Source organism: Brachypodium distachyon, chromosome 3 (genome assembly GCF_000005505.3).
Source record: "Brachypodium distachyon strain Bd21 chromosome 3, Brachypodium_distachyon_v3.0, whole genome shotgun sequence".
Lineage (NCBI taxonomy): Eukaryota > Viridiplantae > Streptophyta > Magnoliopsida > Poales > Poaceae > Brachypodium > Brachypodium distachyon.
The window spans coordinates 31,628,044-31,866,252 of NC_016133.3; the positions used below are offsets into that span (position 1 = coordinate 31,628,044).

General features: G+C 43.8%; 29 protein-coding genes and 2 long non-coding RNA genes across 73 annotated transcripts in view; 18 read left to right on the forward strand and 13 right to left on the reverse strand.

Annotated features, from left to right (window-relative positions):
• The window catches only part of LOC100832060, a 4,025-nt gene extending 521 nt beyond the window's left edge, over positions 1-3,504 (reverse strand). Inside the window, exons 1-6 of the mRNA XM_003574069.2 lie at positions 3,030-3,504; positions 2,365-2,582; positions 2,077-2,275; positions 1,908-1,993; positions 1,470-1,561; positions 1-80 (exon numbers count right to left, since the gene is read on the reverse strand). The exon at positions 1-80 is cut by the window's left edge and continues 521 nt beyond it. Coding sequence (XP_003574117.1) covers positions 1-80; positions 1,470-1,561; positions 1,908-1,993; positions 2,077-2,275; positions 2,365-2,582; positions 3,030-3,119 — 765 coding nt within the window. The 5' untranslated portion in view covers positions 3,120-3,504. The remainder of the gene's footprint in view (positions 81-1,469; positions 1,562-1,907; positions 1,994-2,076; positions 2,276-2,364; positions 2,583-3,029) is intronic.
• A 15,931-nt stretch (positions 3,505-19,435) lies between these two features.
• LOC100832356 (ABC transporter G family member 11) lies at positions 19,436-23,550 on the forward strand. Its single transcript, XM_003574070.4, has 7 exons — positions 19,436-19,960; positions 21,002-21,291; positions 21,420-21,591; positions 21,686-21,808; positions 21,874-22,002; positions 22,084-22,746; positions 22,838-23,550. Exons 1-7 carry the CDS (start codon positions 19,565-19,567, stop codon positions 23,189-23,191), a joined length of 2,127 nt encoding a protein of 708 aa, XP_003574118.1. The 5' UTR covers positions 19,436-19,564; the 3' UTR covers positions 23,192-23,550.
• A 335-nt stretch (positions 23,551-23,885) lies between these two features.
• Positions 23,886-28,522, forward strand: LOC100832672 (E3 ubiquitin-protein ligase Hakai). Its single transcript, XM_003574071.4, has 3 exons — positions 23,886-24,285; positions 25,168-25,226; positions 27,236-28,522. Exons 1-3 carry the CDS (start codon positions 23,968-23,970, stop codon positions 28,257-28,259), a joined length of 1,401 nt encoding a protein of 466 aa, XP_003574119.1. The 5' UTR covers positions 23,886-23,967; the 3' UTR covers positions 28,260-28,522.
• A 2,174-nt stretch (positions 28,523-30,696) lies between these two features.
• LOC100824810 (katanin p80 WD40 repeat-containing subunit B1 homolog) lies at positions 30,697-36,909 on the reverse strand. 11 transcript variants are annotated; one of them, XM_014900785.2, is made up of 18 exons: positions 36,632-36,904; positions 35,610-35,740; positions 35,382-35,499; positions 35,061-35,287; positions 34,735-34,837; positions 34,509-34,579; positions 33,978-34,001; positions 33,756-33,830; positions 33,518-33,661; positions 33,323-33,446; positions 32,462-33,211; positions 32,299-32,381; positions 32,093-32,218; positions 31,915-31,989; positions 31,703-31,818; positions 31,342-31,458; positions 31,178-31,246; positions 30,697-31,078 (listed from the first exon to the last, which is right to left on the reverse strand). In XM_014900785.2, the coding sequence occupies exons 3-18, from the start codon at positions 35,440-35,442 to the stop codon at positions 30,997-30,999; spliced, it is 2,247 nt and encodes a 748-aa protein (XP_014756271.1). In that variant the 5' UTR covers positions 35,443-35,499; positions 35,610-35,740; positions 36,632-36,904; the 3' UTR covers positions 30,697-30,996. The 11 variants fall into 11 exon arrangements, 8 of the variants coding, with proteins under 8 accessions (XP_014756271.1, XP_014756269.1, XP_024317456.1 ...); XM_014900783.2 differs by having other exon boundaries at positions 32,299-32,390; XM_024461688.1 differs by having other exon boundaries at positions 32,299-32,390; positions 35,061-35,262; positions 35,344-35,499.
• Positions 36,910-39,159: 2,250 nt separating this feature from the next.
• Positions 39,160-44,811, forward strand: LOC100833296 (KH domain-containing protein At4g18375). Its single transcript, XM_010236560.3, has 8 exons — positions 39,160-39,295; positions 40,745-41,384; positions 41,883-42,305; positions 42,403-42,648; positions 42,769-43,494; positions 43,963-44,018; positions 44,104-44,197; positions 44,316-44,811. The coding sequence occupies exons 2-8, from the start codon at positions 40,749-40,751 to the stop codon at positions 44,505-44,507; spliced, it is 2,373 nt and encodes a 790-aa protein (XP_010234862.1). The 5' UTR covers positions 39,160-39,295; positions 40,745-40,748; the 3' UTR covers positions 44,508-44,811.
• A 678-nt stretch (positions 44,812-45,489) lies between these two features.
• Positions 45,490-50,762, reverse strand: LOC100833603 (vacuolar-sorting protein BRO1). The gene is made up of 8 exons (XM_003574074.4): positions 49,929-50,762; positions 48,466-49,416; positions 48,232-48,321; positions 48,071-48,139; positions 47,486-47,626; positions 47,226-47,274; positions 46,446-46,549; positions 45,490-46,336 (listed from the first exon to the last, which is right to left on the reverse strand). The coding sequence occupies exons 1-8, from the start codon at positions 50,598-50,600 to the stop codon at positions 45,782-45,784; spliced, it is 2,631 nt and encodes an 876-aa protein (XP_003574122.1). The 5' UTR covers positions 50,601-50,762; the 3' UTR covers positions 45,490-45,781.
• A 2,377-nt stretch (positions 50,763-53,139) lies between these two features.
• Positions 53,140-58,282, reverse strand: LOC100825110 (nucleolar complex protein 2 homolog). Its single transcript, XM_010236561.3, has 12 exons — positions 58,121-58,282; positions 57,866-58,011; positions 56,596-56,667; positions 55,996-56,505; positions 55,579-55,893; positions 55,425-55,481; positions 54,883-55,212; positions 54,600-54,806; positions 54,429-54,515; positions 54,176-54,270; positions 53,863-53,988; positions 53,140-53,777 (listed from the first exon to the last, which is right to left on the reverse strand). Exons 1-12 carry the CDS (start codon positions 58,140-58,142, stop codon positions 53,471-53,473), a joined length of 2,274 nt encoding a protein of 757 aa, XP_010234863.1. The 5' UTR covers positions 58,143-58,282; the 3' UTR covers positions 53,140-53,470.
• Positions 58,283-59,443: 1,161 nt separating this feature from the next.
• LOC100833910 (1-acyl-sn-glycerol-3-phosphate acyltransferase 1, chloroplastic) lies at positions 59,444-64,656 on the reverse strand. 3 transcript variants are annotated; one of them, XM_010236562.3, is made up of 6 exons: positions 64,216-64,656; positions 63,959-64,135; positions 62,604-63,010; positions 61,834-61,935; positions 61,439-61,745; positions 59,444-60,475 (listed from the first exon to the last, which is right to left on the reverse strand). In XM_010236562.3, the coding sequence occupies exons 1-5, from the start codon at positions 64,298-64,300 to the stop codon at positions 61,518-61,520; spliced, it is 999 nt and encodes a 332-aa protein (XP_010234864.1). In that variant the 5' UTR covers positions 64,301-64,656; the 3' UTR covers positions 59,444-60,475; positions 61,439-61,517. The 3 variants fall into 3 exon arrangements, with proteins under 3 accessions (XP_010234864.1, XP_024316645.1, XP_003574123.1); XM_024460877.1 differs by lacking the exon at positions 59,444-60,475 and adding an exon at positions 60,620-60,940; XM_003574075.4 differs by lacking the exon at positions 59,444-60,475 and adding an exon at positions 60,620-60,908 and having other exon boundaries at positions 64,216-64,655.
• Positions 64,657-65,849: 1,193 nt separating this feature from the next.
• Positions 65,850-76,527, reverse strand: LOC100834222. 2 transcript variants are annotated; one of them, XM_003574076.4, is made up of 13 exons: positions 75,892-76,527; positions 74,535-74,634; positions 73,803-74,136; positions 73,432-73,544; positions 72,545-72,673; positions 72,337-72,430; positions 72,152-72,232; positions 71,187-71,851; positions 68,391-68,659; positions 68,103-68,247; positions 67,258-67,355; positions 67,072-67,153; positions 65,850-66,328 (listed from the first exon to the last, which is right to left on the reverse strand). In XM_003574076.4, exons 1-13 carry the CDS (start codon positions 76,380-76,382, stop codon positions 66,248-66,250), a joined length of 2,682 nt encoding a protein of 893 aa, XP_003574124.1. In that variant the 5' UTR covers positions 76,383-76,527; the 3' UTR covers positions 65,850-66,247. The 2 variants fall into 2 exon arrangements, with proteins under 2 accessions (XP_003574124.1, XP_010234865.1); XM_010236563.3 differs by having other exon boundaries at positions 71,187-71,854.
• Positions 70,029-71,178, reverse strand: LOC112271552. The gene is made up of 2 exons (XR_002964659.1): positions 70,782-71,178; positions 70,029-70,709 (listed from the first exon to the last, which is right to left on the reverse strand). It is a non-coding gene; the product is annotated as an uncharacterized LOC112271552 (long non-coding RNA).
• A 6,317-nt stretch (positions 76,528-82,844) lies between the features above and the next one.
• On the forward strand, positions 82,845-98,981 carry LOC100834726 (DNA-directed RNA polymerase I subunit 2). The gene is made up of 27 exons (XM_003574078.4): positions 82,845-83,218; positions 83,637-83,710; positions 83,893-84,012; positions 84,764-84,840; positions 85,331-85,394; positions 85,503-85,573; positions 87,222-87,299; positions 87,383-87,428; positions 88,065-88,245; positions 88,339-88,391; positions 88,476-88,549; positions 88,645-88,762; positions 89,285-89,369; positions 90,452-90,564; positions 90,835-90,962; positions 91,041-91,120; positions 91,340-91,581; positions 91,685-91,849; positions 91,939-92,103; positions 92,203-92,277; positions 94,362-94,465; positions 94,546-94,621; positions 95,582-95,704; positions 95,816-95,959; positions 96,403-96,615; positions 97,326-97,577; positions 98,270-98,981. The coding sequence occupies exons 1-27, from the start codon at positions 83,026-83,028 to the stop codon at positions 98,699-98,701; spliced, it is 3,546 nt and encodes a 1,181-aa protein (XP_003574126.1). The 5' UTR covers positions 82,845-83,025; the 3' UTR covers positions 98,702-98,981.
• A 1,159-nt stretch (positions 98,982-100,140) lies between these two features.
• LOC100835032 lies at positions 100,141-107,337 on the forward strand. Of its 7 annotated transcripts, none has more exons than XM_024461638.1 (6): positions 100,141-100,473; positions 100,598-100,747; positions 101,122-101,190; positions 101,313-103,752; positions 103,875-104,080; positions 106,905-107,337. In XM_024461638.1, the coding sequence occupies exons 4-6, from the start codon at positions 103,660-103,662 to the stop codon at positions 107,155-107,157; spliced, it is 552 nt and encodes a 183-aa protein (XP_024317406.1). In that variant the 5' UTR covers positions 100,141-100,473; positions 100,598-100,747; positions 101,122-101,190; positions 101,313-103,659; the 3' UTR covers positions 107,158-107,337. The 7 variants fall into 7 exon arrangements, with proteins under 7 accessions (XP_024317406.1, XP_024317407.1, XP_024317403.1 ...); XM_024461639.1 differs by having other exon boundaries at positions 101,160-101,233; XM_024461635.1 differs by having other exon boundaries at positions 101,160-101,190.
• Positions 107,338-107,560: 223 nt separating this feature from the next.
• Positions 107,561-108,833, reverse strand: LOC100825418 (dof zinc finger protein 1). Its single transcript, XM_003571892.4, has one exon. It carries the CDS (start codon positions 108,549-108,551, stop codon positions 107,781-107,783), a length of 771 nt encoding a protein of 256 aa, XP_003571940.1. The 5' UTR covers positions 108,552-108,833; the 3' UTR covers positions 107,561-107,780.
• A 2,226-nt stretch (positions 108,834-111,059) lies between these two features.
• Positions 111,060-115,295, forward strand: LOC100835342 (probable prolyl 4-hydroxylase 3). The gene is made up of 8 exons (XM_003574080.4): positions 111,060-111,474; positions 111,573-111,660; positions 112,435-112,532; positions 112,617-112,714; positions 114,267-114,396; positions 114,483-114,670; positions 114,766-114,862; positions 114,963-115,295. The coding sequence occupies exons 1-7, from the start codon at positions 111,230-111,232 to the stop codon at positions 114,837-114,839; spliced, it is 921 nt and encodes a 306-aa protein (XP_003574128.1). The 5' UTR covers positions 111,060-111,229; the 3' UTR covers positions 114,840-114,862; positions 114,963-115,295.
• Positions 115,296-117,125: 1,830 nt separating this feature from the next.
• On the forward strand, positions 117,126-120,214 carry LOC100835649 (lanC-like protein GCR2). Of its 2 annotated transcripts, none has more exons than XM_010236565.3 (6): positions 117,126-117,551; positions 117,663-117,841; positions 117,930-118,047; positions 118,120-118,236; positions 119,043-119,363; positions 119,650-120,214. In XM_010236565.3, the coding sequence occupies exons 1-6, from the start codon at positions 117,192-117,194 to the stop codon at positions 119,986-119,988; spliced, it is 1,434 nt and encodes a 477-aa protein (XP_010234867.1). In that variant the 5' UTR covers positions 117,126-117,191; the 3' UTR covers positions 119,989-120,214. The 2 variants fall into 2 exon arrangements, with proteins under 2 accessions (XP_010234867.1, XP_003574129.2); XM_003574081.4 differs by having other exon boundaries at positions 117,127-117,551; positions 117,936-118,047.
• Positions 120,215-122,033: 1,819 nt separating this feature from the next.
• LOC100835957 (epoxide hydrolase B) lies at positions 122,034-124,745 on the forward strand. The gene is made up of 5 exons (XM_003574082.4): positions 122,034-122,192; positions 122,283-122,500; positions 123,691-123,852; positions 123,940-124,175; positions 124,293-124,745. Exons 1-5 carry the CDS (start codon positions 122,111-122,113, stop codon positions 124,543-124,545), a joined length of 951 nt encoding a protein of 316 aa, XP_003574130.1. The 5' UTR covers positions 122,034-122,110; the 3' UTR covers positions 124,546-124,745.
• A 1,368-nt stretch (positions 124,746-126,113) lies between these two features.
• On the reverse strand, positions 126,114-131,719 carry LOC100826043 (protein STABILIZED1). Its single transcript, XM_010236566.3, has 2 exons — positions 128,632-131,719; positions 126,114-126,650 (listed from the first exon to the last, which is right to left on the reverse strand). Exon 1 carries the CDS (start codon positions 131,549-131,551, stop codon positions 128,669-128,671), a length of 2,883 nt encoding a protein of 960 aa, XP_010234868.1. The 5' UTR covers positions 131,552-131,719; the 3' UTR covers positions 126,114-126,650; positions 128,632-128,668.
• Positions 131,720-135,057: 3,338 nt separating this feature from the next.
• LOC100836267 (mediator of RNA polymerase II transcription subunit 16) lies at positions 135,058-145,675 on the forward strand. Of its 5 annotated transcripts, none has more exons than XM_014901081.2 (16): positions 135,058-135,709; positions 136,675-136,743; positions 136,940-137,028; positions 137,228-137,340; positions 137,503-137,604; positions 137,951-138,038; positions 138,114-138,707; positions 139,277-139,895; positions 139,964-140,043; positions 140,728-140,810; positions 141,233-141,469; positions 142,021-142,198; positions 142,346-142,872; positions 143,632-143,808; positions 144,623-145,015; positions 145,132-145,675. In XM_014901081.2, the coding sequence occupies exons 1-16, from the start codon at positions 135,273-135,275 to the stop codon at positions 145,270-145,272; spliced, it is 3,927 nt and encodes a 1,308-aa protein (XP_014756567.1). In that variant the 5' UTR covers positions 135,058-135,272; the 3' UTR covers positions 145,273-145,675. The 5 variants fall into 5 exon arrangements, with proteins under 5 accessions (XP_014756567.1, XP_014756568.1, XP_003574131.1 ...); XM_014901082.2 differs by having other exon boundaries at positions 138,117-138,707; XM_003574083.4 differs by having other exon boundaries at positions 135,061-135,709; positions 144,632-145,015.
• An 837-nt stretch (positions 145,676-146,512) lies between these two features.
• Positions 146,513-152,182, forward strand: LOC100836572 (trafficking protein particle complex subunit 13). The gene is made up of 12 exons (XM_003574084.4): positions 146,513-146,950; positions 147,183-147,267; positions 147,572-147,702; positions 147,794-147,896; positions 148,004-148,018; positions 148,532-148,677; positions 148,801-148,996; positions 149,274-149,348; positions 150,306-150,422; positions 151,162-151,206; positions 151,765-151,863; positions 151,986-152,182. Exons 1-12 carry the CDS (start codon positions 146,607-146,609, stop codon positions 152,004-152,006), a joined length of 1,377 nt encoding a protein of 458 aa, XP_003574132.1. The 5' UTR covers positions 146,513-146,606; the 3' UTR covers positions 152,007-152,182.
• A 190-nt stretch (positions 152,183-152,372) lies between these two features.
• LOC100836883 (microtubule-associated protein RP/EB family member 1C) lies at positions 152,373-155,040 on the reverse strand. Its single transcript, XM_003574085.3, has 6 exons — positions 154,818-155,040; positions 154,499-154,654; positions 153,691-153,797; positions 153,314-153,533; positions 153,103-153,216; positions 152,373-153,015 (listed from the first exon to the last, which is right to left on the reverse strand). Exons 1-6 carry the CDS (start codon positions 154,926-154,928, stop codon positions 152,698-152,700), a joined length of 1,026 nt encoding a protein of 341 aa, XP_003574133.1. The 5' UTR covers positions 154,929-155,040; the 3' UTR covers positions 152,373-152,697.
• A 9,128-nt stretch (positions 155,041-164,168) lies between these two features.
• LOC100837190 (CBS domain-containing protein CBSX5) lies at positions 164,169-166,424 on the forward strand. Its single transcript, XM_003574086.4, has 2 exons — positions 164,169-164,673; positions 165,377-166,424. The coding sequence occupies exons 1-2, from the start codon at positions 164,348-164,350 to the stop codon at positions 166,182-166,184; spliced, it is 1,134 nt and encodes a 377-aa protein (XP_003574134.1). The 5' UTR covers positions 164,169-164,347; the 3' UTR covers positions 166,185-166,424.
• Positions 166,425-171,326: 4,902 nt separating this feature from the next.
• LOC100837497 (protein NEOXANTHIN-DEFICIENT 1) lies at positions 171,327-174,413 on the forward strand. The gene is made up of 9 exons (XM_003574087.4): positions 171,327-171,669; positions 171,758-171,905; positions 172,035-172,081; positions 172,544-172,598; positions 172,698-172,736; positions 172,819-172,990; positions 173,409-173,469; positions 173,686-173,742; positions 173,875-174,413. The coding sequence occupies exons 1-9, from the start codon at positions 171,602-171,604 to the stop codon at positions 174,131-174,133; spliced, it is 906 nt and encodes a 301-aa protein (XP_003574135.1). The 5' UTR covers positions 171,327-171,601; the 3' UTR covers positions 174,134-174,413.
• A 410-nt stretch (positions 174,414-174,823) lies between these two features.
• Positions 174,824-176,296, reverse strand: LOC104584172 (myb-related protein 330). Its single transcript, XM_024461417.1, has 2 exons — positions 175,806-176,296; positions 174,824-175,526 (listed from the first exon to the last, which is right to left on the reverse strand). The coding sequence occupies exons 1-2, from the start codon at positions 176,105-176,107 to the stop codon at positions 174,824-174,826; spliced, it is 1,005 nt and encodes a 334-aa protein (XP_024317185.1). The 5' UTR covers positions 176,108-176,296.
• A 4,623-nt stretch (positions 176,297-180,919) lies between these two features.
• Positions 180,920-184,049, forward strand: LOC100837800 (E3 ubiquitin-protein ligase AIRP2). Of its 2 annotated transcripts, none has more exons than XM_003574088.4 (5): positions 180,920-181,320; positions 181,862-182,012; positions 182,091-182,157; positions 182,266-182,500; positions 183,449-184,049. In XM_003574088.4, the coding sequence occupies exons 1-5, from the start codon at positions 181,256-181,258 to the stop codon at positions 183,657-183,659; spliced, it is 729 nt and encodes a 242-aa protein (XP_003574136.1). In that variant the 5' UTR covers positions 180,920-181,255; the 3' UTR covers positions 183,660-184,049. The 2 variants fall into 2 exon arrangements, with proteins under 2 accessions (XP_003574136.1, XP_024317285.1); XM_024461517.1 differs by lacking the exon at positions 180,920-181,320 and adding an exon at positions 181,381-181,512.
• A 189-nt stretch (positions 184,050-184,238) lies between these two features.
• Positions 184,239-185,192, reverse strand: LOC100838106 (mycothiol acetyltransferase). The gene is made up of 2 exons (XM_003574089.4): positions 184,811-185,192; positions 184,239-184,729 (listed from the first exon to the last, which is right to left on the reverse strand). The coding sequence occupies exons 1-2, from the start codon at positions 185,187-185,189 to the stop codon at positions 184,506-184,508; spliced, it is 603 nt and encodes a 200-aa protein (XP_003574137.2). The 5' UTR covers positions 185,190-185,192; the 3' UTR covers positions 184,239-184,505.
• A 7,737-nt stretch (positions 185,193-192,929) lies between these two features.
• Positions 192,930-197,309, forward strand: LOC100838711. The gene is made up of 5 exons (XM_003574092.4): positions 192,930-193,144; positions 193,367-193,710; positions 194,151-194,246; positions 196,203-196,262; positions 196,745-197,309. The coding sequence occupies exons 1-5, from the start codon at positions 193,012-193,014 to the stop codon at positions 196,967-196,969; spliced, it is 858 nt and encodes a 285-aa protein (XP_003574140.1). The 5' UTR covers positions 192,930-193,011; the 3' UTR covers positions 196,970-197,309.
• Positions 197,310-199,411: 2,102 nt separating this feature from the next.
• LOC100839226 lies at positions 199,412-202,427 on the forward strand. Of its 2 annotated transcripts, none has more exons than XM_024461505.1 (4): positions 199,412-201,329; positions 201,635-201,859; positions 201,970-202,089; positions 202,169-202,427. In XM_024461505.1, the coding sequence occupies exons 1-4, from the start codon at positions 200,178-200,180 to the stop codon at positions 202,211-202,213; spliced, it is 1,542 nt and encodes a 513-aa protein (XP_024317273.1). In that variant the 5' UTR covers positions 199,412-200,177; the 3' UTR covers positions 202,214-202,427. The 2 variants fall into 2 exon arrangements, with proteins under 2 accessions (XP_024317273.1, XP_024317272.1); XM_024461504.1 differs by having other exon boundaries at positions 199,414-201,329; positions 202,163-202,427.
• Positions 202,428-203,369: 942 nt separating this feature from the next.
• Positions 203,370-207,207, forward strand: LOC112271718 (monothiol glutaredoxin-S11). Its single transcript, XM_024461516.1, has 3 exons — positions 203,370-203,673; positions 204,715-204,789; positions 205,624-207,207. The coding sequence occupies exons 1-3, from the start codon at positions 203,500-203,502 to the stop codon at positions 206,848-206,850; spliced, it is 1,476 nt and encodes a 491-aa protein (XP_024317284.1). The 5' UTR covers positions 203,370-203,499; the 3' UTR covers positions 206,851-207,207.
• Positions 207,208-207,450: 243 nt separating this feature from the next.
• On the reverse strand, positions 207,451-210,434 carry LOC100839837 (pentatricopeptide repeat-containing protein At4g21705, mitochondrial). Its single transcript, XM_003574095.4, has 2 exons — positions 210,053-210,434; positions 207,451-208,967 (listed from the first exon to the last, which is right to left on the reverse strand). The coding sequence occupies exons 1-2, from the start codon at positions 210,383-210,385 to the stop codon at positions 207,765-207,767; spliced, it is 1,536 nt and encodes a 511-aa protein (XP_003574143.1). The 5' UTR covers positions 210,386-210,434; the 3' UTR covers positions 207,451-207,764.
• Positions 210,435-217,342: 6,908 nt separating this feature from the next.
• LOC100826667 (pentatricopeptide repeat-containing protein At2g20710, mitochondrial) lies at positions 217,343-224,412 on the forward strand. Of its 17 annotated transcripts, none has more exons than XM_014901246.2 (6): positions 217,343-217,663; positions 217,759-219,555; positions 221,484-221,574; positions 221,722-222,923; positions 223,145-223,216; positions 223,742-224,412. In XM_014901246.2, exons 1-2 carry the CDS (start codon positions 217,397-217,399, stop codon positions 218,983-218,985), a joined length of 1,494 nt encoding a protein of 497 aa, XP_014756732.1. In that variant the 5' UTR covers positions 217,343-217,396; the 3' UTR covers positions 218,986-219,555; positions 221,484-221,574; positions 221,722-222,923; positions 223,145-223,216; positions 223,742-224,412. The 17 variants fall into 17 exon arrangements, 15 of the variants coding, with proteins under 15 accessions (XP_014756732.1, XP_024317282.1, XP_014756740.1 ...); XM_024461514.1 differs by having other exon boundaries at positions 224,021-224,412; XM_014901254.2 differs by having other exon boundaries at positions 221,722-221,777.
• A 507-nt stretch (positions 224,413-224,919) lies between these two features.
• LOC112271719 lies at positions 224,920-227,292 on the forward strand. The gene is made up of 2 exons (XR_002964992.1): positions 224,920-225,406; positions 226,803-227,292. It is a non-coding gene; the product is annotated as an uncharacterized LOC112271719 (long non-coding RNA).
• The last annotated feature ends 10,917 nt before the right edge of the window (positions 227,293-238,209 follow it).

Below are 238,209 nucleotides of genomic sequence, written 5' to 3' on the forward strand. Positions count from 1 at the left end.
TGCGTTGGCCTTCTTGTTCAGGTGGTCGTTTTGTTTCCCACTGGCAGCTGAACCATAGGTCATAGACTCGAGCGCGTGATCTGTAGATGAATCAAAAATACAGACCACCACGGTTTAGAAACAGTAATAGTGTCATCATGCTGCTCAGCAGTACAAAAACGGTAGCAAGGGCATCATTAGCGGAGCTGTAATTAGAGAATACAATACCTAATATGCTTCTTAGTATGCAAACCATTGTCAAGCTCAAAGAGTTGGCTTGATTTAGACACTAGTGCCATTATATTTTAGTGTGAAGTGGACAGCTGGTGTGTCTAAGTGCTATTGCACACATTGCAATCCAAGCAAGCTTGCACCACTGATTGTTAAGAGGTATATAAAATAATCCACCCTTCATGGTAAAACACATGCATTTCTACCCTTTAAGAAACAACTGCGTGCCTAAGAATAACTGAGAAAGTCATGGTATGTGACAACGCAGTTTCTTTCTCCCCTTATCTGGGGAAAGAAACTGCCACCACCTACCCTTTTCTCATAAGCAATCAAGTTTATACACTTAAAAGCTAAGACACGAAGCCCTTTGAAACTGGCGATGGAGGTTTGGATGCAAAATAGCGACCTGAACAAACTCTTGAAGAAAAACTGTCACACTCTTGCAAGCTAAACCATCGGTTTTCTAGGAAAACATTAAAATTCGCATGCCAGCATGCAGTAAAAAACATATCCTGGCCTTAACGAATCTAACATGCATCTTTTTTTCTGGAATATAGAAACATAACTGAAGTCATTAAGCACAGTGTGCCTTTTCTATACACACGCCACACTCAAGCAATCAGTCTCAAGCAAGGTGACTGAGAAAGCTACAGTTCATTTGGGTTTCTTCCATCAAACGATAGCAGACTGCCACTCTTCTATTTAAGAATAGTTTAAACATATGCTGCCACCCCTACCAGGAAAATTCCCCCATGGTATAAACAAAGATGTTCTGTGCTTGTGACCGACATACCTCTGCAGTGCATATCAGTGTCATGTGACTGAAGCAAACCATTGAGTAAGCTCGCATTTTTGCATTGACTAAATTGTTAAAGCCTAATATTTTAAGTGTTAAGGAGTGCTAACTCACAACTTTGAACTGAAGTGATGAAAGAGTGCATGTTTATAAAAAGAGTATTTGTATTGGTGAATGGAGCTGACATTATATACCGTGGCCTTGTGGCCATCTTCTTCCACGCAAAACGACCCAACCAAAATCAGGAGAGAAAATGCACATACAGTACAAGATGAATTTGAATCAACATGTAGGAACATCTAAACAGTACCGAGGGAACCACCACAAATAAAGGTGATTAGTGATAAAAAATTTAACAACGGCACCGCAGTCAAGCAATGGCACAAAAAACCTATGGAAATTATGAAACTCTTTTGCCAACAGAGTTGATAAAATTAGTGTCTTATATGCAACAGCAACGTACCTTGAAATGCGGAGGAAATTGTATGGTAAGTTAGGAAGCATGCAGACAAGTCCTTCACATTGCGCTGGTAGGGAATGTGGTAGATAGGATACCTAAATATAGTGATATACATGAACGACAATGGTGAGCACTCTCATCACTGAGAACAAAATGAACAACCAAGAAAGGATTTTTCAACATAGAAATAGCACCTACTACTTAGACACAAAGGAACGTTGAAGTATCACAACCCAAAATGAGCATAAACACTTCAACTGACAACAAAAATGATTGTACACAGGTTGATTCTCACTGCTTGCAATCTAGAATTGTAAAGATACATGTAACATAGAACAACCTTGCAAGCATGATGTGAAGAAACTCCTATGTTATATGATTGCTCATCTGCCAACTTCTTTTTCTTTCTTGTAAAGAACAAAAGTAAAGAGTGTATCATACCAGGCAACTGACATCCAGCTGGCAGGCGATAGATCGACGCTCTTCAGCGATGTCAATCCAGGAAAGCCTTGGGATAGTTCATATACCTAGCAAAAGAAAACAATCTAAGAACGGAATTACACAGCATAGCTGTGATAAGGTACTAGAAGATATGACATACAAAATTCACCTTATCCATGAGTGGGATCCTCCCATAAGGTGAGCAAACTTCAAAGAACTCAAAATACAAGTGTCCGGGACGCCTCCTATTCCCTGCTACCATGTCGCAGTTAAACGAGTCGTCAGATGTTGAACTCCAGGATCTTGACATCTTCTCATTGTCCTCGTCATCACTCCAGAAGTCCATGCCATAATCTTCACCAAAACTCCTACAGGCAACAGACAACTGGTTCAGTCTACATCTAGAAATCAACATGAACTCAATATTGCAGCGCGAGAATGGGTCCTTTGTCCAGACCTAGAAACAGTCAGGACTTTGTTGGTGTATAGCTGTATCCCTGATAAGTATGGAACATAGTATTGGACTACTTTGTCCCCTCCAAGGAGCTGCACTGAAACTCCTGCGCCGTATGCGCTCCACTCATAGTACTGCTCCCAGAGGTCTGAGAGATTGAAGTACTCGACGCTGTCCATCTCGGCGTGGTGCCAAGCGTCAGTCATCAGCCGGCCATTCGTCTGGATCACAACATGATCACTGTCAGATTAAGACATGACAAATATGCATAGCCTACCTATCTACTACCATAAAATCCAAGGGCATTCATAAATACTGGAACAGTTGAGCAGCGGGCAGAATTGACAAGCCAAAGTCAGGAATTTATGTTCGCAACCGTCACCACCGCAGATACATCCCAATTAGGCAGCAGAGGAACACGAAATACAACTTGGTAATACTAGCAAAAATAATGAAGAGGGAAAAAAAAACGTATACACAACACAGGCACACTACCATTATTCTGTAACTGAACAAAGGCATGAGCAGTAGTAATTCAGTAAATAGAACTTGGGGAAGGCGATGTGTGGACGAGCAAAATCAGGAAATGAGTAATGACGAATCGCACACGCCGACGGATCAGCAGAGATGATGCCGGAGAATCAGAGGCGTGGTAGCAATTGCGTCACCTTGGGGAGAATGTGCGTGTCGACGGCGGGGGTGGTGCAGTCGAGGAAGCGCTGCAGGTTGGACCCGTCCTCCACCCTCTGCCCGCCCATGGCTCCTCCGCCCTCCACACAGTTCCACTCCGTCCAGCCACACACAAAACCGCCAGCAACCCAAAATCACTCGGGACCGACTGAAGAACGAAACCGAGCAGGCAAAAAAGAACAAAACGAGAAGAAGCCGGCCAAATCCTCCGCTTCACGGCGCTTGAGGGACTGCGGCGCGAGGCGAGGTGCTGCGGGAGATTGCAGAGGGGAAGAGAGTGTAGAAGAGGAGGGGAAGAGGAGGGAAGGGGGAAGAAGGCGACTTTATTCTGACCGAGGAGGAGGCGGAGGAGAAGCCGCGGCGGGGGGAGGGGCGCTATGAAACCGGCTACGGTTTGCTTTGCTCTCTTGCTCTCCTCTCTTCTCTCTCTCTTGGCCTCGTCGGACTGAAAACCAAACGCGTTCTCTCGCCCCCACGTCACTCACGAGGGGGCGGCGAGTCGAGTCTGTGTGTGGCCCAGAGGGCATAAACCCGTTAACCACCCGCGAACCGGACTTCGGGTCAGTTAAAGTATTCCTTTCCAGCTTTGACCCTCTTCCGCCCATCCGGTCACGCATCCGCCCGGGACCCACCCGCTCCACGTAACCCCAAAACCAGGAACCGTTCAACTCTCAAAGCAGAGGAAGAGGCGTAAAGCCACACCCACCCATTTCTCTGCTTTAGGACCCGCTAGCCCGGTTAGCCGACGCGATATAACTTTTGGCCTGTTTCGTGAGCGTTTCGCTTTGTGTCACTGAAAAAAAGTTGCCTGCCTTTTTCGCCACTAATTTGTGAGTATTTATTTGCTCTTTCTTTCCAGTCCCTTTTTTTTTTCTGTTGCCTTGCCTTTTTAACGGTTGTTTGAGTATGTATAGCTTATCTTTTCCATTTATCGGCGTCCATATCCGGATGTATAAGGAGATTTTTTTTTAGAAAAGCAGACGTAGAGTTATCCTTCGTTGTCTAAAATCAGGCTTTCGGTTGCTTTGGTATACCACTTGGTGGAAAATCCTAGAAGTCTTCTATTTATATTTTTTTTCTCCTTTTGCCATGGTTTAAATTGCTCAAAAAGATAAAAGCAAATCAAATCGACACGAGATAAATATGGTCATATTGCTAAGATAGGATGTTGATATAAATCGATGGAGATGAACTTGGATTAAACTGACAGAACATCCACTTTATGGTCTTCATGTTGTTAACCTTTTTCATGAATAATTTGATCAACACTTACACCATGAATATATAATCCAGGGTTAATTTGATATATGCCACTGCAATTTTGGCGACTTTGAAAAATGCAACTGCAATTCTCATCCTTGAAAAATGCCACGGCAGTGGCATCTTTGGACCCATTGTAGTGGCATTTTTCGAAGAATCTGCAAATTTGTAATGCCATTTTTTAAAAGATGAAAATTTCAGCGGCATTTTTCAAACTCACAAAATTTGTAGTGGCATATATCAAATTAACCCTATAATCATATGTGATACGAAATCATAATCATATTAGCAGGTAATTTTAAATGTGAATCTAACATCAACAATTTTATGCTACATAAATATGTCATATAGTAGTAATATAGTAATTGTTGGTGAAATGGTTGTTTTAACCAGACAAAATAAACTTTATATTTTTGGGATGGATGAAGTACTATTTAGGTATGATTTATCTTCTTATATTCACTTATGGGTCCTATTAAATTAATTCTTAAGCAAATCATATTCTTTATGGCCATCCATTCTGTTATCCAACCACTTTTTAACAATTGTTTGATAGTATGTACCTTATCTTTTTCATTTAGCCGCGTGCATATATGGATGTACAATGAGATATTTTTCGAGAAAAGAAGATGTAGAGTTATCATTCGTTGTCTTAAATCAGTCCTTTTTCTTTTTCTTTGGTGTCTACTTTCGTACATGCCGCTTGGCTGTAAAATTCTAGGAGTCCTTTATTTATCTTCTTTTTTTCTTAGACTCACTTTGGCCAAGATTAAACGGTCAAATCGACACACGATAGATGTTCCCATATTGATAAGATAGGATGTGGTTATAAATTGGCAAAGATGGATCTGGTCTTATGTTATTTAGCTTTTATTCATAAATAATTTGAATAGCATTTACGTCATGAACATATGATCTATACGATACAAAATTATTTTCATATTAACTGGTACTTTCAAATACGAATATAATAACAATAATTTATGTCACATAAGTATGTTATGTGCTAATAGAGTAACTGTTGATCAAACACTTCTTTTAACTAAATGAAATACACTTTATGCTTTTGGGACCGATAAAATGCTATTTAGATATGATTTGCCTGCTTATACTAACTTATGGGTCATATTAAATTAATTCTTTGCACACCATGCTGACATGCGTCCGCACAATGAACACGTAATTAAACTCATTTTTGCTAAGCAAATTATATTCTTTATGACCATCTTTTCTATTATCCAACCACTTGCAAATTCGAATATCATATAAACCCATTGATTTGAGAAGAAGAAAAACATATAAACCAGGCACGGCAACAGCCACGTCATAGGGGAGAGTTGGTCCATGTAGGATGTCGCCTGATCATGGCCAATGGGCAATGGACCCAACACTAACATGGAGATTATCATTCTTCAGAAGATGTCAAAACTATTAGCTGTCTTGGCCATAATTCCGATGGAATTCTTTTGGCCCCATGGTTAGGTTTGGCATGCGTGTCCTTGGTTGGCACACTGGCCTATCCAAGGATAACCCAGCTGGAACTTAAGTGTACTGTCCAAAATAGCCCAAAATAGTCTCCTTGTCTTGTGTGAAGACTTAAAGCGCCATTTTTCTTTATTTTAGCCTCAGTTTCATTTACTATTTTCCTTTTCCTTTTTGTGGAAGTCAAGTGGAATCTGGCCCACCCATTTTCCATTTGATCCTTCCAACCGTGGGGTGATGTGATGGGGAAGGGTATCTTCATTTGGGAACACTTGTTTCGTTTTTCTGGAGAAAGCATTTGATCCTGAATTCCCTCTTAGCTGCCTGGCTACATTGGAAAGGTGAAATGAAGATGCTGTCCACAATAATTAGTGTGGCAGTAGTGTAACTCATCTTTATTCGCAAGCCTTACCTATTGTGTTTCTCCTCCGTTGCTGGCTTTGTTCCTTGTGCTTTTCTGGCATTTCCCTTTCTTTGAAAGCTCCCATGGAGAATGGTTCAAGTAATGGTGTCGGCCATTGGCATAGAAGAAGAATCAATCATCCATATGCCCTAGTGTGTGTGTGTGTGGGGGGGGTGGGGGGGGGGGGGTTCATTACTAGCTTAACCAGACTCTGCATGTCTGCTAAGACTTAGATATTTCATCAGATCTCATAGATTAAGAACTGATATTACTGTATTAGGCATCATCCAGTGATCCATGCCTTAACACAGCAACGGTTCAACAGTTTTTATTTCCATTCTAGACCTCCAAACTTCATCGCGTTTTTACGTAGGGCCTTGTGCCTAACCTGCTTCTAGAAGGCTAGACCATGATCCAGTGCATATCCACTAGTAATCCACAGTGCTTGACTTGCCGTCCGGGTCATCGATCTTAGAATTCCATGCCCCTTGATAGCAAGTAGTGCTTAAATGGAGTATATATTCTATGCCTTGACAGAATTGACTGGCACGGCTTGTGATTAATTAGGCGGCTCGATCTGCTCGCCACGAGATTACTGTAGCAACTCACAAGTGGTACGGCATGGCCCATGGGTCCATGGGGGTGATCTGGGTATCCTATAACCCGAGATTATGTGGAGCTCCCATGATCCTATCCACGTCATCAGAAATTTTCTTCCGTGAGAAAATAGTAGATATATAGGTGGCCACATTTTAACTATATATCGCCATCACCGCATATGTCTTGTAGTGGGTTGCATTTGTCCATAGAGTACTAGAGTATTACAACAAGAAACTTAATCTGGGAATTTAAATTTGCAGATTGTAGGATCATTTTTGTGGCAAATTAAGGTGTGTCGTTATTGTTATTAGTGGACAATGATGTAGTGCAATCCCACAGCAGAGGGTTTAATGATGGTGGGTTTTGGATAGATTTGTGGGAGGAAAACCGTGCCATCTTTCGGGTGATGGTTGGATTGAGAAAGGGACGATCGAAAACGACTGCACCACGAGATGGCAATATTTAATGGAAAGAAGACTATTAAAACAATGTTTTAGCATTTGAACTTTTTTTTTCTCACAAGGTTTAATTTAGCACTTAGAATTCGATCGGTAATATGGAATGAAAATTGGCATAGGTGTACTTTTTTGAAGATCGAGCGAAAGATAGTACTACCTCTACCTCCACTCTTAAATACAACCTTTTGTCATAAGTCAAACATTTCGAGTTTATCAAGTTTATAGAAAAATATACTGACATTTAATATCAGATAAGTATGCTATGATCATTTTAGATTTAATAAAACTAGTTTAGAGTTGTACGAAGTAGATGTTGACATTTTGTTTATAAATTTGGTCGAACGTACGTTAGAAAGTTCGACTTATCACAAAGAAAGGACTTTTTACATTTAGAAACAGAGTGAGTAATATTGTACATTTTTATTTTTCGTAAAAGTCTTGCAGCCTGACATGCATGTTGTACTAGCAGTAATTAAATCCACGAAAGAATCTCGGATTGCCTAACCGGTACGGTGCATATACGATGGATGGGGCTGCCGAATCTGAGCGTCTTGCAAGCAAGCAAGGTGGGCTTCCGTTCCCCGGCCGGGACATATGACATTCGCATTCCCCTGGGCAACACGGCACGCATCGTGGTGGACTTACCGGTCGTGCGTTCGTGCATGACACTAGAAGAACAGGGGTTGCAGCCTTGCAGGTCGGGGGGCTCACAGTACGCGTTCCACGAGCCGCCGTGCCCTCCGCGGCGGACGGGATCGACGTACGCTGCCCCGTGCAGCCAATGGCACGCCGATCCACGGAGATCGACATCATATCGATCGATATAGGAGAGGGACATGCTATGGTTATGGTTGTGTTTCATGCTTTCGAAGCCAAGGAATTGTGCACAAGGAAAGGGACGTTCGCGCGCGGGGTGGGGCGTGGCGTTGGTTTGCGACTTTGCGTCGTTGGAGGGAGGTGGATCCAGATGAGATGATGACGATGCATATGAGATGAGATGATGGGATCCAGAGGAGGCACTGGGGCAGGGGAGTCGCAGGGACAGGACAGGCAACGAGGTTTGGTTGGGTTCAGACTTCACGTCGCCGCGCCTTCGCTCGCCGCCTGGCTAGCTAGTGCTACTGCCCTGCCCGCTCCTTCCTGCTCCACGTCATGCGTGCTGATCCACTGATCTGTTCTTTTGTGTGGACACGTCCCTTCAGATACGCCATGTAATTAATTCCTTTGGACTTCGGCCGACCGTGCCTCAGCTGAGTTTGTGGTTGCTGTGCCATGCTCAATTATTTTATAACCATTTGGTTAGAATATTTTAAAAAACGGAAGTATTATAATCCATTTCAAGTGACAAACTCAGCCTTCGTGTGCTAGCTCTTTCATGTCAAACGGCACGTGTACTCGCGGCCTCTTCTTCCATGTCAAACGCACCATTAACCTTTGCACGTGTACTAGCGGCCTCTTCTTCCATGTCAAAGGGTTGTCCGTTCATGGCGCTAAGCCGAACATTCCCAATAATCCAATGTCAGAATCATTCAAAGATCCTCGCGAAAAAAAAGGGCATTCAAAGATGCAAAAACCATTCAAAGATCGATGCATGGCTTTGGAAGAGCGAGAAGAGGAAATGTTCAATGGCTTAGAGAGCACGTCAAATGTGGTTCTCTATGTCATCCTCTCTTAGATTTCTAAACAGAAACGTGCGGCCCAAGTTTGAAGTGTCTGCTGAATGGCATGGATTTCAGATTTGGGCAAACCAAGAAAGAACAGATCAACCTTGCACGAAACTGACTAAACAGACCGGATGGCGGGCACCGGCTCAACTGGGTTCAGGCCCATTTCTGCACAACGTACAGGCTGCCAGCCCAAAAAAGCTGCGCGCTATTCTCAATCTCAAAGACAAAAAAGTTGCTCGCTACTCAATCGTTTTGTCCCGTGTTCTGAGAAAAATTCGCCTTTGTTCCGTGAGTGGCTTAGGTCACATCTTCTACGGCCAATCTGCAGCCGGGCTCTAATTTTTTTTTTTCAAAAAAGAGAGTATATTTCCGTCATCTGCATCAATCGATGCACACAACAATATTATTATAAAGCCAAAATCAACGTATCAACATTCTCGTTACTCCATCCGTACCGAAATTCTTGTCGCAAAGGCTTCAGAAAGACCATTTTACAAAAACGTCCTCAGATTTACAATAATTACAGGTCCACTAATATCAACAATTTGAAATTCAAATCTCCACCATCTCCTCCCCAGGTTGCTTCTGCCAGCATCTTTCTAGGTCGCTTCCGCCTCCTCCTTCCTCTCTCCTCTCTCCAGGCGCAGGTCGTCTCCCCCTTCCTCTCTCCTCTCTCCAAGCGCAGGTCGTCTCCCCCTTCCCATCTCCAGTTCGCCTCCTTCCTCTCTCCAGCCATGCGCCTTCCTTTCTCCAGACTCCAGCTTTGAACTCCAGAAGGCAGCAATATGCACACACAGATTTTAACTTCAGCCCTCCTGAAGATGATGCTGAAGCAGCAGGTAACTGATCAGTGCCTTTGCAACTCCTGCAACAGAACAGAGCCAAAATTAGATTGAGTATCCCTACAGATTTGTGCTTTTGCAGCAAAATACTCCAAATACAGAACAAAGAATGTGCAGAATAGGTGTTCTTATTCAGAATAGTTGTAACCATCACATGCTTAAATTGTTGAGAACATTGCATTTTCATTAAATAAAGAACACATAATGTTGAGATCACAACATGCTCAGTACTCCATGCATTTGGTTCAGAATTGTCTATGTGTAGTATAGAGCATGCACACACAATTTCAGAATAGAGCAAGTATTGTGGATTTGGTTCACAATACAGCATGCACACACAGTTTCAGAATAGAGCAAGTATTATGGATTTAGTTAGAAATAGAGCATGCACACACGGTTTCAGAATTGATAACACATCATGTTCAGTACCCCATGCATTTGGTTCAGATTTGTCTATGTGCAGAGTCTATGAGTAGCCATTACTCACATAAATCAGACTAGAGCAGTTGTATGTGTGAATTTAAATCTCTAATCTCATAAATCGCTCAAATCACAGGAGCAACAGCCACAAGTTAAACTTACAGTGATTAGCCGACAAGAGCACGATGACTTCGCCCGTCGCGCGATGCCGTCGTACGCCACTGTCACCTCTTGCCTGCCATCGCCCGCAGACGAGCTACGCCGCCCGGCATCTCCATCGCCCGCCAGCAGGCATCTCGGCCCCTGCCTTCACGGGCTCATCTGCCATACCCCATCTTCAATAGAGTTCTGCCTCTGCCTTCGCTTGGCGTGCCGCAATCTCCCATCTGCTGCAGAGTTCTGCCTCTGCCTTCGCTTGGCCTGCCGCCATCCCCCATCTGCAACAGAAACAAGCAGAAAAAGAAAGAAGTGGACGAACAAGAAGTGAAGAAATGGAGGAAGAAACTGTACATGAAGCAGATTTTCAAGCAGATGCTCAGCAAGAACAACAAGTAGATGTGCAAGTCATTGAACATACAGCTCAGCAAGAACATCACGTAGATGAGCAAGTCAATGAAGATATACCTCAGCAAGAACAACAAGTGGATGAGCAAGTCAATGAAGATATAACTCAGCAAGAACATCAAGTAGATGAAGATATGCCCATAGAAGATGAAGATGTTGAAGCAGCAGATAACTCAAATAAACTATTGTTTCTTAACCATCACATGTTTGTGCATGGAGTACTATAGATTTGTTTCTTAAAACTAAAAATGTAGGAGTAAATCACAACATGTACATGTTCAGAACAGCACGTACCATGAGTAACCACTACAGCAAGTTCTCCATGTATAGACATCAAATTAACACATGCATGTTTTCTTAAATGGAGTACAGTACTGAAAATAGAGTTGTTATATGGAGAATAACTTATCTTTCGGTCTTTTGCAGGTGCTCAACAACAACGACGAAGGGACCTGCCAAATGAACACAGATTTGGTGCTTATATTGCATTGAAGGCACTAAGCATAAATGGACAGACACTATTAAAGGACAAGATGCATGTTGCCAATCTTTTGGATACAACTATTAGAACAATGGAGAGAATATGGAAACTAGCACACGAGCAGATTGCGCAAGGCCTACCTCTTGACCTTTCTAACAAAAAAAAAGGGCAGAGCATGCCACAAGCGAGCTAATCTAGATCTATCTAGGATTGCTACAATACCGCTAAACAGAAGGAGAACAGTAAGAGCACTAGCTAGAGCTATGAGTGTTAGTTGTACAACGCTGCACAGAAGGTTCCAATGGGAAGATATAAAGTGCTGCACTAGCACCTTAAAGCCCACACTTAAGCCATCAAACAGAATATCAAGATTGAAATTCTGTGTTTCCATGTTGGATGAAGAAACACTAGGAAATACAAGGCCAACCTTTAAAGATATGACCAACATAGTGCATATTGATGAAAAGTGGTTTGATATGACCAAGAAGAAAGCCACCTATTACCTCTATCCTTTAGAAACATGCCCCTTGTGCACTGTTCATAATAAGAACAGCATTGGGAAAGTGATGTTTCTAACGGCAGTGGCAAGACCTAAGTATGACGAAAATGGTGCTATGATCTTTGATGGCAAAATAGGGGTGTGGCCATTTGTGAAGGAAACTCCAACAACTAGGAGTAGTCAGAATAGAGAGAGGGGGACATTAGAAATTAAGTCAATTAATGTGAACCGGGAAGTCATGAGGCAGTTTATGTGTGATAAAGTTGTTCTAGCTATACAAGACATGTGGCCTGATGAAGATATTGGGAGAACAGTTTTTATACAGCAGGACAACGCAAGAACTCATGTGCTACCTAATGATGAAGCTTTCCTACAAGTTGTATCAAAAACTGACCTAGACATTCAACTAATGCAGCAGCCGGCAAACTCTCCGGATATGAATGTACCAGACTTAGGATTCTTCAAGTCTATTCAATCCTTAACAGATTGCAGAGTACCTACAACATGAACTCATAGAAAATGTGGAGGAAGAATTTGATAATTATGACGCGAACAAGTTGGCTAGAGTTTTCATAACACTACAATCATGCATGCTAGAGGTTATGAAAGAAGAAGGTGGCAATGGATACAAGATCCAACACCTCAACAAGGATAGAATGCAAAGGGAAGGAAACTTATCTGCTTCTCTAGATTGTGACGCTAAACTGTACCAGAACACTTTAGCACTGTTGAACCAGTGATGAGAAGAGAAGCTACTGGACTTAATGATGAGAAGACTAGATATGGTTCAGTTAATGATGAGATGAGACACTACTTGTATTGTTATTTTTTTTAAAAGATCTTGTCATATGAACTTCAGATTCAGTTATAGTGCAGTTTAATTTCAGTTTAAGTTCAGGTTCAGTTAAAGTGCAGTTTAAATTTAGTTAAAGTTCAGTTAAGTTTCATTTTAATTTCAGTTAAAGTTCAGTAAAGTCATTGTTGTCATTTCAGTAATTTCAGGATTGGTTTCTATACATGGTTAAAGTTTCCTGGTTTAAGTTCAGATTTCAGGATTGGTTTCTATACATGGTTCATTGTTGTCATTGATGCTTTACTTGTCATTGTTGCTATTTTTATCATTGATGAGAGTACTCCAATGATATTGAGAAATGATATTGAAGTTACTGCACCAGCGAAATGATATTGAAGTTCAGTTAAAGGTCAGTAAAGTTCAGGTTTAACTTCAGCTTTTAAAGTTCACTAGTTCAGGTTAGATTCAGTTTAAGTTCAGGTTTAAGAAATTGGGGTAGAAGAGAGATTGAGATGAGAAGAAACTAAGAAATTGGAGTAGATTGAGAGAGAAGATGATTCAGGTTTAGGTTCAGATTCAAATAAGTTTAAATTCAGGTTTAGGTTCAGAGAAGAGAAGAGAGCATAGAGAAGTGAAGAGAGATTGAGAAAGAAGAGTGAGAGAGAAGAGAAGAGAGTATATATATTCCAACAGTAATCAGAAGATAGATGTACAACAAGCATATATATTCAGCAATCACACTATTAGTAAAACCAAGAAATCAACAGATGGACTACTGGCGAAGTGAGGTGTATAGCATGCATCTATATACAACAATCAACAAGTGTACATCAATCAAACTAATTAAACAAGTGGGGTGCATAGCATGCATGTATATACACCAATCAATAAGCAAGTGTACATCAATCAAACTAATTAAACAATTGAGGTGTATAGCATGCATGCACATACATCAATCTGCCATCAGAGATTGAGATCAGTGCACAACAATCAGCATATATACTCCTAGCAATCAGAAAAGATAGAGTACAGTAGGAGTACTTATCTTGATATAGATAGATGTAGACCAATGCTTCACTGCTGTAGATGGTCCTAGCAAAATCTGCACCGGATCATGGAGTACATTAACATAATCTACAAAGATCAGAGAGCATAGCAAACACAGAAACAAGAACAAGAACATATTTTCACAAATGCTACTCATAGAGCTTTCCGAATTGATTTGAGAGAGAGAGAGAAGAGATGAGAGATTGAGAGGAAAAGAGAAAAGAGGAGAGAGATTGAGAGAGAAGAGAGGATAGGTGGTTTAAGCTTTTAAAGTTTAAGTTAGATTCAGTTTAAGTTCAGCTTTTAAAGTTCAGGTTTAAGTTAGATTCAGTTTGGCCTTAGGTTCAGATTCAGTTTTGAGTTTTAAGTACAGTTTAACCTTAAGTTCAGATTCGGATTCAGTTTTGAGTTTTAAGTTCAGTTTAACCTTTTGCTCAGGTTTAACCTTAGTTACAGGTTTAAGTTCAGGTTTAAGAGAGAAGAGAAGATTGAGAAAAGAGATTAAGAGAGAAAAGAGATTGAGAGAAGCATATACTGCTATTTCCATATGATCTATGTTTATGGCAGATTTAATAGAGAATGAGAGAAGAGAAGAGATTAAGAGAGAAGAGGAGAGAGAAGAGAGTATAAGAAGAGAAGAGAGAAGAGAGATTGAGAGGAGAGAAGAGAAGAGAGAATTATGATACAGTATAGATCTTGTATGCAAAGGAGCTCTAACAGACAAGAAAAGATCATGGAGTACTACTTATGCGAATCTAGACAAGGACATCATGGTATACAGAGACGAGAACGGTGTATAGATCTTGTATGCAAAAAATATGTCATTCACATCATTGCCCTCAATCAGACAAGTTCAGGTTTAATTAAGCATGTACAAAGACAAAACTAAACATCATGGTATACCGAGTAAAAATCAGAAGAACATCATGCTTATCTACTCCACTCACATCAAACATGTACAACAACATGAAAGCAAAGCTAATCTAATATAAAACAAATATGGATTCGGCAAAGCTAATCAGCATAAATACCCCTAGCAATCAGAAAAGATATGTACAGTACTCCTACTTGAACAAGAACATACTACAGCTAAACAAGAACAGAGCCATCGCAAAAAAAGAAAGAACAAGAACAGAGCACAATACCTTGAGCCTTAGCCGCTCCTCCTCGTCGTGCCGGGGCCTGTTGAGGAGCTGCTCCTCGTCGTCTCCGCCGCCTTGAGGAGCTGCTCCTACTCGTCGCCGTCGTTGAGGAGCCGCTCCTACTCGTCACCAAGAATAAAAACATCAATCTTTCGCCGTTGCCGCAACATGACTACAGCTAGCCAACTGAACAGAGAAACGGAATAAAAAACCTAACCTGAGTACTCCTCGTCACGCCGCCGTGAGGAGCAGCAGCTGCTCCCCTTCTTTCGCTGCTGCTGCTCCTCCTCGGGTTGCGGCGGCGGGCCACCGGATCCGGCCTCGAAGCCACCGGATCTGACCAAAGGTGCCTCCTTTTTGGTCGGAGAAACCATCTTGGCCAGTGCCGGCGGACAAGAGAGGGGAAGGTGGAGGGGAGCGGCGCGGAGAAAGGAGGGGAAGGTGCAGGGGAGGGAGGTGGAGGCAACCATAGCGCTGCGGGGGCAAGAGGGAGAGCGGCGGCGGGGCTAGAGGGAGAGGGAGAGCGGCATCGGGGGTGAGAGGGAGAGGAGAGGGGGACGGGGGCGAGGCCGAGAGGGAGGGGGGGGGGTGGTGGAGTAACTGATTGGACGGCGGAGCAAGGCCGTAGAAAGAGGAGGGGGGGTTTTGTAAAAAAGCCGCCGCGACAAGAATTTCGGTGCAGAGGGAGTACATCTCAAGATGCATGAAAGAAACCACAAAAGATTGAAAAAATCATCCATTGTCCAGTTTACGATCAGCGCGTCACCCAGACCGGTTGTAAAGCTCCCATGCTACCTTCTCCGTACGGCTGCACCCAGAATTCATAAACTCCTTGGCCACCATCGGAACAGTGGGGACCAGGAACCGAGCCAGTGCGTCGCCCGGCAAACCCCCTACAAAAAATTGGAAGCTTTCTTTTTATTGAACACCAAATCATTACGACAATTTTAAATAGACCAAGAAATCGGACAAGACACAACAAGAATGAGCGATTTGAGAGATTTCTCCATCCCACTAAGCCAACGACAAAACAAATTCATAATGCAAGTGGGAGGTGGGAGATTAAACGTCACAAAAACAATTCTCCACACCAAGCGAACCATAGGACACTCGAAGAACACTTTTATCGTTGAAATTGTATTCTTCCTTTTTTTTAAGCTAGTTTAAAAGTTGTTGAAAGCCTATTCTTTTGGGTTTTCAAAAGCTCGTCCAAACAATTTACCCGTTCAAAGTTGTGGCCTGGTGGGTGCATGTTCAACTTACTTACGTACGTGTATAAACAGAAATTACCCAAATCGCTTTGAAAATCCAGATTCACGGCAACAATCATCGGGCAGGGACCCTACTACCCTTCCAGGTTCCTCATCCTCGCCAGCACGAACGAATGAGCTAAATAACCGACAACGTGAGCTAGCCGGTTCCACAGTACCCCACGGCCCCAACCTGAGCTAGTCCACTAAAACCGTACTAATAAAAAGGCCATCTGAATTTTCTGATGGTTTCAGATTATTGATCAGAAGCATCAACTTGCACGGTGCCACCAAGCTCCGTCGATCGATCCGTTCACAGGCAACAGGAACGGGCTATCCGCGGTTGCAACCTGCAGCCCAGCAGCAGTGCAGTAACTGCGGCATGACTAGCTACCAACGACCAACTGTGAACTTCACGGCAGTCGAGGAGGTCCCTGCCCCTTGGTTGACGCCAGTTCTTACCTGGGAGCGTTTGCTATGGGAGGTGTATATCCGATCCTTGAATCCGTGCGACGCATCTCTTGATGCCAGTTCTTGTTTGGGAGCAAGGCAGGGGTCCGTTTGTTTGGGCTCCAAGAATCCGCTCCAAGCTTCTACGATGCAGAAGCTGAAACCCAAACAAACAACTTGTTTTGGACCGGTTCCTACCAACGGCTACCGTGGAGCGCTCCAAACCGATACATTACGAACGAGAAGCTGCCATTTCGGTGTTTCCGGCCACGGCTGCAGCTCCAGAACCGAACATTTTACCGATTTACCCTCCCACCAATTCACATACAACACCCAAATTGCCACTCATCGCTTCGTTCTATTCCCAACCAACCCGAACGACCGGACCCTCTTCCGGTCTCCTGGCCGCCACCTATCTCGCTCTATCTCTCCAGCCACCGGCGGTGGCCGTCGCCTCTTTCTCTGGCCGTTAGCTCCTCCGCCTTGCTCCTCGGGACAGCGGAACAGATCTGCATCCCTCCTCTCCGTGGCCCCCAACCGCCACCAGCCCACCCCCACGAGCTCGGAGCTCCTATCCCGTGGATGGCGCGGCCACTCGCTCTCTTGCCACCGACGTCGCACCGAGCTTCCAAGGCCGCCGCCACGCGATCCTACTCCCACCGCCCCCTGCTCCCCTGAGTTCCCGCCGTCCCCCTCGTACCTCCGGTCGCGCTACAGCAACTCCCGCCGCCCCTTGCTCCCCCGAGTTCTCCCCATACAACAGCTCACGCCAGAGTAGCTGAGAAGGTGGAGGCGCTGGAGCGCCTAAGCGTTGATTGCTCCAGGCCCAGCTCGCTCCGTTCTCTCGATCCGGGTTGTGGTCTCGATTTGGGATGCTCTCTGGGTTTTTTTTCCTGTTCTTGTTAGGTAGGAGTATGCGGCCGGAAGGAACCGCCATCTCCCTCTGCTTTTGGTCTGGTACTCTGGTCAGTTATGTTCTTCTAGTTCTTTCTTGGAGACTTGGAGATCGCTACATATTCCTCGATATAAAGACCACAGACTGAAGAGACCTGGACTATTAGGTCCCATTGTCATACTGTCTATCTGTTTATAAATAGTCCACTTAGCAGCATAATTGAACGAACATGCCTGGAGGTGAGTTAGTGTATAAACATGACTGGATGTGAGTTAATGTATGCATGCGTGTGAATGTGCCAAAATTTTGCAAAATTGCTCACTGTTCTTTTTGATGTATATATGTGTATTTCTGTAAGATGCTATGACTTGGAAATAGGTCAACCAAATTCTTGTCACATGTATAATACATATATATACACTGTCTAATTCAGTGAAAATTGGTCAACTGCAGGTAAAAACAACTCTTAAATGACTTGTTTACAGTTAAAATGATACAATCAGTACTTATACCGAATCTACAGAACTACAGGGTCATTTATGTCATTTCAGCACATTTCAGCTGCAGCCACAGCTATGAAACAAACACACATCAGACAACTTCAATCTTACAGCTGCAGCTAGCAGCCCCAGCTGATTCTGGGAGCTGCAGCCGTAGAATCTGCAGCTGTGGAGTTCCAGCCCAAACAAACACAACCTTAGCGTCTAGCGTCGGGAGGATCCACAGTGTGTTTGTTTGGGCTCTCAGCGAGCAGCTTCTGGGCCGTGGAAGTTGAAACCCAAACAAACAGTCATTTCTAGATCAGATTCTCAGATCCACTTTACTGGAGATTCTCCATAAAACTGCGCTTGCAGACGAAAATCTGGTATATTGGTGCTTCTGCTTCTAGCAGCTGCTGCGGATTCCATACCTGCTTTTTACCACAATGCCCTCACACCAAATCACATACATCATCCAAAATGCCACAAAACGGTTTGTTTCTGTTCCTCAACCCGACGGCATCTACCCCACTCTCCCTCAACCTGGGCAGAAACAAGTCTCAGGCTAGGGTTCGCCGTCACCACCTCTCTCCCCGCGCGGCACGTCCACCTCCCTCTCCGGCCACCGGCGCCGCCGCCCTCACCTCTCCCTTGGTAGTCTGAGCCTACTCTCTCTCCTCTCCTTGCGCCGCCGACTTTCTTCCCAATGAACGTGTGAGCATGGAGTATATCCTGCCAAGCATGGCACCGGAATCACTTCTAACAACATTGTTTTCACTTCCAAGATAGTACCGCGAAGAACACACAAATGCAAAGCCAATTAGGTTCCATACATTTTTCATTGTTCGTCTCTACTTCAAAAATTCATTGGATGGTGTATTTGGGCAAATGAGCACGATGCAGCGGGACAGGAGGCCCAAAACCGACATTGCATGAATTCACGTCTTGTTGTTGCAGTAGGCAGGAAAGCATGTAAAGCGTCTATAATCATGGTAAAACCCGGAGCGTCAGGCGATACTGCTGATCTAAGCCACCCCATGTGTGCCTCTTTTCTAAAGTTGCAGCAAGATATTGTGATTGGAAGAACCCTTGCATTTCAAACCAAAATCGAGTACTTATAAGGTCGTGCAACGGCTTTTATTCTGCTGCAAGAACTCGCAAATTTTTTGCATTCAGAAACAGATACACTCGGTTTTCAGTTTCAAGTCCATGAAAATAGCCACTCGTATTTTTAAGTCAAACAGATACTCCGACATAGAAATAGACACAGAATACATACGATGAGCAACGTCTTGTGTATACAAATTAAAAGGATGTCCGAGAGAAGAAGAAGAGAAACAAACGTTGTGTGCATGAGCCGGCGGGCGGTTTCTCGGCTTCAGGTCCTCCTTGGTCGCGTTGCGCGCATTGCGTGATTGGTCTCCTCTCGTGCTAGCTCACACCAAACAGGCACCGCCTTCATCTGCATCGCATGCGTCCCACCATGCATGCATGCATACGCTGCCTCCGGCTGTTGACCCCAGGTCAAACACCAAGCCCTTCATTACTTCCGCTCCTCGTTCTCTCTCCCTCCTCCTCAAGCTACTGCGGCTGCGGGCCGGCCCCATTAAAAGCTCCCCTGCCGCCTTCATAAAAACTCACCACCACCCCAGTCCCCAAGGAGGCACTGAGCCAGACAGAACCCACGCCGTCCGAGAAGCGCCATTCCTCCCTCCCAGCCCGGCCTACCTTGTCTCTACTCCTAGCTTGTTCTTCGCAAGGACCACGCAGTCCAGAGAGGGATGAAGGGAGCTGAGGCGGCGGCGGCGGCGAAGGCGGAGCTGGAGGACGTGGGGAAGGCGGCGGTCCGGGCGGCGGCGCCCCCGCTGAGCCCGCTGAGCGAGACGCTGTGGCGGGACAAGGCGGGGCTCGTCTTGCTCGGGGACGTGTCGGCGCGGCTAGCGTGGCGGGACCTCACGGTGACCGTGCCGGCGGCGGGCGGCGGCGGGACGCAGGCGGTGCTGGAGGCGCTGACGGGGTACGCGGAGCCGGGCACCATGACGGCGCTCATGGGGCCCTCCGGCTCCGGCAAGTCCACTCTCCTCGACGCGCTCGCCGGCCGCCTCGCCGCCAACGCGTTTCTATCTGGCACCGTCCTCCTCAACGGGCGCAAGGCCAACCTCTCCTTCGGCGCCGCGGTACGTACCCTGCATATGCCTCGCCGTCCACGGCTAGCTAGCTACTGTAACTGGCTGCCGCTCTCTCGCTCGATCTCTTAATTAAGCTAGCTTCCCTGCTAGTAGGTATACTGGCGTACTGATCTTTAGACGGTAGAGTGTACTCTGTAGTCTGTAGTGTACATCAACAAGCAACAAGAGGTCCGGTTCTATTAAAGATTCATGCATTTTTCATCAACCTTTTAAAAGTACATTTTTTTCCCTCTACATACATATATCCAACAAAGAATCCTGTGCAATCGAACATATTTGTTCGTCAATCCCATGACTTTCTAGGTAGATTTGGGCATACAACACGGTAGCAGTTTGGTGATGGTATACGACTAGCTAGCCCGTTTTACTATAATCAGTCTGTTTTTCTTCTTCTTTTACTTCCATTCCTTATCTGTGTTTCTCCCCATGGGCCATCTTGAATTGTGATTGAATCTCTCTGCGCCACCTGAGATGGCAACCATGCGATGCTCACAAACCAGAAAGAAGTAATGGACCATGTGCCGCGTGGCAGGTTGTTTGGAACCTTGCTGGTTCTTGGCTTCTGCCTGCTCAGCTTAGCTGCATTTGCTATTTGTTGGAGGTTATCTCCTAATTGACTGCACATGAACTGCTTCTGTCTGGACACGGATTAGCAAGTTCCTAGTCTCAATTTGAGATCTCACATCTTCTTTAATCTGGGCGTCTTGTTTGGTGATCGAATTTGACACCCATTTTTTCTAGAGGATTTTTAGTTCCCATTTTGGTTGGTTGGTAAAGGGATGCAAGGCACTTTTTTTGTACCTGATAAGTGGCAACTGGAAGCAGATGGGTTATGGTTCACCAGTTTTTTTTTCCTCAGGAGTCTGCTCATAGGAAACTCATGACACCTTCAGAACATAGTATTCTTTTTGTCTGCAGTGTGAAAATTCAGTTTCTGTTTGTTAACGAGAAGTGTGTGTGCATGCGTATGCGTGTGTCTATGTTACCTGAAACCATTAATCAGATGCATGCAATTTGTGATTCGGGCAGGCATATGTGACGCAAGATGACAATCTGATGGGCACACTGACGGTGAGGGAGACGATCTCATACTCGGCGAGCCTTCGGCTCCCTGACAAGATGCCCATGGAAGAGAAGCGTGACCTGGTGGAGGGCACAATCGTGGAGATGGGGCTCCAGGACTGCGCCGACACGGTCATCGGCAATTGGCACCTCAGGGGGGTCAGCGGCGGTGAGAAGAGAAGGGTCAGCATCGCCCTGGAGATCCTCATGAGGCCTAGGCTGCTCTTCCTGGATGAGCCCACCAGTGGTCTTGACAGGTATATATGGCATCTTCACAATTTCAGTCATGCAATTCTTTTTATTCAGTTGTTTGTAAATATTTTGCTCGCATACAAGTTCGATAATGATACATATCTGAATTCTGAAAACTATGCTTGTCGTGCAGCGCTTCAGCGTTCTTCGTGACGCAGACGCTCCGCGGGCTGGCGAGGGATGGGCGGACAGTGATCGCGTCGATCCATCAGCCGAGCAGCGAGGTCTTCCAGCTCTTCGATCGCCTGTATCTTCTTTCAGGGGGCAAAACAGTCTACTTTGGGCAGGCGTCTGAGGCTTGTGAGGTACTCTGTAGCTTAATCTTTTTATCTGTATTTCTTCAATGCCAAATTGCCAATGCCAATGGGGTCTCTCAAGCAGTCTGAATATGCAATGCAGTTCTTTGCCCAAGCTGGCTTCCCATGCCCAGCACTACGCAACCCGTCGGATCATTTCCTCCGCTGCATAAACGCAGACTTCGACAAGGTGAAGGCCACCCTGAAAGGATCAATGAAGATGAGAGTAAGTTTCTTCAGCCACTATTTCACTGATGAATCTCAATTAGCTTTCTGATGGACCTTAATTAGTTTGAGAGGTCCGACGATCCGCTAGAGCGCATCACGACCTGCGAGGCAATCAGAAAGTTATTCAGCCACTACCAGCACTCGCAGGACTACCTCGCCACCCGGCAGAAAGTGGACGAGATGGCACGGGTCGTAAGTGCAGCTGATCCATTTTTCTTCAGAAACCTACCTGCAATGACAAGTAAATTACGATGGTTCATTTTGCATCTGCAGAAAGGAACGGTCCTGGACGCAGGGGGCAGCCAGGCCAGCTTCGGGATGCAAGCCTGCACGCTGACGAAGCGGTCCTTCGTGAACATGACGAGGGACTTCGGGTACTACTGGCTGCGGCTGGTGATCTACGTGGTGGTCACCGTGTGCATCGGCTCCATCTACCTCAACGTGGGCACCAAGTACAGCTCCATCCTGGCGCGGGGCGCGTGCGCGTCCTTCATCTTCGGCTTCGTCACCTTCATGTCCATCGGGGGCTTCCCCTCCTTCGTGGAGGACATGAAGGTGTTCCAGCGGGAGCGGCTCAACGGCCACTACGGCGTGGCCGCGTTCGTGCTCGGCAACACGGCGTCCGCGGCGCCGTTCCTGCTGCTCATCACCGTCTGCTCCGGGACGCTATGCTACTTCATGGTGGGGCTACACCCGGGGCTCAGCCATTATGTTTTCTTCCTGCTCTGCCTCTATGCCAGCGTCACCGTCGTCGAGAGCCTCATGATGGCCATCGCCAGCGTCGTCCCGAATTTTCTCATGGGCATCATCACCGGCGCCGGAATTCAAGGGGTGTTCATGCTCGTCTCGGGGTATTTCCGCCTCCCCCACGACATCCCCAAGCCCTTCTGGCGTTACCCCATGTCATACATCAGCTTCCACTACTGGGCCCTGCAGGTAACATCCAGATCGATTTTTCCATCTTTCCTCTGAATGAAGCGTCAAGATCCTGCATGCACGCATGGTGTTTGATGGATTGATTTTGCAGGGGCAGTACCAGAACGATTTGGTGGGGCTCATGTTCGACAACCAGAGCGAGTTGCTGCCCAAGATCCCGGGGGAGTACGTGCTGGAGAACGTGTTCCAGATCGACGTGGGGAGGTCAAAGTGGCTGGACTTGTCCGTGCTTTTCGCCATGATCGTCGTCTACCGCCTGCTCTTCTTCGCCATGATCAAGGTCAGCGAGGACGTGACGCCGTGGCTGCGCCGGTACATCGCCAGGAGGAGGGTGCAGCGCAGGCGAGGCCGGGCCCGGGACGCGGCGGCGGAGCTCCAAGTTGGCCGCTCGCCGTCGCTGCGCGGGTACGTCGTCGACGACGACCTGCCGGCCGATCATCCGTGACAGTATGAGCTCAAGAAGAAAGGTTAATTGGTTGGACAGACGAAATTAACGCTAAAATAACTGGACGATAAAACAGTCTGATATGAATGATGTACTCGTATGTGTGTTAGCTAGGGCATCTCCGATTTGTTCTCTCCTTTCAATATGTTTTCTTTCTTATTTTTTTTTCCTTGATGTCATCTTGGTATCTGTGTAGTACCTATTACTTTTTCAAGTAACCACGAAATTTTAGGATGCAACTCCAGGATGTGGTGCGGAACTGCTGCCCCTCATTGAGGGTGGCAGGCGTGCCGATCTTTCATTGGCGCGAACAGTCCAACATCTATTTCAAGTTTTAATCGGCGTTGTGATTTCAATTAGAATGTGTGTGCACGTTTACAGGGTGACTTCGTCAATCTCAAAATGATTTGTCAGTCTAGTCTTTCGAAGGTGCTCATGAAATGTGTGCGTGCGTCTTTGTGAACGTCCGTCTTCCTATCGCGTTTTTAGGTTCTCATTGTCAATCCTTTGACGTGCCAACTACTCGTTGGCCTTTCTTTTATAATCATGTTGGCCATTTCTCTTTGTTTTTTGAAAAATGTTTACCATTTCCTTTTTCTTTTTTGAGAGGTGTTGGCCATTTCCAACGCCAATGGCCAATGGTGTCAAAGCGGGCCATACCGTTCACAAAAAAACTGAGAGAAAAACTGTAGCTGCTTCGGTGCTTCTCCCGGCCCGCACCGGAAAAACAACAAATAAACCCACCGAAAACGCGGAAAAATCGAGAAACCCTAACGATGCTGCAGATCCGCCTGAGCAAGATTGGCTCGTCGGATTCCGGCGCCGCCGCATCCGGCGCGGCGGCCGGGGCGCCCGGTGGCGCTCCGGCGAAGTCTGCGGCGGTGGCGGCGGGCGGGGTCCCAGAGTCGGTGACGGTGGCGTGTCCCGACCACCTGGTAATTGCGGACCTCGCCGTGGCGAAGAGCCTCGGCGCCGTCACGAACTCCGCCATTGCTGCGTCCCGCGCCATCGGCCGCCGCTCCCGCCGTCCCCTCGGCGAGCGCGTCCACATCTGCTGCCGCTGCGAGTTCCCCATCGCCATCTACGGCCGTCTGGTATGCAGCCCTAAACCCTAGCAACTTCCGCTGCCTATGCCTCATTGTTAGAGTATTTTTCCCGTGGTTCATAGCCCAGAAGATTAGATTTTTCGTTAACACATACAACGCTTTGTGATTATGTATCATTCAGGAGGAACTAGTTGCTCTAGTAATCCTGTTTCTCATATTATGTATCATCCAGGAGGAATTAGTTGCTCTAGTAATACTTGTTCTTCATATTATGTATCAGTCAGGAGGTAGTAATTTGCTCTGGTAATCCTTGTTTGTCATTGGTCGTAATTGCCCTAATCCTTGTTTCTACCAAGTCGCCAAGTGAGCATATACAAAATTTCTGCGGTATTGGATTTTATGCTGCTAACAGCATGTGGCTGGTTAAACACTTAAAATATTGATATCGTGTGAACAGAAGTAAAACAAATCTTGCACGAATGGCTAGTGACATGTTAGATTAGCGGCATCATTTGTAAATAGAGTTAATATTTTCTCCCTGTGGTTAAATAGGTTTTGTTATTTCCTTCTGTTCATTGTATGTTGTTTGTTGTAGTTTGTTTTGTCTAATGTCAGACAAGGGACACCTACGGTCCAGTTTAAAGCTGTTTTGAATGGATTCGGCAGTAGTATTTTTTGTTCTTCTCCACTACCACTGATCATTTTTTTCACTGATTGCACATAACTTGAACAAAGAACGGATATTAACTTGATGGGTTCTGTGTTGAAATTAATACTGAATCTAAAGGACTATATTTCTGGCATACATGTATAGTTGGACCTGTTGCCTGAGTTACCAGCTTGGAATGTATGCAGTCGTTCACTTTAGGTATTTTGCTAATATTTGCAGTTGGATCTTACAATATTGTGACTTTCTTTTGTTTTGTTCAGAATCCCTGTGAACATGCTTTCTGTTTAGCCTGTGCAAGAAGTGATTCCAGCTGCTACCTGTAAGCATTCCACTGAACTCCTTACATGATTTTATCCCATTCTCACCTCCTTAGTATATGTATATCGAGTAACCCACTCAGTGATTCATTATAGGTTAACTTGGGTAACTCAGTGATTTATCTGCGCAGTATGATACTTACTAAAATAATGTAGCTTGCTATGTGAAATGTTTGCATCAACTAATTGGTATGAAAGAAAGAATACTCAGCTAAGTAGATCATATGTTAGCTACATTACACCAATACGGGGATACGGACACGGTGACACGGGATACAGCATTTTCCAAAAACAGTCATACTTATATGTAAATAATTTAAAAATGCCATGTATAAAGGAATATTTTAAGATGTGAGATGAGATATAAAGAAAATGCTGCCCATCCATGTCTCCTTTTCAAGCCCTAGATGCTATGCTTTCTAAGTACCATAAAACAGTAGCAACTTAGCGGTAGCACACAGAAATAAAACAGCACAGCAGCAACTTAGCAGCAGCAGTGGGTAAACAGCAGTAAGGTACACCAGAGCATCTGTAGCAGGTTCCCTAAAACTGGTTCCCTAAAACCAGTTTTAGGGACAGGAGAGAGATATTTTTTTGCAAAAAATCATGCTTTTCTCCAGCAGGTTCCTAATAAGTGGTTCCCTATATTCTTTTAGACCCCACTAACACATGGGGACCATCTGTCAATGACCTATTCTTTTCTTTTCCCATCTTCCTTCGGCCCGTGCTCTTCCCAGCAAACAGCTCGATGCAGCGCTGCCGCTCATCCGCGAGCAGCCGCACCATTCGCCTGCCGCCGTCGCTCCGCACACGTCCGCCTGCTCGCGTGCCGCGGCATTCGTCTTCTTGCGCTGCCATGACGTGCTGCTCGGGAGGATCGAGTGGAGTGTCGGCAGGTCCCGTAGGCCATGGGGGACGGCGCGGCATCGGCAGCGTCGACATGAGTTGCCCTTGCTGTGGCCCTGAGCGTGGATGCGTGCGCCCTGCTGTGCTATGTTGCACCAATATGGGGACATGGGATGCAGCATTTTCCAAAAACAGTCATATGGGGATACGGGTATAATATGTTTAAATAATTAAAAAAATGCCATGTATAAAGGAATAATTTAAGATGTGAGATGAGTTATACAAAAATGCTGCCCATCCATGTCTCCTTTTCAAGCCCTAGATGCCATGCTTTCTAAGTACAAAAAAGCAGTATCAACTTAGGGGTAGCGCACAGAAATAAAACAGCACAGCAGCAACTTCGCAGCAGCAGTAGGTAAACAGCAGTAAAGTACATCAGGATAGCACACAGCATCAATGGCAGCCTGCAGTTCAGCAATAACAAAGAAAAATAGCACGAGCACAGGGGATTCAGTTGGGAGGGGGAGCCTAGCCAGATAGGTGAGGGCGAGGAGACCCATGTATCCCCTATTTTATTTTATTTTATTTTATTTTCTTATCAAAAATCATGGGATACTTGGGTATACACGTATCATATCCCCGTGTCCCCGCATATCAGGAGATGGATACCTCCAGCTGTATCGGTGCTTCAGAGTATGTCAGCATGCATATATTTCAAATTCTGTAGTAGTGCTGTGGTACTATTCATAACCTACACTCAGTTTTCATTGTGTTATCAGCTCGTTTTGTTCTATCTTGGTGTATTGTTGTTTACATTCACCGGGTTTCTTAATTGTTACTCCCTCCGTTCCATAATTCTTGTCGAAATATTACATGTATCTAGACGCTTTTTAAGAATAGATACATCCATATTTGGGCAAATTTGAGACAAGAATTATGGAACGGAGGGAGTAGCATCAATAGCTGTGAACGTTTGTTAAGCTGTGTTGTACATTTTGCTGTACCACTTGGGTAATCAAATCAAATGTTAAACAAACGCTTCAGTTTTCACGGACATATTGCGCTTAAGACTGACAAGTCTTACTAGTTATGTAAAATGCTTTTTTGTTAGACTAGTTTCGTCTAGGACGTATCATTTAAACTTTTGTTTACTTGTTTTCTGCAGTTGTGATGAGCGCATTCAGAAGATTCAGACTGTGAAAATGATGGAAGGGATATTTATCTGCGCAGCGCCTATGTGCCTCAAATCTTTCCTTAAGAAAGCAGAATTTGAGTCTCATGTACCTGAAGTTCATGCCAACCTCCTTCAAACTAACGCGGACAAGGAAGATCGTAATGAACCAGATGCTCCTAACATATCCCGTGCTTCTGCAGGAGATACTCAAAGACAATCTCAAATGCCTGAAATGTCTACTGCACGTGCTCCTCCAAGACCTGGTGTTTCACCAACTTCAAGTTCTCACATGCAAGATCGCGAAGACCGATCTCGTTACCACCATTCCAGGGAGCAAACCCCACTAAGGCCCCCTATGCTAAGCAAACCACCATCGTTCCATGGTCGCCACTCTTATCCACCAGGGGATACTCAGTCCGAAAACAACCCGCCTCAAGGATTTGACCGGCCCTACGGCTGGGCTCATGACAGTACACCTGGGGCAACTCCACTTCGCCAAGAATCTGACCATGGTACTCAAGACAAGCAGCAAGTCATGCCTAATTCACCTTTCATGTTCTCTCCAATGCATCCTCATCAGCAGAACTTCATGATGCACGTGAACATGAACCAGCCTTTGATGCAAAATACACCATTCAACTACCCTGTCCAACAAGATGGAAATCCTCAATATTTCGGTTCTCCTTTCCAGATGCAACCACCAGATGCCGGATTGGATCAAGGTCCAGTATCGGGGCCTGAGGGGCTTCAGCGCCCATGGGGCATGGGGTTGATGGGCAATCCATCTCAGGGAGGCGGTGGCATGGTCTTCATGCAAGCTGGTTTTGGGATCATGCCTGATAACTCGATGAATCCAGGCATGCAAGGTAGGGATATTCAAGGCCAGGCTGATCGTGGCGACGGAAGGGGTGTTTTGGAACAGTTACCAATGGCGATGCAAATGCAGATGCCACTTCCTCCCCCTCCCCCTGCACAACCCCCATCAGCTGGACAGCAATCTTTCAATAGAACTTGATGAGTACGTGCTGTGCTTTGCGATGTAACTTATGGCTTCCGCCAAAATTGCTATGTATTTTCGTTGGGAAAATTGTAACTTCAATGTAATCAATGAGGATTCGTTGGCTCTTGGTCTTACCTGCAATTGGTGGATAAGGATGGGGCCTGTGTATTGTGTTGCAAATGATCCGTTCTTGTGGTTGCTCGCTTTGCTCTGGCGATCTGCTGTCGCTGTCGAATCGAGCAAAATACTTTTCTATAGATGATTGAGCAAAGTGTACAGTAAGTAGCATTCATGAGTTTACGTTATCACGATTTGAAGACTTCAATGTCTGATGCTGGTCTCTCCATCTTTCGTAGTTTGACGTATTAGGACTTCAATGTAGGCTATGCAGGTAATTGGGAAACGTATCAGGACTTCACTACTAGGAAGAACCAGTCTCTACTCTTCCCTAGGGACCTGCCTGCAGGAAAAATGTGAAATAAAGAGGTAAAAGGGAAATCGCCGGACCATAAATGAAAGCAAAATGGCCAAAGCGCAAAATCTAAAACAAAACCGGACATTTCTTGATTTGTGTGTGTCATTAAATATCACATTTAATAGGAAATGTATATCATACAAACACATTGAACATGATAATATTTACATAGACAAATATGTCTTCGAGTAGGAATCCAACAGAAAACTATTGGAAACTAAATAAATATAAGTGCAGGGACCTCTAAATAATAGTTACTTGTACTATTAAACAGACTTTAGGACTAAATCGCAAATAACCATGAGTCGTGGGCTTTTCTGCAAAATGACCTTTGCCTGTGGAGGGGGGGGGGGGCGCTGGCCGCTGGAGCTGCAGGCGGCGTCTTGGGCCTGGGCCTCGGTGGCCTTTCGACCGGCCCAGGCCGGGACAGGGGAGATCAGGGGGATAAAGGGGGTTGGGGTGGGCGGTTAGGGTTTCCACCCAGCCGATCCCCACGCCCAACGGCGCCCCGATGGCCCCGATCTCCTCTGCCTTCGGCTGCCGCCGCCGCCACCCACCACCGTTGCTCCGCGGCGCCGAGAGAGAGGAGGGGAGGCCGGGGGCCTCCGAGTTCCATCCACCGGTGCCAGATCCAACGCGGGGCGCTGCCATGGCCAGAGGCGGAGGAGGTGCCGCGCCCGAGGGGGCATTGGCCGGAGGCGGAGGAGGTGCCGGTGGCTACGATCACGGGCCCCACCCGTGCGGGTCAAACGGCGACGAGGCCACCATGGTCATGGGGTCAAGCGGCGACGAGGCCGCCGAGGTCCTGCGGTCCAGTGGCGACGAGGGTTCCAGGGGCGTCGAATCTAGCGGTGTCGGCCAAGGTGAGTTCGCCGGCGGCGAAGTGCTTCGTCGCGTAGGAACTCGAAGAGATCGGGCAGATCGTAGATCGCCATCTTCTTACCTTCTTCTCTGTTGTTTTCTCTTCCTGTTGTTGCTCTATTCTTGCTCTGTAATGGCAAAGAATATCGTGCTGATAACGTGTTGTGAAATGAATGAATGAATGAGAATGAATCTGTGTGTTCTCCATTGATTGTGTTCATATATATACAAGGGAAAGAGACACCAATATCCAAATATTTGGCATTCACGTCCCAGTTTTGGGAATTTTAGGACGCGAGCGGTTACATGTTAACTGCCATATTAACTATTAATTAACTAATAATTAATCCTAATTGATCGTATCCTAATTTTTTTTTTGTCGAATGTCCTCGAAGGGGCAACATTGCTCACAAACTTTAGGCTGTAAAACATAGTCCGCACTGCTTTCAGGCAATGTGATTACGTTTGCTATCTTTTATTCATGATTAAACTAGAAGATTTTTTATGCACCTTGTATGTAGAATTTCTTCATGGTCATACACCCCACTCAAATCTTCAATGTGACTCCGTCCTCCCTCCCACCCCACCTCCCTCAAACCACCCCACTCAAACTTCACCTCAGATTAATATCTACCGATTAGATGGTGATTTTTCTGCGCATGATCATCCACTGGTGGTATACAAAGTGCGACTTTAGGCAATTTAATTTTCTTTTAGTTCCCCTCCCATTCACGTCTTGTCAAATTGGTTTCGATTTTGTGTCTTTGCTTTACGGGAAACAGCTATCCTACTTGTGTACGGCACATTTTTGTAACATATACAACGGATTAGATGATTTAGCTACACCGGCTGCCAGAAAAACCCTTTGTTAGGTTAAAGTAAAAATAATACACTGAACTACGCAGAAATACGAAGACATGCATTACCTTGTCAGAAGAAGGCGTGACAAGGTAAAAAAGACACAAAAAATGCATAACGCAAAATAAAATAAAAATGCATACTCAGAAGTTTCTCAACAAGCATTATTTCTACTCAAAAAACATGATACATGTGTAACCCGCACATGTATACACATGATTTAAGGATTATAATGGAACAAATGCACGAACATATAAATAAATAAAAAGCATACAAATCTTGATACTTTATTATTGAACTATCAGTATGCACAGCTGAAGGCGTCATATACATTTGCCGAGTGATCTACAGATTTAAGTAGGTAAAAAGAAGAAGTAAGCGTGGGTTTGCTATGCTGGTGCTTCACATTGATTGTTATCTATCTCTATCTGAAAATACTATGCAATTTGCTCAAGATGCGTGTATATTTCCTGTCGTGGCTGCTAGTCCTGTATTGCTATGAATTTTCATGATGAAAACTGTAGGGTAGAATTTCGTGACTTGCGGCATGTCCACCGCCTATACGCTGCTTGGCAGCTTGAAGATATCCTGAAGAAATAAGCTCAGCTTCCGTGCCGATCTCCCAACATTGCCTTGCCGCCTACATGACAGATGCACATCACTTTGGTTCTTTATATTGCTACGAGATCTCCAGATTTTCAGCAATGGATAATTCTGAAGCTCGAGTGAGGGGGCTTACCTTGTCAGGGAGATGAGAACGGAATTCACCTTTTTCAGTTCTTGAAAGCATGAATGGCAGCGTTCGAACCTACCAAAACGTACAAAGATGAAACAAATCTATTATATGTGTCTGTGAAGCAGGATCATCCTAAATTAATGAGATATAAAGTAGGAGCAGAATACCGCTGCTCTGCCTCGAGGTCTACACCGACTGGTGGAGCAGCCGACAAAGTTGAACATATTGTTGGACCAAAACTTTTGACAAGCTTAAGGATCATCCCCAAAGCAATGTTCAGATGTCTGCAAGAGATATCAACGAACACTTGTATAAGCCCAAATATGACCATCACATTATCGGTCAGTTTTTATACTGCTGAGTGCTGACTTTGTATGAACTATGAACATATTACTTATTGAAATAACAGTGGAGGGCAGTAGAAGCTGCAGTACGGCACAAGGCAATGGCTTTGAGTAAATTATCCAATGTACAGTAGGAAGGTCAAAATTAATTATGATGGCTGAATGCATAAATAAGAGGAAATACCTTTCATATATGCTTTCAAGAAGATTGGAGGCAAGAGGTAAAACGGAAGTGCAAATGTCTAGCGTGATACACTCAGTAGTACTCTCCATCAGAACACTAATTATATCAGCAGTAACCTATAAGAGCAACAGAAGAAAACACCGCGCATTATTTTTTCGAGAAAGGAGGAAACTACGGTGTAGGGTGGGTGATAGGGACTAGGGAATACACACAGCATGATCCAACATTCTTTGCACAGCATTGACGGAACCCTTGATATCATTATTCTGCCAGCACTGGTAAACCAGCTGCAAATATCACATCATGACTACTATTGATCATACACAACATAATCATGTCTCACGAGTAACGGCAGTAAATGTTGCACCTAATTCTATTTTCCTTCAATACCTCTAGTTTTGTGAGCCGAGGCTTCATGCCATGAATGAATTCTTGATGTTTTTTCATTAGGTCAGCTATGACATCTTCATCGTTAGCCGATGCACTCTGTTCGCTGCCAAATGAAGATTGTCTCCTCTAACAGAAATAAAGAATCAGTGTGCAAGATGAGTTTGGTGGCATCAACAAAACGAGCAAAGCAATCCCAAATAACATACTTTAAAAATGTGGAAGTAATGTATTACCAAGCCATCTAACATTGATGTGTAATGGCTTCTACCGTAACTTGCACATGAAGGTCCTGCTCCTCCTGACAAAGAGCATGCTGATAATGCTGAAGGGAACCAAATTAAAATAATATCAGACCAGTGGAGCACTTACGACGCTCAACAATGCTGCTTTCACTTGATTCCACCAGTCGGTGCAATCTGAAAAATGCTGTTCTGTTGACATCGACAAACTCTGGATTCCTTCCAACCACAGATTTTATTTCTTCAGAACCAGAAACATCATAACGGTCACCAACTTCATTAGGCACAACGCTTTCAGTACACATTGTCCCAAAACAGTTAATGTCCCCATCACCTGAAGTCTGTCTTATAAATTTCCCTTCTGAAGTAATTGGCTTTGACTGAAATACACATTGACGCATCTCTTTGCCATTATCCACAGCTACACGACCTTTTAGTAAATTTTCAGGCTCGACAACTGGTATGTCAGTAGAGGCAGCTTCACTGAGATTAGGACCGGCATCCACTTTGGAGCTATGTCTTGGGACAACAGGCACGAAAGATGACCCTTTACTACTACATGCAGATGTAGTGGACCTTGGTCTATATGAGGGAGCAGCAGATGCTTGTGAATTATCAGTGAACATTCTAGCACTTGTGGAGGGATATACTTTGGTGCGGACATTAGATGTCTTTCTCTTCTGGTCATCAGTGGAATTTGGATTCAGTTTACCCCTAGGAGAAAGAAGAGGCGCAGAATCGGCTCTTGTGAGCCGAAGATCAGTTCTTCCAGGTGCTTTTGATAATCTATTTGTCACTGAAGAAGAAGCTGGTAAATGAATTTCGTTTGAAGCAGACATCGAACGTTTAAGCAAAGTATTGGATGAAATTTCATTGGCTGCTGTTTCAGAAAAATGCAGAAAATTTAGGGTGAATAATCTTTAGTACAGGAGAACAGGTGAAGCTAGGGTAAATAATTGTTAATTCTTGAAATGATAATTGCTTACAGTACCTGGGATTCTGGAAACCGATAACCTTCCCAGAATTGATGGTATGCTACTATCAGCTTGTATTGGTCCATTTCCACTTTCATTTAAATGTGCTTCAGCATTACCAACAGCATACGGCTCAATTCGCTGAAATTTAGGATTAATACTATTATCAGAACAGCTCAAACGATAACATAGTAAATTATCTAGAATCATACCGTCAAGTCCACAACCCATATTCCAACACAACTTTGGTTATATGAGCAACCAAGAAGTTTTCCCTCTTGTACATTTAGATCTGCTAATGTCGACCAGCCAACATCAACCACATCATGACATATGATAGGTTCCCATGAAAGAACCTCCAAGCAAAAGGATAACATAAAAGAAATTTTGTTATCATGTCATTGCTCAAAGCTTGAAATGGGGACATTGACTGGTCAATAGAGTATTTACCTTTAGGCTTTCATGCAATCCACAAAAAAGTGCTTTACCATCACTATTGAATGTCATAGAACGAACTACACTAGCCTGAAAATTAAGGAAGCTTGCGATAAGTAATTAATTATTTCATTTACAGATGCATAACTCTATCACAGACAAGCATTCCCATTCACTTATATACAGAAATTGTAGATGATATGAATAGCAGAATGAGTACATGGTGAAAAACCGTACCGGTTCATAGTATTCCCGGCAATTCTGCATGTAGCTGAAAAAATTAGTTGTATCCAGGAAAAATCAAGATAGATAATGGATACTAAAAATTACTTATAGCTCAAGAATAGTAAATATTTAAAAAGAACTGGGTATGCACCATTAAGTTTACCCACTGAAAGTCTGAAATTTACAAAGGAGTTCAAAAGTACGTAGCAAAGAACCATTTTTAAAAACCTTGAACCTAACGGATGATTATACATAACTACAAAATTCAAGTTGCCTAATGCTCATCAGATTTGTTCCCTTGACTCCTTGCAAAGGGTCAGATTTAGGCAGATTTACTAGGGCCAAACACAATTCAAACTAATGAACCTCGTTTGGATTAAATTTCATTGGAGCCAAGCGTGATCAAATGCGCCTAGCACTTAACAGTTAACACAAAAGTATAAAATTCTAGGACATGGGTTTGCCAGATGACTGCATACTGACACTGTTTATATAGCTGATAGCTTTCTGAATCATTGACTAGGAGATATGAATATATGATACCTCTGGTCCAGAAGAACCAATCAACTCAAAAGTCTCAAGGTCCCAAAACTTAACAGTCTTATCAGCTGAACCTGCAAAAGTTTGGGAAAGAACAGCAAGGATGAGTTACAACTTATAAGTCGGCAAGTCTAGTTGATGTATCAATAAGAAGAACAAGGTAAATCACTGCAATGAACATATCTTATATTCTTGTACAAGTTTTACAATATAGGATCATCCATCTAACCTGTAGCCAATAAGAACTCGTGGGGGTGAAAATCTAAGCAGTTAACTGGACCTTCATGAAGTGTAAAGTCATGCAAGAGTTTTCCAGCTGTCAAATCCCAGATCTAGCAAGATACTTCAAAGACAATCAGTGACCCAAGATATAAGATATTTTTTCTGCTCCGAGAGCATGGGGTTATTCATCTTGTTAAAATTATCTCTGTTGTAAGCATATAAATTAGCTTAATAGGTTGAACAAATCAGCAAATTCTTCTTCAAGTTGTTCTATGGTGCTGCTTAATAGGTTGAGCTTGTATTATATTTAGTGGACATGTTCAAAAAGCTTACCTTCACAGAATTATCTGCCCCACCAGAAACAATCCATCGACCATCAGGAGTGAATCTAAGCACATCAATCCTTCGGGTATGACCCTGGTATGTGTGAATGCATCTCTTCTTCCGCATATCCCATATTTTCATGTTTGTGTCTGAAGACCCAGAGGCAAAAAACTCTCCAAAAGGATGGAAATCAAGAGAAACACAATTCGATCTGTGCCCAGTGAAAGTTCGAACAACTGTGACAATAAAAGCAGACATAGTTGCACGGTACAATTACAGTTTGTCTTTTCACCTGTAATGCAGCAAAGTGCTATCAGGACTGATTCACACCTTTTGCTTCCTCGATATCCCATATTTTTATTGTTCCGCTTGCTGCTCCAGCCCCTATCATAACCTCAGAGGAGTCGAAGCTCACTGACTCAACTGGACTTGTAAGGCCTGATAGGCTCTGCAAAGCATAGTGATACTTGTAACTTGTAAGTACAAGAACAACCGCCTAAATGGCAACCAAAGCAAAAATGCCATTACACATCAATAAAACTCCCTACATAAAATTACCAGGATGGCGCTCGGTTTCCCTACGGCCCAAAGATTGATCTTCTGATCGTCCCCACCAGTAATGAGGACTCGTGATGTCTGCCTCCCAAACTTGGCACAATTGACATCCGAACCATGAGCGACAAACTCCTCTGGCATTGTCAAGGAAACATGATAGACTTTTGTAGATTGGCATGAATTCAACTTTCACGTTTATTCCAGAATTCACCTGTTTGGAGTGTTATTCAGAATACACATTTCAACTAGGTGCACAGTCAACTGAAACCCGGAGCTACTCATGGGCTCATGGCATCAATTGGAATTGTTCTGCATTTCATTATCACAGCAAACAAGTAACAACACCATTTGGGTGGGGGGTGGGGGGACACTAAGTTAGCTCTGTAACTGTATTAGCCATGTGCTACCCCAGATGAGCTTCATAAAAATTGAAATCTGAAGATTCTGTATTGAGCTCATGCCTCTTCGGTATGATCATGTTTACTGAAGTGTCTGAAAGCAAAACTATCGAAATGGTAGTAAATTACACAAAACAAAAGTCAAATTTCCTAACAAGGTACTGTATTTAATTTCTTTCACGAATATTTGAGCTTAGAAATAAACTGCAGACCATATACACAATATCAACTTAAATCCAACCTGATTTTAAGAAGGAAACAAAATTGTTCTGGGTGCAAAATGTTGTAATAATAATCCCATTTCTCGCATATCCACACCCAGAAGAAAGATCTGCTGGACGAACAGTCGAAGTACCAACAAAATTACACAATAATCGAGTTACTCAGACTCAGAACGTGTTAAATTAGTTCCTTGGAGCCAACTCAACCCAACCATGAACTTGCAAGAACAAGAAGACCATCATGTACGCAGGAACAGCCGAAGGGTTCCTGGAATCGAATTCACCGTACGCGAGCCCAACCCAACCAAAACCTAACGGCGCCTATCCAAGCAATTCGATTCAAAGCGCCCCAATTCGGAGATTCCCAATCGCATAATAAACAATTCTGGAGCAAGAACAAGGATACGGAGCTTGTACGCGCGCTTGGTGGCGATCTGTGGGCGCCGCAGTCATCAAAAGCTTGGACCTTTATCCTCGCTGTGGTGGGGGAGTAGAATATTTTGAATTTCCTCTCGGTATCGTCCCGTTTATGGCATCTACCGGCCGGTGCTAAAATCTGCCTAATTTTCTGCTACCAAAAAATATATAAATATAGAGAGAGATATTAGCTGGAGAGTTAAAAGGAGGACGGATGTCGAGGGAAAGAAGGAAGCTCGGTGGCGTAGCACAGGGGCGAAGTTCTCCACCGAATATGTTAGATGTGCTCTGTGCTAAAATAGCGACAAGTATTTAGAAACGGATGAAGTACTTCAAAAAGTAGAGTACTCCGTGGCAAAATTAAAGTTTTTAGTTATTTAAAACATATTCACTCTGTTTCAAAATAGTTGTATATTTAGGTTTGTCATATGTCAAAATTCTCCAAATTCGACTAACTTAAGATATATACTAAGATTTAGAAACACCAAATTAGTTTTGTTGTATTCATCATGAAGTATGTGTTCATATTGTATTCATCTCATATGATATATATGAAAGATATGTACTCCCTCGTATGAAGTACATATGAATACATTAAGGACAAACTTAATGATACGGGACGGTCCGATCTTCTCAAAAAGCAACGTTGATAACTTGTATGATTCTGCAATTCTTCCGGCTAATCACTCGCTTCCAATGTAATGATCTTGTAACCCAATGTAAATTTGTAACACTCCACACTTGCGCAGTAGGCTGCTGACTATAAGCGGTTTCACAATTTCCCATATCTCGGCAAACGACATATGACGCTAAATTTCAATAACAGTAAAAACATCATATCGTAACGAATATGGTGTTGAGGATTCACCATGAATGCTTTTGCAGTTCGGCAAAATTTTGAAACAAGCTAATACTTGTTCTAACCCTTGTACTATAGGCTACCCCTTTGTATATACAGCTGAGGGGCACCAGCAACACACAGCAACACAAGGACTTGAGGGGTAGCCAACAACACAAGAAGGACTCAGACTCAAACCGTTTGACTCAACTTAATACAACGGAACCGAAATAAGGTTTGGCTCACATTCAAACTCGCAGTTCCAAGCGTTCCTTAGACTCGTAGAACTTGTCGTGGGCTATCCTGCTGCACCTTATTCTCATATTAAACTTGTGGTGCAACCTTGGTATGTCATTTTTGTTGTTGGCTTTTCTTGCACACAAGTTGTTCTTCTATCTTCAACTGTGGTGCGCCTGCCTCTCTCTCCTCATACACATATCTCGGTGATGGATGTTAGCACTTTTTCACGCACGATATCCCCTTCTCCACACGCGCCATGCATGCCTCAGTCTCATACCTGATCATCCAAATATGCAAAGACCTTAGCAGTATAAACTTCTCTTTAACAAAAATATCAGATTCAGTTAGGAGTGAATTCACCAACTATTCTAGTAACTTGGCGCATGCTCTTGTAAGTGGTCCAATGCACGACAATATCATCATTAGGAAAAGATGGTAAAGAGTTATGATGCCCTCAGCACTTAATGTACATGACGACTTAGACATTTTTACGTAATTGTACTAGTTGGTTTCTTGTTTTTAATGTGTATTTAAAAAAGGATGTCAAAAAATTACTAGTAATTGTAGTCTACTTTGGTTGGGTTTTCAATTGTAGATTTGTAGTAGAAACAAGAAGCTCGTATTAGGTCTGACTAGCTGCTGCTAAATTGATTGGACCCTACATTGAAAATGATGTTGTAAAGAAGTAAGAAAAATAAATGTCTCGTGAGCCGTGATTAAAAGATGAGGAAATAGACAAATCTACAAACGATCTGTGTTTTAAATAACAAAATTCTATTTTACATCACATGAATTCTGAGGCTACTTTGTTCGTGGGCCGGAGCTCATTTATCTCTCATTTTTGTTTTTTGCCTTACTTTCTTGGCTTATACCTGGCTATCGGGCTAGGCCCTTTTGTGCCCGGCCCGGCACACATTTAATCGGACCGGGCCGGCCTGAAACCCCGCCTGTGCTGCGCCTGGGCCTCAACCCCAAGCCCGTCGGCTAGGCCCGTTTGTGCTAGGCCCGTTTAGCAAGTTTTTTATAAATATAATCACTAAAATATGTCGTCCTCAGCACTTGAACCCCCGACCTCCCTCTCGTCCTTTACGATCGCTGCCACTGAACCAACCGATTGATCGAGTCAAGCTATGGGAAAGGAACCATTTGATCATTTTTCATGGGCTGGCACACATAAACAGGCCACTGGACTGTGATTTTTTCACGGGCTTCTTTTAAGCCCACCGGGCTTTCGGTGCTGGCCCGGCCCGTTTGTGCTTCGCGCCGCGCCTGGGCCTTGAGGTGGTCATTCGGTGCCGGTCCGGCCCGGCCCCTTTATTGTCGGGCTTCGGGGGCCGTGCCCGGCTAGGCCCGTTTAGATGGAGCCGGGCCTGTGCCGGGCCGGCCCGGCCCGAGAGCCACCTATAGACTCTGGCCCATCTCGCTGCCGAGCTCCCGAGCCCCCTCGCTTCGTCGCTCGTCTTACTCCTCGCGCGACCGCCGCCACCCCTGCCTCCTCCCTCCCTCCCCATCCCGCTGCCGAGCGCCCCAGCCCCCTAGCTCGTCTTCATCCTCGCGCGAGCGCCTCCACCACAGGTATCTATTCCCCCTTCGATTCTCTCGCTCCCGACCGTTTCTCCTCCCATCACCCCACGAACGGATCCCGCCCTTTAGCTCCCCGTTTTCATCTCCTTAATCTTCCCCAATTCGTAACTGAGGCAAAAATCAAGGTAGGGCGGCCGACCTACCTTGTCCTACTGGGTCCTCCGCCCGTGGCTGTTGCTGTTTGTGGATGTAGGTCGAGGCTGCAAACTTTTGCCAGTTGAATTTTAGGGTTGGATGCGGTGATGAGCTGATATGAGACGTCAAAGTGTCGGTTTTTTTTCATGTTGCTAGGGTATCTTTGCATGCAGAAACTAATATAATTGTATCGCAAACTTACTTTTGTTGTAAATCTAGGATATCTTTGCATGCAGAAAACAACATAATCGTATTGCATGCTTCTTTTGTATCATTCAGATCTCTATGGAATCATGTTTTGTTAAGTTGTGTTACTTTTTCCATGCGAGGCAGTTTCATGTTAAGTCATTTGTCACCACTATTTTTTGAGGACGCCATTTGTCACCACTGTGCCTTACGCAGTTGTCATATTTCAGTGCTGTCATCAATTTGTTCAAATTTTGTGTCCTCTTTTGGGCATGCTGGCATGATATTTGCATTTCTGGAAAATTTGGCTTTATGGTATGTTTGGTTCATGCCAATTCTTGCCAGCAGTTGGCTAGCCAAAAAGTTGCCTAAAGATTCCTTGGCCCCTTGTTGGCGAAATTTAGGTACCAACAAAACATACCCTCAGTAGTCAGTACTAACTAGAACTAATTCTTACAGTTGTTTTGCACTTTGAAGCGCTTTCGAAATGGTTGATGCTCTGTGCTCTGGCTATGCACTGTTAACTTAACTATTCCTTCGTCCAACAAAAGATGTCTCAAGTTTGTCAAAATTTGGATGTATCTAGACATGACTTAGTTGATAGATGCATTAAAATTTGGTCAAAGTTGAGACATCCTTTGTTGGACGGAGGTAGTATATTTTTTGTTTACTTATTATTATTTGTGGGTTGGGGGGGGGGGGGGGAGGGGCTGATTAAGGTCCTGTCGTGACTCATAATGTAACCATATTACACAACATCATTTATTTCAATGGAATACAGGTGTGAGCTCTCTGTGAAGTCATGAGGACCTTTTTTAATCTAATGTGGCTTGTGCTTTCCAAGCGGCCACAGTGACCTGAAAACAATCACTGGACTGGAAAATTTGTACCTGTTGCACTTGTAAACAACCTATACCAGTATTCTATAGGCCAAATTAGCAACAAGAACATCTATCAGTAATTTTTCAGTTCTCTTGTAGGCACATGCCAGAACGTGTATCATCATCAGAAAGCTGCTAAACTCTTAGCGTGCGAGCGCCCTTTATTTCCTTGTTGCCTGCTTCCTGTATCAACATACCTCTACAGTTTCTTTATATTGATGGACCTTTCTTTGTGTAGACTGATGGACTATGAGAAATCTAGAAGGCATAATCCAAGTACTTCCAGAAAGAGGACTCATTTCAATTCTGATGATGGAAATAGGAAGCGGTTAAACTCCAGGCATGATGATGGACCTATGTCCTCTCAGCCAATCGAAACTGTTTACAGGATATTGTGCCCAGGAAAAAAGATAGGCAGTGTCTTGGGCAGAGGTGGTCATATTGTTAAGGCCCTTAGAGAGGAGACTAAAGCAAAGATAAGAGTCGCTGATTCTATTCCTGGTGCAGAAGAGAGAGTAATTATTATATTTGATTACCAAGATCAGTCTGAACAAACTGATGAAGCTGCTCAAAATATTTCTAATAATGATGGTTCAGAGAACATGAAGCTCCAATGTTTTGCTCAAGATGCGCTGTTGAAGATACATGATAAGATTTCTACTCATGAAGATCCCCATGATGGAGCTATCCATGAAAAGTCTGAAACTGCTGCTGATGTGACTGCTCGAATTTTGGTTCCAGGCAATCAAGTTGGCTGCCTGCTAGGAAAAGGTGGCTCAATTATACAACAACTGCGAAATGATACGGGCGCAGGGATCCGTATCTTACCGTCCCAAGACCTTCCTCAGTGTGCACTTCAGAGCGATGAATTGGTGCAGGTAACTGTGTTTTAGTAGCTAGAAATCCTTCATTGCCTTACGATCCAGCTTGTAGTGCCTTTTGCTTGCATTGATATTGTGGAATCAACAGATCTCTTTGCCTTAACCCTTGTATATATTGAATTTGTTTACTTAGATTTCTATTCATTTGTTACTCTATTGGAAACAAACTGCTCATTGGTGCGCATATATAGATCTGTCTTACTATGTACTCCCTCCGTTCCTAAATAACCACGACAAGTATTTAGGAACTGAGGGAGTAGGTTTTTTGCGCGTATGCCATGTCAAGTTCTTAATGAATTAAATATTGGAGTTTTGATCTGACATGGTTTGGAGTTTTGATCTGACATGGTTTAATTATCTCTGTGAAATTTTGTATTAATGGCGTGTAGTTTTATTTTCCAATTATATTCACAAAGATATGTGTCATTCATCATGCTTTTTTTTGTGTGCTTTTGTTATTTTTGAACAAAAACTTAATTGCTTATGTTATGTCAGATATCTGGAGCACCTTCTCTTGTAAGAAAAGCTCTTTACGAAATATCCACTCGTCTCCATCAACATCCTCGTAAAGAAAATCCTCCTCTTGAAGAAATTATAGATGCAAGCACACAAAGGAAGCGTGAGTCCCCGCCACCGCTACCCCATGAAAATCTGATGTTGCCATACCAACATGTAGATCGCCTACCACCAATGCCCTTGCTTGATCCATATAGAAGCAGACCATCGCAATATCCTGTTCCTGAAGCAGAAGAGTTTTCTGTTAGAATTCTATGTGCTTCTGAACTTATTGGCCCTGTTATTGGGAAAAGTGGAGCAAATGTTCGGCAGGTAGAGCAGCAGACTGGTGCTCGCATTCTGGTTCAAGAATTGGACAAAGATGCATCTGGAGAAAGATTGATTGTCCTTTCATCTAAGGAGGTAAGATACAGATGGCTATTCCCATTGCCATCCCCTTGTCATAGCAACCTTCATTATGAATCCTCACAGTTTTATCTCATGTGTATTTTTTATCCAGATTCCTGGTGATCCAGTATCCCCAGCAATTGAGGCACTTATCTTGCTCCATAGTAAAGTAAGTGCATCTTCTGAGAAACGCCATTTGATTACAAGGCTTGTTGTACCATCAAGCAAAGTTGGTTGTATTCTTGGGGAAGGTGGAAAGGTAATAACTGAAATGAGAAGGCGTATTGGGGCTGAAATCCGAGTTTACTCGAAGGCAGATAAACCAAAGTACTTATCTTTTGACGAGGAGCTTGTGCAGGTGATTTTTATTCGATCATATCTGCACCAAGTTGTTCATGTCATTTCAATATCCGCACTATTTTCTTATTTTTGTTTCTTAACTCGTTATTGTGCTTTTACATTTCTTCCGAGCTTGCAGGTTGCTGGGCCTCCAGATATTGCAAGAGACGCCCTCACAGAAATTGCTTCAAGGCTTAGAACTAGGACCCTCAGAGATGGAGGTTCTGGCAATAATCCCCTGCCTCTTGCCCCTTCTGATGGTCCTCGTGGTGATATATTTCCTAGCAGAGAATTCACGCAAAACGGAAGGCCTGCCAATCCCCCATATGGAAGGCCTGCCAATGATTCACCATATCGAAGACTTGCCATTGATCAACCATATGGAAGACCTGCCAGTGATTCACTATATGGAATGCCTGCCAATGATCCAATATATGGGAGACCTGCCAATGATCCACCATATGGGAGACCTGCCAATGATCCACCATATGGGAGACCTGCCAATGATATACCATATGGGAGACCTGCCAATAAACCCCATGATCCTTCCTCTGCTTATCCTATAGATTACTTTTCTAAAAGAAGAGAGTATCCTATTGGAAGTCCTTTTGCTAGCAATGCTCCACTCTCTGCTTCGTATGACAGAAATGTAGCATCTGCTCGCTTGCCTACTAGAGAAATGCCCTTGTCTGCTAGTCCTGGTGCTGATTATATGACCCATCGTTCTTATCGCAACCATATGCCTACTGATAGCTACTCTAGTAGAGGTACACAAGAATTAGGCCTCTCAAGAGCTGGGAATAGTAACGTGCAAAAATTAGGTGTTGCCAGAGCTGGAAATTCCAATGCTTATGATTATACCGAGGTACATTTTAATGTGTTAGCTTCCCTGCTTTGCAAATGGCCCTCACCTAATATGTTTTCATTCAAGACCTGAAAATGTACAGTGCATGCAAGACTGCCACATTGTTCCTGTTTTCTTCCATCATTGGTTGAGATTCCTGAAAAGGGGAAATGCTATCAGTATTTTTTTTATGCTGATTCACATCCATCCTTCGAGCTGTCACTTCAGTTGCACTCTAAAATGGACAAGATGGCACATCACTATTCATTTTCTGTCATTTCCTTGCCAACCTTACCTTTTGTTGTTCAGATGTTCTCTGCTGCTGTTGATGTTCAAAGATTTCTTGATTGGCGTTTGTCTTCTCTTTATTTCCTACCTCCCTTGTTTTCTGATTCGTGTTTAGGTCTCTTACATGTGATGCATGGATAGGTGCATCCGAACATAGATTTTTGTTTCCTTCAGTGCTGAATCAGATGTCACTCTCTTCAGGCTGCCAGACAGATGCATGGACGTGAGGATTATCAAAGACTGGCTGGTGTCACAGGGTATGCCTTTTGCAGATTGTCGTCCTTCCAGAATACTCTTAATTGTGCCTGGGAAGTTTTCAGTGAAAGATAATCCTTTTGGCAGGTACTCAAGTAGCTCTCTTGAACTGATGATCCCAAATAGTTCTCTGGGATCTGTTCTTGGAGCTGGTGGTGTGAATCTAGCAGAGATCCGCCAGGTACCTGCTATGCTCTCTACCTGAACTGCGAATGTGACTATCATCCATTTGAACCGGTCTTCATTATTTCCTTTAATAGTCAAACAGTATTTCTCATGTAAGTTCTCATTGATCTCAGATCTCTGGTGCAAGAATGAAGTTACTTGAAGGCCATCCTGGCTCTTCGGAGTCCATTATGGAGATCCAGGGTATGCCGGACCAAGTAAGAGCCGCACAGAGCCTTCTGCAAGGCTTCATTGGTGCTAACAGCAGCCAGAGCAAGCAGCCATCCCAGTCTTCTCGCGATGTCCATTACCCAAGGTGGAACTAGATCCTAGTATGGTGGTAGAGAAAGACAGAACTCAATATACAACTCTGGGTCAATTGCCATGCTGATGTTTTTGGAACTCTGAGGAGCACCACATTTAGCTAGAACGTGCAAATTGTAACTTAGATCATGTTTGTTGACAAGTAATCTGGGGTTCTGTTTCTATTGGCAAAGGATGTATTGAATGAAATATATCTGATCACAACAGTTGCATGTGCTCTGAAGTTGTACATGGAACTTGGATGCTTGAACCTGTCATTATATGTGGTGCTATTTAGGTCAGACACTAAATGATTTTCTCTGTGACTGGCCGAACTCTTGTTATTTTGCTGACGCTGTTAGAGGCTTTGCAGGCCAAGTTATATCAGCACTCTAGAGTTCCAAATTCTGATTTCTGAAAATACTCCACCCAGAAGTGAGCAAGAAATATGCTACTCCTACTCAAGTGTCGCTGATTTAGTGCAATTTTGTATTCCTCCGTCCAACAAAAGATTTATCAAGTTTATCAAAATTTGGATGTATCTAGGCATGACTTAGTGTATAGATACATTCAAATTTGATCAAATTTGAGACATACTTTGTTGGATGGAGGGAGTACTAGAGCTGTACTAAAACAAAACATGGAGTAGTACTGTTATTGCAGACAGCATGAAACGTTGCTCCCTGCTTGAAGGCATTGTCCTTGAAGTAATGTCACTTAATTCTCCGGAATAAATATATTGTTTGTTGGATGGGCTATTTTATGTGAAGACGTTTTAGTATTGCATGGTTTTTTACATGGTTGTGTTGCATGCAACCGCAGCCTATCGTCCTGTTTGGCATTTCTTGCCAATTTTTCAATTATCATTTTTATTTAAGGATTAAAATTCATTGGCTAAAAACATCACGTGAAATAACATTAGGCCTCCATCAGACCTAGCCAGATTATGATCCATGATAACCGAGTTTTGGAGTCAAACCACCCCAGTAGGAACTAGGCAGACACTAGTAAAATTCAAATCTCTGCATTTAAAATTTGACAAATCAAGTAATGAATACCAAGGAATAAGTATAGCATACTGCACACAGACTCGTGCCCCGCGCAAAGCCTTTCATTATTATATGAGCAAAAGCAGGCTACTGCCTAGTGGCCTAACCAACCTAAGCACAATTGATATTACACCATCCACCTGGAGTTGTAACCAGTATGCAAGTATACACAAGAATTTAATCCACGAGCACATGATTCATGGAGAAAAGAAGCGAACAATAGTTGTTGCGGTAACTAGATGGGTTTCTCATTGAGGCCTGTAGTAATTGCTCTGGTGGTGAGGAGGGTAAGCCCCTGTGGCATTGTACGGTGGTTGTGGATAGGGCCCTGGTTGCTGCGGATGTGGCTGCTGCGCATTGTAGTACGGCCCCCGCCATCCAGGGTATGCAGGTTGGCCATAGTCGTGGCCGGGAGGTGGCTGATGCGGCGGTTGCTGGTACTGACCAGGGTGTGGTGCGCCGTATGGAGGTTGCTGCGATGGCGCACTGTATGGAGGTTGTTGTGGTGGCGCGCCATAGCTGGGGTATGGCTGTGAGTACGGAGCTCTCAGCTCTGGTTGGGAGTATCCTGCCCTCGAATCATTCACAGGTGCAGCAGCATAGGGGGACTGAGCACGAGGTGGTGGTGATGGACTGTGCTGATCTGGTGTACCAGAAGAGCTCCTCGGCATAGTTGCCTGGCTGGAAGATGAGAAGTTGAAACCTGCTAGCTTTCTTTGCACATCCTCGATCATTTCACGGCACTGGATGTTTCGGGTCATTATGAAATCACCGCACTGCTGTTTTATGTTGCCAATTGCTTCCTGCGAGGAAGAATACTTCAGAATATACTTAATGGTCCTACTAACAGGAGTCACCAGCATTTATATTTCAGCACAGTGGGAACGGAATGCAATCGACATGAAAACAAACCTGTATTTTCACATAAAAGTTTAGCCCATCGTTCATGTTCTTCTTAATATCTCGGTATTTAGTAACAGCCGCAGATATTTGCTGATAACATCTCTCCCGGGCAACTGAAAATTAAGTTTCACAAAGAAGGACCAGATGGTTCATTATTTGGGAAGGTCCGGTTTGTACATGTCAAAACCAATAAAATAAACACAACATAACTCGCAGACGGAGATATCATTTCCATGGGAGATCTGAAGTAAGAAGTTAAGAATTCTCCAGCAGAACTACATAACATACTGACATAATGATTCTGCTAAAAGGTAGAGGAGAAATATGCATAGAACCAACACCTGGCCTGCTAGTTTAAGTATATAACCAGTTCAAAGCATAAGAAAACTTTTTTTAGGAAGCAGAAGAAAACAGTATCAGTATGTATAACTATAGCAGATAAAATTGCTCGAATTAGCCCAGTATATCCTAAGCAATAATGGTCGAACCTCGTTGGTACAAGGAAACAAGAAAAAGTTGGTTCACTCATGGATCATTGCTGGGAAGGATGCAAGCAGGCAGCTCGTAAAGGCCGCATATAAGTCTAAAGTCGACCTTATGCTAATTTCAAACGAAAATACACCAAGTTAATTTTGAGTAATACTTATATGCAGGTTTTTAGGTGTCCCTGCTTGCATCCCTACTTATACACCACACTAAGAAGGGGCTGTCAAGGATGTGAATTTAATCGTGGGATTCAACCATGTATATGAAGCACAGTACGCTTGATGAACAAATTTGAAGGGTTACCTTTGTAATCTTCTATATTGAATACACCAGAAAATTTCTCATTTTGTTCCTGTGGATGGACCCAAATATAGTTAATGTCAGATATGGGAAGAAAGAACATGTAAATATAGCATGCTTGACCATCTGAAATAATTTCAATATTGTCACTAGCATTCATTAATGTTAATTGCAAACCATAGATGCTATTACATAAAACTTCCAGAACAAAGGAATCTAAAGAGCAGACCAGACAATCTCATTATCAGGACTAGGTAACTTACCTGTATTTGTAGCAATAAGTGCTCCTGCGCCACAATGTTGTCAGCGATTTCAGCACAGATTGGGTCGTACTTTGCAATCTCCTTCTTAAAAAGATCATCAGGTGACCCAACACCAGCCATCAATTTAGGGAGTATATCATCCTGTTAGAAAGACAAATGTATGTTCCATCGCACAAAATGGGTGAATGTGACAACATCAAACGGATCATGTATCAAAATATAAGAGGCACTTCAGATGCTAGGTCCTTTAGATCGCCAAGGCACAAGGAACAGAAAAGACATGCGCGTAAGAAACATTACATACATAATTTGACAATAAAAACTCATTAGTATGTCACATTCAAGGAAAATAAATAAATTCAAAACATGCAGTATGATTCTCTTTTAATAGTTACAGCAAAATTGTTCTCGAAAAAAGATGCATCTCATCATCAAGATCAAATATGCAATGTTCATAACAAATGCAAGACAAATAGACACAAGCTCGTACTGTACAAATTCCAAGGCTGCCACAGCATATAGTCCAGACTAAATATAGTCTATGTACACATCAAAATAGTAAGTCAGAACAGAGAATGCATGTACCTTTCTCTTCATTTCTTTAAGCATGTCTTCAAGACCTGCCCTTTCTTTTCCCAGAGATTCCAGTTGTCTCTATATCGACACATTTGATTAGTGTTTGCTAAGACTAAAACAGGTGAAGCTGCTACATTGTTTGCAAGCTAAGAAAAATAATTGTTTATTACCAAGCTTTGTTTAAGGGTTCCAACAATGGCATCTTCATTCCCATCCAAGGACATAATAGGCCTTGAAATACTTGGAAGTGCCGACTCTATCTGCAACATATAATGGCAGTCTGTAAATATCTAGAGATGAAGACTTGTCTAATGCTTAATTGCAATTCATTGTGAAGCATACCAAGAAAGGCAATCTTCTAAAATCTAAAGAATATTTTAGTTCAATGTAATGTGAACACTTACCGGTCTTCTGTCCAGAACAGACATTAAGGGATAGTGCTCCTTCACATCATGTTCAATCTTAGAATCACTATCACCAGCTGTCTTAAGATTAGCAGCAAACAGATTCAGTCGATCTTGAATGTTTTTTGTTAGAGTGCTTGATTGGGGCCTAGTCCAACGACTCCCAAATTGGGTCCGAAATTGAGCATCTTCACTTGCCTCCTTCTGCAGCATCTCTTCAGTCTGAACAAGTAATTCCTGACTGACCCTCCTCAAATCCCTAAGCTGCTGCATCTCAGCTTCCAAGCCAGCAGGGCCACCACTTACCTGCACAGCCTCAACGTCGTCCCTAAGATCTGAAGGTATGCTGATATGACCTTCCAATGAGTGAATAGAATCAGGCAAGTCCATTTCCTTCAGTCTGACTCTAGTGAGCTCACTAGCTTGCTGCAGTTTCTCGGCCTGGGTCCGGATGATATCATCTACCATCTCTGTGTACTTTGAAAGTGCCTTCATGCTGCCATCAGGCACAATTGATGAAAAAAGCCTCTCCTTGCTAGCATCTAGAGCTTCAGCCAAAGAAGTAGATTTTACAAGGGATGCTGCAGGTAGCGCTCCCAAAGAACCAGCATCTGGAACCCGCATCAGATAAACACTATTGTTCTCCTTAATAGCCCTCTCCAAGCTGGTTTTCATGTTATTCTCCAGCTTATTAACAGAATCAAGAAGTGGGGCAGCAACTCCTTTAGCAGCCTTCTTGGCATCAGTCAGGGCACTCATTCCGATCTTTATGCGTGCAATTTCCTGACCAATTTCCTCTTTCTCATGAAGATCCAATGAAGACCTATAGCATGCATCAGCATAGAATTGGGCTGCTTTCAGCTGGACATGAGACACCCATGTTTTATCAAAGTGCTGGCTAAGAGGAGGTGCACACAGAGCTGCATAGGCTTCCTCATAGAATATGCCCACCTGAAAAGACACACGAGCATGTAATAACCAAAATAAGACAGATAGCACATTTGACATCAAAGTTAGACAAAAGCGAAACCAGTAAGGATGTTGAGTCCACGCATCTAGCATGCAAATTCTACCAAATTAATACAATCAATGTCAAGAACTAATCTCAACTGCAACTACATGAAATCAAGGAAGACAAACATACTGAAAGTCACACCAGTCGCTATGAATACTCTGAAATGTGGTTTTAACCCAACAATTTAATCACCACATGGGGTATCAGGATAAACAGACTACTCTTAACTTGGTGTTGAGCAAATCAAAACTCAGTTATTGAACACTACGCTATACAAATCCCCGAAACTAAAACTATAGCATGCTATCTCGAACTCACTTATGGCTGGTGACTGTGTTGTCATTGCGAAAACAACTAACTCCCAGAGTCCGAGCTCTCTATCATATGAATCCAAATTAGATCCTTGGACACTATCACAAGTTCATATCAAGTGAGCAATGGACAATACCTGGCGCGCCACTTTGGAAGACAGCGAGGGCGGCTTCCCGCCAGCTATGACCTTCTCGAAGAAGCACTCCTGCGCCTGAGCTAGCATGAGCTTCTCCAGCATCCCGGCGCAGTCGGGCGTCACATCAACGGTGGTGGCCCCTGCGGCAGCGGCCTTGGCGGCGACTCCGCTCTCCCTGAGCCACGCGAAGGCGCCCGCTGCGCTCTGGAAAGCGCCGCAGGCGGTCCTGATCCCGACGTCGGTGACGCGGTCCGCGGCGAGCGCGATCTGTGAGTAGACGGCGCCGAGGTTGAAGAGCACGGCGGCCCTCTCGAGGTGGAGGGAGGGGAGGCTGGCCTTCTTGTTGGTCTTGAAGGCGTCGTGCCAGGTGAAGGTGAGGGAGTTGACATGGGCCCGGTCGGGGGAGATTGGGAAGCGGGGCTCAACAAGGGCGAGAGCGCGCGCATAGGCCAGGAGCGCGCCCCGGCGCTGCTCGAGAGAGGAAGGGTCCGGGAGGGAGGGGCCGGCCTCAACGGCCGCGGCGCGGAGGTCGCGCACGGCGCAGAGGTCGTCGTCGGCCGCGGCCGCCTCGCGCTCCGAGTAGGCGGAGGCGATGTAGAGGCGGAGCGGGCGGTAGAGGTCCACGGACGTTGCCTTCTTCTCGTGGATCGCCAACATCACGTTCGCTGCCATCGGGACACGCGGTGGTGGCCGGAGGAGGAGCAGGAGATCGGGGTCGGGGCAGAGGGGGTTATTGCTTCGAGGTGAAGAAAATCGGGGGTGAGTAGGAAACTAGACTAGATATGAACAGTGCGCGTGTGTGTATCGGGCATTGGGGAATGGGGAACGAGGAGAGACGGAGAAAGAGTCGTATGACTTTTTTTTATGTGAAAGAGTCGTACTCCTATGAGGATATGACTGTGTCTAGTAGGCTAGCGCATATGGGCTTGTTTGGGCTGGCCACCCGGTTTACTGGGCAGCATGTAACATGTTGAAAAACTGATAATATCCGATTTAGTAGTGTCGAACAATCAGATCACAATTTTGATTAACGTGTTTGTCGTATAAAGGTAAAGTATATCCAGTATTCGATACAGTATTTATTTCTCTTCCCATATTTTATGTATTCAGATTCGAAAACAGTTTCGGTCGGTAATTATTCTAACCACTTTCACTCTTGGTCTGAACAGAATAATTTTTTCTTGACGTCTCGTCAATGGGGGAGAGAATTGACAAGGAAACAGTACGAAATTATATGTTTCTCCTGTCAAAATAAAGAAAGAACCATGTGTTCTAAACTACCACTCAAATAACTAACATTTCCAAAATACCACTACAATTTAGTTTTAGCATACCAAAATAGCACTACTTTGGGATGTCAATCTTACTTCATTATTCAAGCTATTAAGTGGTCGCCACTAAAATTGGTATTTCAAAATTACCCTGGCTGTCGTCCTTTGAAAAAAAAATAACAGTAAAAATCACCCCTTCCTTTTTCCTTGTTATGTGTTTTGCCATCCTTTTTAACTACTATGTGAACGACTATGTTGTAGTTGTCTAAATGTTGCTGAAATGATGTCTAAATGGGCTGCTCAGATGCTATCCAAATTTGTTGCTGAGATGATGTCCAAATGTTATTGAAACCTGTCCAAATTTGCTGCTAAAACCTGTCCAAATATGTTGTGAAACCATGTCCAAATGATGCTGAAATCATGTCAAATGTTGCTGAAGATTTGAAGAGGCAAGGGTGTATAAGACCATTTTCTGTCCGTTAGAGGCTGTTAGTCTCTCTCCTAGTTGTATCCTCGAATAAAAATTTAGCTTGTACTTGTATTTTAGAAAGGCTTGTTTATTTCAGTGGTATTTTGGAGCATATGGTTCTTCGTAGTGATACCATGACAATTCTCTCAATGGATTAGGGCACTCTCTGTTGTGGTGAATGTTGAAGCGAATGAACAAATACTATTCATTAAAGACAGTTATATGGTGTGGGACAAAACCCAATTGCTAATGGCAGTTGTGTAATCAGCATGTGCTAAAGTAAACAAGTGCTGATTTGCTAAATTTATTTCTAACACTTCCCCCTGTATGACACCACTTCTTGAATAATCTTTTTTTTAAATCATTCTTGAATAATCCACCATCATCTTCTTGTATATTCATCGTCCATCTTCAGAAATCAAGATTAGTTTTCCTTATTTGAAATTGTATTGTATTTTACGTGCACCAAACTTTCTTTCCATTTTACAGGTGGTAGGTGTGCACAATAAGCGGAAATTTCTTTTAGAGTTCGGCTCCATGGATCCCCAAAATTTAAGCAATTCAAAAATCATATTCGTAACTGTCAAAAACATTGAAGACGTTTCTACATATACAAAAGAATGTATACCGTATATTTAATTTTTTGAGAACTACTTTCATTTCTATAGTTACACAAAAAAGACAAATATTTGGGTCTATATTCATCAACTGTAGATCCATATGTCTTTTTGTGTAGCTCACACATATTATGTTTGAAGAAATTAAAAACATATATCTGACTCCATTTCTGAGTATAAGAAGTTCTAACTTTGTCATAAGAGGCTAAGTCAAACTTCTTAAAGTTTGACCATGTTTATAAAAATGTACCATTCTACTTCCTCCATTCCAAAGTGCAGGACGTTTAACTTTTCTTAAGTGTCAAATTTTCTAAACTTTGGCCGACCATATAATAAAAAATATCGACATCTACAATGCGAAATGAGTATCATTAGATAGATAGTGAAATATTTGTCCAAAACTCTTTGGTTTGACATTATACATAGTGATACACTTTGGAAGGGAGTGGATACGATATAAAAGAGTATATTATGAAAATATAAATCATGACTGATTTAATAAAATTAATTTAGAGTTGTATATGTTGGTAATTTTTATATAAATTCAATCGAAGTGCTTAAGAATATATTTAGGAACGGAGAGAGTAGTACACATTTGTATGTTCATTCAGAATTTTTCTTTTAAATTTCTGTGAAAGTTAAAATATACATTTTGATTTTTTTTTAATAAAACTCTCCATGAAGCTGGGATCCAAAAATTCGTTCTCATAAATAATATCCAATGCACATCAGTTCTCTGACTCAAGTGCAGCTTCATAACGGCGAAGTGTACACGCTAGCTCACACTCGCATAACAGGACCGGACAGAACACACATTAGTTGAAGACATATCTGTGAAACGATAATGGGTGCACTTGCAGGAAAACCTGGAATCATTTCATATACAGATAATTTTTCTGTTCAATATGGCCAGCTATCCTGGTTTAACCTTCAAATTTCCAGGTGAACATCAGGGCAGAAAGTACATGGTAGTTACCACACAATCAGGCCGAAAAACATTCAACAATACCTGCCAAGTTGAACTGGGGAAGCATATAAACCTTAAAGGAAATGCAAATGCATGGAAATAACAATCAAAATCGTGTTTTTTTTCCAACAAACAAAAAATTGGTGACAGGGACATGCTTCTCATGATTGAAAGTATATCATGTCACCAATGTCTTTGCTGAGTCCTATCTAGCTTGACTAATGCTTTGCTTTCTTCTTAGGATGGGGTTTCCATTTTGTTTTTGAGGATGCTTTATTTGATGGCTGGTACTTGTTACGTTTCTTTAATTTTGCCTTCTTCTGTTTCTTATACGCGCTGTCTGGGTCTATAAAATCTTCGTCACTGTCATCTTCAACCGGAGCAGAGCCATCCTCGTCTGATTCAAGGTCATTGTTCTCGTCTTCCTCTTCATCTGAACTTATGATCAAATCCTCAACCACATCCTCCTCTGTAGGTACATCATCATGGTCACGGGCTCGTTTTTTGGTCTTCTCCTTTGCAGTTCTGCACCAGAAAAGGACGCAAGGTAAGAAATTGTCTTCCATACAAAGGAAAGCAACCAGAAAATAAGAGAAAGGTTAGAACGTACTTAGTTTTCTTCTTCTCAGCCAACAAGTTCTTACTGAAACCAATTTTTTCTTCATTATCATCCTGTTGCTTCTGTACTTCTGATAATCTCCGTGAGAAGGTAGAGGACTCTGCGCCGACAATAACACTGGCAGGGAAAATAATGAGTTAGCAATTGACATTAATCAATATAACTCATTAGTCATTACTCATAACATGAAATGCACGTGTTCGTCTCACTCATACACAAAGAAGTATGCTGCATGGTAAGACGATGATAAACTGTACACTATTTGTTTATGGTATTATACATAGCCTAAAATGGATGAACTAACCTTGTCTCATCCATAGCATCGATTCTATTCTGCGCTCTCTGATGTAGAGTAGCAACATATCTTGAGAGAGGACTTGATCGTTCTTCCTTCTCAACCTGTTTGGAAGAATGCTATGTTTTTAAGACAACCACGCAAGAATGCTATGCTTTTAACACATCCACACAAGAATAACACATGTTTTAACAGAATCACACAAGAATAGAAATATAAATAAATAATGCACAGATGCAGAAAACAACAGGCCCACCCATACCTGTAGAAACGAATCTACCGCTGGATCATTGGGAGAAAATGCAACTCCTGCACGCTTTGAGCTTATGAACTCAACATTGGCCTCTACCTAGATTCAGAAATGGTGATAAAATTAGTAAATGTGCTGGATCAAGTACAATGTTAAATATTCTTGTATATACACTGAGCAAACCTCGCGAATTAGATCCTTCATCTCTTTCCGAAATCTGTCAGCCTTGATGCTTTTGCAAAAGTTCCGAAGTTGAACAAGTGGTAAAAAGGACATTTCGAAGAAAGCAATGGAGTAGCTCCACTGGGCCAAATGCTTAGCAAGCTCATTGACGACAGAGTAAATGCAGGCTTCCTGAAAGGCCCGTGTCTTCACAGTTTTCTTATCTACCTGCCAGAGAAGAGTACCTTATTACAAGTCTGTTTAAAGGCATGTTCTCATGGAATTATGCTACAAGGAAACAAACCTGTTTAACATTGATCAGATTCACCGCTTTGCCTACACCACCGTCTGGACGCCCTCTAAGTTCTTTCATCTCCAGCATATCAAGCAGCAGGGAGGACACCGGAATAAAGGTACCGGTGGCTTCAGCAATGCAATTAAGCATCTTTACACATCTGATGCGTACAGGAAAGTAACGTGCACTAGGTACCAGACATGCCACACCATGTATTATCTGGGTCAATGGATAAGCCAAAGGTCGGAAATCTTCCTCACTGCTACATCCGCACACAACACTTGTCCAAAGCTCAAGGCAGAATATGTATTGCCAATCATAAACTTTTTGGTAGGATTTCTGCACACAAAAAAATGTCAGCTCATGAACAGTTAACAACAGTGAACATTCCTATACTGTTCCCTTGACAACAAATAACAACACTTGGAAACAATAGAATTAGCCCTATGTGGACTCTTCAGAATAAAACATGTAAGAATGACATGCCTCGTATGAGAACATAAATGCTTTTGTCCTCGAAATAGATGAAGGAAGAAAAATAGAAATGGTACCTCCAGCTGTTTGTTTGTTGGTTTCCCTCTTTCTTTCTTCGTTTTGTCCTTTGGTGTCTTCAAAAAAAGGACACAAGAACCATAACACCATGTCAGACCATAAGTAATTAATGCAATTCCAGCATATGACCATGAGAATTCAACAGACAAATACCTTTGGTCCTCTTTCAGTAAGAACACCTCTTAGGATAACTGCCAGCTGACGGATGAAAACAAAAGCATGTTGATAAGCACTTTGAGGGTCCACACTATACAATTCTTTCACACAATTCCCAAGAAATTGAATTTGCTGCAGTTTTGATCCACCGATAGACTTGGCCAATTTGCAGTTCACCAAATAAGCCTTGTAGATACCCTTCAGGCACATGTCAAGGCAATCCTGACCTACTTGAATACACAAGTCTCGAAGGAACAAAAATGAAACAAGAGGCATGGCACCTCGTCCTCTAGCCCAGGTATACAGTAGAGCCTATAATAGGACCATCAGTTGAAAATAAATTATTTTTAGTTGGACATCAGAGTAACCCAGAAAGCTACATAAAGATGAAATGAGAAGCCAAAGCTAACACACCTTAACATACTTCCTCAGGAGAGAAGGGAAGGCTGCCAGAAAAACAGCTGATGCTCTGACACGGTGAATTGTAAATGCTATCATTTGCTCATCAGTCATCTCTGTTATCATATGGAGTGCGTTGACAAGATATACCCTCATTAGACTACCATGCCTCTTCCATGTTTTAGTCAACATCAGCTCACTGATTTTTTCTTTTTTCCCTCCAAAGCTAGGAGCACCGAGTAATTGGCGAAGAACATTATCCATGTTCTTCAAAACAAAATGCATGACTTTATCAAGTACACTACCGGACATGACACTGAATTTTGGTGCCGAATTGTCCCCACTGTCCTCACCATAATGACAGGCTCTCCTGAAGGCTTGGAGAACAGATCGGATAGAGCCTATCTTCCCATCTTCTGCTCCATTGCACCAAGAATCAACCATTTCCATTGTAATAGGTTTAACACTTTGTTTTGGTTCTTCCTTAGGGACAGACCTAGGTTCCTCATCAGTTTCTTGGTCATCCTAAACAGAATAGTCAACAGCAACCCAATTCATACGATCTCTAGATGGAGACGTATCACTATAAGGAAAAAGATTGAAATTCCATCTTACGTCGATGGAATCGTCATTGAAGTCCAAAAGCTCTTTATCACATTCTTCTAAATATTTAAAGAATTCAGGATCCTGCAAAAAAAGGAGTTCAAGAAGTTTCGTAAGGAGCAAAGAGTAAGTTGCAGTCTGCACCGAGCAGATCATCTTTGTCTCACTTTACACCAGGTTTGTAAGTAGTTTTCACTCTGCAGCGGATCCAGCACAATAAAATTGCACTTTTCACACGTACGGCACAATAGTATTGCACTTTGCACCAGGTTTCATGATGAAAAACAGTTTAAAAGTTTGAAAAAGTCATGCTCTGGGATGATTATATATACCTAATTACCTATAGATTTTGGTAGAAAAATATGACCATCTGCGGACCATGCAAATGAAACATGTGCTTCTTTTCCAGAGATACAAGAATATTTTAACCATGTAGATGGTCATATTTATTTAACCAAAACCAAGAAACTGGGAAGCCATTTTAAAGAAAGACTATAAAAAGGTTAATCAAATACCGTATTCTTTGTTTTACATGAAGGGACCAGTTTAGAGTCCAAATCACAAATTTGGAATTCGGATTCAATGGAAACTACTTGTGTTTGAGGCTTGGAGCATGGATGGATGTGCCCGACACATATGGTTTCAGTTTCATTAATACCAACTGCAGCGCAGCTGAAACCACTGAACATAAGGCATTCCACAGTGAAAGTGGAGGTACAGTTCCCCTTATTGGTGGAGAACAATGAATCCAAAATAAGCATGGATCAGCAATTGTATCACTTGCAACATGCTTAAAGATTACTTTCCTTAGAATGTTTTGTAGAATAAGAACTCAAAGTATGTTATCGTCACTTTTTACGCTACTAGCGATAACAACGCATGTCTAGCCAGCAGATTGTAACCCATTGCCTAAATCATTTATGTTACTCAACAAGGGTCAACCACCCTTAGTTTCAACAAGTGAAGTTTCCTGCATAGTAGAAGAAACGTCCACCTATTAAGAAAACTTCAGTTCACATTATACATGGAGAGGTGCAACTCTACACTATCTTATAGGAGTCTCTATACAATGTATCCAAAGCACATGAAGAAAAATCCACAACCCAAACCTAGCACGAAAACTAAACCAGGCATCCAGCAAAGGAGCCAAAATTTGGCCGAGTAAACTTTATGGGAGCATTAGATATGAACCAGAACACAAGCTTTGGGAAGCTAATGAGTATCTACAGCATCAGTTTGACCGGAAGTACGGCGCAGAAATCAGAGAATGGGAGAGATGAACCTTTTCCTGCAGCCTCTTGAGCTGGTCCACGTGCTGCTTGGCCTTCTTCTTGGAGCTTCCCTTCACCTCCTCCTCCTCATCCTCGTCTTCCACATCCTCTCCATCCTCCCACTCATCCTCATCCTCGTCCGAGACAGGCAGGTCCACTGAACCCCGCAGGCCGCAGAGCCACACGAAACGAGTCCATCAGAAAGAAAGAAAAAAAACGGAGGGGCAGATAGCAGGGCACGAGAAGGGAGCGGGTGGGAATCGCACCGTATTCGTCGGAGTCCGACATGAACAGCAGCTGCGGCGGCGGCGGCGGCGGCGGCGGCGTGTGTGCCCTAGTGGAGGCGGGAGAGAAGGCGGGTGCAGGTCGCCGAAGCAAGAGAGGGAGGGAGAGGCGGCGGCAGTGGGGGAGGTGAAGGTAAGAATGTTGGAGTCTTGGAGGGACAGGGATGGCCTGTGCGAGCGTCTTGGGCTTTTGGGCCGCATAAAGCGCCCACGTACAATTTGAGCATGATAGTTCGTCATGCAAGCCCATAAGAATATTACTTTCCCTAAAAAAAATGAATATTACTATTTTACAGCTCTAAAAAAATACTAAGTTCTAAAAATACCACCTATGAAAAAATATGTATATTACTCAGATCTTATATCCGAAAAATATAATACTCCTTATAAGATTCATTATATTTGAGAGGCATGGAGCTGATATAATTGGAAAGTCAAGAGGCTCGCACAGGATAAAAAATTAACGTGGATTAACTAATGTGTACAGTTTGACGATATTGTCGATGTATTAGGATGTGTAATGTCAATTGATCGATGTTGGGTATAAATGGATGTGTGTAAATTGTGTGAATATCCCTGTATGTTGAACTGTGTATGGAATGTGTATTTGCTTCCCCAGTTCTCTAGCTAAGTGTAATAACTAGCTAAGTACCCGTGCGTTGCAACGGAGACACAAATATTTCAATGATTTAATCTCAAATATAGATTACGTATGTCCATTGACCGATCGAATTTTTTTCTTTCCAAAACGTAATTGACAAACGCAGAACTTACCTTAATTTGTGAAACTTACCTTCCGCATGGGCTTAATTTTCTCAAATATAGATTACGCATGGTTTCCTTAATTTGTGTAACTTACCTTGCTATGGGCTTAATTTGTAGAACTTACCCTACTATGGGCTTAATTTGTGGAACTTACCCTGCGGCGGGACTGCGTCCCATGGCGGCGACCACGGGGACCGGCAGTGCCGCACCCCATGGTGGCGGCGGCGGCATGGACCGGCACATGGAGGGACGGGCGCGGGAGAGATGGTGAGGGAGAGGAAGGGATCGAGAGGGAGACGAAGGGATCGAGTGGGTTCCGGTGGAGAGGAGAGATTTCAGGAGAGGAGAGGCTGGTGGGCGGTGGCGGCGGCACGCGGGGCAAGGAGCAGCGGTGGCATGCGGGCTGGGCGAGATGCGAGAAAAGGAAAGAGAAAAACGATTCGGGAGTTCGGGCGGTGACATACTGATGTAATTTCTATGAATTTGGAGCGACGGACCGACGACCAACGTACCAAACTGCAAATTAAGTAGTAGTAAAGATTTGCGCAGTTGCAGAATAACTTCAGTCTGCTTTTCTTTCATTGTAATACAAGTGTACAAAGGGTACTGGTTACAGTCTGACTGGATAACGCCAGTCAAGACACCAGGAATTACATCATCATAGAGAGTAAAAGAGATAATGCTAAGAGCTTCTTTGGCACACAGAATCACAGATGTGCCGCAACACTTACATCGTGTCCAACAAGAGATTGAAACCCTAGAAGCCAGAGGCTTTCACCTGGAAGCCAAAGCACATGCATGTTCTTTAACCCCTGGAGCATTCCCTTCTTATCATCTTCTCCCATGGCCGCCAATGCATTCCTTCTCTAATGATCGACTCCACCGGTACTTGGATGCAATCGTCGTCAGCTTGGAGCATAAACCATTTGTGAGTTTGAAGCAACTCATAGAATAGGTTGGAAGAGACTGGATTGCCAACATAATAAACACCTCATTTTCTGCACAGGAGAGTTTCTTTTCACACCATCCCTGGACACAAGATCTTGTTCTTTCTACCAGATGCTCAAGCCTCAAATTGTATATGCATGAGTCTGCCCGAAGCAGTAGGCAGACCCAAGTATTTTCCCGATTACCTCTCTGCCAGCCTGAAGAATCCACACCATAGTCCTCACCGGGTTTACACCATTCAGACTATAAAAAATTGAGATCTTTTGTTTTGTTTACCTTCTGCCCTGAACATCTACGGCTCTACTATAGCTCACTAAGATGTTATCTAGTCTACGGGTACTCCCAACATCATCTTTATGCATAACAGTCATAGTGAAAAGTAGATGATAAATCCATGGTGCCTGGTAGCTCACCCTGACTCTGTCAATCGAGCCACCATCATAGCTTTTAAGCAAACACGATAGACCCTCTCTGCAGATGACAAGATATGGTGAAATTGTTCTCCTTGCTTGATACCTCTACTTGGTCGGAAAGAAGGTAGCGATTCAGCATGAACCTTCATTTCGAAACTCACAGGAGTAACACATCTCATAATTATAGATATCCAAGCTTCTCCATAACTCCCTGAAAATATGGCCACTCCACTCAATCATAGGGTTTCATCATGTCAAGATTTGCCACGATCTAAAGTACAATAATACCCCATGCAATGCTCACATACGCAAGCTGGATGGTCCAGGCAAAAAGGTGCAGCATCTTACACAAGTCTCAGGGAAAAAAAATCTCGCTGCAACTTTATTTTCTTTCCGGTTCAGAGAATTTGGCAGCAGCATCTGAATCGAGATAATCGCGTGGGAAAAAAAAGGCATCTGAATCAAGATGAGGTCTTACTCTTACTGTTACATGTGAACTACATCAAAGCCTATTTTTACACATCTTCATGCTCTAAATACAAAATAGGGGCAACAAAGGTAAATCGCTCCAAAGCCTATTCTGCAAGTAACTAATAACAAACAATCACAAGTCATTCTTATCCAACCTCCAGCCTATCTTTATCCTGCAACAAAAAACACCGGCGCTCAGCACCAGCTGTAATGGATACTCAGAACATGGAACAGATATCTTGTGGGCTAGAACTTCTTAACATGCATTCGCCATTACGCTTCATGATAATGATGCATACTTGAACAAGCAAAGCAATACGTGCATGAAGATAACATAGCAGTGATTGTGAGGACTTAAGTACGAACCAGCTACTCTGCACTAGCTCATTTGTAAACTTAGCAATGACCTAAATAAGAAAACTAGAGTAAATCGAACAAATGTACTTCCAAATTTCTGACAAACCCATCCAGAGAGTTATTATTTTTGTCCAGAACCTCTATGAAGACAAGGGTAGCTTTCCTGGATCTTTTTTCTGAATAATATGTATGAATTCATTGCCTCCACCAAATACATCTTGTACTATATTTAGTCCTGTTATACTTGTCTCAGCCATGTGTCACACACTGGAGACAAGAACCTCAAACCTCTTATTACTATTAAGCTTCTCATAATATCAAAGGAAAGTCAATGTACTACGAGTACCTGTAAACAATCTTTGCCTTCAGACCTTGAGCCGTGGGATGGGTTCTATAATCAATTATAATAAGCAAAAGCACCAGCTCTATTGCACTCCATAACCATGCTGAACAAGAGTGTCTGCTATCACATTCCTTGCTTCAGAACATAATTTCTCTGCATCATTCCCTTCAAGTGGACGGTGAATAATGACCTTTACTGAACCTGAATTAAGGTTGCCTTCCATTCCAGGAGGCATCAGCTTCCCTGTCCCGAGAAGAGTGATAGGTATAACAGGAACTCCGGTCTTTGTAGCAACACTAAATGCGCCTCGCTGGAATAATTATAAATGTCGTTACTCCAAGGAATTGAAAGGTGAAAGCATAATACCGAAAATAAAATAAAATTTCATTGAACCAAACCTTAAATACACCTAGCTTTCCATCTTTACTTCGAGTCCCCTCCGGAAAGAAAAATACAGATGCTCCTTTTTTCACCAAGTCCACACACCGTTTAAGACATTCCTGAATTTACACGACATATGCTCGATCAACATGAAGTACAAAGTTGGCAAACCATATACCAGGAAGGCATTGACCAAAAGAGTTGACACTATAATGTTGAAAAATCTTTACTTCTTATAAAGATCTGAGTTAGTGGTCGTCCGTTCACTCCATTGAGACTATTCTATAGATTGCTAGAAAATCAATATAGTTGCACACATTTAATATGGTAGATAAATATCACAACCTTTTCAGACTATTCTATAGATTGCTAGAAAATCAATATAATTGCACACATTTAATATGGTAGATAAATATCACAATCTTTTCAGATTGCTAGAATATCAACGTAATTTACCTAGAATTATTGAGATTGATGTATATTTTGATATAGTTGTTATTTGGAAAAAAAATGAAAATATAAGTGCAAAAATACATTATGCAACTTATGCAAAAAAAAAAAGTAAACCCCGTAGCAACGCACGTGCATTTAGCTAGTAGAACTACACAAATTTGGTTATCTGGCCTGGATGTATGCCTGTATATATACAACAGAATCTCATGTCACATTAGATGCCAGAGTTGTGTTAACAAACCACTTCAATGTAAATAATTACAGATAATCTAAAGACTCTTGTTCAATCACAAATTTATCTGAATGTAGGGAAAGGATAAGGTTAAGGTCATACCAGCTGGCTCCTGCTGTCCATACGCCGTAAAGGAATGACACCCAAGAGATACATCGCCCACCCAACAATTGGAAACATGAAGATACTGGTCTTGCTTATAAACTTGAAGCACCTTCCTAGCGTAAGAAGGGTATAGATATCCAAGAAGCTCTGATGATTAGCAACATAGACAGCAGGGCTACTATTTGGAGGTAGATTCTCCATTCCCTGAACTTCAAGCTTGTAGAACATGGAAATTGTCAAAGTAGCCCAAATCTTCGCAATGTAATGCTGAGCTCTCCTATGGTGTCGGTCAAATAACAGCACAGGTGGATGAACCACAACCATAGCTATAAACAAAAAAATTGCCGCAACAGCAGTCACGATGTAGAAGAAGACACCTCTGATCCTTGAAACCAGCTGCAGGTCTGGTTAAATAACTAGAAGTGAGCACAACGAAATCCAGCTCCGCATCTGACATGAATCTCTTGCATTTTGTTATTAGAAAAAATCTTTTCAGTTTGTCAATTTACATAATTTCATTTTTACCCACACAATAACTGTACCATACAGAGTCATGATTTTATAATACAGCAAATATTGTACTCCCTCCATCTCTAGGTATGTCCTAAGTCAAACTTCTCTAAGTACTTTATAGAAAAATATACCAATATTTACAACACCAAATTAATTTCATTGCATCCGTCATGAAAATATGTGTTCATATTGTATTCATTTAGTATCGTAAATATTGATATATTTCTAGTAAAACTTCACTAAATTTGACTTAAAACAAACCTAAACGTACAACTATGTAGAAATGGAGGGAGTAGTAAATAGGGACTTAAATTTCATGGAACACAACGCGGGCATTGGGGCATCTCCATGGAGTACACCCATTTCCTCCCCACATGTCCACAATCACTTGGAGATGCCCTTGGCAGTCATTAAAGTTTCTGTTGGCTTAACAGCTACCAGTTCTCCCTCTGAAATTAACCTAGTTATTGTAAAGAAATCTTTCATGCAGGTAGAAACAACTATTATAAGCCAACAATCCATCAAAGTAGTTAAACCGAATGAATGGAAGTTGAAATCCTATCTTCTGGTCTATAGTGAAATGAAGGGTTGGCACAATAGTTTGATTACTGCGTCATCTGATTATCAAAAATCATCTAACTGGCAGAGTATTAGCACCAGCAACACTGCAGGTTCAAAGGAATTCGCCGTGGTCCATAAATTTCACATTTCGTCAAACTACATGCCATTGCCATCCCAATGCAATGTTGCAACCAGCACATGCTGATACTAGTACCCCAAATGAGGCAATGGCACAGCCCAGCGATTCAAGGCCGTAGAGAGGGGAGGAGGCTAGAAACCTGGCAGCGCCTGCGAGGAATCCTCTGGCCCGGCGGCAGCCGCGGCGCCACCGGCGGTGACATCCGATCTCGCAACCGTCCATCGCCACCTCCCCGCCTGGAGCACCCGCGGGTCCGGGCATCGGAGCGCAACGGACACCCGCCGCGGCCGGCCCTTCATACCACCGCCGACCACCTCTGCGGAAAACAGTGAACCAAACCAGATAAGATAGGAGCAGCATCGGTGGGAGGAGGTAAGCGTGGAGAGGCGGGCGCACCGTGCGCGGAGGAGGGACCAGTGGGGATGTGCGGGGCAGGAGCAAGGACCCGGGCGGCCGGTCTTAGCCAAACGAGCGCCCCCATGGACGAACTCGCAGCGCGCCTGCGTGCCCCTCTACGCCGGCGAGGTTCGGTGCGAACAGCGGGGAGCCGCGCGCCTCGGTCTCGTCAGATCAGCGAGGGTCTAGATCATTCCGAGAGACTGCGGAGCCGGCGAGGCGGTGGCGCGCACGTGAGGTGTTCGGTTTGGGGCCGAGGAGCGATGGATTCCAGAGGTGGGGATGGACAAAGCTTCCGTGGGAGAGAGAGATCAGGACAGGAGGCTCGTCAAAGAGTGGATAAAGGTCGCTGGAAGCGGGCGCGTCCTGACGCCAGCCCGTTGGATGCGCACGCGCAGCTCGGTGGCTAAACTCGGCGGCCGGCGGTGGTTTGTTTCGGCGGCGTTTGTAAATGACCCTTCGTACTCACTCCTTCATGAAATAAAGTAGCGTGAGCAAATTCAGTCGCTTATTTTGGGACAGAAAGAATACTTCTTTTGTTTTGTACTCCCACCTACAGAAGATACCCTTTGTACTTCAGTGATTGTTTGTGTTCGTTCCGTTCAAATATATTGTATAACGTTATGTCAAATTTTGACTAACAGTTACATGTAGTATGAGGTTACACTACATTAGACTGGTCGTATGAGGTTATCATGATACAGAAATGATACCCGTTGAATTTATATTGAAAATTATTTTCTAATGGCATAACTTTCGCATTCATATGTCAAATATTATTCGTAGTTGGTCAGATTTTGGCATAGAAATATATGTTGCCAGTATATATTTCGAAGGAGAAAGTACCATATGCGAATACAAGGCTGAATCCGAAATTTTCAAAAACAGAAAAGATACTTTGCTGCTTTGAATTAATTGGTGCACATCATAAATTACGTAAAATCCTGTATCAAGAGTTGTATCCCTCGTATCTCATTGATTATAGATGTGCATGCATAACTTGCTTCTCGTTACAATAGAAAATCTAGCTCTTCTATTGGATAAACCAACAATCCAAACTAATCACGCTCTACTCATGAGGATTTTTTTTCTTAGTTTTGTTTTCAAAAATATAATAATCAGACTTAGACTTGACTTAAGCAGGAGATTTGAAAAATTATCCGTCTTCGTTTGTGTTTTTTTCAAAGGTGACTCAGAGTACTTGTGAAAAGTATATCAGTATGTTTGATAAACCAGCCTTAAATAAATAATAATACTCCTTCCGTCCAACAAAAGATGTCTCAAGTTTGTCAAAATTTAGATGTATTTAGACATGACTTAGTGTATAGATACATTCAAATTTAGTCAAAGTTGAGACATCCTTTATTGGACGGAGAGAGTATATTCGTTTATGCAATAAATGCCCTCTTGTTTTTCATTTTATATGGTTAACAATGGAAAAGAAAAACATCAACTGTCATTTTTTTTTCTATAAAGATTATCACAAGACAGATCAATGCCAAAGGAAGCTTACTTCGATGTTCCTAGGAATTCGACATCTTCTCCAAATAAAAAAACTCATGCCGAATGAAGTCCGTCTGACGTTTAAAACAATACAAAACTAATTAAATATCGTTGAGACTCATAAGGGCACAAACCAAAATGGCACGGGCAATAGTACATTCTATCATAAATTTCCTCAGATTTAGTCAGGTGACCACTGATTGTGATTGGCGCTAGTACAAATTACAATCTTTATGAAACAACACACGTTACATTCCCTATGATGTTATTTTACATTGAATTAAATGGGCTATGCGAACAACATGATTTGAGAGGTGAGAAGAAAAAAAAAACACAAAAAAAGGAGCGGCAACAACAGGGGACCCAAAAACAATAGCAAAAAAGAATGACACGATGGTTAGCTTCCAAGCCCACTGCAGGTCAAGCTCCACCCATCTGCAGCGTCCCCAGGTGAGGAGGAGGAACACTTGTGTATGCCTTGGCTGTAAAGAGGCCGGTCAGTCTGTACAAACGTCTCTTTGCTGTTCTATCATAGTTTGCATTTTTCGATAACTTCGGTAACAGCAGAGTGTGTTTCCTCAGTCATCATGTTAAGCTGCAGATGAAACGCCTACAGGGAAAATATGGGGGGATAAAATGGATTATTATAGAGCAACACCAGCTCACAGGCAGCAGCTGCGGAAACATGTAAAACAGGTAAAGGCCCAGGATGGTTGATCCAAACGAATTAAATCTCAAGGCAGACTGGATATTCACTCAGATCGTTTTAGAGATGGGATACCGAGGTTATCTAGAATTTGTACTGAAGTAGGAGATGTGTTAGCTCAGTTTGGTGCTGTACTGGAACCAGGAGTCATCTGTTGATGGTCAACATAGTACCAGCTCGTGATTTTGCTTATCGTGGTACTGTTTTAGAGATTGAGTTACCACTGCACGATGTTCATGAAATTTCTCTCCCCACCTAAAAAAGGACAAACTTACCCTTACATGGTACTCCCTCCATTTCACAAAGAATGGCGCTCACACTTTTCGAGGTCGAACTTTGACCAATGATTAGACCAATTGTATGTAGATTATATGTTACAAATTTTATATCGTTGGAAAGGTTTTTAAAATAAGAATCCAATGATATAATTTTTGTAACACATAAGCCTCAAATCATTAGTCTAATTGTTGGTCAAAGCAAAATCTTAAAACACGTCCGTGCCATTCTTTGTGAAATGGAGGGAGTAAAATGTTGGCACCAAATATAAACCCAGATAAGTTGAAAATGCAAAAATAAACTAACAATATAGGGTTCCTAGATGCAAAGCACAGAGAGGAATAAGGGTTATGTTAGGACACGGAACATACCACAAATTTCTCTAGCACAGGTACAAGAACTTTTAAGCTATTATCTGGAAGGCAGCTAGAAATGGCTCCTCGAACCTTCATGCTGTTGCAGCAGACAGACAATTAAGAAGTTATACACCATTGGACCTCACATTATGTAATCAAACAAACCATAATGAAACATTACAAACACTACAGATTACCAACCTTTCTGTTGAAAGAAAGCCGAGCAGGAGGGCTGCATAGGCCTCCACGATCATCATTTCAGCTTCCCGTGCTCCTTGCAACAAGGACTCTTCATTATCCTGATTGTTTATAAGCAGTCAGTCAAATGATTTGCAGAACATCATACAATATATTCCCCAAAAATGCTACTGCCAATAATATGCTCGGTGTTTTGACCTAAAAATATCAACTTAAGCTTTTAGAAACCTCTGTCTGAATTTGTGATTACATTCTTGTGTTTCCTTGTCCAATGCAAACCATCCATTGATACAGTTACAAGTATGCACATTGAGTTGAAACAGATGAAACAAACACCTCATAATAACTGGGAGAATAATACACTCAGATACAGGTTGAAACAAAATGGCACTCACTATTCATAATTCATAATGTTGAGCTTAACCAAATTATGCTTGATGGACATGAAAGTAACACTTCAGGGAATTGCCTGGATACGAAAGCCTAAAAAATGTAATCATGCATGAGCTAAGCCAAAATTGGGCGTGGACATCAAATGTGAGTCTGTGATGGACAACACTATATAATGTGCATTAGTTTTCATTTCATGAATTCTTTAACCAAGAATTTGCTATGCTGCTGACCAACGGCGGAGAGCAAAATAAAATGTTACTCCCTCGGATCCATATTAATTGTCTCAAATTTACCCAAATATGGATGTATCTATGCCTAAAGAGCGTCTAGATACATATAATATCTCGACAATTAATATGGATCGGAGGGAGTACTTTGGAAACAAAGAACAGGTAATAAATATCTAGCTTCATCATATTTTAATGTATATGAAAAACTTGAAGGGTTAGAATTACCAGTGATATAGTTCCAGAAGCTTCCCCGGAACCTTGACTCGACAAGAAGATTGAACAGAGGAGTGGTATAACATCCCTCTGTGCCTTTTCACTCTGCAGATCCTTAGATAGGTCAACAGAAACACGGGCAGAGGCAAGCCGTACCCTGTAGCCAGTTCATGAAAGAGGAGTCATTTCCAAGTAAATATATCTAAGTTTATTAGATGCCACATACAAGTGCTCCTGACATCAAGGAATTGGCAGAACAGTAACTCAAGCATGAACTAAACAAATTGAAAGGTGGCTTACCTATTAAGGCTATCTTTCTCCACGAGGTTGACAAGCAAGCCCAATATGGCAACCAGAAAATCAAGCTCATGGTCTCGTAGTTGCTTAGCTTTAACTTGGTGTATCTTCCTGTCTTCAGAACAGGTCAGATCTTGTTCGAGACCGATATCCACGGAGAAACCAAATGATGGGAAATGCTTGATAATCAAGGAGGCCATGGTGTTAAGACCACCACATGATGCAATTTGTTCACAACCAGATGGATTGTCATTTGCTAAGTTCATAAGAACCTGCCAGGAAAACAAGGGAAAATCATATAGATACCATTCCAAAATAAACACCAAAAGAATCTTTAGTTATATATGTCACTGCAAAGATGATCCTTTAGTGGGATTCCATTAACTGTTAAAAATAGCAAGGAGCAATGATAAGAGAAACTAAGGATTTTGGAGTCGCTGGGTCGTGCCGAGTCCCCTCGGTAACAATAGCTTAATATACTGGAGAGCAAAGTTGCTGGCTTGCTGCAGCCAGCAGAGGAGCAGAGTAGCTGGCTTGCTGCAGCCGGCGGAGGGGCAGAGCAGGCAAAGGAGCAGAAGAACCGTGCGCTCGTGGCAACCGGCAGTGGCACCTGGCAAGAGGCGGCTCGTTGTGGACCCTGCAGAGGGCAAGCAAAGAGCTAGCGCTCCACAGGCAGAGCACGGGCAGAGCCTTATCCTCCCACTGAAACTTGATAAGGGGGTGTTTTCACTAGTCATTTGACTAAAAAATAGTAACTAGTCAAGATTAGTCAGCGGCTAGTCGAGCGGTCGATCGACTACCCCCACGCTTTGAGTCCAGGTGCGAAGTCAACAACCAGGTTGCGACCACAAGACTAGTCATGCAACTAGTCACAACTACTCGAGCAACTCTTAATCACTCTACAATAATCATGGAATATCTCGAAATACTGTCACAAAAATGAAGCAATATGATGGCATGTACTAATCGAGCAACTCTTAACCACTCTACAATTATTATAGAATATCTCGAAAATACTCTCACTAGAATGAAGCAATAAATGGAATGCACAGTTAAGCTCAGGCCTACAATTAACACTGGCTTGAGTCAAGATCAACTACTGTCTAGTCTACTAGCTTATCCGTAAAGACTAGTCGTTGAAACAATGGCTTATCATCATACTTACAATTTAATGTAAAACATCTAAAAAAAGTGATGTAGAGAGGCTGAAATCTTAACACCATTCAGGCAAGTTCATTAAGACTAGTCGCTAAAAAAATGGTGGTTTCTAAGCTTACAAAAGCATGTGAGCTAAACACTATTGGGACTTACCCTACAGGCAAGTTCATTCAGATAATGTATAAGCCAACAAGCTGGGGAGGGAAACTTTAGTTTTTCAAAATTAATAGCATACATGGTTTTGTCACATAAGCATACTTAGTTTTATAACATAAGCACCCGATTTAATAAGCTTGTTGCAATTCAAAGCACAACTTCAACCCTCAGTAGGTGGTAAAGAATCAGGCAGCTTTATGTTAATGCTTAAACTCAACTAAAGCAATTGACAGGCTTAGATAAACAGTCGCCATAAACTAAACTCTAAACTTAAGCATCAGGCTCACTCTGCTGCTCGAGCAAGCATATACTGTAGACAGCAGATACTATGACAGATTTATCTTGATACTCCTTTTCTTGAACTTAGAGCCTATTTGGTACAGCTCCACTTCACAGCTTCATCAGTGAAGCCAGTGAAGTTGCCCCAAACACTCTAAACTCCATGTGTTAGATGAAGTGGAGCAGTATACTCTCTAGTTCATTTTACTGGAGTCAGGAAAGAGGTGCTTCACCTACTTCACTTCACCTAAACTTGGAGTAAATTACCCACCAATGCCATTAGTGAACCAAACCGTTATGCTCTCTATCCCGTGAACCCAGTCCCCTCATCTCCCTCCTATCGACAGGTCTCGGGCAGAACAGAGATGGGCGGAGCCATGGCGGCTCATCTACAGCCCTAGCAGAGCCGACCACACTCCATCTCCGGCGCTCCCGCCTCCCTCCATCTCCGGCGAGCACGCCCTTGGTCTCCCGCGAGCCCGCCCTCGATCCCCCGCGAGCCTGCCTCGATTCGCGGCCGCCACGGGGAGTCGCCGCTGCTTCTCTGGACTGCAGCGCCGCCAAGCCGTCACCCCCTCCACCAGCACCTCGCCACTACTGTCCCTGAAGGTCCTTGCTGCCTCGGAAGCAAGACCCTTTTTCTCTAATTGCTCTTCTCCGTCGATTGCGCCTGGAACCAGAAGGGCAGAAGGCAGCAGGCGTTCTTCTCCTATTCCTCTTTCCAATCACCTAAAATCGATCAGAGTTCTATTAATCAGCTACGTTGATGGCTCAGTTCGAAAATACTTGCGTTAATCGTACCATCACGTGAAGCAATCTCGTATGAGATCCATCCATCATGGTAGGAACAGCAACAAGGAAAATGTGCTGGAGCTGATTTGAGTCCAAAACACATTTTTTAGTGGAGTGGAGCTGAAGTGAAGTGAATTTTAGAGGTAAGTGGAGTTTAGGTGAAGTGGAGTGCTACCAAACAGGCTCTTAAACATCAATTTCACAAACAGTTACTATGTTATTTGAAGCTATAAATGGTGAAAGTTCATTCCAGTGCATGCGATTAAGGAACTTCACACATGGAACGAATGTGCTGAAGGTTTAACAACCTATAATAAACACCCACAAATTGCCAAACCCATTTCAAACAGAAGCAACTTCCACTTCTTACAAAAATATAGCAGATGTCTGCCAACAAAAATCACAAAAGCTTACCTTAATTGATACCAAAAGGCAGTCTTCCAAAAGACTGGATTCATCATCAACATTAGAATGAGATGTTATACCCGATTGATGATTATCTTGAGGTTGACATGATTCCTGACTTCCAATTGCCGCAGTCCCACAATTGTACGACAATTTCTCATTTGCTGATTTTGCTTGGCGTCCCTGTGTTGATTTCTTTTTTGGACCAAATAGTTCCCAATTTAAAGGCTCCTGATCAACATCATCAAATGCAAAAGGATCATTACCACCGCCACTGCCCAAATCACTATTGCCATTTTCAGATAGACGTCGCCGTTTAGCCGTTTCTCTGGAGGTTCCATCAGAATTATGTGCTGCTAGAGAAACCCATCCACTTGGGCCTTTAATTGGGTTGGCTTTACCACGATCCTTTCTTATATTAAGCTTCAGACCAACACCGTTGCTGTGCCTCTCACCTAATAAACCACTTGATTGCCTGTTGCTTGAAATAGACTGAGAACAATCAAGTGTCATTTGTGACAGACCAACATCACTACTAGAAGATATAGTAATGTGGGAAACATCATTTGATTTGGCAGACGAGCACTTTTGGCGTTTCTGGTTCAGCGGAAGGTTATTTTTCTTTGGCTTGTTGCACTTGCCATGACCATTCAATGAAGTTGCATCCTTAACATCTGCTGCAGAATACAATTTTGAACATCAGACCATATTAAACTTGCATTGAGGAACAAATATTTTTCTCTCCGTGTTAGACTAGAAGGTGAGCAGCGTAATTTTGTGTTTAGTATATAATGTGAACATGCACAATAACCTGCGGTTCTGGAAATTTATACTGAGCCCAGAGGATACTTTGATCATGAATGCAAACAACTGAAAAAAATATTGGATACTAAACTAGTGAACACGCTATATTAGCCCTAACTGTGCCAGTTACTAGAAAAGGCAGATCAAACAAATTTGGTGTTTGTTATTACCAGAGCAGCCCCCTTTACAAACTATGGAAGTTTTTTCATTTGTCCTGCTGGACACAGTGGAAGAATTCTGGAGAGAAAGAGCTGCAGCGAAGAAAAGTAGGCATCAGGTGACAAGTTAACAAAATGGATGCTGAGTGTTGCATTATTTACGTATAGGAAAATATTTAAATTTTAAGCAAAACTACCTGATAATAATTCAATAATATTGATAACGACACCAACAAGAGAAAGTGGAGAGCATCTAGGACTCAATCTTCTACTCATGCTGAGCAAATGGGTCTGCACGGAGCAAAAGGAGTCAAGAGTAAAGTTAAGCAGTAGCACACACTAATACTATCATTACACTCAACTAACAAGGGTAGTAAGCTGAACTTACAAGACATGAAGCATTACCTTGTTATCATGACTTAGAAATGTGGCATTCTCCAAAATTTTCAAACATTTCAAGAGTAGTGCGGCACTTTGTAAAGATGTTCCTTCCTTTATGTCCAAGGCTAGAGTGGAGGTATCCTTTACAAGTCTCTGATAAACAAGGTTTCCACCACAAGTATATCCATTAATGCATTCATTTGCTTAAGAAATGTAATATGAGATGCACTATTTATGTCAAATGGGAAAACACAGTCACACGGAATACTTCAATGTGGGAATGAACAATATACAGATCGGGCTCCGCAGGCGATAAACTATGCAAATCAGAAACATAGCAAGAGGCTTCAAGTTGCTTAAATCTACCGGAAATGCAAGTGTTGCTGGAAATTGTAGGATTCAACAGAACAATAATTGCATAATTTCACCATGCGATAGAACACATTTTAAGCATTATCACCTTGGGAGCATCTAACCGTTAGAGTTCCAAAGTTCAAAGTGCTTGACAGTGTATCCAAAACAATATTCATCAATCATTTTAAGACTCTGTTCAAATTAAAAAAATCATGCGAGAATTTCCACGACATAGTTTTGTGCAGTAGCAAAGTTTAACGTTTAAATTCAAGCAGACTGGGCTTAAAATGTACAGACTAAAAAAACCTGCAACCACTCCCTCCGATCCTAAATTGTTGTCAAAATATTACATGTATCTAGACGCTTTTTAAGAATAGATACATCCATATTTGGGCAAATTTGAGTCAAGAATTTAGGATCAGAGGGAGTATCATTTAGCTCTGTAATAAAACACACTATGGCAGCTTGAATGTTGTTGTGTAAACATTTACCGCATGACAATTTACCAAAAACTCTCATTGACATTTATGAAAATAAAAAAATAAGCAATATCTTACCTCCAGTGCCGAATGACAATTTACCATAACATCAAAAATACTATCAAGGCCACCCAACACCCTTAATGTTTCTTTGAAATTTCCTCCAACTCTGGCCACCATGTCAGAAGTCTCTGAAAAGATTTAACATTTGAAAAGGAGTAACATTTCAGTGATGATAGAGAAATATCACTGCTAGTGTAGATGGATTCAAACTATGCAAACCAGATGTACTCTAAACAAGTCATCACTCAAGAGCAAGTGAAACAAGGGAAAGACAAAGGCATCTGTACAATGTTGCAAACATATGCTACTTGACTTAAGAATTGATAGTTGATATAATGACAGTCATAAAGGGTAGTCATGGTCAAGAAATCTGATTAAAAAATTACCCTCTAATGCAACAGCAGACAAGCATGCCTTTTCCATTGTCAACAAAGCAAGCCATTTTGAACATAATTCTGGCCGTGTTGTTGTCTTGTCATCCTTGCCAAGTGGCTTGATCTCTTTGCAGCTTAAGAGGATGTCTTCGACTTTTGAAATGATATCCACTGAACCGGAATCGGAATCCTTATTTGAGCCACTAAGCATTTTAACTTTACTGATTCCAAGAAGTTTGGAACCTATAGATGGTGCTTTAGCATCGACGGCATTCACTGGAGGGTTTAATAATTTAAGAAGAAAATGGATACAAGATTCTGAATCCAGCAAATGACTGTCTTGTACCTGAAGAACAAGAAGAAAGAGGGAGATTGGTCATAAGCAAAATTGAAGCTGAAGGAATGATAAATTGCATTCAATATATATTATATTCAACAAAAAAATATTACATGAAAATCTTAACATCGACATTGGCTGAAATATGAATTGTAAATCAAAGTTCAACTGTCAATGAAAATGACATAGATCAAGGCATAGTGTTGCTAAACTAATTATCTTATCCCGCATTTATATTGTGAAAAAAGTGAATACTTCTACAGGGAAAAATATTAACTGCACAGAATATAACTTTGTCAGAACATGATTATCATTGTGACTTGTGACAAGAGAACATTCAATACACATAATACAATGGAATAGACAGGAGCATATTGTTTGGTGCTTTGGGATTAAGAGGTACTCACATCACTTGCTAAAACAAATAAAAGAGCTGCTGCAGCAACACCACAGGGAGGATCATCAATGTTCAGAACCAAAACATCATCTATAATTTGCTTTACCAATCTACAGGATGAAAAAAGGGCACTTGTGAGTAATAAGATGGAGAACATGTAAGATTTCAAACAGGAAACAGGTTATTGTGTTTGTAAATGATGGTACTCATTTTAGCACTAGCCACTATGTTAAATACAAAAATAATTGTATCTCAGGAGAGTTTACTTTCAGCAACCTTATCTATCTACAAAAGTAGAAATAGGCCAAAAAAAACATTGCAAGAACCGAGGTGAAATACTCAATCGAAACATGCCCTTTGCTAAAATGCCAAAATTGAAATTACCCAGTTTAAATAAGCCACCACCTATTCAGTAACACATTTGTTTATTGCTACGCATCTTACAAACTACAGAATAAAAGGCCAATTTGGTCGGCAACAGACAACATCATACATCTTCAACCTATGCAAAACAAGGCAGCATACACTTAAATGCTTGTAGAGCGTCAAAATGTTGGTATGAAACCGAGTTTAAGAGTAAAACGTTAGTCTTGTTCACAGTCCAAAATAGGTCGCATATCTATGCATTAATCAACCTTATATTGTTTTACAAATGAGTACCCCCTAGGACAGAGGAGAAATATTGAGCTCGAGTTCAACGGATGGCATTTCTACCAACAGTGTTCTTCAGACATATCTATAGGCCCAAGAAATCCTAATTCAATAAGGAAGATCTATTTCTAGGCATTCCCAATCACTTACCATGCTTCCTTGTTATGGGACCATGCAAGGTAAGAGTTCTTACCCAAAACAAAGAGAGCAACCTACTAGAAATGCTCCTAGACAAGCCAGTGCATACTTCTTAAACTCAGTTGTAACAATGAGGCCCCAAACACAGTATGATACTGTTAATTAGTCAATTGTGATTCTCAACATTCACAAATTATTAATTCTACATCACCTTCACCAATATCCTGACAAAGCAGAGTAATTGGATCATCACCTCAGGCCAGGGAAACAAACAAGAATTGGTGCAATATCATGCCAGTTCTTGTGACTCAGCTGCATGAATTAAGCAATTCATCGCAACGCAAAGCAAAATTTTGTGTTTGTACTTTGACCAAAAGGTGGTTTCTTTCCAAAAGAAACACCAGTTCTTGAACCAATCGTACGAAGTCCTAATATTTCAACCAAGGTTACCAACAAGAAGACCCAAAATTTCACAACCCTAACACGAGGTTCTCGATTCCCTAGCCAAAGAAGACCAAGAGCCAATTGATATTCCGCCAGGAGCACAAAAAGAAAGGAGGTTCATTAGGTGTACTGACCCCTGAGCCCGGAGGACACGGCGGCGCGCGGCAGACGCGCAGATCCCGAGCAGCGCGAGTAGGCTGGCCCGGCGCACCCGCCTTGGCGCGGTGTCTCGCAGCCCGTCGAGGGCGAAATTGACCTCATCTACACTCTCCATCATCTCCCCGTACTCCTCGGCCTCCATCAGCGTCGCGGTGGCCGCCTCGGCCTCGGCCTCGTGCTCCGCGTACCCTCCGCCTCCTCTCCCGCGCCGCCCCTGCCGCCGCGGCGCCTCAGCCTGGCGCGGCGGAGGGTCCTCGTCGAAGTCCCACATAGACGAGGACTCCTGCGACGGCGGGAAAGGCTGCGAGGACGACGACCCCAGCAGCGCTAGCTCGTCGCCCCCGTCCCCGCCGTCGAAGTCGAACGCATCCTGCGAGGACGAGAACCCGCGCTCTCCTCCGCCGCCGCTGCCTTCGCCACCGTCGGAGAAGGAACGGGATCTGCGGCCGTAGGTGCGCACGATCATGGCGACTCGCTCCTGCTGCGAGCGGCGCGTGCGCGCATACGAGGGGAGAGGGAGAGGGAGAGGGAGAGAGAGAGAGATTTGGGCGTGAGCGTCTTGTCTGGGTTTCGAACGTTTTGCTTTGCGGCTGATCCGGATTTGGGAGTAGCTTGGGGATTTGGGAGAAGTCGGGGAATGGAACGGGGAGAACTCAGGCCGGCTCGGCTCGCTCGAGGGTCGCACGCTGGTGGTTTGTCGGTTTTGCCCTTGTTCGTTCGGGCCATTTACGGCTGTGTTGATCTGTCTAGAGCATCTTCAATGCAAGGTGCTTGTACACAGGTTCTTAAAAAGAGAGTCTTGTCATATCACTAAGCACCTATCTAAAATAAACTTACTCCAATGCTAAGAAGCCTAGACAGGTGCTTCATTCGTGTGAGCATTTTTGTAGCACTCACTCAGGCACATTTGTTGTCCAACGCACAAGTGCTTCGTTAAAAACATATTGACTGGGTCTTCATCTTCTAACTCGTCCAAGGCATGGAGCTCCAGGCTAGATGCGCCTCCGCCCCCAGCTTGTCCAGGATTTGAAGTCATCGGTTTGCTGCGCCTCCGTCCCCAACTAGCACTCAGCTCACCGGCTTGCCGTGCCTCCGCCCCCAGCTCGCCCAAGACATGCAGCTCGTCGACAAGTTGCGCTTCCGCCCCCAACTAGGACTCAACTAGCCGGCTTGCCGCGCCTCCGCCCCCAGCTCGCCCAAGACATGCAGCTCGTCGACAAGTTGCGCTTCCGCCCCCAACTAGGACTCAACTAGCCGGCTTGCCGCGCCTCCGCCCCCAGCTCGTCCAAGACGTGCAGCTCGTCGACAAGCTGCTCCTCCGCCCCCAACTACGTCTCAGCTCGCCCGCTTGCCGCGCCTCCGCCCCCAGCTCGTCCCAGACGCAGCTCGCCCGCTTGCCCGAGGTGTGCCGCTCGCCAGCTTGCTGCGCCTCCGGCTCCTAGCCGCTTCCTCTGCCCGCCGGGTATGCGCAGTTTTGACGGTACGAATTCTATATGATTTGGTACTGCAATTTTCCAATTAGACAGTGCAGGGGACTCAGGAATTATGATGTTGCTTCCGTGCCTCTAGTGATGGATGTGAATGCTTTAGCCTGTGGCTTGGTTGATGGATCTACAGGAACGCATAATCTCTTTGTCCAATTTTGATTAATTTTTACAACTGTTGGTCTGGCTAATGGTGGTGTATTGTACATGCTAGTAATTATGTATCACCTCTTGGTTTATCAATACTTAGTGTTTGTACTGGGCTTCACAAGGATTATGTTTGTCTTTGGAGGGGCATAGTTTGTAAATGCTAGTGCCAACAATTGAAGATAAGTAAATCGATTCTATAACCTGTGTAAGGACCGAATGAGTCATACTTTGGAAGCCATTCTGACAAGTATTTTTTTAGTCTTAGCAACACTTCTTGTTCTGAACGTATGGGATACCCTTATTTGCAGGTGAACTGCAGATTACAAGCCCCATGTCCAGGAGTATTAAACAGAGCATATGGAAATGACCGTCCAAGAATTGATTACATTGGTTCAAATTCAGGTCTGATGTATGCCATGCCATAAACAAACCATTTTTTCTACTTCCTCTCCTTTTCTACTTGACAATAATTCATGAGTACTATATATGGTCCTTCTTGAAATTACTGTATGCATGTCTACTGTATGTAGTTGAATAAGAATCATATCTACTGCGACGGTGAGGTCAGGCCTGGAGAAGACCACGGCGCGGGGGAACTCGAGGAGCGGGGTTGTCAGGCCGCATGGAGTGAGCAGCAGCGGCGACGGGTCGAACTTGTCCGGAGCTAGGCGGTGAGCATGACGCCGCGGTTTGAAGGGGCGCGTAGAGATAAACAAAAACTTTACCTACGCGAACTCCCAAGATCTAGCCGAGGTAGAAGACCACGAGGATTACCACTAGACGCGCAGTTGCGGATTATCGATGCGGCGCCTTGATGCAGTGCAGTCCCTCGATCCGATCCAGCTGATCCAATCCCGCGATCGTCGAAGTGCTGAACGTACAGCACCTCTGCCGGTATCCACACGTGCGAGGAGGAGCTCCGGCGGCGGACTGCTAGGTTCGGTGCGACGGTTGAACTGAATCGGGCTAGGGTTCTCAACGCATGAGAGTGGAAAAACCGTGCCTCTTAGGCACCCCACGCCCCTGCTTATATATCGAGTGGAAGTGGGCTCCAAGCCTTGTGGCCCATCCACCCTGCGAGTCCAACTCGCATTGTCAGCCCAATTCCAGTTCGAGTCCAACCCGACCAAATACTTGCTCCCGCTCTTAAGTGTGTGACCCCGCAGGCTCATGGCGACTTGGACACGATTGGAGTCCGACTCACAATCGATCAATCGGTAGCGGCTCCTAGCAGAACGTGCCAACTCCCAAGTACCATCGAGTCATGACGACGTACCTTCCAATGTGACATACGTCTTAGTCCCTTTTGCCTCACGATATACCTTGTCGAACTATAGGCGATTAATCGTCATCCCTTTAATAGTTCAACTCTCTTCTCGATCCGTGATATACGATTCATCCGACTAACTCTTAGTCGATCGACCCGGTTAACAGTTAACCAAGTCGCGCATGGCCATGCTTCCCGAATCATATCACTCGAGAGGGCCCAGAGAATATCTCTCCAGTCGGAGGGGCAAAATCCCATCTTGGTTATCCACGTCACACAGCTTGATTCTCAGTCAACCCGAACTCTGCCTTTATAACTGCCCTGTTACGGAACAACGTTTGACAGAACCTAAGTTGGTGATCCACAACTCGGATTGTGCGATAACCTCAGGTCTAAGGATTACATTGATTGAGACATGCAAATGACGACCTACTCGTTGCATCTCAATATGGGTCAGTCCGACTCGCTAAACTCTTTAGCCGAGTCCGTGTAAGCTGGAATGACATCACCATGCCCATGACAAGTGGAACCGAGTCATCAGCCAACTTTCACATTAGTCTAGGTTATGTGTCCAGCACAACCTCAATGACTAAGGACAATTTAGTATGAACAACATGAATACATAGTTCCACAATCAAATCACATATTCAATGATACATATCAGATGTTCAAACAAGGACAACTTAATAATATTTATGAATACATTGGGAATTACATCATACATGATTGCCTCTAGGGCATATTCCCAACACGGTTCGCCTCCCGAGAGTGGACGCACGTGGCAGGAGCGCGCAGCGGCGGGCTAGGCTGCGAGCGCGAGCGGGCGGCAGGTAGCGAGCAGCGGCGGCAATGAGTCGAAGGGTCTGTTTGGTTCATGCCCAAATTTGTCCTACCAAAAGTTTGGCAACCTATATTTATTTGGTCTTTGTTTGGTTGAGTGCCAAAATTTTGGTTGCCAAAAGGAATCTTGCCAACTCTACACACATCTCCTCACAAATCTTGCCAACTTTTTGGCAAACCATGGACCAACGAATCCTTAGCCAATATATTGGCTAGCCAATTGTTGGCAAAAATTGGTAGGGCAAGAATTGGTAAGAACCAAACACACCCGAACTCATCCTTGCGGTGCTCCTACAGGAGCCAGGCAGCGAGCTCGACGCGGTGGTCCGCCTCACCCGCGTGGACGCGCGCGCCGCGCCTCCCACACCAGCCGAGGATCCTCGAGGGCGTGGACCTAGGCTTGCTGCAGGAAGAGGACGCTGAGACGAAGCACCCTGTTGAAGCACTCGTGAAGCACCCGTCTAGCAGAGAGAGCAGTTTTTCCCTGCAGGCACCAGGCAAGCGTCGAAGCAAAACGAGGCACCTCAAGCCTCCTCCAGGCACTCGGTCCAGCTGACGTGGCGAAATAAACCGGGTTTTTTTCTTAAGCACCCCTATTAAGCACTTGCGTTGAAGATGCTCTTAGAAGGTGTGCCGTGGTACAAGTGTTTCCGACTAAAATTTGAAACGCTTATTATGGATCGGAGATAGTAATAGTTGTTGTTTTTTTACCAAGTAAAATACCTTTTTATTCATTATCGATAATGGTTACATCGTTTAGGAGAAGAGGTACAATATTATCAGGAGGATTTTCCATCCAGGTGAGGGAGGGAGAATATTTAGCAAGTTGGGCTAACTCATGAGCAACAATATTCGCTTCCCGAGGGCAGTGACTTGTTTGGATGGTTGTCAACTACTATTTGTAAGCCAATTTTTTTAACCAACTCTGATTTATTTATTTTTGCCACAGTTGGCAACCTCAAGGGCAACCAAAACTACAACAAATTATTCGGCTTGCCAAATTTTGGTAGGACAAATGTGGGCTCAAACCAAACATACCCTACATTTCAGGCCGTCGACCGAGGAAAACACTGCTCACGCGAAAGAGCATGTTTGGAAATAGGTGTTTTATGTTTACTTTTTCGTATTAAGCTTAAAATGCATCTTGTTCGAATTGCTAATTCATGTAGCCACACTTCTTGTTGTTTGCGATCACACCTTATCAAAACCGTCGGTCTTGCCATCTCGCATCAGCGCATGCTCACACGTCATGGTGGACCTAATGATGTAGATGGATCCGTTATTTCGATTGTTTTTCTCTAGAACTCTGGATAGAGACCGGGTGTCTGGTGGTCTAGGAACCAATTTCGTGGACCATGCATGTCACCGAGTGGAAGGAGGCAACTTTATGAATCAGGAATTGCCTCGATTATTCTATCGCAAAAACTTGTTCACCCGCTACCTTGAATCATTTTTAATGCTATGATGCTCTTTGTTCTAATGTTCTCAATTCCGAAGTTACTGTTCTCACAAGTTTTAATCACTTCTGCAAAAACTAGAATATGGTGTACGTGACAACTACGTTTTTTTTGTGAGCACAAGACTCTTCTTCCGGTTCGCTTGACAAGGAAGGAGGGTATGCCAACACTTCTGAGCTTGATAAAAACTTGGAGATCTCTCTAAGGAAAGACTTCCGCTATACAAAACTCCATGTTGTGAGGCCCAATAATCCTTGCAATGAAAAGTCAAGGAGCAACAAATGTTTTCGTCACCATTCACTACTCTTGTCCTCTAGCGCCATTACACTGGCATTAGCACGCGCCCGATCGTCTTCCTCCTCTTCTTTATCCCCATTCTCTTCCGTATACAGAGCTCTCCCTACAAGCCATCCAACCAGTTTCTGGGGTTCAAGTGAGCCACTAACAAGTCCAAAATGTGTTGACTTTTTCAATCACTTTACTCGTGATTTGGTGTCAAAATCTTGCTAACTTGATCTAAACTGTCAGAAGTAACATTGTTATTAGCAAAGTTTTCTTCCAGCTGATTTTAGGCAAGAGAAGTCCCAATTAAACAAAAAGGAAATTACAGGGACTTCTTTCAGAGATGACGAAGCTTCAAGAGAAAAGAGGGGCTCGTAGGCCCTACGACACGACTAGTAGGGGGCGCGCCTGTGGGCTCACCTCTCCTTGTTGCCGGCACCCTTTGACTATTTATCTCTTCCTCTATAGTAAAAAACCGAGGGGGGCGGAATCACAAAAAATGTTGCCATGCGGCCTACAAGATTCGACCAAGATCGAGAGGCTAATCCGGTCTTCTCTCCACCGATGAGAGGGGAATTTCTTCACCACCATCCACAATTTGGCCTTCAAACCTTGTTGTTGAGTGCCCGCTATTCCACGTAGAGTAGATAAAAAAGCAGCACTCCAAGCCGTAGAAAAGAATTAGAACTAGATGTTCCGAGCACTCTTCCTAATTTAACACGGTACACTAGTTAATCACATGCCCCAATTATGACTAAAAGTCTAGAAGTGTATGTGTCCTCTGTGCATGTGCACTCGGGAAGGCAGCCACATGCCTCCTAACTCGGTGAGAAGAGCAATCACCTTGGACCCCGGAGGCGGGGCATGAAGGGTATGCCCGGTCAACACTGGGCGTGACAACCTCCTCCGCGACAGACAAAATCCTCAAAGCAAACAACTTGCTTGTTCCACCCAACAAGTACATCCTGCGGCTCAAGTCTTCTTAGGTACAAAGAGTCAGAGTGTAACCCTAAATTCGATAACCCTAAATTCGAGAGGTTCCTAATTTAGAACAATAGTATATTAAAAAAAGAAATCCCAATTATATTAGTCGATCATTTTACTCGTAGAAAGAGAAATTGAACTCAATCTTTGTAATGTAATTCGTTACTCTATCCATTCCATAAAACAAGTCATATAAATTTAAGCACTTCAACCAATATGAGCTTGTGGTTCTTGTGTGTGACCAACCAAGTTTATTTAGGAGTAAGTGTGCATGGACAATTATTGGCTGGCAGGGGAATCAATGAAAAATGAGTTATACGGACAAACAGAAAAAATTAGATAAGCTGTTTTATTGAATAGACTGAGTATATACTGCAAAATTTTGATTTGCTAGTACCAACGGTCAAAATTTTGTTGTGCGAGCAGAAAAGGAAAGAAAAATGCGACTGCGGCCCGGTTTCATCGGAGGACCGATACGACCCGGTGGGCTCGACTCTTCTTCCCTGCAGCCTTAAACCCTCCAAAGGCGGCCGCCGCCTCCTGCTCCCCTCTCTAGGGTTTTACCCTTCCGCCGGAAAACCAAACGCCGCCATCCTCGCCGCCAGCGGTCGTAGTCCTATCCCTGCGCACTGCTTACCTCCGGCTATGGTGACAGCAGCTGGGAAGTCCTCCGCCGCGACGGCGGCGGGTAAGGATGGCGAGTACGCGACGCTGCGGGAGCTGTACCGGCCGCACATCGAGTCGTTTGACTACTTCCTTGACGAGGGGCTCGACAAGATGCTCCTCTCCATCCGCCCCATGGACATCTCCCACCCCTCCTCCTCCGACACCCTCAGAAATATCCTTCTTCGTGTTCTTTTCATTCGTTCAGAAAATGCCTTTTCTTTTATCTTTATCTGGTTCAGTGATACTGTGTAGCTATATCATTTTAGCAATTGCAACTTTCAACAAGCAGTTTGAGTTATCTGTGTCCATATTCCCGTCTCTTGCTTGCTTATGTTGAGGCGGCTCGAGTTCTTTTACTAAATCCAAGTACTGACAGCTAACACTATTGATAGTTTCTCAGATCCAAATGGACGCCTGCGTATGCACTTCAAGTATATTCACTTACAATCAAGAAGAACAGAAACCAATTAAGCTTGCGAGAATTTTAGAAGGCATACTACATTTGTGGATACTGGATATCAAAGCGATTAATGCATAAAGTAGCATGGTTAATGTTCTATTTCTTTTCTTCTCCTTAACATAGTCTATACTATCCTTAGAGAAGGGTCATCTGCTTCCACCACTGAGGGATGTTCGGATGGCAAAACCACTCTACCCGCAGGAGGTTTGTAGTATTTACTTTTTTGGATAGTTTTATCTATCTCTATCTTAAATATAGACCCATCAGTTTATCTCTTTCACTGTCATAGCCTGTATGTTTTTGGTACGTTATTGGGTTTCTCTTCAACATTTTAGATAGTTGTTTGTTGGTCTGATTCCTTTCCTGTTTTCTTCATGTGGGAGCAGTGCAGGCAAGCTAGAATTTCGTATAGCGGTGAATTCAAAGTGGACACCCTCTTCCAATTTAATAATGGGGCACCAATGAGGCAAACCTTCAATTTTGGTCATTTGCCTATTATGTTGATGGTTGTTACTCTTTCTTGTCTGTTCCTCTAAAAGTACTTTTTTTATTACTGCTTTGAAGTAATTAACTGTGTTCTTGGTATATTTTAGAATTGAAGGCTAACAATTGAGTTTATTTTAGTACCTAGTCTGTTATATTATGGCCAGCATGTCAGTGTGAATGTTTTCAAGGAGCATGGCCTTGTTGGTTATACACATATGTTGACAATCCAAAAGCATGGGGTGATACTAATATGGTATTAAGTATCAACCTTTATAAGTTATAACAAAAATATATTTGTGCTTCTGTAAGTCCAAAGCAAAGTATTGCAAGTGTATAGTTCTTCCCAACATTCGACCTTAAAGGCTCCTCAAAATGGCCGTGACTGTATTAACATGAGTTGGTCGCAACACACAAAGCATGAAAATCTCTACTGTGTCATGTTGTGTGGTTTGCTACTGCCATTTGAACAAGCTCTGATTATGCAGTTTCTCTGGTATGCTGCAACTATTGTGTAACTTCAATTATAGCTTGAATTCTGTCAACTCGTTCTTATGAAAGCTGTTCTGCATGTATTTTTTTTTTCAGAAAGAGATAAAAAAAAGTAGTATGCTGTACAACTGGACAACGTAAAAAATAAGAAATCGGGGCTAGAGAACTGATGTTGTTGCTTTATTTCAATGACATGATTATCTTCCTTCCATTGACGGCCACATTAGATTTCACCCCCTGGGCATAACTCTTCTCTTTAACTTAACCCTCTTGCTCTTCCAGTCGAAACTTTGCCATCTAAGAGGTGCTGATTCACGCAAATTGATTTACCATGGGGAAGAGGCCACTGAAATGGGCGGGTGAGTTTGTTATGTCCTTGTTTGTTCATTTACACTCCTCTTACTGTTCCAAATTCTTCCTTCAGTTGTTTATTGTGCTCTTAATTGATTGTGTACTGATGTTAAAAGTCTGGCTTTCTTTTGTTTATGTCTTGCACTGCACATCTAAAGTAAACTGGTTGAAGATACCTGTTTTGTGGGCAATATAAATGTTATTTATGGCTGCCTTTTTGGCATCGTTTGAAAATCAAATAACTGTATGCACCAGTGTGGTTTTATACATGTTTTTGTATGGGACACCCTACGGCACTGCCAAAAGTAACTCTTTGACCTGGTTAAAGTGTTTTTGGCGGATCTATCTAGTAGCAGGGTGCTTGGTTAAATAAATGCTTTTGGATATTTCTTGATGAACTTTTCATACTTCTAGTGTTGTTCATGAATCATGTCGTTGACATTGTTCCCTTTGTCTATAGTTTAACCATTCTGATGCATGTTTTGAGTTCTCTTTTAGGTACTTTATAAATGGTGGGATGGAGAGACTTATCAGGATTCTTGTTTTACAAAAGCGTAACTATGTAAGACATACACGCTTTGCTTGGAGCTTTATATTAATATGCTACTATTGTTAGGAAAAAACTAGAGAATATTACCTCTGATGATGAGGTTGCTATGACAATTTTCAGCCTATGGGCATGGTCCGGGGTGCTTTTGAGAAACGCGGTCCTGGATACACTGACAAAGCAGTGGTCATAAGGTATTGTATACTTTCCCTAAGTGTGGAACTACTTGTATTGTTTCTGCTTATACTAGATGGTGCTGGCAGATGCGGACTAACTAGTAGAAGTGGTAAAATACAAATAAGTAAGCTATTACTACAATATGAGTATATGACTCTACTGCACATATAACTTGGTATGACGAAAGAAAATGACTTGAAATTTTGCTAGATCTAAATCATTGTGTGTCAATTGCTGCACCAGAAAGAAACAAGATGATGATATCAACTCGAAATCAGGGTATCTGATATCAACTCGAAATCCTGGTCTCTCGGGTTGTCTACCACTGCATGTGAAATAAACATATTTCATCTACCTTTTCTGTGTTCTAATCAACTGGTTGTAAGACCCACAATTTTTCTTTTTTTCCTGTGATGATTTAACTTTCAAGTGTCAAACTGCCATTTGAGTTAACAGTCAGAGAATGAGCGTCACCTTTTTCTGACATGTAGCAGTTCAGTAGAGTAGAGAAGTATTGATTCATAACGAGATACCAGAATTTCGGTGCTAGTTTACACATGATAATATGATGTTCAATGCTTGAACTCAGATAGTTTGCAGGAGGGTTCTCGCCTAGTATTTGTTTCAGCATGTCTCTTGTAGACTAACACCATTAACCTCTAAAGGGATGAAGAGAAAAAGTTAACAAGGTCCAAACTGGACTGAATAAACCAATTTTGGTTTGTCCACTTTACGGTTTTTACTAGCTTTTTATTTTGTGCCAGTTTGGTGTTTATTTATTTTTGGTTACATATGTGCTTCTATAGGCTGCATCGTGGAAACCTGTTCCCTCCATTCCTCCATCATCTTTGCCAGGTGTCTAAGCCCCACAAAAGAACTCAGCCACCGACCAACCTTATGCTACACTCTTACTGTCGATCCTGATTCTCTTGGTCTCCCCATTCCTCAGGCCTTGCGGTCGCCACCACATGCCAGAAGCTGGTGTGCTATCGACAATTCCTGTGCCGTAATGGCTATGGGCAAAGTTGAGGCGTTACAGAAGCCTCCCAGCCCTATTGGCCATCTGGGGCTCTTGCATCCCCATTCATTGCTTTGTTTGCTTAGCGTTCATTGCAAGATAACTAATGTTGAGTTTCAGTCATTCCGGCATACTGATCTCAGTATTTCATTCTTGTTCTGAATTGAGAAGTCAGAAGTGTTTTACTTAAGTGTGTCGCAACAGTTCCAGACAAAGTTGAGGCGTTAGCAAAGCCACCCAGCCCCATTGGCCCATTGGCCGCTGGGGCCTAACTGATGTTGAATTTCAGTCATCCTGGCATGCCGTTCTCTGTATTTCATTCTTGCGCTCAATTGACTTGTCTTCTAATTGGGTTGACCGGAAAACTGAAAACACTTAACCACCATCTTTTGGTGTTCTATTTGGTTTTGATTTTTCCGGGCATATTTTTGTTGGCAGTTTGCTGAAGCTGAAATTATTTTTTAATCGAGCCTAAATGTACCGAATGCCTAACCCTTGTTTGGCCTGCCTGTTTGTTCTGTATAAACTAACTCTTTTCCAATTAAACTGGAACATTGGATGGATGAGGTGCTCTGCTAAACGTTGAAGTTTTTTCTTCATGCATTTGCTGCCTTACTTTGTCTTGCTTTTTATTTTTCCTCCAATAGATGTGTCCAACAGGACCAGACTAGTGTGACAGTGAAGTTGTATTACCTCCAAAATGGAAGTGCAAGGCTAGGGTTTTGGTAAGTTCTTTGCTAGTGCATAGCAAATAGCTAGTGGGTGATAATGAAGGGCTTTTCTCAATTTGAATTTTTGATGAAAATAGGTTGGGAGCCAGAGAAGTTCTCCTTCCGGTTGGGATCGTTCTCAAGGTAGAGTTTTATCATCATTTGCTGATGCTTACCATTTCCTAACTAGTGTTATAATCATTTAACACTCATTTGTGTGCAATTCCATGTTTTTCTTAATGGGAGATAGGAAGCATTTGTTTACTTTCATCATCAACCATCCTAGAATCTTACTCCTGGGGCATTATGTAATGCTGAAAGTGCCTTGGATGGTAACCTCAGGACATCTGTTGAGACATTCACTTTGTTAGTTAAGTTGTGTTTTAATAATAATAAACCATGAACTTGTTCTATATTGTAAAGTCGTAAGTCAGCTTAGGTTAATAGGGAAGCTTGGCCCCTTGTTTGAAATGGGTTTGTGCACCTTCTGTCAGTGGCGATACTACACATGACCTTTGTGGTTTGTTAACATCACAGATTTTGAAATTGCTATTTTATATATACACCAAAATATAAGAGTTTGTAGAGACTGACCTCACAGAGTTTAGTTTCTATCTTTGTCTGTCTTCTGTCTTATACTGTAATTATTTGACTCTTCAAATGGTTGTCAAATGGTCATGCTTCTATCTTATGATATTTTTTCATCCACGCAGATTTACATCCTTAGCGTTGATTCAAGTAGGCATTTTCTTGACTTGATTTTTAATTTGCTAACAACAGGCCCTTATTGATACAAGTGACCGGGAAATATTTGCAAGCTTGACATGCTGCTACAGTGATAAATATGAAAGAGGAAAAGGAGTTGTCAGCAATCAGCTAATTGGTGAAAGGGCACAAATAATTCTCGACGAAGTCAGAGCTCTGTCCCTCCTCACACGCACGCAATGCTTGGAGCATATCGGTATACTTTAATAGTATTATTCATTTATTTGCCTATAGAATACCTCCACACTCTCTTATTTGCTGACAATGATGAATGATCTTTCAAACTCAGGGCAGTACTTCCGTTCTGCAATGGAAGGATTTGAAAAAGATGATTATCAAACTGTAATATTGAATTTTTCTTTGTTTTCCTTTCCATGGTGTTGATATTTGGATCTTTCCTCACTACGGTCATTCCACTCTGTTTAGGTTGCTGAGGCGGTTCTCAAGGACTATGTTCTTGTGCACCTGCAAAATAACCATGCAAAATTTAATCTATTAATGTAAGTTGAACTTATGTTGCCCTATCTCATGAAATCTTGGTCCTTTTGACCACTTTTAACCATGTGTATTTCCTGATAATCTTTTCCTGCTTTAGATTTATGCTGCAGAAACTTTATGCCCTTGTAGATCAAACTGCTTCACCTGATAATCCTGATGCACTTCAATACCAAGAAGCTCTCTTGCCTGGGTACCTGATCACAGTTTTTCTAAAGGTTGCATAACCCACTTTGCCAAGCATTTCACTTGATTATTTATTCTGGATAAGTGTTTCCATGGTGCTCTACAATCGGCACCATAACATTTCCAGCTTAGTATAGTAAAACTATAACATTATGATGTTTAAGATTACTTTTCTTTGTCATTTCATCATCCGCTCTTTCAAATTAAGAACTGCCTGTATTAGAACTTGTAATGGTATTTTACTAAAGTGTGAACTTCATTTGTTGTTGCTGAAATGTGCACTCTGCCATCGAACTTACTTTTCTATTTATTTCAACTCTCTTTTGACCGGGCTACTTATTTCAACATTGCTCCCTATATACACAGTGCTGAGGTAAAGAGGTTATACATAATTGGTACTGCCGTTTCATGACTTATGTTGTTGGTCGAATTGTTTTTTTTTTTTTGGGTGGGTGGGGGGAGCGGGGAGAGCTTTGGTGTGAATAGTTATTGGGGGAAATTTTGATTCTTCTATCTCCCACTTTGCTTTAACTCTTTTTTTCTGATACCTGCAGGATAGGATTCAAGATTGGCTGCGAAAGTCTAAGCGCTTAATTATTGAAGAGGCTACAAAGAATAAAAGCTTTGAATTCGATAACTGTATGTTTATTCTACTCGAGCTATACACCAAAAATTATCAATTTTCTTTAGCAACCACAAGGAGCGCTGCCTATTCGCTAAGACAAAAATTTGAGATACATACAGAACTAGAATATGGAAAATAATCTCTTCTCCATACCAATCATATTTCAATAGGGCCGGATGAAAATGAAGATATAATTCAAATAACCGTGTTACTCTGTAGTTCTGAGCATGGCCATTTTATATAGTTTCAAGAGTCAAGAAACAGTACTAGATTCTCTTTGGGGGAACTTAAAGCAAACTAGAGATCTTTATTACAGACTTCACCCAAGTATCACCATGTGATCTCATAACAAGTATTATTCAGCCGAACAGAAAATACTAAACAATTTAGGACAAGCAAGATTATATATGTATAGCTGTGGATGCAAATTTCCATTCGCTGTCACAGCTTTCTTCAATGGTTCATTTATTTTTTTACATTGTGTGTGCGCGCACACATGTGTGTTTGTGAAAGGAGGGGGGGGGGGTTGTCTTGTTTTTGGTATTTAGGCGTTTGGGCATGTTTCCCTAAAATATGTGCCACTGATAGCTTCTTTATTTATACACCAAATTAACAACTTTATCATGTACGTCTGTGGTGATGGTCTTTGTTCATAGAAGGTTGGGGATTCGGGATGCGAGTGTACTAGAGCAGCTTTTACTGGGGAGAAGACTGCGATTTAAATCACAAATGCATGCATTACAAATGGGAGAAGGGCCCTCATCTGATGCCCTCCTGCTTATAAATTATTGTTAGGACTGTGGTCGGACACGGTGATATACCTTGGATTTGAATCTGATAATTGAAAGGAGATGAGTGGTATAGTATGCTTTTGGTTATTCTGATCTATTTATAATATCACATGCCGGACAAATCGGACACCAAATAATGAAGTAGCATGATTGTACTGAGCATACCAAAAACTAACTCAATAAAGCAGTCAAATGTTTTTAGGATGAGATGTGCCTGCTGGATTCTGTTAACTCTGAATTAGTTAGTTTTTCAGTACACGGCATTTTTTACATGTACATTCAATCACATGTGTTGATTTGTGCAGCACAGGAGATTAGGAAATTTCTTTGTAAGCATTCAACATCTGTTGGCAGAGCTATTGAGAGTTTGATAAAGATTGGCAGAGCTAATTCACAATCAATGTTGGATCTGCCACAGGTATGTCTCTTATGGTGCCCACTTGATTTGTACTTCACAATTTTAAGATTTTATGGCATCATTTCCCTGGAATTTTATTGGCGCAATTGGTTCCCTTATAATCAATTTTCCAGTCCACTTTCAAAAAATATATATCTATCTTTCAGTTAGAAGTTAAAACTGAATGCTGACAATTATCTTTTCCTGTTTGGTTCTGGTGTTGTCAGTATCTAAGCTTTTCTTCCACAATATTTTTAGAAATAATATGCATTTCTATTGTTAAATTTTCAGAGAGAAGGGATGTCCATTCAAGCTGAACGACTCAACTTTCATCGTTATATCTCACATTTCCGTTCTGTCCATAGGGGTTCTGCTTTTGCTAAAATGCGCACGACAACTGTTAGGAAGTTGCTTCCGGAGTATGTGATGCTTGCATTGGCACTTTATTATTGTTTTCCCTGCATTCAGCATTGCTTGTACTGAAAATTTCTATGTAGGTCCTGGGGTTTCCTGTGCCCAGTTCATACACCTGATGGGGAGCCTTGTGGTTTACTGAATCATATGACTTCCGCATGCCGTAAGATATTTGGATGTTACCTTTCTTTTAGATTGAATTTTCCGTTGCACATCATTTCCCTACTCCCAAACACCACACCCTCTCGAATGTGATGTTTCTTGCTTCTCTGACGTCTTTGCCAACATGATGTATGTGCGTGCTCATCTTTTTACGGAGAGCACTGCTAATATTTCTGGTGTGTTATTCTTTTCACCATTAGTTAATCGTGAGTGCTTCCAGGTATTTCATCCTTCTACCATTCAGAAGGTGCAATGAAGGATTTTGAGAAAATAAAGGACAGACTTTTAGCCGAATTGGTTCGTGGTGGGATGATCCCATTGTCACCAAAGATGGAGCATACTGGTCCCCCGGAAGTCCTACATGTCCATTTGGATGGATGCATTGTTGGTTCTATTGGTTCTGCTAAGATTGAGGAATTAGTTAACTATATTCGAAGATTAAAGCTACTGGCACACCCAGCGGTCTGTTCTCTTACGTTTTTGTAATTTCTTACTTTTCCTCTGCATACTATAAATTTTCTCATGAAGTACTAACTCAGTGGGCAATTGTGAAATTCTGCACTAGACTCCGGAGGACTTAGAAGTGGGCTATGTCCCCTTGAGTATCGGTGGCGCCTATCCTGGTCTCTATTTTTTTACAAGTCCTGCAAGATTTGTTCGACCAGTAAAAAATCTTGTTAGTCTACCTGATGGAGAGCCACATATTGAGCTTATTGGAGCATTTGAACAGGTCTCCTTTGATCTACCTCCTTTGTCCTTGTATTAGTGTACTTTCCACTAATATTATATTACAGGAACTGATTTTTCACTATACATTAGGCATTTATGGAGATACGATGTCCTGATGGTGGGGATGGTGGGAGAAAAGAATCGTTTCCTGCAACACATGAAGAAATTCACCCTACAGCCATGCTCAGTGTAGTTGCAAATCTGACTCCTTGGTCTGAGCACAACCAAAGTCCTCGGAACATGTACCAATGCCAGGTCAATAGTCTGCTTCTACAATGTCGATTGATCATGCGTAATGAAGGGCACTTCTCTTTTCTTTTAGACCGACTAATCCTCCTGCTTACCTTTTTGTAGATGGCAAAGCAAACCATGGGTTTTTGTGGCCAAGCTTTAAAATTTCGTACAGATGTTAAGGCATTCCATCTACAGGTTTGTGTTGCGCATTTTTGTTTTAAAAAACTAACCAGTTATCATTCATAAGTTTTATTTGTTACATATGTAGTATATTTGCTTAGTCATCCTTGCTTGCTTCTCAAGGAACCAAAAGTTTGAACCACATAAGAGCATACATCTTTATGGTTGTGCTATTTTAGCCAGGTTTCTGAGAATCTGTTGCAGACACTTAACAGATATCACTAGGTGGAGCTAGGATTTGACTGGATACCTACGTAGCACTGATACGGCAACAACCACTGTGTCCCTGTGCACTATGTCAACGATACGGGGATACGCGAGGACACGATGGGATACATGTATCCCTGAGTATTCCCTTTTTTACGATCTAAAAATAAAAATAAAACCAAAAGAAATAGGGATACTGGAAGGTGTGGATGGGATATGTTCAGGGAGGAAGATGGGGAAGGCATACACCAGTGGGGAAGATGATCCTGGCAGGAGGAACATGGGGGCGGCGCCTACCGAGAGGGAGAAGATCAGGGTGGGGATGAAGCTGGGGATCGTGACAGCAGGTGAGGAAGACGGGGACTGCAGCTGCCCAAGAGCAAGAAGATTCAGTGGCGGCGCGGTTGCTGCTGCTGTCATCTTGTCTCCTGTTCTGCAGCTTGGGCGACTGGAGGCGGAGCATGCAGCTCGAGCGGCTGGAGGCTGGAGCTGACTTTAGTCTAGGGTTTTCTGAAGTTGGCCCTAGCGGCTGGAGGTTGGAGCTGACTTTAGTCTAGGATTTTCTGAAGTTGGCCCTTATAGGGCTTTAAGTGGAGGGTTACATGGGCTTTTAGTACCTGTCAGACTGCTCAAAGCATACAGTCACTCATCAATGGAGGCAACATATGTGCAGCACTCTCATTTGTCATCTAAAAATATCATTTAATCTTTAGAACATGCTGTGTTTTTTTTCCGAAAAGGAGGACATCCCCGGCCTCTGCATCGATCGATGCACACAGCCATCAATTATTAAAAGTATTCAAAGTACATGTCTCAGAGTTACAAAAGATCATGAAAAAAGGATGAAAGGAAAACATCAATATCCTTCCAGCCTAAGACCAGCGTGCCATCCAAACTGGCTGAATAACTCCCGTGCTACCGTCTCCAAACGGTTGCACCCAGATTCCATAAACCCCTGTGCCTCCGTCCGAAGAACATGCTGTGTCTTATATACTCTGCTCAGCAGAGTCTTCTGTATCCCCATATGGCTGTTTTTGGGAAATGCCGTATCCTGTGTCGCCGTATCCGTATCCCCATATTTCCGGTGCTTCTGAGCTGGCTAATACTACAGTACAGGATGGAATATTTTGTAATGTATTGGTGCAGCTGTATCTCATCCTGGCCCCAGTAAAATCTGATGAACCAGTGCCATCTGAAAACCTTCTAACTTTCCTTCTGATATCACGAAATAGTTTGTAAAAATAGGTAAAGTAAAATTCTGTCAGATTTGCTGTCACTTTCTGAGATTCAGGCTGAAGCTGAAAAGACACAACCTGGAGCTCCTCAAGTGTCCTTTTGTGTTCAAATAAAAGAAGGAAAAAAAATCCACGGAGGGTGGGAGCTGCTAATGTGGCAAAGATGCTGTGTGGCAGTCTGCTGGAATGGATAAGTTGGGCCAGCTGTCCGCCACATGGCATCCGAGTCAACTTAAACCATCTGAGAAAGTGGCAGTAAACTTCAGCAAGAGTTGGAGGTTGTAAATTAGACTTTTTCCAATAAATCAAGTCTTGTCCTGATTTCCACCTATCCGCTGTTAGTTACTGGCAATATTGAAACCTGGTTGCACCTGGGCAAGTTGGGTTGTTAATTTTTTTTCATGGACAACTAGAAGGCTCATTTCTTACTTTGGAAGATATGCCATGAAGGCGGCTAAAAAAGGAAATTTGGAACTTATTATTTTTGCTGAAATTAGACATACAGCCTTCACTCCCAGCCCTAGCAATACTCTTTCACCTGTCTGACTCATTTGGTACAACAGGATTTATTGGCTAGCTGCCAAACTCAGAGATTTTTCTTCATACCAAGTTTGGAAAACAATCATCACCTTACATGCTGTCTTTGTTGCTTTGTAGACCCCTCAGTCACCAATTGTTCGAACTGCTACATATAAAAAATATCATATGGATGAATTTCCATCAGGAACTAATGCTATTGTTGCGGTGCTATCGTACACAGGGTATGCCTTTTCTTATGCTATCGCAGTATGATTATTTCGATTTTATTTTGCTGGAATGATAGATTGTTCTTGTAATCTAGTTATGACATGGAGGATGCCATGATTTTGAATAAATCAGCTGTTGATCGTGGGATGTTCCGTGGAGATATCTACCAGGTAACTATGCCTTTTCTTTATCAGTGACCTGTGAACCGATTCATCATCTGCAACAACTTAATGATTCAGGCTGTTTGTCTTAGAGCTGTTTCTTTGGCATATTATTATGCACAAAGTTCTTAGGCAAAATCTGAAGCACGCTAGGCAGCCTTCTAATTTTCTGCAACTTCCCTTTCATAATGTATGTTCACTGCATTTTGCTTTTGCTGCGATTGGTCAAAGAGTTCTCCCCGTGCAACATATGCACTGTGATTGCCCTTTATGGTCCAGTCATAAAATTTAATATCAGATTAATCTCCTTATTGTGACTGTTAACATATAATGGAAAGATGAACATGATTTTCTATATATATATACATACATACATATATATATATATATTGTAAGCTGGGAAATTTTTGTTGAAAAAATAATATCTATTGTTGACTTGTTGATTTGATGCCAAGAGCAAAAACAATTGCATGAGTTCACTACAAGGGTGATTGCTTAGGATATTTTTCTTTCTGGCCGAGCTGTTAAAAGTTAATTAAATCTTCATTGTGATTTTATAAAACATAGTAAAAAAGTAGCTCCCTTCATGATGTACCAAGAACTAAGAAGGTCCATTTGCAGGGTGTGCTGTATGAAAAAAGATGTGTTTAATCATCTGTATTATTTCATTGCTACAATAAAGTACTCTTAGTGCATCTTCTAATTTTCATCTTGAAAATATCAAGAACTTGAAATGGCACATGTGATTTGTTTTATACAGTATTGCATATTTATATGTTTATATTTAGATATGGGCTGTGTTGGAATTCTTTTGTAAGGAATGCCATTTCAATTGCATATTCAAAATAACCTCCAGCAAGAAATCCACATTTTAGAATAACTCTTGCTTGTACCAACTAATTTGGTGAAAGTACTAGCCTTGACTTCCGTGATATCTGAAGCCTGTTTCCTGTTGAACTCTTCCTGCAGACCGAGTGCATTGACTTGTCAACAACAAGGAGAGGAAGTGTTGCAGAAATATTTGCCAAGAGTAGTCTTTCGAGAGACTCTAGCAGTGTAATTGATTCAGATGGCCTTCCTCGGGTTGGAGAGGTATTGATCTATTTATTCTAAATTAACTCGTTCCTATGTGGAGAGAGAAGTTGTTTAGTTTCTTCTTTCTTATGGTATTGCCCTTACTCAAAGATGTATGTGTATGAACAGACAATAGTTCCAAATGAGCAATATTACAGTACATATAACACACTCACTGGTGCAATAAGGCCAACCAGACTAAAGGGCACGGAACCAGCAGCTATTGACTATGTTGCTGTCAACGGGACAAACTCAAAAGGTTCCCTGCAGAAGGTAAGGGCACCTCCACCTCAAGTAAAAACAAATCCGTGTTTAAAACTATTAGAGCAGTCATTCAGAGATGCCCGTTTGGTTAGCAAAAAGATGAAGCATCTTCAGTAGCATCTTATGAACCAATGAATTTCTCAAACACATGTAGGAAGTAGGGTAGTACTCCCTCCATCCCATAATTCTTGTCGTTGTTTTAGTTCAGATTTGCACTAAAACAACGACCAGAATGATGGGACGGAGGTAGTAGCATTTTGTGTATGCTTTAACGTCACGAGGAAAAAAACTCTTCATTTCTTCAAATAACAACACCTATGTCATGTAACCCAATGGTCTATAGTAGCATTTTGTACAATTAATTTCTCATATGCTTGTATGATTATAGTTTTGGACAATGTGTTCAAATTTGCTTAACTTGCATGCTTTTCGCTGCTTTATGTTTTTATCAGGTAAATATCCGTCTGCGCCGCAAGAGAAATCCTATAATTGGCGACAAATTCAGCAGCAGACATGGGCAAAAGGGAGTTTGTTCACAGTTGTGGCCTGACATTGATATGCCTTTCTCTGCAAATACTGGCATGAGGCCAGATCTTATCATTAACCCTCACGCGTTTCCTTCAAGAATGACCATAGCAATGCTTTTAGAGTCTATAGCAGCGAAGGTACAAATATTTGCTTTGCTTTAATAGATTGAGGGAAGCCCATATCTTACTACATGCTGAAAGAAATAACATCTAAGTTATTTCACGGGAAAAGAATTGCAGAAATCAAGTAGAACTGATGCCATAAAACGTTAACACTAACATTTTTGTCTCCTTTTGATATCCATGAAACCATACGATCGTGTTCGATATGTTGGTGTGCCCTGTCATTATCATGTTGCAGTCCTTGGCATGTCTGGTGCTTGTTGTGTTGACTCATTACTTATTCCTGGTGGGCATACATTCTATCTTATAATATGGGACAACTTCAGCTTTGTTTTTTTTTTATCTCTGAGTTCCCTAAAAATACTATTTTGAATAATGATTCTGCACCCACAAAATCAAAATTGCACCAATGCAAAAACAACATGATATAATTCTTAGTGTTGGATGGTTTCTAATCAGCGAGATGTTTTGCTGCTAAAATTCCATCATTCTCAAAGGTTGAAATATTCCCAAACAATGTTTTGTTGCAACAAAAAAATGAGATCCTATAAAATTGTTGTTATTAGAGATAGTAAAGAGAAGTACATATTTGATACTGTTGTTAGTCTTTGTCTAAGAAATAACTGTGTACCATGATTAACACGTTGGGTTCTTTTGATCTTTTTGAATCACTAGAGTAGGATTGTGTCTTCACACCTTTACTAGGCTGATGTTTGTCCCCACAGGCTGGAAGTCTACATGGAAATTTCGTTGATGCAACACCTTTTGCAAGCTCAGTCAAAGAGGGCGACGGAAATCCTTGGAAACCGAAATCCATTGTGGATGAAATGGGTCCCATGCTTGCATCCTATGGGTTTAATTATCATGGAGTAGAGGTCCTGTACAGTGGCCTGTTTGGCACCGAGCTTACCTGTGAGATTTTTATTGGACCTGTTTATTACCAACGTCTTCGTCATATGGTCTCGGACAAATTTCAGGTGGGGCAACAGTTTATTCTGGATATAACATATGAATCTCATCATTGATATTACAGTGCATCTTTTATGCTTTATGTATTGAGTTGATGCACCTACCCGTGCACCCAAAAGCTCTAGCTGTTAGGGAAAGGAGGGCAATTCACTTTATACATCAACACTAAAGTGGCTGCATTTGTTTTATTTACATTGCGCTAGTTGGGTCTTCAACTCTAGACCTCTTGGCTCTAATACCATTTGGAAGCTGATGGGTGAACTCACTCTGGTGCATGCAGTTCACATGGTATCAGAACCAAGAGGTCTTGATCTCAAGATCTGGTTGATGCAAATTAAATATAAAAATTTGCTGCACACTTTCGGTCCACATTTAGGCTTGAAGGAACCACAGGTGTGGGGGGGTGTTGAAGTATAAAGTGAATTGCTCTCCTTTCCCCGTTAGCTCAAGCTTTTGAGTGAACCGGTCTACACTATTCAGTTTATCCTGTTTGAATTTTTGAAGAGTTGTTTGGTTGAATGTTGTTAGCTAAGTTAAAAATTCTGTTGGATGTTTGATTGAAAACTCAAGGCTGTTGGACCCGACTTGATTAGACTGGGAGAATGGAAAAAAAGAAAGGACCAAATGTACCTGACAAGTTTACTTGAAAGAGTGTTGGGCATCACGTGTGGATTCTCACTGATGTGTTGTATTTGTGTAGGTTCGCACCACGGGCCGCATAGATCAAGTAACAAGACAACCAATAGGAGGAAGAAAACATGGCGGAGGGATTCGGTTTGGTGAGATGGAGCGTGATGCGCTCCTTGCTCATGGGGCTTCCTATCTCCTACATGACAGGCTCCATTCCTGCTCGGACTACCACATTGCGGATGTGTGCTCCCTCTGTGGAAGTCTCTTGACAGCGACGGTAATAAAATCCGAGACGCAAATGAAATCCAAGCGCAACATGCTTGGGGTCCAAACTGTGAAACCTCCAAAGAACCTGGCGTGCCAGGCCTGCCAAACAAACAAAGGAATGGAGACAGTTGCAATGCCGTACGTTTTCAGGTATTTGGCCGCAGAATTGGCGGCCATGAATGTAAAGCTGGATCTTCGGCTCAGCAACAGGACAGAATCCCATCCCCAGCAATGAATCCTAAAACTGGAAGGTGTAACTGATTTATGGGGTGGTAATTGGTTACTTGGCAGTAGGAGCATGGAAGGTTGGGGCATGCTAAATGTAGCCATGTGGCGAATCAGGACTTTTCCATATTTTGCTTTAGATGAAAAATTACATCTTGTCACAGTTTTGGTTTTTGTTTAGAGATTTTTGTGCTATGTATGGTCTATATAAGAAAAGAAATTCTGGTATTATTATAACGTATCAGTAAATACTGTTCACGTCAGATTTTGAATTGGATACATTGACGTCATGACTTGTCTTTTTTCTTTCTAAGGCTGCGTATTGAGCTTGGATTTATAATTTGCGGCGTGGTAAAGTTTCGGTTGTTTAAAACTATACTGAACACCGAAATTTTATTGAGCAATGCCACTACCAATCAGCTCGACTGTCAGATTCCAGTGATGGATCGACTCGCGTAGTCGCGTCACAACTGATGAACATGTGCTCACATGGAACTGGGGGATTTACCCAGATCTGGGGAGTTGGATATTTATATATATCTACTACTCTCTTCAATCCTAAATTATTGTGTTTATTTTAGTTCAAATTTTAGATCGGAGGGAGTAGCACAAATGTATACGAGTGTTTTGCTCTAGCAATAATCAAGATTTCTCCGTCCAATAAAAAATGTCTAAGTTTGTCAAAATTTGGATATATCTAGACGACTTAGTGTATAAATGCATTCAAATTTTGTCAAAGTTGAAACATCATTTGTTGGACGGAGGGAGTACTAAAGGAAATATGCAAACATCTCTCCTACTCATCTTGAGTTATTTTGCTGATTATTCCAATTTTGGTTTAATAGTAAGAGGACCATACTTTTCTAATTAATCCGTCCCTTCTAACTTGGATACCGTGTGAGAGTTTTTACTATGATAAAAAAAAAGGTGTTGCACAATTAATAAGAAATTTGTAGTAACTTAGTACGAAATGTGTGACACATTTTATGAATCGGAGGAAGTAATAACTTAGGAAAGATTTGTAGATCTTTGAGACGCAAAGCACACAGGGACTTTAAACCAAATATGTTACATTACCTATCATAAAACCGGCATGCCGCCCCTACATGTGTTTTTGTAGGAAACGTTCAAAAATGTCTACTCCCTCAGCCGGAATCATGTCTCTGATTTAGTACTCACTCCGTTGCATATTAAGTGACTTTCTATTACATGTATGTATACGCTTCTTAAACATAGATACATTCATATTTGGGCAAATTTGAGTCACTTAAATATGTGATGGAGTAAGTACAAGTTTGTACGGCAGTACTCTCTCTCTTACATAATTTTTGTCTCAAATTTGCCAAAAATGATTATCTGTGCCGCTTAGTTTGGTACGTGCTTCGCTGGTCCGTCCGACCGTCCGTCGTTTTACCTATATTACGCTGATGCCACAAGATCTCTCGAACGAAAAAACACCCGTAGACAGGAAAAGAAACGCCTCCCTCTCCCCCGACCCTCCTTCTCTTGCGCCGCCGCCACTTGCTGGCTTCCTCTCTCCGACGTTGTCCCGATTTGCCGCCGTCGCCTGTCCCTCTCCTACCACTCCGCCCCCAGCGCCGCCTCCTTTCCCCGTCGCCGCCTCCTCCCGGCGAACCGCAGCCCTCCAGATCGGCGCCGCCCCATCTTCTCCTCGCTATTCTCCTGGCGCCGCTGAAGCCCTTCGCCTGCCCCGCCGGCGCCGCTGCTCCTCCGCCGCCGAACCTTGGCCTCCATCTCCATCACTCTTCCCATGAAGCGAAGGTGCTTGCCCCCTATCACCCTCTTAACTCTCTCTTTGTAGTTTGTACAAACGACCGAGAAATCAGTTAGGTGCTGTGAGTTCTTCTCTGCTAAGTACCATGCCTTGAGCTCCGGTCTGTTTCAGCATGTGGTAGCGTGGAGGAAGGAGTTCATGGACGGAGAGGTCGCGTGTGCGATCGCCGAGGAAGATCCAGCCATCGCTTGGGAAGGATGGTGGTGGTTGTTGTTGTGCGTGCGTCTAGCTTGTCGAGGATCAGGATTAGCATCTCGTCAGGTAAGCTGCTGATTCTGACCTCCTCGCAATTGTGCTGTTGTGGTGGTATCAAGGTTATTGCCATGTGTATATTAATTAATTATGGGGTCCTTAAACTGAATCCATGAACTTGGAGGTAGGTAGTTATGTACTAATGTGCTTAAGATGCTATGCCAATGCTTTGCACCTTGACGAAGATTTATATCTTTTGTAATGGCCGTGCTAACCTGATAACAAACTATTCTAATCAATGTATGTATGCACACAAAGATTGTGGCTTTTATTTTGAGCCATTGAATTGAGGGAGAATGAACTTAATTGTGGCTGACCTGATCTGGATTTCTTGATTCCATGTTTACTTTGAAAACTTGCCTCGGATCCAACTGATTCTTCAGATGACTGTTTGTTCAAAGCACACTATTTCCGTTTTCAGTGCAGGAAGGCATAGGGAGAAGCTACAGAAGGTACTTTAGAATTTTCAGATGTTCCCTAGGATATATGAAGAGGGTACATGCTAGCCTATCGGTTTTCAGTAGTCAGTTTTTTCAGATGTTATATGATTATTTCCATGTTCATATTCCTGCAGTTGAGCGTGATCCTGTTTGTGCCATGGATAACCTCTATACATAGAGAAGGGCTACAATATATTTAGTGGTAAGAGCTGCGCAGGATTATTGGCTATTGTGAGGAGGTTGGCAACAAGCATGGCCTACATTCCTCGCAAAAAAAAACAAGCATGGCCTACATGGATCAGTATCCTTCATATCCTTCAGGTTGGACATGGGAGCTTATCATAGTGAGTAGCAGTATAGGTTATAATCAGTTTCAAGAGTTCTTTTTCATATGAATTGCTGTAGGTGTGTCATTGTTATCATATACGTCTGGTTTAATCATGGAGATCATCATTTCTCTCATTGTAAACATGTGAAATGATTGTTCAGTTACATGTGACATGCTTAGACCATATATACATTTAGCCATGCAATTACGAAGTACATGAGAACAGTACTTTGATAAATGTGTAGTATTATTCGCTTGTATTCTTGTGTATGTAATGCAAAATAGTAAAATATGACAGTGATCATCTGAAGTAATAAGTAGTCGTTTCATTTGTGGGCATACATTTTATTGTCAGTTTGATTGCCTTATGTTCTTCCGGTTTTCGTAGGTATGGTGGGGAATTTCTTTTGCTTGCTACAGTAGGGGCACATCTTTATATTTTACCTGACTAACTTTTGTTCCAAATGATAACTTGTCTAAAAACTGTGTCCTATTATAATGTTGTTCATGCAAATATTTTTGCTGGTTTGAATATATATCGTCAGGAACAAAAGAATAAAGCATATACTGAAACTGTTTGGCATTTTCCTATACTGTTTACATATCTCTACATTAAATGATGAGCTTATGTTTAAAGTTATGCTGGTCCTTCTTCAATCTTCTCCAATGTTGTGGTTTCTGAAGTCTTATTAAAGTTTCTATATGTATGTAGATATTGTCATTTAAAATACACAAGAGTGGTTATATTACTGTAGGTACCAGATTACCAGTCCATTACAACCTTCAACAAATGAGTTGTTCAAAAGAAAGTTCTGAGAAAGTGGTACTTTCAGTTATTCGTGTAGTCAAAGGAATACTTTTGCCACTAATTTACCAAAATAGAACTACACAAGTACTACCTTGCCTTGTCAGTAGTAGAAGCTTTTTTTTTTTTCTGAAGTGGGCACAGGTCTCAGGTAAATTCTCGAGGTTAGTTTGTTCATGTTCTTCGGTTAACTTGCATTCTGTAACGCCGATTTTATTTTGCACGAATGCCAGGCCATTTTTAGTGAACAAATTGGAGCCACAATATCTACTTGATGGCCGCAGAAAAGTATATGAGTTATTGTCACTGAAAAATTCATTCACTTCTTTGTTACTCAATAGAACAATCTTCATATTTTGATCAAAATCAAATACTCCAGGGTAATTTATCTCTTTTATCTGTACAATATCCTTGTACACAGCAGCGATCTTTTTTTGCATGCTATCAAGTTAGTGGTTCATTATATTGGTCATGGTAGGAAGCTCTTGACTGAAGGGGATGTACAGTTGAGCCACATGTTTTAGAGGTAGGAAAATTAGTTTTATGCTATCAAGACTTGATGAGTTCATCTTTTCAGCCTTCCACTGTAGGAAACTGAAAGATGCCCGGAACAAATGCAAAATGTACCTAGAAAAGTGCACAAATGAACGAATGTTTTATTTCTCGCTATTGATGCATAATTTTTTTTGTTGAAAACGATTCTCTTTGTATTCATCGGCCGCAAATCTCTAATCATGTATACATTATTGTTGTCCGCAAATCTCTAATCATGTATACATTATTGTTGTTTTTATCTTTCCGTTGCAACGCACGGGCACTTAGCTAGTTCCTAAAAAATGTCTAAATACATATAATATTTCGACAAGAATTATGAAACGGGGGATTACCATGCAAGAAAAATATCCATTGCATGTCTAGTTTTTTACTTAAGTATGGCCACATGAGGGAGTATTTCTTTTTCGTAAGAAAAATTATGTTTTCATTTTGTAAATTTCCATTGCATGTCTAGTTTTTTTTTCCTCCTGTTTTACTGAAGTATGGCAGTAGTACCATGTAAGCATTCTCTATACATTCCATTTATAAGACGTTTGGAAGAGAGCGAGCATTGTTATAGCTGCGAGAAACGAAATCTGCGGGCAATGCCTCAAACTAACCACGAGCGACTGACTACCGATTCGCTAGTTCGCCACCTCTTTTATGCTTAAGCCGAAGGGCTGGATCCACTCTCCCTTTTGCTCCGAAGCCAAAAACCTGCCTGCGACGCGACAAGACAACACATCACACGCGCTAATCTGAAATTCCGGACCAAATAATCGGTCAGCTCGTGGCGCCAGCCAGTCCTCCTGCCATGGCCGGCTCCAACGCGGTGCTGGCCGCCATCCTCCTCGCCGACGTCCTTGCCTTCGCCCTCGCCATCGCCGCCGAGCAGAGCCGCCCCTCGGTTCGTCCCGATCTGCGCGCAAACCCTCCCCCTACCCCCCCCCCCCCCCTCCTTCCCTCTCTCTCTCTCACCGAGCTGGGCTTTGCTTTTTGCTGATGCTACTGCGGTGAACTCTGTGGCAGGCGAGCCTGGAGACGGACGCGCGGAACGAGTGGACCTACTGCGTCTACCGGCCGGACGCGGCCACGTGGCTGGGCGGCGCCGCGCTGGTCCTGCTGCTCGTGGGCCAGGCCGTGACCGCCGCCGCCAGCCGCTGCTTCTGCTGCGGCGCCGCCCTCCGCCCCAGCGGCACCCGCGGCTGCGCCCTCATGCTCTTCCTCTCCTCCTGGTTCGTTCCCAAATCCGATCCCCACATCTCTCCTTCCCCAGCAGAGCCCGCCGCGCCGCCTTGACCTCCACGCGAGGCTGACGGGTGGGTCCCGCAAGTCGGGACAGAATGGATACCGAGCTGCTGCAATATTTTTTTTACGATTTTCGGGATGTTTATGGGATACAGGGACTTTTTTTAAGAAGGAAATCGCTATTGCTTCTAATTAGTGGAAGCGAAAAGTCAGAGCGTAGGAAAGTGTGTCAGATCAACGACTCCACCCACTACCTCCTTCCATGTTCTTGCCGAAACATCTCACTTTGATTTGACAGGGGAACACGAAATTCTCGTGATGCTAATGCGATTCATGTCTGAACGGATGTTCTTTCTAGTCTAGTACAGGTGCTCCAGGCATGCAGAGCAGTCTCTGGGGCCTTTCTCAGCAAAGAGAAAGGTTCCTTCCGGACATTGTAGAACCATTCTTTTTAGGTGAATCGTAGAAGCGGTTTACCAGCGTGTTGCTGCTCAAGAAGCACATTTGTGTGCACTGTGCTTTTCTTTTTTCGAGAAAACGCAAAAGCCTTGTGTCTCGATGCATAGCTAGATAAGAAAAAGTTATTTACAAGGTCGCGAAGGACCACATCCGATTAGAACACAACACGCCTAGCTAGGATTCGGAGGCCAAAGCGCCCTCAGACCCACTGCTCCCGCCCTAGACCACTGTCGAGCCTCCGCCTTGATCCCGCAGAGGAGGGAGGCGATGTTGGGGGGAGAGTTGTCGAAGACCGCAATGTTGCGGTGTTTCCAGATCGACCAAGCCGTGAGCAAAACCAGCGACGTAGAGCCTTTCCGAGCCGATGAAGGAGAGGATTGGATCGCTTCCTGCCACCAAGCTGCAAAAGGGACGCCGACGGTCGGGGGGGGGGGGGGTGCGCAGGTGGATCAGATCCAAGAGAGGATCTCATGCCAGGTGGAGCGCGAGAAAGGGCAGTCGACCAGGAGGTGGTTCATGGTCTCCAAGGACTGGTCACACAGCAAACATCTAGGGGCGTGCGGCAGCCCGTGGTGTGCCCTTCGCTCAGCCGTCCAGCAGCGGTCTTGGCAAGCCAACCACAAGAAAAATTTGACACGAGGGGGGGGGGGCAAGCCTAAAATGAATCGGATTTATAGTTCGGGGTTTGTGCACTGTGCTTTTCACATGTAACGAACTGTGGAATTTGTCAAAGTTGCTCGTCAGCAGGTGGCTGTTCTTGTGAATGACTGGTCAGCTACACCAACGGTTTTACGGAGACCAGGAATGCTTTACAGATTCTGAGGTGGTGCACCGTTTTATCATATCAAATTTTGATGATCTTATAAGGTTTTGAAATGACATATTGTGAACATGGTTTAGTGATTTGAAAGAATATTTGGGGTGCTTTGAAATCTTGTTGACCTTACTAAATGCTAGATTCAACTTATTTATCCTACTCATCGCCCATGGCGTTGCGAGGGGGGGGGGGCATATAATTATATAAAAAATCTACCATGATGTAGCCTTCAGCAGATCTAAAGAGGGATCTGAGCTCTCTCTTGATGAAATGCATTGCAGCACTAGTTTAGCAATATGTCTATATATTTATAGTTGGAAATGGTCTTCATTTTGTACCCCTACCTTTTGTCATCAGATGTGGTTGTCTTGAATTGGTCACAGTCGACGCCAGTCCATATGAACTTAAATCAATCATTAAGTCATTTGTAACAAGCAAAGTGATCAAGAGGTTTGGGTTACTGACTGACTAGAGCTGACAAGAATCACTGAGGTGATGTCAGATGACTTAAGGACACACTCAAGAATACTTCTTGTTCCCATTTGTTTTTTTAATATGATCAGTTATGTTTTGGACTTCTCTTATTAGGATTATTTTATTTAGATCGAAAGGGCATTGCTGTAACAAAAACAACAGTATCAATACACCTCACAGGGAGCGGCGTAGTGCGGATCCAACCATGACTTCCACACGACATTCATCCAAGCTGCATTCAGCCCTCAACTACTTCCTTCTCGGCCATCTCCAGGCTATCTTCAACAATTCGTGTGTCTTTCTCAAGGCAACCAATGCAACGGTCGAAAAGAGGCGGCAGCCAGTACTTAAAGATGATACACCATCTTGGCAGTGTCCCACTGATCCTCCACCACAGCATCTTGGAATTTTACCAGGCTATTCCTTCAAACAGAACATCATTTAGTTCTACACGCACCAGCACGCTGCAGCACAAATCACGTTCATAATTTTGTTATTCTGATCAACCATGTCATAGGTTCAAATTCCTGGCCAATGTCAACACCAAAAAAGTCAGAGCTGAAATCTTTGCCATGATACAATCGAAGAACAAATGTTGTATGCTTTCCTGCCCATTGCAAAACAAGCTGCCTCTAGCCCTCTACCTTATGTCTCTTTTTCTTGGTGATTATTCTGATCCTCGATAGTAATTTAACTACTTTCTTGTAACTGCTTGAATGAAATTCCTAGAAGTAAATCATAGATTCACCTTCATGAGCTGAAAACTACACACTTGTTTATCCTATATCAATGTTTGCTTGCTTTAATTAGAACAAGTAAGATACTCCCTCCGTTTCATAATTCTTGTCTCAAATTTGCTAAAAAATGGATGTATCTATTCTTAAAAAGTGTCTAGATACATGTAAGATTTCGACAAGAATTATGGAACGGAGGAATACTATGTTATCTATTGATGCTATTTTTCAATCGATATTGTCCTTAAAACACCCCACACGAAAAACCTTGCAATTCATGCAGGGCAAGAGAATGGATACTGAACTTTTTCCCTTTTTTCTACCCAGGCTGACATTTATCATCGCGGAGGCGTGCCTGCTGGCCGGGCTGGTGCAGTCCGCCTACCACACCGGCTACCGCACGGTGATATTTGAGGACCCGCCGGACTGCGAGACGGTGAGGCGGGGCACGTTCGGGGCTGGTGCGGCCTTCGCCCTGGTCACCTGCGTGCTCACCGGGACCTACTACCGCTGCTTCTCCAAGGCGCGGGTGAGCTACCAACGGCCGGAGGCTGCCATCGACATGAGCCGGTATAGCTGAAGAGTGGTGCGCCGTGGAGGCTGCCCAAACAAACTATGCAATGCATTTGGAAGGAACCATTCATTCACCATTGTACTACTGAAACAGTTTTGACAAACTTGGCTGTAATGTTTTCATATGTGTTCAGTTGCTCCTCGAAACAATGGCTCGCTAATTAAGGTCCTCCATCTTTTTGCTCAAGGAACTCGTTGCACTGAATTATACTCCTATAGAAATTCAATTGGTTAGGGTGGTCTTTCACACTTTAAGATCCATCACTTATTGATTTGACACAAATCAATTTGACAAATCAGTGATAGTACAGCATTCTCTTTAGTTATGTACTCCAGTGTAACCATCTTTTTAGTTCATAGCAATGCACGGATATCGTGCTAGTTTGCTCAAAACGCACAACACAAGAATCTGTGATAACACCGTATGTAATAGTACTACTATTCAGTACTCCACTGTAGTACATACGCATTACACACATAAATGCTAACACCATCATACACGCTCTGCTCGCCCGTAGTAAACCCAGAAACTTTTCAATGTCTGGGCAAGACCACAATACAAAGTGCAATTTCACCCAAGCTACGGCGTCCCGCCGCGGTCGGCTGGGAGCTCAAGCGCGTAGTACTCAATTAGAAAGTCCCGTCGAAGCCGGGCATGTCATCTTGCATCTGCTGCCAGCCCCCGCTCCAGAACTGCATGCCAGCGCCACAGTTGACACCATCCGCCGCCGACGCCGACGTCCCTTCGACGCCCGCGCCAACTTCGCCGCCGACCCCCTGCGGCGCCTTCGTCGCGTTCGGCGCAGCAGCAGCCATTTGCTGCTGCTGCCACGCGCCCATATCAATGCCGTACCCGCCCTCGAAGCCTGCCGGCTGGAAGAACAGCATCTGCCTCAGCACGTCGGCCGGGACGACCAACGACCCGTCGACGCCAGCAGCCGCGGCTGCGTCTGCGGTGGAGGGAGAGGCCGAGGCCTTCGTGGCGGCGGCCTTGCGTGATCCGGCGCCGTTGTTGCGCCTGCTCTTGCGGCCGCCGCCGACGGGCACGTCGCGGAGCGTGCCGCCCTCGGTCCAGTGGCGGCGGCACGCCCTGCAGAGGTACCGCGGCTGCTTGCGGCTGTAGTTGTTGTAGTAGCAGAACTTAGTGTTGCCCGACCTGCACCGCGGGCAATCCCGCGGCGGCGGCCGCGGCAGCCCCGCGTGCCTGCCAGTGCCGCCCTGCCTCGGCGCCCCCACGCCCACAGCGTCTCCCTGTGGACCTTGCTGTGCCAAAACACCGCAGGAGAGGAAGCCTTGCCCTTGCCCTTGCGCCGCCAGCGCCAGGGATGAACTAGGGATCATGTAAGAGAGGGGCGACGAAGCGGAAGAGGAAGAAGAGCCGGCCAGAAAGGGCGACGCCATGGTGGTTGGCTGGCCAGGGCAGCAGTAGTCTGCTGGTTCTGTCGGCGGCGAGACGGGCGCGCTTGATGCTGCGTGGCGAAGAAGATGCCGACGACGTGGAAGAAGAAGAAGAGGAGTTCCGCGGTGAAGCTCTGTGCATGTCGGACTTTGGGCCTGTTAATTTGCCTCTGCTCTCCTCCTGTGCAGCTAGATCGATCGAGCTGGGAAACGAAGATGAATGTTGCCAGGAATGGAGGCGTCTCAGTGCTCGTGTTCGCGTTCGCTATATAGACGCGCGCGCGAAAGCTTTTTGGGTTAGGTAAAGGAGAGGGGCGGCTGGCTTACTTAGTTGCTTGCTTGCTTAAGGGTTAAGGTCGTAGTGGAGGGGAGCTACCGACTGTACCACGGACCAGCCCGTGGACTGCCCATACCTCGGTCTTTGGACTTCTATTGCTCTCTCACATCCCCTCTCAGAGATTAGTGTAACCAAAGAGGAACTCATTTATTTCCTCCGTTCAACAATAATGTCTCAAGTTTTGTCAAAATTTAAATATATTTAGACATGACAGCCACATTTTTTCTTCATTTCTTAGTCGACATGTGTTGAAATTTTAATGGTAGGCTAATGACAATATTTTTTATATTTTTTCAAAAATTTTAAGGAACTTTTATTTTTGAATTCAAATTTTGAGGCTCAAACAAAATATGCCATTTTTATGCTGATCATTTGCCAAATTAAGCTAAAATTTTAGTAGAAGGTTGAGAACATGATTTTCTCCATTTGTTCAGAAATTTTTGGACCAAAATAATGTTAGTTCGCTCGGTCAAAATCTGACACGTATGCGAAAATCATCTTTTGCCAGGAGGGTGAGGATAATTTAAACAACATGAATAATTAAGTGTTGTGTTCTAAACGGTATTAAAGTTCAGAGGGATGATTTAAACTGCATAGTTAGTTTTTTAGGGACTGCATGGTTAGTTAAGGGACGTGATATAAACTTATCTCTTAGTTTTACGACTAACAAAAGTTATCTCACACTGCTCTGCAGTTGCATGTTCTCCATGGCCCACTACAAACCACGTCCCTGGGAATTGAATATATTTTTCCAAAGACAAAGTTTCAAGCCTTTGAGCTGCTGTTTAAATTCTATTACTACCTCCGTCCAACAAAAAATGTCTCGATTTTGATCAAATTTAAATGCATCTATACAGTAAATCATGTTCAGATACATCCAAATTTTGACAAACTTGAGACATTTTTTGTTGGACGGAGGAAGTATCTCTTATGTTCACTCTGGCATTAAAATTAAAAAGGCAGATACTCCATATTTATTAGTATGCATATGTGAATAGCGGTAGTTGCAGAAACAATTGCAATTTATTTGTGTTGGTTGCATTTACAACCTCTCGAGGGAATTCTTTCCCATTGCTGTGCACTTAAAGATGCTACTAGATGCAATATGTAGGGATATAATTTATCGTTGATGTCATTATTTGAGCAATACAATTCATTGAATTGAAATAGGCATTTCTAGATTTATTTATGTTTTTATAATGTTTGTCTAATTCTCTATGCTATTTATTTTTCTGATATGACATTTAACGTGTGTTTAGGATAGCTCCATCACCAATTTGGAAAGACTTCGCGTACGACGAAAGGTGCACGATTTGCGTACAATTTCATCAAGACCACAACACATGCCATCAACGGTACGCATGAACTGTCGTACATTTTTTAATCGTATGTGTACGTCGTACATTATTTATCGTATGTGTAGTTCTCCCACAGATTTGGTAGGGCTGGCATCAATAGTTCTATTTCTCATGGAGCTAAAGCTGAGAGTATTTATGAGATGCTTACTAATCTTATCTTATTGTATTTCAGAAGTAAACACAGCTGTAGATCAATGAAAAATTAAAGTTATGAATGATCAGCTCTACCAAATATATGGAGCATAGTTTGGTGGTTTTGCCTTGCTTGATCGATGTATTTTTTTTTTATCAAACTTGCTAATAAATCAATAAAATGTGGCTGTGTGCATCATTTTGATGCAGAGACCGGGATTTCATCCTATTTTTCGAAAGTAAAATAAAATTTATGGACCTAAAGCTGTCTAGAGACATTTTTTTTGGAATTGCCAAAGAAACACCTCTACTTATCAATCGAGAAAAATTAGATGCAAACTTCGCAGTGAGGGAATTTTGGTGATCGGAGGGGAATCAAAATCCAGGCTTAGTTCGTTCCTACTACTGAGTACGGAGTACAAGAGTCCGAGGACTTGTCGCTGTCGCTGTCGTAGTACCTCGTCGAGCCTCGTCGGTCAGTATCACGCTCGGTGGCGCATTTGGGCCTCGTCGGTCAGTCTTGCGTCCGCGAAGGGTACGGGCCCAGATTGACTCGGCCACGCGATTCTCCAAAAATAAGAAAACGATGGGCTCGGCTATGCGGGTCCGACCGACTCCCCTGCTTGACACGTCACCTACAAGGCCTACGAGCGCAGCAGCGGTTTTCGGTAATACGGAGTACGTTACTCGTCGAGCCTACCAGACGCGGCAGCAGCTTCTCGTCGAGCCCAAACAAAGACCGACGACTCAGGTCAGGGAGAGAGAGAGAGAGAGAGGGAGGGAGAGCTAAACCCGGCGGTGCCGGTGCCGGTGAGGCGAGACCCGAAGCCAGAGCGGGTGGTGCCGCCGCGGGGATGGCGAGCAGGGCGGCGGGGAGGGGCGGGAGGCCGCTGCTTGGGGGCGGCGGCGCGGGAGGAGGGAGGCGGGCAGGGAAGCCGTCCAAGGCGATCCTGGCCGCGCTGCTGCTGGCGCTGGCTGCGCTGCTGCTCCTCCTGGCGCTGGGCGCGCTCTCGCTCCCCGCCGGCTCCGACGGCGCGGACGGCCGCGGCGCCGCGCTCTCGCTCCACCGCCCGCGCTTCCGCAGATCCGCCTCCGAGTCGTGCGTTCCGTTCGCTGCCTCACGATCTGCCGTGTTCCCTCCCCTCATATACGCGCCGTCCTTCCTGAGATTGACGCTTTTTTCGTTTTGCTGTGCAGGAGGCTGGAGATGCGCGGGGAGAAGGGGGAGCCGTGGACGGAGGTGCTGTCGTGGGAGCCACGGGCGTTCCTATACCACAACTTCCTCGTGAGTATCTTGCCTCATTCTGTTTTAGGTTTCGGGGGAACGTGGTCTGCACCTTTAGGTGTTCTGTTGGTTCTAGTATGCAGTTTTGCTTCATGGTTAAGGAGATCTCGACGTGTAGCTGGGATTGTAGGCGATTCTTGAATTCCTAGTTAAGAGTTTGGTGCTAACATTGGCCCATCCGTACCAGATTAGATTGCACCAAGTAAACCTGAAATTTTTGTACGTCGGTCGCAAGAATGCCGGATGAAATTAGTTATGCTGCAAATTAGATGCCAAAATTGTGGATTTAAGGACTCAGTTCTAGATGTCAGCGCCGCCATTGCCAATTTTTACTCTGGTCTATTGTATATGCCGTACATCTCGACATGGCTCTGATTATGCTCTACATGTGTTGAAAAGTGTAAGCAGTTGAGCACCACACCGGACACTATGCATTTAGGAACCGTCACATAGTTTGAGCTTTGATGCTGCTTGATTGACAAGTCAGGAGCTCAAACTCAGGTCTTGAGGCACATAGGTTTGGGAGAAGCAATGCATTATTGCAGGTGGATGATAAAATATCAACACTTTGTACAACTAGAAAATTGAAATTCTATTAGTAGTATGCAAAATGTCTTTGAAAGGTGTTTACTTTTTATGAGATGGCATAGTAGGTGATTAAGAAATATCAGGAGTGTATTTATACCTGGCTGGTATTACTGGAACTATTTTTTTTCCAATTTAGTTTGTTTCACATAGTGATCAGGGTATGACCGACTTTACCGTTGTTTTCAGTCCAAGGAAGAATGTGAGTATTTGATTTCATTGGCAAAGCCTCACATGAAGAAGTCGACAGTGGTTGATTCGGCAACTGGAGGTAGTAAAGATAGCAGGTTTGGACATTGCAAAACTCTTCTTTCTTTAGGAATTGTCACCGCAACTGTGATGCATGCTTACACTTAATGAAATGTATTCAGGGTAAGAACAAGTTCAGGAACGTTTCTTAGAAGAGGCCAGGACAAAGTAATCCGTACCATTGAGAAAAGAATATCAGATTTCACCTTCATACCTGCAGGTATGAAATACTTATCATAGATAACTGTAAGTTGAAGTGTTTACCTATTATAATTTTTTCCTACTATGCTAAGGAACACATTTTACTGCTGAATTTAAGGTTTCAATTATACATCGAGCACATTGTATTGTTCATATCGAGAACTCAGCTTTAATTCAACATAAACAAATTGGACCCGCGCCTGAAAAATCAGTTAAAAAATCGTTCTATTTAGCTCAAATTTAAACTAAACTGAAATTTAATTTTGTAAACTTCGGTTCTAGGCCTGACATGATACAGTAGTCTGTCGTTGTGGTATAACTACAAAGTTTTGATTATCACGTAGTGCTGCGTTTTCATGACTCACCAAAAGTGCATTTAACTGGGACTTATTTTGAATACTGAAGCTACAAACTACTCAAATTATTAGTATGTTACAGAGTATAATACTGCATTTCCGTAACCTGGTATTGTGACAGTTATGTTCAGGGACAATTATCAAGTTTATATGAATTGGCAGCAAGCATATCATTGATGATTGCACTGTTTGCCTTCTGTTAGCAGTATGTGCAAGTTTACGCCGCTCATTCCAAATGTCTGAGACCCTGATTTGATAAACGGTGTTACACATCACATTGATGTGAACAGTTATTAGCTGTCACACTATCTCGTTCTTAATTTAAGATACTTGGATGCTAGGTACTACTAGGTTTTTTTTTACTGCTAGCATAAGGCACCATAAAATGGTTCTGTGGCGGGCATTTTCCCAATAAGGTCTTCGCCATTAATTTCGATCTTTGATATAGCATGTTGAGTGGTAAAAACTAATATTCCCTCCGTCCAACAAAGGATGTGTCAACTTTGACCAAATTTGAATGAATTTATGCACTAAGTCATGTCTAGATACATCCAAATTTTGATAAACTTGAGACATCTTTTGTTGGACGGAGGGAGTATTTGAAAATTGTGTAACTACACCAAAAATTCGACGCGTTCATACTGTAGCCAAATTGTTCAGAAAAATTGCATCTGTACTTGAGAGTTGAGACAGCCACCTTTACGTGCTCATACATGCCAAAGTCAAACTTCTCATATTTAACTAGAAAGTACATGTCATACTCTTCCCAAAATGATATAAAATGATCTAAGTACTAAATTTTGCACTCTAGTACATCCTTGAAATTTGGGTACGTTGAAATGTTGTACATTTGAATGAAAAGGAACATGCTGTACATGTCTAAAGATAAGGATGTACATGAGGGATCTTCACTCCAGTTTAATGAAACAGGAAAAAAAAACTAGTCCGTTGCAGCCAAATCACATGGCCAGTCCTTGCTGAATGTGAATAGGAATTGTCAAATTCAATGCTTTATTCCTTAGGAGTTGCACTAAATTTTAAAGCGCATATAAATGATGGATGCAAACCACTTACCCCACTTGAGTTCTTGAAGGTTTAAGGTTCAAGCTTGGAAGCACTAGTTATTGTGTTCCACAGCTACTTCGTATATCCCATTGAAAGTTTGCTTAAAATGTGATTCTATTTTGCTTTATTTTTATCTCATAACTTGTGCAGAGAATGGAGAGGGCCTTCAAGTTCTCCACTATGAAGTTGGACAGAAGTATGAACCTCACTTTGATTACTTCCATGATGATTTCAACACCAAAAACGGAGGCCAGCGTATAGCAACTCTTCTTATGTACCTGTATGTATTGCGGTATAGGTTCTTTTATATATGTGCAACAAAGGGGATTCAATTGACATTCTTTTCTTTTGTGCCAACTGAATTAGTTCGGATGTTGAAGAGGGTGGTGAGACCGTGTTTCCTTCTGCTAAAGTGAATAGCAGCTCAATACCATTTTATAATGAGCTGTCTGAATGTGCAAAGAGGGGTATATCTGTCAAACCAAAGATGGGAGATGCATTGCTTTTCTGGAGCATGAGGCCTGATGGAACCCTGGATCCCACAAGCCTTCACGGTGAGATTCTAATAGTTTATGCAATGACACATTGTCCTGCATCAAAAAAAATGCTACAGTGCACTGACTCTTCTGTCCATCTGCAATTATTTTAGGGGGGTGTCCAGTAATAAAAGGTGACAAATGGTCATCTACAAAGTGGATTCGTGTTCATGAGTACAAAGTTTAGGCATAACAAACCGGAGACTTAAGGTACTAGTCATCTTTTGTGTTCGTTCTTCCTGAGGTGGCCTCTGAAAGCTATCAACGAATTTAGAATTAATCGTAGATTTTTGTTTGCAACTATTTGCAGGTTATGCACCAATTCTTGAATATGTGGACGTTTTAGCACATGATGAGGACTCCAGTTTTCCATACAGGATCGCTTACATTTTTTTTTCTAGCTTAACCAAGGTTTTGTCTTGGTCGCTTTGTTGTACATTAACTTGTTGATTAGGCTTATGAACCATGATCATTCAGAGATGTATTTGTTGAGTGTATAAATAATCAGTTGCCCTCCTATTGCAAATCGAGATAGTAATTGGTGTGAAACTCGAAAATGTTCTTCAGCCCTCAAGAGACTGGTCGCCTGGTATCGTGGTCATTAATCTCCTTGGGATCAGCAATTCATTATGCTATTGTGCTATTTATTATGTTGTGACTCTGTTTTGGATTGCGTGTGATGTTACGGTAACATATCTGGTAAAAAAGTGGTACTCCCTCCGATCCATATTAATTGTTTTAAATTTGTCCAAATATGGATGTATCTATATCTAAAACTGCATTTAGATACATGTAATATTTCGATAATTAATATGGATGGGAGGAAGTAACATATTTACTCCCTCCGATCTTAAATTGTTGTCGAAATATTACATATATCTATACGCTTTTTAAGAATAATAAATCCATATTTGACAAATTTAAGTCAAAAATTTAGGATAAGAGAGAGTAGTTACCATTTTTTTTTCATTTATTACCATGTCATGTTATCAAAATGTCTAGTTGGCATTCATGTTACTAGCTAAGTTACTTTCACTATAAGTTCATGTTACCGAATGTATTTTCAGGACGTATATAAGTATTTTCCTTTGTCCAACATATAATTTCCTCTGGTCTAGCCCACCTGATTGTGCTCGTGATATAAGATGTTTAGCTTTGTCTTTGTCTCAAGTTAGAAAATTAAATTTTATAATAAATACTAACACATACAATATCAATTAAATTTAAAAAATATAAAATATGTATCATGACGAATCTAATAAAACTTATTTAAAGTTGTAAACTGTACGGTAGCTACACTGATTTCTTGGACCAAACTCCCGGCAGCTCAGCTCCTGGACCCGTTTCAGAAGCTATGCAGTAAACCAATCGTCACGCTTTGATGGTCTGAAGAAAAGGGCTAACGCTATGTCAGCCTCCTCCTCCACCTCGCATGCTCCAATGACTGATGGCGTGTTTGGTTGGGCTGACGTGCTGCTGCAGGAGAAGAAACGACAGAAAGAGACACGCCGTTGCACGAGAAAAACTTCGGTCTGGAAGTTTCTTGCGTGAAGGCTCAAGGCCTCCTTTTGCAGCCGGTGCAGGCCAAGACCATGCAGGAAACCAAATGAATCAATTTTTGCAGTTCACCTGGCCCGTGAGGGATACCAAACACAACACGCCCTGAATGACTCCAATCTAGTACACCGATATCCTCCCGTTGATAAACTAGGCTGGAGACCAACATCAAAAGGACTCACGGGCATAGACTTTGCAAAGTGCCCCCTGACGGCGTGACCAGAAGCTACTTGACCCCCATCGACGAGGTGCCTTGTGTTATTTATAGCAAGTGTTACATGCTTGTCTTTTCCGTTTCTCCTGTTGTTTATTAACTCCATCGTGAGGACCTCTGAGGCTTGCTCGGTTGGGGAAATTGAATTGCAATCTCATCAATCCCTATTGATCCCCTCCGGGCTAGGCATAATCGAAATAGGCCTGATGTGTTTTCTATTTCAGCTGCAGTTAATCCCCTGACCCTGACCCTGTGTACTAATACAGAAATACGAAAATGAAGGATTTGCTATGTCCTATCCACTTGAATCATGTAGGATTTCGTTTACCCCAAAGTTTTGCACCAAAAGATTTCTACCAACAGGTTGGAGTGGCTGAAATTTCTTACATATTTTTTTTGACGAAAAAACAGCAGCACTGCTTTTCATTAATTAAGACGAAAAAACAATTTAACAGAGTTAATTACAAAGTCGAGAGGGAGGACGAACCCTAAAATTTCCTATGATATAGATCTGTGCATTTGATCGAGAAATATCTGATTTGTAGTGCTTGTTTAAGATTAAATGAGTGTGTGCGGTTAAAAAATAAGTATTTTATGAAATAGAAAGAGTCGAAAAAAGAACGTGAAAAAGGTGGAATCCACGAGTTTTGATTTACGTGCAACCTGTTTCTTCCTATGCTCGTGTGGCATGCTCGGAGGTGAATTGTTTGAGATGCCGTTAATCAGAGTCGCGCTTGACATCCAGGCGGTGAGCAGCTCGAGGGCTCGATGGCAAAGCGACAGCGAACACTCGACGTGTCGCTTGACGCTCACTCCGGAGGTGCCAGCGACGCCGAAAAACCCAGCAGAAACAATATGGGACATGGTGGTGGCGACGAGGTGGGAAGCCTCCACGCCAGAGAACCCCCGCACGGCGAGCCCACCTCCTCCACCACCTCCTCCAAGAAGCGGCGACTCGCGCACGCCATGGACGACCGCTTCTTCCCCAACGAGCTCCCCGACTTCGTCGCCGAGGCCACCGACGCAGACGGCGACCCTCCCGCCGCCGGCCTCCTCGGCCTGCTCTCCCTCCCCTACCCCAAGCTCTCCGACCGGCTGCTCCGCGCCGCCCTCCGGCTCAAAGACAAGGTATGCATGTCCGATCTTGGCTTGCGCTCTTAGTTTGGTTTCGTGGCGCACGCAGTCACGCACGCGAGGTGCTCGACTGATTGTGGGTTGCGCCGCGCTCCATGCCTGCAGGTCGTGGAGGAGACGTGGACCAAGGCGGGGGGCCATGTTACGGACTACACGCTCTACACGGGCGCGCTCGGGACGGCGCTCCTGCTATTCAAGTCCTTCCAGGTCAACGGCGACCGCCGCGATCTCACCCTCGCCGGCGAGATTGTCCAAGCGTGCGACCTCGCGTCAAATGGCCTACCGTAAGATGGCGGTTCCTTTTCGTAGTTCTTTTGGCTAGATTGTTCTGGCCGTTGTTACGAAATGAATCAATGATCGCCGGGGTGGAAGGCGCAGGTTCTTGACTTTCATTTGTGGAAGAGCCGGCGTCTGTGCTCTCGGAGCAGTGATCGCGAAGCATTGCAATGATCAGTTGATGGTGACCCACTATCTGAGCTCGTTTGATGAGGTGAACAACTGATGGTGTGATTGGTATTCCTAATGTTGTAAGCAGAATTCTCTTACATTTGTCATTTTGTAGATAACTGTCACAGACAAAGTTCCAAATGAGTTACTGTATGGAAGGGCAGGATATTTGTGGGCTTGTTTATTTCTAAATGAGCATCTCAGTGAGAAGACAATTCCTGCTGAACACATCGTATGTTGACGCCGTTCCTCTCTTTCACATTAGAGATAAGTCCACTTTATCCCCCTAATTGCAACCCCGAACTATGATTTGGTTTAAATTACCTCAGTAAACTCTGGGTTCCCCTCCTTGTCAATTGACATATTTAAACATGTTTGACTCTGGTTTCGTCCTATTCGGCAGTGCCATGTCAGATTTTTCTTTCCTATCGTCTCTTTTCTCTCTGCTCACGGCTGAAAGTAAAGCAACAGATTTCTCTCGAACCTTATGTTAATTTGAGCTGAAATTTTACCAAGTTGGTCACTGAATTATACTTGATTTACTGAAACTTTTCAAAAAATTCTGTGCAGTTTGAATTTTCCTGTGCTGTTTTGAATTCAAGTTCAAATTTTGGGTTCAAAATTCAAACAGCATGGAATATTTTGAAAAAAAACAGTAAATTAGACATATTAAACAGTTTGGTAAAATTTCATATTAAACAGACATACGGTTCAAGGGAATTCTGCTGTTTTAGTTTAAGTTGTGAGGCGAGAGAAAACGGATGATGTCGCTGAGAGGAGAGAGAGAATCTGACATGGCCGTGGTGCTTAGGACAAAAACTGGAGTAAAAAATGTACAAAACGGTCAATTGACAAGGAGTTGGGCATTTTGAACGGCTTTTATAGTTTAGGTGGGTAACTTGAACCAAATCAAGGTTAGTTGAAATGTGAACCCTAGTACAAGTTCAGGTGGGTAAAGTGGACTCATCTCTTTACCCTATTTGTTTATGTATAGCTATGTGAAAGGTACATCTTCTCAAATTATGTGAAACCATGTAGAGTTCTGTGGCAAAGGACATCATTAAGGAGGGAAGGAAGCTGTCAAACAAGGACAAGGGGAGCTGCCCACTGATGTACGAGTGGCACGGAAAGAAGTACTGGGGTGCTGCTCATGGACTTACTGGAATCATGCATGTCCTCATGCACACTGAATTGAAACTGGATGAGCAGGATGATGTGAAGAATACTCTGCGGTACATGATCAGTAAACGCTATCCTAGTGGAAACTATCCCTCAAGTGAAGGCAGTGGATCTGATCGCTTGGTGCATTGGTGTCATGGTGCCCCTGGTGTTGCTCTTACACTCTGTAAAGCGTATCAGGTATTTTCAGAGTTACTCTCTAGCATCTTCCAGTATCCATATATGTGTGCATGTATGTCCACATAGGCAGGTGTTCTTCAGGCCTGAGCATGAGTTATAACTGATGAGTTACCGAGCAATAGTTAGTCTATTTAGTACCCCTCCGATCCATAGTAAGTGTCTCGGATTTTGTACTAACTTAGTACAAATTTATACTAAATCTGAGACACTTATTATGGATCAGAGGGAGTATTAACTTTTGGATATCCCTTTGGTCACAATGATAAGCTAATGTTTTGTATTTCAGGTCTTTCATGACGATCACTTCAAGCAGTCAGCTGCAGAGGCTGGTGAAGTTGTCTGGAACCGTGGTCTTCTCAAGCGAGTTGGAATATGCCATGGTGTAAGTGGGAATGCCTATGTATTCCTTTCACTTTACAGGCTAACAGGCAATGTTGAGTACCTCTACCGTGCTAAGGCTTTTGCTTGCTTTCTGCTCGAGGATGCTGATCGATTGATCGCTGAGGAGGCCATGCATGGGGGTGATCACCCATTTTCATTGTTTGAAGGGAAGGCTGGGATGGCATACTTCCTTCTGGACATGGTGAACCCATATGAATCGAGGTTTCCAGCCTACGAACTTTGAGAGACAGTATCTCCCTATGCATCCTTTGAGGCCTCATGACCCATCAATCAAAGAATCTGTGTTATGTACTTATGTTTTTATCTCTGCTGGAATATGTACCTCTTGTAGAGTTCAGTGTCCCAGGCCGTGCAAACTTGGACCTTTGTGAAATATTTGTATGAGGAGGTTCTGGTAATAATACTCATCTTTATGTTGGATACAACCAGTGTGTGTTTTGTTCTCTGTTGATTTGGAGAAGCATATCCATAGTATGTTACAAAATCATCATGAGGGTCCAAAAGAGTATATATATGCTTGGATGCAGATATCCACCAAACGGTTCTTGCTGCTGTTTTCTACTGCATATCTGCTTAAAATGTTGTCATTTTCAAATAATTGATAACTGCAGGAGTCAACTCATACATGTGAGAGCACCAGAAAGATTAGTAGAATCTTTAAATGCGCCCTTTGTATACCAAATAGCTTACTATATCTTGTGTTTGGTCTCTGAAATTGTCAAGTCCTGACTTCTACTAGGTTGTCAGTTTCAAATAATTCTTGAAATAAAACATAAGAAATTTTCTCTTGCAAGTTGAAAATAGTCCGTACATTCTTCTTGCTGTTGGCACATAAATTCTGATATAAACAATGGTTGTTTTAACTTGATGTAAGAAGTGCTCACAATCTCGTTGCAAACTGATATTATTGGTGGTTTTAGTACAAATTTGAATTAAAACGACGACAATCTCGTTGCAAACTGATATTATTGGTGGTTTTAATGCAAATTTGAATTAAAACGATGACAAGAATTATGAGTCGGAGGGAGAAATATATTGTGATAGGCAGATATCAAACGACGTAAAACTAGCTATAAAGAACATCAAGCTGCATCGGTGCTTTCTCAGTGAAGTTGTTCGGATCGAACCCTAATACCTGTAGAAAATGTGACGCATGTCCGCAGTTCTCGATTGGTCCTCATGTCATGGCCAAATATTTCACGTGGAGGATATAGTCCTGGAAGTATCTTCCAAACATTTCGGGGTCTTCCTCTATCCTGACAGGTCAATCTCGGGAGAATGCTGGCATCGCTAATCAACAGCCGATGGTCACAAAGAAAATTAGCAGCTCGAGGCTGAGCTGAGTACAAGTGACAAATGGTAAGGTCAAAACAAAAGCCCTCGTGATTCTGATCTCGGACTATTTTGTCGAACGAACTCTTACAGTTTGCCTTCAAAAATAATACTTCTTTGTTTTTACAAAGTATGGCCTATTGGTTTTGTTAAGACAAAACTTTGATCAATAACATTGTATTATATGTGATTTATATGATAGCAATTGTTGGCAAGAACTTTTGAAAACGATTTTTTAATTATAAATTTCAGGTATTAAAAATTACGTATTAATAGAATAATTTTGATAAAAGTTTGTTTTAACAAAACATAGTGCGCCAAGCTTTGCAAAAAAGAGGGAGTCTTTCTTACATTTGAGGCTCTAAGTTTGGAATCAAGAAGATTAGATACTCCTCCGTGCTATATTAAGTGACTTAAATTTGTCTGAATATGAACGTATCTATACGCTAAAATACGTCAAGATACATGTAATATTTTATTTAATATGGAACGGGGGGAGTATTACACTAGATTAGTGGGTCTAATTTTTAGAAACCGGGAGCTCACCATAAATATATGCATTATTGTACTCCCTCATTTCTCGTATTAAGTGACACAAATTTGTTTAAATATGGATGTATCTATATAATAAAACATGTCTAGATACATGTAATATTTCGGCACTTGATATGGGATGAATGAAGTATTTTTACTCCTCCGATCCATATTAGTTGTCGAAATATTACTCTAAACGTTTTTCAGGTAAATTCATATTTGGGCAAATTTGAGACAATTAATATGGATTGAAGAGAGTATTAGTTATGATCTAATTTTAAAATTAGAAAGATTGATTAGATTTTGTGGGTAAGTAATTAATTTATCCTATTTATACTAAAGATAATCTGACACAGTATAGACAAATTTTGGGATGCCTCTACAGTGTTCTTCTTGCTAAGCATCTCCCACTGCTGTCAGCTGCCTTGTCACAATTCACGACCACCAAACTCCCAATAAGTGGCGGGAGGGAGGGAACCATGGCGACGGCGGAGCAGCGGATTGAGCACAGCCGCATCGCCGTCAGAGGCCTTAATCTCCACGTCGCCCAATCAGGCACAGGTCAGCCCCGCCCCCACCCTCCCTTCCTCAAGCACGGCCGCAGGGCAAGCCGAGGACTCGCAGGCTGACAACGGCGGCGTCACGTTGCAGGTGAGCTCGGGACGGTGATTTTCCTTCACGGGTTCCCCGAGATATGGTACTCGTGGCGCCACCAGATGCAGGCCGTGGCCGCCGCCGGGTACCGCGCCGTCGCGCTGGACTGGCGCGGGTACGGTCTCTCCGACCAGCCGCCGGAGAAGGAGACGGCGTCGCGCGACGACCTGGTGGAGGATCTCCTAGCCCTCCTGGATGCGCTCGCAGTCCACAAGGTAAGCCTGGAGCTCTAAATTTTGGGTGTATCCGGATCACCGGGTCTGTTCTTGGTTGGGGAGGACATTTTTGGTAAGAGTAGGTCCCTTGAAATGATGAAATCAGTGCGGGTATCAGGTATCCTGTGATCTCCTCGGTTCAAACAATGAAGTACTCCTAAATTTGTTTTGGGGTACTCCTAAATTTATACTCCCTCGGTCCCATATTAAGTGCCGAAATATTACATGTATCTATATGTATTTTAGCATATAGATAAGTCCATTTTTAGACAAATTTGAGTCACTTAATATATAGGACGGAGGGAGTACAATATACACTAGCTTAATGCATGTGTTGCAAAGGAATTATGTTACGTAGTACTTAAGTACGCTTTTGTCCTTATGTTTCTAAATTTGTGATGTATAACAACTATCTTAAAATAAAATATATCAACCTAATCAATTGTAATAAAAGATCATGATACGCATATCTACCGTATTGAATTGATGCAATTACATTCATTTCCTACCAATATAAGGGTATGATCTCAATAGGGTGAACGGAAGATCACTAAGTTAGATCTTTATAAGATGTAAAGATATTACATATACGCATATGAAAATAGCTGACAAGTTCAGTTCCACCCAATTCAGACTTCCACCCCTCTGAATTAAGGACAAGCTCATTTTAGTTGTGCCCCAATGCACTTGGAATTGGGTTGCAATTCTGATTCCGATTCGGTGTGCAACCAAACCGCCGGAATTTACTCTGATTTTGATATGTAAGTTTTGTACTCAGTTCGGCGATCCGAACAGGTGTTAAGGGTTTGATTTAGATTCGTTAAACTTTGATAATTTGAAGAAAAATGGATAATTTTGGCTTCTGCGTATGGAATGTTTCTGAAGGGAATTGTATTAAGCTTGGTGCAAGTTGGTGCAATACCAATGACAGGTTCCCTACCTCAAAAAATTCACACAGACATGACGGATTCCTACGGTACATGGGGAAATAACAGGTGGATGTCTTGGCGGCTTGATTATTCGTGTGTGTTCAGTCTGAAAGAAATGTTGTTGCCAAGCCAGTTCTGTTGAATTGATATTTAAGGTGGTGTTGAGACTTAACCACGGGAAAATCAAGTTTGATAGGCTAGATTAAAAGATTGTTACAATTGTTGGCTTCTCCTGATAACCTCAATTTTTTGCTTCACTAGGCATTCCTCATTGCGAAGGATTTTGGAGCGATGCCTGCGTATGACTTTGCTCTTCGTCACCCCAGCCGCACAAGTGGTGTCATGTGTTTGGGCATCCCTTACCTTCACGGTGGATCCCCATTCACCACCTTGCCAGAAGGCTTCTACATTCTCCGTTGGCGGGTTACTATTCCCTGACCTGAAAATGTCCATGGCACAAATGAATTGAGACTCTGCCTATGATATGACACAGAAAAATTACTTTTGTAGGAACCAGGAAGAGCAGAGGCTGACTTTGGCAGGTACGATGTCAAGAGAGTCGTGCAGACAATCTACATCCTGTTTTCGAGAAGCGAGATCCCGATAGCAAACGAAGATCAAGAGATCATGGATCTTGCAGACTTATCGACTCCCCTTCCAGAGTGGTTCACCGAGAAGGATCTTGATGTCTACGCATCCCTCTACGAGAAATCCGGTTTTGGATATCCACTGCAGATGCCATACAGGTAAACATAACTTGGTTATCAAGTTGCGTGACATTGTGGCAACTTGATAGTTACTACTGTTAGGTTTGTTGATCAATGTGTTGACCAAAACTCGATGTATGCTGCAACGTTTGATAGGTCTCTCCATAAGACACAACCGGTCGAAGATCCAAAGTTCCAAGTCCCAGTGTTCGTCGTCATGGGGGAGAAAGACTATGTCTTCAAGTTCCCCGGGGTCGAGGCCGTCCTGAAAGATGGTGTCATGGAGAAGTTCGCACCTGACCTGAAGATCACATACGTGCCTGAAGGAAGCCATTTTGTTCAGGAGCAGTTCCCGGACATGGTCAATGAGCTCCTCCTTGGCTTCCTCAGGGACCATCCTGTGGCCTGACAGATGTTCTCTGCTTTGCCTGTATTCACATTCTGCAATGTTATGATCTGCACTATCAATGAAGGGTGTGTGATGGCTGGTATTGCTTTGCATTATCAATGGAGTATGTTTATGTTGTATCTGGTTTGTACCGCTAGTTTTATCAGCAATCTAAAGTCTAATATCTTTAATAAGGGGAATAAAAGCCTAATATTTCTCCACTCGGAGTGTGAGGCTGTGATCCTTGGAAACCGCGTATTGCTGGAAACCGCAATTTGCTTCATCTCATCCGAGGAAAAATAAAACTTATGGGGCATGAACTTCATAAGATGGCCTGTACAAGGGAGTGAACAGGATGAGTTGTTAATATTTCTTAACCACTCACAATAATTGTATCATGCACCATGTGAAGTAAATGAATCGTCGATAAATCTTTTGCGTGTGCGTTTTACATGGTTTTCACCTGTTGAACAACACAAAAATCAATATCGGATGTACTCCCTCCGTTCCATAATTTTTGTCTCAAATTTGTCCAAACATGGATTTATCTATTTCTAAAATCGTCTAGATACATGTAATATTTTGACAAGAATTATGAAACGAAGGTAGTAGCAAACAACAATACAAGATCTCCTTGTTTGAAACAGTGAAACCAGTCACCCTCTGTCATTCTTTACATATATAAATCAATCTTGGAATTATACTACCCAGACCACCTAATTGCGAACCAGAACAAAAAATTTGCATCTCTGCTCAGGAGAAATGATCGACTGGTCGCTTGAATGAGATTTAGTGGCAGACTATCATCCAACATCATTGAATTACCAGAACAAATAAATTCCTCATGCTTGCTGCTGCAGCAGACAGAATCAACCGGGTCCTCGACAGCTCAAACCATCATGCAAGCAACAGGAGCAGCAGAAAGGTACTTCCTGATCACGGTGGAAGAAAGAGCTTGTCTTGAGCATGCAAAATGTATTTTTCTTCTACAATGCTCACAAAGAGGTTGCCGGAGGCCAGAACCGTACCAGAGATAAATTTGAGTCACTTGATATAGGATAGGAGAGTATCGTTCGGAGTACAAAACGCGGAACAAAATATCAGCTGAAGGGATACAGTAGTACTTTCTCCGTTCAATAATTCTTGTCGAAATATTACTGTATCTAAACATTTTTTACAAATAGATACATCAAGTTTTGAGCAAATTTGAGACAAGAATTATGAAACAGAAGAAATAGCAACTAGCCAAGTACATTCAGCTAATGTTTTATGGTACTCGCTCCGTTCATAATTCTTGTCTCAAATTTGTCCAAAATGGAGGTATCTATTCCTAAAAAGGGTCTAGATATATTTAATATTTCAACAAAAAATATGGAACGGAGTGAGTAGATCAAAGAATAAAGGACCAGTTCTTTTCGACTTCCTGAACCGGCTTCTCTGACAAGCTGCCTTACCCCAGCTTCTTGGAGAACCCGCCACTAAGACATTGCTTCTTCGGACACGAATGGCAATGGCAGCACACAAGCATCACTAACAATTGCACAATGTTCAGGTTCTGCTTGGTAGAAGCTCTGGTAGACAATGGCACAGACGATCAATGAATGCTTAACTTACATTGAGCTAATGTTTTATGGTAGATCAAAGAATAAATACATAGCTTCTTCGGACATGAATGGCAATGGTAGCACACAAGCATCGCTAACAATTGCACGATGTTCAGGTTAGTAGAAGTTCTGGTAGACAATGGCACAGACGATCAATGAAGCTTGACTCACATTGAGCTAATGTTTTATGGTAGATCAAAGAATAAATACATAGCTTCTTCGGACATTAATGGCAATGGTAGAACACAAGCATCACTAGCAATTGCACAATGTTCAGGTTCTGCTTGGTAGAAGCACTGGTAAACAAATGGCACAGACGATCAATGAAAGCTTGACTTCAGAGCAGTCCCATTACAGAGAAGCTTTCTTCGGCCACCAGCCTCATGGAAACACATCACGACTAGATTGGAGAGCCCAGTATTCTACAAAAGCCTTCACTTGGAGTCCATCCACCACAAAATTACCGACTAACTGTGCTTCTTTGTCTAGCTATTCCATTGTCAGCACGCGGAAGATTTAGACCTGAGACGAAGGGAAAAGTGGAAAGAATTCCTTGGTTAGGTAAGGATGTCAGACAGGACAGGCAAGACGGATATCAACAGGGCAGTCAAAAACATATCCATGAAATGTTTAACCACAAAATCATACTATGTGGGAAGAAACTGATGCTCACGTAACTGAACTTCTCTTTTATCAACCTGCTTCTCTCAAGACTAATTAACAGTCTGGATATCTTGATTTCCGGTGGAGAAAACATATGTTCACAAATTGGAAATGTTGTTCTTGGGTAATTAGCAATCTAACCATTAGTGTGGTTGGAATGCAGTTCCATATAAACTGGTTGGGAGCAGCTCTATGGTTCTGGCAATTGTAGTAATGAGAATCATTAGGAGCAACAGAATTTTACCTTTGATTACTAATAAGCCAATCCACCAAGTCCTACACTTATGTTCAGGTACGATAACCAGCCAAAAGAAGTAAAATAAAATTGCTCTTCTTCAAGTGAGACATACCGGATGGCTAAACTTGATACCGTATTTTTTTCAAATCATTTAACCAGCCTTAGGTCAAACAGAGCATGAGAGGATGCAATTATAAATTATAACTCATAAAACTATGGGACCTCTGGACCATGCTGGTTGTTCAATACACAGCTTGAAATAAAGTTTTCTTTTCCTTTTTTTGAGAGCTTAATTTGACTAGTAGAGTACCTAAACTAAAATTTAGCAAAGTTGAGGTACAATGAAGTTTCCTAATACAACAACAACAACAACAACAACAACAACAAAGCCTTTAGTCCCAAACAAGTTGGGGTAGGCTAGAGGTGAAACCCATAAAAACTCGCAACCAACTCATGGTTCTGTCACATGGATAGCAAGCTTCCATGCAGTCCTGTTCATGGCTAGTTCTTTGGTGATATTCCAGCCCTTCAGATCTCTCTTTACGGACTCCTCCCATGTCAAGTTTGGTCTACCCCGACCTCTCTTGACATTTCCAGCACGCTTTAGCCGTCCGCTATGCACTGGAGCATCTAGAGGCCTGCGCTGGATATGCCCAAACCATCTTAAACGATGCTGAACAAGCTTCTCTGCAATCGGTGCTACCCCAACTCTGTCTCGAATATCATCATTCCGGACGTGGTCCCTCCTTGTGTGGCCACACATCCACCTCAACATGCGCATCTCCGCCACACCTAACTGTTGAACATGTCGCCTTTTAGTCGGCCAACACTCAGCGCCATACAATATTGCGGGTCGAATCGCCGTCCTATAGAACTTGCCTTTTAGCTTTTGTGGCACTCTTTTGTCACAAAGAATGCCAGAAGCTTGGCGCCACTTCATCCATCCGGCTTTGATTCGATGGTTCACATCTTCATCGATGTCTCCATCTTTTTGCAGCATCGACCCCAAATATCGAAAGGTGTCCTTCTGAGGCACTACCTGCCCATCAAGGCTAACCTCCTCCTCCTCCTCCTCGGGCGTAGTAGTACTGAAACCGCACTTCATGTACTCGGTTTTAGTTCTACTAAGTCTAAAACCTTTGGATTCCAAGGTTTGTCTCCAAAGCTCTAACTTTCTATTGACCCCCGTCCGACTATCATCGACTAGCACCACATCATCCGCAAAGAGCATACACCATGGAATATCTCCTTGTATATCCCTTGTGACCTCATCCATCACCAAATCAAAAAGACAAGGGCTCAAAGCTGACCCCTGGTGCAGTCCTATTTTAATCGGGAAGTCATCAGTGTCGCCATCACTTGTCTAATGATGCCAACAAAAGAATAATAGTAATGCTTTTTCTCAAACAAACTCCTTGCAACTCAAACCATAAAAAAATGCTCAAAAACAATTTGTCGAAAGTAGAATTTCTAGCTCAGGAATAGAATGACACAATGAAAAATAGTTCAACATGTGGCGCCAGAAGCTTCAAAACATTAGGAGAACGTATGGAGCAAACTTCTTTGATTAGAACGACTACAGAACTGCACCAGATAACTTACCAAGACAAACAAGAGGTCTCATCTCAAACAATACAGACTAGGTTTCTGCAGCATTCGGATTTTCTTCTGCGCCAAGAGCCAGAACAACTTTCCTCAGAATGGCATCAACTGGCTGATGTGAGTTCTCAACAGCCTTGCTTACTGATTGCCATCTCTCGCCATGTTTTGGTTCAGCTGCAATGCATTTTTTTAGAACTTCTTTTTGTGTATCAGCATTTCCATGCTGAAGTTCAAATTTATAGAGGAATGCCCAGAAATCCCCGATATCAGGAGCAAGAGTAACAGCTTTGTCCAACCAAGTCCTGGCTTTATCAACCTTCCTGTCATGCCAGAAAAGTTTGGCTACGGCTGCAATCACATGAGGATCATGATCACATCGCTTTAGAGCATCTGAGCTCTTTGATTTACGTTGAGGACGTGGCACCATCTCAATAGCTGCAGCCCACAGAATACCACTTGTTGGACACTCTTGTAATGCCTTGGCCAGCAGAGCATCGGCTTCCTTCTTATTCCCATGCCTCAATTCAGCTCGAATTGCTGCAAGCCATAGTTCAGGTCTACCTGGATTCTTTTTCCTTGCCATGGTGAGAAAAGCGCGTGACTTGCTCAAGCCATTTATCACCTCCTCTAGGCTAGCTAAAGAGAGCCAAAGAGGGATGGAGCTAGGGCAGTGCTTGAGTCCATTCTCATAAACCTCCTTTGCCCTCGCTCCATGGCCAATCCGGTTTTCCATTTGTCCAAGCATTAGCCACAATTTGAAGAACGAGGGGAATAACTTCAGGCCTTCCTCCAACAACCTCCTTTCCTCATTCACGTTCCCTAATTCCCTTTCAACAATTGCTGATTTCATCCAAACCCTCTCAGTACCTCCTCTTTCCCTGGCCTTAGCCAAAAGCATTCTTGCTCTCTCCGGTTCATTGTTCTCAAACTCCAACTTGAATGCAGCTAACCAGATCTCTTCTGAATTAGGGATAGCAGCATAAGCTTCCTGAAGAATGGCCCGGGCTGCAGGGACATCACCGGCCAGCCATTTCTCCTTTGCACCCATAAGCCATAACACTTCAGCTTGTGGCTTGTAGGTGACAGCCTTTCTGAGAATGGCTTCAAGAGTCTCTCTTGTCCCGTGGCTCTTCTCAAGTTGTGCCGCTTTCAGCCATATACTCTTCTTGGTAAGGAAAACACTGAGAGCATGTGAATAGATGGCCCGAGCCGTCTCAATTGAACCACGTTTCTTGCATTCCTCGGCATCAGCAACCCATGTTCGCTTCCGGTCCTCGTCGTCAACCCCAACTCCAATAGTGCTCTTCACAATAGCCTGGCAAGTCAGCACAGACCCAGCACGCTCTGCAGCTTCAGCTTCCTTTAGCCATGCCTCCCTGTCGATATCCAATCCTTCTCTCTGCAAAGATCGTATACCTCTGTCAATCACCTTGCTTACAGATTGTGTGTTCCCATTAGCCTCCTCCAGCTTTGCAGCCGTAATCCAAATGGCAGGTTCCTTGTTGAGCTTCTCTCTCGCCTTGTTAAGCACCTTCTTTGCCTGGTCATACGTCTCAAGCCTTGCTAGGGCAAGCCACAGCTCGACATGAAGTGGGCAGCACTCCACAGCCCTGTGAAGCAACATTCTTGCATCCTCCTCGTTCGCCAGCTCCACAACAGCCTTCCACAGCCTCACTGAATCAGGAATGTGCTCCAGCCCCTTCCTTAAGACCCTGCTCTTATTTAAATCACTGGTCTCTAGTTTTGCAGCCTGCAGCCATAGCTTCACAGAATTGGGAATTGCCTTCACACCCCTGGCAATTACTGCCTTTGATTCATCTGGGCTAGCCAACCGGCATGCCTCAAACCAAACATCCTCATTCTTGGGGCACTCTTCACAGCCACGTTGAATGAGCTGCCGAGCAGACTGGAGCTTACCGGCAACCTCTTCAAGCCTAGCAGCAGCAATCCAACCTGGAGGATGCTTTGGGTTCGTCTGCGTCACAGAGCGGAGTAGCAGTCTTGCCTTCTTAATGTCAGAAATCTCAGCATCGCTAGTAATTTTCATGCTTTTCAGATCTGTAAGGTATCCCTTTGGATCAACAACAGTAAGCCCAGACACTGAATCCGACAATCTGTCCAACTTAAGCGAAAGCACAGTACCGCGGCCCTCACCCACAGCAGTCAGGTCAGTAACCGGTGTCTGTGCCCATGGCGTCTCTGTGCCACCGGCGGCACGGCTCTTGGGGTCCAGCGCTGTGACATGCTCCTGCTCCTGCCGGGCCTTCTCGAGCAGAGTATCAGGCACTGGTACAAAGCTCTCAAATCGCTTCTTCTTGTTGCGCGCTGAGTAGTCGCCAATTTCAGGAATGCTTTCCCACTCCTGCACAGACACATCTGCCAGCTTCCTCTTCAGATCAGCAAACTGTTCGGTGATCTTAGGGTTGGAGGCACGGTACTTCTCGATCTCCTGCTTGAGCCGGGCCTCGCGCCTGTCCTTGCGGCGCAAGTCCATCCTCTGGTCGATGCTCTCCCAGACGGCATCAGCCTCACGGTCGTCGTCGTCGTAGTCGGCGTTGGAGAAGAGGCCGGCGTCGTTGCCCTCGAACTCATCGAACTTCTGGTTCTCGTCGTACCCCTTCTCCTCGTCGCCGCCTTCATCGCCACCCTCGTCGTCGCCGGGAGGCTTCCCGCGACCACGGCCGACGGCGGGAGTAGCAGCCGCGGCGGCGGAGCGATCCGGGAGGTCCGGGGCCGCCCGGGCCGGCCCGATATCGGAACGGGTCGTGAAGCCGGTGGCGCCACGGCCGAGACCCGCGACGTAGTTCGGGGGCGGCTTGGAGTTGAGGAAGTCGTAGCGCACGGGGCGGGGGGGCGCCGCCGCGGCCGGGGGAGGGGGTGGCAGCGGGGCCGGGGTCGGGGTCCCGGCGGGGCCCGACATACCGCCGAGAGAGGGGAGGAGGACGGGGCGGCCGGGAGGGAGGAGAGGAGCGGGGAGCCTGGGATGGGTGCGCCGGGAGGAGGAGGCGGCGGCGGTGGGAGAGGCAGAGGTGGTCTCCGCGGAGCAGATGGATTTGGGTCGTGGGGAAGATTAGCTGCCGACTGCCGTGGGCGGTGTTCTCGGGCCTCTTTTGTTTCGGTAAGTCTCCAAAGTCGGTTGTGGCGAATGGCGGTGCCTGATCGGACCGCGGGCGGATCAGGGATTTAAATTGGGCCTCTGGCTACTTTGCTCAAGTGGGCTGAAATCGATCAGCCTGATCTGTTGAAGGCTCTCCGCTCAAAAACAAAAAACTTTGTTGAAGGCTCTTTCCATGTCAGCACGCACTCGTTTTTTGCTAACCAAATAATTAGTTGTGATTTTGATAGTCCATGATTTTCCAACTTTCACAAAAAAACTGAACTAGAATAGAGTTGGCTAAAAAATTTGCACCAAACCAAACATAACCATCATATTGGGTAGCTCAGGCCTGGCCTTAGACAGTCATAAAGGTTGATTGTAGGCAACCTTTTGTGAGTTAATAAAATCAGATATTTAGCCTAAAGTAAATAAGAAGTGTGTTGCACTTGGAAAGAAATAGAATGGGTGGGTTATGTTAATGTAGAACAAATATACGTGTTTAGATGTATCGATCAATCAACAGTTATATTTCACTAGCGCGATACGTAGAACAAATATACGTGTTTAGATGTATCGATCAACCAACAGTTATATTTCTCTAGCGCGATACTATATATGGTCTAGAGACTCGCCTCGTGACGCTAATATCTTTCTCTTACAAACTTTCTCTTTAGCGACTGTCTTGTGCTGTTGTGTCTCTCTCTTTTCTCATTACTAGCGAAGCCTGGAACGTGTCATGAGATCCGCTAGAGAAACTCATCCCGTGGGAACAACACGGTATAATAAAGGGTGACGTGGAAGTAGGAGGAGCTAGGAAAATCATCTAGTGGGAGACTCCTGCTTAGATATAAAAGATATGTCTTGCTCTTCTCCACTGATAGACATGGCTTATGTCTTCCCCCTCTACACTTTTGTCCCCTACTTTTTCCCGCCACCTCGCTACTCTAAATTGCTATGTCATGTGGCTTTCTTCGATTGATAGAGGGAGATGCAATAAGAACCTGCTACATGCAAATATGAATCATTTATGTCGAGGGATGAATATCATAGCGTCATAAGGATACATTCATTGTACGTTTGTATTGATATGCGGATAAGCTCGGGTAATGATGGATTTAACATAAAGATTTACCCATATTTGGGCCCCGAGGAATGAGTAATAGCCCTACTTCCACTTTGCTTGTGTAATATGGGGATCGCGAGGTACAACATTGTTTACAATGGGCAGTACCCTACGAGTCGAGGGAACCCAATGAGTTAGGTTATGTGTTTGTCGTCGGCTATTTTTATCCTTTGATTGCCCTTCCTTCTGGAGGACCCTAGCACCATATATGCGCAATGTGGTGATTGCATGTTTGTCTCGAAGTACGCGTCAGGCTGGCAACATGATCATGTGCGGGCAGAACCTTTGCTAGTCCTTTCCAAATAACCCAATACCCATAAGTTTTCGGAAACCAGGGTGTCTCCAACTAGGTCGGCGAAAACTAGGGCGTCTCCAACTATGCACTCCCCCCCCCCCGCCCCCGCTTAGGGCATGTGTAGCGGTAGGCCAACTAAGACTAATCATACGATACATACAATATGCTTATACTGTGATATAGTTATTCATCGAAAGTCCCATTAGAATTCTTAAAAAGGTCATGGCAGAGATCGAGTCAGTAAATGCATCTATGGAAAAGTCGAATCGGCTTGGTATATAGCCTTGATAAACCATGGGAGACTCAATTAACCACTTAAACTCTATTGACACTCTCTAACTTTGACTCCATCTCGACATCTCTCTTGATCTTATCAAAGTTAGGAGAACCAGGTAGTCCGACGAGGTTAGGGAGATTCAATATGCATCACACTCTAGTTGTGCGGGAAAGGGTGAGGTGGCACAATGCTATGTGCGTTCAAGGTGGGTTAAATTGTCCAGCATCATTTCCAAGCTACATAGGATATCTATATGTTTGATATCTGTATCACTATAAACCCACTGCACCTAAGCTAAAAACCATAAACGAGCTTACTTTTTGTATATGTGTTTCGTTATAAAGGCACAAATCCACCAACAACATCTTATTCTACCGCGCAAGATGACTAAAGCAGCTTTCTAAAACTTCAATTAATAGAGAACAGAGGTAGTATACTAGTTAGCGTGCAAGTATGAGTACCGTAATAACTTCTCGTATTCGTTCTAAACCAAGGGAGTATTAACTTTGGGCCGTGCTAGGCGTCGGTCGGGCAATAAAACGCACCGAAGGCCGCCTAGACAGCCGTCCGATGCATGCACGCTCCACCGCTGGAGTTGCTTAATTCGAACAACGTTATCCTCGCAAAAACTGAACCTGAATCCATGAGTCTCCAGCAACCTCTCGTCTCCCTCGAAACACCTTGCCTGTCTCATCGCAACAACGTTGATGTGGCACCGCCGGCCTCTATTGCCGCATCGTCCGCGCCATCCCGTTCCAACAGGTCCGCCGCATCTGCCCTGGTCATGGGTTGCATCGCAGCACCTCCAATCGTCCCATCGGAGCACCAGCAACTGTAGGTCGCGCCGCTGCCAATCGCCTGTCACAGCACCGGCTCCCATTCCAGCATCGCCTTGGCCGCGCTGACTGCCCTTCACAGAAACGCCTTCCTGTTCCATCACCACTGTTCGCCCGCCATAGGTTGCGGCACCGCCCGCTGCAGGTCGCATCACCCCCCGCCGCCGCTCTGAGCACTGTTGAGGTTTCTTCCATGGCGTGGCCGCGTGGGGCCATGAAGGGAAACACTGAGAAGGAGAGGAGAGATAGTTTTCAACCGACGGAGAGGAGGAAGACAAAACAAAAAGTGTGGGACCCACATGCGCTGGCTGGCTTGATTTCCCCCATGAAAGGCCACGGGTCGAGCGTAGAAGGAGGCCGAACGACGCGTGGGATCCGTCGGTTGACACCTATCGTTCATCGTAGATTGTATTATTTCTCTCGTCTAGTAACTTTTTAGTTAGCCTTTCCTTAAATTGTATTTCAATTTGTGATTTTGTACATTCTTCTTCTGAAGCGGCGCTGCCGTCTTCGTAAAAGATACTCTCTCCAATTCTTAATTGTTGTCGAAATATTACATGTATTTAAACGTTTAAAAAAAATTAGATTCATCCTGGGTAAACTTAGTCAAAATTTAGTATCACAGGAAGTAAAAAATGATCCCAGCGTTCCCCCCCAAAAAAATGATCCCAGATTCAACAAGCGACGATCGAGTGACCATGTTTATAGCACGCCATTGCAGTGGCCAGTGGAGGCCCAAAAGGCGATTGTGTTTTCCGTGGAGACCTGACCCGCAGCGCCGTCCCGCTCCTCCCTGAAGTCATCTGGCATCTCCCCTTCCACCTCCGCCTCCTCTTCCACTTCCACCAAACCCGAAAGCGACGCCGGCGCAACAGCGAGCGAACTTCCTCTCGCCACCCGGCCTGGGCTGCCCCCTCCCTCGCCCAACGACAGCGACGGCCGGTCGCGTCGAATGACCTGAGCGCCCCCCCTTTTTTCCTCCCCTTTCCCCCGTCCCATCCCTCTCCGTCCTTATGACCTCCTCGTCCCCCGCCCCAAACCCTAACCCCGTCCCCACCCCCACCCCCACTCCGCCCCCAAACCCCACTCCCCCCAGCAGCGCCAACGGGGCCGCCGCCTCGCCACCGCCCAAGGAGAACCAGGACGGGGCCGCTGCGGGAGGAGGAGGAGCAGGCGGTGCCGGAGCGGGGGCGGATGCTGTGGCTGGCGCCGGCACCGAGGCGGTGGATGCTGCCGTAGGAGGAGGAGGAGGAGGAGGCGAGGCGATGGAGGTTGATGGCGGCGCAGGGGCAGGAGGTGGAGCTGGGGATGTCGAGGTCGGTGCCGGTGGAGTGGCGGGACGAGCGCAGCAGGCGTCGACGCCCGCGACCGTCTTCCGGATCCGCCTCAAGCAGACCCCCGCCAGCCTCCGCCACAAGATGCGCGTGCCTGAGCTGTGCCGCAACTTCAGGTGCGCCCGCTTGCATCGCCTCACTCGCTCTTTTTTTTTTTCTTCAAAATTTGAAAACCGTTCCTTCGGAAATCAATGAGCACACGCACCCTGGTGTGCTCATTGCAGAGACAATAAGTAGTGCGTGAACTAAAGTGTTATGTTCTGGTTGTGAAAACAAAGCTTAAACACGGATCACGGACTTACAGCTGGCAAGTTTCCTGAGACCCACCTTGTCACTCTTTTAAGCCAGATAAAATTTGGTTCAAGTGATGAAACCCATTTCTTAAAATTTCTAATCTGTATCTGAATGATCCATAAGCAGATGTTGTGGAGTTCTTACTGGACCTTATAGTACTCCTGATTCTGATATTGCTGGTACTAGTCTGTGCCAGGGGCTGATACCAATTATCTTCCAGACTAGGGTGGGAGTGGAATTGATTGGTTAAATATGCAAATCTTCTGCAGAGTGTCCCTTTCTTGTTGGATTTCTAGCTAAATAAGTCCATATTTAGTTCCGTGTGCGGTAATATCTTCTGCAGGTCTGTATGCCTGAGATTCGCAATTCTACGGGGTTCTTCCCAGTTCTAAGAACCATGGGTGGCTTGTGTCTATAATCTCTCCCCTTGATGCTTTCAGGAGACCGCAATACTTTGTGACCTTTAGGTTTATCTAAAAATGTGGATTGACCTATCAGTTCGTGACAAACTTGAAGCCCCTCTTTGAAGAGAACTTCAAGTCCCGCGCTCATTTTTCTTGTTGTTATATTAGTACTCCCTCCGTCTCATATTAAGTGACTTTCCGTTACATGTATCTAGACGCTTTTTAGACATAGATACATCCATATTTGGACAAATTTGAGTCACTTAATATGGGACGGAGGGAGTACATGCTAAATCTGGCAGGAGTAATGTGCCTTGCCCAGTGGTTGATCGGAAACTATTAAATTGCATCTTTTCCTATTTTGGTGGTCTTTTTCAATGCAGTGCGGTTGCTTGGTGTGGGAAGCTGAATGCAATTGCATGTGCATCGGAAACTTGTGCCCGCATTCCGAGGTCAGATATTCATCCATCTATTCTCTGAATTTTTACTTCCTCCCTCGCTTGTTCTCGCACAAAAAATATACTTTCAAGCAAAAGGATAATTTTGGGTGCAGAACTTCATGATTTATGTAACCGTTCACATAATTTTTAGTTGCCGTTTTGGGAAAATTTCTTTGCTGCAAAATAAGGCATTGTGTATTATTTTCAGCTCTAATTCAAGTCCACCATTCTGGATTCCTATACACATACTCAATCCAGAGAGACCGACAGAATGTTCTGTTTTCAATGTGAGAGCAGGTATGCATCTATTTATTTGTTACTAACTATTCCTGCATCATCGGTCATCCATCCTGTGCGTTTGTACAATCCACACATTGTTACTTGGGCAGTTTCTCTGCAACTGGACAATGGGGGACTTTAAAACTCAGTTTTCTTCACAGCAGTTTTATGTCTCCCATTATTTTTCTTTACTGTAATTACACTGTCAATTGGACAGATTCTCCGCGTGATTTTGTTCAGTTCATTGAATGGTCTCCTCCGTCATGCCCTCGTTCACTTCTAGTGGCAAATTTTCATGGGAGGATTACTATATGGACACAGCCAACTAAGGTATGCAATTCCCTTGATCAAAGTCCACACCACCTAATAATTGGGGTTTAATTCAAATTTTCGGTTGTATACTCAGGATTTTCTGTATATCTTTCCTTATTTGAAGTTCATGTGTTTGATGCTGTTTTAATAATCTGACAATTGCTTCCTTATATGGTGAAGGGTCCTGTTAATCTTGTACGTGATTCCAGTTCCTGGCAGTGTGAACATGAATGGCGTCAAGATCTTTCTGTGGTTACTAAGTGGTTGTCTGGAATTTCTCCGGTATGTTGTTAAGTGTATACATATATTCTTCTTGCCTGATAATGTAGTGTTGGACTTATATCGAACCAAAATTTATCTACTCATGCTGTTCACGGACCTGATCTTCTGGTGCACCTGTAGAATTCTATACCTCTTCATATAACCATCCATTTATTTTATACCATACAAACCCACGTATTTCTTGATTATATTGTTTGATAAGGATACTACAATTGTAAAAAACTGCTCTGAGATTGTACTTGTAGTCACTCAGTATCAAATTAACTACAGTATTTGGTTAAGGTCCTGCTTGCTGATGTTACACCACAGTGTATGTTTGAGTCAGGATTTTCTTTATTTGTTACAGTATAGATGGCTTCCTGCAAACTCCAGTAGTTCTTCAAACTTAAAAACCTTCGAGGAAAAATTCCTTACACAACACCCTCAGAGTTCAGGTTTGTGGGATGAATGTATTTCTGAACATACAATTTGCTGTTTATGCTACTCTGACATAACCTTGTTTACTGCAGCAGGATGGCCAAATATTCTATGTGTTTGTTCTGTATTTTCGTCTGGGTCTGTTCAGCTTCATTGGTCACAGTGGCCTTCTCAAAACTCAGCCCAACCTAGATGGTTTTCTACTAGCAAAGGGCTGCTTGGAGCAGGGCCCAGCGGTATAATGGCTGCTGATGCGATTATTACAAAGTCTGGAGCTCTGCATGTTGCTGGTGTTCCCCTTGTTAATCCATCTACAGTAGTGGTTTGGGAAGTGATGCCAGGTCTTGGCAATGGCATTCAGACAACTGCAAAGATAAATGCAACAAGTCCTCTTCCTCCATCTTTGAATCCCCCTTCCTGGGCTGGTTTTGCTCCATTAGCATCTTATCTCTTCTCTTTGCAAGATTACCTTGTTTCTGAGGGTGCACAAACAAGAAAACAGATAGACAATGAGATTACTGATGCTGCATCGATCCATTGTTGTCCGGTTTCCAACTTTTCAGCTTACGTCAGTCCTGAAGCTGCTGCCCAGTCAGCCACTACTACAACATGGGGATCTGGGGTCACTTCAGTTGCTTTTGATCCCACTCGGGGAGGAGGAGTAATTACAGTTGTAATAGTTGAAGGTGTGTATATAGCTCAACTTGGTAAATAAATCAGTATATGCAGGCATACAATTTACAATGTCTGTTCTAATTTGTTCTGTTACATGGCGAACCTCATTACGTGCTATTCCTGTGCTTTCTAAAAGGCTCCATGTCCTTATTATCATGTTTCTCCTTTGTGCATCTCCAAGAATCTAGTTCTATTAACGCAGTATTTGCCTCTCCCACTGTTTCCCCCTCGAAAAAAATAAATAGATCATCTAGTTCTAATGTTCTGTATCTCCAGAATAAGAAAAGAATGATGTTATTATTACTTACACATGTGACAGCCTGATAGGCTTTTAAACAGAATATTTCCTTCTAGCTGTTTGTTGATGCCTTGCCTATGTGACATTTGCCATGGCCGTAAAAACTCTTGATCCCTATAAATTCTTATTAGTGTCTTTTTTCTTCAGTACCAGCTGTTTCTATGATGCTATCTCAATTATTATTAGCAGAATTGATTGCTCTTAGCTAGCATTTTTTCCCTCTAATGACAATCTTTTTTTTTCTAAAATATTAATGACAATCTTTTAAATTATTACTTGCAGGGCAGTATATGTCTCCTTATGATCCCGACGAAGGACCTTCCATTACTGGATGGAGAGTCCAATGCTGGGAATCTTCGCTTGAACCTGTTGTTCTTCACCCAATATTTGGAAGCCCATCTAGCTTTGGTGGGCAGCCTCCTATGCAAACTGTTTGGTCCACTAGAGTTAACAAAAGCATTCCACCAACAGAGGACCTTAAAAATCCTCAAACATATGTTCCAATGCCAACAACTTCAGATGAGCGGAGCTCTTCTGAGTGCAGTGTTGACAGGGCAAATAGACTTAGTTTTGACCCTTACGATCTTCCGAATGATGTTAGACAACTGGCCCAAGTAGTTTATAGTGCTCATGGTGGTGAGGTTGCTGTTGCCTTCCTGCGTGGTGGAGTGCACATTTTCTCAGGTCCAAATTTTGATCAGGTTGACAGCTATCATGTCAATGTTGGCTCATCAATTGCTCCACCAGCCTTCTCCTCCAGCAGTTGTTGCCTTGCATCAGTATGGCACGACACATTCAAAGATCGAACCATACTGAAGATAATACGTGTGCTTCCTCCTGCAATTCTTAATGTTCAGACGAAGGTCAGCTCAGCTGTATGGGAACGGGCAATAGCAGATAGGTATGCCACCAAGTTAATACAAGCTGGTTGACATGATTTACTTTATCTCACAATTGCATTTTTGGCAGATTTTGGTGGAGTTTAATGGCTGGTGTGGATTGGTGGGATGCTGTTGGTTGCACACAGAGTGCTGCTGAAGATGGTATTGGTAAGTAACAAAGGTTGTTTTTTGCAGAAAAGGGATGCATATGTTTATAGTTTGTGCAATTCAATTTGTTTGAGTGTCCTTACAATTCGAAGGGAATTTGATCCTCTGCTGCACTTCACAATTTCGACAACTGGCATGTACGAGACTGCAAGTCTCTTTTATTTTATGGGGGCTCAATCAAATTCATTTCTGGATGCTTAGGCCTGAAAAAAGTTGTTTCTGATTTGGAGAAGTCAAGGGATAGTGATTGAATTACTTGATTACATGGATTTTTATATGAGCGGGCTATAGTGGGAGGAAATTCATGTTTTGTCATATGCAGAATACCCTATTCTCATCTGAAATGGGACAAATGGCTTGCGAGGAACATCTTGGTTCTGTGCACTGTGCATCCACCTTATCTTAGCTGTGCTTTTGCCTTATGTTCCTTGTCTAGTTTCCTTACCCATGCCAAAAAAATTATCCTACTGTGCCATGCAAATATACTGAGCAAATAAATTGTCTCTGTTTTAATATATTGTACTACTCCCTCCGACCCGAAGTAAGTGACGTGAATTTGTATAAGAATCTATACAAATCCACGTCACTTATTTCGGGACGGAGGGAGTACTTCTTCCCATAATTGGCAATGCATGCAAAATTTGTACTTTTCAAACAAGGAAATAACCTTGCTCTTTATTTCAGTTTCACTTAACAGCGTGATAGCTTTGCTGGATACGGACTTCCATTGTCTGCCAACTATGCAACAGAGGCAGCAGCACTGTCCTGTAAGTGGTGTTGTTGTGGTTTACTGTCCATAATTTTTATCATGGCCTTTTATTCATGATATATAGTCTGCTTGTTTACTATATAATATAATATCTGTCACATTGTATCATTAATTCTAGAGGTAGTGTATTCATTGATACCTTGATGGTTCTACCAGTTTTCCCCTTTCAATTACAATGGAGATGCATATGCGTACACACACCAGCATGTGCAAGCATATTCTACCAGTTAGTTGTATGAGGAATGCGATAGAGTAATGCTTGGTTCAATTTGATGAAGCTTCTTTGTCTTTTTTTAATTTTTCTTTACTTGCTTCTTTTATAGTACCAGTTGTCATGTTTAGTGGCACTACAAAACTGGTTTCTTGGCATATGGATTCCTCTTCTTTGGTACTTATGATTGGTTGATTTACTTAATGCAGAACCTCGATAGGATAAAGTGTCGGTTGTTGGAAGGAACTAATGCTCAAGATGTCAGAGCACTTGTGTTGGACATGCAAGCAAGATTGCTTCTTGATATGCTAGGCAAGGGAATAGAGTCTGCCCTGATAAATCCATCGACTCTGCTACCTGAACCCTGGCAAGCTTCTAGTGATATGCTGTCTAACATAGAGCCTGACAAAATGACGGTAGACCCAGCTCTACTTCCAAGCATCCAGGTCTACTTTACTTCCTGTGTTTTCCGGTTCATTATCATTGAAGCTTAAATTCAAGTATTCAACTTTGTACATTAATTGCCTTTTGTTTTTATTATGGATTTGGTATTAGCGGAGGATTGTTTCTTTGGAAACTTTTAGTTAAACTTGTACTACCTCCGTCCAGCAATATTAGGCATATCAGCTTTCCTTACTAAGCCTGTAACCAGAAATTACTCCATTCGTATATAATTTACAGGACACAAAATTGTTGTCATTGTATTCGTATTGAAAAGTACTTTCTTATAGTTATGATTTTGATCACATTAGTCATATATTAATGAAGTAATTAGTGGTTAAACGCTCGGTCAAAAAAGCTAATATGCCTACTGTTCTTGGACAGAAGTAGTATGTAAAGTTAAATTTATTTCATCATACACATTACTTTGCTAAGTTAAGTGACAATCCATCAACTGTCCCGACTAAATTGTCTTACATTCAGCATAAGCTGCATATGTGGAAGCTTTCATGTTGTTATTGTGTGGATGGACTTATCTTTTGGCACTGAAATGCAGGGTTATGTTGACGCTGTTCTAGATTTAGCATCACACTTCATCACACGCTTGCGACGTTATGCAAGCTTCTGCCGGACTTTAGCCAGTCATGCTGTAGGAGCATCTTCAGGTTCAGGCAGTTCTAGGAGTATGGTTACTAGTCCGACCAACAGTTCTCCATCACCGTCAAATAATCAAGGTTAATCTTAACCCTGCTATCTTACGAAAACTTAAACAATTTTGTAGCTTTTGCAAAACAGAAACACCTCCAAACCTTTGTTGCTAGTATATTTCCCATTTAGCGTTGCTGCTTAGCATGTAATACTCCATCTCCCACAACTTACAGGTACTCAGGGTGGAGTAGCATCTTCAACAGGGAGCTCACAAATGCAGGAGTGGGTCCAAGGTGCCATAGCTAAGATTAGCAACAGTGCTGACGTTTCTGCAAATGCAGCGCCAAATCCAGTTAGTGGAAGGTCATCATTTATGCCAATCAGCATCAACACAGGGACATTTCCTGGGACACCTGCTGTTAGACTTATTGGTGACTGCCATTTCCTTCATAGACTATGTCAGCTGTTACTATTTTGTTTGCTTTTCCGGAGAAGGCAATCACCAAGGTTACTCGCAAATGCACAAAAAAACCCTGATTCTGCCATGCAGAAAGTACAACACTTTATGAATGGTAAGATGGAGGATACTAGTTCTGCTGCTTCTGCAGTAAGATCTGGCCTAGGGGCTGCCAAAGTGGAAGATGGTCCAGCTACGCGTGGACAGTTGGTTCTTGGAGCAAAGGGTCTTGAAGAAAATCCAATGGGCAAATCTGTTAGAATTGGTTCTGGCAATGCTGGCCAAGGTTATACATCGGATGAGGTAACAAACAAATTATCTCTTTGCTCCTATAGAAGACTCAATTGGTGGCGGCGGTCTGCCATCCTTGGATTGCATCACTTCTTTTTGTGACACTTGTTGCATTCAATGAGAATGAATATGGATTATATAATACTCCCTCCGTCCCATATTAAGTGACTCAAATTTGCCCAAATATGGATTGTATCTATACCCAAAAAGCGTCTAGATACATGTAATATTTCGTCACTTAATATGGGACTGAGGAAGTATAAGATAAGACAATAGATGACTGTCATCTTCAGACTGCATCGCTTGTTTTTTAGTGTCACTTGTAAATTGTAATCTTGTATTAGTACGAATTTCTTTTGATAACCCTTAGATTTATTCATTAAACCACTGTAACACAGATTGTTTTAAGAGAAGCACTGAATTTTCCTTGTTCATTAAGCATTTTACATATCAGTGACTATAATATATGAACGAACTAGAAATCACATTTATTGGAATTACATATTCGATATCTATCTTTTGTTGTTTTTTCACCAACACATTTATTTAAGAGCTTATATATGCTTGTTAAATCTGAATGTTAAGTAGCTAACTTGTTCAGAGCCGCTAATGCTAGTAAGGACAATGATTTGATTGGATACTTTACCTAGTGTAAATCTTTACCGATGGTCTGCCTGACATGATTTTTAAGTTTTGCCAGTTACTTGCGACAGGGAAATACCTAGTTGTGTGGCGCATCTAATAGCTACATAATTTGTTTTGTTGTTGCAGGTGAAGGTCCTTTTCCTCATATTGGTTGACCTTTGTCGACGGACATCAGGTTTGCAGCATCCATTGCCTGTTTCTCAGGTTGGTTCCAGCAACATTATTATAAGGTTGCACTTCATCGATGGCACTTACACTGTGCTCCCTGAGGTAGTGGAAGCATCTCTTGGTCCCCATATGCAGGTACTGCACAAATTTCTCATCAAAGCTTCCATCTGTTGTAAGAAATTGATGTATCTGAGTGTCCAGTGTTTGCATAATGATGGTTAATTTATCCTGGAGAAACAGATATTCTAATATTTTGCAAGTTCTGATCTACTTATCCAACTTAACAATGGATTGAGACCCTAAATATCTCGCGTGTTTTTTGAGTGGCTTGAGTGATTTCAGTACTTGTATACACCAGCTCAGTAAAAAAGTGCCAAAGATACTCCATCCCAATTTAAATGACGTTTTAGCAAAAACTCTAATACCAAGGAACCAGTTAAAGCCTTGGAAAGTAGAATTAATTACGTACAGAACAGCTCCACCCCCGGTAGCTGCCTGCTGTGTGCCTTCTCGTTTTCCACACACGCTCCCCTTAATTAAGCTGCATGCAACGAATCAACACATCTTGCATGCACACCCAGCGCTGCATGCAGCTTATTTTGGCCAGCAATTATTTCGCAGGAGGAATTAGTGCGCTTGGAGAATCGAGGAGCATTTCCACACAGCACTAAGATGACACTTAATTTGGGAAAAAAAATATAAAACCTAAAACGACACTTAAATTGGGAAGGAGGGAGTAATTAAAACCATGTGAAACGTGGCTGAGGGGTGGGGTAGGGTGGGGGCTGCACGGTGGATGGTTCTATAAATCTACAATCTGTCTACTCTTGTTGTAACATTTTAGAGGTGTTATTTATGGTAGTCAGGCATGTCATTTTCAATGATATGTTATGCGGTGATGTTGTGTATTGTGCTATATGTATATGTATGCATCTATTTGATTCTGTAGTTGTTGCAGAATATGCCGCGTCCGCGAGGAGCTGATGCTGCCGGTCTTCTACTTCGAGAATTAGAATTGCAGCCTCCCTCTGAAGAATGGCATAGGCGCAACATGTTTGGAGGGCCCTGGTCAGAACCAGATGATCTTGGTCCATTGGATAATATGCCGCAACTAAAAATCGGTGCTTGTATCAACCCTCATCTATCCAACATGGAAGAGGATGGTGACAGCAACGAAGGGATTCAAAGTCTCTGGCCAAAAAAGCGCCGATTGTCTGAAAGAGACGCAGCATTTGGTTTGAAAACATCTGTAGGTCTTGGAGCTTATCTAGGAGTGATGGGGTCCAGACGAGATGTTATCACAGCAGTATGGAAAACAGGCCTTGATGGTGAATGGTATAAGGTGAGTATGCCAAGTGTCAATTCATGTTCTACTATTCAAGTATTGTTCCAGGGTTCTTTGTCAAGGTGCCATCAGTGTATCATATGCCTAATGTCTGGATATGACCTCTCTTGCAGTGTATCCGGTGTTTGCGACAAACTTGTGCATTTGCACAGCCTGGTGTTCCGAACCCTGCAAACGAACGCGAGTCATGGTGGATCAGCCGGTGGACCCATGCTTGTCCAATGTGCGGTGGGTCATGGGTGAAAGTTGTATGAGTGCTGTACCCTTGGTGACGCTATGGCAGATACTTTTCCTGCGCTAGCTTTCCTGGCCAAATCGGAACCAGCATCCCGTGTTAGAAAATTTTGTACCTGACATTAAATACGGGTCTCAGGCCCTAGTCGCTGAATGCCGTGGTTCACCTGCAGTCTACAGAGATCAAAGGGCGAAAGCAGATATACGCACTTTACCTCTAACCGCTGTGTAAAATATGGTAGAGTAAGCTTGAACAACTAACTGTAAGATTGGAATGTTCGTTCTGTGCGTTTGTTATGTGTATAAATATGTCGTCATGTTGGAAGGAAGCTGTGATCCGTTTTGCATACTGCTGGATGTAACCAAATTGCTAGTGAAGATTTCCCCTGATCCCTATGAGAATTCATCTGTTTCTGCAGTAAATTTTTGTGAAATTTCCACAAAATTCCTGAATTCCGACCAGAGCCACGAATGTTGTTAAATGACACGAAAGCTAATTACGATCACCAGTTTTTTTTGAAACTTAATTATAATCACCATTTTGGTAGCATCATGTAATCCCTTGGTTTCAAATTATAAGATGTTTTAGCTTTGTCTCAAGTCAAACTTTTTAAATTTTGATCATGGTTATAGAAAAGTGTACTAATATCTACAATATTGTACTCTCTCCGATATTAAATTGTTGCCGAAATATTACATGTATCTAGACGTCTTCTAAGAGTAGATACATCTATATTTGGGCAAATTTGAGATAAGTTAGGATTGGAGGGAGTACAAGTTTACTACTTCGTACGAAAATTGTTGGCACTCCCTCTGATCGGTATTACTTGTCTCAAATTTGCCCAAATACGGATGTATCTATGTGTAAAAAACGTCTAGATACATGTAATATTTTGACAAGTAATTTCGGTCGGAGGGAGTAGTTTTCTTTTATATAAAATAAGTTGGTCCTTATGACAAAGAGGTCGAACACTTTATAATTTGGAACAGATTGAGTATGGAGTACTGTATTTTTGTGACATATCTGTCTACTTTAGAATGGAATTAGGATTCCTTTCTTCCTATTGCTGATGTGATCCTGGTATGATTCGTGTAGATAAAATTGCATTGTACGCCCTGAAATTCAAATGGAGCATTTTATTCTGGCCGGCAAAAAAAAAAACAGATGGAACTGGTTTCAAGTTATTGCACTCCGAACAGATGAAGTCAGCTCTTGAAGCAATTGGATTTTGTACTCCACTGGTATTTCTCTTCCCAAAAATGTTCCTAGCTTAACAAGGTCTATCGAGTGCCGCGGGCCCGCGACCGAGAAACGAGATCACACCCGCCCAGATCTCTCTGCACATCGCCGGCGATGTCGTCGCCCTACACCGGCGCGCCGGCGCCGTCCCCGGCGACGCAGCAGAACCACTCCCTGGCGTTCCGCGTGATGCGGCTATCCCGCCCCTCGCTGCGGCCCGACCCGGCCGCGCTCCTCCGCTTCGACCCCCGGGACGTCTTCCTCCCGGAGGACGCCCTCACCTCCCCTGACCCCTCCGCCGCCGCCGAACTACTCCACGGCCTCCTCCACCCGCCCGACTCCGCCGTCTCCACCACCGCCGTCCCAGGGGACTTCACCTTCCGGGACCGCTTCCTCCTCCGCGACCCCGCCGACGCCCTCGCACTCCCCGGACTCCTCGTCCTCCCCCAGGCTTTCGGGTTCGCTTTTCTATTTCCTTCTAGAATGTAGGGATTTAGTGGGATCCTGCTTAAGTCCCACTTCCAGGCCAATAGAGACCTGCTAGTTCAAAATATTTGCTCAAAATTTGACTCAAGATTTTGAGGTTGGTCTGTAAGCGGGACATACGCTGGATTCCGTTTGCATCCCTACTAGAGTGTTCTGTGCAGGGTGAGCGCTTCTGTTAACACTTGTATCTGTGTGTCTGGCTAGGGCGATCTATTTGGGGGAGACATTCTGCAGCTACATCAGCATCAACAACAGCTCCGGCTTGGAGGCCAGAGAAGTCATCATCAAGGTATTGATACACTGCATACTCTCTTGCTCTCACGAGAAAGTGATTTGAATTGCATCATTTAGGTCCAGTTTTTGGTTGGTGCAAAATGCTGGTACATTTAGTTAACCTGCTAGGTTGATACGGTTTTTTGTGTGTGTTGAAATATCGTACCAGCATGGAACTATGGTTAAGGCAGGTTCGTCTGAGTTAAAATCCGTGGTACCTAAGGATTTCCCTTGAAGTCGTATGAATTGTGGCCTTAGCTCGCTCATACAGTTTTGTCTTATTCTGTCATGTAAAGTTTGACTGCACTTTACTTACATAGGCGGAAATACAAACTGAGAGACAGAGGATACTTCTTCTAGATACATCAAAATCTCCTGTTGAATCGATTAGATCAGGGGGCAGATATGATTTTATCGTGGAGCATGATGTCAAAGAACTGGGTGCACATACGTATGCTCCTTTTCCTCTTGATTTAACTTATAGTTTGCTTTGGTGATAGCAGTCCTGACTGTTTAGTTGGTTGCATGCTGATTGAATCCAGGCTTGTCTGTACTGCTTTATATAATGACGGCGATGCTGAGCGTAAATATCTTCCTCAGTTCTTCAAGTTCACTGTTTCAAACCCATTGTCTGTTCGAACAAAGGTACTTAAGTTCTGCAATTCTCACGATTTTCTAGAACAAAGTTCCAAGCAAATTAAGATTATAAAAGTAGACTGAATAAATAATGTGCGTTCACCTTTCTTTTTCAGGTTCGAACCATCAAGGTAGGTTATCTCCTACTTCGAATCTGTAAATGTTAACTGCAAGTCCTTTCATTAAGTGTAGGTGCCTTCTTTAGGAATCGTAACTCGTAAGTGGATATGTTGTCTATACATTTGATTTAGATTATTAATTTTCATATTTAATCTTGTTCTCTGTGCTTAGATTGTATGTTTGTAATAATCACACTCGAACTTTCCTTTTTGTAGTCGCAGTCCTTTTTCTTTGCCCTTTCTTGCCAGCCCATCCTGCCGAGAATCACATATAAACTACCCGCAAAAAATGGAGAATCACATATAAACTGCTTTTTGTTCTGACGCATTCTTATCGCGAACTTGAATTTCTTTAAAAATGGAGACATCTCATAATCCTTAATCTGTTTAGACAACCTATTATCTGCAGTTGATCGGCGTTATTCCCTTTGAAATGTGTATATTCTGTTTGTTGTGTATTTGGTTGTCCATTCATTAATTCACCATGGCAATCTTGAACTCTATATAGTTGATCCATGTCGACAGGATACTACATATCTGGAAGCCTGCATAGAGAATCATACAAAGTCTAATCTTTACATGGATCAAGTTGATTTTGAACCTGCCGAACAGTGGAGCGCTACAATATTGGAAGCCGATGAACATCCCTCGGTAGTGAAGTCCACAATACGGTAATTTGAACATTGAAAATGATCTCTATTTAGTAAACAGAACATGATGTGTCCTTATCAGCATGTTGATTCTGTCACATCAATAAATGAATGGCTAATCTGAGTTTTCCTATTTTTATACAGGGATCTCTGCAAACAACCAATTCTCATTAGAGCTGGAGGAGGTATATACAATTACTTATATCAACTCAGACCATCCTCCGACGAGTCTAGTCAAATCAAGGCTGAGGGAAGCAGTGTACTTGGTAAATTTCAAATTACATGGCGGACAAATCTTGGTGAACCAGGCCGGTTGCAAACTCAGAACATTAATAGCACTGTCAGTATACTTCCTGGCCTCCTGTTTTGACTATCTTTGACTATCTTTGTTACGTGATGACCTTTAAACCTGTTAACTAAAATGATGTTGAGTCAGTTTTGCATTAAAACTGTAAATGATACTCCCTCCGATAGTGTCGGGGATCTAGTACAAAGTTGTACTAACTTTGTACTAAAACCCCGACACTTATTATGGATAGGAGGGTGTAATTAATGACTTTACTGTCCTCTAATTTAACCCATTGCTTTGTTTCTTACAACTCTTGGTTTTTTGGCAGCCCACTCCAAGCAAAGATGTTGATCTTCGTGCTGTGAAAGTTCCACCTGTCATATTTCTAGAAAGACCATTTATGGTAGGTGATTTCTTGGTTAACATTTCATACAAAATTGTGCAGCCTAAACTAGTGTGGCCCAAATAGCCAGCTAAAACAGTTAGTTCATGCATGATGGATTTTCCTTTGAAAATTGCTGCGGGAAGGCAAAACTTTAGATTATAGAGTTCTATGAAGTTTAATAATAAACATTCTTTCTTCACAGGAGTATACATGGAGGTTAATAATTCCTGAATTTATCTATTTTTTCTGAAATAATGAAATTAAAGAATTAGCTTTCCTGCTTCTGGCTTGTGGGTATGAAGTTGGGTTGGTGTTGCAATCTTTCTGTCATGTCTGGATTTGGATCCTCCATATAGTTCCTCTATCTTTCATTTTATTTAATTTTTTAATATATTCCACTTGGGTTCTCCACTTGCATTCCCATAAATGGGCCACTCTGAATCTACTTTGTCAAGTATTCCCAGATGAGATGTTATTCTTTCCTAGTTGGCATGTGTCATTGCAGTGAGGTGTGATAGCATTCTTCATGATTGGTCTGAGCTTACCTTCCACCCTGAACAACACATCTGCCTCACTATATCCTTGAACATACTGTCTAGTTCTATGTCTTTCCAACCTCATGATTTGGTCTCATTCTTATCTGCTTGGATGAGCACTTTCACCTGTCTCAAGCCTTCCCTTGGTAAAATCTGTAGCTTGGGAACTTTTGCTACGTATGGAACTTTTGCTTGAGCTGTTGACCATGTAAGCAAGCTTCTGTTGATCTTACCTAGTGACTGTATCTGACAGTTCATATTTCCCGAATTGGGATAATTACTACAGATTTTATGGACAGTATGATCTGGATGCTTGAATGAGTCTTGTTTCTTCTTTCTCTTCACATTTTCATGACTTGCATCTGTGCATTAATATTAATTATATCGACAATGCCTTTGGAAATTACCATTGTTGTTTAATGTGCATTCATGTCTTCAGGTCAATCTATGCGTTACAAACCAAACAGGGAAAACGGTTGGCCCTTTTGAAGTATTTCTAGCTTCAAATATATCTGGTGAACAGAAAGCTGTTCTGGTCAATGGATTACAGAAGTTGGTTAGTCACTGCACTCAGATGTATTTTTATATTTAGGTGCTACATGGATAGGTGAGGTGCAGAGAGATAGCTCACAGCTCTGGTCTGAGCTTTTCATTAGAACATTTTTGGTTGGGGTGTTTTGACAGCTGCTTAAACAGTTCTCCTGTGAAAATTTGTGACTGATATTCCATTTAATTTTTACATCTACGTAACTAGTGATCATGTGGTTTTAGTAGGCTTATGTGTTGTGTAGACATGTGTCAGACCATATGGTTCTTTTTTGGAAAAAGAACAGGAAGTTAGGTAGAGGATTTATCTTTGTATTCGCTTCCAGGATAACGGTATACCTTTCTGGCTAAGTGAAGTTCATATTAGTGGGTAGGTTTTAGGTCAACAATAATTTGCATCATGCTACTAGTAGTTTCTGATTTAAGCACTTTGGTAGTAGCTACTTTACATCATTAACATTGTTACTTTGAGAAGTCACCCAGGGGTCACTCAATTTTTTTTAAATTTTTTTTGTTACTTCTCGAGTTTTTTAACTTGTTACAGATCAGAGCTCACTGGCTAAGCTCTATCTTAATTAAAGTGATCCTCCTAGGCATCACTCAATTTTTTTAACCTTGTTACTTCTCGAGTTTTAAATATATGGTCAAACATGGAATTTTCTATGTTGGAGTAAACTACCTGACAGACTGCAACTAACCTCTTGAATATAATGCTCATTTTTTTAGAATTCTCACTGTATTGTGCACAGGTTTTGCCACTAGTGGAGGCTTTTGAGTCCATCAACTTTGACCTGGTGAGACTACAGACACATAACTTATGATATGCATATATCTTGTTGTTCCAGAAATAAAGTGTATGCCCTTTTTGACAAACTTGAGACATCTTTTGTTGGACGGAGGGAGTAGTATTGATGAATTACTTGTATACTTGTTGTGGTTCATGAAATCCGGAGCTGCATATGAATGACAAAATAAACTATGCTTCTGTAAATATTTATCTATTTTCCTTAATATTGTCATTGTAAGAATGCATTTTGCATGATGTAATGTAAGAATTAGGAATGGAAACGACGTACTTGTTAAATTACGGCAGAATAGAGTCAGCATGGATTGTATTCTTACCTGATTTTTTAGCTTGCATCTAATTCGAACATGCTTGAATTGAAAACTTGTTTCGATCATCAAAGTCGGTAGTTTTTTTTTCTGTTCTGCATAATGCAGTCTAATCAGAGTCTATTGGTAAGATTCAAGATTGTGATCCAATTTTAGAATTAATATTTTTCTGTCAAATACAATGCCTTATGTGAATTTGAACAAAGTGTGGTGATTATCTCTGGGATAACCTTGTGCAGAGCATGGTAGCTACCCAATTAGGTGTGCAAAAAATCTCTGGCATTACAATGTATGCCGTGCAGGAAAGGAAGTACTACGAACCTTTGCCAGACATAGAGGTAAAGTGTTAGCAACTTTAATCTTTATCTGCTGACAATTGCATTTTAGCATGCATCCACCGCTTGAACTTATGCCTGCTGAAAGCTTTTCCATGCTTGTTTACGTGTTTCCCACCTTGCAGATTTTTGTTGATGCGGAATAGAGTACATCATCCCCATCAGGAGACTCATTCAACGTGCTAGATTAGACCAATTTATGGCCCTCCCCATGTTCTTTATTGTACAATTGCATCATGTTATAATTGAACACATCTTTTTTATATATAAATATATAGTCGTGAGTGTATCAATCGTCAGTGCATATTCCTGATGATGAACATCATTTTGCTCCATCACACTGCCCACGACATTGTTGCTAGTCGACATAGAGAAAATTCTCATTCATAGAGAAAATTGACAACATTTGATACACGCCACAAACAGTAAAGAAAAGACACACAAACTGACAAAAAAAATGATACCGCACACTGTTGTGTGAATGTTCAAAAAAACCAAGAAAGAGCACAATCTTGCAGAAGAATCATAGATCACTTCCATAATAATATGTTGCACAAGGCCACAAATGTTGTGACATATCAGAGTCAAAGGCACCACCACATCCAGTTGCACAAGAGCACGCAGATTACCCCACCATACAACAGATGAAACCACAAAAGCAACGTTCCAAGCCAACACAAGTAGCAATCCCACATCCAAAAAAACCCACAAGTCATAACCAGCAATGACCACCTTGCAACATCCAAAAACCCAATCGTTCCTCCTTTCAGGTGAAGCCCATCGATGAGGATCTGCAGAGCTGCACTCCTAGACGTCTGATAGCCTCAGCCAGGAGTTTCAGGTGAAGCTCATCAATGGGGATCCGCACAGCTGCACGTCTGAGACGTCTGAGAGCCTCAGCCTGGAGCTCGACCCCATCTCAAACTCCTCCAGGTCTGAGACGCTCTTCCTCTTGTGCGCCGCCTCCTGCCTCGAGATCTCCTCGGACGCCTCCCTGGAAGTGGAGCTTGGGACCTCGGATGCCTCCAGGATGGGGCTCAGCATCGGCTGCTGCTGCTGCTGGTTCTGCTGTGCCAACATTTCCGCATGAGCTTCTGCCACAGTCGAGGGGTCGTCCTCTGATGCGTAAAGTATCTTCTGGATAGCCTTGACGATCTGCACAAAGCATAAATATTTCATCGTCTACATTGCCCTGAATCACACATAAAAAGAGGCGAATGGTCAGGCTTTTCAGTTACTTACTGGCAAGTGCTCAACTTCAGGACTTTGGCACAAGATCTCAACATCCCGGAGCTTGGAGAAATAGAAATCTCTTTCTTTCTCAGCACTATCGACAAGGAGCTTCAGTTCAGTCATCTGTAAAGAAACATTGTCACAATACAATTAGTTCATAATTCTGCAAGCTGAAAGAAAGTTGTGTATGTCCTGAGCATTCATACGAAGTTGTTCTCACCTGTGCATCATAAACTGGCCCTGCAGAGTTAGAAAGTGCTGGCTTTGCATTGCGCTGTGGGGCATTCCCTGCATGCACATTGGCCCTTTTAGCGCCGTGGGACGTCTGACCTTTGTGGGTGGCGGGTGCAGACTTGGCAGGAGCTTGAGAAGTCACTGACGTCCTTCTGTTGGTCTCCTTTCCACCTTTGCTGCTTTCTCTTCTCTCAGAGGCGTTATAGCTTGTGCATCCATTCATAACAGAACAAGTAACATCAGTATTCAGAGGATTTTAAGCAGATATCGAAAGCAATGACGAGCACAGCACAATTGGTAAAAGCAATTGAGCAATGTTCGCAATTAACTTGGCTATAGATGCTAGTACAATTGACTGACTACCTGCTCATGGATCCTCCATTAACAGAATCACAGTATCTTTTCATCCATTGCATGAACTCCAGGTTGTCTAGGGGTCTTCCTTTGATGAGCTTATTGACTTCGATGTGCTGCAACAATGACAATAAGATAGTGTTCATTTGCACTATTAGTCCCTTAACAACAACAACTAATAAACTAAACACAAATATGCTCAATAAGGCTGACATTCATTCTATAATCTAGACCTCTCATGTCCTGCCAAGTTCAAAACAGATTGAATTTCAGTTTTCACACATTCTGATGACAAAAGGCAATTTCCAGATAACAACAAATACCATTTACTTAAGGCTGTTCACGTTTCCTTTAGATTACTACATCTAATGCACAAGGGAAACTTCTTTCTCCATACTTCGGAACTAATTGAGGCCGGGGGTTAACCCTCCTATTCGAAAAAAAAAACATAGGAACTAGTAATAATTTCAATGTGCACTTTGCCCAGCCAATGAAGTCTATTGCTCAAGCTTTCATTTCCACAATCCAGATAATTTCCCAGCTGATTCTAAGTTCCAAAACCAGACAGTTATAGAAATCCACCACAGCTTGTGTAACCAAAAGTGTTTCAAACCTTGCGCCTACTCCATGTAGCAGATATAACACTGGATCTAGAATCATTTCATTCAGAAATTACATGCTACTGCGTGCAGACCACAAAATCTAAATCAGCTTCTTCCAAGGACTAATTGGGCACCGCCATGATACACAAAGACAAGACACAATTTCACCGGTGCAGCGGGGGGAGTAGGAGAGAGTGGGTGGGAACCGAGCGCACCTTGGTGATCTTGAGTTTGTTGAACACATCCTGCAGGACCTTGTAATTCTGAATCATGTCGTACTCGTTCTTGGCGTCGAAGTTGACCTTGTGCATGGGCACCGCCCCTGGGTGCGCTGCATCCATCAGCTGGCACGCCACCGCGCCCGACGCCGCCTGCACACGAAGAAGAACCCCAACCGCGCCATCTCAGCAACCACGAAAACGCAGACGAACCGAAACTAACACTCAGATCCAGAAAAACCAGGACCCCCCGCAGAGGCAGAGGAGAAACCCCAATGGATCGGCGCCGCAAGGAAAGGGAAAGCCCGTGACGTACCTCCTCGACCTTGGCGATGCCGAGCTGCAGCGTGGTGTTGATCCAGGCGAGGATCTCGTTGCGCCCTACGAAGTAGGCGCCGTCCATCATCCCGATGTTGCTCGCCGCCATCTCGTCCGAGCCGCAACCTCTCTCGCCAAGAGCAGATGGGCCGGGTTTGGGGTTTTTGGACGAGGAAGCTTTTTCGAATGCGGCCGGCGTTGGGGGATTCGGTCGGTGGGATTTGGGGGGCGGCGGAAATATAAAGCTAGGAGGAAGGAGGCTCTGGCGTTCTGGACGGTTCTACCCCTCGGACGGGGTTCGAATTCCGACGGTGAGATTCGCGAGCCGGGTGCGATTGGACGGCCAGATTCGTCCGACCGTTGGAAGAGCGGGGCCATCTTGCGGTTTCGGTGGAATTTCGAATTTTGGGGTGAGCCTGAGGCCCTGAGCTGGCACGCGCCGCGTGTGGACCGTGTGGTGCTTTAGCTGGACCCGCCTGAAGCTTTTGAAGTTTCAGCAAATGTTGCAGTAAATACAGCAGAGTAGTGTGCTCTGTGCTGTTGATGCACTGGTAATACTAATGGATCACCAGGGTAGCATGGGACTTCAAGAACATTTTTTTTAAAATTATCATATTTACGGGGAGATGCCGATTACGTGCCGTAAAAACCTAGTTAGAAATAAACGTACTTTCTCCGTTCAACAAAATATGTCTCAAATTTGTCAAATTTTGAATGTATCTAGACATGACTTAGTGTATAAATGCGTTTAAATTTGATCAAAGTTGAGACATTTTTTGTTGGACGAAAGGAGTATACAAGTTTGTACAACTGACAAGTAAATATCTCATGACCAACCATGTGCATGCATGTACATAAGGTCCTTCCACAAAAAAAATGTACAGAAGGTCGCATTGTATTCTTATTGGTTTTTATGGTGTGCCTGAACATAGCGCACGATGTGAATGGATGCGCCTGGAGGCTAAACTAAAAAAAGAATGTGTTTTTTTAAAATAAAAAAAGGAAAGAAGTGTGGTTTCCCATGGAGGGGGGCACTTTTTTTTTGAGAAGCAGGGGAGCAGCGGCCCAATATAGGAAGCCAGCCTGATACGTTGCCCGCCACTTCGCCCCACACGCAACTTGGGACGGATAGGCCGCAAAATACAGGCTTGGACTTTCGTTGCTCGGCGACGGAAGAGTAGCAGAGCAGTCTTTTTTTTTCCACTCAAAAAAAAAACAGTCTTTTCTTTTTACAGGAGCAGAGCAGTCGGGAACTAGGAAAGCACAACTAGAGATGGGCTTTTGAGCTTTTTATTTGTTGGTATGTTGTGGCCTTCTTCTGCTGTTCAACAAATTCGACTTGCTGCTAAACGGCTCCTTCCTTTGCTTTGCTAGCTAAAAGACTCTGTGTGGAAGGAATGTGGCAGTTGAAATAGGTGTATGTTTGTCGGTCTTGTGAATTACAGTAAAATGTTTTACATAAGCAAATAAACTGACTACTGTAAAACGGAGAATGAATTAGAATCCGGTCAACTGAATCCCACCGGTTATTTTCGTGACATTTAATCATTATTTTTCTCAGGTTAGGATTACGGCCAGACGGGGACGAAGCAGCCCGAGATAAGGAAAAAATAAATTACGGAGTAATAAAAGGATGTCATCGATCAGAAATGGGTGGGAGAAGCAAGCAAGACGTGTCACTCTGGTGGTGGCTAATTAAACCAGAAAGTCCCCCGATGCGTGCATGTCCGAATTGCAGTACCAGTGAATATATATTCCGAAATTGAACACTGCTGCAAAATTTTCTTCGACAAAATTAGCTTTTGCAGAGTGCGTGCAGGCCGAAAATAAAATATAAAATACAGTTTTGCAGTTTTGAAGTCATCTGTTAGTTAGAGATTAAGCCGTCAGATATTAATCTGACGATGTCACGTGAAAAGAGGGAAAAATAAGGATGACCTTCGAATTTTAATCTTAATTTAATGGCTTGATTGTCAACTTAAATTTAAAACATTTTGCTTAAAATTCAGACCATTTAGAAACGGACACACCTGAAATAAAGCAGCAGCGTGCGTGTACGACACGCTCGGTCGAGTACTCTGACCTCGTCGTACAACAAACTCGATCGATCACAGCTGCCAGACGTACGTAACGTAAGTAGCTGGACTGCACAATGCTTCGCTGTCAATCTAGTTTGACTATATAGTGTACCCTAGTAAAGTGGTAAACAAGCTAGCTAGCTGGTTTAAATATAGAGATAATCCGCCCGTACGCCATAGCGTGATGCCGAGACAGACGTACTAAATCCCATGTTACCCAGCCGATGGGATCAATGCACGCCTGCCCACGAGGACCACGTACGACTACCACAGCTAGCTGCTCCATGCTGCACACAACCATGCACGACTAGTCTTTCTCTGCGCCTCTCTTCGTCGGCTACCGAGCTCAGCTCCGTATAAAGGACAAGGAGCATCCATGCGCGAGCTAGCTATCATCCAGAGACCCTCCGTCTCATCTCTTATCGTCTTCTTCCACGGGCACACAGACGCAGCAAGGAACCAAAAGATGATCACCTGCGAGCTCACGCGCTGATCGATCTCGATCTCGCCGCTTAAAACTTGATGGGTCTGTATGCTGCAGCGCAATTGCATGCATGCAACTGATACGTACGTGCCGTGCGCTCCGGAGTCCACGTATCTGATAGGCGCTTGCATTTCTCGTACGTGGCCCGGGCCTATCTACGTTAGTTTATCGTCGCCCACGTACGAGGCACGTGAACAGGCAGGCAGATGCAGTGCTGGACCTGGGAGGCGAGGCCTGGATGACAGGGGGGAGACCACCACGTGAGCCGGTCGAGACAATTAACCCATGCCGCCAAACGAGTACTCATTGGCATGCTACTGTTACAACGTATCCGGCCGGTACTTAGCCCCGTACGCCTAAAAAAGAACTGGACTTGTACCCGGTGAAAACTTCATGTGTTGATAGTGAACCAATGTTTTATACGTATAAATATGTGTGTATGTAAAAATTTAAGTTCAAGAAAACAATTTCAATATTTAACGGCAGTGAAAAAACAAGAGAAAATGTCGGTTGAAATCTACACTTACGGTGCAAACTATGCAAAATTCGTTAAAACGATGTTAAGAATTTTCAAATACTCCCTCTGATCCTAAATTGTTGTCGAACTATTACATTTATCTAGACGCTTTTTAAGAATAGATACATTCATATTTGAATAAATTTGTGTCAAGAATTTAGAATCAGAGGGAGTAGTTCTTAAAAACACACACCATATGTTAGGATTTGATGTTCTATAAAGATGCAAAATTTTAAGTTAGAAATCAAATACGTTTGAAAGGATTAAAAAAATGTAGGGTATGACTATATCCCAGTCGCTGATTTAAGGAAAAAACTTAAATCTCAATTGACGCATCAGAGCCGTTGGATTCCCAGTCGCTGATTTTTAAGAAAAAAACTTAAATCTCAATTGACGCATCAGAGCCGTTGAATTACCAGTCGCTGATTTTTAAGAAAAAAACTTAAATCTCAATTGACGCATCAGAGCCGTTGGATTAAGATCTGACTGTCATCTCCATTCCCTCCTCTCCTACGTGATGTTGTTGGATTAAGATCCAATGGTGAATCACATTGGCTGTTTTTACGAAGAGCAGGCTGCTTTCACTAAGGGAGAAAAAAAATTTACATAACAAAAAAAAGAAAAAAGAACATACATCAAACAGCTGTCAGCAACCACGCTACAACTCTGACGACCGAACCGCCTCACGTCGACTTATCTCTAACTAAAAATAGACGACTTCTCATTAGCATCCCGACAAAGATAAATATACAAGTAAATAGCGTCAAACGGTGAACAACCACTATTAATGCTGATTTGATTTTTTTTTACTACCGCTAAATGAAATTGAATTTGAATTTAAAATTTTACGCATAGACAAAACATACTTCTCTAACTTATGCAAAAAGCTTGAGAATTTTTGAAATATTTTATGATGGTCTTCACGGACTTTTCATCCATCAAGATTGTTTTCGCTGGATACATCCCCTAAAAGAAAGAAGACAGATGTAGTATCACTGATGACACCGACACCAAACAAAGACAAAAATGAAGAAGCACTGATCCAAGGACTCCAAAGAATAGACTATAATCGATTTGATGGAGAAATCATCAAGTTAACGTGGGGAAACGTTGAGACTAGATAGACAAGTTTGAGATTCATTCGCCGTAGAAACAGTAGTGGGAAACGGGGTAAAATCTAAAGAAGAGGCCGATATGGGGGAGGGGGGAAATGATCCCAGCCGGAATTAATTAACGAACGAGTGTTTTCTCGTGAACCACGCGGTGACGAACGACAACAACACTTTATACGTACTGGCAGTAGGACTCAGTCTAAGCAAGTGCCGTGTTCCAAACCCAGTCTGGGTCAGCAAATTTCACGCAATTACGCTAGTACTCCGTACGTAGGACCGTAGTAGTACAAAGTTAAAGAAATCACCGCCCGTACGTGTAGCGAAAATGACTCTAGGAAACACCAGCCGTCCGGTTCGGTCGACATCTTTATACTGCTCCGTAGTTTATCTGAAAGTTCTGTATGACTATTTTTGCAAAATCCCCGGAGACTGAGTACGCCTTTTGAATTTCTGGAAATATCCAGCTGACGCCTCACGGGTGGGAAGGCCGAAATCTTTTTTGAGGGGAAGGCAGGCCGAAATCTTTATGTCCGTTGAGTGCGCAGAATAGAAGCTGGTACGTACTAGCACAGTACCCCGACTGGTACATGCACGTACCTGAAGGCTGGACCAGCGCGGGCGCGACGGCCCTTTCAAGAGTAGACAGACAGCGAGACGGCTGAACTGAACCGACCGTGCGTTTAATGCACGTACGGCGCTGAAACCAAACACTTCCTGAAATCTACTGTCTCCGTCCTGAAACAAGTGACTGAATTTGAATAAGAATTTATACAAAATCCATATCACTGGCGGAGCGGGGACTGGCTGGGCCGGGGCTTCGATGCATGCCTGTATACCGTACCGTACGTGGCCGTGTCGGCCGCCTCTCGGTCGTTTCGAATTCCTCCTGCAGATGACCAAACATGCTCCACATCAGTCGCTAGCTATAAAATGATTCTTGTCGTACGTGCACCGCTCAACAAGATTAATCATGCGATCGACAGACGACAACGCTGGCTAGCTATCCGATTGATTAGGAGTTAGTAGCTGCTGCTCGATCGCTGGCCTAGCTTAGCTGGCAAAAGATCATGTGGATGTGGATTGGAACATGATCGAGTCTCACCTCTCAGCTCATGGGACATGCATAATTAAACCATGAACGAAAAGAGATTGTTGTGTACGTACTCGTTAATTCCTCCCTATTTAAGTGGCCTTTCCCTCACCGAGGAGCTGTACATTGTCTTGCGTTGGAATGTGATCACGCAAAAGGTCGTTATTGTTTACGGTGACCCTCGACGAGAAGAAGGAAATAATACTAAAACACGATCGAGTATGTGCAATTATGCATGCATGTCGACTGTCGATGCAACCTACCTACTACTCATGGTGGACTGCTGCCTCGGCCTTTTGCGAAATTAGAAGCAGAGGCATTCATGCATGTCATCTCGAAATATATACGGAGTAGTTCGCAATTTCAAATACCGAAATACGGCATGAATTAATGTTGCCGCAAGAAAAGAAAACCGGAATGGTGGATGTGCTTGGAAACGCCAGAGCTGCAAACAAACTTTACAGAGGCCTCTCGAAAGCTCTGGAACTCACGGCAGGAAAGTACTTACGTGTCAAAACAAAAGGTACTTAGCGGCTACACGTTCGCTGGCAGATCCGTGTGGCCGCAGAGGATCCAGACCATTGTGGACCAAAGACCGTGGCACGGGAAGGCCTGACCAGGCCCACGCGCACAGTGAGAGCTGGAGGCAGCCACGTGGTGGTCCCCTTTATCCACGTCGTCCCACGCGGCCCGCCCCCCGCACCAGCAGCAGCAGCCGCCTCTGGCCCCGGCTCCATCGAGCTGATCGCCTGGGTACGGCTTGGCTTGACAGCTCAAGCCGGACTGACTGGCCAAGACGGGAACGAATGTACTTGACGTACGACCCTTTTTGGGTCCGATTATTGTACGACACTCTAATCAACGGCTGCAATGCATCGAACCTGCATTGACGGGAAATACTTTTCTATCTGTAACGTAGACGTTTGCCGTTTAAAACCCTTTTTTTCTGAAGCGCGTCCTGCTGTTCGGGAGACCGCAGCCGTGCCGCCGGCTATGCCTGAATAAAGAATCGCGAAAATTGTTCACGTGATAGTACCGTTGCCAATGTGCTCCACTCTGGATCATGCACGGTCGAATCGAGCGAACTGACGGCAGAAACTCTTTCAGAATGCGTCTACGCGCTGCTGCATGAATTGATTCAACTTAAGAGCAGAAGGAGCACAACTCGTAGGAAAGAAAAGCACCTCTATCTCTTAAAAGGGAAAATGGCATCTTCAGCTGCTTTCGATTATTCTTCAGGTTTAAGTATTGTCTCTCAACGTATAGGTGTCGTATCTTTTGTTATCCATCATTTGTATATCTTGTCCGGCAAAAGCAGCTTTGACAACAAAAAGTTGGCTAAAGAATCAGGAAAATTGAAGGAAAATTTGCATTGGTACTTCAACGGAAAATATCAATAATTCCAACGTTGGGGGTTTTGTGAGAATCTGCGTTTTTCCTTTCACTTTCATCTGCTCCTCAGCTCTCGCGTCACTATTTTTGTCCGTATACAGAACGAGTTTATTAGATTGTAATCGTATCGATCCCCGGTCTAACTCTCTCTGCCTGTACTAGTTGGAATTTGGAAATAGGTTTCTGGTACAACCACCTATGCAAACGTCGATGGAAGCGGCCTTTATGCATGGCTGTCGACTACAAAATGAGAAAATAAAACATCTGCGCTAGCTGACAGTCACAATTGGGGATGGAGAAAAGGGGAGGATCAGAGAGGTTAAAAAACTAACGGGTATAAAAAGCAAGAACAAGAAGAGAACCATTACCTTGCTAGTACTCGTCGATTTTGGAGTACGTCTAATTTAGTACGGCAACTGATGGTATGTCCTATGTACTGTAGTAGTGCTCGCTAACACTGTTGCAGGTGCTTATCTTGTAGTGGGAAAAGAATACACACGCACACACACCAGACAACCAAACATGGACATGGCCGGGGATCGCCATCATGCTTGGACCAGAACAGACTTGCGACAGAAGGAATTACGCACACCGCAGGAATGATTAAAAGGTGATCCGAAAGATTAAAAGGGTAAGCTAGTGTGCCGATGACTCACTGTCAAGCTGGAAAACAAGCACATGTCAGTAATTAGGAACACGGGCCGGGCAACAAGGACCGATCGGCACCATAAAAAAAACAAGGACCGATCGGATCGGCTGCTGTAGCACGTGAGGCGCATGTTAGTATAGTCAAAAAGCTCCGTTCTGGTCTCGTCGACGCTCTGTTGCTCTGACGGCTGCCCGACATAGTTGACCAAGATTCCAAAACCATAGTACAACCAGCTGCAGTTTTTCCTGTGTCCAGAAATGAATTATCTGCTGCTGCTGATTTGTTTTGCGATGATGATCCGTTGCTTTGAATCATGCCAGGGTGTCAAATTCTGGTAATACAACTATACAATAGGGACTACCAAACTTGGAGGCATCACTAATATAATCATATAATTCGTGTTATTGTAGTGGACCTGCTTCAAGTGGTAATATCAGGAGTAAGGTTCTGATGACAAAATAATGCATGTGTGGCTGTAGCTAGATGTATGCATGGTAGCCAGAGATGTTAAGAGATATACAGAGCAAAAAGCAATCACTTTGTTGAACCATTTCCTTTTTTTTTTCTTATGCTATCGTGTTCATGTCAAGGCGAATGAGTTGGTTTTATTAGTGTTGAAATTTGCTACACGAAGACTCGTCCGTAGGTAAACTCAACATCAAATTTAATTTAAACCTAAAGATTAGCTGCCAATTTTGAGTCATCATTGAGGAGTTCATTGCTGCTGGATCCAGATGGAAGGTAGTAGGATGGGTCGGCTCCATTGATAACAAGTCTAGATAAACGACGACATATGTTGGGTGGCGATCTTCTAGAGGTGCCGCCTGTGATGGGAGACGTGACGTGATATACCTGGAGGCAATGGCGGAGGGGGAGGGGACACATGAGGTGATATACCTGGAGATAGTGGCCGGGGGTGTGGGGTGGGGGTTACCCCTAGGTCCCTACTTCTGTGTACTACAGGTTGGTTATTTGTTTTGGTTTTTGCCCTCCCTAATAATTGTATTTTCCCTTTTTGACGCATGCTATATTTTTTTTCTGCCTCTGCCCATGCTTGGAGATGGACATGGGAGTGAGGGGACAAGATGAAATTTATGGTCATAAAGTTTGTCTTTGAGAAGTAGGAGGGGAGGGCCACGGGGTAGGGCCGCCGGAGATGCCGTCATTGACACACCATTGCTGTTGGCGTCCCTTTCAGCCCATTACGCCACTGCCATAGCCATCGCCTCGAGATCACGATATAAGGATCACATTTTTTCTGTTGCACTGGCACGGATTTGGGAAGACCCACAAGTGGGGATAATATTTTTTCGTCCTATTGGATTTGAAACGGGGGGTCGCTCCTCCGTGGAATCTCGGTCGGGTCTAATCAAACATACATATAGAAAAACAAGCCAGGATCAAACCCAGACCGCGCTTAATAATTTTGGTTTTACATGAAAACCCTTTAATTATGGTAAAAATGACGGTATTTTCGAGAAACATTTTTGTTTGCGAGAACATGTTGCGCCTTTGACCTGGTCTTTGAAAAGAAGTACGGAACATATGCATTTTTAAACCCCTCGTTGTATCCTCCTGAATGGAACAGGAGGGTTTAAAGGTAGGTTAAAGGCACAGTAGACCAGAAGTCGTGATGTATCGTGATGTACATTGGTACATGACGTACCCTGTGTAGTTGGTGTAAAATAGGCCAATAACTTTCATACGGAGTACTGTATTTTTTTAAATTCTGCGCAATAAGGTGAAGAACAGGGACCGTTTCATTTCATAGTACTCCTAGTAGTATCCCTCGCCCGGCCGGCTGGCAAGTTCTCGGCTCAAACTTGATTCCAAACCGAAGCCGATCCATGCTTCAGAGTTCAGAACCACCGTATAAACCACGGGCACAGTCACACAACAACTCGCACTTATCACCCATCTCATTTCCTCATGGGCCCGTATGAATCCTGGTCCCACACGTCATGGAGTCATGTCGGCCCTAATCCGCGTAACGACGCGTCCCGCTTTCGCCAGAGTCTATATATACGCCCTCCCGTGTCTCCAGCCGTAGCTAGAAAACAGATCCCCTCTCCTCGTCCCCCTCTCGAACTCTTCCCAGGAAAACAGCCTCCTCCTGGTCTCTCTCTCTCTCGCTCGTCGCGAATTCCCCTTTTCCCCGTTCCAGGGTTTCGGCATCGGAACCTGTCCAGGGTTCGCCCGCGAGTGCATGGCAGTGAGCCTCCTGGCCAATGACGTGTCGGACCTCTGCATCGGCAAGCCGGCCGTGAGGAGGTCGCTCCCGCTCTCCGCGGCCGCCGGAGACCTCGCCGCCGCCGTCCGGAAGGGCCCCCGTGCCGCCGCCGCCGTCTGCGCCGCCGTCACCGGCCCGCGGGGCGCCGTCGTGGGACGCGCTGGCCTCGCCGACGTGCTCTGCCTCCTCTGCGCCTCCCCCGACGCCCTCGCCCGCCCCGCCGCCGCGCTCGCCAAGCCCGTCTCCGCCCTCCTGCCCAAGGACGGCGAAGGCGAGGTGCGCCGCGTAGATCCCCGCTCCAGGTAATTCCGACCCCCTCCCCGCTTTATTATTGCTGCTCCAGTATTACGTAGTCTCTTGAGGAAACGACGCGCCGTGACCTGTCCAAGATTGGAGCCTTGTTCGGTGGGGAACTCGGCGAGTTACAAAAAAACGCGATTCCAGTCAAGATCCCAAACCGATAACTTATAAAAAAAATGTTTTCACGCTTGTATTAATTGTACAGTAGTAAAAAAGTAAGTTTGTTTCAGGAGGAAGATAAGGTCATGTATGATCTGATGATTCCAATCGAAATTGCGTGGAGAATTTGGTTTCGAATTGGGATATGCGAGGCGATTCGAACGAGTGGCTCCTGGCTCGCATCTCGTTAGGACAAAAAGGCCGCGTCTTCTTCGGGTCAAATCGGCCGACTCACCGGGAGCAATCTTGTGGCGCCGATCCGCGTCGTACTGGAGCAGATTGCGACATCCACCCATGTCTCCTTGCGAGACTTCTTTGCAGGGAGATTTTTTTGTTGTTGGTACATGTGGTTCAGAAATCGCGCCTTTTGGTCGAATCTTGGAACAATAGCAGGATCTTTTTTTAGGATCTTTGTGTGGAATGGTCTTGGGCCAGCTTTTTTCTCCGTTAGAGATGTTTGAATCTGAATCTTGTTCTTTCTTTATTTACCGACATGAGTATTTTTTGTTCGATTTCGCTGACACATATGTGACATTTTTTCTGCAGTGTTCTGGAGGCGCTTGATGCGGTTCTGAACGGCGCGCAGGTGCTCGCCGTCCCGCTCCGCTCTGGCGGCGGCCGCAAGAAGCAGCTCGGCGGCGTGGCCGCCGGCGTTGCCGGCGACTTCTGCTGGCTGACGCAGGAGGACCTGGTCCGCTACTTCCTCAACTCCATCTCCCTCTTCTACCATGTCGCCGCCCGCTCCGTCTCCTCCCTCGGCCTCGTCAGCGCCGACTACCTCTCGGTGCGCCCCGACGAGGCGGCCCTCTCCGCCGTGCCCCTCATCCGCGCCTCCATCGCCGCCGAGACGGCCGTCGCCGTGGTCAGCGCCGACGGCCACCTCGTCGGCGAGATTTCCACCGCGCACCTCGCCGCCTGTGACGAGACGGCGGCAGCCGCCATTGCCACGCTCTCGGCGGCGGACCTCATGGCGTACATCGACTACTTCGGCTCACCGCCGGAGCACATCCTGCGGTCCATCAAGGCCGGGCTCAAGGCCAAGGGCCTGGACGCCATGCTTGAGCTGATGGAGGACGAGACGATGACTTCGTTCTCCTTCTCATCCTCGTCTTCCTCTGACGAGGACACCGGCAGGGCGCACCTTAGGCGCCCGTCGTCGGGGAGCTTCGGGCGCCGGTCGACCGAGGAGCCCGTAGTGTGCAGCCCCGCGAGCTCGCTGGTGGCCGTCATGGTCCAGGCGCTCGCTCACCGCGTGAGCTACCTCTGGGTTCTCGACGAGGATGACGATTGCCGTCTCGCCGGCATCGTCACCTTCGCCGACGTTCTCCGGGTGTTCCGTGAGCAGCTGCAGTAAGGCAGCGAAGAACCTGGTGGAGTTTTGCAGTGGACCTGAATTCCGGGAGAGGTTTTCCTGAATCGCGGTTGCTTCGTTCGTTTCCCGTGGAATGTGATTGAACTGCTTTGTTTTTGTTCTTTGTTGAGACATATTCAACTTGCTGAAACTGTCTGTGTTTGCTTGGTGCTGAGAACATTATAAGACTTGCTCATGTGCTTCCGTAATAAAGCAGCATTGTGCTGCGTTGATGCTGTGGCATATACTGTGCGTCAACTTAAGGATGGCTGAGAAATTAGTCATCCATTAATTATATTGTGCATTTGTTTTTTCTGGTTCTACCAGGGAAAACAAGCGGCTGACGAACAAGCAGAGCTGGAGCAGGAGTGACATCATGGGTGACATTTGCCTCGATAAAGAATACTACTTCAAAGCCTGAACTGGAACTGATGACAGTGAAGGTGCTGCAGAGTGACACCTCGTATATCTGTCTTTTTTTCTTTTCAAAAAGGAGGATATCCCCTGACTCTCGATCTGATATAAGGAGTAGTTGTGTTAGTGAAGCACACATGATGTTTCAGAACATTATGACACAGGAGACACAGTCTCTGATGGGGAACAGGGGAAGAATGTATGTGCAGTGCTAAATCTCAGCTGCATGCTTTGTAGTACTTGTGACCACTGCGTCTCAGAGATTATGCATAGGAAATAAACAAAGCAACTGCTCAACGAAAACTACTCTTCAGCACGTTCACCACCAACTGTAAAGGCCATAGGAGTACTTCAAATTCTGAACTGAAACTAATGACATTGAAGGTGCTGCAGAGTGACACCTCGTAGTATATCTCACCACTTCAAAGCCTGAACTGAAAACGCCTCGCTTTTTGTTGTTGTTGTTGCTGCTGCTGTAACTGTAAGAAACGGCTAACTGTTGGACTATAGTTACCAGCGAGCAGCACGCACAGCATAATTCTAGCTGGCACTCATGTGGCCTTTACTCTCGATCTGCTATAATTGTGTGTTACTGAAGCACAAATGATGTTCCACAGTTTCAGAACATTTATGACGGGAGAGGCGGTCTCTGATGGAGAAGACTGGGTGTGCAGTGCTAAATCTCACCTGCATGCTTTGCACTTGTGACTACTGCATGCGTATCAGAGATACATTGTTGAAACTCCATCAGAGTAACACTTTTGCATTGTTGAAACTCCAGGAACAGGCACCCGTCGAGGTCCCGGCGCACAGCCTGAAGCCGCTTGACCCAAAGTGGGTGATCACCATCCGCGAGAAGCTGGTGCAGGCGCGTGCGGAGGAGCGTGCGTGCCCATGGGCGCGCCAGTCCGTGTATCGTGTGCCCGAGTACCTCGGTGACGGCAACGAGCATGCCTATTATCCGCAGGTGGTATCCATCGGCCCGCTCCACCACGGAAAGCACCGGCTGCCTGAGATGGAGCCGCACAAGTGGTGCGTCCTATACAACGTGCTCGTTCGCACATGCAAGGACTGCAATGACTATTTCGACGCGCTCCGGCCGATGGAGGGGCAGGCCCGCGCCTGCTATGACAAAGACAACGTTATCGTAAGGCTTACCAAGAGGCGTGCCAACAGACCCAGACATATCGCACAGTATGCTGGAACGCACTGAAAAATCGACGTACCTCTGATGGCCGCTACATCAAGGGTTCTTCTAGCAATGTTGAAACGGTGAAGAGTTTTGTCTAGTGCGTCAGAAATCTATTTGTTCTATGCTTCTGTAGCGTCTTGCTCGGCATCGAATAACTATGTACTCCCTCCTTTTCACAAACGTTGGCGTATTTTGTTTCGTTAAGACAAACCTCTGACCAAGAAATATTCTATCAATATGTAAGTTATATGATACGAAACCATGATCATTAGAAAGAACTTTTAAAGACGAATCTATCGATATAAATTTCATATATGAAAAACACATATCAATGAAGTTTTCATCGGTCAAGCTTTGTCCTAACAAAACAAAATACGCCAACCTTTATGAAATGGAGGGAGTACAATACAAATAAGAAAGGGTGGCATTGAATGTTTTTCTAAGGTCTTTTGCGGCCTTTAGAACGTCAGTTCATGCATTTTGTTGCAGCTTCTCGTAATGTCACGACTGATTTCAACAGAGATTGACACGCATGAGACAACATTTTTCCATTTCTGTTGAGCATCACAAGATGCTGCTGGGGTCTTTTTCTTTCATTTCTTAGGCAGGCAGCTGATGCAGAACATGAAGTCCCTGTTTGGATTTGATGATTTCCATTGTAAAAGTACATGTTTTCATTCTATTGGTGCCTTATATGCAAATAGGTGAGGAAATTTCCAAGTTTTTTAGATGTCTAATTGTTCATCGCAGATCCAACTCTTCTTTTACCTTGAGGAGATGAACTCTCATTTCATCCGTTTTCTTAAAATAACTCATATAGATTTTTGCACTTTGACCGAGAAACATCTCATCGATGTGCTTGACCATTCGTAGTGTTTTAAGATTAAGTGAGTGAACAGTTATTGGCCGGGTGTAAGAACCAATGAGCAATAAGCTATATTTCAGGGAGAAAAAGATACTTTCTCCGTTCCATAATTCTTGTCGTTGTTTTAGTTTAAATTTGTACTGAAACAATAAGAATTATGGATGGGGTGTTTTACGAAATTGGAAGAAGTAAAAAAAAATGTAAAATGTGAATGTGAAAAAGGTGGAGTCCGCGAGTTTTGATTTACGTGCAATCTGCATCTTCCTGTGCTCGTGTGGCGTTCTCGAAGGTGCAGTCTCAGAGTCGCGCTTGACATCCAGCGGTGAGCAGCTCCAGGCTCGAATTGGCAAAGCGACAGCGACGCTCGAAGCTCAGTCCGGACGTGCCAGCGACTCCGAAGAACCCACGCACGCGAGCCCTCCTGCTCCTCCACGGTGAGTTGGGTTGGCGACCTTCTCCTCATATCCAGTGGCGAAGCCACAGGGGACCACCCTGGGATTTTAGCCCAGCCCAATATACTACTGCCATATCAGTTCAAAATAAAAAAAATCAAAGCCAATTCACTATGTGATCCGATGGGCTAAAACAATAGCTGGCCCATATAGCTAATTGACACGGAGTAGATCAGAGTAAGAGATGATCGATCAACTCGCCCGTTCCGCCTTTCTCAAAAAAATAAAAAAATCGCCCGTTCCGCCGTGCCGCGTGCACCTTTCCAGTTTCCACCCGAACCGTGGCTCTCTCAATTCGCAAATTCCCGTCTGAAACTCCAAGTCAAGAAGCCCTAGCTAGCAACAAAAGGAGAATCGGAGATCGGCATTGTAGACACGCGGCGGCCGGCCGGCCGACGAGCGGCGGCCTGACTTCAAGCTCCGGATCAGAAGGAAAAAGAGGGTTTGACGGACAAGGTTTATCAGATACTTCGTACTCCCTCCATCCAACAAAAGATGTCTCCACTTTAACTAAATTTGAATGCATCTATATACTAAGTTATGTTTAGATACATTCAAATTTTGACAAACTTGAAACATCTTTTGTTGGACGGAGGGAGTACGTAGATTCCAATTCCAATGTTTGTACTGATTAATTATTGACTTGCTTCAATAGATACTCCCTCCGATCTTAGATTGTTGTCGAAACATTATGTATCTAGACGCTTTATGAGAATATATACATTCATATTTAGACAAATTTGAGTCAACAATTTAGGATCAAAGGGGTACTTGATAAATTGAGTATTTGGATTGTAGAATTGTTGCAAAAATGAAGAGGGCAGGAGGAGACATTGTGTCTCTTTTTTTTGAGACATGCAGCGAAGAAAAAGATTGCTCCACCTTTTTCAGCTCCTTCCTCGGCACAGGTAGACAATGTGGTGCGAGAGCAAACTCCAGAACTGCCACCGCTGCCGCCGTAAGCTTGTTCAAACAAGGAGGAGGCACATAGTTTATTATTTGGTGTATTTGCTTCTCAAATTGGTATTATTGCTTCCGGTGGCGACGGCAAGTGTTGAAAGAGCATTTTCTTCAATGAGTTTAGTCAAAAGCAAGTTGAGAAATAAGATGGGTGATAGTCTTTTGGATGACTGCCTGGACACATATATTGAACGCAATGCTTTTTCCAAAGTGAATGAAGATGATATAATCAAGACTTTCATGGTCATGAGAAGGCGGTATCCGGACAAATAAGGTGTGCATCGTTTTCTTTATGCATATTTCATCATAACTGTAAATTATATGTACTTTTGTTAAATTCTATAGTAGTACGTTGGCATGTTATATCGTCGCGAAAAAATAATTATTCATTAGACCACCCTGACTTGAAAAGCTGGCTACGCCACAGCTCATATCCTTGTTGCAGTTGCGGCCCTTGTCCTTTCAACCGTGGAGGTTGGAACTTGGATGTGGTGGTGGCTCGATTAAGTTCCAGGTGATTGATAGTCAGTTTGACTAAACCAGATCAAAACATGCTACTCATATTTCTGCAATCAAATGTGTGCATGTGTTTGATAAAATGCCGAGACAGCACTAGCGTTGTTTATGCTACAATTAAGTCATTCCATTGTATTAATTTTCTATAAGGGAGATGGCCCCCCAATAATTGTTGTTTCCCTTCACTTACTGTGTACAGCATGTTAGTTTCATCCGATTTGACTGACAATTTGCTGACCAGCTTGCGTTCCTAGTATCATGTATTCTCTTCATCAATGAGGTCACTGCACAAGTGAATCCCAGGAACTCCCGAAAGAAAGCGAGCATGTTCCTCCGTATTCTCAGATTTTATTGGTCTCCTGGATGGATGTAAATGGTTGTGAGTGGTTGATGCATCCCCTCCTGGCTTAAGCTCAGCCGGTGACTTGCACCTGCGCATACGACGCAGTGTGTGTGTTCGAAACTTGGACTGTCCCTTTCCCTTTTAGTTTTACCCCATGTCACTCTCGCAGTCAGTGTGGCTCCAACCACAGAAACAGCAGCAGGGCAGCAGCAAGCAAACCAGCTGCCACTGCCTGCCAGCCACACACACCTTCCGGTCTCCGGAGTCCGGTATCAGTCAGGTTTGATGGGGCAGGGCCCCTCACAGATCTCCACCCCACCACCAGCAGCACCATGGTGGAAGGGGAGCTGATGATGTCACGTGACCCCCCAGCCTCTAGGCTCGTGCCGTCTGTACACTGGATAAGGCTCGAGCTCGAGATCCCCACAAACACGAACCTTGCACCTGCAGCGTCACCACCCCCCGGCATCAGTCACTGAAACTACATCAGCAGCAGCAACAGCTTCCTTCCCTCCTCACATTCAGTTGAGCTCGACAGCAAGAATTTAAACCCAAGCTGCCTTGCCTTGATCCCCCCTCCTGGCCCTGGCTCCTCTTCCCCACTTGTTCAGGGAAGCGCCTAACCCACTCTCCACCAGTGCTTCTTCCGGCGCAGCCGGCCACTGAAGTAGTCAGTCCATGGCGGCCGAGGAGGACAGGCCTGCCGCGGGGTACCGGCACGGCCCTCCCTGGGTGTTCAAGGGCAGGCAAGGCCTCTCCTCTCCTCCATTTTTCTTGTTTTAATTCCTTGCCGATGGAAGGGGGAGGATGAGGCGATTGGTGTTTGTCTTGCAGCGCATTGTACCAGCTGCATTTGGTGAAGGCGGCGACGGCGCGGGCGTTCGTGCCCAGGGAGCTGCGCCTGGTGGAGGCCTTCGGCTACACGCTCGGCGGCATGTTCCTCGCGCGCTACCACGACAGCCCCGCCGGCCGCTTCGACGAGGTAATTCCCAATTCATAATCACCCGCCGCGCCGGCGGCCGTCTCCTTCCTTCTCCCTCAATCCTTACCTTCCTTCCGTCTCCCCCAATTGTTTGCTGACGACTTCGCCATCTCGTTGTTTTCGCCGCAGCTCGTGGTGATCGCCGGCATTGTGTGGAACCCGCCGACATCTTGCGCGTGAGTTGCCGCTATCTCTTCTTGTTAACTAGTGGAGTACTACTAGTAGTAGCTTCTTTTGTCATTATTTAGTACTCCACTTGTCGATCGCCTTTCCCTGTGCCTGCTTCCTTCCTTGGGGTTAGGGGATGGGAACACAACTGTAGAGTCAATCAATAGGAGCAACTTGCACTAGAAAAGAGAAAAAAGATAACTGAAACCTTTGTACTTGACCGGTAAACAAACGCCTACTTGATCAGTTCATTGTACTTGACCGCCACTCTCCTTTGTTAAATCAACGGTCGCGTGCGCGTGGACAACCGGGTTGATTACCTGGAATCCATTCCGATGACCCGTGCCCAGGATGATGCATAAGGCAACTTGCTCAATTTGTGATGCTGTCTCCTCTTCAGTTCATTAATCATAAGTTTTTATTTATGGTTGTGCACTGCTCTGGTTTTTGGTCTCTGAACCTCTTAACAGGTGGGCTGCCAGGGTGCTAGTAAACAGCGCCGAGGCTTGCCGGCACGGACGCAAGGTGATGCTAGAATCCTTCTCTGATTCTGTATACGGTTGGGGGCAATCCTCATTGCTTTTACTGAGTTTATTAATCGGCAAATCGCTCTCATTATTGTAGGAAGTTGGGCTTCCGAGCCATGTTGCTACATTCTCAAAGGTACTCGGAGCACTTCTCATGGTTTGGTTTCACAAATGTTTATGATATTTGTAATATGAACTTTGCTCATATGGGAGGATAGACTGAAGCTTCTGCGATCAGAAATAAACCGTTGGTAAAGCCAAACAGCTTCCTGAACTTGCTTGGAATGGGTTCAACCTTCTCCAACCAAGAGAATTGCCGTGGGATCGAGATCTCGGAGACCACAGGCTCATCTACAAGGCATTTGTGCAACATCAGTATGCCAATTATCGGTAATTCCAGTCTTTTTATATGCTAAATGCATCGATTTGTATGGTCTATTTTACTGCAATAATTTGAAATCTGAAAGTTCTAGTTACTTTGTCGAAAACAAATGGAAGGTATAGTATACAATTCTAGTTACAGGCCTTATCCTTTTAACTTGCTTGACTTCTCAACTTACATTCGAACTTAGGGGGAACTTAATTATATATGGAGTTTGGTATATCCCCATTGGAGCAAAAACTAAAAACTGTTTTAGTTACGCTAATTCATACTCCAATTCACTGAAAGTAGTATTTATCTTCAAATGCCTGAGGACATCCACTGCCTTATTTCACTTACTAATCATGAGGAAATGGAGTTTCTCGAACTTAATTTTTCTTATTCACTGCCTTATTTCACTTACTAATCATGAGGAAATGGCAACAGGATCACACAAACACAACAAATGGATGGGTCCGGCGATCAGAATGTCACTCCCAAGCTTCAGGTTAGGTTCATCTAAAGTGGAGATCCTCCATATTTCCGCAAAATAAAGCTGCTAAAATCCCAACATCCGTGCAAGCAAAAGCGAAGTTAGATGCTTAAGCAATCATCTGTAGTTTTATTTTGAGAAATCATAAAGATGCTTCTCAAAATATACACTCGGTTGTTTCAATGTCTCAAAGTCTTAACATACGCTGCTCTCTTGTGTTGTGAATTTCAGCGGCCAGACAGAGGACCATCCTGATCTTCTCAAGTATTCCTGCAAAGTAGAGTGCAGGTGGTTGCATACCTAAACTCTAAATATCTCCTCATATGCACATTGTTCTTCTATTTTTTTTTGTATTAAATATTTCATCTTCATGCGCATGCTAGTGCATTTGCCTTTCTAACCAGGTCTTTTCTTGTGCAGGGTGCGCCCTGTAAGTGCTGCTAAGATCTGGAGTCCAAGAACTGCAGAACCACAAAAGTGCTCTGATGGCGAGATCAGCAACACAGGATCGGATGCACTAGCCGAATCGGATGCTCAGAAGCAAAGTGTTCTGGTCTTGTTATCTAGGCCCATCTTGGCTCTGGAGTTCAGCTCTCTGCGGATGCACGTCGATGCTCCAAAAATTGTTACTCCATACCCCAAGAAGAAGGAAGTCAGATACTCTAGCACCTCAACCTGATGTGAGATATGCACCATGGTTAAAAAAACGGGAGTTTTGACCACATTTGACCCGGTTGCCACATGAGCTCATGTGTAGTTTCTAGCTATTTTTTGCCATCATCGTGTTCATGTGTAGTTAATAGTTATTTTTGCCACAATCAAGTTCATGTGCAGTTTCTAGTTATTTTTTTGTCATCGTCTGTTCTTTCGTTTGTTTGTTAAGGGTGCAAGGATAACCACTATTGGGTATGTGCAACCTACTTTCTGAATTCAAAGTTGGATATAGTTTGGTTCCTACAGGAAACCGGTGTATTTTTTTTTCCAGAATATTTGCAGTTAGACCTATGACTCAAATTCGACATAAAAAACATTTTATAGTGGAACAAAAACAAGTGGCACCGCATAAAATCCCTGATCCTTGGAATGCTTTGTCAGAAAAGATGAACCTGATTCCACAAAAATAAGGATGAATATGGCTGAAGATAATTGCGCGACAATAATTGTACAATGGGCAGAAATTAAATCAATATATGGTCTTCAATATTCAGAATAACAAAGTCAGTCACCAGTACACAAGCTTCACCAGTATTCAAATCCTAACAGCAGAGGTATTGTTAACTCTAACCTACATCACAGCTACTCCTGAAGCAGCTTAACTCTGAACCAAGAACGATTCGAGATTCTTGCTACGTCTAAATTCAGTGGTTAATTAATTGAAGAACGAGAGGAAGCTACCGATATCCTCGAAACCAGCAATTGGAGGCAGATCGATGCCAATGATGCGAGCGAGATCCGGGTCCATGTACGACAGGGGCATCGGGGACATGAGAGCCCAGCCGACGTCCATCTCTTCACCTGTTTGATGATAATCAACAGGCGACGTCCTCACCGGCGCGCTGATCAGCTCTTCCTTCACAAGGGTGACCGGCGGCGGCGACGGTTGCGCTCCCGCTTGCACCGGCGCGCAAATTGGCGGCGGCGGTTGCAGTCCCGCTTGCAGCTGCGAGCCGGACAGGACGGCCACGGGCTTGTCCACGCCGCTGGAATGGCTTGACGAGGATCCTGCCGTGGCGCTCTCCTCCTCGTTGTACAGGACCAGCGGGAGCTCCGGCGCTGCGGCGCTCTCCTCCTCCTCGTTGTACACGACCAGCGGGAGCTCCGGCTCTGCGGCGCTCTCCTCTTCCTCGTTGTACACGATCAGCGCGAGGTCCGGCGCCGTGGTGGTGCTGGTGCTCTCGTCGTCGTTGTAGACGACCAGCGTGAGGTCTGGGCCGGTGTCGTCGGAGGAATCACTGCTGGTGCGGCGGCGGCTCCTGGCCGCGCGGGGGAACCTCTTCTTGAGCGTGCTGTTCCAGTAGTTCTTGATGGCGAGGTCCGTCCTCCCGGGGAGCACGGCGGCGATGATAGACCAGCTGTTTGATCGAATGCCAATAAGAGCATGTCAGTGAACCCAACAAAACTGAAGCAAGCAAATTTTGTATGCATTTTCGTTTCTAGAAGATGTAGTTTGAGCCAATTTGATCTGAACAGAATATCAATACAACAACTGATTATACCCGCAAAAAAACAACAACAACTGATTAACAGATGCACATTTGATCTGATTCATCAAAAAAGCATTCGATGTTTAGCTCTGGTTTCATTTAACTTCTGAACAGTAGCACTGGAAGGTTAATGTCAGGCTCACTCACCAGCTTCCCCTCTTGCTGTACATCTCGCAGATGATCCTCTCCTCGGCCGCCGTGAAGTTGCCGTGCTTCAGCCCCGGACGAAGGTAGTTCAGCCACCGTGAACGGCAACTCCGGCCGCAGCGCTGAAGCCCTGCGATGCACCAAGAAAGCTTCAGACACGAGGAAAGTAGTGATGATTTGCCAACTGCCATGACCATGCCGAGGAAACTGTTTTTCTGTATGAAACTATTGTTCTTTTCTGAAGGAATCGGCCACGGAACATTTCTAAGGACTGTGTCAGTCTTAACTCCTGACAGAAACATTTGTAGTTCGAAATTCAAAATTGATCAAACATTTATAGTACAGTACTAGTTATACAACTGCTATGGCTAAGATAAACTACTGAGGTCATAAAAATTTGGACAGACCTCTGAAAGTTAAGTAACTGCACATGTCTTGACTTTGCAGTAAAAAACAGTGCCGCATGCCTGTATACTTCTATGTAATATGCTAACAACAGCAATGAGAACAACATCGATCATTTGCAAGCCAAACGAATAATATTAAATTTTAATGACCAGAGTTATTGTTCATTTATTTTAGAGACAAATAAAACGAATGGGAGTTCATTGATTTATGAACAATATCAAGAGCTCAAATAGATATGTCTGCATGGTGATAGATGATGGAAAGAACATCAAACCTAAAGTATTCGATAATCCCTGCCAGCTACGGCCAATACCATACTTCTCGATGTGGTTTTTGATCAGATTATCCTCTTCCTTGGACCATTTCCCTTTCTTCATGCCCCCTCTCATTGGACAGAGTTTGTTCTTGTCTCCAGGAGGGACTCAGGAATTCGAATGAGAGTATATGGACTTAACTTGTATAAATACTACCAGGCTTGTACTGATAAGTACCTAACGTGTGATGGATAGTTATTTTTTTCTATTTTACTACGCCGTAATATCTCCATCCATTCTTGTTTTATTGGCTTGTCTTATGTTAAAACCAACTATTCCTTGTTGCCAAAAAAGAGAAAAGAAAGGGATGAGACTATAGAGGTAAAAATAAATAAATATATAACTAATTAAAAATGGCAGCAGGTGTTAGATTTGGTGAACCAGGACAGGGTAGGTACATATGGTGTGAGGTTGTTTAAATGTTTAAGCTGTCAAAAATAATTTATCTGCTGATCTTGTATCTTATGGTGAAGTTATCTCTCTAAGCTCTGTTACTCTCTTGCATTTGACAAGTTCAAAATTTGGGCAAAAGTTGGGAAATTTTAGGTGCATCATAGGTTGCCATAAGTGTGGAGATGCTCTGAAATTTGCAATAGAAGTTTTATCTGGATGAAGAAAAAGGAGACAAGACATGGTATTCCACCAGCACCACAAGACAATGGAGACTGTACAGTCCACGAATCCTGCACAGAGAATTTCCTGGAAGAAAAAACAAGCCATTTTGGGTGATTCTCATCAACAACTTATGGTAATCTACCACAGAATAGGCACAATTACATTACTACTCCAGGAGAATGGTTTTTCGATACTGTTCCACCAATCTTGGCAAACCTGCATTTTTATACTACACTTAAAAAAAAAAGGTGCCATGCACTTTCTTTCTTTTGCACTGCCATTTTGACAGTCTAAAATCAACTCCCACCTTCTAATCCCTGAAGTAAGCACCCTCGTCTGCTGATCCATGTCAATTTTGACCTTGAATTCGTTTGGCACACTGGAAAAAGGGTGATCCTTCCTGACCGAGATTACAATTGTCTCTCACAGCTCACTGTCATCCATGGCCCAAATGTTAGTTATGTATCCATCATCTATCTTCTAGTCTTGTCCATCTCATTTCTCTTCCATCCCAACCCCTCACTCTCTCTCATCCATGCCGCGCCGGCATGGAGCTAGAGGTCTACGGGCACCGGCACCCCCATCTCTTTCAACATGGCAGAGACCGGCGAGCCACATCATCCATAGTGGTCCATAGTTACAAATTTTCATAGGACCAAAAACATGAATGGATAGTCACCACTATTTGTGGAGTGGTTTGTTGAAAGCCTAGCCTTAATTTGCGATACAAGGTGCAAGAGATGTGCGTGTCCACAAGGCTTGGTACATAAATCCTATATAAAAAAGGCTTCGTAAGTAAGGGTGAGATAAAAAGTTATTGATAAAAAAATCTCACGTGCTACGAAGTGATGCTGTCGAGGGACTACCTCGGCAATACCCAAACTCGAGGATTTTCGACTAAGGAGAGCACGGGGTGCACCAGCAACCTCGTCGACTAACAAGGACCTAGGGGGACACAAAGATTACCCAGGTTCGGAGCCCTCAAGGAGGTAACACCCCTACGTCCTGCTTTGGTGTTTTTGTATTGATCAAGGTTACAGGGAAGCTCTGAGGCTATGGTGCACAGATGGGATATGGCGTGTGTGTAGAGGATGGCCCTTCCCGATCTCCCCTCCTAGCCTTATATACAGATGGGTAGGTCTCGGGCGTGATAATCGGGATGGTTAAAATCAGAGCAGTACACTCTGGTATGATTAGATTACATTCCTTAGCTTGAACCGCATTTCACGGGACTCGACCTGTGTATACTTGATGGGCCTTCGTGTGGACCTCCTGTTGGGCTGTATCAGGGATACAAAGGTTGGGGACCCGAAGGGTCATTCCCTCGTCAGACGCGTTTCTAGGTGTGTACGGTTTACATGACAACATAGGCCATGCAACACGTACGAAGAGAATACAAAGTTGTATGTCCAGTATTTCCAACAGAAAAAAGGGTAAAGCATCGGGGATTATTCTTCTTTTTTACAAGAAGATAGAAGTGCCTGCACATAACCATCATACATTTACATTGATGTACATGCATCGATATATATTTGTGTAAGGAGTCATGCATTCACACCTCCACCAACTCGGTTTACGTGGTTTTTTTAGACAATTATCGATTGCCATTTGGTAGACCGTGTTGCAAAATCCGTAGGCAAATGACTGTTGTACTATGTTTTTAACCATTCAAAGTGTGCCAACAAACTGAACACAATTTGGTATCTTGTTTTGTTGATTACTTCCACCGTTCTACCAGGCAGTAGACAAATGCTCCCTCTAGTTCACAAAAGATTGACAGTAAATTGTCTACTTTTGGTAATTTGGTTAGCGGGAGCGACCACTTTTTGATTTTATTTCACGGTGGAATAACTTGACTGGTGGACCGTGGTGTCAGATACCCCCTCCGTCCCATATTGAGTGACATTCTATTACATGTATCTAGACGTTTTTTAGACATATATACATTCATATTTGGACAAATTTGAGTCACTTAATATGGGACGGAGGGAGCATGTGTTTAGACTGGCAGATGCGATAATTTTGGCTGCATGCAACAGATTACCTAAAAGTGGTGATTTCTGGCAAAGTCAAAGTGGTGGTTTCGACTAACCAAATCCCAAAAGTGATGGTTTCAGATGTATTACTCTTTTCAATATTTTGATGGTCTTTGAAAAATGACTCTGACCACAAGAAATTACAAATATTACCCTTTTCATTTAGCTTAGGCGCAACGATATCAATTTTGGTAATGCACGTAAAATGCACAATATAGTTAGGCCGATTGTTAGACAGAGAACGTACTATGGAAGTATGGTTGTGCACAAAACACACATTTAGCACACAAGTATCCGATCCAACTTTTTAGAAAACGCTAGTCCAAGTTCTAAAAATCCGACCAAACACGTGCCCAGAATGTTATTATCATCTTGTGAACTGCAAGGGGTAGGTGTGGTTTTGTTTAGCAAATCACCATGAAGAATCGGACGCTTTCTCGATGCGATGTTTGTCTGCCGAACGTGTATAGTCAGTCCATGTCCATGGGATGTTTGAAAACGAAGTGAAGCGAGATAAGGTGATAAGACAAAAGGCACATTTCCATTTCCTTTTTCAGTTCAAACGGGGGGGCAGGCAAGGCCACGAAGATAGACCAGCTTAAAGACAGACACGACAAGTCACGGGACCTTTCTAGAGACTCACCAGCTGCGTCACTAAAATTGTATTAATCATTAATATCTTGCGCAGGAAGAGTCCACGGCCGTCCTTGTAAATTACTCTAGGTCCACCGGCTCCCGCCAAAGGGAGAAATTGCTAGACCCGTTTTTGGGTTATACTCTTGCACACTGACCATTTGAATAAGAGATTATTGAAACATTGCTCTCATTTGTTATTTGTTAAAGTTCATATGTTGTCCTTTGTGCCTACCGTGTGATGTTATGCTGAGAAACTTGTACTCCCTCCGTCCCATATTAAGTGATTCAAATTTGGATGTATCTATGTCTAAAAAACATCTAGATATATTAATAGAAAATCACTTAATATGGGACAGAGAGAGTAGAAAAGAAAAGAGACCAAAAGAGAGTGCATGCATTAGAATAGAAAAAATTGCAGGAACTAGTATGTGAAAGCATAAGGTTTTCCAAGGCGATGTCTTTGGATGGTTCAGACAAAAGAAACACGAAAATTTTCCAAAGCATTAGAATTTCGAAATTTTATGATATATTTATTTTGAAATGGAAGCATAAACATCCCATTGGAACTTGTCAATCACATTCCTAGGGCCTGAAAGATTTTTATAGAAGAATAAATTCATAAGGATTGCAATTATTTTAAAAAAGCTTATGAAAAAAATCCACAGTCCACCAAGTATCATAATTCTTGTGTCAAATTTGTCCAAATATGAATGTATCTATTTCTAAAAAACATATAAATACATGTAATATTTCGACAAGAATTATGAAACTGAGCTACTCCCTCCGGCCGGAATTCCTTGTCAAAATATTACATGTATATAAACGTTTTTTACGCATAGATGCATCCGTATTTGGATAAATTTGAGACAAGTAATACCGGTAAGTAATATTTTTCTATAAATCGCAGTCGGAGTTTTTTTTTATCGGGATCGCAATCGGAGTGTTAATCTGATGATCAGGACTCACCAACGCCACGCCGACCCTGAGCAGCGGCACCTCACGTTGTTCCCACCAGCACTGTCGTCGGTTCTCTGTACAGCGGGCAAGAGATCCTATTCCTATACATCGAAAGACAGAAAACCAGGACACCGCACCACCGGGGCGGCTCCCACGCTTCCCGACGCGTCCCCTCTCGTCGCGGCACACGTGGCGCCGGCCGGGCTACCCCCCTCCCGAGTCCGCGCATCCGGCACGAACGCACACTCGCCTCCTTCCCCTTCCCCAACCTTCTTCAAAGACCCACTCCTCATCGTCTTCCTCCATCTCCCACGCCCACGGCCCACCCCCACCGCCTCCTGAAGAATCCCGAATGCAATCGCGGAGAATCCCTCCTGCCGCGTAGCATCAGCCTCCTCAAGGGCGCAATCAAGGAGTGGCCGGTCGGTAGCGGCGTGGTGTTTTCCCGGGGGTTGGATGAGAAGGGCGGGGTCGGCGGAGGAGGATGCGGAAGGCGTACAGGGACTCCCTCAAGGTGCTCGAAGCTGACATCCAGCACGCCAACACCCTGTAAGCACCCGATTTTCATTTCCGCACTCCAATTTCATCACCCCCAATTTTACTCGCATGGCGTCCTTGTCGGTGGGAGGAAGCGGTTCGTGGGACGGCTCTAGCTGCCGCCCCGCGGCTGTGCAATGTGGACTGGGCGATCGATCGGCCGATCCATGCGCGAACTGCGCATCGGCGCTTCCCGTTCGTCAGGTGGGATTCGGCGCGGGCGGTGGTTGGCCCGGTTGTTCGATGCATTATTATCCTTATCCGGACCGTGAGCGCACGAGCGGTCTAGCTAGTGGTCGTAGATTCAGGAAGAGGAGGAGATCGCATGTGTTCGCCATGGCATCATATGTTAAAACAATCTGCGCTCCCCCCATGTGTTTCTGCGTTCTACGGAGTATGTTATACTAGCCCCTTAAGGAAAAAGAGAGGAAAAGGTAGTGTGATTTAGGGGGAGGGGCTCAGGGGGGCGGGGTGGGATTTCTGACTGCAAGTGATATGTGCTGTGAATGACGCTAGATGCTTGCTTATTTGTTTATGTGTGCTTGACGAGCAGGGCATCTGAGTTTCCCCGGGAGTATGATGGCGCGTGCCTGCAGATGCGGCTATCGTATAGTCCCGCCGCGCATATATTCCTCTTCCTGGTGCAGTGGACGGACTGCAGCCTTGCTGGGGCTCTCGGTCTGCTGAGGATCCTCATTTACAAGGTTCCGTTGTGTTTAGCTGCATCCTGGCTGTTGGTTTGTTGCTTGTGTTTTTTGCTGAGATTGTAGCTCATTGTGCAGGTCTATGTCGATGGCACGACAACAATGTCGACTCATGAGAGGAAAGCCAGCATCAAGGAGTTCTATGGTATGTGATGAGTTCCTTGTTACTTTAGCTGAGTGTCCAATAATGCTTCTTATCTACTGTTTGTACTGTTTTAACTGATTGGAACTGTTATACTGTTGGCACGAGCAGCTGTGGTATTTCCTTCTTTGCTGCAACTGCAAAGAGGGATTACTGATATGGAGGACAAAAAGCAGAAGGCCGTGTGCATGGAGAGGTACAGGAGGAGAGAGGACGATGAATCAAGCAGCTTATCTGATATTGATGCTGAGAGGGAAGAGGAATGTGGGATCTGCATGGAGATGAACAGCAAAGTCGTGTTGCCCAACTGCACGCATGCTATGTGCCTAAGATGCTACCAGGACTGGTATGCACAAACTTTCAGTTTCTGCCCATGTATTTCGTGTGACAGCATTTTAGTGCCGTGTAACCTTCTTATGCGCCCTGGCAAACGTGGTGCCATTGATAATGTTGATGTTGGTGATAAGTTCACGCCTGAATTTAGTGTCTCGTGTTATGTATGCTGCATTCCCTATTAATCTTCTGTAGCATGGATGTCTCTTGAGGATCATAGAAGCTTACGCCTGACAAACATCGAGCTGTTGATGATATATCGACATGTACATAAGCTTATGCCTTATTTTCAGGTAGTTGCTTCCAGTTTCTATGCTTATAGCCTTATAAAGCATCAGTATGGATGTCCAGTAGCTAAACAGAACATGCATAGTACTGTGTGGATGATGCAGAGCAATATCTTTTTTATTTATCCCTGTTACCACTGGTATCATCATTCGTGAAATGACACAGTGGCTGTCTGATTCATTGCAGATAGTCTAAAAATGCAGGACTAGCAACTTAGAAATGTTCTGAACTATATTCTTATTGCTGAAGAACCAGGCTCTCGCATTTTTTGAGCATTGACTATTGGCCTAGTTTCTCGTGCAGTAATACTCAAACCCCCATGTAATCTGGATACTCTGCTCATGTGTAGTTTATCATTTCCAGGATATGATAGTATGGATTGTTCCATGCTTTCGCTTACTTCAGTTAATCATTCGATAGTAAAACACGATGTGGGATCCACAAAACAACCTAGTTTCATGTGTTAGCAGTGGATGGCAGCTATTTATTTGTTTATGTGTAACAGTTCTTTTAACATTCCACTAGATGTTCCTACAATGTTTGTGATCTGCCTGTCTTCTTGCAGCCCATTCACACCTTTTCTGGTAGCATAACTTGGATCGTTCTCATAGCTGACATCTATATTTTGTTGTTTCAAAACCATGCTTTTAACACAAAATGTCGGTTGCTGCAGGAACTCAAGATCGCAGTCCTGTCCATTTTGCCGTGACAACTTGAAGAAGACCAACTCTGGTGACTTGTGGATCTATGTTGAGGAACGAGACGTGGTTGACATGGAGACAGTATCAAGAGAGAACCTCAGAAGGCTGTTCATGTACATAAATAAGCTGCCTCTGATTGTGCCTGATGTCATCTTCAGTGTTTATGATTCCCACATAAAATGATTGGCAGCCGTCCCCTTCTCAAGACCCTCGACCAAGTGCCCAGTTCGTATTAAGCTATGCCGCAAGGTCTCTATTTACATGCTCGTAGCCAAGCTCTTTGAAGTGCCTCAGAACTGTCGCATTTGTAGTCGAGAACCTCTCTTTTGTGTTTTAGAACTTATTTAGTGTCTGCCTGCATGCTTAAGCTAAGCAAATCCAGCCAGTTTGTATATATCTGACATGGCTATGTCAATATAGATCTTTAGCTTGCCCCAAATGGAGGCGGTGCTGTTTGTTTGCTCTTCCTCGCATTCTTTTTCTTTTTCTTGTTGTATATAAGCTGCTTCCAGATGTGTGGGCACTGATATTGCTGGTACTTTGCTTCCTAGTAAAATACTCCCTCCAATCCAAGCCAGATGATTTTTAAGCATAGATACATCAATATTTGGGCAAATTTGAGACAGTTTTTGGGCAAATTTGAGACAGTTAATAGAGCAGCCAATTCTTGTCATTTCTGCATCAAAGTGTTTTGTGCCGCAAAATTACGTTACTGATTACGTACTCAGAACCGTTAAAGAGGCACTAAATACGCTCAAGAAGTTGCATTAAATATTGTAACTCTCTTGCTGAGAAACTGTGATTACAGCAACTTGTATAACTGAGTTGTCCCTTCTGCAACAATATTAATTTGCATTTTGGCAATATCTGAAATCTTCAATACATCCATCCACATTCTCTACCAGTTATTGCCGCCCTTTCGAGCACAGAAATTTCAGATAACCGTTCAACTCCCACGTAAATTCAGAGAAATCAATTCGAACTAGATAACAGCAAAATTGGCAGTCCCAGAGATCCTGAAGATGAACCCTAGAGGAGATCCATGTACATACGGTAAGCATCCCTCTCCGGCGAGTAGTAGCCCACGACGGTGGTTTCGACCTGGAAGCCGGCCTTCCGGTACAGCGCCACGGCGGCCGTCCTCGCCGGGTCCACGTGGAGGGACACGCGCTGGATCCGCCGCCTCCGGCACCTCTCGACGGCGGCCTCCAACAGCGCCTCGCCGATCCCCCGCCTCCGGCAGCCTTCCTTCACTACAAGCGAAGAGTTCACACCATAAGCTTTGCGGCTCCGGCCTCCGGGTAAAAGTTTCGAGGGGGCAGCGCGCGTCTCACCGGCGAGCTTGGTGATGGAGGCGCAGAGGGAGGTGGCGCATGTGTACATGGCGTACCCGGCGACCTCCTCCTCCTCGCCGCCGGACGTCGAGTAGAGCAGGCCGGAGTTGCGGCGCTTGAGCTCCTCGCGGAAGGAGCGCGCCAGGGACTCGTGCTTGGGGAATATCCTCTTCTCCAGCCGCACGATGTCATCGATGACGCGGCCGGCACGCTCGTGCGAAGGATCCAGCTCCAGGATCGTAGTCGTCGCCGCCGCCTCCGCCGCCGCCATGATTCGTGACGGAGGAAACGGGTGGGTGTTGTCCGAGCTTAATTTAGCGGTTCGCCCCCGCTCTTTTGTGCGATTATCAGCGCTTGTAGGTACAGACACCCATAGCATGTGATTTACAGATAGTATATACAAAATGGTACTACCTCTGATCATAAATTGTTGTCGAAATATTACATATATCCAGACATTTTTAAAAATAAATACATTTATATTTGGATAAATTTGAGTCAAAAATTTATGATCAAAGGGAGTACATAATATGTCTATAGGTTGTCTATTAGATTGTCCGTAGAACTACAGACAATCTATTCTCTTTTCTATCAGGAGTACATAATATGTCTATAAATTGTCTATTAGATTGTCCGTATAACTATAGACAATCTATTCTCTTTCCTCAATCTCTTTCCTCGACCTCAACAAAATTATCTCTTATAGACGCCTAAATCAGCCACATTGTACGAAGGAGCACGCTAGGTGTTGGCCGGTGGATTCGCGTGGGGGATCGGCCGGGTCGGCAGCCGTGCGATTCCAGCGAGCGAATGCACACGATTGGTTTAGATAATCACCGCGGACTTTGGCACAGTAGCACGCCTGTAGCGGCCCCACGCATGCATTAGCTTTGCTTGTGACGGCCCCACGCCTATAACCGTCCGAGGGTCTCCGCAGCAGCCCCTACGCTTCATCCGGCGCGTTCGCAGCTCCCTGTGCTCGCATCAGCCGCGCATGCAGCAGCCGTGTGTGCATGCAACCTCGCCAGATCCAATGTCTGCCAGCTGTCGCGACTCCAACACACGGCCTGGCGCCACGTCGCTGCTTTGCCGCCACCGCCCCGTCCTCTGCTGCGTAGGCGCGCCGTGCCGCCGCTGCAGTTGCCTCGACGCAACGCCTCCGGCTGCCCTCATGTCCCCGCCGCTCGTCTTCCTAATTCAGCATGCCACCAAGTCCATCCTTTCTCTCTTGGAGCCGTCGCCCGTTCTTGACGACGTCTCCGTGCCTGTCGCATGATTTTTTTTCGATGTTGCAAACCATATATGTTTCTAGATGCTACAAGCATGCATTTGTTTTGCTACGTTCAAAAACACATCATGTTGCAACGATTCTGGATATGCAGCATTTGTTTTGATGTTGCAAATGCTTCATACGAAAATAATTGTTACGAGACTAATGTTGCGACGAAATACTACATGTGAGACTTTTTATGTTGCGAGGAACAATTGTTTCGATCAGTTTTTAGATGTTGCAAATGCTTCATACGGGATTTTTGTTGTTGTGAGAGAACAAACGAAATGCTCTATATGAGATCTTTTATGTTGCGAGACCAATGTTGTGATGAAGTACTACATGTCAGATTTTTTATGTTGCTATAAGTTTTAGATGTTGGAAGTCCTTTACGAGATATTTTGTTGCGAGAGAACAATGTTGCGACAAAATGCTTTATATCAGATTTTTATGTTGCAAGAGACAAATTTTGCGATAAGTTTTGGATGCTGCAATGCTTCATACGAGATTTTTTATGTTGCGACAGACCAAGGTTGCGAGAAATGCCACATTTGTCTCTAAAAAAGTATCAGAACCTTGCAATATTTTTAGCTATGCACACTTAGCAAAATACATGCTGCGTTACATCCATCTCGTTAGAGTCATCTGAGCCAGATTAAATAATCTCGGCAACATTTTCCTTAGTCTAGATGCTATTTCTAGCTCGATGATGTGAATGATGCGTACACATCTGACATGCAGGAAATACACTTAGAGTTGCAGCAGCAGGCGCACATGCGGGCTCGTGCGGGACAGCCCGTGAGCCTCTGCAGCACGACACAGAGGGATCACACGGCGATCTAATCGGACGGTCGCGCAGGAGGCGACGTTTCCCAGGAATCAGTCGGTCTACAAAGATCGTTTCCCTTTAGTAAAGCGGAAGCTTCGTAATAATTCACTGAAATGGTTATAAATTGTATCAAATGTTTGGCTAGTAATTTTGGTTAGCAACCTTCGAACATGTGTATAATATATTTTTACTCTTACAAATCGGTGGCGGTCGTTCTTCGTTTTAGAAGTGCATCACTTGTTGATTTGGCACAGATACATCCATTTTTGGTCAAATTTGAGACAAGAATTATTGAACGGAGGGAGTAGATGGAAACCATATTTATATTGCATGGTTGGCTTATAAAATTTGAGCATTTCATTACTGAAGTGGATGGCATCGACGGCTGGATTGTGAAGGTCGTGTGCGAGAAGTCAGAAAACAAGGGTAGGCAAGTGCTCCAATGCCTGGTACCCAATTTCCCAGAGGAACTAATTGCTAAAAGCGGGCACAAACTGTCTTAGGGTGTGTTCGGAAGTTATCTAGCTTCCTCTAACTCCTTCGATCCAGCTTCTAGGGGCCACTCCAGCGTCTTTGGCGGAGCAGAGCATGTTCGGCGTTACTCCACGGTTCAATTGGGACGAAAGCTCGTTTTCCCTGGGCCGGAAGCCCATTCCCTTTTTATTTTTTTTGGGTTGTCTTCCCAATCCTCCTCAAACGATTCCTCCCGTCCCCAATTTCTCTGGTTGACCACCTCAGTGCTGCTGTGCTCTCTCGATCGAGTGGGCAAGTTCCCGGATCCACGGATTGGCAGTGGCGCTCGACGAGGCGGCCCACCGGAGCGCAGCCGACGCGTCATCGTACCACTATATATAGCAGGCGGAGACGGGGTTCCTCAGGTGTCGCGAGAAGGTACTCGACGAACCCACGAGGACACGCGCTTGGCCGCAGCAACGGCTGAGGAACGCATACACCGGCGCGTCCGTGGCCGATCCGTCGACGCAGCCAAGCCAGCCACAAGGCCACTGCCGTGGAGGTAGATCACGAGGGTGAGCTTGTCGTCTCGGGCAGAGAGGTCCGTGGGGAGGTAAGGTGCGCCCAGAGGCCGGTGGCTAGATCTATGGTGATGTGCTTTAAGGCAACGTCGGTGGCTGGGGAAACTGCCAGAGGAGATGGAGGTAGCGGTGAGGGAGGCTGTCCTAGCGACCAAGGCATCGGGATAAGGGAGAAGGAATCGGGAGAAGAAAGAAGAGGAACAAACCATTTTCCACTTAGCGGTGGCTGGATGGCTGTAATTTTTGCCTGCTCCGCGTTTTGCTGTTATGAGAATCCTCAAAATCGTCGCTCCGCGTTTTGTACAAAAAAAGGGCCAGTTTCACGGATCTAGCTCGCGGAGCTTGGCTGTTCGGTGTTGCTCCATTGCGGATTTTGGAGAAGCTAGAAGTTGGAGGATTCCCGAACACACCCTTAGTGTCCAATGCTGGATTAGGCTTATATTGGGAAACGGCTGGATTACCTTCTCCCTGCGTGCATTTTCTGAGTACATCATGGTTGATGTAAATGCCTAACACTATTGTTTATGGGTGGACATAGAGACACATCAGTAAAGCATAACATTTAATTTGTGTGTTTGAATGAAAAGATCTGGACAATATCGCCACACAGTTCAGGTAATCAGGATGTAAATAGGCTGAAAATCTAATATAATCATAAAAAATAAAGATTTGTTTCAATAAACCTTTTTAAATGTGATATTTGGTGATTGTCAAAGAAGACCAAAGGGAAGAAGAAATAGTTTGATGCATATGTCTTCGAGTGTATCATTTTATTTTGTTGTTCGTTGCAGCGCATGAGCATTCTGCTAATTTACTTTAAACTTGTATGAGTTATCAGTCCTTAGAAACAAATGGATATTGTGATTGCATATGCAATTTGTTTTTGTAGAATGCTATTTCTTCTGTCATGATTCCATGTATCTGTGCTGCCATGTTTTTTATAAAGAAAAAGCCCGAAAAATATCCACATGGCCTTATATGCGATAGAGGTGCAGAGGAACAGGAACAGTTATAGGGGGTCAGGATGGACAACGTTCCATGGAAGCACACTCGTTGAACTATGCTTTTTGAGTTGCATGGTTCGTGTGCTTCATCATACAGTTATTGTTATGGCCACTGATATCCTGCTTTCAGGTCAACATATTTTTTATTTTGTAATCACGACACCATATTCTATTCAATTCTCATTACCGTAACTAATGTGATTTCGTTGTTTGGACAACTTTCTTGTTGCAGCAACCACTATATTGTGTCTCTGGAGCCTCTCCATGATTATTTTGGATGTTTACGCGCTGTCGGTGAGGCGTCGTCTACGACATCACAGTAATTATCATAAGACACAGTGGCGGAACAAAGAAAACAAATGTTAAGTAAAAAAAATTCTGAGTTGAGGGTGCGTGTGTGGGTTGGGTGGGGGGGGGGAGGAGGGGCATTGTCCCCCTGACCCTACATGTAGGTCCGCGGGGATAGAAAAAGCCGTAAATTTACATGTCAACTCTTTTCTTTGTTTGTTGACTCTCTAGGATCTAGTTGAGTTATTCGAATTGTTTCTCTATAGATCACAAGAGCAATGCTTTCCACCGCAGCCAGTGCGTTAGCTAGTTCGTCTGGAATGCTTAGCATGCAAATAAAGATTTATGGGATAAATCATGCGCTAGTTACGCGAGATCGATAATATTCGTAGTTTAGTCTTCTTGCGCTTTTCTTCACATTTTCCCGAACTTCAATTCTTGCGCTTCGGCGCAACAACCGCCACAGGGGGTCAGGATGGACGACGTTCCATGCATTGGACTATCTTTTCGAGTTGCACAGTTCGTGTGCGCCATCGTAGCAATCGCTGTTATGCAGCAGTGGCTTCACTAATATATCTATTTCCAGGTTAACATCTTTTTCTATTCTGTAACCAATTCTATTTACCATACAATGTTTTCGTTGTTGGGACGGCTCTCTTGTTGGAGCAACTTCTTTGCTGTGTCTCTGCAGCCTCTCCTTTATTATTTTGGATGTCTACACGTTATTGGTGAAGCGTCATCTATGACGTCACATACTTTTCGCTGAATCACCATAGGAGATAGTGGCAGAGCTACGAAAAAATATTCCGGTAGGCCCCCAATGATTATACCAAAGCTAAAAAAAAAATCTATGCTGGCAAGGGAGAGGGGGAGCGGCGCCCCCATGCAGCTCCATCAAGGATAGAGATGTCGTAAGTTTACGTGTGAACTCATTTTTCTGTCAGTTGACTTTATAGAATATATTTGAGTTATTCAAATTGTTTCTTTATACATTACAGGAGCACCGTTGCCGGCGCGTCAGGTGGTTTGTCTAGCACATTTAGCGAGATGATAGGATAAACTTTGCGCTATTTATGCAAGTTTGATAATATTCACGTACTTTAGCCTTCCTTCGCTTTTCTTCACATTCTTTCTGAACTTCAGTTCATGCCCGTTGGACTTGCTTTTTGAGTTGCACAGTTCGTGTGCGTCATCGTAGTAGTCGCTGTTATGGCCAGCTACTAAGGGTGGCAAAGACATTCTTTATCATGTAAATACCATCACCCTCTCAAAGAAAAATATTTTTACCATCATCTCACTCCTTTCGAATGGCCTTACTACACTACGAAATTTACCGGTCCTTCGTTATGTTGTCAATCTCAACATTTTACCGAAGGGGATTGCTTGGATTGTTGACTGGCCTCCCATACCACAAACATCTTTCTACAACGAGGGGTCAACCCAATGGCAAAGGAGAGCTTGTGTGGTGGAGGAACTCACTCGGATGTTTGTAGTAGGAGCGAGTATTACGTGAGAACTCATGAGGTGTTTGGTTTGAGACCACAATTGCCCCGCCAAAAATTTGGTTAAGGTTTTGTTTAACCATGAGTTGGCCAACTCTATAAAAAAAACTTGTGTTGGCAAAGCAGCATTAACAATGCCAAAAAGTTGACAACCATCCAAACAAACACAAAAAAAAAATTGGTCATGACTAAAAGAATTAGTTAGGTGCACTACGACAACAATCTATATACACCCCTCCGATGAACAAAAATATTGCGACAATTAATTTGAATCACGGTGTAAACCGTGTAATAGTTATTATCCTAACTGTGTAATAGTTATTATCCTTTTAATAAATATTAAAACCACTATATTTTCAATTTTTTTCTTTGCCATTTCCCTACAATATGTGAATTTATTACCGAGTAGTATTTCGGAAGAAACCATCAGACTACTCATAGTGCAAGTAACTTAGATACTAACATAAATGACAGTTAGACATTTTGATGACATGGCATGATAATTAATGAAGAAAGAGTGGGAGGTGGTAACTATATGTTACCATCACATCACACTTTTCAATATATGATGAGTCTATAAGACAATTAATAAAGTTTATATGTTAATGCAAATTATGCTAGTCCCACTGTTGACAGGGTAATATATACCAGTAACATACACATAATGTTACTATGCACTGTGACCAGCCTCAGCTAACCGCTAAAGCATTAGGAAGACACAGAACACACAAAGAAGCATCTATCGGGGTCCGGACTCAGAAACGCTAAGGAAAACCCAAAGAGACCTCCGAACCCAAACCCTTAATCCCCAACCTTTGCTTCCCTGTAGTGCTGGGTTGCGCCGCCGCCGCCGAGCCACCGAGCGAGATGGCGAGCTCGGCGCTGAGAAGATCTCTTCCGCGACGCTGCACGCTCGGGCGCATCCTCCCTTCACACCGACCACCCTCCGCCGCCTCTGCCTGCTCGTTCCGTCACTCCTTCCAGTCCATTGAGCACCCCCGACCCCTCCTTCCAATCCAGTTCCATCCACTATTTCCAAAACACGCATGCAGTGTCCGGAAGTTGAATACCCGCCCTTCTCTATTCCGTCACAACACCAAAACGAATCGAATGGTAGGAGAAATCTAGGTTTAGCGCAAACCTGTTGTCTAGGTGTTGCGTGCTATAACCCACCATTTTGTAAATGCAACGATGATCCGCGTGATATTTAGGGGGACGGACATGGGCGAAGCACAAAAATACACCGAGGTAGGGCGAATTCGTATATAAGACATATAACATTAATTGTTTATTTTATGATTGCAAAAATGTATTCTAATGTGTTTAGTTTGTATATTTTAATAATTCTTGTAATGTTCTGTATTTTACATTCAATATTTGTATGGGTGGATTTTCTTTATTTTTTGGGATCCGCTTTGATATTTGAACTAATTTTACATTCAATATTTGTATTATCCGAACTCATGTAAGTACAATATCACATTGCATATAACTATAGATTGTCAAATGTGTAATAATGTTGATGCTACATATATCTTTCTAATAATCCAATGTTTCACGGAATGATAAAAGACATGGAGATGAATTATCAAATTAGTTCTTTATAAGACTAAATATATAGTTATATTTTTTTCCAGAAACATCTACATACTTACATACTAAAAAAGAGATATTCGGGTTTGCTATATCTAAATCACATGACTTTAGTTAGGGATAAGTTGATTGTTCAGCGTTGGATCTACATTGTTCTTTAAGATTCATAAGAAAATAGAAGGGAGTGTCTCTGATACTATCGACTATCAAGAAAACATGTTGCTTTAAAAATCAGGTATTTGAGATATGGACACACCCATAGATATTTGACACCCTGGTCACCAGGTCAGGGGAACGGGGAGGGGTCAGGCCTAAGGGGATCAGGGAAGACTCCGACACCTCAGACGGTCTTTGCCGCTACCTGCTCCTCTACTTGCTGGCACCCCACACGCTGAGAGGGAGGGACATGCTGGGAGAGGTGACTATCGACGACGGCGGTTGTTGGCAGCAGCCACACTAGCATAGAGCAAGAGAGATGTGAGGTTCATGAGAAAAAGGAACAACGTTGACTTGTGGTTGTTGGCAGCGGCGGTACTAGCGGCACTAGAGAGGAGAAGAAAATGCCCGCGAGAGAACAGTGGCTGCGTGGACGATTTGGAGTGGGGGCGGGGAGAACAAGTGTGAGGTGGAATTCGAAATGTGCCCTTCGGAGTTCGGACGAGGTCAGACAGACTTGGAAACATGAACCGCGTCGCTTGTCTTCGTCTTCGAGCGAGCGCCGCCACCCCTCCCTTCGCATCCCGCTGCCGAGCAGCGCCCCAGCCCCCTGGTTCCGTCTCTCGTCTTACTCCTCGTGCGAGCGCCTCCACCGCAGGTATCTATCTCCCCTCGTTTCTCTCGCTCCCGTCACCCCACGAACAGATCCCGCCCTTTCGCTCCCCGTTTCATCTCCTTAATATTCGCCAATTCGTAACTGAGGCAAAAAATCAAGGTAGGGCGGTCTTCCTACCTTGCCCTACCGGGTCCTCCGCCCTTGGGGACGGACGTCTGAATATTTCAGCCATGCTGCTTTTTTACCTGCCGATTTGCTTCGCAGTGGAGGGCGAGGTTGAGAGCGCGAGCCAATTTGAAGAACGGCTGTTTGGAGAGCAGACAGGATCAAATGATAGCCCATTCTTCCGGAAGCTCGATGGGGTTGGGAACTCCTTTAGAAGACCTGGGATGGGCAGCTTTGGTCAGAACAGTGACAGGGGTAACTTTGGGTTTGGAGGCAGGAGTAGTTCTGGGTTCATGGATGGTTTCGATTCCTTGAACGATGGCATGAACGAGAAATTGGATGACGCAGCCCGCACCTTTCAGATGACGGAGGAGGTTGACGATGAGGACTACGATTTCAGGCCCGATGTGGATTGCAGGCGAGGCTCAACTTACAATGTCCGGGTAAGAGGGAAATCAGTTCATCACTTTATTTTGATTTTTCATATGATCATTGATGAGGGTTCCACTATCCAAGGATAACGGAACAACACAGAAAAGTGATCACCCAGATTGACAGTTCATCACTTTATTGGTTCATGCATTCAAGATATCACAAATCTCTTGCGGTCTTTAGGTGTATTTCATCCTATATAAACATTCAGTAAATATGGCTGAATATGTGAACTCTGTTTGGATTTTCTTTTGTGGATAGATGTTTGTCAAAACAAAATGAAATTGATTCCTGTCCCTCCATTTGCCTTAGCAATTGAAAACCACCAGAAGATGGTGTTCTAGCATTAGCTTTGTAAACTAAATTACATTTTTTTAATTATTATCAAGGACTGTTATGTACTGTAATGACTCTTCGAACACCAGATTTTATTCAACTCTCTTGCATACAGGATCTTGACCTTACGAGGCCAGCAGCCCCAAGGAATCCTCCTAGACCTCAGTTTGAAACATCGACAAAGGAGGTTTTAAGAAAAGCCGATTTTAGGGTAAGTAAATCTGCTCGATAACCGATGTAAACTAGCAATAGTGTTTGTTTTAAACTGAATTGTAGAATTTGCAGTAATTTGTAGCTTGTAAATTCTGGAGCTTTTAACCAATATATATATGAAGTTCAGGGATAGAGAATGCAATGACAATGGTAGTATCTAGATGATTATAGTATTTTGCCTGTTCTGATTTGCCCAAATACCTTGGGGTTATTGCATGACATTTTCTATTGATGTGTCCTCTATCTATTGAAATTTAGTAATTTTTCTTCACAAAAAAGAAGAAATTTAGTAATATTAACTTCTTCATTATACTGAGCTGACATGTTTCTTGTTATCTTATTGATTGGGGTTATTGCATGACATTCTTTTAAGACAGCATTTGGATGCAAATGTCAAAGCACAATATGTATCAAAGCTAGAAATTGTGGTGATCTTATGTAGGCATGTAATAAGATTTGAACATCTACAACGTGCATGAACATTTTGAAAACCTAAAGTTCTAAACAATCGTTTGATATATAAAATTATGCTGCAACTCAGGAAAAAAATAGTTACATACCACTGGAAGATGAACACTTTAGTTATTATGCCGCTGAAATAAACTGGATACTTTAATAACACTAGAACATACCACTCCATCCATTTCTGTTACTCTTTTCCTTGTTTTTGTTTCCAGAAACCACATATGTTATACCACATAGACCTGTCTTGCGTTACTTAACTAGATGAAAACTAATATAATCATAGCACCAATCATCATAAAGAAAGTAGAAAAATGTCAAGACCAAGACCATTTGGCGATTTCTGCTAGCTAGGAACCCAATCAGAAAAAGGAAAACTGCAGTGCCCATAACCATACCACCAATCTTCCCATGCTCAACAGTGAACTTGTTTCTGCCAAACAAATTAATGTGCTTGTTCACTCTATGTTGCGTATAGCTTGGATCGTCAGGCTTATTCCCTCATCAATCTCCCAATCCCAAAATACATCTGGCTAAAAGCTTCTTCAAGAACAGAGACAATGGATCGGCAGGCCTTACGTCATGTGCTTTGCAATCGGGACCATCCAAATGTACCCCATGAAAAAGTTATAAACACTCCTGCACTGACATTGACAGGCAGAAATTAATACAAAAATAGTTAGAAGTTCAATCCCTGTCAGACAGTTTGAGAAGAGGAAATTTGATCTCAGGCTGAGGGATCTCAGGGAAAGTGGCATGTGGCAAACTTTAACGAACAATGGCATTGAGGCTTGAAGCCAAAGATGACCAAAGTGTGTAAAATTGTAAGCGAGACAATGTTCGCTAAAGTTTGAACAATGGCATCGTGGAAGGCGGCGTATCTGGTGAAAACCTTCATTCGGTGCAAACCGTGCAAACTTCATAAAAACCATGTTTAAAAGTTTCAAAAAAATTCTACAACAATATCATATGTTGGGAGTGTGATTTTCTACAAACCTGCAAAATTTCAAGTTCAAAGTCAAAATCATTTGGAAGGAATTAAAAAGAGAAATTTACGATGAATAGTGTCAGACATTGAAAGATCACTATTCATGCAGAAATTGTTTTTTCCGCTGCTACCAAACGCCATTGAGTTTGGACTTGAAATTTTGCACATATATAAAACATCACTTTTCTAACACATGTAATTTTTTCGAGAATTTTTTGAACCTTTTTCGATGGAGTTTTCACAGTTTGCACCGTAGAGGTGGTTTTCACCGGATATTTTGCCACAAAAGTGTGCCAGTTTGCTTAAGTGGGCTAAACATCTTATCTTTTGGTGGTTTGTAATCAAATTTTTTTAATAGCCATCCATAGTTAGACACATCCATGCATGGATATATAACAATTTACTGAGAGACCACAACTCTGATTTGCTTGATGCATTCCAATATCATGCTCCATTACAATTATCTTTCGGTTGCAGTCTCTGACCACATGGAATTCCTTGCAGAATGTTAGATTCCTCTCCAACTTTCTTACAGAAGCTGGCATTATCATCAAGAGGAGTCAGGTAACAAGATATTTTTCCCGGCTTTTATATAAGATCACAATTTTTTTGGGGGTGAACACATTCCTGAATATAATATAAATTGGGCTCATGGTTTCTTAGATGGTTGCCAATAATGCATATTCACTTATTCAGAGCTGAATGACATTTCTTGAATAAAGGGTGTCAAGAGTTCACATAGCAACTACCCTTCAACACATGACCTCATCCTCATGTCCAGTTTGCAATGTTCTAAATGCTACTCTCACTCACAACATGGAGAAGTTGCTTCGTTTTGAATGTTCTTGTTAGTTGATGATGCTGAGTAACCCAACTCTATGATTAAGGTGCTACATACAGAGTATCATCTTCATTTTTAACTCAGTGCAGTGTTATTTTGGTATACCTACCTGTTTCCCCGATGGTCGGTTTCACAATTGTATTCATGACTCTGTGCTGGTGCATTTGATTGGCCATGGTTTCTAACTTATTGATCCGCTTCTCAGACTAAGATAAGTGCGAAAGCTCAGCGCAAGGTTGCGAGAGAGATAAAAACCTCGCGTGCGCTGGGTCTTATGCCTTTCACGACGATGGGTAAGAGACCATTCATCTTTGGCAGAAGCGTGGAGGAGGATGCTTCTGAGGAGGAAAATGGGTACGAATTCGTGGAGCAGGAGGCCAGGCCAGAAGACATTGTCAACGATGATGTGCCTGATGTGGAGACAGCGTAAACAGTCCTGAGGGCATGTGTCTTTTCCGCAAGCCCTCTGTTTCTTCTGTTACTCTTGTTTGACACAGCTCGGCATGCATACCCGACCCACAGTTTTACTTGCTCAGAGCCCCAATAAACTGTTGGCTTGCGCATGTTATATTTCAACAGTAACAAATGATTTCCACCGTGGCAATCCTGGTGAGACATGTGCCTAGTTAAATGATGTGAGAAGTTTGACGCTGGCCATAGTAAGTTCAGTTTTATGTTTGATGTTTACCCAGCTCGCTTCATCAGAACTACATGTGACCATGTATTGGTGTTGGACATATTTGTTTTTTTATTGCTTATAAGATTCACCTTGTGGTTTGAGAAGGAGACCAGCTACGCCTATGAGACTTCGAAGTTCACTACTGGTTGTGGCACCTCTGGAAATAAAATAAACCAGGAAGTGGCCCTACCAAAACGTCCCCGGTAGGTAAAATCTTGGGGTAAACTGAAACCAAAGGAATGAGGTGTTGGTGATCTTGAATTTTTGCATCGCTTTCAAGTTTTGTTTTGCCGTCACGCGTTTACATCATCAGCTGCTTTATGAAGAGAATGTACCCATCGCACAGACTACTCCAGCTAATAAGCATTAAAGCATATGCTCCTGCATCTTGTGGTTGCAAGAGAGAAATTATTCCCCCCCTCGAGAAAAAAAGAAATTTGTTTGATCGATTCGCCTCGTAATGTTGGCCTGGGCGAGCAGACCGCGGTGGGTGTGGTTATTGCTACCCAACGACACGTGCGGCAGCACCGCTCTTATTTATTTCATTTCATTTTCGTTTGCGGTTAGGTGCGCTGTCGCCTGTCGGTGTTGTTTTGGTTGCACGTCTAGAGCGCGTCGAATAATCATCATGAATTCGCATCGGCGTAGAGGAGCCTAGATTCCTAGAAGCATATTCGATCGCGTGCACGCCACAAAGTAGTATGGTACTCCCTTCGATCCTTAGATCCCGGTTAATCGGCGTCTTATTTCTCGAAATCACTGCAGTTCACGTTTTATGAATTTTTTTTTAAGAAAAACTGTAGTTTTTCAAAATCAACGTGCAGTCCACGTTCTGTGTCCACATTCTGTTAAAAAATGTACTGCAAGTTGATTTCGTAAATTAATATGTTTTTTTTTGCAAATGACCGGCGTCAATTAATTGAAAAACGGAGGGAGTAGAGGATACACGTGGAAAGCTGCAGTTTGTGAAAATCTTCATTCGGTGCCATCAGATATAAAATGTGTGATGTAATTCAAAGTTTCAAACGTGAGAATCAAGCTTTACCAAGCATGCAATAAGTGAAGAGGTTATGTGGAAATGTGTTTTAAGTGGACGAGGGCCACGAACCATGGCTGTTTGGGAGAGGGAGCTGCACGTCCTGTTGCTGCTGCCTGGTTCCATGGCTGCCGCCTACAGCTCCTCCTCCATCACCCGTCTTTTTGCGTTTGCAGCCTCTGTTGGTGTAGGTTCGTCGTTCCTTCCCGCCGGCACAGTGGCTTTCCTTCCCCGCTCCGTCTACCAGCCCCCCTCCCAGGTGTTCTTATGTCCTTAAGGTGTTCGTGAATATGTGAGACTGGAAAGAGCATGTGTTGGGTAGAGCAGGGCCTGAAGAAAACAAGCCTATGAGCCATTAGCGAGTGATCAGTGAAGTACTGGCCGTCGGCAGAGACCAGGCCGGGTAGAGATAATAATTATTCCGGGCGGCGCGCCCCTCCTAGGCGGTTTGGCCCTGCTTCGGCGCTGGCGCGGCCTTCCCTCGCCGCGTCCCTGTCAGGTGGCTCGGCTCCCCTTCGTGGCTCCATTCCCAGGCGACGCCACTCCTCTGCTTCCGATCTCGCTCTGCCCCAATGTCAAACACAAATGCGTCTGGCATGGCACACCAGTTACAGTTATCTGTGACTGCATTTTGAAGAGGCAATGCAAACTCCAATGCCCTGCTGAACGAAATTTTGTTCTTTTTTTCCTTTATTTGAGTGTGAAGATGAGCAAGCATTGAGAGGAGTCGATCAACTGATCCATTCGCTGAAGAAAAGTCACCTCCTGCGTTCTAACATTGCTTGTCAAAGTTAAAGGAGCCCGCCGAGGCCCTTCATTTTATCTCCGTGTGCCTCGGTCTATCCTCATGGCCGCGTGTACGCGTGCAGAGTGATACCTGGAAATTTGGCACATGTACGCGTGCAGAGGGATCGAAAAATCCCGCCTATCCACGTCCAAGGTCCTTCGGAATTTTTTCTAGGGCTAAATCGCAAAATGCAGCGCTGACGTGGCAGTGAGATTGTACAAATACATTAGAAATACGGGAGGGTGACCGCGGGTGGGACATTTCGTCGAGTTTAGTGACCAAGTATCGGATTCCAAAATGCAGTGATTAAATTAAGAATCTAAGCACCGTATTTTACTCTCGAGGGGAAGTGGAAAAACGGAAGACAGCTTTGTTTCACCGGGCCTTCGTCTTCCTCCGTCCAATCCATCCATCCAGAAACGCGCTCACTTTTCCCGTTTGTCTCGCACCTTCCTCCCCACCCTCCAAACTCCCCGTCCAAACAAAAATCGAAAAAACTAGGGGAATTCCAAGCCGCCGACTGCCGAGCGCCGCCGACCTCCCCCCTGGCCGCAGCGTTGGGATCGTATGGCCTCGTCGCCCTCGGCGCCATCGTCCGTCTGCTTCCTCCTCCGCTCCTCTTCCTCCTTGCCGAGCACCATCCGCAACCGACACCAACCTCCTCCTTCTCCGCCGCCGCAGCAGCAACAGCAACTCCAGCAGCCTCGACCCGTCGTCCTCTGCTAGGTCTCTCGCCATCCCTCCCCTGCGCCAATTCGGTGGGCGTGCAGTCTAGGGTTTGCTGCCTTCCGTGTTCGATTTGATGTCTAGGGTTGACGCAACCTGCGAGTTCGCGCTGCTGGACAGGTTCCTCGTGCTTGCTTCCTTTCCCATGGCTGGAAACATACGAATACGACCGTCTGTGCTAGGTTTTATTTGTGTTGTATTTACGGTCGCTATTTGTTAAACTTGCAATCGCACTTGGGAGGAAGAGGAAACAGAGATCTCAATCGGGGGTGAGTTTTGGTGGTGATTCTACAGAAATTGCAAAGAGGGAGGAGTTTGTCTTGGTCTTGAGGTTAATTTGGGGGATTTGTAAGCCAGAGGAACGGAGAAGAAGGGAGTCGGTGCTGTTGGTAACTCCAGGGAATTTGACCATGGTGGGGAAGGAATTGGTGCTGCAACGGAATGGTCATGTGGATGTCCGTGAGATTGCTGCGAAGGCCACGCTTAGGGAGGTGCGGCAGAATGGGCACACCTACGTGGAGCTCCGTCGTGTTGGCAAGCGTGTCATCTTCTTCTGCACCATCTGCCTCACCGAATGCTTCAGTGACAATGTGCTGTTCGACCATCTTAAGGGGAATCTGCACTCACGCCGGTATGCTGAGGCCAAGGTCACACTGTTTGGGCCCATGCCATGGCCGTTCAATGATGGTGTACTCTTCTTCAACAATTCACGAGAGAATAGCCCTCTCTTGCTGGACTCAAGCTCTCATAACACCAGAGAGCTGGCTCTGGTTTCCCATTCTGAGTTTGCCAGGAATGACACCGAGGTTACCTCAAGGTTGAGAGATGGTTCAAGCTCCCATAATGGTGCGGAAGGCACACTAGTTTGTGCAAATCAACATGCCAATGGTAGAACTGCTGCTGTATCTGAATATCTTGCATTGTCAAACCACAATGGAGTCGATCGTCCTCTTGTTATTCCTGGTGTATTGATAAAGGATGCTGTTCTGAACTTGCCTGTGCATTTCCTGGGTTACGGAAACATTGCATACAGGATATCTGAAGCTACCGAAAGTTGTAAGAAGGTTAGCAAGATGTGGTGTGCTTGGGTAGGACAAGAAGCCTCCCATGACTCTGAGGGGTGTAACATCTATGAACAATCTGGTTTTGCCATAGTCAACTTCTCTTATGCATATGAGTTGGGCAGGAAGTGGCCTTCTGATGCTCAGGACCTTCCCATCTCTGCTGGATCTTTCTTTGTAATAGATGACGCAGGACATCGTGGAAAGAGAAGGAAGAAGTCATTTTCTGATCAAGAGGCATCTTCAGAAGAGTCGAATGGTCAGACTGAAGGCATCAGTCAAGCTATTGTGACCGGTTCCCCAACAGGTACCTCACGCAATCTTCAAGGCAGATCCTTATCCAGCAAGTCTATGAGGAGAGAGCTGAGAAAGCAGAAGAGACTTGCTGCCGAGAAAGTTTGTGATATTTGTGGGCGGTCAATGCTTCCTGGAAAGGATGTAGCTACCTTGCTGAACTGCAGTACAGGAAACCTAGCTTGCAGCAGTAGAAACTTGAGTGGGGTTAGTATTTTCAAACGTTCTTTCATCTTTCTGTTTGTTAATATTTCCTCAAGGCAACAAGTTATACTTGCATTTTTACAGAGACAAGCACAAACAGAATACCGTTAGAAGTTGGCTCATTTAGTATTTTTCTTTTGTAAGTAGAGATACATCCATCCTTATATTAGTCATAAATTCCAAAATCCAACAAGACAGTGCTTTTACCAATGATTAAATCTTTGTTTTTCACAAATATAGAAAGATAATTCCCTCTTTCAAATTCGAAGCCTTCTACTTGATGAATTGGCTAAACATGATATTTGTAGGCTTTTCATCTATTCCACACTTCATGCCTATTGCACTGGACTATTTTGTGCCAATATGAGGTGCTAGCTGACCAAATTCTAAAGAAGGGGAAGAGCAAGCGAGGAAGGAAGGCAAAAACAGCACCAAAGAGCAGAATAACATCCATCTTTTGCCCAGAATGCCAGGGTACAGGTATCCACGTCAAGGGAGATGAACTCGAAAAGCCGACTATTTCCTTGTCCGAGGTTTGGAGCAGAACACTTTCAGTCACCTATATTTTCTTCCATATAACTTGCTTTAGCTCAGCTTTGTGTGAGTAAATTGTGTGCTCACAAAATTCAGCTCGATCTGGCAGATGTTTCGCTACAAGCTTAAAGCCATTGAAGCACACAAGGCATGGATGAAGAGCCCTGAGGTGCTCGAGAACTGTTCAACTGGACTTCATTTCCCTTCAGAACATCTGGAGAACTCTGAGGTGATCATCGCACTATGTTCCTACTTGGACGATACAATGCAAATCTGAACTCACTGTCACAAATTTGTTGCAGGAGCAGGTGATGCCACTAAAGTCGCTTCCGTTCTATGCAGCCGAAGGATAAAGGCATGGTACTCACGTTGCCTCGCAACTGCAGGAAATTAGAGGGATTCTCCCGGAGCCGTTGTAAATTTACTAGAACAGCTGTAAAAAAGGCTGACACGTATTTTACTTGTTCAAAACTGTGTTAAGACTGGATTGTAGTAACCAGAATGTGCTGCTAACGCTGTTGATTTTATTGTCGAACCACATTTTCAGCGACCTCAGTTTCATCTTTTTGTTGTGCGTGTCTGTTGTTCTTTAGAACCGAGCTGGCGTTTCTTAGGAATGATTTTGTTCGTACGAGACTAGTTTGCCAGCGATAAAGAACAACCGAAAAACAAATTGAGGGTCTGCTTGGAATGCTGTACTTTCTGTGTTCATATACCAATTGCCAACTCTGTAAACACCGACATGGTTTACATACATGGAGTCTCATGAACGATGAGAATAGCTGGTCAGACTCACGCACGCATGATCTATTTCGCAAAGTAATCCTATCGTGCGTGTCACAAGCATATTTTCAGATACACCACGGTCCACCGGACACTTTTCTCCCAAAAATGTATCCAGGTCCACGGATACTTTTCTCCCAAAAATGTGAAGTTCAGAGAAACATGTGCAAACGAGATAAATTTGCTGCAATTCGTTTTAAAAAAAGAGAAATTTGCTGCAATTTTGGATCTCAGCGAGATAATGGTGTCATCAGGGAAGCCGATGCTGATCGCAGCGGCCTCGCATTGATCAGGAAGATAACGCAGTATTTCTTCAAGAGCATCATCGATCCGAACCATCAAACTAACACATCTCAAAAGAAATGAACAAAACTCACATCAAAACCACGAAAAAAGAGGAGGAGAGGACGAGCCTAGCACTCGTATACCAGACCTGAGAAGGCGGCGTGGGATTCAGGCGAAAGGCTGCTAGGGTTTCTTGACACTCGCAAGCCGCGGAGATCCTCTGAATTTATAGACTCGTTGGCCGGGAACAGGGTGGGTCTCCTGGACGGCGGCTGGACCCCACCACCGCCGCAGCAACCCTGCTTTTTGCCGGGCCGGAGGAGTGGCAACTCGTCGGACCAAATTCTTTACCTCTTGGGCTCTTAACCCATTCCCAGCAGGCCCAAATCAACTGCAGCCCACGCGCCGGGCCCTTCTGGAATCTTCCGTCGCTGTCGCACCTCACCGCAGGGGAGAAGAAAACCCCAAGCCGCAACCCCCTCGCGTCTCCACGAGTCGCCGCCTCTCTCCTCGAATCTCTCCTTCTCGCCGTCGGTTGTTTTGAGAGAGTGACTGAGGCGGAGACGTGGCGATGGCGGGCGGCGCGGTGAGGGAGGTTGGGTCGAAGGCGGAGTTGGACGCGGCGGTGGGCGGCGCGCGGGCCGCCGCGGTGCACTTCTGGGCAGCCTGGTGCGAGGCCTCCAAGCAGATGGACGAGGTCTTCGCCCACCTCGCCGTCGACTTTCCCCACGCGCTCTTCCTCCGGGTGCGCGCTACTTGCTATTACCCCTCCCCGCCTTCCTCTCCGCCTTGCTGTCCTGTTACTCCTCTCGCCGTGTCGCGGTAGACTAGGGATTTTCTGATTGGTCGTGATTTGTCAGGGGTGGTCTAGGGTTCAGCTTCGTGGCTAGCGTCTCGGAATTCCCGCGATGATAACTGCTACTATTCCCGTTTATTTCTCATGTGCTTGATTAGTAATTCTGCTGTGATGCTTATTTAGTTGAGGTGAGATTCTCCGAATACTGTCTGCTGAGTGTTGAGTTAACATGTGTTGTAGAAAAACATGTGATGCGTATGCACTTGTGCTGGCAGCATTTTGCTCGCCGCATTAGCCATGGACTCCGTTAAGAGCATAATATAACAACAACTCAATGCAACCCACATGTGCTCGAAACCCTTTGATCTTGGAGTTTGTTTATGGCTCAGTTAAGAGTGTGAGATAGCAGCTAAATACAACAAAATTATGCTTGAAACCCACCTCCTTGCAGTAGGTCAAGCATTACCCATTGTCGAATCCTATGTAAATAAAACTCCCTCCTTTTCACAAAGGTTGGCATATTTGGTTTCTTTAAGACAAGGCTTTGACCAATAATTGCTTCTTTAATATATCGTTTTGAAGACATGAAATTTATATCAATAGATTCGTCTTCAAAAGTGCTTCCTGATAATTGCAGTTTAATATCATATAAATTACATATCAATGGAGTAATTGTTGCTCAAAAACTTTTCTTAACGAAACCAAATACACTAACCCCTGTCAAAAGGAGGAAGTATTTGCTACTGGTATGCGATGTACTAGGTCCACACTATTATTTGTTCAGACTGAGCATTGGGTAAATACTGGTGCAGTAAAATATTTCTCCCCTGTGATTATTGTGCCTAAGTTGTTACTTTGGTGTTCTTTAGTCAAGTGATTATGCTTCATCCTTGTTGGGACTGCCAAGGACTGCCAACAACACACATTTTCAAATATTGATATGTAAAGCCTTTTCTTGTTTACTCATGTTATGTCGCTAACTCCTATCAGGTTGAAGCTGAAGAACAACCGGAAATTTCAGAGGCATATGGCATTACAGCAGTTCCATATTTTGTTTTCTGCAAGGTATTTACTTTTGACAACTGTGTTGTAATGCGATTCATTCTATAAATCCTTTTCACATTGTTTATAATTCTTTGCACAATGACTGCTTATAGGATCATGGTGCCTGTCTTTGTTATTGAAGTTGAATCGCATGAGTTCTCTTGTCCTTTTATTAAAGCAAAAGGAAAAAAAGATGCTCTGCCGTCATGACAGGGATGCATTAGTTGTTAGGATCAACTCTCAAACTTTTAAGAACGAACCATTCTACAAGCAATCACATTGATTATGTTCTACCATGCCCCATGCCCCATGCCCCCGTATACTGTGCAATAACAGATTTAGGTGCACACTTCACTGAATTTACTCTAGCCTGTCTGCACTAAATATTCTATGCGGATGTATAGTTTAATTTAGTCTATGCATAAATGCTCTTACATCTTCTGGTAAGTGTGCTCTGAGATATAGCATGCAGACACTTAACATTTCCAAATTCATGTTTTGGGGATGCTGTATGGACTGTGGAATGTTTTCTACAATTATAACCAACATAATGCCTCTGATATTTTGATGGCACCTATGATGTCAGACATGTATAGTGTCTTTCTTGACAGGCTAGTTAGTCATTGCTTAAACTTGAGATTTTGGTGTTCCTGTGAAATTCCTTGCTGACAATCTTAAGATGCTCATGGGATGTTTGCTATGTAAATATGTGGGGTTAGGCTGTGAAAGGTCATGTTTGCTTAGTTTCTGGATTTTCAACTCAATGCCAAGTCTTTTTTGTTGAATGCTTTGGAAGTTTCCTCTGTTGCTTTCTTGATAAGAGGTTTTCATCTGTGATGTGTCATCTGTTTTCAGGAAGGCAAAACTGTTGATACTCTGGAGGGTGCAAATCCAGCCAGCCTGGCCAACAAGGTTGCAAAATTTGCTGGGCCTGCCAATGTTGCCGAGTCTGCTGCACCTGCTAGCCTGGGGGTGGCTGCTGGGCCTGCTGTACTTGAAAAGGTCCAAGAAATGGCACGGCAGAATGGATCTTCTGCTGCTGAAAGCACACAGGCAGATATGCTGAATAAGCGATTGGAGCAGCTTGTCAATTCCTATCCTGTCATCTTATTCATGAAGGGAAATCCTGAAGAACCAAGGTGTGGTTTCAGCCGAAGAGTGGTTGACATTTTGAAGCAGGAAGGTGTCGAATTTGGAAGCTTTGACATCCTTACAGATAATGAAGTACGTGAAGGGATGAAGAAGTTCTCTAACTGGCCAACTTTTCCTCAGCTGTACTGCAAAGGTGAGCTGCTTGGTGGATGTGATATTGTTATTGCTATGCATGAAAGTGGCGAACTGAAGGATGTTTTAAAGGAGCACAACATTCCTCTTCGACCACAAGGAAGCAGAAATGAGGAGCCAGTGATATCCGAGTCTGCAACTGAAAAGAGTCCTGAACCAGTTGGGCTTACGGAAGCTCAGAAAGTTCGTTTGGAGAGCCTCACCAATTCTAACCCGGTGATGGTATTTATCAAAGGTTCACCGGAGGAGCCCAAGTGTGGGTTCAGTGGGAAGGTCGTACATATTCTTAAGCAAGAGAAGATTCCTTTCTCAAGTTTTGACATTCTTTCTGATGATGAGGTTAGGCAGGGCCTAAAGGTTCTATCAAACTGGCCTAGTTACCCTCAAGTGTACATAAAGGGTGAACTGGTTGGTGGTTCAGACATAGTGATGGAGATGCATAAGAGTGGGGAGTTGAAGAAGGTTCTCTCTGAGAAAGGCGTTATTCCGAAAGAGAGCTTAGAGGACCGACTAAAGGCCCTGATTTCCTCATCCCCGGTGATGCTGTTCATGAAGGGCAACCCAGATGCTCCACGTTGTGGCTTCAGTTCAAAAGTTGTGAATGCATTGAAAGGAGCTGGGGTCAGCTTTGGGTCTTTTGACATTTTATCTGATGAAGAAGTCAGACAAGGTCTGAAGACATACTCGAACTGGCCAACCTTTCCACAACTCTACTACAAATCAGAACTGATGGGTGGCTGTGATATTGTTTTGGAGATGGAGAAGAGCGGAGAGCTGAAGTCCACGCTTTTGGAGTAATGAGTATCCTCGCGTCTTATCGCAGTCCGTCCTATGGTGTTTGGTGTTTTCAGCATCTGTCCTATATATCAAATTGCTCTATTCAGTGGCATTTTACGCCGATGTATTTGTAGATCCATGTTTTAAACTTGGAATATCCCAGTGCTACGCTGCTTGAACTGTGACAGCTGCAGAAGAAATAACTTAAGGGACTTGTTGAGTAGTTGGTCTATATTACAACTTCGTTTTTACTGCCTTGGCTCGGGCTGAATGTTGGAGAAGAAATGTACTACGGGATCCCTCTGTTCCCCATAAAGGTTGTCACAATTTTGAACTAGCTTTAGTTCAAAGCCGTGATGGAGGGAGCAGCTATATTTATTTCATGCTGTCAAAACAAAATGCTAGTACCCTGTCCAACAAAAGATCTCTCAAGTTTGTCAAAATTTGGATGTAATTCAAATTTAGTCAAAATTGAGACATTCTTTATCGGAAGGAGTGAGTATTAGTTTTTTCACAGTTAATAGATGTGTGCCAAAGTTAGTTTATGGAGCGTTCTCGGGTGCCTGCACTAAACTAATGTCATTGTTCTCGATCTCTTAGGACTAAGGTACATAGGACAGATGCTGAAAACACCACTCTTGAGGTATATAGTCCATATCAATAAGGACTACACTACAATGCTTGCAATGCCGCTTGGTTCAATACATCCGTCTCGTTAGCAGGCTATTTTGTAACGATGCAAATCTGAGTGATGACTACAATCAAGAAATTTCCTTCCTGTTTCTGTGCGAGACAGTTGGTTTATAGCATTTTCTAGATGCAGGTAATCTTAATCTAGTTAACAAAATTCCGGCAGCTAACTAAGATAGCACAGTACAATTACCACAACTTGGCGCTAAAGCTCCATTCACTAATAATGATGAGTTCGAGCAACATTATCCTGATGCCTTTGATGAACCGAGAGATTCTTTCCCTGTATCTTCGACCTTCTTTTCTTCTCTCATACGAGCCCTTGCCAAGGCGTCGGTCATATCTGAGTTCATAGGAACAGCAGCTTGCAGGAGATGAACGAAGGTTTCAACATCCTTGAGATTGCACTCGTCGCCAAGATATTTGAGTATCATCTCTATCATAGCAGGTCTCGGAATCCAACCACTATTCGGCGCGTAAACGCAAAGGGCGTTCTTTGTTAGCTCATAGGCTTTCGCAACATCACCTTTCTCCGCATAACCAATTGCTACGATGGCCCAGCTTGTTGAAGTAGGCATCTTTCCCTTCTTCAAGAAGTCATCGAGCAGTGCCTCAGCCTTGTCCAGCAAGTCCTTCTGGCGGTATCCAGTGAGCAAGACATTTGGGACATGGAAATCAAACGCGTTTTCGCTCGACTCCCACTCTTTCAACAAGGCTTCAGCTTCTTCAATTTCATCAAGCTTCAAAAGCATTGCAAGCATTGTAGTGTAGTCCTTATTGATATGCCGCTTGCAGTTTGACATCTGGAGCGCCCACAGCCTCTTCACCTCTGACTTGTCCCCCAGTTGGCCATAGAGGGACATCAAGTGGTTATAGGTATCAGAATCTTTTATGTCAATTTTTGCTTCTGCTTTCTGTAAGGCAGATATTGCCTTGTCCCTCAGGTTGCCCTTAATGTAGTTGTTCGCCAGGACAGCATAGGTGTTCCAGTCAACAACAATTTGAGGCTCACACTCCATCTCTTCCAAGGTGTTCTCCATCCCAAAAAAATCTGCCCGTGCACCATAAGAGTTTATGCATATTCTGTAGCTGAAGTTGTCAGGCACGATACCGTTGCTTTTCATCTCTGCTATCACTGAAGGGACCTTCTCATGCTGTCCTAGGTTTGTATAGAGGCCCATGAGGTTGTTGTAGGGGAGACTGCTAAACACAAATCCCAGTTCTTTCATCTTCTGAAAATGAGCCAATGATTTATCGACCAGGAGTTCTCGCGTGTAGCAGTTCAGAAGTGCACCATAGGGTTTCTCTGTCTTATCTTTATCAGCCAGTTTATTGAAGTAGGCCTCTGCTGCTCCGACTCCATGAACTTGACCAATCAAATCCAGGTGAACAGCATGATCCTTTGGTAAGAATTTGACAAGCCCCTTAGCACTCATCCACTCGGAGACCTGAGCAAAGTAAGGGCCGCTTTGATTCGCATGATTTTTTGAACATGGGAAAAGGAAAAATACAGGAATATAATAGAAATGCATGTGCAAAACAGAGAACTGAAAATCACAGGAAAATTGTAGACTTCAGTGTTAGATTCACATGAATAGAAAAAAATAAAGAAATTCTAATAAACATGTCTAACTAGAGGCAAACCACAAACAAAAGTAAAGTTGAAATATTATTATGCCAACAAAATCAATTGTATCGTCTTCGTGCAAAGGAATTAAAAATTGAGACCCAAGTGGATTGTAGAAACTCTCTGCCTTTGAAACTGAGATAAAAGGAAAATTTCCTGTGTTTTTCCTTTACTCAAATCATTTCAATCGAACAAATGACTAGTGCGGTACAAAGGAAAATTCCCTATTCATATGGTTTTCCTATGAACCAAAGAGGGTTTGGAAAGCAAAAGATGGAGCGTTTCAAGAGTAGATACGATTCCATATAATTACTGGTGACAAACTACAGGACATAATATTTTTCATTTAATTCAATGGTTTACATGTTTGCAAACCAGTGGCGCCATAGTTTGTGCATAATTCTAAATTTGTACCACGAATGCAGATGCAGGTTGATCAGCACAGGAGTAATTTCATGTTTTAACTCCAGAGTAGGTTGACCTCCTCATTTCTCGCTAAACTTTCCAAGAAATCTGTCACAAAAGTTAAACTAAAGAAATTAAACACGCCATCTCCCTTCCTAATGCACGTGTGCTACTGTTAAGCACTCAGATCATCTAACTGCACGCATCCTTAACATTACGCAATAACACAAAATGCTTATCTACACTGCAGTCTTTTCCCTCCTGTTCACAATGACAAGTATTCCACGTGATTGCACAGCTTGGCAACAACAAGAAACAAATTACCATTGCAAAAACGTTCTAACTGTGTGTCTCACAGGAGAATGCCCTATTAATCGCAGCAACTCTCTCGTATTTTATTAGCTTCAGGAGATAAAAGGGACGCCTAGAGCCAGGGGAAGTTACTACGGCATTTTGTCGAACAGCCAACGAGGAGTCAGGAGGGCACGGGGAGGGAAGTACCTCCAGGGCCTGGCGGTGGCGGCGGCGCTTGCGGAGCTCCTTGACGATGCGCTCGAGCTCGACGGGGCGGAGGCGGTTACCTGGCTTGTCCGCCCACCGCTCGATCTCCGGCACCAGGAGCGTGCTCGGGTGGCCCAGCGGCCACAGTGTGGACTGCAGGCTCGGCGGCCGCGCCGGCCTACTCTCAGCACTGTTACTGCGCGAAGAGGACGCGGCGCGCAGATGGAGGACACGAGGGGTGGGTTCGTGGGAATGGGCGTGGCCGCGGGGGAGCCTGCCGATGCCGAGGCGGAGCAGGCGGCGCCCGGCGGCGAAGAGGGACGAGGAGACCATAGTGTGGTGTGGCAAGGTTTTCCTTTGGAGACTCGGGTTTAATGAGATTTCGCTGTTTTTTTTCTTCTTTTGGCTCAACGAGGCCGGCTTTGCATTATTTTAATATAAAAAGTTGTGTTTATCTCATAATCTTATAGTGTATGCGAACTTAAATGATGGATCACATAAAGAATAGCTCGAGCTTAAAAAATGTGAGACTAGGTGAAGCGGCATACAACCGATTAAATTCGAGCTAAAAAGCCTAAAAGATATGATTTGTTTTGCGAGGATAACAAATACAGAAATCCTAAATTTAGGAACGGCCGAGAGCAACGGATATTAGAGCAAGCACAAAAGAATATTCCATCTACTCCCTCCGTTTCATAAAAATTGACGCGATCGTGTCAATTTTTAAGAAACGTAAGAGTATTAAATATTAACTCGAGCTAAAAACACAAACTCAAATTAGTAGATCAACCAAATCCCCTTTGGTAAAAATCCAATTTTTCAATGGAGCTCCATTTTACAATAGATTATGGAAAAGTTCAAAATAACATGGTACTACGACAATATCTAGCAGAGCCATACACTTTAGGTTATCTCATATATATACACTTTAGGAGTAATGAACTTTTACATTTTTTAGCATGGCTGAAAATTGATTAAAGAAGTAAATAGCTCTTACTGTTATGAAATATTAATGTGGATGTCCATAACCCCTATACCATCAAAGTTGCAACCTCCTACTTTAATGGTGTAACTCTCCTAGCATCAATGCTTGTAACTCCATCTCTCATATATGACTATATATATGAGAGCTTATATATTGGAAAGTGAATAAGAATTTCCAATTTGATCTCTCACTCTCTCCATTCTATATTCTCTTACATTACAACTAGTTATTTTATAACACTTTATCAGCACGACTGTCTCTAAAAGCTATCAAGAATTAGGTAAGAAACTTTACGTTGATCGTAATGTTATTTTTGTGGTAAGACATTATCTTTTGTATTTGTTTCTATATTTTGTTATTGCGTGATTGTTTGAATTTTGCAATCTATATATTTTGTAGTTTACTATGTCGAATCTTGCCAAGATTGATTTCACGGCTCTGGATATTTCGGGCAAGAATTACCTGTCATGGGTGCTAGATGCTGAAACTCACCTGAATGCCCAATGCGGAATCCGAATTAAATATAAACCAAGCAAACGAGCAAGTATAAATCAAATTGAAATTCTTGTTCATGTTAATTCCATTTGAAACTGAAGATTGTGAGAAAGATTTTACTTTATTTTGTTTAATTCAACGAAATTTTTAAGTAGTCATTTTTAGGAAATATATTTTGGAACTCCGAAAACCGGTATGTTACATAGCTCTTGTCCGTTAATTTGTTAGCAAGATATAGCTCGTGTCTTCCAAGGCGACATTGGAATGGTGTGAAGCATCTACTACGTTATCTTCAAGGTACAAAGGACATGGGTTTATATTTTTCTAACACGGTCAAAGAAGGAATAGTTGGTTTTGCAGATGCAGGATATCTATCTGATCCACATAATGGTCGATCCCAAACTGGATATGTCTTTTTTTGTGGAGGCACATCAATCTCATGGCGTTCAATGAAGCAAACTATAGCTGCAACATCATCTAACCATGCAGAGATCTTAGTAATCCATGAAGCTAGCCGAGAATGTGTGTGGTTGAGAAGTATGTCACATCATATTCGTAAAGAGTGTAACTTACTTTTGGAAAAGGAGGCGCCTACAGTCATACACGAGGATAATATGGCTTGTATAACCCAACTAAAAGACGGATATATCAAAAGAGACAGAGTGAAGCATATTTTGCCAAAGTTTTTCTTCACTCACGGTCTCCAGAAGGATGGTATTATAACAGTGCAGCAAATTCGTTCAAGTGAGAATCTAGCAGACTTGTTCACAAAGGCACTCCCTACTTCAGTATTCAAGAAATTGGCACATGGTGTTGGATTGCGACCGCAAAAAGACATCAAGTGATGTTGCCATCAGGGGGAATGAATATGTGTGTACTCTTTTTTCCTTGACCATGGTGTTTTCTCACAGGTTTTTTCTTGGCAAGGTTTTTAACGAGCCATGCAATTCACCTGTTAATGGACATCCAGGGGGAAGTGTTATAAAATAATAATGTGGATGTCCATAACTCCTATACCATCAAAGTTACAACCTCCTACTTTAATGGTGTAACTCTCCTAGCATCGATGCTTGTAACTCCATCTCTCATATATGGCTACATATATGAGAGCTTATGTATTGGAAAAGTGAATAAGAATTTCCAATTTGATCTCTCACTCTCTCCATTCTATATTCCCTTACATTACAACTAGTTATTTTATAACACTTACTCCATTGTTGCGTTGTAAATTTGCTTGTGTTGTATCACTATTTTTTCTTTTTTTTGGAGCGAAAACACGGTCTTTATTAATCAATCGAAATAGGTACAATTGATTCGTTCCAAGGCTTAGATAGCCACATAAATCGACCATGCTGGAGCGATAACACACTCTTAACTAGACTATGGGCATCTATGTTAGAGGCACGCCCTTCATGAACAAAAAGAACATCTTCAAATTCTCGACTCCGGACTCCAATCTCCTGAAGAATGGCATTATAGGAGCATCTGCTACCTTCAATAATCTCCTTGATCATCACAGATGCATCAAATGCGATATAAAACTTTTGTGCATGAATATCCTTGGCCAGAGATAGAGCTTCACATATAGCATGCGCCTCGAGGGTGGCAGGATCTGTGATTGCTTCAAAAACTCAAGCCGACGATCCTTGGTACCTTCCTTTCTCATCTCTGCAGACAACAGCTGACGCCCCTTTGCATTGAGCTTTGCAAACGCCACCATCAGTATTAAACTTGAGAAAGCCTGGCGGGGGAGGAATCCACCGCGGTGCAGTAGCCGCAGTCAGCCGCGGCCGCGTCGGTGAAGCAACCTGACAAACCTCAAGCTTTGCCATCAGTTTAACAACAAACCCATAAATGGTTACTGGACTCTGAAAGATTGATTCATGTATAGCTTTTCGGCGCGCTGACCATATCGCCCACAAAGTAAGTAGAATTTGGATGAACTCAGCTTGCGACACAGTCTCCATCAGGTGAAACAACCACTCCTTCGCATTAGGGCACACCGAAGCACAGAGGTGTTCTGTCAATTGCTCATCTGCCAAAGCCCAAACACATCGCGCCATGGTGCACTCGACCAGGGAGTGCCGCCACGAGTCGATCATAGTATGGCAGATCGAACACAGAGAAGAATCGGCCATATGTCGGTGATTAAGAACATCACGAGTTGGCAGCGAATTTTGCGCTAGATGCCATGCAAAAACACGCACTTTCGAGGGCACCTTCACCTTCCAGAGACGCTTCCAGGCCTGCTCCAATTTGTTAGAGCTGGATGCTGGCTTCTTGTCTAGCCAATCTTCTCTAGTCTTCTTAGTGCTCATAATCATCTTATAGCAGAACATCCCGTTTTTTTCAAAATGCCAAGCCCAATAGTCTCCATAGCTAACTGTGCTTATTGGAATATTACGAATGGCCTCAACATCCATCGAAAGAAAATTATTCTGGAGCTTCTGAACATCCCAGGAGCCTTCTGTTGCATTAATCAACTTAGACACTCGTTCAAGCGGCTCATTAGACGAAGAAGTATATAAGGATCTGCGCTCATCTCTCGGAATCCAATTTTCATGCCAAATTGAAGTAGATTTCCCGTCTCCAATTCTCCTGATCAAGCCTAGTTTCAGTACGTCACGACCTTCAACAATAGCTCTCCAAATCTGAGATGGGCGAGGTCCAAGTTCAGCTCTCATCAAACCATGATCAGGGAAGTAAACTGCTTTTAAAATTCTTGCACTTAGCGTTGTCTGGGATGTCAGCAGGCGCCACGCCTGTCTCGCCAACAATGCAAGATTAAATAATTCAATATCCCTGAATCGAAGGCCGCCCATATATTTTGGCATGGTCATCGTGTCCCAAGAAACCCAATGTGTTTTGCGCTTTCCATTCTTGCTCCCCCACCAGAAGCTTCGAATCATCGAGTTAATCTTTAGGCACATTCCCCTAGGGAGCTTGAAACATGCCATAGAGTACGTAGGGACAGCTTGTGCAACATATTAATCAACACCTCTTTACCACCAGCAGAAAGTGTTTCTTCCATCCATCCCTTAACTTTTCCCCAAACCCGGTCCTTCAAATACTTGAATGCACCGTTCTTTGAATTACCAACATCGGTCGGCATCCCCAAATATTTTGCATTGAGAGATTCATTTGTTACCTGAAGTATTTTTTTCATATCAGTCCGAATAACTTCAGGGCAGCCCTTACTAAAATGAATAGAGCTTTTATCGAGATTAACTCGTTGTCCCGACGCCTGACAGTACAGATGCATCACATCATTAATGTCTGCTGCACCCTCCACATTTGCTTTTGCAAAAAGCAAGCCGTCGCCTGCAAATAAGAGATGATTGACCGGGGGTGCGGTGGGCGCCACGACGATGCCCGACAAATTTTGTGAATTCCCCCTGCTCCTTAAAAGGCAAGACAGACCTTCAGCTGCTAGTAAAAACAAATATGGTGAGATTGGATCACCTTGACGGATTCCCCTGCTAGGCCGAAACATCCCAGTCCTCTCTCCATTGAAAAGCACGGAAAATGTGACTGAACATACCACCTTCATAATAGAAGAGACCCAATGCTCGCTGAACCCAAGTTTCAACATAATAGCTTGTAAATATGGCCACTCAACTCGATCATAAGCTTTCATCATATCTAACTTGAGAGCACAAAATTGGGAGTTCCTTGGACTCTTTTTCTTCATAAAGTGGAGGCACTCATATGCAGTCACAATATTATCTGTGATCAAACGACCTGGTACAAAGGCCGACTGCTCTTTTGAAATAATCTCTGGAAGAATTTCCTTCAGGCGATTTGCTTGGACCTTGGAAACAATTTTCAAAACGACATTACATAAACTGATTGGACGAAATTTGGAAAGAGAGGTAGCACCTGCTATCTTCGGGATGAGAACAATTAAAGTATGATTCATATCAGCTGGATCCTCCCTTCCATTAAGAATATTCAGCACGGCCGCCGTAACCTCCAGCCCACAAAGATCCCAATGTCGTTGAAAAAAATGCGTCAGGAACCCATCCGGCCCCGGCGCTTTGGTCGGAAACATCTGGAAAAGCGCGTGTTTAACCTCCTCTGCTGAATATGGCATGTCGAGGCGTTCATTCATAAGAGCCGTCACCTTCCTCGGTACCGTATCAGGAACAGCCTCCATGCCAAAAACACCCTCCGACGAATATAAGTTTTTATAGAACTCATCTACATGTCCGGCCATAACCTGAAAGTCCCGCGAGACAGATTCGTCCGGCAACAACAAGCGCTCGATTCTATTTTTCTTGCGTCGGCCACTGGCTCGTTGATGGAAAAACCGAGCGAACCACTGGATCCGTGACCGTTGCCGCCACATTATCTCCTCTCTCTGATTCCAGACCGTCAAATTCTCAACAATTCTTACTTCAGCCTTTGAAGGCCCGACCCTTCCAGGAAGAGCTCACAAATGTTCTAGTTCAGCAAGGAGCTCGCGAGTTTTCTTGCGGACTTGACCGAAAACCTCATCATTCCAAGTAGAGAGATCGGCCGCCAGTTCTTTTAATTTTGCATGCAGCTCGTCCATCGTCTTGCCAGACAATTTATCCTTCCACTTGTGCTTTATGAAATCCCCAAAACCTTCATGCGTCTCCCACATCTTCTCATACCGGAAGCAACACTCGATCCGAACACGACTTCCCTGAGTTGGTTCAGTCATCTTTAGAAGAATCGGGCAATGGTCAGATTGTGCCGCAGTTAGGTGAAACATTGCCGCAAACGGGAATCTAGACCACCATGAGGTAGACGCCAGTGCCCTGTCCAGTCGGACACGCGTATATGTGCCTCCACGCACCCTTTTCTCAAACGTCCAGTTATTACCGTTAAAGCCCAGATTGCATAGTCCGCAGGCATCGACCGCCTCTCGAAAACCAGCCATCTATGCTGAGTCTCTTTCCCCCACACCAAAGTGCTCATCTTGTAGTAGTACTTCATTAAAGTCCCCGATGCATGTCCATGAAAGGGCAGATTCACTTCGCAAGAAGCGAAGGAGCTCCCACGTCTTGTTCCTTTCTCGAACATTAGCTTCTCCATATATGCAAGTCAGGCGCCAAGGCTCTTCAGTTCCTGCCTTGACAATCATATCAATATGATACTGCGAGTAGTGAATTAAATTCATGGAGAGATCATTATTTCAGTACATAGCCAAGCCTCCACTCCTACCACTACTACTAACTGCAAAACAATTCTGAAAATCTAAAGTGAAAGATAAATTCTGGGCCCTCGTGTTCGCGACCTGAGTCTCCTGAAGACACAAAATAGAGGGGGCAAAACGTCGCACCAAAGTACGGAGCTCGCGAACTGTCACGTCATTGCCAATCCTGAGATAGTTCCAGCTTAAAATATTCATTGCTCCCAGACAGCGAGGAAACGGAGAACTCGCGGTGACCAGAGCAGGAGATTGACGTCCGCCTAAATCGAGTGCAGAAGAACCTTGACGGGAGTTGGAACCGATCTTGATCGGTAGGAAAAGCTTGACGGTGGAAACACACCAGCAAAAAAACCTTAAATGGATAATCTCAATCATATCAAAACGACGGCAAGAAAAAATCACCGCTGGGATCAGTGGGAGGAGATGGACTCACCGCCGGGATCGACGGGAGTAGACTAAGTCACGGCGACGCCGTGATCGCCCGGATCTTCTGTAATTTTTAAGTGGCGCTGTTGCTGCTGGAACGAGTACCGATTCGATCTTGCTGGCTCCTTCTCTGTTTTTTCTTTTTTTCTTTATTACCTCCTTCTTTCGCTCACCGCAAAGCCCATTTCATTTCAGCCCACGCCTATTTCTCCCCCAAACCCTCGCACTCCTCTGGCCAAACCGGAGCGCCCGCACCACAATGCAGCGCCTCCTCCCTCCCCGCCGCAGCTTGCTCCGCCGCCTCTCCTCGGCCGCCGAGGCTTCCTCGCCTCCCTCCCATCCACCCCAGAGCCCGCTCGCCGACTCCCTGTACCACCGCGTCGCAGCAGTCGCGATCCCGCGCCTGCAGCTGACCCCCGTTCTGGAGCAATGGGCGTTCGCCGAGGACCGCCCCGTCGAGAAGCACGAGCTCCAGGCTATCATCAAGAAGCTCATCCGACTCCGCCGCTTCTCCCATGCGCTCGAGGTCCCTGGCAAACGATCACCTTATCAGCCCCCAGCGCCGAATTGAAATCTGTTTCTGCGCGCAACTCACCTGCTGATTCTCTGTGCTCTTCGCAGATGTCCATGTGGATGACCGACCGCCGCTATTTCCCTCTGAAGCCGGGCGACGTCGCGTACCGGCTAGAGCTGATCAGCAAGGTGCACGGTCTCAAGAGCGCGGTGGAGTACTTCGGGGGGCTGTCCAAAGAGATTAAGAAATCGCAGTGCTACGGATCCCTATTGAAATGCTACGCGGAGGCAAAGTTTGTAGAGGAGGCTGAGAAGTTCTTCGGGGAGATGCAGGAGATGGGGATGATGAGTTCCTACCCTTACAATGTGATGATGAAGCTTTATTGGGAGACCGGGCAGGTTGAGAAGGTGCGCACCATGTACCGGGCAATGGAAGAGAGTGGCATCAAGCCTGATTTGTTCACTATCGATATTCTGCTGACCGTATATAAAGCTTCTGGAGATTTGGAGGGGATTGAGGAAGTTCTTGAGAAGGCCAAGCCGCGTGAGAACCTTGTGGGTTGGCATTCATATGCCATTGTAGCCAGCGCTTTCATGAAAGCTGGGCTGCAAGGAAAGGCGTTGCAGGCTCTTCAGGAATCAGAAAAGCGGATTGATCCGAAGAATGGTAGGGTTGCATATGGATTCTTGCTCTCCATGTGTGCTGATTCAGGAATGCGGAGTGAGGTGGACCGGATTTGGGATGTCTACAAGTCCAAAGTACCGACATGCAACTCGATGTACATGTGCAGGATAAGTGCGCTGCTTAAGATGAATGACACTGATGAAGCTGAGAAAGCCTTTCGAGAGTGGGAAAGCAGGTTTGTTCACCATGATTTCCGGTTAATAAACTTACTGCTAAATGGTTACTGCGCAGAAGGTCTTATGGAGAAGGCAGAAGCTCTCGTGGATGAAGCCATCACCAAAGGGAGGATGCCTTATGCTAATACTTGGTATAAGTTGGCTGCTGGATTTTTTAAGGATGGCCAAGTGTTAAAAGCAGTGGATCTGACAAGGAAGGCTCTTGCTTCCGCAACTTCCGGATGGGAACCTGACCTGACAAATGTGCTAATGAGTCTGGACCATTTCATGGAGCAAAAGAATGTCGAAGCAGCAGAGGAGATGGCAAGCCTGCTACGGAGTTTGGTTCCATTGACGAGGGATGTTTACCATAGTTTACTGAAGACATATGTTCATGCAGGAATGCCAGTGTCAGACTTGCTTGATCGCATGAATGAAGATGGTTTTGAGGCTGACCAAGAGACAGATAGGATCCTCGCTAGACTGTGCAAGTAGATATGCGCTGCTTATTTCCTTTGGCAGATAGTTGCTAACCCGTCCACTTGTTAATTGACTTTACTCCACTGCTTAATGCTTATCAAGACGCTGCAATTCACTATCTTCTTCCCCGCAAAAAAAAATTCACTATCTTCTATGCGACAGCCTCATAGGGCAGTGGGGATATCAAATATACCCTTGGCATATGCTCATTGAAATTTATGGAGATTTGTACTTTTGTTAGGATAAGATAAGATATTATGTAATGTAGGTCCAGTTATTCCAGTAGTCTCACAAATAATTCTTTTAAGCCAATCTCCTTGACTCCATCTCTCACATCATGAATTGGAACCATTTTTCTGAAGATGTCCGTCTGCTTAATTTTCTTGATTTCTTCATCAAATTCTTACACTTAAACCCTAACTGCTCCTCTCCTTTCCCCCTTGTTTTGCATTCAAAGTTCCGATTGGAACATGTCTGACAGAAGCTGATAGCCTAATTAATGCCTTGTACAACGAACTACAGATATGATTCTGAAGAGATGTGTGCAGATCTCATGAAAGGCATCTTGCTGTTGTACATTGCAAGGTAACCTTTGGTTCTTCTCATGAAAACCCTTTTGCTCACGCACAAGCGCCTGGTTTGTTCCTGAAAAACAGTCGACGCGTCAGCCGTCCGATGGGTTCAATTTCTCGCTGGGTACTCCAACCGCTTGACCGCTTCTTCCTTCTGCCCACCCGTTGACCACTCAGAGCTCGAGAAAACAAAAGGAAAGGGGAAATGAGAGGCGGCGCACTCCCGTCGCAGGAGAGAGGAGACGCGGATGTGGAGGTTCGCCGGGAGGGGGAAGGGCACAGCGGAGGCGCGTCGAGGAATAGGAAGGGGTGGCGTGCTCGTCGGCGGCGGAGGCTGCTTCTGTCCCCGCCCGGTGAGCACCATTGGAGGGGGCTGGAAGAGCAGGAGGTAAGTATTCCTGGCCATCGTCCTCCTCATCTCCTACCTCCGGCCGATGTCCATGCGCCTGCCCCCCAATCTCCGCCCCTATGTCCTCCATCTCCAGCTCCGCCCCCCCTCCTCCTTCTCTCCTGCCAGTTCAACTGTCGTCCGTGCGCCCAGCCTCTCTCTGATGTGATTCCGTCCACGACTCGTAATGGGGATTTTTTTGTGTGCTCTTACTTGTGCTGTAACATGTATTTGTGGTGCTTTTGGCCGTCTGTGGAAGATGCAATTGACCTGACTTGAGAGTGAATTTTACTTTAATCTACATAAGTAGTGGTTTATCTGTGCCACACATTTCATAGGGGGTGGCCGTTGGCAGTGAATTTTGCTTTTCATGTACACTAGCGTCAGATTGAACTTTACCTGGAAGAGACATTAGTTGTGTTTGTACATGTGACTTTTTTGTTGTTCTACCTTGAGAGCAAGGCATATTTGCAGAATTATTTTTCTATTTGCATTATCATGAGGGTTATGTCATTTATGGGGCTATCATTGCTTGTTTCATCCCTTGAAAATTTTGCTCTAACAGAACCATAAATTGGTACTGTGAGTTTTGATTTCTGAATTTTGATAGACTAGAAGGTGTTGTAGCAAAACACAAAGTAGCATATCGTTTTAGCATGTGTTAATTTGAACATATTACCTAGAAAGAAGACTAGCTTCTTTGTACTAGTTCAATGTTTTTGCTCTTTACAGGGAACAACACACATGCAACCACATTTTTGTAGCGCAATCGGCTAATTGGTGACACTGGGACCTTCTGATTGCTCATTCATATATACTATTAAGTGTCAGTGCGTGTTCATTTGTGCTTCCCTTTTTTTCTCATTGATGTTGGGTAGTATACCTGTGCTGATTAGGAAACATACACTGATAGACAAAGGATTTACCTTAAGTGACTTGCTAACTAGTCATTGCTACACATGCCTTTGATTTACTGCTCTTTGTCTTTAGTCGTTGATGTGAGATGGTCCTCTCAACTATTATACTCCACACGCCTTTGATTTTTTGGTGGGAATTTTCAGTGATTTTTGCCCACTGTTCTTTCTTCACTTAATTTGATAGAAGTTAGGCTAGGTTGCACTAGGGTAATGCCGAGAAGTCTATTTTTGAGAAGCTCTCTGTTTATCAGCTTGAAGACTCTTCCACTTGTTGTATATATATTTTTTAGGCGATTATGGTTATCCATCAATGTATTTTGTCTGCATTTAGAGGGGATATTCTCCATGTTCAAAGAGGAAAAAGATGAAGCGAAAATACAAACATAAAATCGTAATTACTTGTGTCTATCAGTTTTACAAGGAAGGCACTGCAACCTCTTTAACTGAAACTTTTGCATACATGTCAATTAAGGTCTTTTATGATTTGTGGTAATTCTAATTTCTCTTTGTATGAAATCTGGGCTTATCATTTCAGTCTGTCTAGGGACATCAGTTATGTCACTTGTGTGTTATTAAGTGGTGTTCGGTTTCAGTTAGCTAATTTTAGTGATTGAAATTGGGTTTTTCTGTGTACAGTCAAAAGGCGAGAGAAGCTTTTGGAGGGGATTTATGCTGCCTAAAGGGGACAAGCTCTGCCTAAGATTTGTAGCTTTTGGTTTGCTGTAAGGTTATTCACACACACACACACACTATTTTTCTAATTTTCAGATCTTTTTGAGTCATTTGGTTTTGTTTCGATTTGGTTTCTGCTAGACGTTGTTGCAGAAAAAAGAAGATTTTGGCCTGATTTTGTTTCTGATGCACTCGCTTGTAGGACGCAATGAGGCGGAGGGACGAGGGATGGGAGCAGCGGCGTGGACGGTGAGACCAGTAAGCAGTGATTCTCTGCAAGACGCTCATGGCGTCCGACACCAGCACGCACGGCACCACCCTTCTAATTTAATTGCAATTACTCAATGCCTTGCACAATTGCATCACCCTTCTAATTTAATTGCAATACTGTTAACTTTTTGCAATTCCAATTGTTGCCAGCTGCAATTGCAGTTTCATTTTTGGGTTTATAGGTGTTTTTCACCAATATTTGGACTTCACTGCAAGATGTTTGGTGCAAAATAGTGTTCTGGGCCCTCATTTGTGTTCTATCCACTTACGTTTTTGTTTTTTCTCAGCTCCCCTTCTGTTTATCATTCCCTCTTCAATTGACTTGAAAGGATTTCACAAATTTATGTGAAACAAACTAGTAGGACCCATTTTTTGTACTAAGTTTTGCACTGCCCTTTTAATGCAAATTTGTTTCTTTTCTGTTTTGCACTACTGATTGCAGCTCCAGCCTTTCTCATTCTCAAAACCGTTCATGACTCTCTTAATATCTTGAATGCAATTTTTTGCACCTGAAGTTTTGCCGATTGCGGTTCTATTTTTATGGTTTTCTGCACGTGTATCCTTGCTGATTGCAGTTTTTCTATTTTTGAAATTGCATCCAATCTAATTTCAGGGGTTGGTTTTGCTCCCATAGCTTTGCTGATTGTAGTCCTTACAAAGTGCAATTGCATTGCATTTATATTGAAATTGCTCGCAATCTACTACCTCCTAAATTGTTGTCGTGGTTTTAGTTTAAATTTGTACTACAACCACGACAATAATTTAGGTTCGGAGGGAGTTTTTTTTTTTTACTGAAATTGCATGTCTTCGCAGCTGCAATTCCAGCTTGGAGTTAGTGCAATTATCTTATTTGCTTAAGACCGATTTCCTTGCTGTATTGCACGTTTTTTACTGAAAAGGTACAAAATTTCTATTTTTTCCTTGTTGCCATTCCTTTGTTGGTGCCATATCTTGACAGAAACCTGCATGTACTTTAATACTTGCAATTGAGCATGTTATCAAATGCAATCGCAGATGTTTAAAACTGGCATTGCAGCCCAGTATGTTTGTTCCTTCATTTTTGTCGATTGTGACTTCTGTTTCTTTTTCTTAGATGGATCTACTTATGTTGTATGGACAGTTTGACGAGGGAAGGTAGAGTTTTCCTCAAATCATCAATGAACATGTACTCATTTTCTCTTTGCCTTGCTGTGATCTCTTTGTTGGTGTCATATTTTAACTGAATTTGCATGTCTTTGACTTCTTGCAATCGAGCATTGTATCAAATGCAATTGCAGTTGTTTAATACTGGAATTGCAGCCCAATATGTTTGTTGCTTCATTTTGTCGATTGTGACTGATGTTTCTGTTGCTTAGATTGATCTACTTATGTTGCATGGACAGTTTGATGAGGGAAGGTAGAGTTTTCCTTGAATCGGCAATGAACAGGTACTCATTTTCTGTTTTGCCTTGCTGTGATCTGTTTGTTGGTGTCATTTATTTAACTTAAATTGCATGTACTTTACTACTCGCAATCAAGCATTGTATGAAATGCAATTGCAGTTGTTTAATACTGGAATTGCAGCCAGTAATTTTGTTCATTACTTTTTGATTCTGAGTTTTATCTAGATGATGTTTGAATTTGTCACTCAGTCAGTGTAGTGTGTTTCCCCTTACCATAGGTGAATGCATGATTCTGGTATTATGAGGCTGGCTTTTAAACCATTAGGTGCATGTTTTTCTTAGAACATGTTTCTTTATGTGTCTTGTTTCTTTTAAACGAGCAGATGACTGGTTTTATTTGAATTTTCAGGCGCCTGTTTTTCTTTCAGAAATTAGGTGACTGCTTTTTGGTCAGAAATCAGGCGCCTGTTTTGGTATCTAAAAACAGGCGCCTGCTGTATAGACAGACCCGAAAACCCTTTTGCTCAGACCCCATGAAAATACACTGGTGTTTTTTTTTCATCTCGACAGATGATATGCTTGAATATGGTAGGGAGGGCAGAAACCCCGACTGAGGCCTAAGCAAATGCTGGATTAGTCTGCACGTTGTGCCTGATATGGCGTGCAAGTTAGGCCTGGCATTGAACGCTTGATCTAGCCAACACCATGGTCCTGCCACACCAGCTACAGATATGATTCTGAAGAGATGTATGCAGATCTCATGAAAGGCATCTTGCCGTAGTACATTGCACGGTAACCTTTGATTCTTCTCGTAAAAATACACTGCTGTGTTTTTTTCCATCTCGACAGATGATATTCTTGAATATGGTAGAGAGGGCAGAACCCCAGACTGGGGCCTAAGCAAAGGCTGGATTGGTCTGCAAGTTGGGCCTGATATGGCTGCAAGGCCTGGCATCGAACGCTTGATCTAGCCAACACCATTGTCCAGCCAAACCAGTCGGGTGGAATCATGATTCGGATCACTTCTGGAAGACTAGGTAAGCTTGGAAAGAACAATTTGAGTGGCTGGAAATATTTCTGAATTCGTGTTGATACTAGCTCATCAAAGTTGACAGTGGCATATGATGTACAGTTGGCATTTGAAAACTCAGTTTGATTCATGTAAATGGGATCATGTAAGATTACGCTGATCAAAGAATTACCTTCTCGTGCCGCGGTGACGCCGTGGTCCTTTTTACTGATGTTCAGTCTGATTTTGATTGTATCTTACCAACGGAGTGCCTGAGCTGCCATGGTGGAGGCATGTGACGGCCAAATTCTTTGTTCTTTTCTTCAAGCAACAGATACGTATTCCCTGTTTCTCTCTACGGTTTCTTGGAAACCATGTGATGTTTTTGCTGTTGATTTGATCTTTACGGATAATGGGCCTTGTCCAGTCAGCGACTCATCAGCCACCTTCAGTCCATGAACACCATGTGGTGCTGAATGAGTTCTGCATCTTAAACACGCACGATATTGTCTTTTAATTTTAACATGGCATATGTGTATACTGCTGTATAATTTTTGCAAGTGCAGCTTATTAACATGTCGCACAACGATGAACTAGTGGTCTTTTTTTTTCTCGAAATACACTAATCTTTACTATTTCTTAATTTGCAGTTGCGTCCGTAATAGGCTCGTCCGTGGTAAGCTCGTACGTCGCCCCAAATTACAGAAATTACATCCGTGGGCTGCCGTCTGAACTCCCGAATCGTTTTTTCTTTCTCTCGCATCTCGCCCAGCCCGCTGCCCGCATGCCGCCGCTGCTCCCTGCCCCACGCGCCGCCGCCGCCGCCCACCAGCCTCTCCTCTCGGTCCCTTCCTCTCCGTCACCATCCCTCCCGCGCCCCGTCCCTCCATGTGCCGGTCCACGCCGCCGCCGCGCCATCCCTTCCCACCTCGATCCCCGGCCTCCGGGCCCTCGTCCCCGCCGTTCTAACGGCGCCAGTCGCCGTGGTGCTCGCCATCGCACCACAGCGCCTCCCCTGCCACCTCCCACGTGCCCCCGACCCCCGTTTCTGCCCGGGGCTCCGCGCCAGCGACCCCGCCAACCAACTCGTTGACGCCGCCCCTGTCATCCAGCGCGTGGTCCGCCGGGATCCCACAGCCAACTCGCCCACCGTGAGATGTCGTCGAAAGCCGCCGCTTCTCCGTCACCGCCGCCAGCACTGAAGCTCCTCCGCCCAGAACGCAAAGGTGCTCGCCCCTATCTCTCCCTACAACCCTGATCCCCAAACCTGAGACTGAATCCGCCGCAGCAGCGTGCCTGCTCAGTTCGCCGCCATCCGTGGGGCGCATCCTTGGTCCAACGCCGCATCCTTAATTGGTCTGGCGTCGCCGCTCAACTGGATGCAAATGGTGGTTTGCCTACCCACCAACTGTTCGTTCATTTGCCTTAGAGGATAGGTTGAACGACAAATTCATTTCTTATCTGTCAATAGATGACCCTGAACGAGATATTGGACTTCTTTCACCCCTGTTGGCGTGAGATCCAAGCTAATCCCGTGAGTTTTTCGCTCTACAATTCTATTGGCTCAATTAGTGTGCAAGCATCTGGGGAAAGCATTCTGAATCACGTCTCCTCGCTAATTTCTCTGCTAACCCCGTGAGTTTTTCGCTCTACAATTCTATTGGCTGAATTAGTGTGCAGGCATTCATTTACTTCACACCATTTGCTTGTTTGGTACCGGTATATATTTCACTTTATGATGTTTCAAATGAATCATATAAATGTATGTGCTAAGCAAGCGACCTCCGTAGTAATTCTTCTCAGTGATATGTCCCAAGGTTTATATAAATTAACATACTCGCTTAGTCCCATATTAAGTGCCGAAATATTACATGTATCAAAACTCTTTTTAGCTATAGATACATCCATATTGGGACAAATTTGAGTCACTTAATATGATAGTTTCTAGAAGCTACAAGACAACAGAATAATCTCTTCTAAGCTTGATATCAAATCACCTTTTAGAAACTTCTTGCACTATTAATAGATGATGATGTTTGTCATGTTGCGACATCAGTTTTTAAATGTTTCCTTCAGACTTCAAGTTATTCCATTTGTTCTGTCTTGTCCTATTATGAGGAGGTTTCAGGCTTTCACCAATCGGTTTCTAATGTCGACGACATCTAGGAAAGTTAGAAAGAGGTCCGACTATGCAAGAATGGCATTTTGACAAATTGATTCATTTGAGATGATTTACTTATGCAAGTGAATTTGTCTGAATAGGATCCATGACAATGTTTCCAATATGTAAAAAATATTGATCAATTTCTGCTCATTCTCATGTTCAGTCAATTTTTAGGCTGTAGATATACTGTCCAAGAGAATCAGTGTCAAGGAGCTTTTGTATGCTGATGAGTTTATTATTAAATCATTAATATAGAGTAATGACTTGTTATCTGATAAATAATGACTAAACATTAGTCTTTTCATGTTTGTCATTTGTCTTATTAAGTGACAGCATGTTTATTTCTCCGTTGCAACGCCCGGACACTCAACTAGTTACCTATTATATATCAATATATGAGTACTTAGTACATTATTTGAAAGATATGTTTGTCATTTTTCGATGGGAGACGCGTTTAGGTTTGGCATAAGCAATAGCAGGATCTCTCAAGAATCTGGTATGAACAAGCTTCACGTTAAGTAAAGAGGATCCGTCTCCCCATCGATCATGGCTGCTGCCTGCCTACAATGCCAAGCTGTCCGTGATGGCGCCAAAATTATGAGATCCGGACCACGCCGCTCAAAACATTGCCGCCTCCGTGTTTTTAGTTTTCACTCCGAAGTCCGAAGGCTAAGTAGTGTTTGTTCTGAGCGAGGTGGAATGAAACGGAACGGTTCTATTCTTATAGGAATGGAATGTAATGGAACGGTTCTACTTTTCTATATCCTAAGAACCAAACACTTAGATCATTGGTTCTACTTAGAACCAACTCATTCCTACATTTTTGAGGAATGAGATGGTTAGGCATATTGAGGGAATATTCCTTTTTGAGGAACCATATGGTTCCATTTCACTTCTCTGTGTTCTAAGAACCAAACACATGAATCATCTCAACTTTTGAAACCATTCCATTACATTCCAGTTCATGATTTCAACCAAACACTACCTAAATCTCTAGGCCTTGAACTATTTGCCGATCTACCCGCAAATAACGATATATTTTCCGAAATTAAAGCACGAAATACATGCACAGATGCACTGATGTGCATTTAGCAACAACGATTGAACTACGCAGTGCGCACTGATGCGACACCGGAGTTTCACGAGTCCATGCTTTCGCCCTGATTTCGATAAAGAAGTGGTAAGAGCATCTCCAGCCGCGCTCCCAATTTGGCGTCCGGCCTGCCACTTTTTTAGGCCGTATGGGGGGGGCGTCGGCGGGTTTTGTTTTTAAGGTCAAGCCGTTTCCCAGCCGGCGCCCCCAAACGCCTCCCCAAAGCAAATTTTACAAATATTGCAAATTGAAACAAGCACATTTATTTGATAAGTTTTGAATCACATTTCAAACAAATTTAATCAAATTCAATCAAATAAATAAGAAAAACTAAACGTTTCCTTGGAGCCTCCACAAATGCTCGACCAGATCATCTTGAAGCTGCTGATGAGTACCGGCGTCTCGAATTTCTTGCCGCCGGCCGAGGAAAGCAGCAAAGGCGGCCGGCACCTGGTGATTGACATTGGCTAGAGAACCCATCCGTTCATACGGTTCAGTGTCAAACACTGGACATTCCCGCTCACTCTCGATGATCATGTCGTGCATGATCACACAGGCAGTCATGACCTCCCACATCTGATCTTTCGACCAAGTGAGAGCAGGGTATCGGACGATGGCAAATCGAGCCCGCAACACACCAAATGCCCGCTCGACATCTTTTCTGCATGCTTCTTGTTGCATGGCAAACCAAGATCTTGCTCCTCCTGCGGGTGCGTTTGAGATTGTCTTCACAAAGGTCGACCATCTTGGATAGATGCCATCTGCCAGGTAGTATCCCTTATTGTACACGGCCATTGATCTCATAGTTCACTGGAGGAGCAGTGCCTTCAACAAGCTTGGCAAACACATTCGAGCATTGCAGCACATTGATGCCATTGTGCGATCGTGCCATACCGAAGAAGGCATGCCAAATCCACAAATCCTAATCGGCCACCGCCTCAAGCACCACACTACATGATCCTTTGTGGCTTTTATGCATGCCCTGGTGTGCAAATGGATAGTTCTTCCATGACCAATGCATACAGTCGATGCTGCCAAGCATACCTGGGAATCCTCTTTCTGCATTCTGTGCCATGATCCGAGCTGTGTCTTCTGCGGTGGGTGTCCTCAAGTACTGCTCTCCAAACACCGCCACAATTGCCCTACAGAACCTGTTCATCCAATCGATGACCGTGGACTCGGCCATGCGGAGGTAGTCGTCCTGTGCATCGGCAGGAATTCCATAAGCAAGCAATCGGAGGGATACCGTGCATTTCTGAATTGATGTGAAACCGAGTGTGCCGACGGCGTCCCTCTTCAATTTGAAGTAATCGTCATAGTCCCGGAGGTACTCGGCGATCTTCAAAAAAAGCTTCCGAGACATTCTGAATCGGCGCCGAAAGATCACATCGTTGTGCAATGGATCATCGGCGAAGTAGTCGGCATACAACATGCAGTAGCCTTCCATCCTTTGCCTCGCCTTGCTCTTGCGGTGGCCCTTCCTCGATCCTCCCCTTCCGGCGGCTCTGCATCTTCGGCGATGAGGGCGAGAAGCGACGAGACGATGAGTTGATGCTCCTGTTCGCCGCCGGAGGCAGCATCATCGGCAGCGGCGACTTCCTCGTCAAAAAGCGCGGCGAGCATCTCTTCGTCGTCCGAATCCATGGCCTTGGCAAATCGCCGAACACCTTGACGGCAAGAAGCGAGGAGGTGGCCGTTGGGTGGGCACCGAGGCGGTGCTGGAACTGGCCGGCGGTGGACGGCGGAACTGGAACTGCGGCGGCAAGGTAAGATCTATGCGGCGGCAGGTTCGGGGGTGGAAGTCGCCGGTGAGAGGAGTGGTTCCGGCGGCGATTTGGGGTAAATCGGGGCAAACAGGGTGCGTTTTTGGGGTTGTGCCGCTGACAGTGCTGGCCCGCGTGGTTTTGCGCCCCAGCCGGCGCCCCCGCTCGCCCCCCTGTGGGTTGGGTTCGGCCTAGGACGCCGGATGAAAAAACAAATTGAGAAGAGTGGCTGGGTCGGATTTTAAGCTCCGGCGCCCCCAAACCCATTTAGAAGGCCTTTAAGTGGCGCGGCTAGAGATGCTCTAACAGGACCATGCTGATTATACGCTGCAAGGCAGAAACAATATTGTTTCTCTCTTTTGGTACATGACAGTCACTGTCACGGCAGCAGCTGCCGTACGTCAGGTGATCCATTTTTCAAGCAAGAGTGCCAATTAGAGAGAAAAAAAAGTGCTAATTAAGCCAAAGATAGCTCTCGGTGTAAAATGTGGTGGTAGATGGCAGTAAAGAAGTACTACAAAGAGAACCAATGACGTTTGAAAATTCCATAATTACGGAGTAATTTTGTATATGCTGTAGCATATCCATGGGACAAGGAATATTCCCCTAGGAAGCAACAATGATGCACAGATCTTACAAGGAATATTCCTATCAAAGAGCATACTGTATTAGTCTATTTTAGATACTACTATAAATGCTGCACGTACAGGAATTTTTTTGCCGTTGATTCTCCTGTACATGCATGACGGCAGAGTCCAACTAACATGTCGGATGGTGTTCTTCCTAGAAGCCACATTTTTCCACCTTTTCTTTGTCTAACCATACATGAGAGTATTATTGTTGCGTGTCTGTCTCTTGTGCGGTTAATATGACGGGAGTTTTGCCAAGTTGCCAGTTGCCACACACCGGCATCTGCAATCATCAACAACCATGTACACTTCCTCGCAAAAGTAAATCAAGTTCATCATCCAAACGAAAGTTTGTATATCTTCCCAATACATGCTAAGATGCACATCTTCAGACTTCTGGCACCACCTTCCAAAAAAATTCCCATCCTGGCATGAGCACGTGATTTTTCCTAATATCTCTGGCGGTGTGCAGGTGATCTAGGCGTTCTCTGCTGCGAAAGTTTTCCTTTTTGAGAACCATCCCTCTGAAAGCTTTCTTTTAGGAGCTCTCGTGAAAGATTTTGCCGAGAAGGAACTTGGCCACGTTCGTCTTGCGTTTGAGTAGATGGTGGTTTAAGTTCAGGTACGCGAGAAGAAGAAAAACGATGTTAAGCTTGTTCCAGAACGAGAAAATGTGAGGTGTCACGCCGATCTTGGTCAGCCCGACTCTCAGCCGGCCGTACGTGATTTTACGTGCGACGCCAAACTCGCGCCTGTATTGTGCATCGTTCTTTAACCCTGAATAAACTCATGTAAATCAAAAGGTAACACAAATCTTCCGCTAAAGAAAAGGTACTCCCTCCGATCATTTGTCGAAATATTACATATATCTAAATATATTTTGGACAAGATACATTCATATTTGAGCAAATTTGAAACAATTAATACGGATCTGAAACAATTAATACGGATCGGAGTGAGTAACACAAATTAATCTCATTTGCGGGCAATAGAGTTTCTTCGTACATACACATGTGCGTACTATTGAAACAATCTGCGTTCAATGCATGTGTACATGACTACATGTTCTACGGACTACGTACATCCTCTGTTCGTCACGAATTAACGTGCGACAACAATGCAATTCAATGCATGGAGTATGATCTATGTTTGGCTGCTATCTGCTTGTGCTCTTCTCGGCCGTCACAGCATCAAAGCAACGGATTTTACGGATGCGGTAATAGATCGAATCCGCCATCTGCGCAGAGCTGACCTAATTGATTCCACTTCACTTTACTAGTGGTGCTACTAACCTTCGCAAGGAAAATAAGCAAAGCCGATGTCTCGTTGGAGGATCGACACTACAATGTCTCCGGGCGATCAATGGACGAGCACGCGACCCCTGTGTCACGCTCCACGAAAATGCGGAAAAAAGGATTACCCAGAGCCTATACTACCTGTGCGCTTCTTCCGTCTGTGGGTTGACAATGCAAAGCTGGCCGACGGTCACGAGGGATTGACAAATCGCGTGAGGTGCACGTACACCGACCTGGCGACCTGCATGCCCATCACCACCAGGAGTCAAATGATCGTTCGTTCCATCCATTTCGTGGCAGAAAATCTCCGCCATCAATCTTTCTGGACCAAATTATACTCTCTCTCCGTTCCGAATATAATTGCTGTTGATGGTCAATTTTTTAAAAGTTTAACCAAGCTTCTACTAGTACGAAAAAGTATCAGACATATATAATGTCAAACCAAAATTGTATGATTATTTCATAATGTATCTAACGATATTTATTTGGCACCGTAGATGTTGATTTTTTTTTGTTATATGGTCAGTTAAAGTTTAGAAAATTTGACCATAAACAAAAGTTATAAGCCCTGCACTTTGGAAAGAATGGAGTAACAGTTTACATTAAAAAAGAAAAATAATAAAAATAAGATATTTGCATGGAAATATGATACATCTGACAGTGAGTTCGTGATTACTACCTTAGAAAAAAGGTCCGAATAGAAATAAAGAGAAACACTATGATGAATTGGTAAAGAATCAATCTTAATGCGGTGAACCGGTAAATGATTAAGAAAAACGTTAATCCTATTAAAACACGTCACCTTATTGTTTTTCTCACACACACACGCGTAAGTGATTATTATCTTTTCAGTTGGTTGGATTTGAGTTTTCAGTTGTTCAAGCCAGAGTTGGACGAGTCCCGTCATGTGGATTTCTTTTTCAACATAAACTAGCAAAAGAGGATGATAAACGGTTTGGAAACTTCCAGAATTCAAAACATCTTGGATGAAATTTTGGTAAAGTTAGAAAAAAATGTTCATTACAAAAAGAAAGTAAAGTTAGAACGAAACTCTGGAAAAAAAATAGAAGGGTCATTATGCCGAAAAATCATGCGTTTAGGACGAAACTTTGGTAAAAGTTTAAGGACAGAAGGTTCCACAATTCTCTCGCTGGAGGCTACCAGACGATTCCTGACGTGAGAGGTCTTTCTCCTTTTCTTTCCTTGGCGTGTTTTACTGGAACTGTACTTGATCCTCCTGCAGCATGTGGAGATATACGAGGAAAGACGACGTAACTTGTGGGACGTGAAACTTGGCGCGCCGCACGCACGTACGCGAGCGCCGTCGCGAAACTTGGCAGGCCACACGTACGAGTAGCGCCTGTATCGTTGCATAATTTTTGTCTTGCATTTGTCAAAAAAAATATAACTATTTTAAAAAAAATCTAAATACATGTAATATTCGACAAGAATTATGTAACGGAGCGAACAGGTTGATTAGGACGCCAAATTCGATGCGTCTGGACACACCCATCACGCCGGCCCGATCGAAGACATCCGTAAGTTATTTTTTTTTCCCGGCAAGACACATCCGAGCCTTGATTCCGTATCTCGCTGAATTTTTCCTGCGAAAGCTTTGGCGCGTGACGAACCGTCCAATATCTTTGGGCGAGCGCGACACGTCCGAGATGCGTACACCCGTCGCGCTCCCGCTCCAGCGGCGAGAAAGGAACAACCAAGTGCACGTTTTCGCTCGCGAAGCAAAGAGAACCTTGACGTTCAGGTTCTGGTGTCTTCTGGCCTTCTGGGGCTCACGCTGTGCCATGCCCGTCCCTCTCCCTCTCGAGCGCGCGAACTACGAAGCCGCGGTGTAGCGGACCGCGCGCCTGGGTGCGGCTGCTACTGGGAGAGGTTCAGAGGGAGCGCTCCGCCCGCTTGCCCGGTCGGTCTACGAGTTGGGTCATCGATCTCGACTCTGGCGCGCGGTTGACTGGTTCGCGTGCGCTGCGGAACGGCGTGACGATGCAATTAGCGGGCTTCCACCGTCGTTCCTGTGGACAACTCTGAGATCAACGTGACGTCGCGCGACTAGCTATCACCGGAGGGAAGCTCGTAAATCTTAAACAGAAAGAGAAGAAGGCTGCTATATATACGATCCATAGTACGTTTGAATAGCAGCCGTTGATGGGACATGCAAGATCAAGAGAGCCCGCCGAACTGACCATCGGATATGAATAATACTGCGTAGGAGTAGGTTGAAGTGTCGTATGTGCAGTGTTGTCCAAAAGAAAAAAAGAACTAACACTGGGTCGTATGTGTCCTTATTTGTTTGACCGAAATCTTGCAGCCGGCTGCATCGAAATCAAAGGAAGAGCTAGTCTTCCACTCGATCATACTCGTACGATTGTTTCAAACCAATGCCTTGAGATTTTTTTGCTCCTGCATGAAAAGGTCGCAAACTGTCCCCTCCCCTCAAAACTTTTCTCACAACCAATATTGGACATGTACGCCGCCACCGTCAGACGGTCCCGCTCGTCAGATCTCGACGTTTTCAGCTCTCGGAGTAGTACTCCTGCTGCTACAAATTAAAGCGGCCCACGCACGCACGTTCCGGAATTGGAGGAGCGCGCCACACCTGTGCGGCGTCGGTGACCGCAAAGCGAGCGAGATCGACCGTCCGCGCGGGGCCGTCGCTACCCGGTGCAGTTGCTATCCGGCCAGTCCGGTCCACGAGCTGGCCAAGTTGGTTCTGTCGCTCTCGCCTCGCGCACGAGCGGCGTGAAGAGTGAAGACGCCGTAGATCTTGCGACTTGCGGTCAGGTTTCAGCTTGGGAATTACTCCGCATTATTTTCTTGTATACAAAAAAGAGCTTGCAGGTCGATCATATCACGCGATGTTTGAAGCCTTTCTTTTTTATCGATCATATGACGCGACGCGACTAGTGACCGAGCCTTGATTCTTCGCCGTTTGGGCCACTTGTTTTGTGTGCGCAAATTTAGGGGAAAGGATCAGATGTGTCTCGCCGTGGATGGGCATATCTGCTCTGCTCTGCCATGTTCAGGACGCCAGGATTTCACATGCTCGGTTCTCAGCTAGTATTGCCAAAGTGAAAAGGAACAGCTTTTCACCATAAAACCGAGCAAGACATGACATCGGGCAGTGTCAGTGTATACTAGTACATCCGAGCTCTAACTATTGAACAACTTATTTTTGTTCCTCTTGATATTCCTGGAACATGATTCTGTAGCAACCGTAGATAACGCCGGCACTAGCTGTGGCTTGCAAGCTCTCTCGATCCTTCTAGAAGGTGATACTCCGTTCCGATTCTAAATTGACGTCGAAATATTATATGTATTTAGATGTTTTTAAAAAATAGATACATTCGTATTTGTGCAAATTTAAGTTAAAAATTTAGCATCAAAGAAAGTAATATATATGTATGAAAATCTATTCGTGCATTCCGTGTCTTGTTAATCCTATACATTGCATACGCGGGAGATCATGTGTCTATCTTTTCCTGCCAGCACTGCAACTAAATATTCTTCAGATCGATATCGCATAAATGAGCTCATGAGACTTATGAGATCGAGCTAATTAAGTTTACTTTTCTCCGACTCCGTTCAATCTTTCTTACGTACGCCGGTAAATGTGTTAATGGCATATGCCTGGAATCGATGCGAACGTTCTGGCCATGCACTCGGAATAGAAAATTAAGATGGCTTCATGCAATTGCATGCAACTTGTGTCCTACTCCCTCCGTCCCATATTATCTATGCCTAAAAAATATTTAGATACATGTAATAAAAAGTCACTTAATATGTGACGGAGGGAGTAGCTTAGTTTGGCATATTGATGCATTATTTTGAGGTTTTGATTCATGTTTATCTCGGTGACGGAGAATACATCCCAGACTATTCTTCTGTCTCGTAAAAGACGCAACTCAATCCGTGGTCTTATGGTATTCAGAGGTCTTCATTCGTGTACGAGCTGGAAATTTGAGGTTCGTAGCTGTCAACGCTAAGATCAAAATAAAATCCCCGCGAAGAAGAGATCAAGTTTTTCTAATAGTATTTTGTTTTCGATCTCTCAAAAATAATTGTTTTCCTTTTCTTTTTCGTTATGTAGGCAGCTGCAACACGCGTGGCTAAGACTACTCTTTTTGGTGACTTTGTCTCGCCAAAAAGGAAAGCAAACTTTATTGCAATTATTCTCCTTACACTTCATATCGCGTTGGTGATCCAATCCATGCTTATCTGAATCGTCTGGACGCACATACACATATGAAAACTCTGTAGGACCCAATATACATACGTATGCTCTGTTCAACAGAGTTTGTCTGAACTAATAAAATCTCTTGAAAACAAACCTGGCCGTGAATGGAGCACACTAATTCTTATTTTCTTTCGGAAATTATCACGTGGAGAGAGTACACTGGTACATGAGGTGTTAAGCCGAACTGCCGATTGTAAAGTAACAGAGACGATCTGGGAAGCGTTGAACCCTTCACCAGGGCCGCGTAGTGTATTTATAGGAGAGATTACAATCGGGTAAGATACGAAAAACAACCCTAACTACCTGAGTCTATCTACTAACAGCCAGCTACAACAAATATACCAAAACTGTTTACAACAACCGATTACACAAGGTAGCTAGGATCTGCACGTATCCAAACTCATCTGTTAACACTCCCCCTCAATCACAACTTCACCAAATTGAGATTGTGCCTGAAATTTTCAAGCTGCCGAGTTGACAAGGCCTTCATAAGACCATCGGCAAGCTGGTCACCTGTAGGTATAAAACGAATATCAAGCATCCTTTGTGCAACCCTCTCTTGAACAAAGTGATAGTCAACTTCTATATGTTTTGTACGAGCATGAAACACCGGATTTGCAGAGAAGTAAGTTGCTCCAATGTTGTCACACCACAATCTGGCAGTATGCGAGTGTGAGATACCAAGTTCACTCAAAAGTGTTTGCACCCATATCAATTATGCCGTAGCGTTTGCCAATGCCTTGTATTCTGCCTCTGTACTAGACCTTGAGACAGTCGCTTGTTTCCGAGCACTCCATGCTATGAGATTGGAGCCAAAGAATACAACAAATCCACCGGTTGACATTCTGTCATCTGGACAACCGGCCCAGTCAGCATCCGAGAAAGCGCTGACCAAGGTTGAACTACTTCTTGCAATTTTCAGTCCAACACCAAGAGAACCTCTGAGATATCTCAGGATCCGTTTTACTGCTGTCCAATGCTGAGTCGTAGGAGAGTGCAAAAACTGACATACCTTATTAACAGAAAAGAAAATATCAGGCCTGGTCAATGTAAGGTATTGAAGAGCACCTACTATACTTCTATACTTTGTAGCATCGTCCTGACTCAGTAGTTCTCCTCCTTCTCTGGACAATTTTTCTGAAGTTGACAGAGGAGTACTTGAAGGTTTGCAGCTGTGCATATTCACCCTCTTAAGAATATCGATAGCATATTTCTCTTGAGTCAACTTCAAACCATCCTTCACCTTCTTAACCTCAATTCCAAGGAAATAGTGAAGGTCCCCAAGATCCTTAAGAGCGAACTCCTTCTCAAGATCTTTGAGCAGAGCCACAGTTGCTTCCTGAGAGGAACTTGCAACTATTATGTCGTCGACATATACTAACCAGGGCCATCTCTAGGAATTGGGGGCCCTGGAACGAAACTGACTTTGTTCTAACATTGGGACAACTTCGTATAATTAAATCATATTTGCGTTTACTTATATAACTTCACGATTATAATATGCCTTATTTCACACAAAATCTAAAAATATAGCAGAAACGTAATGATAGTATAGAAGAGAAGGTCAGTCTGAGCCTGAAATTAAGACCAAAGCAATAAATCCTGGGAGTTTAGCAGATCAGCGCAGCTGCAGCAAGCCGAGGAATCGGTGATTATGGCGACGGCCGACGGCACAAAGAAATCGACGAGTCGACTCAGACGAGAGCCTAGGCGCCCAGGCCTGCAAAATCAGGGATTATATGGATGCAGGATTGCCAATTGCGCGGATCGTCGATCGGGTGCAAGCCACAGGCTTCAAGCGTGCGTGCAGCGCGTGCAGCCAGCAGGGAGCAGGCCAGCAGGGCCTGATCGGGAGGAGGCGAGGAGCCGTGGAGGCAGGCGGTAGGCGAGTCAAGCGAGGCGATGGAGAGTCATCGATTTCCCGTGCAGAGGCTGTCAAGAGTGGCCCGATGGCCTTCCCATGCGTGATTAGCAAAGGCATTTGTTTTTTTTCTCGATTAATAGCATGACTACATGCCAGACTTGGGGGGCCCACAATTTTGGTGGCCCTGAGCGGTCGTGCATCCTGCTCATGCCCATCGACGGGCCTGATACTAACATAAAAATCATGACTTCACCTTTAACATAGAAGAAAAGTGAAGTGTCTGCCTTATGACTAAAGCCAAGACTCTGCAACTTCTGACTCAGCCTCAAATACCAAGCCCTAGGTGCTTGTTTAAGACCATAGAGAGCTTTGTCTAATCTGCACACATAGTTGTATTTAGACTTTAGCTCATACCCAGGTGGTTGTCTCATATAAACCTCCTCCTCGAGAACGCCATGGAGAAACGCATTCTTCACATCAAGTTGACGAAGGCACCAACCTTTTGACACTGCAGCAGACAACACAAGTCTAATAGTAGCTGCCTTAACTACAGGGCTAACCGTATCCTCATAATCGATCCGATACCTCTGTTTAAAGCCTTTTTGCTACAAGTCTTGCTTTGTATCTATCTATTGTTCCATCTGCTTTCCTTTTAATCTTGTAAACCCATTTACAGTCAATGAGGTTCTTCCCTTTCTCAGGTGGTACTAGGTGCCAGGTTTTGTTTTTCGTGAGTGCAGAAAACTCATCATCCATAGCAGATTTCCAATTTTTATCACTAAGCGCAGCTTCCACACTTTGTGGCTCCTCAGAGATAACAGAACCAACAAATTTACTACCATCATACCTGACTGTACCATCAGTGACCAGTTTCGATTTCACAATCCCATTCTACAGCCTTGTGACACGACGATTTGGCAAAGATTGTGCAGGAGGTGGAGAGGCCGGTGCAGAGGATCCCGTGCTGGC

What these genes read in the sequence shown, in the direction of transcription:
- LOC100832356 (XM_003574070.4), top strand. Translation starts at nt 19,565, where the DNA reads ATGAAGGGAGCTGAGGCGGCGGCGGCGGCGAAGGCGGAGCTGGAGGAC. An exon ending in ACCTCTCCTTCGGCGCCGCG is followed by an intron (nt 19,961 to 21,001) that starts GTACGTACCCTG and finishes TGATTCGGGCAG; the next exon opens with GCATATGTGACGCAAGATGA. An exon ending in AGGCGTCTGAGGCTTGTGAG is followed by an intron (nt 21,592 to 21,685) that starts GTACTCTGTAGC and finishes TATGCAATGCAG; the next exon opens with TTCTTTGCCCAAGCTGGCTT.
- LOC100837800 (XM_003574088.4), top strand. Translation starts at nt 181,256, where the DNA reads ATGCGGAAGGCGTACAGGGACTCCCTCAAGGTGCTCGAAGCTGACATC. An exon ending in ATCCAGCACGCCAACACCCT is followed by an intron (nt 181,321 to 181,861) that starts GTAAGCACCCGA and finishes CTTGACGAGCAG; the next exon opens with GGCATCTGAGTTTCCCCGGG. An exon ending in CTAAGATGCTACCAGGACTG is followed by an intron (nt 182,501 to 183,448) that starts GTATGCACAAAC and finishes CGGTTGCTGCAG; the next exon opens with GAACTCAAGATCGCAGTCCT.
- LOC100835957 (XM_003574082.4), top strand. Translation starts at nt 122,111, where the DNA reads ATGGCGACGGCGGAGCAGCGGATTGAGCACAGCCGCATCGCCGTCAGA. An exon ending in CGTCGCCCAATCAGGCACAG is followed by an intron (nt 122,193 to 122,282) that starts GTCAGCCCCGCC and finishes GTCACGTTGCAG; the next exon opens with GTGAGCTCGGGACGGTGATT. An exon ending in TCTACATTCTCCGTTGGCGG is followed by an intron (nt 123,853 to 123,939) that starts GTTACTATTCCC and finishes TTACTTTTGTAG; the next exon opens with GAACCAGGAAGAGCAGAGGC.
- LOC100834222 (XM_010236563.3), bottom strand. Translation starts at nt 76,382, where the DNA reads ATGATCGTGCGCACCTACGGCCGCAGATCCCGTTCCTTCTCCGACGGT. An exon ending in GTCTGCTGTTGCATTAGAGG is followed by an intron (nt 73,545 to 73,802) that starts GTAATTTTTTAA and finishes AAATCTTTTCAG; the next exon opens with AGACTTCTGACATGGTGGCC. An exon ending in ATTGTCATTCGGCACTGGAG is followed by an intron (nt 72,674 to 73,431) that starts GTAAGATATTGC and finishes CTTGTTTATCAG; the next exon opens with AGACTTGTAAAGGATACCTC.
- LOC112271718 (XM_024461516.1), top strand. Translation starts at nt 203,500, where the DNA reads ATGGCGGGCGGCGCGGTGAGGGAGGTTGGGTCGAAGGCGGAGTTGGAC. An exon ending in CCCACGCGCTCTTCCTCCGG is followed by an intron (nt 203,674 to 204,714) that starts GTGCGCGCTACT and finishes AACTCCTATCAG; the next exon opens with GTTGAAGCTGAAGAACAACC. An exon ending in CATATTTTGTTTTCTGCAAG is followed by an intron (nt 204,790 to 205,623) that starts GTATTTACTTTT and finishes ATCTGTTTTCAG; the next exon opens with GAAGGCAAAACTGTTGATAC.
- LOC100834726 (XM_003574078.4), top strand. Translation starts at nt 83,026, where the DNA reads ATGGTGACAGCAGCTGGGAAGTCCTCCGCCGCGACGGCGGCGGGTAAG. An exon ending in GTTAGGAAGTTGCTTCCGGA is followed by an intron (nt 90,963 to 91,040) that starts GTATGTGATGCT and finishes ATTTCTATGTAG; the next exon opens with GTCCTGGGGTTTCCTGTGCC. An exon ending in AGCTACTGGCACACCCAGCG is followed by an intron (nt 91,582 to 91,684) that starts GTCTGTTCTCTT and finishes ATTCTGCACTAG; the next exon opens with ACTCCGGAGGACTTAGAAGT.
- LOC104584172 (XM_024461417.1), bottom strand. Translation starts at nt 176,107, where the DNA reads ATGTTTCTGTCAGGAGTTAAGACTGACACAGTCCTTAGAAATGTTCCG. An exon ending in TACAGCAAGAGGGGAAGCTG is followed by an intron (nt 175,527 to 175,805) that starts GTGAGTGAGCCT and finishes TCGATCAAACAG; the next exon opens with CTGGTCTATCATCGCCGCCG.
- LOC100837497 (XM_003574087.4), top strand. Translation starts at nt 171,602, where the DNA reads ATGGCGGCCGAGGAGGACAGGCCTGCCGCGGGGTACCGGCACGGCCCT. An exon ending in CCCTGGGTGTTCAAGGGCAG is followed by an intron (nt 171,670 to 171,757) that starts GCAAGGCCTCTC and finishes TTTGTCTTGCAG; the next exon opens with CGCATTGTACCAGCTGCATT. An exon ending in ATGTTGCTACATTCTCAAAG is followed by an intron (nt 172,737 to 172,818) that starts GTACTCGGAGCA and finishes ATGGGAGGATAG; the next exon opens with ACTGAAGCTTCTGCGATCAG.
- LOC100825110 (XM_010236561.3), bottom strand. Translation starts at nt 58,142, where the DNA reads ATGTCGGACTCCGACGAATACG. An exon ending in CAACAAACAAACAGCTGGAG is followed by an intron (nt 55,213 to 55,424) that starts GTACCATTTCTA and finishes TTTTGTGTGCAG; the next exon opens with AAATCCTACCAAAAAGTTTA. An exon ending in CGGTAGATTCGTTTCTACAG is followed by an intron (nt 54,271 to 54,428) that starts GTATGGGTGGGC and finishes TCTTCCAAACAG; the next exon opens with GTTGAGAAGGAAGAACGATC.
- LOC100826043 (XM_010236566.3), bottom strand. Translation starts at nt 131,551, where the DNA reads ATGTCGGGCCCCGCCGGGACCCCGACCCCGGCCCCGCTGCCACCCCCT.
- LOC100836267 (XM_014901081.2), top strand. Translation starts at nt 135,273, where the DNA reads ATGACCTCCTCGTCCCCCGCCCCAAACCCTAACCCCGTCCCCACCCCC. An exon ending in AAGGTTATACATCGGATGAG is followed by an intron (nt 142,873 to 143,631) that starts GTAACAAACAAA and finishes TTGTTGTTGCAG; the next exon opens with GTGAAGGTCCTTTTCCTCAT. An exon ending in TTGATGGTGAATGGTATAAG is followed by an intron (nt 145,016 to 145,131) that starts GTGAGTATGCCA and finishes CCTCTCTTGCAG; the next exon opens with TGTATCCGGTGTTTGCGACA.
- LOC100826667 (XM_024461506.1), top strand. Translation starts at nt 217,397, where the DNA reads ATGCAGCGCCTCCTCCCTCCCCGCCGCAGCTTGCTCCGCCGCCTCTCC. An exon ending in GCTTCTCCCATGCGCTCGAG is followed by an intron (nt 217,664 to 217,758) that starts GTCCCTGGCAAA and finishes TGCTCTTCGCAG; the next exon opens with ATGTCCATGTGGATGACCGA.
- LOC100835649 (XM_010236565.3), top strand. Translation starts at nt 117,192, where the DNA reads ATGGCAAAGCGACAGCGAACACTCGACGTGTCGCTTGACGCTCACTCC. An exon ending in ATCTGAGCTCGTTTGATGAG is followed by an intron (nt 118,048 to 118,119) that starts GTGAACAACTGA and finishes GTCATTTTGTAG; the next exon opens with ATAACTGTCACAGACAAAGT. An exon ending in CAATTCCTGCTGAACACATC is followed by an intron (nt 118,237 to 119,042) that starts GTATGTTGACGC and finishes GAAACCATGTAG; the next exon opens with AGTTCTGTGGCAAAGGACAT.
- LOC100833603 (XM_003574074.4), bottom strand. Translation starts at nt 50,600, where the DNA reads ATGGCAGCGAACGTGATGTTGGCGATCCACGAGAAGAAGGCAACGTCC. An exon ending in TTAAAGAAATGAAGAGAAAG is followed by an intron (nt 47,627 to 48,070) that starts GTACATGCATTC and finishes TCTTTCTAACAG; the next exon opens with GATGATATACTCCCTAAATT. An exon ending in CAATATAGAAGATTACAAAG is followed by an intron (nt 46,550 to 47,225) that starts GTAACCCTTCAA and finishes CTTAATTTTCAG; the next exon opens with TTGCCCGGGAGAGATGTTAT.
- LOC100838711 (XM_003574092.4), top strand. Translation starts at nt 193,012, where the DNA reads ATGAACCGCGTCGCTTGTCTTCGTCTTCGAGCGAGCGCCGCCACCCCT. An exon ending in GCTCAACTTACAATGTCCGG is followed by an intron (nt 193,711 to 194,150) that starts GTAAGAGGGAAA and finishes TCTTGCATACAG; the next exon opens with GATCTTGACCTTACGAGGCC. An exon ending in TAAGAAAAGCCGATTTTAGG is followed by an intron (nt 194,247 to 196,202) that starts GTAAGTAAATCT and finishes AATTCCTTGCAG; the next exon opens with AATGTTAGATTCCTCTCCAA.
- LOC100825418 (XM_003571892.4), bottom strand. Translation starts at nt 108,551, where the DNA reads ATGGCGTCGCCCTTTCTGGCCGGCTCTTCTTCCTCTTCCGCTTCGTCG.
- LOC100836572 (XM_003574084.4), top strand. Translation starts at nt 146,607, where the DNA reads ATGTCGTCGCCCTACACCGGCGCGCCGGCGCCGTCCCCGGCGACGCAG. An exon ending in GTCCTCCCCCAGGCTTTCGG is followed by an intron (nt 146,951 to 147,182) that starts GTTCGCTTTTCT and finishes GTGTCTGGCTAG; the next exon opens with GGCGATCTATTTGGGGGAGA. An exon ending in TTCTAGAAAGACCATTTATG is followed by an intron (nt 149,349 to 150,305) that starts GTAGGTGATTTC and finishes TCATGTCTTCAG; the next exon opens with GTCAATCTATGCGTTACAAA.
- LOC100832672 (XM_003574071.4), top strand. Translation starts at nt 23,968, where the DNA reads ATGCTGCAGATCCGCCTGAGCAAGATTGGCTCGTCGGATTCCGGCGCC. An exon ending in TCGCCATCTACGGCCGTCTG is followed by an intron (nt 24,286 to 25,167) that starts GTATGCAGCCCT and finishes TGTTTTGTTCAG; the next exon opens with AATCCCTGTGAACATGCTTT. An exon ending in AGTGATTCCAGCTGCTACCT is followed by an intron (nt 25,227 to 27,235) that starts GTAAGCATTCCA and finishes TGTTTTCTGCAG; the next exon opens with TTGTGATGAGCGCATTCAGA.
- LOC100839226 (XM_024461504.1), top strand. Translation starts at nt 200,178, where the DNA reads ATGGTGGGGAAGGAATTGGTGCTGCAACGGAATGGTCATGTGGATGTC. An exon ending in CGACTATTTCCTTGTCCGAG is followed by an intron (nt 201,860 to 201,969) that starts GTTTGGAGCAGA and finishes TCGATCTGGCAG; the next exon opens with ATGTTTCGCTACAAGCTTAA. An exon ending in AACATCTGGAGAACTCTGAG is followed by an intron (nt 202,090 to 202,162) that starts GTGATCATCGCA and finishes AATTTGTTGCAG; the next exon opens with GAGCAGGTGATGCCACTAAA.
- LOC100833910 (XM_010236562.3), bottom strand. Translation starts at nt 64,300, where the DNA reads ATGGGGGCGCTCGTTTGGCTAAGACCGGCCGCCCGGGTCCTTGCTCCT. An exon ending in TGGTCCCTCCTCCGCGCACG is followed by an intron (nt 64,136 to 64,215) that starts GTGCGCCCGCCT and finishes TGTTTTCCGCAG; the next exon opens with AGGTGGTCGGCGGTGGTATG. An exon ending in TGGACAGCAGGAGCCAGCTG is followed by an intron (nt 61,936 to 62,603) that starts GTATGACCTTAA and finishes GTGTAAATTCAG; the next exon opens with GAATGTCTTAAACGGTGTGT.
- LOC100839837 (XM_003574095.4), bottom strand. Translation starts at nt 210,385, where the DNA reads ATGGTCTCCTCGTCCCTCTTCGCCGCCGGGCGCCGCCTGCTCCGCCTC. An exon ending in GCCACCGCCAGGCCCTGGAG is followed by an intron (nt 208,968 to 210,052) that starts GTACTTCCCTCC and finishes TACTTTGCTCAG; the next exon opens with GTCTCCGAGTGGATGAGTGC.
- LOC100836883 (XM_003574085.3), bottom strand. Translation starts at nt 154,928, where the DNA reads ATGGCGGCGAGCAACATCGGGATGATGGACGGCGCCTACTTCGTAGGG. An exon ending in ACAAACTCAAGATCACCAAG is followed by an intron (nt 153,798 to 154,498) that starts GTGCGCTCGGTT and finishes TCATTGTTGCAG; the next exon opens with CACATCGAAGTCAATAAGCT. An exon ending in GGCCAGTTTATGATGCACAG is followed by an intron (nt 153,217 to 153,313) that starts GTGAGAACAACT and finishes GTTTCTTTACAG; the next exon opens with ATGACTGAACTGAAGCTCCT.
- LOC100824810 (XM_014900783.2), bottom strand. Translation starts at nt 35,442, where the DNA reads ATGATAGGGGCTGGAGCAGCAAGCGGAACAATAAAAATATGGGATATC. An exon ending in GGATATCGAGGAAGCAAAAG is followed by an intron (nt 35,288 to 35,381) that starts GTGTGAATCAGT and finishes TTATTGTCACAG; the next exon opens with TTGTTCGAACTTTCACTGGG. An exon ending in ATCGGTTTCCAGAATCCCAG is followed by an intron (nt 33,212 to 33,322) that starts GTACTGTAAGCA and finishes TTTCTGAAACAG; the next exon opens with CAGCCAATGAAATTTCATCC.
- LOC100838106 (XM_003574089.4), bottom strand. Translation starts at nt 185,189, where the DNA reads ATGCTATGGGTGTCTGTACCTACAAGCGCTGATAATCGCACAAAAGAG. An exon ending in CTCCATCACCAAGCTCGCCG is followed by an intron (nt 184,730 to 184,810) that starts GTGAGACGCGCG and finishes CTTCGCTTGTAG; the next exon opens with TGAAGGAAGGCTGCCGGAGG.
- LOC100833296 (XM_010236560.3), top strand. Translation starts at nt 40,749, where the DNA reads ATGGACTATGAGAAATCTAGAAGGCATAATCCAAGTACTTCCAGAAAG. An exon ending in TTGTCCTTTCATCTAAGGAG is followed by an intron (nt 42,306 to 42,402) that starts GTAAGATACAGA and finishes TTTTTTATCCAG; the next exon opens with ATTCCTGGTGATCCAGTATC. An exon ending in ATCTAGCAGAGATCCGCCAG is followed by an intron (nt 44,198 to 44,315) that starts GTACCTGCTATG and finishes CATTGATCTCAG; the next exon opens with ATCTCTGGTGCAAGAATGAA.
- LOC100835342 (XM_003574080.4), top strand. Translation starts at nt 111,230, where the DNA reads ATGGCGAGCAGGGCGGCGGGGAGGGGCGGGAGGCCGCTGCTTGGGGGC. An exon ending in CGCAGATCCGCCTCCGAGTC is followed by an intron (nt 111,475 to 111,572) that starts GTGCGTTCCGTT and finishes TTTGCTGTGCAG; the next exon opens with GAGGCTGGAGATGCGCGGGG. An exon ending in GGATCCCACAAGCCTTCACG is followed by an intron (nt 114,671 to 114,765) that starts GTGAGATTCTAA and finishes CAATTATTTTAG; the next exon opens with GGGGGTGTCCAGTAATAAAA.
- LOC100835032 (XM_003574079.4), top strand. Translation starts at nt 103,660, where the DNA reads ATGGCCGGCTCCAACGCGGTGCTGGCCGCCATCCTCCTCGCCGACGTC. An exon ending in CCGAGCAGAGCCGCCCCTCG is followed by an intron (nt 103,753 to 103,874) that starts GTTCGTCCCGAT and finishes ACTCTGTGGCAG; the next exon opens with GCGAGCCTGGAGACGGACGC. An exon ending in ATGCTCTTCCTCTCCTCCTG is followed by an intron (nt 104,081 to 106,904) that starts GTTCGTTCCCAA and finishes TTTTCTACCCAG; the next exon opens with GCTGACATTTATCATCGCGG.
- LOC100837190 (XM_003574086.4), top strand. Translation starts at nt 164,348, where the DNA reads ATGGCAGTGAGCCTCCTGGCCAATGACGTGTCGGACCTCTGCATCGGC. An exon ending in CGCGTAGATCCCCGCTCCAG is followed by an intron (nt 164,674 to 165,376) that starts GTAATTCCGACC and finishes TTTTTTCTGCAG; the next exon opens with TGTTCTGGAGGCGCTTGATG.